We start from the raw sequence: 288,358 nt of genomic DNA on the forward strand, positions 1-288,358 counted from the left end.
TATTGAGAAGTGAAAATGGTAAAGAATACCTGGATGGTCAATTCCAACACTACCATGCTGCTCCATCAAACCAGTTGTGTCGATACCCCAGCTCAAAATGGAGTGGCTAAAAGGAAAAATCGCCACCTCCTTGAGGTGACTCAGGCTATTATGTTGCCCATTCTGTCCCTTCCCAATATTGGGGAGATACTGTCCTAACTGCCGCCTATCTCATCAATAGGCTCCCTACCCGAGTCCTTGACTCTGACACTCCTGCTTCTTTACTGTTGGGTTCTTCCTCCTTTGTCGTCCCACCAAAGGTTTTTGGTTGTGTCTGTTATGTTCGGGATACCCGCTCCCCTGGCAAGCTCGAACCCCGTGGGGCCTGTTGTATTTTCTTGGAATATTCTCCATCCCAAAAGGGATATAGGTGTTACCATCCTCCTACACGTCGTACCTTCACCAGTATGGATGTTGTCTTTCATGAAACTGTCTCCTATTATCAATCCACACCTCTTCAGGGGGAGACTTTCAATGAAGATGTGATGGTTGACCTTCCAGTACAGACCCAGACTCGGGTCCAACCACCTGTTTCTCCCACCCCTCAACCGGCTGTTGTTTCCTCCGCTCTTCCCTCAGATGGTTCCCCACCGGATTTTCCCCGGGAGGAGAACTGAGAAAATGCTGAAAATCCTATGGTAACAATTCCCTTCAGGAGGAGTCGGGGAGATGACTCCAGTCCAACAAACCATTAGGGAATTTCAGAAGAAAATTAACGACTCTAATCTCAAAACCTATCACAGGGGACATTCCAAATACAAGCAGCTTCCATCCACTGTAGCACCAGCACCACCACAGTTGTCGGCTCTGGAACCAGATCAATCTCCAAGTAACATATCTTCTCCTTCATCTCCTGATTTACCTATTGCTCATCGTAAAGGTATTCGGGCTTGTACCTAGCACCCCATTTCGCATGTAGTCTCTTATGACTCCCTTTCTCCATCATTTCGTACATTTTTTTCCTCTCTTTCTTCTGTTCGTATTCCCTAAAACTGGCAGGAAGCTTTTACAGATGGAAAGTGGAAAGCAGCAATGATGGAAGAAATGCAAGCCTTAAAAAAGAATGATACATGGTGATGCAGATTCATCACCAAAGAGAAAATAAGGGTTGGGTTACATACATGTTGGGCCTTTGATCCTATGGGTTTCTAATGTAATAGGCCACTTTTATGGGCCTAAACTATGGGTATATAGGTTGCATACGGGATTAGCCATTATTTAGTTTATTTTATGTTTTTTAATTGAACCGGTTCAAATTGGTTGCATCCAATTGGTTCAATTTAAGTGATCATGTGACTTAGTTAAGTGGTCATGTGACAACTTAAGTGGTCATGTGATGTAAGTTGGGCTGGATTAGGACTCTACAAGTCCAACCATGTTTTGAGTCTATTTCCTTTAGTATTCTAGTTTCCTAGTCAGTTTAAGTTACCTAATAGGTTAGGGATAAGGTTAGGTCATTCCTTTTTAGTGTCTAAATCTATTTTTGAGTCTTCTATATAAGGTTGTAAGGGGGCCAAGTATTGAATACGAATTTTGATTAATAAAAACTCAGCTTTATGCTTGCTGCCTTTGCTCGATCGTGAGTGTGCCTTGTGAGTAATATCAAGGTTGCCTTGTGAGTAATATCAAGGTGAAGGGATTGGTGGATCTCCAATCGACTCCTTGCATCGTGAAGATCGGGAGGGCTGCTACTTATCTCCTTGCATCTTGTAGATCGGGAGACCCCATTGTTCATCTTCAAAGTTGCTGCCATTGAAGATCTCTTCAAATCCAGTAAACCTTCTTCTACCCAGCCATTATCCTTCATCGTCTAACCTAATCCACACCCCCCTCCATCCATCAACCCTAATTCTCCATTAAACCTGCATTCCTACCTCAACTAGGACTCCCCCATAACTCCAGTTTTAGCCATCACTTTCGAACCCTACTTCCAGCCTACATCCCCCACATCACTCCCCACACTCGACCTTAACCCTAGCCCTTAGTCTCCACTATAACCCCTCCATTCCCCCACTCCGTTAAACCTAAAAAACCTGCAACTCGATTCTGCCCAACTGCAGAATTTTAGAACCCTTCCAAACCCTAATATTCTTATGCCATTAAAGCCTCCTAGACCTGCATATTAATACCCTATAAACCCCTTTCCCAATATCCAACCCAAACCCTAGGAATTCACCTAAATCCTAGTGCTGTCCATTCGAACCAGCAACCCCTTTTGTTATTTGATCCTGTTGTTTGGCTCCTAGTAGGTCTCCTACCTATCTAGGACTACATTAATTGGTATCAAAGCCATGGACGAACATGGCCAGCCCATTACCTCTGTCTCCATCGACTCTTTGAACAAAATTTTGGAGATGCTTCAACAGTTTCAAGCTGGTCAAAGGGCTATAAGTGAAACGTTGCAGCGAATTGAGCAACACCAAATTACTCCAGTAAGGAACATCAACATTCCCCTAGAAAAGGACAGATATAAAGTCAATTCGGTAGTACAAAGAGTCCCAAGGAGAGATCAATACAGAGAAGACAGAAAAGGATATAAAGACTACAGAAGACGCCATAGACCTCCAGAGGCGTATGAGTTGAGGGACTTTGATGGCAGACCAGATCCACAAGTATTTTGTGATTGGTTAGCTGCTTTAGATGATTATTTTAATTGGTATGATTTGCCTGAGCATAGGAAAATAAGACTAGCACATACCAAGCTAGTGGGACCAGCCCATAATTGGTGGAGAACCCAGATGGATTATCCTGACTACCGTGGTAGAGAACCTAATACATGGGCAGAGATGAAAGAAGATCTGAGTAAGAAATATTTCCCACGAACGTTCAGAGCTCTACAACAAGGTAACTTCAATTCCCATCGACAACATCACCACCAAAAGACCTTCAAATCTGAAGACAACTTGAAGCCTCCATCAATGAGATTCCGTTTGCAAGTTGAAGAGTATGGGAAATCTAACTTCACCAGTATTAAAATAGCGGCTGAATACAAATTTCCATTACCAAAGGAAGTTAAGAGAGCACAAGTTGAAGATAAAGCTGAAGTGGCAGTGAATTGTGATGAAAAGAAAGAGACAGCCCCTATAGCTTCAAAGATGGAAAGTCGACATGTAGAAGACCCTACTGAAGTGGTCAATGTCAAAAAAATCAAAGTAGAAAAAGATGAAACAGCAGAAGATGAAGAGGTGGTTGAGAGCACTCCACAAGGGCATTCAAGATGCTGTTTTTGAAGAGGTGGAGCTTGTGTCTCAAGTATTAGAGGTGAAGGTTGCTAACACTGAAGACTCTATGGGCAAGACATTCGCAGTTGCTGCTGATTCAGAAAACGAACATATAGAGTTTGTTATGCCACCATGGTTCTTCGAAGAGAAAGCTCCACGCCTTGGAGATTTTATCCCTAATGTTCCTGCTTCACCGGAATTCTGTTTGAGGATGGTCAAAGCTGTTGATCACATGTTGATTCCCCCTCACCATTACAAAATTCGAGGTCGAATTTTTTCAAGTTGGGGAGAGTTGATGCAGATTCATCACCAAATAGGACTTATTTCTTTAGAAATAAGTCTAGGGTTGGGTTACATACATGTTGGGCCTTTGATCCCATGGGTTTCTAATGTAATAGGCCACTTTTATGGGCCTAAAATATGGGTATATAGGTTGCATACGGGATTAGCCATTACTTAGTTTATTTTTATGTTTTTTAATTGAACCGGTTCAAATTGGTTGCATCCAATTGGTTCAATTTAAGTGATCATGTGACTTAGTTAAGTGGTCATGTGATGTAAGTTGGACTGGATTAGGACTCTATAAGTCCAACCATATTTTGAGTCTATTTCCTTTAGTATTCTAGTTTCCTAGTCAGTTTAAGTCTTCTATATAAGGTTGTAAGGGGGCCAAGTATTGAATACGAATTTTGATTAATAAAAACTCAGCTTTATGCTTGCTGCCTTTGCTCGATCGTGAGTGTGCCTTGTGAGTAACATCAAAGTTGCCTTATGAGTAATATCAAGGTGAAGGGATTGATGATCTCCAATCGACTCCTTGCATCGTGAAGATTGGGAGGGCTACTACTTATCTCCTTGCATCTTGTAGATCGGGAGACCCCATTGTTCATCTTCAAAGCTGCTGCCATTGAAGATCTCTTCAAATCCAGTAAGTTTGAATCTGAACTTTGTTTTAAAACCTTCTTCTACCCAGCCATTATCCTTCATCCTCTAACCTAATCCACACCCCCCTCCATCCATCAACCTTAATTCTCCATTAAACCTGCATTCCTACCTCAACTAGGACTCCCCCATAACTCCAGTTTTAGCCATCACTTTCGAACCCTACTTCCAGCCTACATCCCCCACATCACTCCCCACACTCGACCTTAACCCTAGCCCTTAGTCTCCACTATAACCCCTCCATCCCCCCACTCCGTTAATGAGGCAATACTAGAGAGGGCTGGTGCAGAGGTCCGTGGCGGAGATGATACTGACATTGGGCCTCTACCTGGTGAGTTTCAATCAAAGGCTGAATGGAGAATTTACCAGCAGACTTTGGCTGAGAGTAGACAAAGTTCTCATTCTGATAATATAAGAGCATATGAGCAAGCAAGAGGAGCTGGTGGATCTGGCTCAGCTGCACCAGTGCAAGAAGATGAGAGGAGGAGAAGCACTGGGACAAGAAATATACCACGACCCCAAACCCGACCACGAGTACAAGGTCCAGAACCCATTTTTTAGCAGGATCCCACCACTTTTAGGCAACAAGATGCCTACCAGCCAACCATCCCACAAGTATTTGGTGGTAAACAAGAGAAAGCACGAAAAGCCTTCAGCAAGTTCATGCTTTACCATGGCATTCCAGCCAATGTAGCACAAGGAACATACTATAATGCATTCCTTGATGCTGCAGGGAGGGCTGGTGCAGGATGGAAGGGACCTTCACCATTTAAATTATACAATGTATATTTGCCTCAGGAGGTAGAGGAGCTAAAAGAATACATTGATGGTTTAAAGCCAATGTGGGAGACATATGGGGTTACTCTTATGGCTGATGGTTGGACTGGACCTACTAGGCTGTCCATCATAAATTTCATGGTGAGTTGCAATGGAAAGACTATATTCGTGAAGTCTATCGATGCATCAAAACATATAAAGGATGCATCATACTTGTATAAGGAGTTGAAGCAAGTGGTGGAGGAGGTAGGACCAAGGAACGTTATCCAAATTGTGACGGATAACGGTTCCAACTATAAAAAGGCTGGAGAGAAGTTGATGAATAAGAAGAGTAAGAGGATCCGGCTCTTTTGGACCCCATGTGCAGCCCATTCTATTGATTTAATGCTGAAGGACATGGGGAAAAAGACTTTGGTGGCGGGTGTGGTAAATAGGGCAAGACAAGTGACAACTTTTGTGTACAACCATTCTTATGCTTTAGCCTTGATGAGGGAGAAATGCAATGGAGATTTAGTGAGGCCTGGTGTCACTCGATTTGCCACCAATTACATTGCATTGAAGAGCTTTCAGAGTAAGGCGATAGGTCTAAGGTGTATGTTTGCAAGTCATGAATGGTTTGGTTGGCAAGGTTCTAAGTCAGAAGAAGCAAAGGTAGCACAACAGACCATTGCAAATGATGGATTTTGGAAGGACTTGGGGAAAGTGGTTGGCATATTAGAGCCAGTGGTGGCAGTACTGAGGATGGTTGATACAGAGAAGAAGCCTACTTTGGGCCACATTTATGCTGCCATCCAAAAAATGAAGGAAATGGTTAGAGCTGCTATACCTCGAAGTGCAAAGTCCTACACTAACATCATTGATGAGCGGTGGGAGAAGCACTTGAGTCATCCATTGCATAAGGCTGGTGAGTTCAACATACTTTATACTTTAAATGTTATAACTTTTTTACATTTACATATTCAAAACCCTAAAGGCATTAAAGCGATTAAGTCACTAACAAATCATATTTGTGGTGTTTACTTTACCACATACTATTTGAATCCAAAGTATCACTACTCCCATGATCTTGGGCTAGACATAGAATTGTGGAGGCGGTTCAAGTCATTACTCGAAGTTGGAGCCCCATCCAAAGACACAAGCTGCTTGAATGATGAGGTGAGAGTATGGGACTTTGGCACTTTGGTAGTTAGTCTATGAATGTAATTACTAAATAGGAAATACTAATGCCTCAAATTGAAAATAGATCAAATACTTTGAGAGGCCTCAAGCAAGTTTTGGTCGACTAGTCTGCGGTGGAGGGTAGACAAAAGTCGACCCTGGTAGGTGGCATGATATTACATTTATGAATTATAATTTTATCTCTTTAGAATGTACATATTCTTACTATTTTATATTTGTAATGCAGCCGACTGGTGGGTGCTTTATGGTACAAGTTCACCCAACCTGAGGAAGGTAGCAGTGAGAGTGCTCTCACAAACTTGTTCATCCTCCGGATGTGAGCGCAATTGGAGTACATTCTCATTGATACATTCAAAGAGGCGGAATAGGTTGGGTAGCGAACGACTGGAGCAGCTTGTGTATGTGCACTACAATATGAGATTAAGGACGAGGCACATACGTGAAGGAATTGAGGCCAATGATAAAGAACCCATTGAACGTCAACATTTTTCAAGAGGACTCGATGACGATGAGGATCCCCTATTCCGGTGGGTGAGGGATCGTGGTACACCTAATATGGATCAATCGGGGTAGGCCCGACCCCACCATTGCGTCTAATCGGCAGCGATGTTGATGAATATATGTCGGCAAGAGGGGCGCGTGCACATGCGAGTCACCGAAACCTTTTGAGCTCTTGTAGGAAGTCCTACGATGATGATGATGGTGGTGGTGATGACACTGGTGATGCTAGTGATGGTGATGGTAATGGTGATGGTGATGGTGATGGTGATGGTGATGCTGGTGGTGGTGGTGGTGAAGCTGCTGCTGCTTGTGGCATGCGGAGTAGCGGTTATTATGATGATCGTGCATGAGGGGATGCGCGAAGCAAGACGAAAGCAAGAAGTCGAACGCCAGGAGGACCCCGTGTGCGTTTCACCGCGTGAGTCTCAGTTACGCATGCCACTCAAGATCAAGACCATGGTGGCCACCCTAAAACATACAACGAAAGAAGGGTCGCAAACACTCACATCGGCCATATGCTCAGGAGGAGGACAACAAAGAAGATTAACACCATGCTTACAAGTTTCGAAGCATGAGTATAGATACTACTAAGTGAGCATCAGCATGGCAATCATCTCAAAGATCATCATGGCTATGACTATGCCCAGCAGAGCACCGGTTCGATTATAGTGCCTATGATCGATAAGGGCCAAGAAACTGAGTATGACATCAAAGCTCGGGTCGTGTGTTGGGTATACATTCCTAGTCCCAAACCAGTCATACATGCCTCAAACTCAATACGACAAGAGCAGTGGATCTTACACCTCATACCAACAAACCTCCCATGTACCCTAAGATAGGGAGATTGGTATATGTTGATCGAAGACTTATATGGAAGCGTGTCACACTATCGCAAAAGTATAGCAATTCCATGACATGGGAATTCATGTGGATCGATATAGGGATGAATTTCTTGTTCAATCTCATTTTATGTAACAAATTAAGTGAACATTGATGTAATGTACATTTTATTTGAATGTTTTGATTGATGTGTGCTATTTAGAATGTTTTGATTGCTAATTTGTTATGTTTTACTAAATTATATATAGATTATGTTGTTTTAGTACGACTCGTCGCCTACCAACCTATGGTCCAAAGTAAAACTCATATTTGGACTTGTTTTTTGGCAAATCTAGGCATGCCATTGTGTTTAAATGGCCTGAAATAGGCTGGATACCAAGTTTCAGACCCAAAATGTGTACAACCCACCGAGTTGGGGGTCCGAGTCCAAAAAAAAAAAAATGCAGCAACTCGGCGAGATCTCAGCTCGACTCAGTTTCTGGCCTGGCCGAGATGCCACCGAGTTCTCGAACCTTGCCCATAACTTCATTGTATGACAAATTATTTTTATGCCTCTATAGTTATTGCAATTCTGAATATCCCCTTTATTTTTGTAAATCGGGACCAAAATGTTTATCCTCTATTGACCTAGCATTCATAGTGTCCATAATCTTGTTAAACAGTTGGATTAGCCATGATAAACCACAGATTCCTAAGCTCTTCCACACTTCTATTGGGACTCCATTTGGGCATGTAGTCTTGCCTACTTTCATCTTTCTTAAAGCTTCTCTTAATTCAAACAACCTAATTTTGCATACATATTTACGACACATGTTGTCTAAATGAGTAATGCAGCCTTTTGGTGCACTATCACTTGAACGGTCTTCATTTAGTAATCGGTTGAAGTACTCTTTCCCATAGTTATCAAGGCGTCGCCTAGGCGACCAGGCGGAAATAAGGGAGCATGGCGGTGGGGCACCTTATGGTATGTAAGAAAGGCGACCGCCTTGGTCACAAAGGCGACCGCCTTGGTCACCAAGGCGTCTCCTACGCGACAAGGTTCGAAAACTCGGGTCTTGGTGCCAACTCGGACCCTTGAAAATCCAAGTTTAGTGGAGATCTTGCCAAGTTGGTGCACTTTTTTTTTCTCGACTCGAAGCCTCATCTCGGTGGATTTTAGACCTAGTTTGGGTCTGAACCTTGGTAGTCAACCTATTTTAGGCCATTTAGCACTATCAGATTTTGCAAAAACAAAGTCCAAATAGGAGTTTCAGTTAGTGGGAAAGCAGGACAAACAAAGGACAAACACATTTATTTATGCCAAATATCATTTAAGTAAATGATTAAGATATTATTCATAAATAAGCAAATATCCCCCTATTTGAATCCAATAAAAATAGTTAAAAAATCAAATTCCAAAAGGAAAAAAAGTCAACCCCCAAGTTCAAAAACAAAAACTGGATTTTCGGCGGTAGGTGCAATTTTAACCTTTCTAATTCTGGGGTTTTTCTCAAATCAAAAAATTCCATAAATCTTAATATGGTAAAACATTGCTAAAAATCAAAAGTGGGGTAAAATATTCATTTGTTCTGATGTCCAAAAATATATTTTCATGCAGAGCGCTTTTGACAGCATTCGCGCACACCGAATTAAGTTTGACCAGTACATAACTCCCTCAATATAAATCAGAATTAAGCAATCTTGGACTTCTTGGAAAGCTTTCAAAACAAAGCTTTTCAACAAGTCCAAGCTATCAAAACAAAGCTTTCCAACAAGTCCAAGATTGCTAAAATCTGATTTATATTGAAAGAGTTATGTACCGGTCAAACTTAATTCAATGTGCGCGAATGCTGTCAAAATCGCTCTGAATGAAAATAGTTTTTTGGACATCAAAACAAATGAATATTTTACCGCACTTTTGGTTTTTGGCAATGTTTTACCATAACAAGATTTATGGAATTTTTAGATTTGAGAAAACCACAAAGATTGAAAGTTGAAAATTGCACCTACCGCAAAATCCAGCTTTTTTTTTGAATGGGGTCAGTTTTTTTCCTTTTGCAATTTGATTTTTAACTATTTTTATTGGATTCAAATAGGGGGTTATTTGCTTATTTATGAATAATATCTTAAGTAGATGTTTTTGTAAACATTTACTTAAATGATATTAGGCATAAATAAGTATCTGGCTTGGTTCCTAGCATAGATAGGTGTCTGTATACCAAGAATTTCCAGCAAGATCCCGAGATCTGGCACTCATATAAAGGACCTAAATGGGCATTTTACTATGTCAAACCGAGATCTCGACCAAGATCCGAGATCTCTCCGGGATCTCGGCGAGATATTGTACTTTTATGACTCGAACCCCATCTTGACTCGGATTTTCGAAATACCGAGAAACTCGGCGAGATCTCACGAGTTCTCGAACTATGCCAAGGAGACGCCTTGTGACCAAGGCGGTCGCTTTTTGTTGTTAAATTTATTTTATGTATTTACTTTTTTATTCTATTTCGTAACTTATTATTGGAAAGTGTATATGGAGTATCTACATTGAGATACATTGGATCAATACTATAAAAATCCCATTTATTTATTTTTATTGTTTTATTCTATTTACTAACTTTTCATTGGCTGGTGTATGTATTATCTACACTGAGATACATGTTATCAAGGATATAAAAGACTTTTTCTTCTTCTTTTTCAACTAAAGTCAAAAATTGAAAACCCTGGACTTTTCATCTTCGTTATTTGGGTTTGGGAGAAAAAACCTGCGATGAAGGAACAACTCCAAGTCTCTAAGAATCCAAGTCCCCATCGATTCCGGCATTGGTTTTCTCTTGCCGGCCGGCATTGATTCCGACGAAGCATCCTCTAGCTACCACGTCTCCCGCAAGGTAAGTAACCTTTTACTCTTCTTCTTCTCTTCTATTTTTCTTATTCTGCTACAACGCCTCCATGTCCCATTGTCCCCACGATTTTTCAATTTTTTTCTTTTCGTATGCTGCTGCTGCTCCTCCAGCCTCCACCCCCACCGGCGACATCTCCAGTCTCCACCCTCACCGGCGATTCCTACCTTATGGCCTACTGATAATCGATTTTTTTTCTCTTCTTCTCAACCTCCTCCTCCTTTACAATTTTTTTCTTCCTTCTTCCCCGTGACGCACTATGTTCTTTTCTTTCTTTTCTTTTTTATTTTTCCGCCTTGTTTCTTTTGTCTATAATAAGTTGAATGATATATCCTCATCCTGAAACAATGTGGACCTGTGAATACATATCATAGACATCATTTTGTTATTTAGTCGCCTTGCCCTCAAAAGTCGTGGTCGCCTTGCCGCCTTGATAACTATGTTCTTTCCATGTCTTGTTAATGACCTCATCCCTTATTAATACTCCATCATCTTCACTTTTAATACACATCAAATACGGTTGAAATCTCAACTCTTCCTTTCTCTTAAATTAGCTATCTTACAAATAGCTTTTTCTCCTCCTTTTGGGTTTAGGTTGTTATAAAGAACATCATATATCGTCACCCTTGCTTTCCCCATTGTCTTCTTAGCTTTGTTTTTGTCAAATTTATATCTTTCTAGGTCGTCCACCTCTTTAGTCCTTGAGGCATGACGTATACCTTTTGTTTACCCTAGGACATCTTTAGAAACCTTCTTCATACAGGCCGTCATCTCGTCCCACATCGTATTAGTGTCTCCCTCTTAGTCCCACTTTCCTTGTTTGACCAATTTATCAGTAAATGAATTCAAGGCTCTCCTTTTAATCTCCACCACCTTATCTTAGGGTAGTTAGGCTCTCCTATCTTACGTTCCTGTGAAATGACGCACATGTGCAAGACCACCTTTCTATGTTGAGTGGTTAGGCTTTCCCTAGGTATAACCTTATAGTCCTAACAAAACAATTTGTCAGACCTTTCAAAATAATCCAAATACCAACTAGAGACAAAGAGCCAAAGTTGCTTTCCTCTCATCCTAGAGGGCACCAATAGCCAAATTCCCACATTTCACCACAACGAATCCTACAATACCCCATATTCTTCAATTGATCCCATACTCATACAGACACGGCACAAAAGCGTAAAACGCGTTGCAGACATATCAGAAACTCAAACTCCACTAGTTATTTTTCAACACAATGACGTTATCTTCGCTAAATTACAATGCTTTCAAAGAACCACCCAATAGTTCAAATTTGGCAACTACAGAACGTAGTACAGGAAATCATAATCATATAAAAACTTATTTTCGCATAACACTGAACAACTTTACTGTTTAATCTCATGAACTGTAGATTTTATTTTTTTTGGATGATTAAAAAATTCATTAACTGTATTCTTTCCTTAGTGATTCCTCTTGTTGGAAAGACCTTTCACATACACTGATCTTGGTCTTCTTCTGAGAGGTGAAGCCATTGCCAGGAAGAAAAGGAAAAAAAATCCTCAGAGCAGAAAGGGAGTAACCTGTATGGAGTTGGAGCACATTCTGGAGGGTGATGGTGATCTGTCCTGTGAACTAAAAGAGGTGGAGGGGTCTGATGGTGAGACAAGGGTAGAACCCATGTCTGCTGGAATGCTTCATGATAATGCTAATTTCCCTCCTCTAGCAGAAAATAGACTCTCTGTAGGTTGTGACCAGTAGGCTAATCTCCATCCTCTCTCTCCTGTATCAAAGGATACTTTAGACGCTCAAGTGCAAGATTCAAACGACTACAATACCTGCCCTCCTAAGAGGGTAGTGACTGCTGCAAATGTAATCTCAGACTCTTCACGTTACCCACAGGCTGGAGCAGTGACGGTATTCTACTACATTTTATCCCTCCAGCATGCTCAGCTGAAGTAAAGATTGCTAGAATTCATACAGAAGAGGTAGAAGATGAGATCTTCAAGTGGATAAAAACCCTTACTGGGCATTTTATAGAGAAAAGGGCAAAAGGCCCCCTTTCCTTCTTGTTAGAGAGGTGCTTCTAAGGTTATGGAACCCAATCGCTTCTGTGGATTGCTTTGTCCTCGAAAATGAGATGTTTGTGTTTAAGTTCTCAGAAGAAGTTGATAAGCTCAAGGCTTTGGAGGAGGGACCTTGGATGGTTGCTCGTAAACCATTCATCCTAAGGCAATGGGAAAGAAATATGCAGCTTCAAAAGATCAACCTAGCTTCTCTACCAATTTGGATAAATCTCCCAGGCTTACCTTTCCATCTTTGGGGAGAATAGGGTCTTAGCGCTATTGGGTCAGTGATTGGTGTTCCCCTCTACTCGGATAGAAGAACTAAGTCCCAAGATAGACTAGCCTTCGCGAAAATTTGTGTCGAAGTTTCAGCAGGTTAGAGCTTCCAGCTTCTATTAAAGTAGAAGATGATATGGGTTTCTCTTTCCATCAGCCTGTTAGATATGAATGGAAGCCTCCATCCTGTAGCAGTTGTCACTGTTTTGGTCATACAATTGGTGCGTGTAAAGATGGTCATATCCATGAACATGTTCAGCATAGTTTTCAGAAACGCTGGAAATTGAAGAATGGAGAAAGAGGAGGAAGAGCTGTTGGAGAAACTACGACCCACTACCCTTCCTCCCATGTAGCTTCAAACCTAAAGAAAGAACCATTGCAAGCCCGGCAGATCAGCAAATTTTCTTCCTTGCAAGGAGAGCCTAGGACTTTTACCCCATGTGCTTCTCTGGAGATAGAGAAGATGAATGCTCCAGAGACCTCGATCCTCCCAACCTGCAGGAGGTTTGCTTACAGCCTATGGACTGTGATAGGGGACAACCCAAGAATTTCTTTTTGGTGAAAGTTCAAGTAGGAGTGGGTGTGAACCTCATAGTCAAAACCATTTGTCCTCTAATAGCTTTGCTATTTTGGAGCATATGGAGGGAGAGAGACAAACTGACCCTGCTATCACAGAGTCTACTTCACGGTTCCAACTTATGAAGTCTTCTCCTACCCACCACCAGACTTCTATCCAATCAGATTTGAGAGAGAGCTGCAAAAGAAGACAAAGTGAGACAACGACTACTCACTATGGAGATATTGAAGGCAATATTCAAATTTTTTTGGAGGTAGAGCCGTTGGATGCCAAGGTGGAAGGTTAAGGTAAAGTTGAACTTGAAGACATGGAGGTTTACAACCTAGAAGCCGGCATGGAGGCATCCCCACCAGATTTCCCAATATTCAATGATACCTCTGATCCAAAAACTGAGGACCATATCTTTAAGTTGATTGTTTCCAATCAGTTGGTGCCACATCCAATGCAAGTTAATGATGAGAATGGAATTACCTTGTTTAATAGAGGAGTTGCTAGGAGTTCTAGTGGAGGTCTTGTTGGGAGGTCCAAAAATTATGAATTGGTTGTGGAGAGGAATGATGGCCAGCACCAGCTTGCTTTAGATAGTTCAGTGGAGATTCCCCAAGAGCCAAGGAGTTATCAACATGTGTACAAGGGTCCAATGGATGGAGGGGCCTATGAAAGAAATGGAGAAAATCAATCCAGAAGCTGGGTGATTCCTCCCACTCCCTATAATCCTAATGGGAACAAGGTCAACTTTATATATAGGTGATTGGTTGATTGGGACTGCTTGCCCTTTGTTCCTCTTTGTGTGGTCTCCCTTCAGCTTGATTAGGTTGTAGGATAAGTCCGTTGGTTTGTTGTGGAGCTTTCTCCTTGTTTCTTCCTTGTTCTTTCCCTTCTATTTTTTGAAGGGGAAAGATTCTCTTTGCTTCGTTAATATATTTTCATTCATCCCAAAAAAAAATTCATTAACCTAAGGAAAGAAAAAGGGGGGGGTGGGGAGGGGGGAGGGAAATACAAGCACGAGCCAAAGCCAAAGCCTTGCCTAATCAAGACAAGGACAAACAAAAAAAGGGGAAGATCCCAAAAAAAAAAAAAAAAAAGGCACTAAAGAAAGGGGAGAGACACCAAAACAAAAGCAACCAAAGCCAACCAAAGCGAAGAACTATCCAGAATCCATTGGCTCACAACAAAGAGCATGACCACTAATAACCGAGCTTAGATGCGTAATCCTCTCCGGGCAGGCTAAGGAATGGGCAATGTAGGGTCGATTCTTAGGAAAAGGAGGGGAGCTAGGGTTACGACGGAGAAAAACTCGAAGGGATGGGGGGGGGGGAAATAGACTAGGGCACAGAGTGGGGGGACCCAATGTTTAAGATTAGGCCCAAATGTGGGTGAGTCGGGACAGAAGGTTTAGAGCAATGGGTCGAATTGCTAGAAGGAGTTGGCCCATTAAAACCAGCAGGATCAACCAAAAAGAAGTGGGTGATGGGATGGGCCTGAGAAGGAATGGCCAAAGAAGGAGTAGGGACCACAGGGGATCGTGGGACTAAAAAGGGTTTGAAAATCTTTTGAGGAAGGGGGTAACCCCCAGGCTCAAAGGGTCAGGCCTGGGGGAAAACGACGAAGGATGGCAACTGGGGATAGAGACATCAAGGAGAGGGAGAAGGTCCCCAAACTGCAGAAATGTTACAGGCTTTTGGGGCAGAGGAATATCAATCGCCAGAGAAGGAGATCCTGACGCAGAGGTCTCCTTTTCAAGATCGACAGCAGGGCTCTCCCCCAGATCGCAACTGGACAAGGCACTTCGATCAGAAGGAGAAATGAGAGAAGCGGAGGGTTCAACATCACCGTCAGAGCTTGAGGCTAAAGCTGCCAAACTGTTTCGACCAAGGGGCAAAGCTGAGTTTGGCTTTTGCCCAGCGGACAAACCGATAGGAGAAGTAGAAGTCGGAGATTCTCTCGGACGATAGTGATTCCGCTGGGGTCTGGTTCTGGTTCTTCCACGGCAGGGCTATCTATGCACCGAAATGGTGCTTTGGTCTTTGGCAGTGGCTGGATGGGTGGACAAATCACCGCCAGAAACAGGGATGATATTATTGGCAGTGGTCTCTTCAGGGATCATAAGGGAGTGAGTTCACCCACTGGAAAGCAGCAGATTCTAAGCAAGAGAGACTTCCGATACAGAGGTACCTTCAATGGTGGCTTCATCCCCAACAGCAAAGGCCTTTGGTTGGCAGAGAGAGGAGGCATGGCCGAAAGGTTTGTAGATCAGACAGTGGGGCGGAGACCAATCATAGGCAACATTTTTGCACAAAAGAGTGACCATCTTCTTCAACAACGGTGATGGTTGAAGGGAGAGCTTCATCCGCAGAAACTTCAACGCAAATACAGGTGAAAGCGAGCCTATCCTTCCTGCTGGTTCTGGCATCTGAATGCAGGGGGGTACCAAGGACAAAAACCGACCAAACTTAGGCTTTTGGAGCACCAATAATGGAAAGGTAGCCCAGGGAAGGAGATCCAGAGTGGGATAGAAGAGAGGTAAACAAGCTGGAGCTGGATATGGCAAGTCCATTGGCGCAAAAAAATTGGTTTTCGACACACCAGCCAAGGCCCTCCTTCCAAGACACGATTCTTATCCATGGAGTCAGAGAGCTTGAATATGAACAAACCATTCCCCAACAGGAAAGTCTCAAAAGACCCAAGAGGTCTCCATTGTTTGGAAAGAGAGAGCTTTACAATGTGGAATGGTGGGCGGTTATCAATGAAGTGACCAACGAGAGCATTTTCCAACAAGGAGGCTTCGCCATCAAGGAGACCTGAAGCGTAGAGAACAATCTTAGAGCCATCGGCAAAGGAAGGGGAGACAAAGTGCAGAGGGAGACCGTCTGAAGAAGAAGAGGGAGCTGGACCAAAGAGGGACTCCAAGCTGGGTGAAGAGGGGAGGTAGAAGGGGCATGGGATGGCTGCGGAGGGTGGGAAGGGGAGGGAGGAGGAAAGGAGGACAAAGATACCTGGCCAGAGGGGCCGGTGATGGAGGCCGGAGAAAGCGGGGGTCACATGACGGAAGGAGAGAGAACTCGATCAGAAGCAGCAGCTAAGTCGTTAGATAATCTCCACAAATTCAGCTGAACTGTAGAATGTTGATTTATGACATAATATACCACTAAATTAGCTATTACTGTTTAACCTAACCTCACTGTAGAATGTCATTTATGATATAACTTACAATCAGAGTTCACCAATGCCTTCTTAGTCAATATAGACAAACTCATTCAGATTTCAGAAAAAGCATACCAGGCGATTATATGCAAATTCCAAAAATGATGGAACATCAGGGTATTGTCCAAAATTGTCAAGAGGAGACTTCTGAAAACAAATAATGTCCCCATCTTCAATCTGTAGACAAGGAAACATATTATATCAATCAGTACAGAAAAAGCAAGCAACAAGAAAACAATACAATTACCCTAAATAATAAATAGATACCTGGCTAGATCGAAAAGTGCATTCCTTGTCAATGTGTGTAACAATGTGCTTTTTCTGGTCAGCACAAAAGCAAGGGCATGAAACTTGTATAAATAACAAATTCTTGATGTAAGGGGTATAACAAAGTGGAGTTCACAAAAAATTAAAAAAAAACGGCCACAATTCCGCAGCAGATATTAAATGGAATTATTTTCCCACTTGGGGGGACACGGAAGAAAGAAAATTGCAATAAAGGACAAGAGATGAACCTGATAAATTTCAATTTTTTCATCCTGTTGAAAGCCAGCCATTTTCTTTAGTTCTGTTAGGATATCCACAGGCTTACCAATACCCTTAACAAAAAGCCTTCCAACATACCTTACAAAATTAAAATCAATCCCGATATTTGATTTACCCCCAAAAAAAAAATTCCTGAGAAGAAACAATAGGAGGGCAAGGAACACTAAGCACCGGAACTCTTTTTTCTCTAGGTCATATAGCTTGAAGAAAAGCAGAATATCATCTTTTGTCTTGGCTGGTGGAGGAATATGATCAAAATCCTGTATGGCATTAAAGAAAAGCATTGAGACTGCAAAAATACACGATTCAAGCAAACTTGATAATGTATTAAATTAAATTGGAAAAAAAAAGAATAAGAACCGTTGCTGGCCCAAGCTTCACTTCCAAGAATAATTTAAGTTCTGCACTATGCCCTTTATTTGAAACCTCCCTCAACTGACCAACCTACAAGGAAGGTTGCAAAAATTAATAATTGTGTCTTCCATCTACTAGGCAGCAATAACATTAGAGAAACAACCACCTTGTTGATATAAATGCCTAAGCCAGAACCAGGAGTTTAAATCATAAAGAAAACAAATGGGGTTACAAAAATACTTTTGGCAGGGAAATTGGGGTTCTGACAATAATTTCATCCCTTCAATAAAGTTTATTTATCATAACTACTGGCTGAGCCTAAGCAAACAGTTTGATTTCAAACTTAAAAATTTAATTCAACGTCCAATATCTAGCACCCTTAAGTTCCACTACAGCTGGATTGAATTCCCAAGAGACAAGTCTGCTTTGACATACCTTCCTCCAGTTTGAATACCCGAATACCCTGGCATTAACCACCACGTATCAGACGATTTTATGCTGGGTAATGTTTCGCAGGGATCAAGGAAACAGCCACTTCGTAATGTGGGGGAAAGGCTGCGTACATCTGCCCCTCCCCAAACCACGCAGTAGTGGGAGCCTCCTGCACTGGGTACCCCCTTTAATATTTTGCAGGGACATCACTGATCCCTTTTTGGATAAATTACAGATGACCCCCTGGTTATTGAAAAAACTCAAATCACCCCCTGGTTTGACCCCAAAATGCCAAATTAGTCCCTGACGTAAGTTTTATGCTGTTAAGTGATGACGTCACCTAGTTAAATAAATTTCAATCCCTAAACTACCCTTGAACAGTGTTGATTTACGATTTTGCCCTTGTAACTAAAAACCCTAAAATTGATCCTCTTCCTCATATGACCTGCAACTACGTGTAGAGGAGCTCACGGAGGAGGTCATTAATGAAGGGGTCACGGTGAGGAGGTAGAGGGACGTGTGGAGGAGGTCACAGCAGAGGTCATTAATGGAGGGGTCACGGTGATCGAGCATCCTAGATGTCAACCCTTCTGTAGTGACTTGAACTACCCTGATTCAAATCCCACATCTGCAACTCATGTTCCAAACAGTGCCTGAGTTCAAGACCTTCACTCCGAACAAGAATATCTCCATGAAAATTCCACCCCAACTGGTTCAATCAAACTAAACCCAGTTCTAACTGAACCGATGTGAATCCCTCAAACTAAACCCATCTGCATTTCACTCATCCCCATTTCATTTCGAACGAAAAGCCCTAAAACTCTGAGTTGCAGAACCTCTCCATTGCTCGTTGGAGGTTCCGTTGCTGGTTCTCTGCTCGCTGCCGACACTCTTTGTATCGATCTTTAATTTTACTTTGTTAGCTTTTGAATTCAGAATTCGTTCCCTGTAATCAAGATCTATTTATTTTTTAGCTTAATCTCTGTCATTGTAGTTTGTAGATTTTGGAGAGAGGAGAAAACTAGTGTAGCTCAAGTATGTTTCTGGAAAGAAAGAGAAAGTGGGCTCTAGTTTTTTTTTTTTTTTTTTTTTGAATTTCATGAATTACTATTAAGAAATGAAATGCTATACATTTCTCTATCTGGGTTTGGAATTTTGAATTTGGAGTTTGGACTACTGGGGTGAGATAATGGGGTTTATTTCTTCATTAGCTTATTCTTCTGCAAGTTTAAAGGGACCAGAACTGTTGCAAGGCTGCAGGAGCCCTGCACCGGCTTAGTAATCACTTCTGCTCTTTGGATAAAAGCAATCCAGGTTCTCGCGGATGTGGAGCGATGGAGAGGTTCTGCAACTCAGAGTTTTAGGTGATGGCGGTGGTTGTGGTGGGGTTGATGGTGCTGGTGGTAGTGGCGGTGGCGCGAACTTCAGGGTAGCGGAGGGATGGGTGGAAGAAAAAGATGGAAGAAAAAAGAAAGGGTTGAACATGAAGGAAGGGTAGTATTGTAAATTAATTCTAATGTTTTAGTACAAGGGTAAAATAGTCCTTTCACACCAATGACTAACAGCAGACTAACACCGTTACTGTAGAGGGGGTAATTTGAGTTTTTTCAAAAAACCAAGGGGTGATCTGTAATTTACCCTTCTTTTTTTTTAATTCTTTTTGTTTTGGTTTTTGTGTGTGTGTGAGGGGAGGGGAAGGGCAAGAAAGATATATTATATTTAACACCCTCCTTATCCCCACCCACCCAACCCACCAAAAAAAAGGATAAAGGTGGGGCCTCACTGATTCTTGCTCATGTATTTAATTATCAAGTCCCCCATGAGGCAATGCCAGGGAATAAAATACCCTGTTGGGTTCACTATGGGCCCACCATTTACCCAAGTTATAAGGAAACAATGGCAAACCTGTACTTTATCACTAGTTCTCGAAGGGGAGTGGCAAACTTGTAAAAAAACTAGAATCAAAATGCTATTGGGCGATATAAGGGGATAAGAAACAGTGTGCGGGAAAATGAAGGAATAAAATAAAGAAAGAAAAGGAATCGTGGGGGAAAGGGTTGTCTTCAACCTCATAATTTGTTAGTCATATACAAAACCAACGGTAAAAGGGGTCTTTGAATCATATGTTAGAACTCTTCGAAGGGATCTCCAATCGAACCAGGATTTGGGGGAGAATCTGCCTCTTAACCCTACTGAATCCAAGTAATATTCAGTCCATAGTTGTCACGTCGTGACGGCGATCCAAGTCGGTGGAGGGGTGTCATGTCGATATATCGACATGTCGCCCGCCATGGCGATCATATCGCCTATGTTTTATTTTTTATTTTCTCTATTTTTAATGTCATTTAGTATGCTATAATATATACCCTATAACATCAAAAATTAACATGGAAGTGTACTACTAACCTACTATGGTTTAATTCATGAAAGTGTAATATCCGTTAGTGTATATGAAATCATGGATTATCAAATAATTGGTAGCAATAGTCTTGCTGATAATAAAGTTGACAAATCATGAGAGTTGAGATTCATATGAAAGTGATTACAAAAGTAACAAAACAAAAAAACCAATTACAAGAACGTAATTTATATTGAGTGAATAAAGCTAATAAACAACCCATCTAAATTAAAAAAAAATTGCTGATGTGAATATGTGATTGTGTATTAGTCAATACTGTATTAGTGTTTTTCTATTTGATTTTTTTTAATTTTTTTTATGTTAAGGAAAAAGCATTAAAATAAAAAATGGTTAAAAAAATTATTGTTAAAAAGTTAAGTTTTATAATTCGAAACAATCATGTCGCCCAATATGGCCATATGTCGTGGTATGGCGTCCATGGCGGCGCCATGACGATGACATGGAGGCCATATCGGTCGATATTCTTACATCATCCATATCGGTGGTCGATATTCTTACATCATCCATATCGGTGGTCGATATGCCCACTTCTCCAGCGATATGACGCCATGGCATCGATATGGCAACGCCATGACAACTATGATTCAGTCCAATCAGTAACCTAAGGGCAAGGGAGAGAGAGAGAGAGAGAACATGATGACCAGCAGGCTATGCCACACCACAGCATTTCAAAACTAATTCCTTCTAAATTGGGTTGGGGGGGGGGGTTTGGATGTCCAAGGTTTAGGTTTCCCAACGAACAAAATCCTTTGCCCAAAATCCACTTCAACCAGTAATGCAAACAACAGGGGAAATAGAATAGCAGAAATAAAGAATAGAGGAAAAAGAAAGAGAAAGGAGCTCACATGTGGATGGGAGAGAAAGAAAAAGAGATGTGAGAGAGAGAGAGACCATGATGGCCAGCAAGCCACGCCACACCATAACAAATCAAAACCAATTCATTCTAAATCAACTGTCAATTATGCTCCATCGCATTACGTATATATATAAAAAAGACTCCTAAAAATTAGAAACTCTTGACTAGGAAACTAAGAACAACTCAAACTGGGAAACCAAATATTCTACGTAGAAAAGCTTCCAAAACTAAGAAGATTACATATCATCCTAATAAAGAAAATAGATATCTAATCCTAGTAGACCCAAATCCAAATTCGGGTCTGGTTCTCGGCCAGGGCTCTCAAACAGGTTTGGAACGGTACAAGGAAGTGCTCCTACATCATCCCAATATTGAGAGAGGAAAAACATCCAAGAAAGCTTTGTATTTTAACAATGCGTTCCAAAATAGAAGTGCAGCAACAAGATATGGTTCCAAAAACAACAATCAAGTGACTTTCTCCTTAATGACATCACAAAGGGCATATTGGTTGTGGATTTTCATATTGCAAATTTCATAAGGGGAAACATTTTGACAAAGTAAAGAATAGTCCGCTGAAGGGAACGGCACCCTTAACCAAACGAAACAAGGGATCAGAATAATAACAAGCCAAGTTCAAAAGTTGGAGTGGAATAAGTGAAGAAAAACAACAGCTTTCATATCAATGCTTTATAATCTTCTTCTAGAATTTGCATTCTCCTCATCTAGTGAAGAAGCACTAACCAGAGCAACGACTAACTCATTCAGTACTTACAGAATGCATATCCCAAGCAATGAACACACACACACACACCAAAGGGCCCCATCAACAAAAATCAGGATGACAATTACTGTGTAATGCCACTTTGAAAGTAAAATGAAGGAGTAGGCCACCCCCACCTTGTTTTCTTTAACAGAGAGCACCAAGAAGTATAGCAAAGCATCTATCTACATGATAACTTATGATATAGGTGACTGGATAAATAGATTTTATTTTAGGAGGCGAAAACAGAAAAAAAATAATAATAATAAAGCAATACATGTAGTGCTCGATTTATGATAACTTCTGAATATAGGTGCTAGAAACTAATAAAACAAATAAGATATGACAACATTACTTACAGATTGCTGCTCTTCCTGAATAGTCAATGGCCTGCTTGGACGATAAGTATTGTTTTGATCCTTCGCACACAGCCAAAAGCGCTGGTATTCCGTTAGAATTTTAAACTTTTTATAAACCTCTTCCTGTAACCCACTTCAGTAGTTAGATAAACAGAACCACAAGGAAAATAAGAATTTAATTATTGCAGGTTCTCTGCACGTATGATAATGAAAATAATGATAATGCTAATGATGATAATATTAAAGATGATGGTGATGGTGATGATGATGATGATGATGATACTGACAAAATGGTCTGCTACATGGATCCTTCCAAAACAAAGTAGAGGAAAAAAAAAAAAATGGAATAAGAAAAGTGAGTAATGGAAAATGAAAAATGAAAGTAAGAGGAAAGAGGATAGCCCAGAAAATCAGGAAAGTCTCAGCTACGTATCAATAACATGGATTCTTGCTCCAGGCTCTATCTGTGGTCATACTTGGCACAAGACCCAGACTATGCATGTCAATCTTCCCAACCTCAGCTATTGTGATTTTAAGCCTGCCCCTAGCTCTTTTAGCTCCTACCATCGGCATCAGATCACTCCTCCTTACTGGGGGCGTCCCCAGGTTTCCATTGCACATGACCCAACCACTAGGTTCCCCCCCTCACAGCAGGTTCTTATTTTCATAGCCAGGACCAATTTGGCTCCTTCTAAAGCACACAGCACTTAGCCTCCTCTGATGTCTGCAGTATTAGCTCATTCTCTGTACACTGGTCAGCCTATTTGTCTACCGCATGTGGTCATCCAGCACATGGCTCAAGCAGTAATGAATTCTGCCCGCAACAACTTGCCATATGGTAGACTGCTTACCCGTATCTTTCTGTACTTTGGGGTAGACTTAGACCGTGAGCCCAAGGAAACAAGCATTGAGGGACCCATAGGATTCAATGCCTTGCAGAAGATGGGGCTATACTATGATTATGACAGTAAGGGGGAGCAGGTCAAGTAGGGGGACAGTAAAGAGCCCAAGGATGACGACAACAGTGATGATGACATCGAGTTCATGGGTTCCGAGCCATTTGCTACAGGCTCTTCTGGTGCACCTGGGGTTGGTAATGATATTCTCTTAGCTATCAGGCGACTGAACCTGAGGATGTTGGAGGGCTTTGATGATGTTAAGAAGCAATTCTCCAACCAGACTCGGCAGCTCGAGGGCATAAAGAGAGGGGTGGACGACATCAACACCTTCCTTGGTCACGGTGGTGGCGATGGTGCAGATGACTAGCCCAGTTCTTTCCAGCAAATTTGAAATTGTTTTTGAACAGTTCTTCCTTTGGTTCTCAAGTCTTAAGATGGATATTTGTGGAACTCTTTTATTTTGCTTTTCTTTAGTTTTCTTGCTTTACTCCTTTTCTTCCCCTTTTGATTAGATAATTTGAAAACTTTTAGAGTATGGTGGATGAATGTACCCTTGGTTTGGGTGGAACAAATCAGGTATTTTGAGTTGGAATAGGTTGGGATCTTATGTTTTAATTGGAAAGGGCACAGTTATGCCCAAGCAAGAATTGGATCAATCATGGTAGTTGGATGTAATTTGTTTCGGGATGGATGAGATCAAGGATTTTGAGTTGAGAAGGATACAATAGCCTTCAAGGAAGATTTGGAACAATTGGAATTTGCAATTAATTTTACATATATATACTTATATTTACTTGTTTCCTCTTGTTTGGATTATTGTTGGTAATTTGTGGGTAGATTTTGTTTAATTCATTGCTTATTATGAATTATCACATATATATATGTCCATCTATCACCTATTCAGACCCAACAACCAATTACATAATTGTAACTTAAGAGCCTATGTTTCAAGTACTACTTTCCATGTTGCCTATTATTATCTAGGTTCTTGTTTTCACTCCAATCAGTCTTCTCCTATGTGTGCACACACTCATTTATGTTTTTGAGATTTTTACTTTAGAACCTAATTGTGAAGAGTAAATCAAGAGATTACACCAGATTGTGGTCGGTGCAGAGCATCATTGCTCTGATACCACTCCGGCACGCCCCCATCCCGATGTAAGATATTTTGCCAAAATAGGGGGCAACAGGGACAACACGCGTCATCCCAATACCTACCAGGATCACAGATACAGTGTCCCGAGCCACAGTCCACCCTGTCGTCTCATTATGATAACAGAGAGGAACGTACCAAAGTGAAATAAAACGTTCCAACTACAGAGATAGCAAAAGCGAAATTAAATTAAATCATGTGAAATTATAGAGCATCGGTTCTCTAATGATAACACATAGTACAATTTCAATGTTCGTAACCATTCATTCTCTCCTTATAAATAAACATACAGTTTATACATGATTGTGGAATGTATACAGAAATTTAAATGATAAATAATTGCCATAAGGGCACCATCCTTGGGTGTACATCTACATCCAAGTCACAGCCATCGGCTCCACTTTATTCGCATCCAACGGTGCTCATCAAGAGTAATACCTCCTGCATAACAACTAAAAAGGGTTGCGCAACGGGGTTAGCTACACTAGCTAGTGAGAGAGCAAAGGGGAATGCACAAGCATACACACAATCAATATCAAGCAGAATGATGCATGCTAATGTTAGATTCATTTTTCACCTAACACACAATTCTACAAGTCAAGTGTATGCTACTGTGATAACGCGGGAGACACTGAGAGTCACTTGACTTATCGTCCCAGTGAAACCTATTTTATCACATAGGAAACTATGCCGGTAGAAACCATCCGATCACCCAGTGGCAAACTCCAATAGCCATCACTACCTCTATCCATGCCTCACCCACCTCCACAGACCACAGGTGCTCAGACTATCCAATACATAAACCCCTGTTGGCAAGGGTCGTAGCATAAGGGAACAAGCATCCTAGCCACAATTACACTATATACAAGTCCTATCGTCCCGAGAGGTATTCCGGGTGCGTCAACGTCCCATTCCATCTAGTACCCAAGTACCAACACGGCACGGCACATACAGATCAGGATGGAACATATCAGTTTTTCATAATGAAATAAATTGGGGCTCCGGTACCGGCACACCCAGCACCGCCACCCAATACAATGGTGAGAATAATATCACATTCATAACAGTCACATTTGAGAAAAATAATGCATTGCGCACAATGTTTATATTGATATAATAGCACGTTTAAGATTGCATATTATATATGTTCAAACCCAACAAAGTCACCCAGAACCCACTCACCTGACACAGGTGTCACCCGACATGGTTGACATGAATCTCACCGGTGCACAAGCTATCCGTCGAGTTGGGTAGCCTAAGAATACAAAAGCAATCATTAATTCACGCATAGACGAGCCCCATGCTAGGCCCCCAAGGTTAAAATCAAGTTCCAACCAAAACAGCCCGAGCGGACTCACGGGCGGAGGAAAACAAGGTGAATCTGCCCCCGACTCCGTTCAGGCCAAAAGGTGAAAACATAGGGAGTGGATCTACGGTACTTTCTAACATCTTTTTCTTAGTTTTCTCGTCACGCTTTTTTTTCCATCGCGATTTCCTGGATTGTTGGGCTAAGTCAAAAAGATTCCCTTCTCTGCAAGCGACTCTCTCGAGGCGATACGTTGAGCGATGACCCCTACTATGACAGCAAAAGCCACTGTTTTGTTGTCCGTCCAACCACCGAGCAGCGGGGATTCCATTTTAGTAGAAGGCAAGCCATATCCCCTATTCGGTAAAGACAAATTAGTTGCCCTACCTTGATGAGGAAAGGGATTCTTCCTACTTCACAATCCAATGTCCACCCGCTGAACAAGGAATTCGGTAATATGTATGTAAGAAGAAATGTAATCCTGCCGCCTTTCTCACGTTTTATGGCAAGACGGCCGAGTGGTCAAGTACCAAAGTGAGACATTCAATACAGCCGTCTTAAACTATCCCACGTACGAGAACGTTTCGTAAGTAACTTAATGCGCTCCCTTTAATTGGAAATGAAAGAAAAAAGAATTCATGAACACCTTGGCATATGTAAACCCGTCCATGCTGTCGATTAATTGACGTCATCTAAGGTGGTTTCCAGTCCGGGAATGCGGTCATGCTTGATCCGGACATGAAGGAGATCACACATTCTTCTATCTACGCAACTTGATGAATCAAGAAAAACGTGCTTGCCTAAAGCGTCTTGCTTGGATCCGGTCGTGCATCCGTTCGGGTCCTGAGACACCTCCGAGAGGGAGCGGATGTGCTACCTTAGTCCGCCCCTGCATCCAGTCGATCCCTGAGACACACCCGAGAGCGAACTGACCCACGAGCGGATGTAACAAAGTGAATCCGTTCCTTCATCCGTCCAGGCCAATTCACAGGGATTACACTGGGAAGACTGACGAACGGTACCACGATTGGTGGATCCGGTCGTGCGTTCGCCGCTAACCTTTTTCCTAGATTTCAAAGGGCTTCCTCTCCAGCTTGAAGCTTGGAGCACCCTAGCACTTAAAGGTCATGGAGGGGGGTGTCTAAGCCTTCCTAGGGTAACTAGGACCTAGGCTCTCCTTATGGATCCACGGTCACACAAGGGTTTGGTCTCAAATTGGTCCAAGGGTGGGATTTCAAGGTTCAAAACAGGGATTCAACAGCCATGGCTACAAGTGCAGATCATATAAGTCTAGGTCAACACCATTAGAGCTCCCTACTAGGGCCGAGCTTCACCTTGAGTGCCAAATGGAACCCTAGGTTAGCCCTAGCATAAGGAATCTACCAAAAATGGAAATGGATATGGAAGAATCTACCACACCTCCAGGACTTCGAGGGAATAATTTTAGTAATATTTTAAGTTCAAGGTCATCAGTGTTGACCATGGCCATATGGCATTACCACTTTGACAAGGTCTAATTTGCCCTGAGGTATTAGGGTATGTTTGGGGTGCGGGTGTAACAAAACCAGTCCAAAGCTGGTTTGAACCAGTGGCTCAATTTAAGTGTTCTTCTTAATTTTTCTTTTAGTTGTTTAATTGGGCTAGATTAGGATTCTATTTTGAGTCTATTTCAGTTTCATAGTCGGTATAAGTTAGCAAATAGGTTAAGGATTGGGTTAGGCCTTTCCTTTTTAGTGTCTAAGTCTATTTTTGAGTCTTCTATATAAGTTTGTATGGGAGACCAGCATTGAACACGAATTTGATTAATGAAAAAGCTTTTGTTTGCTGCCATAGCTGTGCTCCTTTGCTCCATGTGACTATGCATCCTTGTTGTTCTATCAAGGTGGAAAGGGATTGATGGAATCCGATCGACTCCTTACACCGTGATGGCTGGGAGGACCCTCTACAATTGGAAGGTGGTTCTATCCTTCTATCACAGAGCTGCAGCCTCCATTGAAGACCTGCAACAAGTAAGAAATTCTGCAACTATTCTTCTTCCTTCTAGAAGGTTAAATACAAGGTGATTTTTTAGATCTACCAAACCAGCCATCCGATTGAACTCAGATTTTCACCATACCTCCATTAACCCTAATTTGGGAAGTGATTCATTTGAATTCATGTGACCTGATTTGAATACCTTCTCATATTTCCCATTCTGCCCCTACCTCCATCAAAGCACAGTATCAGACCTTCAACCATAATCGATTCTGATTTCATGCTCAGAATAAGTAGTTGATTTCATGGCATATTAATTCTAAAATTAGTAACCTAATCATATCTCTTAACCCTAGTTCTAGTACCCTATTTAACTTAATACCCTCACTCCTACCCTAACGAGGATTCCTCCATAACTTCAAATCTGTCCATCAGTTTCAAACCAAACTTTCAGCATACATCCCTTACATCATTATTGACAGTCAATCCAAGTTTCATCAGACCCCAACCATCCTAAACCCTAGAATCCCCTTCTCCTACCTCCATTAGGAATTGTCTCGAATAACCTTATCTTGCTGTCCAACTCATCTAACCTACTTCCATTCACTCAAACATCATAAAACCTATACCATTAGACTTCCCTACACCTGCCTATCAGTACCATATAAAACAACCCTAACCTAAACCTAACTATAACCCTAATTTTGACCTAAAACTCAAGTTTGACCCAGTCAGATGACCTGTTCAGATCAGAACCTGGTTGAACTGGCTCCTAGTAGGTCTCCTACCTATCTAGGACAACATTGCTGGGAGATTTTTCCGGTTGTTGACAGCAGGAATAACAAACCGTCTACCAGTAGATGCCAACAATTGTTCTGCCCAAAGAGCCTTCTCAAAACAATCCCCAACACTGGCCACATTAGCAACACCAATAGCTTTGTTAATATCACTCCTCAATCCCAATCGAAATCGAAATAACACCTGAATTTCATTCTCTCTAATACAAGTACGAGAAGAGAGTGAATCGAACTACCGCACATATTCAGCCACAGACAAATTCCCTTGGCAAAGGGTGTTTAACTTGTCCTGTAACTTTGCCCAGAAGTGTCGTGGTAGATATTTCTTATTCAGGTCATCCTTCATCTACACCCAACTAATAGGTGCAGTGCCTTCATATTCCAAAACCCTTTCAATAGTTCTCCACCATTCACGGGCGGAACCCACTAGCTTGGCACGTGCAAGTTTCATCTTTCTAGCCTCAGACAAATCATACCAATCAAAATAATCATCTAAAGCAAATAACCAATCATAAAATACTTGTAGATTGTGTCTGCCATCGTATTCCTTTAGATCGAGCTTGATCTTTTGTGTATCATTAAAGCATCGATAAGGAATACTAGTATCAGCATTAAAGTAAGATCTCAATGGTCTTCAAAGCTAATTCGAGCCTCTGGAGTTCTCTGATGTACCCTGTCTTCTCTGTACCTTCTGTTAGGGCAACGAACTTTGGATTGTACTTCATATTTATCTTCTTCAAGTGGTAGATTGTTGTTCCTTACTGGAATAACTTGACGTTAATCAATTGGCTGCAGCCTATCACTCAAAGCTTCATGGTCAGCTTGTATCTGTTGAAGCATCCTGATAACCTTCGCCATAGGATCTGGTGTTGCTAGTAGCACTGGTTGACCATGTTCATCCATGCTTTGTTACCACTTAATGTAGTCCTAGATTTGATTTGTCAAACTAGGAACCAAAAACCAGGATCTAATTCTAAAGGTGGATCGGCTAGGGTTAAAATAATGGGAAAAGGTTACGTTTAGGGTCAGAGTTTAGTGGATGTTAGGGTTTGATGGTAGGGTCAACGTTAGATGATGTATGGAAGTCTACCAGTGAAGGTTACGTTTAAAAACTCAAACTAGGGGTGTAATACATTCGGCAGCAAGAAAATGGAAGTTAGGGTTAGGGTTAGAGAGAAGAGAGAGGAAAGGAGATACAAGGGTTTGGATAGGCAGAATTGATCTAAACTTGGATCAAGTTTCCCAATGGGTGAGAGGGAGACTCGGCCAAAAAATGGGGCTGTTTCTATGGTTCGTTAGGTATGGACTGTATATGGTTTGTGGGGAAATTCAAAAGATGCAAGGGGGAATCTAGGGTTTGGGTGTTTAGAGGATTAGAAGAAGAAAGGCTAGGGTTTGGGATGATCCAAACTTACTAATTGTTGTAGCAGTACTTGGACAGCAGCTTGTTTGAATGATGATCCTTGAAAAACCAGAACTTGAACTAGACCTTGAATGTAGCAACAATGGAGAACAAAGAGAGCTTGAACGAACCACCCGGCCTTCACACCACAAGGTGTTGATTGGATCAAACACCAATCCCACCAGCCTTGATCAAACACAAGACCCAATTCTTCAGCAAAGAAGAGAAAGTTGCAGAGCAGCAGCTTTGGAGTGTTATTTTTCAAATTGTGAGGTGAGAAAATCCCCCCCCCAAAACGATTCATCTTATTTATAAAGGCCAAAAGGCCATGTCCAAATCAGTCTAGGAGAAGGAAAGATTGTCCTAGCCGACTTAATTACGAAGCACACCCTCTTTAAAAATCGTGGAGAGGGGTGGGGTCCAAAATACAACTTAAAATAAATCCTAGACAAATAACAAAAGAACATTCCAACTTCACTTAAATTGAATCACTGGTTCAAAACAATTTGGACCGGTTCAATTTAAAACACAAAATAAAAACTAGTATGGAGATCTAATAAACATAGAAATCCACTACACTACTTGGACACCTGGACTACTTCTTCTTCTTCTTCTTCTTGCGGATGAAGGTCTTCGTGTCTGCATCAGTGCACCTATCCAAAGTAAGTAGACAAGCCCAAACCTTGATTTAGAATGTTTTACCAAAAGGCCATAAAAATAATCACCATTGACCAAGTGGGGAGATGACAACAGAAAGAATCATTCGAGGAGAGAGGGAGAGAGATGTGACCGCTAATGAAAGTGAGGGACAGATGGTAAAAGAGATGACTTGTAAGAGGTTAAAAAAGGAGACTTTAAACAGATTTTTTTTAAGGGGGGGGGGGGAAGAAGACGGCATGATGTAGATAAGTCACTTAGAGGGCTTATTTTAGTAGACATAAGCCTTAGGTTGGGTTATATATGGTTTGGGCTTTTGAACCCATGGGTTTACTTTGAAATGGGCCAATTTTATGGGCCTAAAATATAGGTAGAAAGTAGGAAAACGAGATTTACTTCATTAGTTTAGTTAAGAGTCCTATTTTAAGTCTGCTTCTTTATTATTTCACTTTCTTAGTCAATTTAGGATACCTTATTAGTTAAGTATTGGGTTAGGCCTTTACTTTTTAGTGTCGAAGTCTATTTTTGAGTCTTCTATATAAGCTTGTAAGGGAGGCCAGCATTGCACACGAATTTAATTAATGAAATATTGGCTTGAGCCTTAGTGAAAATGCTGAGATAGCCAACCCCACCTTTCCCCATTCCATTCCACCATCCCCTTCCATCGGTTCTTGAATCCAAACCCTAATTTTGTTCAAATCGATCTCAAGAGTGCTACAAGCTGCTGGGATTTCTTTCAACTGATTGTCATATCGATTTCTTGAAAATTGCCACATCAAGACCATTGTTGCTTCAACAGGTTAGATATTTGTGGGTTTTTGTTTGGTACTTTAACCATGGAAATTGTTCCCTCATTTGAGATTTCCATTGTTCTCTTGGATTTCCCTCATATGATTTCTTGTTCTTTGGAGATTTTATGTTTGATCCTACCTGGGATTAGACCTATTCTGGGTCTAGTCTTGCATTAGGGCAACAATACAGAAGTCGTCTCATTAACTACTCGAGTTGTCTTCTAGTTATTAGGCGTTCTCCCTCTACATATTTTTGTCCCTACACTACAAATGCCTAGGGTAATTCAGAGATCTTGAAAAAAAAAAAAAAGGATCAGCTTCACCCTTAAACAGAAACATGGGACCACTTTTAGTATAGGTTCTAGCAGTAAGCAAAGAAAATTTTTAGAAAAAAAAAACAAGAGTTCTTGGGGAACGAGGAGGAGGATGTTTGAGAGTGCGTTAGATACTTGACCGATACGCTAAAAGCTCCAAAGCTGATGGAAACCGTTAAACCAAGCCCTTTAACCTATCTCATACTAGGCTGATCCAATCTAACACCCATACACTAGAGTGGGCCCCATTAGGCACATAACAGACCACCACGCTTCCGCAGCCGTCGTCCTCGGTGGCCCTCACTCTGGCGGTGGGTAGCCCGTTCCAAGCAGCTCTACTATGCTCTAGGGTTTTTGCCTGGCGGTAGGTAGCCCTTTACTGACGACTTTCACTCTACTCCAGGTAGCCATCTCCTAGGTAGCTCTTTCTGTGACTCGAACCCGTGACGTGGTGTTTGGCTCTGATACTAAATGTTAGGTACTTGACCGATACGCCCAAAGCTCCAGAGCTGATGGAAAGCATTAAATCAAGCCCTTTAACCTATCCCATACTAGGCTGGCACAATCTAGCGCCCATACACTAGAGTGGGCCCCATTAGGCAGATAATGGTGTGACACTTATTCAAGCATAAATACATGTATAAGTGATTAAATGTTTTTAAAAAAAAATCCAAAGTGGTAGTTTGGTTTCATGCCCTACTTTATCAAAGTAAGCATCAAAATACTTCTCCAATCTAGTAAATAAAATTTGAACCAAGATGATAAGTTTTAGGGACTTGCCGCTTTCTTGAACTTGAGAAAATGTTCGTAATCCAATATCGGAATAAGTTGTTCATAATTTCATTTGGAAGAAAAAAAAGTTGACAACAGATAACCCAGAAATAAAAGCACATTTTGATGCAGAATAATCACCAAATATGGCTTATTTCTTTAGAAATAGGCCTAGGTTTTGGTTATATACATGTAGGGCCTTTGTTCCCAAGGGTTTTTTATGTATTAGGCCACTTAAATGAGCCTAAACTAGGGATATATAGGTTGCATACGGGATTAGCCCAATACTTAGTTTATTTTCCTATTTTTAGATTGAACCGGTTTAGAATTGGTTGCATCCAATTGGTTCAATTGGTCTAATTTAAGTTGTGTTCCTATTGGTCAATAGGTCCTTATATCCTATTGGCTAACATGGAATCTTCTTTAAATTAGTTGTTTTAAGTAGATTCTTTTATTTTAAATTAGTAATTTTATTTCAATTAGGACCCTTCCACGATTTTAAGTGAGGAGGTAGTTAGATTGTATTAGGACTTGGCCTTTAGCCTTTATTTATAAAAGGAGAAATCGTGGGAGGCTCCCCCACAGAATTTTGAATTTAAAAAACAGATTTCGTGGCTGCTTGCTGCTGTTCCTTGCTCCCTTGCGAGTATATACATCCTTGTGGATTTCAAGGTGGAAGGGTGGGTGGATTCCTGCGACTCTTTACGCTGTGACAGCTGGGAGGATCTCTCTTCGAAGGTGGTTTCATCCTTCAAACATTCAAGCTACTGCCGGTAGATTCCAGTGTGAGTTTGAATTTTAATTTCTGTGTTTTTTTCATTCCTTCTCCTTCCCCAATCGATCCCATAACCCTAATTCTGCAGGAATTTTAAAACTGATCCAAATCCCAGTATTTGTATATCAAATTAACCCCCTAGACCTGTTGATCATTACCATATATTGTACTCACCCCTAACCCTAACCTAAACCCTAGATTTGACCTAAACAGCCCCAAATCTGACCCAAACAGCAGGCTTAGCCAGAACCTGATTCTACTTGGCTCCTAGTAGGAATATTTCCTATTCTAGGACTACATTACATTTAGGTTAAAGCTCATCTCCTAGAGTATGTAATTACTGTCATATTTTAGCCTACAATGCTTCAACCTGCATATTCGCATTTGAATGAAAGTATATATTTTGAATCTGATAGTGATACAGATATAAATATATGGGATCAAACCTTCTCCCCACACTGAGCCTGCGATGCTGATCCCTTAGGATGGAGGGTCATAGAGATGTAGTAGGACGCCGGGTAGGGGGTACAAAATTACAAAAAGGACGAGAGAGCTAGGCTGTCGTTTCATCTTATCAAATCCCAACATTGTCTTTCCCTCTCCCTTCTTTTTTCCTTTTGAACCCTCAAATATTTTTTGGGGCTTGACCAATCAAACACCGGGAAACAAACACAAACCCAACACTACAAACCAAACCACTCATCATTGGCATAAAATCATAAAATCTAATAACAAATACGTTATATGGCTTAAGCAAGCATGAAGGAAAGGATTTCTAAAACATAGTTATCAAGGCGACGTCTAGGAATCCAGACACCCTTTCCTCTGAGGGTGCCATGGTCGCCTAGGCGATGCTTGGTCGCCTTGATGGTGTCACCATGATTTTTCCCCTCCTCCAACGCCTAAGATCGCCTAGACACCATGACAACTGTATTATAAAAAGAACAAATTCCCCACCATAGCAAATTCCAACATAAGCCACAATTTCTGAATATACCGACACTACTAGCGCACTAAGATTAGAATAGCCACCAAAAATGTCAAAACCATAGTTGTCACGGTCTAGGCGAACCAAGGCGTTGGAGAGAGTCCAAAATCACGGCGACACCAACAAGGCGTCCAAGGCGCCCGCCAAGGCAATATAAAGAAAATAATCTATTTTTAATGCATATAATATTGCATTTTACAATGTAACATATTAGTTCATCTACATCCCCCTTCCTCCTGAGGAAAGAAAAGCTACTGAAAATACATTGGCACTTTGTCTTTCTTTCCATCAACTCTCTCAAATAATATGCTGACTGAGCATGTCATGAATCACTCTATGTGGCAATTAAAAAAATACGACCCAAAAATTATTACAGCAAGAACAAGTATATCAACTCAACTCAACAAAGCATTGTCCCTAGAGGCTAAACTTCCGGAGATGCAATGCAAACACTTACTGTATACCTTGAAAGTGATAAAAGGAATTTGGTTTGCAATACGGAAGCTCCAGACTTGATTATGATCCACAAGATCAAAACCAAAATCCTTCCTAATATGCTCACTGAGATCCTTATCTCGTATAACCTAATGGTATGAAACAACTACTTTAGTAAGAAAAGCAAACAGTTCACCAATTCTAACTCCAGGTAGAAAATCATTGATTCAAAAAGCCATGCTGCATAGATTTACCTTTATGATTGACGAAAGGTGACCGTCTGCCTTTTCCTTTTTCTTCTGCTTCTTTTCTTCATCTTCTTTTTCAAACCTTTTCTGAAATACAAGGTTAGATGTGCTCGGACAAATTCCCACTGTCAACCCCACCCCCCAGAAAAAGGGAAAAAAAAAAGCAGTCAAAGTGAAGAATTCAAATCTATTATTCAAATAAGTAGCTTACTCTAATGTGCTTAGCTACGTTTGTCTCATCCATGTTACAAAATATTTTCTCCTTGTCACTTTCATGTATATAGACAAGCATGTAGGGGTTGGAGTAGTTCGTCAATTTAAACAGAGTGTTGTTGAAGCCAGAATTTGTCTACAGCAATTGTTTGGAGAAAAGGTGAAAAGAATGAACACAACGTGAAATAACAGCAGAAGGATCCTTGGAGAAAATGCACTAATAAGAATAAAGGTTGCAAGAATATCACCTTTTCCTCACCACCATACTGCTCTTCCAAGTCGCAATTCATCTCTTCTTTTGTTACCTGTTCGTCATGAAACTTGAACCTGAATACAACTTAAATGTTACTATTAAGAATTAATGATTGATATACTCACAACACTGTTGGACCATACAAAAACAGCTTGACAGAAATCTTGAACAGTTTTGTATTTCCTAAACTATAAAGCAGAATCATGAGACAGTCGGGCATTAACGAGTGTCCCACTGCACGAGGCTCCCGCTACTGCAGGGTCTGGGAGGGGCAATCTACACAGCCCCCTGCTTCGTAGGAGAGACTCTTTCCAAGTTTTGAACCCACAACCAACAGGATGCAATAGAGAAACTTAACCGTTGCGCCAAGGCTCGCCCACTGAACAGTCGAGCATTAAGATGTCACAATAACATGAATCAGACTGCACAAGCCAACGCTTCAACCCACACAGAAACCCCATCTGAGCAGTCCAAAGGTGAAAAGCCAATGACAAGAAAAACTACCAATAAGACAATGTAACCAATATAAAGTTCAAGAACTAGTGAACCAGCTTATGAGTTTACAAGAGCTGAATGAGTGATGAAAAGCTTTTCACAACTTCTACACAATATATATCATAGCCATGGTTTTGACGTTCATTATTGTCTTGTCCAGCCTGAACCGGTATATGGCCAGACTGATCCAGTATATTTTAAACCATGGATCACCTAAACCACAGTGTATACCAGACCTTTGCCCCTCGGACTAGTTGATACTTTTGATTAGATTGATCCAAACCGATCTGGATCAATACCAACCATGACAATATCGTTTTTTCAAAAAAGTACCCTAAACTTGGAAGAATACAGATAGGTTCAGTACCACCTACAATCAAGCACAATTCTTTCATAGAAATTCCCTAATCTAAGTAAAACACTTACAAATTAACAGACAACAGTAAATTATGAAAGCCTCCATTCAAGTCCCAACAATACTCCTAAAAATTCAAAACAGTTCAATGCTTACAAACACCACCATTTCAAGGTTATTATTATACACACCATTGATCAGACTTCAGAGAGGGTTGGCCTGATAAAAGCATAATAAGGACCACAATGCACCCCATCACTGTAAACCAAAACACTGCAAACAAAAATGGATGAGTAAGGGGAAGGATGAAGGGAAAAAATAATGGAATTCATTAAAAGTAAACACACATAACTTTTGTTGATAAAATCCAAGTATAAGAACTAAATCCAACCTTTGAATATAATACAGAAAGAAAAAGACATTATAGTTAGACTGAGTAAATCCAAAACGAATCACCAAACAACAATCAAGCAAGAAATTTGTTCACTGAGGAATTTCAACAACCCAATAACATCACTCAAACGATGTCCAATATTTTAATGTTCGAATCCAGACTGAGTAAATCCTGATATAACCGATACCTGTAAAGTGTATAAACGTTGCGAACTCCAATATCTGCTTCACGAGACAAATATTTTCTATTACCCAGATCAAGGTCCAATCCAGAGGACACTTATAACGATCATTTATCTACAACAATGAAAGCCAATAAATTAAACCATTTTCAGAGGAGAAGATCAAATCAGCATTGGGGGGTGAAATTATTCTTCCACCTAAAGAAATTCAGTTACTATTATGATCGGGAAAAAAAAAAGAAATTTAGTTCATAGCGCCAAAATAGCAAAATAATATAATGGTTCAACCAAACAAATGACCAAAAGAAGCAACCCATTAGCGTACTAAATATACAGTGTTTAAAAAGGCCCACTAACCAGTATATAAAACAACAATCTGAAGTTTGACTTGAATCATAGTTTTTTCAGATAATACTAATAGGCAAGGATTTAAGTCTCGGTATCGGGTATCATATCGGTCAGGCGATTTTAAGAGACGTATCGTATCGTATCGAAAATACGTATCGATCGGTGCAGAAACACATGAAAATGATCAAAATACATATGAAAATACACTTTTGGACACAAAAAACAATATAAACAAGCAATTTGTGTCATATATCATGCATATATACTAAGAATTGTGAATAATCAATAACCAGACAAGTGCAGCACTTTGAAATTGTTATAAAAGATTAAAAGATGAAATTCCTTACATGTAGAGTCACTCTATTGCCATGAAGAATGTCGGGGTGGATCAAAGTCATGTCTGTAAGGGTCTTTAACAATAGGAGCTACTAGGATGATGTTGTGTACTGTCCAAACATAAGCACAATACTGAGCCCAGTCAAAATACTGATGGTAGTGACTCTCCCACTCATAGTAGAATCGTGTATCTTGCTCTGGAGTGGCTAATGTCACGACAGACTAGGTTGTGCTTGTGCTTGATTCTCTCCGTATCCATAACTTCCATACCCACAGAAGCCCCATGTCCATAGCCTGAAGAAGAACCTGATGCATAATGCCCATGGCATGATGAAGCACCAGCATAATCAGAACTAATGCTAAGTGACTCCATGCCACTCATAAGCACATCACTATCATATGGATTGTGGGAGCGCTTGGCAGACTTGCCCTTATGCGGCTTCCGCGAGTAAGTCTTATGGCCAGCAGGCTCAGGACCATGATCCATATCTTGGGTAGTATGTGTGTATCCTGCCTCACATGTGAACTGAACCCCAGCACGATGTTGTGAAGCCTCATGGCCACCACCACTACCTCCAGCACCATGGCCACCACCACCACCACTACCATCATCATCATCGTCATCATCATCATCATCATCAGCAGCAGCAGCAGCAGCAACAGAACCACCACCACCATCACCATCACCATCACCATCGTCGTCTTCATCCTCATCATCAACATGTTGTTGAGTTCCTCCATACGGATGACCTGACCTCGTCCTCCTGACTAAACCTTCTTTAGAGCTACTTTCATTTTCTTCAACATTAGGACAAGGATCTTGTGATGGTGGCTGTGTTGCATCCTCATCCATCTGTTGAATGATGCTCTCTATCACTGGATCAGGTTTGGTTGTCTGGCGATCCTCACTTAATTGATCCATCACCAATACCTTATCGGTATCTTCTATCCATGCTCTAACTGGATCTTCATCGTCAAGTAGGTGGTTGATGTCGATTGGGTTGACATCTACATCATCTCCTTCTCCTTTCAGCTCTAAATATTTAAGCTTGACTTCATGTTGTAATGGACATACACTAGCTTCTCCAACTTTGAATAAGCGAGACGATTCGGGTTTGGTGTGTATCAACCGAATGTACTCGATTACGTTCGCAGCCACTAGAGGATGCCGTCGGGATAATACTCGAATTGCAATTCGGGTTAAGTGTGCGAGCACTAGTACCCCATAATTGAGCCACCAATCATTGCATAATAATAAATGAAATATTAAAAGACAAAACCTTAAAACAAATTTTAAATGATATAATAAATTAGGTAAACCTAACTTACAGGCGTTGTATGCTCCTAGCATGGATAGCCATTCTATCAAAAACCACGAGTGGCCTCCGAAAATACTTAGCCAGAGAGGTATTAAAAAATATATATATTAGTTCCACTTCCACCAATCACTCTATTCTTGGTTTCAATCATTTATACAACTAATTTAGTTCTAACCTCATCCATGCAAGTGTGGCCTTCGCTACATCGGCTCCATTCATACAACATTCCTTAGGGCACGCAATAGATCCGGTCTACACCCTATATCATTGGAGTATTGGATATCCGGATTCAAATAATATCTTGCATGGTTTGTAATGGATGGTTAGAAACCTAGAAATTCTAATAATAAATAAATAAATAGTAACTTACTAACTACTAAGTGTTTAAAATGAAACCAAAGTCATATACTTATAAGATTACCCTTGAATGAACATCTTGAACCAACATATTTTCCCATCGATCGAATATAATCTTCAAATACTTCTTGTTTGATGTTGGGTTATTCTCATGTATTTTTCTCTTCACACATCCCATGGCCTCTACCATCTTACCCTGGTCTGCTCTTTATCCCCATCAACCTCTCGAAGCAGACAAAAGAGTGGCATCATAACATTATAAAGTCGGCCCATTGCAGCCCAAAACTTTGAGGAGGTGACAAGATCTTGAACAAATCTCCCAATTTCAGACCTTGCATAATTGCTAGTCAACCACTCAGTAGAGGTGAACATCTGTAGCGGCCCATGCTTTCGGGAAATGAGGCTATCAATTGCAATGTAATTTGTTGCAAATCTTGTTGTTGCAGGCCTCACTAAATCCCCTTGTGTATAACTCCTCATCAATGCCAAAACCCAACTATGGTTGTAAATAAAGTTGGTGATTTTCCTTGCATTACCAACCAACTTTTGGACCTTGGGCAATTCTCCTATGTCCTTAAACATCAAATCTATGCAATGAGCTGCACATGGTGTCCAAAATAAATGTTGCCTCTTTAACATAAGCAACTGACCAGCTTTCTTGAAATTTGTTGCATTGTCAGTTACTACTTGGACAACATTTTCTTCTCCTATGTCCTCCACAACTTCATCCATTAACTTGTACAAGTAGTTGGCATCTTTGATTTCACTAGATGCATTGACCGACTTGTGGAAGATCGTCCTTCCATCACAGTAGATAAGAAAATTGATGATGGATAATCTTGTTGGTCCACTCCATCCATCACACATGATGGTCACTCCATATAATGGCCACTTCTCCTTGAACCTCTCTACATACTCATATACCTCTTGGACAATATCATCCAAGTAAGGCCCAGCAATCTCATGAGGTGTGGGTGGCTTAACATTTTTCCCACACCGCCGAATCTCCTTTACCATGGCCTTGAAGTGGGGATCTTTGGCCTTATGTGGTGGAATCATAGAAGCGTGGAACCATCCGGAGATTGCTCGCCTATCCTTTTACTACGTGTTTTGGGTTGAAAGCTTTCTTGATCCTCTGTTGGCTAGCATCCTTGCTCTATAGACATTAGGATCCATGTCTCGATATCTGGGCTCTTCTTTCTCTTACCCTTACCACTCTTTGTAAACCGGTCAAACATCCCCTTCACACTGGTTGCTCTACTAAGGCCAACAGGCTGCTTACCCTTACTTAGAGATGGACGACAAGAGGAGCCAACACCAATATCTACAGGGCCCTTGGTCGAGTGATTGACCTCTAATCAATTGCTCCTCTCCATTGTTGCTCTTTTGCTTCATGTCTTGATTGTTTCATCGCCAATGCCAACTCGGGTCCTCCTCTGCTTCCATATCCGATCCTTCATAATCTTCAAAATCTTCCATCAAATTTTTCACCAATGCATCAACATCATCATGTGCTTGCTTGGATTTTTTTTTTGGAATCTCTAAGGTGTTTTTGCATTGCCCTGCTTAACTCTACAGGGCACTGTGTACACTTGGAAACATTTCCATATCCTCCTGCCATGTGCTCTTTTTGCCGAGTTACCCCACCTCCAAGATGTTGGGTGTCACAGAAGTTTGCTGTGTATGCAATCTATTATTGTTTATTTTGGTACAATAAGACCACCCAATGTCTTGTTGTCGCGGCATCGTCCTAAATACCAAACAAAAGTAGATAACTATATAAGATATATATTAAACAATATTCAAATCCACACATCAATAATTTATTATTTATACAAGTATAGACACACATTATGATGCATGTCATGCATTGCATCATCTTCTTTTATTTACTACCTAGCAAAGTTGCCCTAAACAATATTTAAACATTTTTATATTTTCTACAACTAGTTACACATTATTTAATTTTTTAAATAATTAAAAAAAAGGACATAATGTACTACATATATGAATCTAAGTCTTTGATTCTATTTCAGCCAATTATACATTTTATCAAACTATAATGAAAGAGTATAGATGGAAAAATCAAATTTTTTACGTTTTTTTAAGTATTTTATAAATTCAGAAAATACCCAAAAAAAAAAAAAAATACAGATTTTAGGGTAAATGTATAATCTTCTTGGGATGTCATACATCTATACATAATGTACTCCATATCTTATAAACATTACCATTTGTTTTAAAGTTAAGAAGAAAAAAAAAAAAAAAATTCATTTTAAAGAAGGAATTTTCGGTTTTGGGTAAAAATGGTCAAAGAAACATGGATTTGAAACCAAATCTTTGTCAATGCATACAACGAATGCAATTTCTATGTTTGTTTAACATATTCTCTTTGATTCATACCAAAAAACATACCAATAATCAAAGATTAAAGCAAAAGATTCAAGTTTTTTTCAAAAAACTTACCTAACCCTTCAAGAACAGCTTTTGAATTCGAATGTAGGCTGTTAGATCCACCAAATGATGTGATTTCAGCTCCTCTAAGTTCGTTTTTGGCAAAGAATTGAAAGCCCTCAAGAAATCTTACCCAAAAAGCAAGTTTAAATGTGTTTTTGGAAGGGTTTCTCAAAGCTGGGAAGACCTTTTTTCCGCCAGGACTGCTAGAAATCGAGTTTTAGGTGGAAACAATGAAATGGCCATGTGTTTTTTAAGTTAACGATACGTCTCGATATGTATCGGTATGTATCGGTCGATACATATCGATACATATCGAGACGACTATATACGTCTCGATACATATCGTTTTTTAAATATAATAAAATAATCTTTTTTAAAAACTCTCGACTGTATCGATACGTATCGTATCGTATCGTATCGATACGTCTTGATACAGTCGAGACATTTACATTTTTTAAAAAAAAGATACGTCTCGGCCTGTATCGTATCGACCACGACCGATACCGGGACGTATCGGCCGAAACGATACGATACGGACCGAGACTTAAATCCTTGCTAATAGGGCTCCACAAAAAAGACACTTAAAGTTGCCAAGCGAGGAGGTTGAACAAGGAGGAGGCAGTGGCAGTGCCATGATAGGATCTGTGCCAACCATAACCAGGAATCAACATCCTCCTAAACCACCCCTCTCCCGGTGCCCAAAAAAAACACTCAAGTACAAAGCCTCTACCAAAAGACAGTAGCCCCAGCACTACTATACACGGCAGTGACTAACAGTGGACATTGGCAAAGGTTGTCACTGTAGTTACAAGGTTCAATGCAGTATTTTGAGACATTATATGACATTATAGATTTCGATTAAAAACTTGGCAGGAAAAATCAGGAGATCAAATGAATAATGCAGTTCCACATTTTGCAACACACTCAGAGATTTTCATAGGATTAAAATAATTCATTTTACATTAAATTTGTATCTAAAAATACAGTGTTTAAAAAGGCCCACTAACCAGTATATAAAACAACAATCTGAAGTTTGACTTCAATCATAGTTTTTTCAGTTAACACTAATAGGACTCCACAAAAAAGACACTTAAAGTTGCCAAGCAAGGAGGAAGAACAAGGAGGAGACAGTGGCAGTCCCATGATAGGATCTGTGCCAGCCATAACCAGGAAGCGACATCCTCCTAAACCACCCCACTCCCGGTGCCAAAAAGAAAACTCAAGTACAAAGCTTCTACCAAAAGACAGTAGCCCCAACACTACTACACACAGCAGTGACTAACAGTGGACATTGGCAAAGGTTGTCACTGTAGTTACAAGGTTCGATGCAGTATTAAAAAGAGACTTTATATGATATTATAGATTTCGATTAAAAACTTGGCGGGGAAAATCGGGAGATCAAATGAATAGTGCAGTTCCACATTTTGAAACACACTCAGAGATTTTCATAGGATTAAAATAATTCATTTTACATTAAATTTGTACCTCCAAATTCTAATTAGCAACCTAGGGGTTCAATACAAGTCATTCATATTGCATTATGTAGGATAAGAGGTAGCATACTTCTAACCTTCACCGTACGGCTCCCCCAATCATTGTACTCAAACCCTTCTAGCTGAAGCTGAAGGACAGGAGGGAAGTCAATGAACCGGACACCTTTCCTAGCATCCTGGAATCAAATTAACAAGTCCTCTAAGAATCATCTTCAAGCAAGTCATCAGACATATGATCATGTTTACATCATCATGTCATGCAATTAAATATAAAACAAATTGCTGACTAAATCCAAAGAAAGTTAAAGAAGAGCCCAATAATGAACAGGAAGACATTAGAAATGACAAAACTTCAAAAAAGTCTCTTCTACTCGTCATTAGTGTCAGCAACTTTTGAAGGCCACAACAGATGAGTTCAACAAACCTAAGGAGAAAGGGACTAATTTAAACGAAGTCATTTATAACTTTCAAAACCAATCTAGAGCTTGATTTCTTACCCAAAATGGCTCATAATATATGCCTTACACACATCATACAGAGTGATGCAGAACAGCCATGGAAGCCTCTGTAACCTGTGAATTTGAAACCTGAGATGCTCCCACATTACTACACTGCTCACCATTAACCATGAACAGATAACATCTTACCTGTCGTCCACATTGTGCAGCAGAATCCTTTGACATCAAGCCGAAGACCTGTTGCACAAATATATAGAGTTGACTAACATGTAAGGATATTGATTAAGACCATACAGTTCTAACATGGACAACTCAATACTGAAACTAAAATACATACCGAAAAATGATTCATTAATTGCAGACCTGTCGTCCAATTTCGTATAGCGCCCTTCAAACAACTCTCGTATTCTACTCTCAACAACAGTTCCCTGAGCCAGTAGATAAAATTCTAAGTTCAGATTGCCTCCATAAATCTTATAAAATTTGGGGGAAGAAAAAGCAACAACCACCTTCATTTTATCTTCCAGCTCTTCACAAAGAACCCTATTAAATTCCAGTACATCATGTTGCATGAGCACAAAAGAATTTATCAGATATTTCATTGCAACACTGCTGCGACCATGCTGAACCTTATAGAATAAGCTCTGAAGAGCCAGGGGGACACTCCTCGATAGCGTACCAATCTCGGTTCCTGGAATATTGTACACGACCTGAAATACAGAATATAAAATACAGTAATTTGTTATTAGAAAAAAAAATTACAGGGAGGGGGAAGCAGCAAAGGAAGATATTAGCTTCTAGATAGCACGAAAAACAATTCAAGTCTTGACCTTTCTAAAGTAGGGGATATGGTACAAAGTCTGGAAGAGAGAATTCATGTAACGGGTTACTCTCATCTCCTTAAGTCCAACATAACCTGTTTCCTTTTTCGAGTCATACACAGCCTCGACAGCAACTTCAGCTTCAACTATCACTGTGTCATTCACAATATATCCTTTACCAGGTTCCTGTAGTTTACAGAGGGCCATGAAGAACTGAAAACCCCGGTGACACGCTCGAGCATTAAATTTGTGATGTGTCTCTGACAAAGTAAAATACTGGATTTATCACCAAATTTACAGGTGAAGCCAATATCTCTTTTTCGAACAAGAAACACAAATACCAAACACACGCTGGAAGAATATTGTTGCAACCTATATGCAATTATTAAATTTGACATCTGTGAACAAATCATACTGAACAGACCAGATTTCCAGTAAAATGATGAACGCAAATTAACCCCATGTAGTGGAATGCATCTGGTATAAAACGGGAAATAGACTTTGTTATTTCTCCTATAAAACTCAACAACACCTACAATCCAAGCCCATAACGTAAAGGCCAAAATAACTCTTTTGGCCCAAGTGAGGCAATAAGGAGTCAAATCGCTCGTATTCAAAAAGGTGATAAAATTAATACGTCTAGTCCGGACCAAAAGTCCAGGGAAACTTTCAGCAAAGTTCTGGTCATTGAGGGAATAGGATAGAATATGGAAGAACAGTGAGAATGATATAAGAGAAAAACTCACAAGACAAAGTTAAGGCTTGTTTCACAATTATTCAATAATATCTGAAACACAAATTTGGTCCAGAACAGCATCTTAAAAAAAAAAATTAAGCCAAAAGATGCAGGATTTTTACAAGGAAAATTATCCAACCAGATAAAAGACAGAGAAGATGATGAACAATGATACCATGTCTAACTGTGTAGTTTCTATTGATTTGATTAATCACAGCCAAGCTGAATTGAGAGCAAATACTCCAACCGTAAGGCAAATTCGCCGAATCCGCAACTTTTAGATACATGGACAAATGGCCCACGCTGTTTAAAGAAATGAGCACCTGCCTGCCAAAGCAATGCAAGGGGTCGGAGATTGATCGGAAGAAACTATCCATCAATTTGCAGAAGAAATCAAACAAACGAATAGATATCCCTCTACCTTCAATTATTACACTCCCTTCCCTACCATGCATAATCTATTACAATTAGACCTAGCCCGTTAAGGGTCCATTTTAAGTCATGACATGGCCAAGGAAAAAAAAAATGTAACGCCCTGAGGCTATCATTTTTCTTTTTGATTTTTGCCTATTTAACATAAATCAATAACAAAAATCATTTTTAATCAAAACATAAAAATGGTTTTTTTGAATAAATGGGTTTGGTATCCCTATGTGCAAAATGGTTTTTTGAAAAAATGGGTTAAGAGATGTTCTCTTCACTCACCTTCCTTATAACTCAATAGTTTTCCGTTTCTTTCAAGTCTTGCTGTGCAGCCATGGAAGTGGGTAGAATTGCATTTACAAAGTATCCAGGAAAGGAAAAGAAAAATAAATATGGAAATCCCAATTCAAATTCAATTGCAAGAATCGCTGAAGAATGATTCAATAACGCGTGGAACTAGGATCATAGGAAAGATTTCAGTCGGTGGTACTCGGTCTTGCACGAAGGGAGATAAAAATCAAAAAGAGAAATGGGTTTTGTGTAACAGATGGGTTTGATTTTGGGAAGTAAGTGGGAATTAAAGAGAGTATACGGTTAGTTTATTAGAAAGATGAAAATCAAAAAAGGAAATGGAGATGATAGATTGCGGCTACTAGGTTTGGAGTATTAAAAGAAACGGAGAAGATGTGAGGGTTTGGTCAGTGGCTTTTGGAAAGTGGAAAGGTCAAAGTGCTGATGAAATTTTTAGTCAATGGAGATGGAGATAGGAAGAAGAAATAGAGAGGAAGAGCAACGGAATCTAAGCGATGGAGATTAGAAATGAGGGAAATAAGTTTTGGTCGGATTGCAGATGGGGATGACGGTTTCCATCAGTGAAACAGAGAGATTAGGGGAAATTTGAGGGCATACATTTGTAGAAGAAGAAGTGCGTGTGGGGTTGCATGAAGAAGAAGATGAGGGGGCGGGTGGAGTGCAGGAAAAATAAGATGATTGGAAGTGGCGAATGGTGTTGCAATAGGAGGAAGAAGAAGAAAAAAAAAAAAAAAGGGTCGATCTTCTAATTAAACGAGAAATGACATTCCTACCCTTTCATTTTTAGACTTATGAACACGTGCTCTTTAAAGTCCTCGCAAAAGTGATTTTTGGCCAAAACACAAAAATGGGTCTGGACCTATTTTTTGTGTTTGGTTTTTTTCAATCTTTTTTAAATAGAAATAGGCTTCATAAACGATGCCAAACGCAACAAAAAACGTTTTTTAAGGCAAAAATCAAAAATAAAAACTATACCAAAGATGGCCTAAATAACCCTAGAACAAAAAACGTTTTTTAAGGCAAAAATCAAAAATAAAAACTATACCAAAGATGGCCTAAATAACCCTAGGTGCATGTGACATGACCTTTTTACCCTAGGGATATAGAACGATGAAAAGGCATCAGTGTCCCCTTCTTCAGCTAAACTTCAGCACTGTTTGATAACATTACTCGTGTTTCTGTTCTGTTTCTCACCAAAAATGTATTTTGGAGTTTTTGTTTGCAGAATAATGTTTCTGGGTTGCAAAATGGTGTTTGATAAACTTGTTACAGGAATGTATCCATAACACTTTTAGTACTGTATAGGTGTTTGATAAAACCTGTTTCTACAACAGTTTTGTATGTTTATTATAAATTATAGAATTGCCATTAATACTATAATCCATATAACGTCAATGATTTTTGGACATTAAAAATTATTAAAGAATACACCATAGGAAATATCTCATTCATTTTTGCATCTTCAAAACCAGAGAAACAACAAAATTCATTCAAACTATCAATAAAAAAAAAAACACAGAGAAGCAGACATTGTATGATGCTCATGATTGTCTTCTATGAATAGTTGAATAAAAGGGATCTTGGTGGATTCGAACCATGGTACAAAATTTCACGATATATCGGCGATATATCGTGATATTTCGATAATTTCAGTATAGCCGAGACGAAATGCAAAGGCGAAACCAAAAAAGTCCATATTTCGGTCGATATTTCGACCATTTCGAGACATTTCGGCCAAATACCGATATATCGGCGAAATGACACAAACCAAGGCACGTGACTCATTAAAACATGGGTATAAAACCCATATTTCGCCAACTAAAGGTCAATATATCCACCAAGAGCTGGGCAGAAGTGATTTTGGGGCTTTTTTCCTGGTTTTCTACTCTTCCAACCTGGATTCTACGAATCTTCCTACTTGTTCTTCATTTGCTTCGAAGATCATCGTAAAAAACACATCGAAAACACCTCCTAGCAAGATTGTGAAGCATTTGGCACTATTTAAGGTAATTCTTGTTTCTCTAAAACTAATTTTTTTGTAAATAGTATGTTCAATACATGTTGTATGGTGATGATATTAATATATGTAGACACCGAAGGCCGATCTACAACCTCACGGTGTCAAAAAAATTTTTCCATATGTATATTTTTTTTTATTTTCTAGTTTTAAAAATTAATTTTCCTACAACTAAAATAGGAAAAAATTAAGGGTAATATAACTTAGATGGGGATGAATTAAATACATGTTAGACACCAATGGCCAATCTATAGCTTCACGGTGCCGAACTTATTTTTCTGCCTATAAATAATTATTTTAATTTTTGAAAATTAAGAAAAATATTGAAAAAAAAAAAAAATAGACAAGGAAAAATATGAGTTTTAGGTTTGATAAAAAAAGAAAATATATGAAAGTAATTTCTACATGTTTTGAAATGTGTAGACACCGATTTTTGTCACCACCCTTGGCGAGGATGACAACGGGACACGGACATTGGGCTACGCATTTTTCCCTTTCCTAAGCCTTAAAACACCAAGCCCATGGGCCTAGACACACCCTGAGTACTAAACAAAGCCCATTTTAACCCAAAAAATGAAAAAAGAAGGGATCACACTGACCACGGCACCGTGGAGGCCTCCCACTGCAACAAGGTACAAAACCACGCCGCCGGGACCACTTTCGACGTCAATTTGATGACATCGTCCACGGCGCCATGGAGAAGTCCTCCACAGCGCCGTGGACATCTCCACGGTGCCGTGGCGTGGTCCCTGGCCCAGGCTGGGGAGCCCCCCCTATAAATAGGAGGGTCCCCTTCCCCTCAAAACCGAGTTTTCGAGCAGGGAGACCCTCTGGGTGTGGATTTCGCCCACATTTCCCCTCTTTCCCCTGATTTTCTCTCCTAGAAATGCTCGAGTAGGTGAGGCCTTCGAATGCGGATAGATCCTTCGATTGTCCGTTCGATAATAGAGTGATCCCAGTTCTTAGAGTTTGCTATCTTGTTAGTGTACGGATAGCAAACGAACCCCCCCCCCCAATTACAAGCATTATACTATCCGTTTTCTTACTACTAAGCTACTTTAAAGAGCCATTATTCCAAAAGAAATTGGCGCCTGTCCATTCGTTTGTCTCCCCTACGCCAAGGGAATTCCCCCATACAGGTATAATTTCTACATTTCATATTAATCCAGTGTAGTCATTAGTATTTTATCGTTTTAGTGTACGTATTGTAGCATATATAATGTGACCCCGTCGCAATAAAAGGGGAGAGAATATTCGTCATTTGGTAGCATCTATAACAGAGAGACCGGTCTCGGTCAGGCGAGGTGGGTGCCTAACACCTTCCCACACTCGTAACATGATCCCTTACCCAAAACCTTTGATCAGACCATATGGAGTCACGTAGCTCGACTTTGTTCGCAAACGGATAGGGCTACACTCAATGGGCCCTAGGTGTTACACCCCGAAACCACCCCCTGAGAGGATTTGACGGCTGACCAGAATACCCGACGTATTCGGACACCTCCAGGATCCAAATGCAGTAAATACACGTCACAAGCACCACACAATATCGAGAGAACAAGTGTTATATTGATCAGAGTGTAGGAAAAGTAAATATTTACAAGTCCTATATATATAATTTACATTAAAGTTTCAATAGCTCGATATTCCCAATATCACGACCATCGAGCCAACACATAACTATTCTAAAATATAAACAGTGAAAATTCTTCCACAAAAATGATAGTACTAAACAAAAGAAAATAAAAATAAAAATAAAAAGTAACTCCACGTCATCAGTTTCTGTTCTCCAAATAATCATTTCCGCCATAAACGCATTCACCTGCAGGATCATCTAAAAAGAGAAAATTCCACAGGGGTGAGCTCTACTGAGCCCAACAAGTAAAGGATAGACCACACACACAAGCATGCGTCTTAAATGTATGGGTTCAATTTTAATATTAAATCCACCTAACACACAAATGCCTAAGTCGGGTCTGTGCAACGACAATAACTCGGGAGACGTTCTCAGTTCCTTCCTAACCGCCCCGAGTCGTAACCTCAACCGTTGTAGGGAGCCCACAGTGGTCGTTGGTATTATATACCTTCCCATAGGTAGACCCCGATAATCATAGCCAGAACCCCATCCCGGCGTCCTTCACACTCCTCAGTGACAGGGAGCTATGATCACCCAACACCTAAACCCCTACTGGTAAGGGTTGTAGCACCAAGGAATGACATTCCTAGCCATATGCAATCTAAATGGCATAGTACGAGGTGTACAATGCTCCCGCATCCCATACTACGGCACACCATACCACTTGTTTCCAAGCCGACTACGACATCTATTCTAACACAAAGATTCATATTGCATATCATTCCACATTACATCGTTCACGTCTATGAGTCATAAGTAATGAAACCAATAAGTATCATAAGCAAAACATGAATTTAAATATGCATATGATTCATTAACAAATAGTACTAAGAATGAATTAAACACTCCCAAAAGAAATCAAAGCCTACCCCCACTTACATTGTTATGCTTGTGTTTGCGAGATTGAAATAGTCCTTGAGATGGTTGTCGATAGCTTTCGATGACCAAATGATTATTCCCTATAATTATTAAGTCATACACAAGTATTAGGATATGCTTGAATGTTGGTGGGATCCTAGGGTAGCCTTAGGATTAAGTTAGATTAGGTTTAGAATCACCTTTTGGCTTAACGGTAGTTTAAAGGAAAAATGGAAAATTTTGTATGTAAATTTTAGATCACACAGGAGTTATACCATTTTACTAAACAGGAATCAATCTCCCAGAATAGAAGACAGAACATGTTACCTAACTCGAAGTGATATTTTAGCCCATTTATGTGGAGACACAGTGCTTGGGTCCAACCGGGGTTAAATGCCCAAAAACCTGACTGGACTCTTGGGTGGATTCTGGTCTGGGTCCACCTGAAAACAGCACTAGTGTGGACTCTTGTTATGGATTCTGGCCTGAGTCCATCTCTGGGTCCACCTGAAAACAGCATAGGTGTGGACTCTTGTTATGGATTCTGGCCTGAGTCCACTTCTGAGTCCACCTGGAAACAAAATAGGTGCGAGCTCTTATTATGGATTCTGGTCTGAGCCCACCTCTGAGTCCACCTGGAAACAGAATAGGTGCGAGCTCTTATTATGGATTCTGGTTTGAGTCCACCTCCGAGTCCACCTGTGAGTCCACCTCTGCTGAATCCGAATTTCTAAGATTTGAGCCTCCCAACTTGATTTCACTTGGGTTTTAAGTCATACAGGCTTGGGGAAAAAGGTCACTAAGCCATCTAGGGTCATAATATCCTACTCTTACCAAAAGATTTGTTGGATTCAATGAATAAATCATTCAAAAATATTCAAATATAGGGGTTGCCATTAAAACTCATAGATTTAAGTGAGAGGTTAAATGGAAGGTCAAGAGTTGTCTTAGAGATAAGCATCAAGCTCCCCATAAAGTGATTTAGCTCAATTTCCATAGATTCCTAAATGAACTATCAATTATTAATATTGGATAATAGAATAGGTTAAACAAATCAACCATAGACTTTAAAGAAAAATGGAAGAGAGAGTGGAGTCCCTACCTTTAAATCAAAGATGGGGTCTCAAGTTCTCCTCCACTTCATCTTCTTCTTCTTCTTCTTCTTCTTCTTTTTCTTCTTCTTTTTTTTCCTTTCAATTTTTTCAAAATTGTTTCATTCGTTGGGTCTCTAGATTAATTAGGAAAGAAATACTAAGTCTCTAGATTAATTAGTATAATAATGCTAAGTCCCATTAAGTGACACCTCCCCTTGCATGTGCTAGGTGGCTTGCTAAGCCTCACTATATGACACCTCCACCTCATGCTTCCTTAATCCACCTCCTACTTCACTATTTGTCCAACAAGCCACCTCATGCTTCATCAATTATTTAAGTAATACTATATTACCCAAGTGCTACATGAATAAATAAATCATATATTTATATAGATATAATTATAAACACCATATTATTATATTGTATATAACCTATATTAAATTAATATGATAATACTTCTTAGCTTATAGTAATATTATTATAATATAATCCATTTAAATTCATATAATAATGTATTACACTAAATTCTTAAAATTTCGTATCCAACCCGCATCATACATAAGGCCAGATCCAAGCCTGGATGTGAATCCGTGCGTGAATCTGATGTACCCTGTTGTTCAGCCCATACTGGACTCAAGATTGGACCCAAGACTCTGCTTGCATCCATTCTTGCCTCCGATGCCTTATTTATGGCTTTTTGCTTTTGAAATCCTAGGGTTCTTCTTTGGGGATCTTCCCAACTTTCTCTAACACATTCTCGCCAAAAATATTTAAGTTTTAAAATATCAAACACGGCTTATGATTGTCAGTTAGTGGAACCTACCACAATTCGTACATCTGTCGATAGGTCTTGCAACTACACAGGGGAGGTATCCGTCATTTTACTGGTTTGTGACGTATTACCGAAAAAGGTTCTTTCTTCATTATCTACCCATTTGAATGTCTAACCAAAATTCCATAACGTACTCGATGCCAGGACTTCGGGTTCCGGATCTATAATCAGATTCGAGTTAGGGTTCGGGTAAAAAATATGTCAAGCCGTAACACTAGACCCTAACCCTAGGTGTTGACTTCACACTATTTTAATATATTTTAATATATGACCCCAACCCCCCTGATGTCATTCTCATACATTGACAATATTATCCATACTAATCACTTGTCGCCAAAGAGGCTGCGGAAACCTCGTCACGGCGAGGACCACGGTACTTACAGTGGCGACTCTGCTGGGGACTATGGATTAACTTCCACTTGAGGTCAAGCTTTCTAAGTAGATGCTACCAATAAATGCAAAATATTCTCTCCGAATTTTGTATATAAATAAAACAAAAAATGTGTGAGTAGCTAACCCTTGTGTGTCATCATGCATAGTGCTCGAAGTGAAATCAAACGGCGAGGGTACTCGCTGTCATGCCTTTACCCCCCGGAAGGTGAGGCACGTCATACTGTCACGCCCCCATCCCGACAAGGGATATAATATCATATAAAGGGTGACTAGGACGACGCGTGTCATCCTACTAAACCGCCCGGATCACTGACACAGTGTCCCAACGCACAGTCATATCCAATATTAACACAATATAATATTAGAATGCAGAAAAGAGGAATATTACATTCCAATGATCAGTAGTATTGCGGAAGCGTATAAATCGAATAGTTACAAGATGTTCAAAGCTAGATGATAAATACAGTAATTAGTTACATTTCCAATGATCATCTAATAACTATCAAAAATGGTATTACAGTAAGTATTTCACCATAGGCCTTAGCCTCAAAAGTAATCAAAAGGGGATCGAGTCCCGAATATCCTCACGGCCCGTAGGCACAATCATCGCAAGGACACCGTCGCCATGTTCCTCAAACACGGCCTCCGGTTCCTCCTCACCGATCTCATCGTATCCGAGGGCTGAACTCCAAGTCCCGCGAGATATCCGTCACCCGCACCATAATCAAAAAAATGTGCGCACGAGGGGTTAGCTCCACCGAGCCGGTGAGGGGATGGGAATGCACAAACACGCAATTCACATAGTCCAATGATGCATGCACATGTTAAGTCCATTTTTCCACCTAACAAACAACTAAGTCAATGGCATATGCATCGTGACAACTCGGGAGACAACGTGGGTCACTTAACTTATCGCCACAATGAAACCTCAATTGTCACGTGGGACCTCGCCCGATCGAAGCCTCCAAGACCACTCGGTGGCGGACCCCGATAACCAATACTACCATGACGGCCTCTCCCACCTCCACGAATCCGGTGTGCGATTACCCAACACCGAACCCCTGTTGGTAAGGGTCGTAGCATAAGGGTGTGAAATCCTAGCCACAATATACTACATGCAAGTCCTATCGTCCCGAGAGGTAATCCGGGCGCATCAACTTTTCATCCGGTTTAGTGCCCGGTTACACGGACGCACAGACCGCATACGATTCAACATGACATTCAACAAAATTTCTTCATAAATGTATATAGTGTTCGGGTTCAGACTGCAGTACTCCACCGCACCGAGACCCATCAAGGTACAACATTACCAATCAACATTATAACAAAGCAGATATAAAATTATGCAATATGCGCAAACATGCTTATTAATTATAATGATTACATAATATATAATGCAATAATAATAACAAGCCCAAACAACCAACCCACTCACAACGTATACGCCAAGCACCCAGTTTATCGTTGTCGCCTCGATCAAGCAATAAGCCACAAAAGTGAATATTTTAACCTATACAAAGAGTGGAATAAGGTTAAACGAGCGAAAGGAACGGATCCCCAAAAGATCTCCCATAAACACTTAAGTATAAGGTTTCGAGACGAAGTGGTTGCGGGAGTGGTTTCATGCCCAATTCGCAACCACATGTAAATCCTAGGAAATCGGGACAGTTTTAGTCAAGGTCGGATGCGGATGTGGTTTCGGAAAAACTGAATCCAAGTGTAAATCCGAGCTTCACGGGGCTCAGGACAATTTTTATCAAGGTCGGATGCGGATGTGGTTTGAAAAACTGAATCCGAGTGTAAATCCGACCTTCACGAATCCATCTCGGAAGGTAATTTCGGGTGGTTTCTTGCAGTCGAACCCACATGTAAACCCTCACACCTTCAGGTCCAAAATCCGAAGGATTCCCCTCCAAGGACCCCATTTCAAGTGGTTTTAAAGCACAAGGACTTCTAGAAAACTCTATCCTAAGCTCCTTAGGGTCCAACCTTAAATCTCCCAAATGGCAATGAGAACCCTCACATTAGAGCTCATAATGGAGTGAACTAACTCCACCATAGCTTGGCTTTAAAGCTCCATCTACTCCCTAGGTTCCAAGAGAGATCTAGGTCAATCTCTCCCATTACCCAACCCCTTTTGAAATCCAAAATAGAAGAAGGAAGAAGCTTACCTACCCCAAGATGAGAGCTCCACGATTTACGCCCAAGAGATGGGGTCTCCACCTTCCTCCAAGCCTCTCTCTCCTTCCTCTTTCTCTTTCTCTCCTCTTTCTCTCCTCTTTCTCTCCTCCACGATTTAGGGTAGAAGAGGATGTTGAAGAAGAAGTAATGTTCTCTCCCCCTCCTCCTCTCTTTTATAATAAATGGGTATTTGGGGTACCTCAAGTCAAATGGGTCATGAGGCCTAATGGGTCAACCCATTAGTCCTATGTGGGTAAGTGGATGGAATAACCCACCATTGGGCCAATAGGTTAAGTGGGCCTGCCCACAACCTTAATTAGGGAAAAGCCCATTCTTAGATGGGCTCATATGAGATGGGTATAAGTCCCCAATGTTCTTCCTAAAGGTACGCGGGACCCGAACTTAAATTATTCCCTTCTCTCATGAAATAGCTCGAGCGGTTCAAGCCCGGACCCGCGCCGAGGTTACCAAGGGAAGAATAATTAATAAGACTTGAGGCTAGAACTTACTTTTCCCCCTGTCATGGTTTATTACCCATGACCCGAGCAACTTCGCCACGGCAACGCTAAGCTCATCACCGAACGAAATATCCGTGAGGTGACGGTCCAGGATGCTCTCTCCCGAACTCCTCGCTTCCGGCTGGTACTTGGAGGGTAGTCGACAAGTCGCCGTCCACGAACTTTCCCCGGCGGTTGAGGAATCTTTCCTCCACAGGCAAACCCGTCTTGTGGTCAACGATTTTGTAGCTAGGTTTGACCATCATGGAGAACAGTCACAGATACATGGCGGTATCTACACGTCACGAGAAGAAATGATATTTAATTATATCCCGGACGGGTATAACACATACTAAGTACTCTAAGATCGAATGATAGCCGCTTCCTGTACCACTTTCTCGCACACACACACTGCATGGGAACCCCTTTTACCGCCGTAGTTAGTCGTTGGACCCGATGAGTAGTCATGGGTAATTCGCGGCGAAGCTACAACCCTTGATATTTACTGTACAAGTTTAGAATCACCAGCAAGGGTATTCACAAGGGTGCTATGGAGTGCTTTAGCGACTCAAAAAAGGCACGAGCCTGGTTACTCTGAGACTGTGTGACCTACTCTCAAGGTATATCAAAAGAACCACGTACCTGCAATTCGCAACCACGAGCGATAGGTATATCAGTTCTGTCAAGGGTGACATGTTTCTGTCCTGCTAGCCCACCCATTACATGCATCATGTATGAAAATAGACCGTATATGATTAGTGTACGACACAAACTAACCCTTGTTAGCTGTAAGAAAGACAGAGTTTATGGTCGCTTGATGATTAATCTGGCTTCAATATGAGACACCACCCAAAGTAAGGAATTCCATAGTCCCGCGATGGTCCCTCGAAGAAAAATGGAAGCCCGCTTCCATATGATGGAACCTTACGCGTCCCTCGAAATAAGGGCATCTCGTATTGACTCAAGACATAATCATCAGGAACCCGATAACTAGGTTCTTTTCTTTGTTTGTTTCTTTTTGTTTCTAAAAAATGCTTAGGCGATGACAGCATTTGAAGTAAGGTCTGAAAGAATTTCTACAACACTGTAAACTCTGAAGACAACTTCGACTACTTGAGCCAAACAAGTAAAAAAGGTAATAATAAAATAAATGTGATGACATAAACAAAATAAAATACAAAAAAAGAAATATATTAATGAAAGAAAAAAAAAACAAAAATAATAATGAAATACAAACAAAGAAAAAAATTGGTAAAAACAAAAAAAAAAAAAAAGATTAGAAGTTCTTTTTTCTTAGTGTCTAAACTAGGATTCCTCTTTCTCTTTCTCGTAGAAGCACAATTCCAACCTTGCTCGTCTGGACCCCACACGATGGAAGGCTGATCTGGGCCGGTCCATCATTCTTCTCAAGATCCCCATCCTCTTCCTACTCCTCCGTTTCATCAGCTGAGGTATCATTTGTGGACAGCATGGATCCGACAGATGACCATTTATCTGAAAGTCACGTCGAGCACCGGGTGGATAGGTTGCAAACAGACATGGCCGAAATGTGACAACTTATGGCACAATTGGTGCAGTCGGTCAATGAAATCTCTAAGGGCGGATCTACATCCGGGCCAGCTGACCAGGAAGCCAGAAGAACCATCCCTGTAATACCCAAGACTTCGATCACCATACTCGTGGAAGAAGGGGATGACAGTCGACCTTCAGATCCTCCTGAAACTGAAAGGGAAAAGAAGATGAGAGAAAAAGTGGCTGAACTAGAGGTGGCCGTTAAAGGCAAGGTTAAGGAGAAGGACGAAGAAGATTTAGTATTCTTCCCTGAAGAGAGAATTCCTAAAAACTTCAAGTGGAAGTTGGACAAGTTTGACGGGTCAAGCGACCCCAAGGCTCACCTTAAGATTTTTGCCACCATCGCTAGGTCATGGGGACTCTCTGAGAATCAAATGGGGCAGGCGTTCTTGTATTCCTTGGCCAAATCTGCATTAAGATGGTTGACCCAGCTCTATCACACTCAAACCTAGTCATGGGCTTCCATAGTCAAGGTGTTTGGTATAATTTGTATTTGTATTTCTATGACGAATTTCTATTTTTTCAGGTGTTTGGTATAATTTATAATGCTTATTTCTATTTATAAGAAATTAGAAAAAATAACAAATAACAAATAGCTCTTGACCTGTTTGTGATTTGTGGCCACAAATCATTTATTCTGATTTATACATTTATCGGGAATTTCAAACTCTCAAACGTGTGTCTCTCTCTCGCATTCTCGGCATTTGACACACCTTATTCAGTGAGATTGCGCTGCCAACGAGATATGTGAAGGATCCTCCATAGCCAAGATTCACCCATGCCCACCACTTTCTCTTGCAACACTTTACAAAATTCATATACCTAGGTGAACGTTAATATTTTATTTAATAAAAAGCCCAAGCCCAAGCCCAATCCCATTTATATAGTTTTTGTATTTTATTTTTTTTTTCAATTTATTTTGAACACTTTGTTGACTATAAAATTAGAATTGGGTGATACAGTGAAAATGAAATAAAACTATGTTTTATGGGAATTGCTTTCTTTCTTTCTTGTCCTTTCTCCAAAAGGATCTGGACAGCAAGGATATTAGGGTTAAGGACTGAGTAACTCTCTACTTCTTCTTGGATGATTTATTTTTGAAAATCAGGGAGTCAGTAAGCAATAATCGAAATTTCTCTTTGTTCCTTTATATTTTTGGTATTACCTGTTATTTCTTGTGGCAAGCAAGAGTACTGGTGTCAAATCTAATTGTCCTCCAAATCCTTTCAGTATCACGAGTAACATTTGAATAGGTATTTGAGTTAGGGTTTGGAATCTCTCCACAGTTTAGGACAGATCCACATGGTTAATGGAACAGCAAGAAGCTTGAAACCTCCTTTGTTGTTCTTTAAGATTGATAAACAAGGATCCCAATGCTCAAAAAACAAGCTAGAAGCTCAGAAAGGAGTAGGTTTGGGTTGATACCATGGATGGTTGGCTGTGAAGAGTTGAGGGTGCTGACCCGGGCACAGCCTGCAAGTGGGTTAGGAATGCCACTTCCCCAATAGCCAACATAGATGGTCAAGACTCACGAGAGAATATATGCGGACCAAATGGTTTTGGAAGCTCATGTAAAAAGAAACTGAGAAATTGTACCATCCCTGCATCAAAGGATGATCTTTTTTTTTTGGTAAAACAAAGGATGATCAGCCGATCGCAATGTCGTATCTCCTTCCCAGAGAGAGAGAGAGAGAAAAGGAAGAATCTCCTACCTCCCATGCATAAAAGGAGACAGTTTCCCACCAATAACCCTTCTCCCCTTCTCTGATGTGTATGATGCCTATATACACGGCTGCGTGCCCATCCCATCTTTATTGTACAAAATCTGATACTTCGTAGTCTGGAATTCTGGATGCAGGCTAAAGACCCAATTGTGGCAATCTCATGAAACCAGAAAAGAATAGAAAAGGCTTGCACATCTACAAACAATATATATCACAATTGGCAAATCCCCTCAAGAAATTCATAAAAAAGCAGGCAATAATGCCCAATTTTCCAAGATTTATTCTCCTTAACAACACACATATGCACTGTGACGCTCCATTCGAGCATGTCGATGATTCAAATATAAGTAGACACTGTTTAAACAACAACCATGGATAACTGAAACAGATCCTCAGTAATTACCAAAATTAAATATCACACTGGTTCCTTGATGAATTCTGTGTCTGAACACTCTTCAATAATATCATCAAGTATGATCAGTATTCCTTATTTCCAAAATTCTTGCACCAGAGCTGTGAAGGAATTGGGCGAACAGGAGGATGAGGCCGTTGCTGCAAGAAAACATGGTCTCATTAGCTCTCAACCTAAATATTTTGGTAAAAGTAACAAATGAACAGAGACACAGATTTAATATTTTGGCAGAGCTTGTTTAACTAATTCATGGGAGCCTACTTCTAACTATGGTACCAGCACAAATCTGTCTGCTCGGAGAACTAAATGATAAATAGCATAGTTCCTATTAATGGTTCCTCACAGACACTTTGGGTGATAAACTAGCATAATTTCTAAATTGCCTTTCATGCTTACTGCCGCTCTAACTGAGAAACCTTAAGTGAATCAGCATTTGGTACTACAATGTCAGATTATTCTGTGTCAGAAAACTTGTCCCAAATTGCTTTTCATGCTGACTGCTACGTATAACAACTCAAACTTTAATTAATCATCATTTGGTAATATAACGTGAGATTAATCTGAGTAAACTCGTCCCCAAATTCAAAATTTATGGAGGGCTTTATACTCGTCAGGATACCTCATGTAGGGGCTAGTACCTCAAATGTGATGGCTCTCCTGGCTTGGTTAGTTAGAGACTAGACTTAGAGCAGCCCACTATTCTTTGATGTTCCAACAATGAAGACAGACCAACTAATCAGCAGGCCCACAACCATGTATGCCACTTTGACTCGTTGGCATTGGCTTCCTAAGTGGACCATAGTGATCAACCAAGAGACTGCTGTTGCATCATGAGACCAGCTCTTGTACAACCACACAGAATGGGATCCTGGGGAGAAGTTCACTATATCCATAACTCCAAAATGTAAATTCATGTTCCATAAGCTAAGAAACAAACTAACACAGTGTTCTGAAATGAGTTCTCAGTATTAAAAAAATAAATAAAATAAAATAAAAACCCCTCCACTGATGAACTTTCTAGGCTGTTACTCCCATTCCTACTATGTTGATATTCTCATTGGGTCCAACTGTATAAGACCAACCTTGGTGGTGGCATGGCATGTTCAACATAGGCCTTTGGATGCTCTAGTACAGAGGAGTGATTGATTCAGATTGAAGGAAATAAAAGAGCCAGGGGCAGACCTAAAATGACATTAGGAGAAGTGGTGAGGAAAGACACGCATAGCTTAGGCCTTGTATCAAGCATAGTATTAAATCTCGTTTCAGAAGGCCATTTCGGCTAGACCGAAATTTCCAAGATACCAAAATTTCGCCAAATATTGTATTTTTTCTATGAGTTTTGCTTGACCATTTCTGGGTGTAAAATGCCGAAATAACCAAAATTTCAACGAAACGGAGTATTTTTTAGACCGAAATTTCGGTACAAAATATTGCATTTTTTCATTTCAACATAGCATCTCGTCTCGGCCTGGCCGAAATATCCAAAATTTTGACGAGATTTCGGTGAGATTTTGAACTATGGTATCAAGTATGATGTGGAATAGAGCTGATTGGAGGGGCAAGGATCCATGTAGCCGACCCCATTTAGTTGGCATAAGGCTGAGTTGTTGTGGTTGTTGTATTAAGATGGGTTTGAGCTCTATATCATTCAATACCCATCTCATGATGTTGGGTAAGAATGATATGATGTGGTGGCATTTTCTTATTTGGTTACTTTCATAGGATTGCAATGCCTTTAGGATAACGAACACTAGATTAATTATATACAAAAGAACATTACACAGTTCACAGGGTCCTATACCAAGATTGCTTGTACGTTTGTTTGAACAATCATTGGCTCTTATGTCCCAGAACTGTTTGGTCATCACCATAAATGTGAGCAATGATATTGTCTGATTGTAAAACATCCATAAAAAATTGGAGCCTAGGTTACAAGCTTCCTAGGACCACCGAGATTATTTGCACCAATGCACTGGCAGATGTCTATTACAATAGGGAAAATCTTGTTGAAACCAAGTTGGTCAAAAAGAAATTCTAACCTTTTTTATTGTACTAAAAAAAAGTGCAAGACAATGACATCAAATCACTTTCAAAATATTTTGAAAACACTTTTTTACCCCTGCCTTAAAGAACTTTTGGGAATAAGACAATGGGCAATCAAAAGAAGGTTACAACTTCTCAGTTCTCCACTTTGATTACAACAAGATGCACCCTATTAATTAAAATATGGGAGAAAGTTCTCTGTCCGGGAGTGTGGCCTATGCCAGCACTCCCATGAGTCTACATCTCTCCTCCCCATATGAAAAAAACCCTCTGCCCCCTTGTTTTGAGGAGGAGGGAGATAGACACATGGGAGTGCTGGCATAGGCCATACTCCCGGACAGAAAACTACTTCCCTTAAAATATATAAAGGTTTATACAATAACATGTTCAGTTGTTCATATCATAACATGCATTGAGGTTTAGTTTATATGAACCAATTTATATGCCTATAAATGTTTACTTGTGGGAGGCTGTCATACCCCTTCCCCCCCCCCCCTCAATATATATATATATATATATTAAATTCTCCTAAGCTTCCTTTTTTTCTTTCTGTTGTTGCTTTGATTTGTGAACATAGGCCTGCAACCTTTGTCTGGGACAAATCTTAGTTAACACAACTAGAAAGGAGCAAACCTGGATATGCCGGTGATAAAGACTATGGTATAAATACGCATATATCCAATCATATAGATTCTAAATATAAATAATACTGTATGCGAAGTTTCTCGAACAATGACACCTTAGGTGCCAAAAGAATAACTGCAATATGATAATAGTGTCAAACACCAGGATGTCGTTAGGCGTACGAATAATTAGAGATATTTCTGTAATTTTTTTATTTATCTTTATCTTGTTAGATTCGTTAATAGCAAGTAGGAGATAGAGTTTTAGTTGCATTCAAATTTGTTTTCAGTTTTAGAATCGAGTTAGGACACTTTATTTTCTTTATAAACTGGCATGTAACTTACCACTGAGAATTGGAGATTGAATGAATGTGTTACCATGTTGCTGCCAAAAGCTGTGTGCGCAGATCTATCCCCTCTCCTCTCTTCAGGTGTGATCTTCCATACCCCTTTCTACCTTATTCTTCTTCTTTCCAATACCCTGTTCAGGCATTACTGCTGGATCAACAAGAGAGCTTGATCTCTCTCTCTCTCCCTGTTTTTTACTTTTAGCCTCAAACTCAAGGGTTTGAATCAACACTTGGGGGGACCAAAACCCTAGAACCTTGGCCCAAATACTTTCCCCACTGTGAGAATCGAAACCATAATCAGATCTGGTTTCTGAACCACCACTCAGATCTGTTTCAGCCATTTATGGGGTGTTTCTAAGAGCCCTAGGTGTTGCAAATTAGTGCCTGAAATTTCAGGTTGAACAAAGTTAAGTTGAGTGAGCTCTCTCACTCGAAACCAGCATAGGTCTCCGCTGGTTCATTGCTCTACTGTAGGCTGAAGAAGGTATTTTCTTTAAAATTACAAGGAAGGGCAGATTCTTTGGTATTTGTTAAAAGTCTTTTGTTATCACAAGTCAATTCTGTTTTTTCCTTATATTTGTTTAAATTTCCAGAACAGCCCACCTCTTCAAAATTAATTTCCCATTAGGTCCAGGCCCATACTTCCATTTATTTACAGTTTTGCCACTAAAATTTTGAATTATCTATCATTCTTGTGGGCCCATAGTGAACCCGGGATTGCATCAATTGGTACCAGAGCCGAATTTCTGGCAGTTTCTAACCATGACAGGTCCCTCTCATGTCACCAACCCTAACCTCTACAAGCTGTATAAGGAGTTGCATGAAAATCAACAGAGAAGTGAAGCAAAATATGACAAGTTAATGGAAGAAACTCAGAGCACTCTAGCTGAGATTCTTGCTTTTATGAAGACAAACCAAAAGCAAGTTGAAGCTGGACCATCTACACCAGCTCCTCAGTTTCATACATTAAGGATCAAAGATACACCTCAAAGTTAGCAACCTGATCCAACTATACCCCAAGATGTTACACGAAAATTTTCCGACAGGGACTATGACATCAAACTTGAGGTTTTAGAATCCAGTGGTGAAAATGGACCAGAGGATTTCCTTGATTGGTTTACTACAGTTGAAAGGATTTTCACTAATAAAACATTTCTGGACAAGAAAACGTGAGCTCATTCTCACCAAGTTTATTGGGTATGCATGTTCATGGTGGGATGACGTACTACATTCGAGGCTTATCAGACGACTTGGACCCGCCAATACTAATTGGGAGGCCATGAAAAAGATTCTAAATGAGAAGTTCGTCCCTCCTAATTATGAAAAAGCAGTATTTCACAAACTGATTAATTTTCAACAAAGAAACAAGAATGTGGATTCCTACACAGTAGAATTCTACAAATTGTCTTTGAGGTGCCGACTTCAGGAGACCAACCAGGCAATAGGTTCTGAGATATATCAGTGGGTTAAATATCGATATTCAACTAAAGTTGGCCAACAGTGATTTCAAGTCCGTTGATCTAGCAGCTGGTTATGCTAGGACAACTGAAGAGAAGTACAGATGTTTGAAGAACATGTTCAAAACCTCTTCAGCTAACAGACCTCGACCCCAGAATCCCGGATCGAAGTCAAGAAGCCCAAGTCCTGCAGAATGGAAGAAATGAAGCCGGAAGATATCAGAAGCAATGATTGGTTGAAGAGCATCGTGTACCGTAATTGTGGCGAGAAGGGTCACTTCGGCAACCAATGACCCAATAAATCTCGTCCCATGAATGTAATAGAGACGCAATTGGTAGAGAAGGATGACGTTAATGATGTAAATAATTTATATGGTTATCCTTTAGAGGAAAATGATCCTAATGATGACAAAGTGGAAGCTTACTCTACTAGTCTTGCATCATTCTCAGATATGCTAGTTGAGAAAGTTACCCTATTGAAACAAAAGGACATTCTTCTACATGGTGATGGTTCTACAGATGCTCATACAATCGTTAATACTGCAGCAGAAGCAAATTTTATCTTTGTTGAATTTTTATCGAGCCCTCAACCTTCCCTCGAAACAGCTCTTTAAGAAGATTCGTGTACAAGGTTTTATACCTACAGCTCGAGAAGAGGCCAGTGCAATAGCTCAAGTACATATGCAGGCCATTACAATACCATGTGCCTTATTTAGTCACCCCTTTGGCACACAGTGACATTCTTTTAGGACGATCTTAGCAACGACATGGTAGTATTTTCCACGATGGTGCACGGAATACTATCAAAGTTAAGCAAGGAGGCCAGGCGTATTTGATGTCATCATACGCATTGTAGGACATGGCGTGCTGGCAGCTGTTTCCTCCTCCATTTATGGATCACTCTCTCCTCCCCACTCATGGAGTTGCAGTTCGACAGTCTTCCCCAAAATATTGCCACTCCAACGTCGAGATAATTACAAGGGCATCTTGGGTTCACGACCTAATTCGAAGGAGTCAAGTTTTTTTAAGAACAAAAGAGTGGATGCAGTTAGGCATAGGGATAATTAGAGATATTTATGTAATTCATTTTTTTATTTGTCTTTATCTTGGTGATTTGTTACAATCTATGATATATCTTGGCTAACCAAGCTATTTAACAAGATTATGAGCACAAGAAAAGTGCTAGATGAATGAAGGAGAAGCATCATGGTTCCAATTTACAAAAATAAAGGTGATATTCAGAGCTGCAATAATTATAGAGGCATAAGACTAATAAGTCATACTATTGAATTATGGGAGAGGGTTATTGAAACCCACCTAAGACAATAAACTACTATTACGGAGAACCAATTTGGTTTTATGCCACGAAGATCCACGACAAAGCAATTTACTTACTTAGGAGACTCATGGAAAGATTTAGAGATTGCAAGAAGGATCTCCATATGGTCTTTATTGACCTAGAAAAAGCTTATGAGAGAGTCCCTAGAAAGTTAAGTTGGCAAGTACTAGAGAAGAGAAGTGTTTCAATTAACTCGTGTTTGAACCAATTCCAGAACACACACACTCCCCCCCCCCCCGGTTGTTTCAACAATTAAGTCTGTACCCATTAAGGCTGACGGTGTTAGTGAAGTGTTAGTTTTTGAAATGTAAAAGACATTCTTACCCTTTTATATTTTGAATTAAAATGATAAAATAAAAATACCATTTTTACCCTTTTTACATCCTCAAACCTGAAATCCCCAGATCATCTTCTTCTTCCTCCTCCTGGAACCCCACCCGCCCCCTTCTTCCCTGACTATCTAACCTTGTCCTCCACCGCCATCCATGGTTGTTCGTTTCATGCTCGAACATGTTGTGCCTGTCGTCATTTTTATTCCCAACATGTACTAATAGAGAAGCTTCCAATCCATGTTTAGGAGTTAGCTTGAAGTTTGATTTCTGCCTTAATTGTGAGGGTGAGAGAACATTTGGATCAGGCAATTAATCAAACAGCTTTGGGGCTATGGCTTTGTTTCCACGGCATTTGTTAATTTCCATATGTATAGATGATTAGATGGGTGAAGAAGAAACTAGGTCTTTGTTTTGATTAGTAGTAAGTATAGAAGAAGTTGCTTACTTTTGTAATTTTGTTTCCCTCTTTTTCTGTTGGGTTGGAATTTGGAAATTTGGAATTGCAGGTGGTGTAGATCGTGGGAAAATAAATAACTTCTTGGGTAGAGAGTGTGTGGTCACGGCTGTTAGCGTGATCGGTGGTTCAATGTGAGCCGTGAGCTTGAGTTGTCGATAATTGTGAATGCCATTTTGACTCAATATGTGTTCTATCATTCTTCTCTCATCTTTCGCTATCTCTGCTGCAAGCCTACAACTCGTAAAAAGCTTTGTGATTTGACTCTTAATAATGGTTGATCATCTAGTAGCTGAGAGGATGGCGGCGGAGGACAAGGTGAGAAGAAGGTGCATCATGGATGGCGGTGGAGGACAAAGAGAGATAGTTAGGGAAGAAGGGGATGGATGGGGTTGCAGGAGGAGGAGGAAGAAGAAGATGATTTGGGGATTTTAGGTTTGAGGACTTAAAAAGGGTAAATGGTATTTCCATTTTATAATTTTAGTTCAAGATATAATAAGGGTAAAAATGTCTTTTACATTTCAAAAACTAACACTTCACTAACACCGTCAGCCTTAATGGATACGGACGTAATTGTTGAAATGGGGGGTGTTCTGTAATTGGTTCAAACACGAAGTGGGTGCATGTAATTTGCTCTTAAAGATATGTATGATGGTGCAGTGACAAGTGTAAGAACTAAGAACTGAAGGGGGAAAAGTAGTGAATTCCCAATTACAATTAGGTTACATCAAGGATCAGTTTTAAGCCCTAATTTGTTTGCACTTATCATGGATAATTTAACCAGAGACATTCAAGATGAGGTTCCTTGGTGTATGCCTTTTGTTGATGATATTGTTTTGGTGGATGAGACAAAAAGCAGGGATTAACGCCAAATTAGAGTTATGGATATCAACCTTAGAATCAAAAGGTTTTAAGATCAGTAGAAAGAAGACAGAGTAATATGGTGTGTAACTTTGGTTACACTATGACGGATAATGAGGTGGTGAAAATTGACGAGATGGAGATTCTGCAAAGTGATTATTTTAGGTATCTTGGCTCAATCATAAATAAAGAAGGTGATATAGAGGATGATGTTTCACAAAGAATTAAAATAGGAATGATGAAGTAGAAGGGTGCGTCCGCAGTGTTGTGTGATCGGAGTATTCCTTTAAAACTTGAAGAAAATTTTTATAGGACAGTTATACGATAGGCTTGATGTATGTTGCAGAATGTTGGGCAGTCGAGAAGCATCTATAGATAAACTTAATGTAGCAGAGATGAGGATGTTGAGATGGATGAGTAGCAAGACTATGAAGGATGAAGTAAGGAATGATCATATTAAAGCTAATTTGGGAGTAGCTCTGATAGATGATAAGCTATGAGAAAGTTGTTTGAGGTGGCATGGCCATGTTCGACGAAGGCCTTTGGATGCCCCAGTACAGAGGAGTGACTTGATTCAGATTGAAGGAACTAAAAGAGCCAGGGGCAGACCTAAAATGACCTTGGGAGAAGTGGTGAGGGAAGACATGCATAGCTTACGCCTTGTATCAAGTATGACCTCGAATAGAGCTGATTGGAGGGTAAGAATCCATTCAGACAACCCCATTTAGCTGGGATAAGGCTGAGTAGTTGTTATAACTTGGTGATTTGTTAATAGCAAGTACGAGATAGAGATAAGAGTTTTGGTTGCATTCAAACTTCTTTTCAGTTTTAGACTTCAGTTAGGACAATTTATTTTTATCCCCTATCCTCTCTTCAGGTGTGATCTTCCATACCCCTTTCTTCTTCTTCTTTCCAATACCCTGTTCAAGCGTTACTGCTGGTTCAATAAGAGAGCTCGATCTTTCTCTGGTATTTACTTATAGCCTAAAACTCAAGGGTTAGAATCAACACTCAGGAGGGGGGGGGGCCAAAACCCTAGAAGCTTGGCCCCAAATGCTTCCCTCACTGTGAGAATCAAAACCATAATCAGATCTGGTTTCTGAACCACTGCTCAGGTCCATTTCAGCCATTTACTATCAAACTACTTGACTCTTGGGTCTGCTATGGGGTGTTTCAAAGAGCCCTAGGTGTTACGAATTAGTGCCTGAAATTTCAGGTTGAAAAAAGTTAAGTTGAGTGAGCTCTCTCACTTGAAACAAGCATAGGTCTCCACTGGTTCATTGCTCTACCATGGGTTGAAGAAGAAGGTGTATTCCTTAAAATTACAAGGAAGGCCAGATTCTTTGATATTTATTAGAAGTCCTTTGCTTTCATAAGTCAATTTTATTTTTTCCAATTCTTGTTTAAATTTTCAGAATTGCCCTCTTCTTCAAATATTTATTTCCCAATAGGTCCAGATTCTGTTTTCTTAATATTAAAGTCCCATAATTCCATGTATTTACAGTTTTGCCACCAAACTGTAAATACCAGTATTGTGGATGATACCACTAGGACTATACTCTAATCTTCCTCCAATTTTGTAACAGTGGCTGAGCATTGGGATTATAAAATAGAACATCTCTTCAATTTTGGCAGGTTATGCATGTTTTAATTTTTATTTCTCTCTACAAGTGCACATTGTGGGGGGGGGGGTAATTAATTTATATAGCAATTTCTTCTTGGAACTCTTATAACCTTATTGTTATTGTTTGGATGTTAAGTGCTTCTCTAAGAGCTTCCCTTCAGCTCGACTATTAACTGAAGAGAGTTCCCTAGATCCAAGCAAAACCTCTAAAAACCAACTGATAAGTGATAAATCACTGTCTCGCTACCATTTAAATAGTTGTTGGCACCAACAAACTTATCAGCACTTTCCATGGGTATAGATAAAAGCGGTAGGGAAGGCTCTAAAAGGATGACGAATAAGGTAAATAATTTTGGGTATGGATTCCAGATTAAAAGTGGCCAAATTTCCTACACAAGGATTTAGGTTCCACAAAGATTGTTAATAAATTAGAAGAACTTGAAGAAAGTCAATGCTCTCCATAAAACAGGGACTTAACCTATCTAAAAATAATAACAATGAGATAAAAAGAAATTATGCACATTAAGCTATAAGAGGTTATGCACACCTAGGCTCTGTTACCCAGACAATTCATGTACACCCAGAGTTCCCGAAGAAGAAGAAGAAGAAGATTAACCCATTCTTTTTGACAGATTAACACCCAATTTTTGACATATTAACCCCTCCCTTTTTTGGCACATTGCCTCAACCCCACAGATTCATATTTATGGAAAATGAGCTAAGAAAATGGATACCACGTTGTCAGCATTTAATTGGCAGTACATCATTAATAATTGATCTCAGACATCTATAATTCACTTCCCAACCAGATAAAACATTTCAGATCTACAAGATTCCTTTGCAAAAATTGCAGCAAGTCCAAGAGATAAAAATTAAAAACCTAATAAGAGATGACTAACAATCCCACCTTAACCATGATTTCTGGATTATCACTTATGGAGTTAAATCCCTTTTAGGTTTAGGTCCTTGCCAAACTAACAACCTAATTCCCACCCACTACCCTGTCAGCTTTCTATCAACTTCGGAATACCTCCATTGGACATCCAATTGCTAGCAAAACACTTTACCCCAATACAATTTGACCAACACCTGATTCAACTTGACAGGGTGTGAAGGGTGAAACATCGTCAACCAACCATCACTCTCTTTCATGTGCAGTTCTCTGAAATGTTCATTTTTCTAAGGAAAAAAGATTCACCAGTGTCAAGGCATACTCCTTCTCCACCAGTAAGCACAAAAAACCCCCAAACACCGCTCAAAAGGAAATGACCAAATCATTCACTTTTCCTAAAATGAGAGAAAGCTTCCCAAAAACGCCCAGGTAGATGTCAACGAATGCGATTTATGAAGAACTGGTAACCACTACATTATACCTATATAACACTAACCCCAATTTGCAATCAGACCTTAGATTATATAATTCCATTCAACAACAAAACTCACAGAAGCAATAAAACCAAATCTTTCACCAAAGAACAATCTATTAGCAATCACAGACAACAGAATCCATAATGTAACGAGAAAGATAAATCGAAACCTCGAGTTCTGCGGATTTCATGGCGATGGGAATGCAAATAAGAAAGATCCCTGCCATGGCGATAGCCGTGTTTCGCTTCCAGTGCTGAGGCCTGCAATTTGGGCCACCAGTCATAGTCCAAACCTTGGTTCTGAAGTCTCCATGGGTTCCCTCTCCGTGACCGTGTTCTCCACCCGCCATGAATGCTCTACTCCTTCAATTTCTTCGACTGTAGTGCAAATATTTAAAAATAAATAAAAAATCTATCACATAAATCTAACAAAACCCTAATTTTCGTTCACTGAAAAGAGAATCGACAAAGGAGGGAGTGGGTGATTTTACCTTCTTTTGCCAATTAGAGATGCAGACTCAGGGTGAGGAGAGTGATCGTTCACTTTCAACAGTAATGGGAGATCTGGTTCTTTACATGTGGTTCGTACGTGTAATCCCTCGTGTGGATCGCAATTATTATTGGACTAGCAAGTCGGACATTGGGTTTGAATGTTTGATGTCAACTATGATCAAACCGTGATAATGGAATCCAATTGACCTTTCAGATGACGGTAAAAAGCATCTTGAGATGTATCGAGGGAGGTGATAGAAAAACGTTCACCTGCTATCCATGGGATCTGACCCTTTGATTGAATTCATAATAAGTATCGGATGGACCAGGATCATCTTCATCTTGCATCGGACGGCTGGGCACTGGCCTTGGGCTGCGTACAGTCTGCCAGCCACCTGATCTGCACTGGACAGGATTTTCATTCATATCGGGATTTTAGCTAGTAGATGAGATTTTTTTTTTCCCACAAAACAACTTGCAGATGAGATGAGAGTATGAGACTCACACTAAAAAGCTCAATCATAACGTCAAATCACTTGGACAAAGAGATTCTCTCGTCGCTTAAAAAGTTGGAATCACAACTCGAGCAAGATCGGCCTATCCCAATTTTGATCAATTTGGCTCTATCGAGCTTTGTACAAAACTAAGATTAGGGCAGTTTTATTATAATCTCGACCAACTCTACACTAATTCTGTTCGAATTTGTTACGAAATACCGATTTGTTCCAAATCAAAATTATTGGAACCAATCTAATAACTAATTCAATCTTTAAAACCGTGTTCTATTTTTCCCCTAGACGGACAATTTTCGCCATAAAAAAAATTTAGAAAGAGTTGATCATTTATAATTAATTGGATTGAGTTTTCCTTTAGTTATGGTGAATGAAGAGAATCTCTTATCCATGACTATCAGTACTGCCAAATGACCAAAGGAAATAATATTTTTTTAATTCATCAATAGAAAGTGGTAATTTATTGATAGGAAAAAATCTCATCCATGTTGATGGACTTACGCGCCCTCTCATTGGCCCTCATGTTGGTGTAAGGGTCATACGATCAAGCAGCAATCTCTTGCCTTTAGCAAATAAAAATTGAAAATTGGGTAAATTATAGATCACCCCCTGATTTTTGAAAAAACTCAAATCAACCTCTGGTTTAGACCTCAAAATGCCAAATTAGTCCCTGATGTTAGTTTTATGCTAAGTGATGATGTCGTCTAGTTAAATAAATTTAAATTTCTAAACTACCCTTGATCAGTATTGATTTACGATTTTACCCTTTAACTAAAAACCCCAGATTCTATCTTCTTCCTCACACCTGCAACTCAATCTCAAAGAGTTCACCGGAAGAAAAAATTAAAAAAAAAAGAGAAGAGCTTTAACTTTTGAGATCCAGATGAGGTTCTTGGGGAGGGATGAGGTCCATACCACAATGTTCTTTCTGATTCAGATCCTTCGATGCTCTCGTGATTTCAACCAATCCCTTGGATCTAAAGCAAAACGCATCGGATTCCAATGAAGCTTTGATCGTGAGTTGGCTTTTCAAACGGAGAAAGTGAGTCACCGTTTTCTTGTCCTTGGCTACGATGCAACATCTCCAAACTTGCAGTCGGCACCGATAGTGAAGAGCCAATGATTGAATGCAACCTTCGCTTCTCCAAAGGAACCACCAAAATAGGTGGTGAAAATGATATCTTCTTGTTCTGTTTCAGCCGGTTGAAACCTCCTAATGAAGCAGGAACGAAAGATGATCTCTCTCCACCAAAGAAGAGCTGAAGAATTCTTTGGTCACCGCCATGAATCTTAAATTAGCCAGCAGGAGAGTTTCTAGCTATTCCCTATTTAAGTTTTAATATCCCCTTGAAAATCTGAGGAAAAATACAGCGGAGAGACGAACAAATTCTAGTAGAGAGCCACTTATGAGTTATGACCCAGATGAAGATTCACGAAGCAGCAACTTTACAAGATTAAATAACGGAAATTTTTTGTCACTCTTCCTATTGTACCATTTTTTCCCTTCTCCCTCCTTATCCTGTCTTTCTTCTCCCTTTCCTCACTCCTATTTTTTTTCTCCCCTGCTCCCATGGATTTTGTGACCCGGCTGCTTTTCCTCTCTCGTTCCTTCACTCTTCCAGCTCGTTGAGCTCTGCTTGTCTGTATTTCTTTCTCTTCCTCTATTGTTGTTCTTCTTTATTTGCTAATAAGCGTTTCTGATAACCTCGTTAATTACCAAAGTTTCTCTCTAGATCTTACTTTTAAACTGAGTCCAGCTTTTAATTCTTAAGCATTCCAAACATAATCCACTTCCTTTCCTGTGAAGAAAAGTAATCCCAACATATCGTTAATTATTTCTTTGAAATTGCTCTCTGAAGCCCAAACCCCATTGATTCTCCATGGCTAGAAGATATCAGAAATGATGGACCAGTTCGAGAAACAATCTGTGAACATAAAGGTTCAGGCAGAGAGGAAGAAGACAACGAAGAGAGATCTAGAGAGCATGGGCGTGGCGGAGTTGGCGGTGCTAGGGCAAAGCAGAGGCGGCGGTGGCGGAGTTGCAAGGAAAGGGGTGGGGTATTTTAGGTTGAAGATGAAGGAAGGGTAGTATTGTAAATTTAATTATAATATTTTAGAGGGTAAAATAGTATTTTCACATCAATAACTAACGGCAGACTAACACCGTTACTGTAGAGGGGGTAATTTGAGTTTTTTCAAAAATCAGGGGGTGATCTGAGTTTCGATTGAAAACCAGGGGATGATCTGTAATTTACCCTTGAAAATTTGATGTTGGCCCTAACACCAAGCCAAGGATGACACACTTGGTTGCGTTAGAGAATATAGCATACGATTTTCAAGAGGTTTTGCATAATCTACACCTCGATAAAAAGACGAATTGAGCCCACTGCATTCGACACCTGCATAGTATTTTCCTTTAAAGGGAGCGAGTTTTCTCGTTAACCCAAGTAGGAAGGAATCTCTGGTTGGTAAAAATTTGCATACTCGATGGCAAGCCTTATGGGGCTGAAATTTGGGGATTTGGATCCTTTGTGGCCCGGGGTTGAGTGGCCATCATGCTGCACTCAACTCTCAGGCTGCCACGTGGATTTCATACTGATCCAATGTAAGGTAGATAAGCTCCATTAAAAAATTATTGTTCAAAATTAAAAAATGTCAAGCCATCGAGGAGCTCGTCTACTAACACCATCGAATCGACATGAAATCCATGTGGTAGCCTGAGAGTTGAGCGCACCATGATGGCCGCTCAACCGCAAGCCACAAAGGATTCAAATTTGGGGGACAAGTAGAATCCTGGTCTTGCTAACATGTCAAGTTTCTATTATTAAGGAAGTTTGACACATTACCAATTAAACCATTTTCAAAATATCTAATTGTAAGATGCCGTATCATCTTTTCATATGGCAAAAATATAGTCACATTGACCAAGAATCTTTTTACATTTAAGAAACATGAATCATTTTGTTACCAAAAAAAATAAGAATCATTTGTAATACGTCCCAATTATATCTTAGCGCACACATTTTATACATAGAATTATTAATTACTGAATTCCCATTTGAATACATTTTATACCTTTAGTAGCAGAGGATTTCTTTTTCCTCTATAGAAGAATGTGTCCAACTGTTAGGGTCCCGTATCTCTTTTCAGTCTATTATTATCCAAAAAGTTCATAGGGATATATGTACGATAAGTATCAATTTTTCTTCAATTTGTGATCTATTTGTGAAGCGCCTCTCGCTTCTTGTTGCTTTTATAGAATTTTCTTCTCGTATGATCAAATTGTCACCCATTAATATAAAACCAACATTATTTAATTATAAATTTAGAGCAATACAATTGTATACTCTTGAAATTCTACTAATTCACCTGTCATTACTTCATCAAAACCATGAATATGAGGAATGTCATCGTCTACTTGAAGTACGGTACCGGTGTTCACAATCTTTATTTCTCTATTATATTGCTCAATACAGATAATATTATTAATTTCGTGGACTCGAATGATTACCATGAGTCTTTCTTAATTCTTTTTCGAAAGTTAAAAAAAATAAAAAATGCTTACAGTAGAAGGGGCTGAAGGGCTAATCATTCGGCCAGCTCACGTTCTAGCCAATAGAGCTCATACATCTAAATGTGTAAATACGGTAGTGGGTAAAACCATAGAGCTCTGCCTTTTTTAATTTTGGGCTGATGTTTTCTGTGCCACAACCCAGTTTGCGCTCAGACACATGGGCATACCATTAAGGGGCTAGGGTGATCATTTTGCCCACCCCTATGAGTCTGGGCGCAGCTTGCACCCTGGCACAGAAAACATTTGGTTTATTTTTATGATAGAAAACGCCACCAAGTAGAGATTTTTTCTCTATTTTTATACGTATTTTTTTTATTATTTAAAAAGAAAAAACCTATTGGTGCCTATTTTTATTTTCTCTGACACTCGCTGACTTGCATGGTCTTTATCCAACTTCGGGTTACAATTGGATTATAACTTCGTGTAACAAACACTAATTGACTAATATACCCTAATTTTTGACTAATTGGGTGTGGGTTATACTAATGGAGGCCCATCATTATATGAAGCCCACAAAAATGTAATGTATCTCTTAATTTTGTTGTTAAATATATCTTTTCAATATATATGAAACACAAGCCTTTGAATGCTTAAAAACGATGGGGTGTTTGGATTCTGATTGAAAAAGTTAAAGAATTAGAGGTAAACCTAAAATGACTCTGGAAAAGTGATGAGGAAAGACTTGTATAATTTAGGATTAGTAACAAGTCCGATTGAATAGAATTGATTAAAGAAAAAAAAGATACAAAAAGATACATATAGCCGATTCCATTTAGTTAGGGTAAGGTTGAGTGGATTTGAGTTGAGTTAAATATATGTGCTTTCATGATCATGAATTAGGTATCGGTATCGTTATCGTATCGTTCGTACCTATTGATACATGCAAGTATTGCTAGTACCCAAACTGATACAAATTGAGAGTATCAGCCAAAAAATTATTTATTTTTTAATTTGAGCCTGGCAAGCTGATATTGACCCATTGACCCAATACGAGCTGATCTGTATCAGTAACATATTGGTATAGGCGATAACTGATACATGCACCGATGCTAGCTGATTTATATAAGTACCATATCGATATAGGCGGTGACCGATACATGCACCAATACCGAAACCTATCATTATTGATGCTTTTTATGAAAATAGTGGAAATCATGAGCATACACGAATTGAAATTTAGACCATAGTTACAATATATAAAAAGAGTAAGGGATGAAAAAATGTGGGATATTCAAAATAAGGATGTAAATGGGATATTTAAAAATCTGAATTCGATTGATATCTATATTTGTTTAGGGTATCCAGATTTGAATTCAAATAATCTAAACAAAGATTTATCCGACCTGCATAGATATCCAACTAATAATAAAAATTTAAGTAGTTAATGATCTTGAGAGTTTTTGAAGATTCAACAAGTTCTAAAAAATAAGGAAATGAGAATCACGAGACTAAGAAAATCGAGAGTGAATCGTATCCACTAGGGGAGGAAGGTCCAGGTTATATAAATCATGGATTTAAAGTTTTAAACAAACAGTCAAAAATTCAAATTTGATTCACATCCGTATCTATTTAGGGATATCTGTGTCTAGGCGAATATTCAACTCTAATCAAGACAAAGCAGACATGTTAGGCTGGGATTTATGATGGTTGAGAAATGCCCAATTGTTCTTGTTATGGGCTGTGGGCCTTCATAAACCAATGGGCTTGCATTAAGGCCGACAAGTGCGCGAAAGTGCAGGGGTTTTCTCCTCCATCCGCATTAGTCCGTTACAAGTGGAGTTTTCCGTAATTTCAAGTGGTGGAATTCTTTAGATTTTAGATTTCAGGACAGGGAAAGAAAGAAAGAACGTCAGAGAGGAGAAGATGGGTTGAAACCTCTGAAGGTAGCAGGTAAGTTCTTCGAAATGATCATAAAAAATCTATATTATTACCTGCCTCAAATTTCACCTTTTTTTTAAAAGTAATTTGAATATATTTCCTCGCGTATCCTAAATAAGCGATTTCTGGTAGGTGAAGTTGCCGATTTCTTCTAGAATTGTAGTTAGAGTATTTGTCTCCAACCAAGCACAGTTACCAGTCAGACTGAAGAAGGTACACGAAAGGCTGAAAGACACTATTTTTATCATTTTGTTTCAATTCATTTATTAGAATCATTTTGATTGAACTTTTCTTTGAATCCTCCAATTTTGTTTTTCAAAAGATCCAAGTTTGGAAAAGATTTAGATCGGAATGATTTTCATAGGTAGTATCAGAAGTTGCCACTAGTAATGGTTGGGAAGATCTATTAATCATAAAAATGAAAGCTTTGTAAAAGATTGGATATCTCTTTGGTTGTGGATTTTACATCTCTTGTTCTTTTGCGGGAATAGAAATCATAGATCGTTGTCGTCACCATGAAAATGCGGAAATTTAAAATGGTTCATTATAATGGGTTCGAAATTTAACTTTTCCTTTTAGGATCTCGACCTAAATGCTTAGATTTTGACATGAAATCGATTACACAGATGCTTAGAGAGAGAGCATAGCTTTGTATGCAACGAGCAAAGGTGGACTTGTATTGTTTTGGGAATTTGTTAGGACTTTGCTAATTTGGAGTTGCATGTTAAAACATAGATAATTTTCTTTTTCGTCCAGAATATATTAGAGGATTTGCAGGTTACAGTAAAGCTAAATCCATGTCTTTTGCAATTTGCTGGACTTAACCAGAATTACTTGTACTAATGAGTTCAGACTGTTGACCTTCAAGAGGTCCTATGTTATACCACTTCATGTGTTAAAGTTTTAAATTCTACGTTGAGGATGGTAGATTCTATTCCAAATATTTTCTATTAATGCGTATTTGCTGTGATGGGGATTCCTTACTAGGGGAGTGTTAATATAAGAATACAATGAACACATTGTATAAAATGTGCTTTGCACCCTGATTAGATGTATGAAGTAAGGTCTGATCGATTTTGTGTCTTACTATCCTTTCAATCGCCTGGAAAGTTCAATGGTTTTCTCAATTTGAGTTTCTGTTGAATTTGACTGCAGAGATTTACAAGAAAACGTTTGATACATCTAATCAGGGTGGAAAGTACATTTTATAAAATGTGCTTTGCACCCTGATTAGATGTATGAAGTAAGGTCTGGTCGATTTTGTGTCTTACTATCCTTTCAATCGCCTGGAAAGTTCAATGGTTTTCTCAATTTGAGTTTCTGTTGAATTTGATTGCAGAGATTTACAAGAAAACGTTTGATACTTTAGACATACAAGTAGCTCAGGGAATGATCTTAAACAATCTCCTGGGATTCAGCAGTAAGTGGGACCTTACCAATGCAGGGTCCCACTTATGGCTGGTATCCTTGCTCTCACAATACATTGTGCATGCTGTATTAGTCCTTGCTATTATAGATTTTGGGTATTTCTTCACTCTCCCTAGTTTCAGGTGACATAATGTCCTTAAAAACCACAAATGCTGCATATTAGTTCATAGTTTTGAGCATAGTTGTCAAGGCATCGCCTAGGCATCCAAGCGCCTTGGTCACCTAGGCACCTTGTTGGTGTCGCCTCGCGTCCTAGCCCCCTCTAACACCGTGGTTTGCCTAGACTCCATGACAACTATGGTTTTGAGAGTTTCTATACCTTGGGTTTCATATCATCGGGGGTCTTTCAGTGCTAGGCCTAGATATTACACCTTTTGGCCTGCTCATCAACTTCTCCTATCAATGCAAGGCTTGTCTTTTCCCTCTCCCGCTCCCCTTTCTTTTACTGATTTGGCATGATTTCTATTTCAATTTCGGATTGATTTCATGAAATAGTCAACAAATAGATTTTTTGTCAAAAAATTGAAATTGTTTTGGTTGTATCAATATGAAATATTTCAAGAATAACAAAATCCATTTGATAGTTCAATTTTTGAGAATAGATTCTCTATATTTCTTTGGGAAGGGTGGCGGTGAGACCATTAGGAGAAGGGTGGTTTTTCATTTTTAACTTGAAATTACTACTTTGCCCATCAAATTAACAATGTGTTCATTAAAGAGCAAGAGTGAAATCAAATGAAATAGAAATTCTGAAACAGCTCCTTAGTTATTTCATGATTTCTATTCCACTTGATTTCTATTTCACTGAAATAAGGTGCAAAAATCAAACCAAACAATTTCCGAAATAGAAATCACCCCCTAAAATTGAAATAGAAATCATACCAAATCAGGCCTTAGTCTCTCCATAAGATCAAGCTAGAGCTGACCTGGTTTGTATATCTTGATGTTATCTTCATCAAGTGGATGTTTCATTTACTGGTCTGAACCTTTTGCCTTTGTGTTTTGATGTTTTGCACATGTCTTATTGTCCAAGTTATGATTTAATTTTTTTAATTGCTTCCAATATGGGATATTAAAAAACAGTTCTGCCTTTCCTAGGAGGACGATCTAAATTATCTTAGTGTAGTAATTCTCTCCTGTGTAACTGTTGGACATGGCATCGATTTGATTTTCTGAGGCCTGCACTTGCTTCTCTATGGCATTTGCTAGGGGTGTCCTAGTCTGCAGAACATTGTCTATTATTACTGCTAACTACTTGTATTTGTCAAACCATGATTTCTTTCAGGGATTGTCTGGAAAGATCAACAGAACGAAGTTTTCTGGAGAAACCTCAGGTTAGCTACACTAATCCTTCAACTCTGCTTTATTTAGGGCTGCATATTTGAATTCATCTGACATGTCTGTGTAAACAATTTTGTTATGATTCAATGGATGTTTCCTGCTGGAAGTAGGCTTTTCTTTATAGGGATGATTTAGGCATAGGACCATACCTGAAACCAATAAATGTGTGAATATACGTGAAAGTTCTTTTTCTTATGAGGATTAGTGGAAGCTAAATTTTATGCTTTAGGTGAAGGATGATAAACAAGCAGAAAAGGAAATTAGAAGAATAAAGACAAGTAACAAAGTGAGTCTCACTGTTTTAACCTTTCAAAACAGGAAGAGTCTCATCAATTTAAAAGGATTTAATAGGCAGAGTATCATCAGCTCACCTCGTTGGTGAGCAGCCATACCTGAAACAAGCATCAATCTTGGTAACCACGAGAACTTATATTCAAATTCAAGTGGAAATTGAATCAGGGCTTTGTTTCGGTGTGGAAGTGTATATCATAGGTGAGCGGATATAAGTTCTTTCCTCTTAATATTTGAATTTGAAGTTGGAAGCTCTTGAATCCTAACCAGGTTCCGAGTTTATTTGGAACTAAATAAGGATTCAAGTGGAATACAGTTTTGGAAACTAAATAAGTCAAAATACAGATGGTTGCTGATGAGGTGAAAAAATATTTATGGACTGAGAAAAATCCAGATTGGGAGTGGGTACAATTGGCTGAAGATGCAGTTCTGCAATCTAGACCCCTCTTGAGGCTGCTGGTCCTGGCCATGGGTTTGAACTGATTAAGGTTGAGTGTCTTCAGGTAGTCCAAAACAAACCCTTGATTCGAAGAAAGAAAGAAGATTTGGAAGTTGATGTAACTTTTATTAACAAAAGTGCAAACCCATTTGTAAATACTGGAGCAGTAACTTAAGGTTGGAAGACAACAATCTCTGCTCCATATATGGTATGTGCCTATTGTAGCTCAAAAGCAGGTTTAGTCTCTTGATTTGAAGAAAAAAAGTAATCTTGATAAGTTGTGTAAGATTTATTGTCTATTGTGCAAGCCCTATAGTATCTTTTGTAAATACTGGAGCAGTAACTTAGGTTTGGAAGGCAACAATCTTTTCTGTGGGTATGGTGTACACCTATATGAAGGACTATAATCTTACATGAGGATTTCTTTAGATCCATACATAATACTGGGGGAGGGGGTAAGCTTCTGGAACAATGCTTGTTGCAGACCTACTTCTTTCACTAGCTCGTTGATCATCAGAACTAGTGAATCAAAGATGTGAAAGATTTATAGGTCCTGCCATTTGGAATCAATGTTCTTGAGAAACCTGAATAACTGGGAAAAGGATTTCTCTTCTGAACTACCTGATTTGGAAAGGCTTTTCTACCAAAAGAATGATATAGTAAATGTGTTTCGGGGGCAGAAAAGGAACTATCTCAAACTAATCATCTCTCATGGATTCTGAGTTCTGACCTTCCATGCTAGCTTGGGACTCCTCTGGAGCCATCTTTTTCTAGATTCACATGCGGAAATTATAAGAGTGAATATCTAACCTCTTGGTTATATAATCCAAGTGTTTTTTTAGGGGGGGGGGGGAGTGTGGGAGAGGAAGTCCGTGTTAGTCTATTGAACCATTAGAAAAGAGTGGGGCAAGAATGTTTTTGAAATGTTGCACTAATGGTGGTTATTTGATTTTAGCCTGCACTGCTGCTGATTTATGGGTATAATTTGCACAAATCTTGTCAACAATTCATTTGCTTATTAGAGGGATTTTGCTTTTCATAGCAGTGATTGATACGTAGACTGGACTTGATCAGACCTAAAGTTCAAACCATTTCAGACTGGACTTGATCAGACTTAAAGTTCAAACCATTGACAGCTAGCCATCTGTTTGGTCAGCTCCCTTTTGACTTGAATGGTTTATTCAGTCAGCTGTCATTAGGGACAGCTGTTAGGCCCTTCACTAGGTTGTCAAAATGAGGAGTAGAGATGATCTAGCAATAAGATTGACTTGGATCTCCTCAGATTGTTGTGCTATCTGGCAAGAAATTACTCCATTATAAGTGCAGCTGGGTTCTGTTAACGAGTGGGTTATATCTTATCTCTCTCTCTTGGGGTGAATCAGTAAGAGTAATCCTTTGGTTTGTTTGTTAGACCCTGTTCATTCATGTCAGTGATCTATTCTTGGCTTTTGAAAATAGTGTCTTGAGGATGCCTTTGTGGAGGGCATTTATGGATCCACTGACTGGGTCCTGTTATTGGTGATTTAGCACATATTCAATTTAAAGATATGAAAGATTATGTCAAACGTGTTCTTTTAACCTGAACAAAAAGTTTCCTCACCTCTCCCCCTTGAATCATACAAGTAGGTTACAGCCTCCTTACCATGGGCATGCTAATATCTTCTTGAATCAACAACCCTGAGTTAGAGGCTCCTCGAATCCATTAATAAACTACCAACCACGTTGCTCTCTGATTTTTCATCCCACCGCACATGAAATACAGGGTATAGAAGGAACTGGCATTTGGGTGTACACCAATGTACATTTGTCAATTGTGCAGGTGTATTATATGTCAAAAATTTGGGCTGAGAATCATTATTTTGCTCAAGCTTACCCCCATTCATATCAATGATGCAACATCTTAGGTGTATTTAAAAAAACTAAAATTGGAGCTCATTTTACTGATGCCTGGTAAGTAGTGCAAGGGACTGCCTTAGTTCCATTTACTGTAGTGCCTAAAAATCAACTTAGCTCCATTTTCTGTAGATCCTAAAAATTTTGATCTTCTTTCTACCAAAAAAAAAAAAAATTTTTTTTTTTGATCTTCGAGTTTTATTATATAGGTTCTTGCAATAATGAAGTCTTGTCATTCTTAATGACTTGAATGATGTCCTTGGTAGTGCAGGTGACCACATTGCAATTATCTATGTTGTGGACAAATATGACTGTTCTTGTTTTTTGCTTATGTATCTTTTGCATGATATATTTATTTACTTTTTTTTCTGGGAGAAGACAAGAGTTATTAACCATTCAACCAGCATATTTGAATTTTTCTTTTCCCGCATGGACTTCATAAACAATTGTACCAATTGCCTTCTGTTTTTACATATTTTTCCTTTTTCCATTCATTTATGACCTAGTTAAATAACTAACTTTTAAGGTCTTTTTCTTTTCTTTTATTTTAATATATGTCCTTAAACTTTATAAAGAACTGTAATTCCTATCAGATCTTTGAGTAGTGTTAAAGATGATAGAGGACGACTCATCAGAGAGGAGATGGGAGGAAATGGAAATTGATATCCTGGTGAGGATATTCAAGACATTTAACATCATTGAACTGACTTCAGGCATTTCCAGAGTTTGTAGTACATGGCGCTTGGCTTGTTCTGATCCAATGCTTTGGAAGACTCTTGATTTGGGGTTATTGAGGTCTAATTACATTAAAATCCCTGCAGCACCATTTGTTTGGGTGTCTGATAGCTCTGATAAGAGATTGATGCGGTTGTTGAAGGTTGCACTTGGTCTCAGCCGTGGATCCCTTACTTGTTTGATTTTCCATTTTCATCTGTATCTGAAAGACGAGCACTTGATCTATACAGCTGAAAGGTATTAGGCATCCACTTTGAAACAAATTCTATCAAATTGTTAATGTTCCAGAGTTTTGATTGTGTTTATGGGAGATGGAAAATTAACAGGCTCCATATTGCAGGTGCCCACGGCTCAAACGGCTGGTTCTCCCAGCTTGGAATCGAATTACAAAGGGTGGAATCTGTAAGGCTGTCCGCATATGGGAAGATCTTGAATCACTGACAATGCCCAGCATTGCCTATCCCCCTTACATCATGGAGGAAATTGGTAAGAGCTGCAAGAATTTCACTGAGCTCAAGCTGATGGGCTCTTGTGACGTCCTATTTGCATCAACCTTAGCCACTTGGCTTCCCAAGCTGAAAGTGTTGAGCTTGCGGTGCTCTATGTTGACCATGGAAGCTTTGATCTTGATCTTAGACTCCTTGATGGATTTGGAGGTGCTCAATATCTCTCACTGCTTGTTGCTAGAAGTCCCTGAGCCCCCAGCACCCAAAAGAGTTCTTAGAGAGCTTGATGAGACAGTCATTGAGAAGGCATCCCGGTTACGAGAATTCTACACTTGCCAAGAAGATTCGTGCCTCATGTGTCAACGTATGAAAGATGATGAAGGTATCATTAGATGGTACAAGTACGAGGAGTGGTCGTGGCGCATGGACGAAGTCAGCTGCCTTTCACTTGCAATGGAGCAGCATGTTGAGGTTGGTGGTGGTAGTATTGTACTAAGCTAATGAGGGATCTGAAGTAACATCTAATATGGTCTATGTATAATTTACATACTTGTTTACGAAAATAAATGCTCAAGCCAGTTTTCCTTCATGGCCCATGTACAACAAAGGGAAATAATGTCTTCTTATGCTCTTTCTTTGTACCACAGATATCTTTCAGCTGCTACTTCCAATCATGTTAACAGTGATATGAGACATCGATCAGCTTTAATTAGGCTGCATAGACTCGCACTTTTATTTTGATGAATTCGGATCATATCCCCGTACGTGGAGAGTAATGACTCTTCATGTTCCTTTTTTGTGATAGCATGTGTCTTTTTTGGAAAATACTCAAATCCCTCCTTGTATTAGACCCCAATATGACAAATTAGTCCCTACCGCTAGTTTTATGTTGTTAAGTGATGATATCAGCCAGTTAAATAAATTTAAATCCCTAAATTACCTTTGATATGCAAACATAGATTTTGAAAAGTAGTGTTATAAATTTAATTCTAATGTTTTAGTACAAGGGTAAAATAGTCCTTTCACACCAATAACTAAAAGCAGACTAACATCGTTACTGTAGAGGGTGGACGGATGAGTATTTTCAAAAATCAAGGGGTGATTTAAGTTTCATTTGAAAATCAAGGGGTGACGTATAATTTATCCTTAAAAAGATAATCAAACTGTTAACTTTAGAGGTAGCGTTGAAGCTCATCAGAGAAGTTATCCAATCTTGAATGGAGGTAGAAGTATAGACGAAACTGTAAGTCTAGCTACTAACCAAAGACCTCGTAATAGTGGGCAGTGAAGGGATAAGTGATCTAAGTGATAGATGCTAAGTGACAACATAATGGACAAGAAGATTTGAGATTAAATCCTAGTCTTGTAGAAGACCAAATTAATGGAATTGATAAAATAGCATTAGCTATGTTGGACGACCACCATAAAAAAGAGAGTTATAATTGCTTTTCAAAATTGACCTCTTGAATCAATCAGATTTGCTATTGTAATAGGAGTAAAAGAAAGAATAGGGAAAGAAGCTGGAGAAGGGGGAGGAAATCCTAGAATCCAAGGATTCTGTCTAAAGATTAATACTCCTATTATATCTGACTCTGATGATTAAGTCTTTAAGGAGCGCATTTCGAGATCTAAAAATAGATTTCCAATCCTATTGAGACTTTTAAGTGACGTTCACTCTTTAAGTCATTAGTATATGAATTGAGTTTGAGATGGAAATCATGAACTCTTAAAGCTGTCTTCTTATTTATATATATATCAATATCTTTATTTTGGGCTCAACAATACTATATTATGTATGATGAAGCTCTCATTTTCTTAGAGAAATTCTCATTGTCTTTGTTAAAGTACATTTGGAATGATCCTACGGATATTTCAAATGTTGTTTAATAAGGGAAGAGGAGTTTAATAACTGGAAAAAAATCTTTTCATCACAATTTAAAAAAAAAATAAGAAAATAATTTTCTATCCAGGAGTGTGGTCTATGCTAGTACTTTAACGTGTCTATCTCTCTCATCTTCAAAACAAAAGGCATAAATGTCTTTTGATATGAGGAAAAGATGGGGACTCATGAGAATACTGGCACAAGCCACACTAAAACCTTCTCTTGTCTTTGACAAGATTCTCTTCATCCGCTACTACAAAACAAAAACCTTCCCCCACTGTTAGAAAAACTTAGTTTCTCACAAACTTTGTAGTCAACACAAGCTTTATTCAATAATCACTCATCAGGCCCACACTTAAAAAACCCCCACGTCGCCATATTCCCTCTGCCATATTTTATTATGGTAATAAAAGGGGTCAACCTCATCTCAGCCATAATTAGAATAACTAGCCGTTCGATATACCAACGACAGATGAGTTGGCAGCCATTGACTCCTATATGATAATAGATCTGAATCTAATGGCTGATATCTAAGCCACAGATGTCGAGCTCTGTAGTTATATACAGGCTTAGACATCCTCCTCCGAACTCGAAACTCAGAACCTGGAACCCAGAACCCGGAAGACATCATGACCTCCGACATTATTGGTTAAGACTCGTAGGGATGTAAACGTATCGGATTCGGCTCGAATAGTTTTATATCCGCATCTATATTTGATTAAGTTTCGGACGGATTCGGATAGTGCTAAACCGATACGAACACGGATACAGATCGAATATTTTATCTATTTATATGTAAATATAACTTTTTGGATGGCTATTGCCTATTTATATCTGTATCCGTTTAGCTTTCGAACAGATTCAGATAATACTAAACAGATCCAACCATAGATACGGAAACAGATTTCAGCTATTCATTTACGTTCTTAGTTAAAAGTTGACATCAGTGTTTCCTTGAGTCATTGTCAGAGATCCTCAAGGGTAAGATAGTAAAAATACACATGCACATTTTTATATAACATGAAAACCTCTCTCTACCAACAGGTGACACACAGTACGAAAGCATCTAAGCATCTAACTTCACAGCAGCTTACAGTACCATCGGTCTGACGGACTGTTCTCTACTCTATCGACTTGTCTCGACGCCTGTGAAACTTCTCAGTCGGACCCCAAAAAGAGAGGAAGAGGGGATGGAAGGGGTTGGAGAAATTGAGAATTCGGAGGAGTGAAAATTATTCTGGCGATCTGACAAGTTTCGAGTTTCCCCAATGGCAGCGCAGATTTTTGGTAAACTTGTTTCCAGTGGTCCTTTGTCCGATTCATGGACAGCTTATATGTAAGGATTCTACTTCCCTTGCGGAGAGAGCGTGAGCGAGATTGGAAGCGATTGAGGGAGCTCACTGAGTGAGGGAGGAAGGGAGAGAGAGAGAAAGAGAGACAGAGGAGTTTTGCAGTGTGTCGATCATCGGAGGAAGGCGTCAATTTTTTGTTGTGTTTGTAGCCGGATAACTTCACATAGCAGCTGAATGGCTATTGAGAAGTCGCCGGATTCCCTACCGGCTGGTTGGATTCGGGAGTCTAAGGAGCGACCGAACGGTAGAACGGATTGGGTAAGCTAACTTTTTTTCTACTCGTTTATCTTGCATTTCTATTTTGTTTCATCATTCTTAGGGTTTTAGGTTAGGAAGTGTACGAAATTTTGGTATTTTGCTTTGGTATGTTTCTTTTACCAGTTCTTGTTTAACAAATCGGTATTGGAACTGGAATGAAATGAGTTGTTACATATCGAACATGATTTTTATTTTTCCAGCTAGATTAATTTTCCTGTTTGATTGGATCGTAGTCTATACTCGCTATATGGCGTAGGAGATGTTTTTACTAGCACTTTTAGCACATGTGAACTTACCATGTCTGGATTGATTGAAAAAAAATGATCTGCATGCGAATGAGGTTTGCATGTGAACTAATGTGGTATTATAAGAAACCAAAGCAAGTCTGGTTTCATACCATGTTGTTCTTCATTTGCGTAGACCACTGAATGCATGGACCTCCTGTCATTGAAGGTATTATCAGAGAGAGAGAGAGAGAGTTGTCTAGTGATTTGACCAGAATGCCCTTGTAAACAATGATAGTCTCCTTGATTCATTGTGCGATTATCATGGGAAAAAAGGAATTTGATCAATTATCAAAAAACTTACTGTTATCTGCCGAGAGCCAATCTGTTTGTATCACATACATATATTAATGCCTAAAATATTTAAGAGAGATTAGTGAATGTTGTCTCTGAACATGGTAAAACTATGCTGCATTGGTTCAAAAGTTACTTGGATGCACAGCCTTTTGATGAAATTTGCATGTGAATTTTTCTTGCTTGATTTGGTAGGAAAGAGTTGATATTGCATTTGTCCAGCTTGCGTCATCTCTGTATCTTGCTTGTAGTTACTTCTTTTAGACATTGTTATTAACTCTCAGGACTTCTTTGCTATCATTTAGGGAGATTAGTTAATGTTGGCGGATGTCATTGCAGTGATATGGTATAATAAGGTCAGGGATATTTATTTGGATGCATTCAGGCTTTGTTATTATCGTTGGTTGTACAGACGGTTGATTATGGATGTGCAATTTTTTCACTTGATTTTGCAAGGGTTGTTATTTGTGTCTTGTGACTTTTGTCAAGCATCATTTCTTCCTCCACCCCCTCCCTCTAGTTAGATTGTGAATTCAGCATTTTGTCACGGCCCTTGGCAAATTGTATGTGGCATTGTGGCTGTTGCTAATGAATCTAAACCTACTGCTATTATGTAACACCAGGCATCCTCACTCCCTCTCCCTGCCCCCCAACACACACACACATGGAAAAAAAAAAAAGAAGGGAAAACGGAAAATGAAGTAGACTAGACTGCCTGCTAGTGAATTATGTGCTATACAAGGCTTACATGGATAAGGGGGGCTGGTGTCACTAGCCAATGGTGACACAAGGTGTTGAATTGGGCAAATGGCAAAAAATGGATTTGGGACTCAGGAGGGTGCATGTAGCATTTCTTTCAATTTTTTTAACGGTGTTATAAAAAAACAAAAAGATCAAACTAATTTTATGTAAATTACATGTACTATTTCTGTGTGTAATGTTTGTGTTGGTAATTAATTGTTATGATTGGTCGGACTGCTTCTGATTAAATTTTCAAAGCAGTTTCCAGGGATGTTTTAACTTGATAAGAAAGGGTAGCTTGAATATCAACTAAGCACTTTTTGAATGCTCTCCTCCTCCCCTCCCCTTCCTGTCCCTCTTAAACTTTTCCCTATATACAATTTTCTGTCCATATGGACACGTGTCTGACATTAAGGTCTCTTTTGATATTGCTGGAAACTACTTTTACTAATTTCTCTAGAGAGAGAGAGGGAGTTTGTGTTGGCACGAAAAGAGATTAAAATATTGGATAGTTGCAAGATGATTGCCCACAGAGAAAAAGGAAGAAATTGTGAGGCAGATCATAGACAGAAAGAGGAGGCAAGGGTCTGGTTCATCATTGAACCAGTTTTTTACCCAAACCACGCCATGCGATTGGGGTTATTTTGTAATTTTCAATTATGCTTTTATATGGGAGTTCTAGATTGGAGCAGTAATGTAGGTGATTGGTTTCTTTGCTCTAGTGTCTGTTTCCTAGTTGAGTTTTATGTTTTTAGAAAGTAGTTAGGAATTTTAAATTATTTATATGCATGTAATCCTACCAATTGAGTGGAATGAAATTTGGAATTAGTTTGAGTTGGGTTGTTGAGCTGTGCAGTCGTGTCTTCTCCTACCTCCTATCCCCTCTCTTTCTTCCAGCAAGTTTGAGATTCTTCTCTTCGGTGAAATCTCTTCCTTCCCTTCTTCAGGTCTTCATCTTCTTCGTCTTCCTTCTCCTATTCTTCCTCTAGGTTTCATTCGATCTTGGGTACATCCCATCCCTGTTTCTCTCTTTTATTTTCTTCTTTCTGTATATTAAACTCCAGTTTTCTTCTTTCTATTCTTCTCTTGAACCCTTTAACACCATACGTATAACTCCCTGTTTCAGCGATACTAACACTCCGCACATTTTGGGATCGATCTCCTCCATCTTCCTTCCTTTCTCCCTCACACTAGGCGTGAGTCCCTCTATCCTAGGCGACTCATAGATTTTGATTCACTGGAATCAACTCTGTTGGTAGAACCTCTACTGAAATCTAACCGAGGCTCTTTGCTACCGCCAGATTGGGTTCAGCCAGCTCCTTTGATCTTCAACTTGTTAACCACTTTGATTGCTAGTTGTGGTTAATAGGGTTGGGGATCAGCAGCCTACTCCTGCAATCCCATCCCGCATTTTTATTCTGCAGATTTTTCTACTGTATTTTGTGTTCCACCTATGTATAGGGGTGTAAATGAATAGCCGATATCCATTTCCGTATCCGTGTCCGTATCCATCCGAAAGCTGAACGGATGCAGATACGGATAGGCTATATCTATCCGAAAAGCTATATTTACATGAAAATGGATAAAATATCCGATCCGTATGTGTGTCCGTATCCGTTTAGCACTATCCGAATCCGTCCGATAGCTAATCGGATGCGGATGCGGATATAGCACTATCCGAGCCGAATCCGATCCGTTTACAGCCCTACCTATGTATACAGAATATGGTAAACTGATTTATACTGTTAGCCTTTGGGGGAAGGAACAAGTACAATACGGTCCTCTCCTTTCAACCTAATATAATATGTTATGATTCTAAACTCTTAATTCTGTAATTAGGTTTATCAATAAAATGAAGAAAAGGGTAAATTATATGACACCCCCTGAAAATCGAACGATACTCAATTCACCCCCTTTTTTTTAAAAATACTCAACTGTCCCCCTATATTAGAGCCCTACATTACGACTTAGTCCCTACCGTTAGTTTTATGCGTTTAACTTATGAAGTCACCAAGTTAAATATATTTAAATCCCTAAACTACCCTTGACCAGTGTAGAGTTACTATTTTACCCTTGAATCTAAAACCCCAAAATCGATCCTCTTTCTCATACCATTCTCTTCCTCCCATGACCTGCAACTCAATCTCAAGCGATGAAGAAGGAGCCAAGTTGGTGAGTGAGAGAGATGAGCTGAGTCAGCGAGTGAAGTAGGGAAACTTCCTTTGCTGAGATCACGAGAAAGATCTTTAATCTATTTTCTGACCGAACACTGCGGTCCTCAGCAGTAGGCCTAGAAAGAATTCCTCTTTCATTTTACTGTTCCACTTCCTCTTTCTCCTTCTCTCATTCTATTGATCTTTTCCCAAAATATGATGAGGGAGAAGCCGAGGATTTCCCTGCAAACCCATCTGAGTTATCGAGTTTTTAGGTGTTTTGAGTTTGCTTGTTCAGGTGCCCGTTAGCTGTGTTGCAGCCTAAAAACGTTCAGTTCTGTTCATTAAGTTTCTCTCTCAAATAGAGATTATTTATACAAGAGTTGGGAACCCCTTTGGGAGCCCTAGGTGACTATAGTCGGCAGCATTAGATGATAAGTACATAAGTTAGAGATAGAGTTTGAGAGAGAATAGGATTCCAGAAGAGATTGAGATTGAGAGTGAGTGGAGTGCATGTGATATGGATAGAGTTTGAGAGATACAAGAAGTCTATTGAGTCTCAAGATACAATACACGGCTGATACAGCCTTACAGGTCTTTTTCTTTTGAGTCTTTCTCTCTGTGTCGTGCTGGTGGGTACTACATGTAACCCCCCTTCTACGGAGAGAGACCCATCAAAGATCAGCCTTTCCATTTGCCTTTCTTAGAGAGGGAGAGAGATATGGGTTGAGGAGATAAACTTGAATAGATAGGTAGAGAAAAGAAACGAGAGAGGAAGAGCACCACCTCGCACCCAATCACATTTCTTTCCTCCATCGCCAACATCGCTGTACACTTCTCGGCAGACTTCATAGCCAAGCTGAAGGTGAAGGTCAATGAGGGAGGAAAACATCGGTACAGCATGTTCGAGTGGCTTCTGTCGCACATGTGGAAGAAGGTGAAAATGGCTCGTGGGCTGGAAGCAGAGGAGTGAACCAAGTGAGGGTGGTGGTTGTGGCTGCGGCAATGGTGGTGGAGTGGAGAAGTTTCGTTTGTGAGCAGGGGAACCTGTTAGCTTCTGAACTATGTCTCTGAAATCGTTCTTTCTGAAATTTCCGAAGATAATGGAAAGAGTGATTGGTGAGAGTTTCAGCAGCGAGGGAGAGAGAGAGAGAGGGGGGGAGAGGGGATAGTGGTGGTGGCTGCGGCAATGGTGGTTGTAGCGGTGGTGGTGATTTGGGGTATAATTGGAATTATAAAAATTGGTATCCTAAATATAATTTACAAATTTTGGGTATCTAAAGTGAATTTTCTACAAACATTGGGTACCTCAATTGTCATTGTTTATCTTAATTTGGTTGAGGTTAAAATTGTCTTTTCACTTTTTGGTTTCATTTAAGTTAACACCGTTATTGTAGAGGGGGCCAGTTGAGTATTTTCAAAAAAGAGGGGGTGAGTTGAGTATCGTTCGATTTTCAGGGGGTGTCATGTAATTTACCCCAAAAAAATAGTATTTGAAGGGAATGGATAAGCGTATCTCTGGACATGAAAGTTGTCAAAGTCAGTTAACTTCAAAGATCTAGTTGATGCATGGAAATACAAAAACAATTTGTAAACCTTGTGAAAATAAAAAAATGTAGGTGGTGTCTTGCCCATTTAAGCAATATGGAAGATTAAAAAACCTCTTGGTCGCCTTGACCAATCACAGATCAGCCCAACTAACAGTCGCTTTGATCTATTATAGATCAGCTCAAAAGTATCCTTTCATTATGATAGGGGCAGATGGTAAGGCTAGAACATGCATAATCGCTTGAACGGCTAGAAGTGGGCTGAATATTGTTTATATTTTTAAAAAGTTTTTTTTTATTTGTTAGGATTTAGGTGGTGGATTGGTTGAAATAAGGATCAGGCTATTTGGGATCAGCTAGAAATACAGAAATGTGGTTATGCCTAAGAGTGACTCCCAGAAACCACGCATTAAAACATACATGTATAATGTAAAACAGTAAAAGGTCCTTTACGAAAAGACCGAGACTTTCAACATCGTCTGTGAATCAAGTCTCTTACATGTCAAAAGTAACTACTGTGTTGCACTAATCCCAGAAAGGAAAGAAAATGTATTTACTATGTACCCCTCACTTTTGTCTGGACATATAAAAAGGGAGACATGTAGCCATGTCCAAAAATGATCTTAAACCTGGCCATGAGAGAGACTAATATAAGTAATGGGTATTAAAGGATCCTAAAACATGCTTAAACAATTAAGTACTAGCAACTTAGCTGTCGTAATAATTTACAAACATCTCCTAAACCTAATCCGTAAAATGAGTCATTGCAGATAACTTAAACACTAAATACATATTTTATATCAATCATTCTATTTTGGGTTCATTGTCAACACATTGTGTCCATTTAACAACTCCTAAACCTAATCCGTAAAGTGAGTCATTGCAGATAACTTAGTTAAACACTAAATATATTTTTTATATCAATCCTTTTATTTTGGGTTCATTGAATCTAACACATTGTGTCCATTTCAGATTTTGATGCCTGCACATTTGTCCATGTGAAAAAAAAAAAGGTTCCTAGTTGGATTGCTTGCTTATGTTAAGGAAATACTTGATGTATCAGTCGACATGGTTTAAATCAATGAATGCTACCATCCTTTCATGGGTGCAAGTTTCAGGATGAGGTGGTTTTCTCCAAAAGGCCATTGATAGAAGCAGCATAGAAGATAGTGGTTATATTAAATGTAGATAAGCCATATTATATGTGTTGGATGCCCATCTCTTATATGGACGTTTTAGAATTGCTTCTTTATTCTGGTAACGATTATCTAGTTTCATTTATTGGACTAATCATAAACAATTCTAGTTATCACAGTTCTTCTATAAGCAATTTGGCTGTGCTTGTCAAGCAAGTTCCAGTATTTTGTGCAAGGAAAACCCATATACTTTTAGTTTGCTGGTTGACATCTTCCATCTCGGAAATCTTGACATTTGGCGTTATTGTTCTCTTGAACTTTTTTATCGTGGAAAAGTGAACAAAATGAGAGCCTTTGGATGTATCTGAAATGAGAACTCAGATAATTCATTGCTATATAACATGAGAGCCTTTGGATGTACCTTATCTTAAAAAAAAAAAAATAATTTTCCATTTTATGAGTATAGTTGTTTGTCAAAGAGCTTCTCTTTATAGCTATAGAGATAGATGATTTATGAATTCTATTTTTGAAAATATATCTCCCAAATAATGAGTATTCTTCCTGCACAAAGTACCTTTTGGAAGTCTTTGTGAAGACGTGAATTGTTCCATATGAGATTGAAAAAGAAACTAAATCAGTATGTGGTAGGTGAAAGAAAAAATAAGCGACCATTGATATGGAGAAAGACTATCAAATTTGGCATCCTATGAAAGTTTTGAGATTTTTCATTGTGTTCTATGGAAAAGTTTGTAGGTTAATCTTATACATTTCTGGTTTTTGTAGCTCTATATAAATTTGAAAACTGGAGAAAAGTGTCGTTCCAAGATTGAAGTTTCTCGCCATACTAAATCTGGAAATCTCTGCAGTGACATGCCTCGACCAAATAGAAGATTCTCAAGAGATAATAAGAAGCAAGTGAGTCAGAGAGTTTCTTTTTGGTTTTTTCTGCAATACTTTTTTGTTGTGCTCTATATTCGATCCATCCTAATTGTTCAATTAATCAACAGCTTGTGGTGCAAATGGAGGATTTGCCAGAGTGGTTGCCCACTGGCTGGAGTATGGAGACCAAAACCAGAGGGAGTGGTACGACTGCTGGAAAAACATACAAGGTAGCCACTTTTCATGCACACTATCATTATTTTTACATTTTCTTTTGTCCCATTTCTACTCAATGGGAGGTCATTTTGTTTTGGGACCACACATTTACTGAATTACTAAGCATGAATGCATGATCTAGCCACAGATTTGAAAGGATCAATATTGCTTTTGTTATATGCTTCTATTTTATTGGTCCTTTTGGGGCAATCAGAAGTGATTACCTGAAAGATGTACTCATGCAGCAGTTGCACACATTCATTATGCCATCTGCATGCTGGGACATGTATGCGGGAATTTGTAATTTGCACTTCCACATCGACTTTAATGTCAAATTCTTTTTTTTTAACCATTAGAAAATATTTTGTTGTGCAAACTCTGTGGAGTCCAAGTTGTCATTATTGTAATTAAATGTTTCTTCATTATTGATGATCAAAATGTTGCCGATTTATCTTCTGAAAGCTGTTATTGTAGGTTTCTTTGTAACCTTATTTTGTCAATTTATTTCATATATAAATCCCATAGTTGCCAAGGCGTCCTAGCGCTTTTGTTGCCTTGTTGGTGTCGCATTGCGTTCAGGCCCCCTCCAACGCCTTGGGTCGCCTAGACGCCATGATAATTATGATAAGTCCCACAGTAGTATTCATTAATTGGAGCCGAAGTGTTGTTCTTGCGGGCCCATCTCTAAGACTTGCTCATAAAAATAAATAAGCCTTTTAAAAAGGGGAGGAGGCGTCCCCTAAACGATCCGTAACTAATTGATTGGAAGCTGTTGGTAATGACTTTGTCGTAGTGATGGTGCAGCTTTCACCCCTGCGAAGATGTAAACTGATGTAGATCGAAATATGAAGAAAAAGAGGCCAAAACATTGTTCACGTTACTGTTCACGTGAACAGTGTCACAGCCCCTTATTTTGCCTTGGTGTGAATGCTACTAGAAGATCTTGTGGGGCCTATGACCAGATCATGTGAAGACTTATTAGAAGACTCAATTCTGTCTATGGTGGGGGAATTAGGAGTTTAGTTTAGTTTCTATTTTTAAATTATTCTCTTAGATATTTTGTGGTTCTATTAATCAATCTTAGTTCTTTAGTTTCTAATTCCAGATTTAGAAAGTAGGCTTGGCTTTTATTTAGAAGTTTCTATTTTGTTTTGTTTCTTTTTCTTGCAAGTTTCTAATTTGCTCTTACTTGTAAGGCAAGCATAGCTGCCCATAAATATGTAATGCCTTTAGAGGCCTCCCACCAACGATTTAGTGGATGTTTGAGTATTGCTTTGAGCAAGTTTCTTATCCCATTGTGAGGATGAAGAGCAGGGAGCCTGGTTAGTGAGAGCCGAAACCCATGAAGGGCTGAGAGAGCCTGGCTGGTGAGATCCAAATCTCCTTATCCCATTTTCTTTTCTTCTCCTTTCTTCTCTTCTTATCCCTATCGATTCCCAGCTGTGTTGTTGTGCATGCGATTGTTTCCAACTGTTGGAGATCCTCTTGAATACTTGATTCAATCCATGTAATGAGTTAAAGTTCTGCTGTATTGTTTCAACACAAGGAAGGCTAGAGACTCTCCTGCGATTCCAATTCTGCCCAGAATTTCCAGCAAACTTCAAGTGCTAATATCTTTACAACTGAGACTCATATTCACAGAGGTTTGGAGAACAGAATCACACAATCAAGGGCTACACTCGAACCCAGTTTGGTGTTCCAAATTCCACTGGTTTGGGAGATCGGCCCTAACCTTCTATTTTGGGATCTTGTTCATATCTCACAAGTTAGCCATTGGAATTGGCAGAAATTTTCAGCAAAGATTCTCCTCATTGCTTACTCCACTCGATCAGCCTTAGAGCCCATTCTCATACTGGTTTGCTTTGTATTTGCTACCTTCAATTTTTGGTGTTATCTTTCTAAATTCTGATTTTCTTCTATTATTGATGATCTGCTACAACTATTAACAATCCTACTGTAGAGTGGTTCTTAGCTGAACCCCTTCTACATTATAAACAGTAGGGCCGGGGAGTGAGACGGAGCGGAAAGCCTCCCTTGTTCTTGGTGGTTTCTATAGCGAAGAACACCTGACCGAATGAGGGCCGGCTCTTGGTTCTTAAGCAAGCTCGGTCTTAGACCAGCAGCAAGAAAAGGCGCCCTAAGAGAATAAGGCGTGCTAATGCACAATGGCGGTCTACGATCAGCTAGCGCTCAATCTGTTGCTTGTTGCATGGGTTACTTCTCCAACTTCATTTCCTTCCCCCTCCCTAAACAAATGTATCCATCCGATCTTCTAGACAAAGCGAGATAGCCCAATCTAGTCTCTATGGAAGGTATCTCCTATCAAGGTTGCGCCCGTATGGAGCGAAGAAAGCCGATATCGCTTTCGGCCTACTATCCGCATGCAAGCAAGAATAGCAATTGTTGACTCCAATCACTCCATTACCTTGCTTTCAAATTGGGGAACTTTGCAGTCTGCCACTTCCAATGTTTTGCTCTTTCTTCTTTCAACCTGTTAAGAGGGAACTTGTAATTACTTGTGCTGCATAGGCTATCAATTCTGTATCTATAATGTTGAATTTCCTTGAGGAATGACTTCTGTGATTTCTGCATTTGCTGACAGAGATTAGTTGAAAACATCCATTGCTTGGTTCTCAGTTTTTCTTTTTGAACCTGGGAGAAGTTTAGGCTGGTAGCCTGGTATAAAGTCTCTAGGAAGTTCTCTTGGATGTGTGAATGGATGTAGATATTTAAGGATAGACACTATGAAGCTATGTTTGGATGTCAAAAAGAAAATAAAAAATATAATGAGACAAAAATCACAATGATTGATTTATGTGTCTATCTCTCTTTCAAATTTATTTGAATTTCTCTTTTCTTGGCTTGCAAACATAGTGATGTACATTGAAGCACGAAGAAGAAAATTCAAAAAAGAAATTCAGAAGGTACTGTTCACGTGAACAGTAACACGTGTTACTGTTCACGTGATGCTGTTCAGTTGAACAGTACTGTGGCAGTGTGGCCCACCTTGACAACTGGCTTAGAGTAGGATTTCTGAGATTCTTTTCAGTCTTCTAATTTGAATAGTTTTAATTTCACAATTAGAAGGTAGGCTTAAGTTTCTATTTTATGGGTTTTATGAATTAGTAGTTTCCTTTTCTAGATTTATTTAGTTTCTTAATTAGATTGGGATTGGGTTGCTTTGTAATTGGGTTATAATAAATAAGAGTATGAGGCTGAGCAGAGGACAGATATTGAAGAGAAAAGAGTTATGGTTGAAGCTGTGAGGCACTGCAACGGTGAGAGACCGTGGGTGAGAGGATGATGGGCTGAGAGAGCTGATCCTATCCCCCCTTCTATATCTCCTTTTTATCCTTTTATGTTTCTTCTTTCATATGTAAACAGAAAAAAAGCAATAAAGTTTCAGTTATACTCAATTTGTTCTTCTTTATTGTGTTGAGCCTGGCTGCAATCGATCTCCTGCGGGTTTCCCCGGTTCGAGGTCAACTTTTGCATTACATAGCCTGAAAAAGAAGGAGAGTGAAATGGAAAATGAAATTAGAGCCACTCTCTATCAAAACCCCTTTTTTGGTTTGGTGGGGGGTGGGTGTGGGAGGGTGTTGTTTCATCAGTAACTGAAAGAGGGTTTTGCTTTTCTCATTCATTGTTTTTGTAAACTTGACTAGTTGGAATGAGTGAGATCTTCCTTTCATTATGGTGAGCGGTAGGTATTAAGTACTAACACTTGAACAAATGTCAAATGGAAAGAACAACCCAACAAGTGGAACTTTAGAATTTTTTTCAGCAACTGTTAAGAGTATGTCCCATTTGCTTCTTCTGTTTAGATGAGAATTCAACTGTGAAGGGTGTTAGACAATACAAAGGTTTCCAAGTAGAAATAGACAAGGACTGCTTTTCTCTTTTTCCTTATTTCTGTTGGGTCAGGGGGATTAGGGTGGGGTTGGTTGGGCATTGGGTTCTATTTCAAGAGTTAAAGAAGGGTTTTGAACCTAGGTCAGTCAATTGAAGCCAAAAAGGGGGGGGGGTTCAATGTGCTAAGGATCTGTAGTGCCTTCTAACATCCCCATAGCCCAACCTTTCCTTGCACAGTATTCAATGGATCGGGCTGACCATATGAAACGAGAAAATCAACATAGTGGTGATAATGATTGGCTGGCTTTGAGTCCTATCTTACTTTTCATAATACTAGCGAATTATGGTACAGTATGGTGTGAGAGACATGCATACTAGAACTTTTGATAGGGTGGTGCAGCACCCTCTTTTCCTGCAAAATTTGTTTGTCACTCTTCCATGCTAGAAAATTAAGTTTTTTTCTTTGAACAGTGTTGGATAGATCCTTACTGTGTGTGTTCATATGGTTATGGTGATGCAGAACATGTGTTTCTTGTGCAAAGAGGATGAGAGCTCATTAATAATCTTCTTATGCATTACTAGCCCTTGAGGTGGTCTGGTCTCACTTTGTTTTGTCTGGGGATCTTGGATCCTCTTGGGGAAGCTTATCAACTTGATGCAAGGGTGGCATGTTAATTCTATCAGAAAATGATATTACCATGGAGAATGCTACAGTTCACACTTCACGGTCGCATTAATATAATGCATGCATAGATTTGGCGGAGAAACACAAGGATCTCCTAGAATGAGTTTGCTTCTATCAGCAAACTAGAGTCCTTAAATTTTATTTACAGATCTATCTTACATATGTTCAAGGGGTTTTCGTTAGAAGTTTTGTATTGGTGTGTAATACTTGGGCTGATCATTGGTTTTATTTGTACATTGTTGCTGCCCACCATTGGCATAAAATTGCCACAGATATTGATGCAGTTGCATTAGACATCACTCCCATATGGAGGCCTAGACGTTATTCCGGAGAGCCGACATGGGGCAGTGGCAGTCCAATGGGTGCTTTGGGTAGTTACGTTATAGGTTGGCTGTTTATTTTCTTGGGTTTCATTGTAACAGGTCTAATTTATAGGCCAATAAAGTGGGGGTGAAGTTACACAAGGTTAGTTGTTAAGTGTTTGAGTTGGATTAGGATACTTAGTAGCTCTTAAGAGTTCTATTATGAGTGTATTAAGTCAAATCAGTATAAGAGAGTGATTGGGAGTTCTTCTATGCATTAGTTTATGAATTTCAATAGGTCTTTATTTTTGTAATACATCCTCCATTATTAATCATGATTGAATAATGGAATTAAAGCTTTTTCAAGAGTTTTTGAGTTGTTGAGCTCTGCAAACATATGTGAAGTCTCGTTTTCTGGCCTACAAAACAACGACGACAATTCTCATCCTTATCCCAAATAAATGGGGTCGGCTGCATGGATCCCAGAAGAAACATAATATTAATAATATAGAAGTAAAGAGAAGGAGCACACAACAATGACACAAACTCTAGGGCATCGACCCAACTTAGCTATGAACCGCATCTTAATTGGACAACTATGAGCCCCAAACCTCGAGAAAGGAGTGTATTGCAACAATGTCACAACAATCAAAGCCCAACTAAATGGGGTGGACCACATGAACCTTTGCTCTCTAATCAGCTCTATTTGAAGTCATACAAGGAGTAAGACCTAAGCTAAGCATGTCTTTCTTCACCACTTCTCCTATGATTATCTTAAGCCTGCCTCTAGCTCTTTTGGTTCCTTCAATCTGAATCAGGTCGCTCCTTCGAATTGGGGCATCCGAAGGCCTCCGTTGAACAGATGTCAAGGCGTCGCCTAGGCGTCCAGGCACCTTGGTCGACTTGGGCGCCTTGGACGCCTTGTTCGCCTGGTTGGTGTCGCTTTGAATTTTTGACCCTCTCCAATGCCTTTGGTTGCCTAACCGTCGTGACAACTATGGGCCATGCCACCTCAAACGACTCTCTCTAAGTTTATCATGATTCAAAGCTATTCCCAGCCCAGCTCTAATATTGTCATTCCTTACTTTAACCTTCCTAGTTTTCTCGCACATCCATCTCAACATCCTCATCTCTGCTATGCCAAGTTTATTTATATGACACTTCTTCACAACCCAGCATTCCGCACCATACATCATAGTTGGTCTAATGATACAAACAACAACAAACATAACCTTATCCCAACTAAATGGGGTCGGCTACATGGATCCGAAGAGGTCATGACAGTAATAGAAATAAGAGAAGTAGAAGGGAGTAAAAAGATAAAATAAAAATTACCAAAGTAAAAAAAAAAGAGTAAAAGGAAGTAAAAGAGATAAAATAAAATAAAATTACTAAAGGAAAAGGTCTAAGCTGTAGTCAAAGCAGCATCCCAGGAACATCTCCCTACCAAGGTCGGCTACAAAGGTCTTTGTCCTCCAAACAACTCTATCCGTAGTCATACTAGGATTGAGCCCTACCACATGCATATCCTTTCTTACCACTTCTCCAATAGTCATTTTAGGCCTACCCCTACCTCTTTTAGCTCTTTAAAACTGAAATTGGTCACTCTTCCTTACTGGTGCATCCATGGGTCTTCGTTGGACATGACCATACCACCTCAAGCGGCTCTCACAGAGCTTGTCCTGGATTGGTGCAATTCCCAATTTGGTTATAATACAATAATTTCTTACTCTATCTAATTTGGTTAAATTTTTTTTTAAGGTTTAAAGGGATACACCGATCACACAATACCCCGGACACACTTCTCCACTTCATCCACCCTATTTTAATCCTCTAGGCAACATTGTGTTCTATGTCACCCTCTTTATTTACGATTGATCTCAGATATCTAAAGTAATCACTTTGAGAGGCCCTCTCACCAATAATCACCGCCTCATTGTCCATCGCAGAGTTGCTAAAGTTACACACCATATATTTGGTCTTAGTTTTACTTATCTTCAGACCTTTTGATTCCAAGGTTGATCTCCATAGTTCCACTTTGGTGTTAACCCTGCTTGTGTCTCATCCACCAAAACAATATCACCTGCAAAGATCATACACCAAGGGACCTCATCTTGTATGCTTTTGGTTAAGCCGTCCATGATAAGCGCAAACAAATAAGGGCTTAAGGCTGATCCTTGGTGTAACCCAATTGAGATTGGGAATTCTCTACCTTGTCCCACCGCCGTTCTAACGCTAGTTACCACATTAGCATACATATCTTTAAGGGCTGATGTTCTCTGTGCCGCAGCGCAGCCTGCACCTAGACAGATGGGCCTGCCATTGAGGGGGCAGGATGGTCATGTCGCCCACCCCCATGTGTCTGGGCGCAGCCTGCACCCCCGGCACAGGGAACATTTGGCCTATCTTTAATTATGTCAACGTATTTACATGACATCCTTCTCTTCTCTAGGATCTTCTAGATCAACTCTCTAGGGATTCTTTTGTAGGCTTTTTCTAGATCTATGAAAACCATATGGAGATCCTTTATGCCTTCGCTATATCTTTCTATGAGTCTCCTGAGTAAGAAAATTGCCTCCATCGAGGATCTTCTGGGCATAAACCAAATTGGTTTTCTGAAATAGTAGTCTCCTTCCTTAGGTGAATTTCAATAACCCTCTCCCATAACTTCATTGTATGATTCATCAACTTTATGCCTTTATTACAACTCTAGATATCTCCTTTGTTCTTATAAATTGGGACCACAATGCTTCTCCTTCATCTGGCATTTTCCTAGTGGTCATAGTCTTGTTAAACAGCTTGGTTAGCTAGGATAGACCACAAAATCCTACATTCTTCCACACCTCAATCGAGATCTTGTCTGGGCCAAACAAAAATTCCATTGTACAGGGGAAGCAACAATGGAAGTAGCAAAGGCAGCTGTAAAAGAAGCATCATGAAGATCGTAGAGCACATCCTTCTCAAGCCTTCCACCAATCGCCTTCCTTGTATTGAGATTCTAAAAGATAAATTGGGAACGATAAAATGTAACAGAATAATTTAGTGTTTTGGTAAGTTTACGAACTGAAAGAAGATTTAACGGTAACCTTGACACACGAAGTTCAGAAGTTAAAGATAAGGAGGAAGGTGTAGAAAACCTAGGACCTGTAACCAGTAACTTTAGAGAGGAGAAAAGAGAGAAGAGAAGATGAAAGAAGACTGTGCGATAGATGTAATACTTGAGTGATCTTATTGATCAGACAAGCCCTCTATTTATAATATCTGAGAAAGATAAAATAGGACAGAATGGCCCCTAATCTAGTCTAGCCGACTCTATTAGAAGAGTAGGCAGTACATAATGAAATTATAAGTAAACAACCTAAAAGGACCAGAATACCCTGGGGGTATTCTGGTGTACATTATTCAATAGAAGGAAATGACAACACTATGATCAGAAACTTGAGTCGCAGTACCATTAGCAAGAATAACACAAGATGGATGACAAGTGTTTTGGTAGGAAGAAAATATATTGGACTTACCATTCATTTGAAATGGAATCAATAACCCAAGTGATAGGAAAGGAGGATGCAAGAAGTGCGGCAATACCTGAATGGGCTAATGTAGCTGTATATGAGGAAGTGGATGACTCAAAGCTGTTGAACATAAGTCAGCAATTGGTTGGCCAAATCATCGCGAAGTAAAGTAGCTGATTCGTTACCTCCATACGAAAAAGCAAGATTAGTATTGTTGGATGAAACCACTGCAGAATTCCTTTCAGTAGTGTTGGCAAATTGTTGTTACTGAGATTTATCATGCTTAACTCAGCATTTTTCAACAATATGATTGACCCCCCCACCGTGGGAACACTGATTTAAGGCTTGGTCAGTTTGCTGTCCACAACCTCCTACCATGTCCTTGACCTCCCCCTGAACCACAACCTCGCCCGGGAACAGTAGAGCCATGGCAACGACCACCATTGGCAGCAGTAAAGGCAGAACTTTCCTCAGAAGAGGAGGAGAGTGATTTAGTGAGGGAGGGAGACACAATACACTGAATACAACAAAAGGCTTCATTCATGGAAGGTACTCTATTGCCAGTAAGAAGGCTTTTGACAGGTTGCTCGTTGGAATTCAAACTACATAGAAACTTTGCCACTTGAAAATTCTGCATGCTAAGGCTTCAACAATTTTAAATCATTGGTGGAGTGGTTGGTAGACATTAAGTTCCTCCCATGGGAGCATTATAGTACTCATCAGCAAATTTATCACCTTATTTAAAGGAGATCCTTTCCCATAAAGATCATATACATGTGACTGATTTGTATCTTGAGAAAAGCTTTCTTTGAGGTCATCCCAAACACCATTAGTTGTAGTGTGATACATAACAGTCGTAGCAATAGACGGGTCCGTAATATTCCACAACTAGACAAACAATGCATCATTCTCATGCATTCATTCCTCATAATCTTTAGAGTCTGCAATTGGAGGTGTGGAATTTAGATACTTTAATTTCCTTTTTGCATATATATATATATATATCTCACAGCTTGTGCCGACAGAAGATAATTGGATGCACCATTGAACTTAATTGAGGACACTGACCGAGTCCGCAGAGGGTTATGAATCCTCCATTACAGCAAAGTAGCTAAGGATGCAGATTCATACTAAAGATCGCAAGTTAGATCTGTAGAAATAGAAGAAGATAAGACCAGCAGTGGCACATCAGATCTCATAATAGCAATCAAGTAACAGAAAACACCATACCAGAAAATTGCAGAGCAACAAGGAGGCAGAATATGAGAAAAATATTTAAACAAAATCAGAAGATCTGATGGGGGTGAAATTCTTGTCGTGTCTCCCTCTTAGACAGTAGAATACTAGAATAGATGCCTAGTTGATGAAGATCTAATGGTTGGATATGACTATATAGAATCTATTTCAGAAATAGAAACTAGAGTCCCTAAAATATAGGAATTCCAAGAACTAGCAGTCAGGGGTTCTGATCAGACCAAATTACAGTCGAAGTACCCCCTTAATATAGATTATAAGTCCCCAAAATTTGAGCCAAATCTGATGGCCAGATGATGCTGCGCATAGAAGTCCCTAACAGGGAAGGAAATCACATGAAAAGGAACAGCAGGTGGATCTCAGGCAGGATATGCTTGCAGAAAACTTGAATGAAAGTCAAAGCTGTGATACCCCAATGATCGCAAGAAGGAACTCTTATCAGGCCATGAAAGAACATGTGATCTTCATAATATCAAACCATATTGAGATAAGGACATGCAGATCAGCAAGGAGGCTTCTTGTGCCGGGAGAAGACAACAACCGCAAGATATAAAGCAGCAACTGCAGGGTGCAGGGCAGTGGAGATAAATGAGCATATCAATATAAGAAACCATAATTTTCCATTTTCAATCAATTGGGGTTTTACAGAGACAAAACAGCATAGGTGGCTGAACACCACAATGGAGAAACCCTAATGGGACTCTCAAAACATGGAAGAGAATAACAGATACTGTTTATTTAATGCTTTGATACCATGTTGCAATATTAAGAGCAAGGGAACCTATACGGCTGTACCTGCAAGAGTATAGAAGAAGAAGAAGAAAAGAAAAGGGTGGACTGGGAGAGAAACAAGCTCACAGTTGTCTTTACTATTTAATCGTAAGCCCCTGATTGGGGGGGGGGGGATTAGGTAAGAAGAACTCTAAACCCTCCTGGATAGGATCCCAGGTCAAAACCCTACTCAGATAGAAACCCAAAAATTGACTGAAAACGTAAACCTCTCAGAATCACACCGAACTCTAGGAAACAATAGTTAATAGGAAGGATAAGAACTTGTCAACAGATGAGAATGATCCGATGAGTGGTTTGGGAGTAATTTAGGAAACAGTGATCTCACGGGCGGAGATATCAGAAACAGTAAAAACTGAAATTAAATTCAATCCAATCAACAGAATTGAATGGAACTTGGGTTGATTTTCTATTTCAGCAATCTAATCCAAACCCCCAAGGTGATGTTGGGATCAAAACTAATTTGAAAAATTCAGGTCTGGAATAGAACATAGGGCAGAAATCAGGAGCATTTAAATTAAATCAGACCAGCAACTAACCTAGGTCAAAGGACTGTCATAGGGAGGCCTTGAATGCCCTAAAAAATGAAGGGAATCTGATGGACAGATTCCTCACTACAGGGAATCTCGTTTTCTGCAGAAGAGGCTAAAAAACAGGGTATCTGCAGGTTTATTTGAGAGGGTTCTTGCTGTGATTTAAACCCCAGTGTAAATAGCATATAAACAGTTTTCAAAGAGATGAAAATCCCTCACAATCTCAGGTTAAATTGAATTCTAGCAAGCGCACAAAGAATGGTAACAGAACTTACTTGAGAAGGAGAAAACAGAGTAAGAGAATGATAACTAAGGCTTCCCACCAACAAGGTAAAGAATCTCAATGCCCTCCAGGATATCTCACCCCTACTGAATCGCACAGCATTCCATTGAAAAACCTTCAAACTTTATTCACCATAAATCGTCCATGAGCCTTGGCTCTTACAAGCTATATATAGAAAATGAAATAAGAATCCTAATCTGATTAGGAAAATCAAATCCTATTCCTAATTAAAATTTACAAAACATAGTTGAAAAGGAATCAAAATATTAATAGGAAAACTTAAACATCTAACTAACTAACTAAGCCTAATCCCGTGTGCCTACCTTCTACCCATATTTTAGGCCCATTAAAGTGGACCATTACAAAGAAAACACATGGAATCAAAGGGCCAATACATATATAACCCATCCCAAGGCTTATTTCCAATAAAATAAGCCCTTTAGGTTACTCATTTGCATCAGCCCCATTCCCTACTTATATTAAATCAAATAATAATAATTACAGAGTTAAAGTCATGGACTTATGTGTATTTGCATATAAACCCCTAATAAGTAAAGAACATTATATAAACTCCCCTACAATAGACCATAACTTTAACACTAAACATGATTCCTCTTGGTTTTGTGAGAGAGAGAGAGAATTTAAAGAGGTTGAAGAAACTCTTTATAATCACTGATATTGTTTGCATTGCATGCCAACTTGCTAAAACTCGAATCTTCATAGGACTTGAGTAGAGAGAGACTCTTTGTAATCACTGATATCGTTTGCATTGCATGCCAACTTGCCAAAACTCAAATCCTCATAGGACTTGAGTAGATTTAAATCTCATGTTATACATCTTACAATTTACATAAGTAGGCAATGGCTTATTCTTTCGCATTTTATATTGAAAATGAGCTTTTATTTTATGTTCATGTGCAGCTGAAAATAATCTTGCTATGTAGTCATCTGCTGACTTCTTAGAATAGATATTATGAATTCTATTTCATTCTGTATCCCCCCCCCCCCTGGAGATCAATTGGAGAATGGAAGAATGCAAAATAAACATAGCCGTAAAAAAATAAAGATCTTGAAATGTTTCATAAAATTTGAAGATATTCTCTTTCTTTGCCCAGTAGTAAATGGAATCATTGTCTGTGTTGTAGTGTTACATCTCATCGACTGGAAGCAAATTTTATTCGAAGGGAGAGGTCTTCCGCTATCTCGAGAATGGGAAGATACGCGGTCACACGTCTGAACCGAACAAAAGAGATGCTGCAATACATTGTCACTTATCTGAACTGAAAAAAATAGACACTGCAACACATTGTCACTCATCTAAACCGAACAAAAGAGATCCTGCAATGCATTGTCTCACATCTGAGCAGAAGAAAAGAGATGCTGCAATGCATTGTCCCACATCTGAACCGAACAAAAGTGGCGTTGCAATGCATTCTACCAAATCTGCAAGCAAAGTATGTTTCACATAATATAGTAGATCTGTTGTTTATGTGGATATTTAAATTTTGCAGTGTTTAGATTGACCTTTAGAGAGATGAAATCTGATTATCAATTAATCTCTAGGTTGTAGTGGAGAAGCATACAGAAGAGGGGTTGCCTCCAGGATGGATTAAGGAAGTCAAGGTTACTAAAGTGGCAGGTCGAACCAGAAAAGACCCGGTATTGCCTCTATTTTCAGTTCCTGTTCTGATGTAGCACATTTACATTTTATAAATGTTCATATGAAAATTGTTTGAGGTCCTGAGATATTAGATCTCTGTTATTTGTTCTGTTAAATCGTAAATATTTATGCTCTTGCTTGGCTGCAACAACTACTTTTTCTCATTTTTTATCGAAACATTTACTTTGCATCTGTGATAATATCAACACATTGCCATTTCTCACGTATCAAATGTTGGCTAATTGCTACAGTATTACATTGATCCTGTAACTGGATATGAATTCCGCTCCAAAAAGGATGTCTTTCGCTATCTCGAATCTGGTGATCTTGGGAAGTGTGCAATTAGACCAAAGAAAAGACAGATCAGTGACATGGAGTCTATAGATGGAGAGGTCTCTGTAAGTGTGCCTTGGATACATTTATTGGTCTTCCCAATTTCTATGTTTTTTCCACACTTGGACTACTCTCTCCATAATTTATGCGGTATCTTTAATGCTAAAAGTACAAAAGGCAGTAGAAGAAAAAAAAAAAACTGAGAAACACCCTAGATTTTGAGTTTGTTATTGCTTGCCTTCTTTTGACTGCAAAAATTGTAGAACATTTATAAGGTTTAATACTTGACCATGCCTTTAATAGATTGATACCTTTTTCCAGTTGCAGTAAGGCATAGGTTTCTGCGACCTGTTTTTTCAATATATATTATTGAGATTTTGTAATCTGTAGTCCATCAGACGGATAACTGATAATGTAGACATTGCTTGAAGCCTCTACAAGGAACATCACCTATACATAATATGCAAAGGATAAATATAAAAGAACAAGTGAGAATACACATTTGAAGCAAGAGGAAAATGTAGGAAAAGAGCCCCATTCCTTTGCCACTCTGTGATGAGTGGTGGACATGCAGAGCCCTTTTGTAATTCCACCTGAGCTGCCTCACATAAGATTCCCCACGCATGGCTGGACTTGTTCTCTATTAATAGTAATTGTTGATTTTATTTGTTACATTCTATTTTTCATATCTAAAACTGCCAACAAAAGTATGGGTTATTTTGTCATATTGTAGTGGCAATTCGGATGGATTTGACAAATAAAAAGTTGATGATGATGCGTGTGCAGAGCAATTTTCGGATTGCCATCTTGCTCTGTCACTTGTGAACATTTGACTTTGATAGGGAGAGAAAGTCTTGAGATTGTGGTGCACCCAAAGTAATTAAGGGAAATATTAAGTAGATAATATTAGAACTAAAGAATTTTTAGAATTTCACTAAAATCAGACATTGGAAAGGCTATGATCCAAGAGAAGTCCTCTCTCTCTCTCTCTCAAAATATTCTTAGAAAATACCATTCACATTAGGCGTAAAAGGTGAAGATAAAAAAGAAATCACAGTAGCATTTATCTATGAACTACTGACTTTATAGCAACTATCTCATACAGGGATGCTTGATGCATGGAAATTCAATATCTAGAGGAAAACTGAACAACAGAGAATTTGGTTAAAATGTAGAACTAACGAAGTACTAATCTTTATATTATCTTATTGAGTATTATTACTGAAATCACACTAGAACAACAGAGAATTCTAAAGCCTATAGCTTGTCAATAGGTTGGCAATTTCAAACTAATCCTGAAAGGCTAATTTAAAGAGTGTGGTAGAAAGCTGTGGAATGCTCAAGAGCTAAGGTTGACAATGAATATTAGACAACCAAAGCTTAGAGGAGTATCCCTCCCCCAAGAAAGGGGGAAGAAAAAGATAAGCTTATTGAATGATAGATATCCTTGTACAGAACTGTTGTGTTTATACTTGCATTCGTCTTTAACCAAAACAACCAGATTATATTTATTATTTTTCATTTATTGCATCAAACAGCCATGAAATGCAATGTAACCTGAACAATCTGCTTTGTTTCATTTCTACTACTGGGCATTCCAACTTGTCAATCCATAAACTGGAAAAAATAAACCTAGGAGCTAGTTTAAAAACATCTAGCAGCAGGGCTGTGGTGGGTTGAGTCGCAAATTTGAAAACCCTAACTTGACTGGATTCAAATTGTGTTCGGTGTAGTTGACCTGCGATCAAAGTTGGGAGGGTTGGTATGCTGGATCAAGAATTGCTGCTTCTAGTTATTATGCACTTCTAACAACTGGTCTCCTTTCTTGTAGGCACCTACTGCAGCAAAAACGCATAAAATAGCAGGCAATGCAACAAGGAGATGCCTCTTCACAGGCCAGAGCTCAATATCGAGTAAAGTTGTAGATGACGAACTGGTCCTGGAATCCTCCTCTGTGGTGGAAAAATGCTTATCATTGCCCTTTTGTTCTTTAGGTCAGTGTAAATTTCCATGTCTACTCTGTTCTTTTTCTCTTTTTGTCATCTTGGAAATTTTTGATTAGGAAAAAATAGAGACACCCTCCCTTGTCTGTGATTGAATTCATCAATATGAGAAGACTCTATGAGATACACAGAAGTACCCAAGATGTCATGACTTCAAAAACCCAGACACTGCTTTACAAGTGCCTGATGTTCAACCTTGACAAGGCTACGCCTCCTCAACAGGATGAGAGGTCAAAAACCCTTTTCAATGTTGACTTGTCTATGGAACACTTGATCAATTGGAAGAAATCTCACTGATGCTCTTTGCTGGGATTTTATCAACTTAGGCAAAGTGACTGGCTACGTGATTGTAACCAAAAGTAGAAAAAGTTGAATTAAGTGCACATTAAAAATTTGTAATGCAAACTTTTGTGGGGATTCTTCATACTTTCTTTTCTAGGTAACATTTTACATAGAATGACTAATTTCCCAATTTCTGCAGAAATACAGCTGAAATTGTTTTCAAGTTCTATTTTCTCTATGTTGATATCTGAGAAAATAGAAATTCCTTGCTTCTGAGTTCTGATATTACTTTGCTTTACTATTTAGATGGGGAAACTTCTCAAATGATTAGTGATCACCAAGAATTTGAAGGCATAAATAATGTGGAAGGGAAGATGGCCCTTGCTGAAGCCGGGTTCATTTCAGCTCCTGCGGCTGAGGTCTTTCAAGACAGGCAGCCCTTAGAAAAACTCCGTTCTGCAGAGGGGGAAAACTCGAAACTGACTAGTGCAGCCCAAGAAGCTGGAGGTTTAGAGAATACAGTAGATAAGATTGTCTGTGGTAAAAAAGGTATTGTTTCATCTCCTGAAGAGAGGCATTCTTCAGAGAAACCACGTGATGCAGATGGAGAAAGCGCTGAACTGATCGGTGAAGCTCTAGAATATGGAGGCTTAGAGAATATGGAAGAGAAGATGCTCTGTGCTGAAAAAATTCCTATTTCAGCTCCTGCAGAAGCGGTCTCTCCAGAGAAGCACCCTTCAAAGAAACTGCATTCTGCAGATGGGAATAGCTCTGAACCAGTTAGCATAGCCCAACATGAATCTGAAGGCTTAGAGAACATGGAACACGAGATAGTCCGTGCTGAAAATGGGCTTATTTCAGCTCCTTCAGCCGAGGTCTCTCCAGAGAAGCAGCCCTCAGGGAAAAGTCTTGGAAAGCGTAAAAGCACGGCCCAGCTTCGCACAATTAGTACCCAAGATGGAAAAAAAACCCTGTTGCCTCGTAGGGCTTCAAAACGGCTTGCTGGTCTCGAAGCTGAGTTGGCACCAGATCTAGATATGTCGGAACGGGCCCTTCGAATGGTGGGTAGACAGTCTGTTAATGTTGAAGAAAATCCAGCTTCGGTTGTGAATCCAAGTAGTCACAATCATCAGGCATCTAAAGAGGTGGACCCACCACTTGAGGCTGCTGCTGAAGTAGTAACCACACCTCTTACTTCCAGAGGTTCGGTAGTGCTGTTAGATGAAAATGCATCCAAGGAAGGTGAAAAGCCTACCCATGACAAAGTTGCTCCAGAGGAACCCAATAGAAAGTTTGACAGTGAGAAACAGTCCACAGAGATTCCAGGGGAACCAAATAGAAATGAAAGTGAGAAAAAGTCCACAGAGAATACAAATGGGAGTGAGAAACAGTCCACAGAGAAGCCAGTGGATTCATCTATCGTCTTGCCTTTTGGAGACTCGTGGCCAGATCCATGCCTTGAATTTGCATTCAAGACGCTCACAGGTGCAATTCCGGTGGATGATAATCTAGTGATTGGTGATTATGTGCAAGAGAATCTCAGCATGGGTCAGGACCCGAGCTTCACATTGCCAGATCTTGGCTTAGATGGCTTTTATCAAACTGATATTCTGTTCCAGTTTGGTGCAACAGAGAAATCGGCAGCCAAACAGCAGTCTCCAGGAAAGTCTACATGTACATCTCTAGGGAATTGTGGTATGGCGGCTTCTGTAGATAGTGCCTTTCAGCAGCAACATAATGGGGAAGGGGGCAAAGAATGTTGAAGGAGAAAAGGTAAGACGATTAATAATAGACAGTAAATCATTGAAAAAAGGACTCTGTAAGATAGCTCAAGCACTGTTTTGAGTATTATTTGGCCATCGTTTGTTATTTTTTTTGTTTTTTTTGTTGTGAACTAAAAGTGTAATAGACGAAAATCATTGGAAACTGCACTCTGTAAGATAGGCTCAAGCAGCATTGTTTTGAGTATAATTTCGTCGTCGTTTTCTTTTCATCGACGGAACTGTAATCTTACAAACACCCTCACGGTGGTTGTTTGACCCATGGGTTTGGGTACATTGACATTGTTGATAGTGTTGTAGCAACAGACGTTTTGATCGTATTATTGTGAGGAATTGTTATACTTTGTTCCCTACCAGTGACCTAATGGAAACAATACTACTGTAAGCTTTGTTTTTTGTGACAGGTCTAATTATAATTATTAATATTATTATTTTTTTTGGAATTATGATCAATGGAAAAGTGAAACATTGGAACCAGCTTAAACTCAACTATACATGAATTATTATTATTACAAACTAGTTGAATCCAAAGAAAATGCATCATTTAACATTAGTTTTGATTCATTGCTGCAGTACAATATAATAGTTTATAATGGAAACGGCCCGTGAAAACCAAAATTCACAGGACTTTTTTCTAGTAAGAAGATGCATTCCATCCACCATAGCTTTCCTCCTGTTGGGTAGAACTCTGGTCGCGGATATCCTGCAATGATTAAAAAGTCGATTTACATCACAATTACTATTCTAAGAACATACTGAATATTCTTAAGGCTATGTTTGGTAGCAAGGGGAATTAAAGATAAGAGAAGGGAAATGGGAAAAAAAATTAAATTAACTTGAAAAGACAATTTTTCTAAACTTTACTTAATATGAATAGATAAATTATTTAAGGGAAAAGGAATGCAAACCGATGCTGTGCCTCGTCTTGTAGCTGCGCCCAAACATAGCCGTGCACGAAATGACTAGCACACCGATGGTCCTTTCTGCCTTTCCAAGTGGGTGCGTCGGTCATTTCAGGCGCGGCTATACCTGGGTGCATGTACACGCTGAGGCACAACACCGGTTAGCGTTCTTTCTTCAATTATTTAATTTTTCAGCAATGAAACTTGTTAGATGTAAAACTGGTCGTGTAGCCCCTATACCAATGTGGTAGCCAGTGAAAGAGCACACAAAGGCATTGGTTTCAATATGATTTTTTATTTCACTGGGGGCTGAACAGTCTTTTATCTATTTTTATTTTACTTTTCATACCCAAGGCCGAAGGCTCCATTTGGTTGCAAGAGAAATTAAACGGAAGAGAAGGAAAGTGAAGTTTTCAAATTAAAAAAAAGAACATTTTTGTAATCATTTTCCAATGTGACTATATCACCAAGTGCAAATCATTCCATATTTGGTTGTTAAATTTTTCTTTACTTCGCAACTAAATTCTTTGGGTTGGAAAAGTAAAATACAAATTACTTCTAAAATGTATCATTATTAAATATAAATAATGTAGCTAGTTCTATGTGGGGGAGAACAATGCCACACGTGCACATCAACCAATGAGAGTGCACGCTTTGGCATCTCATGGGACCGCATTTCCACCTTTAATGGGGGTGGAGCAGTCATTTTAGCCTCCACTGTGTTTGGTCGTGGCCACTGTGACCCCCATAGAGAACTTTTCTGCATAAATTATTTATGGGAAACTATTCTCTAAATGGGAGCGCAAAGGAGATGGGTGCACGACAACCAATGAGAGCTCACGCTAGCACATTGGGGGGCAGGAATTCTACCATTCAGGGGGCGGGGTGGGCTTTCAAACCCCAATGTGTTTGGGCGTTGCCCCTGCTTCCCATGTAGGAATCTTTTTTCCATAATTTATATAATCAATGCGATAACGATTACAAAATTTATTTTACTTTTCTCCATAATTTATACAACCAATGGGATAATGATTACAAAATTTATATTTTTAGGTTGAAAATGTTCAATTCCTTTCCCTTCAATTTCACTTGCAACCACCCGTAGGCCGCCCAGGGGATTTGAAAGCAAAGTACAATGAAATTTAATAATTAAATATAGAATGATATTAGAGTTAGTGAATTATGCAGGATAATAATTACAAAAGTTTATTTCTTCTTGCTTGAAAATTTCACTTTCTTCCCTTCAATATCTATATAATCATGTGCGTTAATAATTACAAAAGTTTATTTTTACGTTAGAAATCCCCCCCTAGAAAGTTCTTGGAAGCCAAGGAAAGAAAAAAAAAAAACATAATAAGATATCACAATGAATGATTTATGTGTTTACACTCTAATTCAATATTTTTTGATTTTTTTTTCTTCTTTTCTTGGCTTTCAAACATAAATTTCAGTGCAACCAAATGGAGCCCAAGGTTTCAGATGCTAGATAAATCATGCTATGTTTCTGACGTAATCTAAACCTCTTCTTGTGGAAAGATTTGCATTTCTTGTAAAATATATTTCACTTCCCAAGGTCATAAGACTCATAACTGCATTTTTCTTGCAACCAAACACTAAAAATAAATTTTCTTGTGATATAGAAAAGGCTGGGTATGCTAGAGGTATATCGTACGCTATACCCTCTAGCACCCATGTGTCTTATCTCGCTCTCTCTTTCTCCCATTGAGACATAAGAGAGTAATTTCAAAGGGGGTAAAAGAGAGACAGACAGATAGGGTGATTGTTTATTGTATACCAGTAGCATACCCATCCCTCTCCCATATTTTATTTTTTGAAAAGTATTGCATCTTCCTTGCAACCCAACTCTTGGTATCCATCTAAAGACTTGAGGTACTTTCCTATAAAATCAGAAAGCAAGTATCTGCTTCCACCATTGCGTAGCACGCCAAAAGGGCTTGGATAGAAGTGTCAGCTTTTCTTTTTCTAAGGGTACCCATCGCTGCCCGTGGATGGGTGGGGAATCTCCCACGCCATAACACTGGCAATGCGAAACAAGGAATAAGAAAAGGAAATAATAAAAAAAGGAAAGAGTTTTATGTCTGTGAGTATGGTTCGTGGTCAATGAGAGTGCATGCCAAAGAATCAATAGGGGTGGAATTTCCAGCTTTCATGGGGGCAAAGTGATCATTTCACCCATCTTGTGTCTAGGCATAGGAACTATATATATTACTTATCATTTTATTATGGGCAAGATATCGTTGCCTGGAAGTATGACATGTGCGCCAGCGTGAGTACCAAAGAGAGCACGTTGCGCATTAATAAAAATGGGATTTTTTCTATTTCTTAGGAGGTGGGAGGTAATTTGGGTGCTCGTCTTTGGCACATGAGGAACACGACCACGACCATGGCAGTTCTTTTTCCCTGTTATTATAAGAGCAAGAAATCATTGCTTGGCCGTGTAGCCCATGAAGCAGGGCGCGGGGGGGGGTGGGAAAGATGAGAGAGCATGTAGGGTAATCAATATGGATGAGATTTTTTATTTCAAAAGGGACTGGGAGTAATTTCATATGTTCCAATGTCTGGGTGCAAAGGCACGAGACCAAACCAAGTTCTTTTTTCTTATGATTTATAGGGAAAAAGAACCCCTTGAAAGGGAACTTGTCCGTTGTGCCCAAACACAGAAAGGTGCAAAATGACCATCCTGTCCCTTATGAAAAACGAAAATCTCACCCTATTGATGCTTCCATGCATGTCCCCATTGACCTTGCACTAACACAGGGACCACACTACCTTTCAGGAACCCTCTCCCTTATTAATATTATTAAAATAGTAATACCTCTGGAGTGAATGTTAGACCAATCCTTATCTCTCCACGGTATTCCTGGTCCTTGACCACATTGTATGGTGTTGGCGGGAGGCTTCCTTCCATGAACACTGGCTCCAAAGGAATACTGCGAAACAGAAGAATAAAACCAAAATTTGAGTGAACTCTCTCAAGGCAGATTCAATCAACAAAATATAGAACTTTCGTTTTACTCGTTAAATTATTAGTGTCTAGTCTAAAGTTTGCTCTTTCTTTTCCCTGACCCAAATCGATTAGTTTTAGTCATCCAAGGCACGGGAAAGCATTACATGCGTCATTTCCGATCCTACATATGAACGATTTCCTCTACTTATATCAACCTGACGCCTCTCATGGACATACACTACATTTTGAGTATTTAAAATCATGGTGTATTCACAAAATCTTATATCATAATATGGGTAATGAAACCTTAGTGCAACGGTTAGATTGTTCCATTATGACTAAGTGGTCACGGGTTCGAGTCTCTGAAAACAGTCTCTCTACAAAAGCAGGGGTAAGGCCTCGGCACATTACCTACAACCTTTGAGCAAGGAATTGGGGAAATTATGAACACAGGAGAGTATTTAATGATAGGGTGATATTGTTAGAAATAATGTAGAAAATATAAATGGCATGTATTTAATTAACATTTTTTAAACATGCAGGCTGTTACTCACGTTGCTTCTCCTACGAAATCATCCTCAGTACCACAATCACTGTCCATTATTTTAAGGTTCAGTTCTGAAACACCATCAGATACGGTAAACACAAAGCTCTCGTTCCAATCAGGTTCAGTTCCTTGACCTGCATCAACCATGCTTCACTGTCAGTAGTCAATACAGGGACGAAATTTTACTGCCACACTTGTAGCAGAAATGTTCCTGCTACAAGTGTAGCAGCAAAATTTTTTCCTCAATACAGAACCGAAGCTATTTGATTCGTTGAAGTTATCGACATAGTTGGACAGAACCGAAGCTGGAGGTGTATCATACCAGCTATCAGGCATACGCAGTTCATATACACACAGTAGAATGAAAAGTAGCTAGAAATTCACCTGATGCGACACTGCTCTTCTGCTCCTGAGTACGGCAAATGAGGACTACATAGGGGTCCATTTTAGCTGCTCGAAAACATTCAAAGCTCGTCAAACACGAATACACGATGTAGACGAGTACGAAATTTTGGGGGAGGGGGGGAAATACATTGTTCAAGGTTCTAAAGAAGATATAGCTTCACAAAAAAATGGCAACAGATCGAGTTCGATGCAGATAACGTTACTTAAAGCCAAAAAATGAAAGATTCAAAATTCCATAGATCGTACTGGTTTGTTAGTTAACAATGAATAGATCAGAAGCGAGACATCAAATGATATGCCGGCAAACGCATTCGATAAACTACATCATTTCCTTGGAAACTCGAATCGGCTGCAAGAGTTAACAAGAAACTAAAGAGAATGTTGGATTCAAAATCAATTACGAAAAACGCAAATCCAGTAAGAAGAGTCAGTCAATGAGGATAATCATCGCCACTACCATGACCTGTAGAGTTGAAAACATGAGATCATCTTGAAACAGAGAATTCAACTACTGCATGAAACAGAGTCTACATTTGACGAAAATTGAGATGACACAGGTGAAGATTCGACGAAATTGAGATTAAACAGGTGAAGATTTGACGAAATTAAGATGAAAGATGTGATAGTAAGATTTTACTGCATACTTTCTGCATGAAATTTTTTAACAGAAGGACAAGGAGAAGGAGCACAGATCTAAGTGAATCTTCCGAGAAGGAGAAGGAGCACAGATCTAAGAGAATCCGGAAGAGAAAACAAATATGAGAAAGAGCTTCAGAGATTCGATGACATACCTAGAAACTCAGTGTTCTCGAGGCCTTTCGCTCCGACGAGAAGAACTTCAAGCTTTCCCTGAGGCATCTCTATAGGCAGCGTTGGAACTTGAAAACACAGGAGAGGGAGAAAAGAGAGGGGAAAGGGATCGATTCGAGAGAGAAATTCCAATCGACACTTTCCGCTTCTCTCTACGATGGATCTCTTTCTTGCAATTGGAAAATAGTGAAATGCTGGCTAATATAGACCACTAGGGAGGTCCAAAATCTGAACAGCCGAACATGTTTCCTGCTACACTCGGAACGGCCTCGGCTTTCCATTTTTGTCCAAGTCAATTATTCCACTAGTAAGGTCAACCTAATGGGCTAGCTAAGGTGTAGTTTAGGATTCAGATCTTCTACGGCCTGGGCTATAGCAGCCATCTTTCGGTCCTGTAACATGAGTGTGACACCTGTAAAGTGTGAGATCCAACGGTCTAGCTTTAAAACTTCTAAAAACTTTGAGTTAACGGTTTAAGTATATAGCAAACCAAGATAGACCGGTCTGAGTTTACCAAGTCGGACCGGTCTACAACTAAAACAAAAGAAACGACTTTCTCTGCTTCCTCCCATCGTCCCATTTTCAGATCTCAAAATCCTACATTGCATTTTCCTGAGCTTTCTCTTCTCCTCGTTCGAACCCACCCCCATCGTCTTCCTCCTCTGGTTCCTTTGTGACGAAATCTGCCACTCTTCCTCCATGATTCCTCTTCTTCTTTCTCAAACCCACGACCGCTCTTTTCCCCTTCTTCCCAGCGAACCCAAACCGAGGAGCTCTTCTTCCTCCTCTGAAACCAGATCATCTTCCTAGGAAGTAGCTCTTATTACTCCTCTGAAAAATCTTGAGGTCGAAATCTGCCTCTCTTCCTCCACTAGAAATAGCCTGCATTCTCTTTGTTATCTCTCTCTCTCACAAACCTCTGAATCCTTTCAAACCCACCCCGATCATCTTCCTCCTCTTACCTCCTCTGGTTTGGCGAACCTCGAAGGTGGGAACAGAGATACAGATCTGGATCTGGAAAGATTTGGAAGCTCCAAACTGTGAGAAGAATTGTCCAATAACAAGAACCCAATCAATGTAAGTCTCTCTCTCTCTCTCACACACACACACACACACAAACTCGACCTGGGTTTATCGCCCATCACATGAACTCTTAAATCAATTGCTGTGGGATCTGAATCTCTGTTATCTCTCTCGCTCTCTCTGTTTGTGTGTGTGTAGATGCAAGGGTTTTGCCACATATTTCGGTTCTCTCTCTCTCTGTGTTTGTGTGTGTGTTTTTTTTTTTTTTTGGGTGCATATTCTGGTTATCTCTCTCTGTGTTAAGAATAGTTTCTTGTTGACAACTTGTGAGGTATTCCCAATTTGAAATTTAAGTTCTATCAAACCCTACAATTGATTTTTTATTGTGATAAGTGAACCAACAGAGGCATTGCAAATTCGTAGCTTCCCCTCCCTCCCCAACCCCCTTTCTTCTTTGAAATCCTATGAACATATTTATTACTCTTCTTAAACGTTGTAATGTCCATTATATTTTAAAGAATGATGTAGGTAGCTCATATTTTATCTCTGGATCCTTGAAACACTTGCTATGTGTATATGTAGGTTTGTAGCTCATAGTTTTCTATTCTCGAAATAATGCTGGTACATTGGGATTGGCTTAGTTGATATCTCTCTCTCTCTCTCTCTCTCTCTCTCTCTCTCTCTAAATATGGAGTAGTTCTATTTGACTGTGAATCTAAACCTATCAATGTTGGCAACGCATTGGTGTTCTAGTTTATTTCTGAATTTTGTTATCTAGTCCACCATACTCTGTTCTATTCCAGTTTCTATATTCTGGATATGTTTACCTTGACTTCAAATGTTTTTATGAGTCTTATTTATCTGTACCCCTCCTTATGTTGAATATTTTCAAATGCCATCAAATCTAGAATCCTTAACTACTGTGATTTCTTGAAAACTTCAGTTTGGTCTCTGATTTCAAGTGTTAATTTCATATTGTTATTCCCCTACTACTGCTGAATTTTTCTTACTGTTTTATCCTTCATTAGTTTTTGTTTCATATTACTTAACCCTATCAACTAATTCTGCAACATTGTATTTTAGAACAAGATTCCTAGTTTCAACTGAATTCTGTCATATTACAGAATCTACCCATCTAATAGTTTGCTTTAGTCATACATATTTGAGCTTAAAACCAATATTGGTCAAACAATGATGCTTCTTTTGTTCTCCATCCCTTATTCTCAGCTCAATAAAGCTTAAAATCCATGTTTACGTAAATAGATGAGTCTTTAGCTCAAACAGAAGAGCACCTGGGTTTGTTCCTAGGCGATGATGGTTCGAGTCCATCAAGATTCATACAAACATTTTTCCTCTCTACCTTCTTATCTAGACTTTGTTATTAACAAAACACTTTTATATATGCTTGAAATTTCTGGTTTAGATAACTGAAGAGTTGCAGTGAGCAAAATTAAATGAAGCTAGATTATCCTATTAATGATCTTAATTGGTAACAAGAGAAGCCTAGGATTTCGCTGGCTGCTGAGAAATTGATTGAGAAGTCATGTTGTAGAGATGTTTCTTGGACTATGGCACTGTTCCCCTTCTTCCTAGCGAACCCAAACTGAGGAACATTCTTATTTCAATCCTGTTCATGAGGTACACACTAAATAGAACACAACCTTATTACCCCAAATGCAAAAAAAATAAATATAGAGCCTCACAAAGAATGAAAGGATGCCCTTACAGTTAAAACTTTGAAACACAAGTGTGGATGGTATTATTGAGGGAAGAATGATTCAAATTGACCTAGTGGGTTCTGTTGAAGTTCCAAATAAAAACAGTAGTTAACTATGAGGGGCTGGTGTTCTAATGAGGTGAGTGAGATGATTTGCCGGCCCAACCAATCAAGTTTTAAGGTAGTGAGGTGAGAGATGATTTACCAGGAAAACGAAGCTCATGAGGGGCTGCTATCCTAATTTCTTTGGCACCACTCTTACAGCTACATGCAATATCCTTGGCCCTTTTTTAAAAAATATTTTTCTTAATAGGTTTCTATGGCGAGAGAGTTGATAGTATCTTGAATGCCCCCTTTCATTATTTAAAGTGTTTTAAGTTATATTAAACATTATTTAACATTGTAAGCTCCATTATAGGGCAAGATTAAAGAATTCTATGACTACATATTGATTTAGGTTTGGAGCTTTTGTTAAATGATGTGTGTGGGAGTTTGAAGATTATCTTCTCCCCCTCTTTTTGGTCTTTTTAAATAAACCAAAAAGGATTTTTTGTTTTTTCTAGTTTTATGTTCATAGTTTGACTATGATCTTTTGCCAACCAATTGCACCAGCATATTGTAAAAGCCTTCCCACCAGTCTCAGAGCACCATAGCACCATCTATATTCTCATCTTCTCATTCTTGAAGAACCCAGATCATATACAAGGGAACAGTTCATCACCAGTCGCCACTCAAAACACACCAAGCGATTCCTCCAAATACCAGCAGTAAACTTGCATCGGGCAAGGTTTCTACTGATTCCTCGGTCTCCTCACATATCATACAAACACTTGAAGATTCCAACACCTACATACTAAGTGATCAATTGTCAAAATTTTGTCAATAGCTGCTACAAACCCCTGCCCCACCCCACCTTGCAAGGGCGGAAAAGCAAAAAAGACATAGGACAGAGATTACCATCCATAGTTCAAATGGGTTTCACCAAGAGGCCTCACATCTCCAGGCCATTAGCCAATTCCAGCAAATGACACTGTTATCATCATCTCATGCTATAAAAACTATGTAGCTCGTACAACCTAAAAGTAATTTTTATTTACTGGTTTCATTGTTCCAGAATTCTACTGGTTTATACTCCCAACCATACGCACAATTGAAAATGATAAGCTGTTTAGTCCAAGACTCCTTAACACCATATTCCATCATCTCCAACCATACACATAAATAGTACTTCCTAGTTCATGCTCAAAGAACGAAGGACAGAAAGAAAACATCAAACTCGACTCACACCAAAAACCAATCTAAAAGATGCACTGTTATTTCCAGTGGAGGAAGAGGGACAGATTTCGACCTCAAGATTTTTCAGATGAAGAAGAAGAGCTACTTCCTAGGAAGATGATCTGGTTTCAGAGGAGGAAGAAGGGCTCCTCGGTTTGGGTTCGCTTGGAGGAAGGGGAAAAAAGCAGTCGTGCATTTGACAAAGAAGAAGAGGAATCGTGGAGGAAGAGAAGCAGGTTTCGTCACAAAAGAGCTAGAGGAGGAAGACGACAGAGGTGGGTTTGAACGAGGAGGAAGAAGAGAAAGCTTAGGAAAAAGCAATCTAGGATTTTGAGACCTGAAAATGGGATGATGGGAGGAAGAAGAGAAAGTCGTTTCTTTTGTTTTAGTTGTAGACCGGTCCAGCTTGGTAAACCCAGACCGGTCTATCTTGGTTTGCCATATACTTAGACCGTTAACTCAAAGTTTTTAGAAACTTTAAAACTAGACCGTTGGATCTCACACTTTACAGGTGTCACACTCATGTTACAGGGCCGGAAGATGGCTGCTACAGCCCAGGCCGTAGAAGATCTAAATCTGTCAGTCAGTTTAAGATCAAAATGGAACCCATATACATGTCGGTTTTGGGATGGCTCTCCCAATAATTCATATTAGGAAAACCAGTTTGGAACGTATCCAGATCGTCTACGGCCTGCCTGCCCGTAGCGGCTAGAGCGGCCAGAGCGGCGCACTGATGAGGTGCGGTGTAATGACCGCCTTATCCCTGCCCGAGTGCCTTGTTCGAGCGGGGGTAAGGCGGTCATTACACCTCGTCTCATTAGTGCGCTGCTATGACCGCTACGGGCAGTAGGCCGTAGACGATCACGATCCATTTGGAACTGGTTGGAACCAGAACCATTAGGAGCCGTTTAAATTTGTATATGACCATATATACGGTATTAATATAAATTGAGTTATGATCTGAGATGAAATGGTGTTAGTGATTTAGATTTTGAAGATTTGAATTTATTTATATGCTTAGCATTGAAGATTTCTTTTTATGTACTTCGGTTCATATTTTATTTGTATGTTTATGGATGGCTTTTTTTTTTTTTTCCAGTGAATTATGGATATTTAATTGTTGGGAGAAAGAATGCTACCTGATCGTGTGTAGTGTATGGTCCCTGTGCCCAGACACAGGGCCATGTGAGTACGTGACTGAGAAAGGTGGAAAACCCTAAGGGAATGACGATCATTTCAAGCGGCCCTAAGTCTGGGCATAGAGGCCGCATGCTACACACGACCAAGTAGCATTCTCTTTCCCTTACTTGTTTATGTATAGAGTAATTGTATCTGAAATCAATTAGACACTGGAACCATTTTACCCATTAATAAATGGTTACAGATCTCTGGTTTGAAACCGATTAGATAAGGGACCGGTTCTAATCCTGACCCCTTAAACCAAAACCCATTAGGAACCGGAAAAATTTACACTCTTTCCTTATGACTCATTGCACCATGCAAATTTCTGCATGTGCTCCATTATTAGGGGTAGTGTAGCATTGTGGACGTGTTGCCAACTTAACATCTGTCAACTTTTATAAAAACATCTAACTAATATCCGAATTCGATCCGCACCCGAATCCATTTAGAGGTATACATTTGTATTTGGCTAGGGAATATCCGGCTCCGATCACATCCGATCCATTTACATCCCTACCCACAAGTAGATCCCATCATTTCTTATCAACATATAAATTTTAAACTCAATCAAAGTTTTGTAAGAAAAAAAAATATTTAATTAAAAAGTAAAAAATAAGAACCAAATTTATGGATTATTCAAAATTCACAGGAAAAAATGAATATAGGTTGCACATATGATTGAGTTCTTGCACCTAATTTGACAAACAATTAATCCATGAGGTAGCTTACATGTCTGTATAGTTAGATTTTGCCACACCAACCATGTGAGTGAAACAATTGAGACGTGCTTTGAAGCATGAAACCAGTGGGTGAGTTAGCTAACTTACTCAATGAGGGCAAAGGAAAGGCATCTCATGGAAGATACTTAGTCTTATCGTAAAAAATTGGATTTATCTTGAGTGACACAGCGCTTGCCTGCGAAGATAATACATGAGACACAAGAGACTAAAGAGAGGATCGCAGGTGACTCGGGGTGGGGGGGGGACTCTCCTATACCTAAGTCAGTTTCGTCAGCAACAATGATACCAACGGGTAAAGTAAGTGTAGAGAACTAGCCAATAGTAAATTCGATCATACTGGTGTGATTTGCCACATATTTATAACTTGAGAATGACGATCATAAGAGTTCAATTTAGGTAGGTGTTCTCAAAAGGAATTTGAATCTTGTGGGAAAATGGAAAGTGAATCTCTAGGGAGAGTTTCCTTACTCTGTTTGGCTACAAAATTGGTCTCCTAATTGGAAAGTGTTCCGAAAATGAAACTGTTACGGATAGAAAGTTCCCAATATGGAGAGTCCGGATTTGATATGTATCCTTTTTTGAGTCTTTTTGGCTATGGATGCTAAGTTAAATGGACTGAGAAAATAGAACCACAGTAAATCTGTAATGTACCATTACCAAACAAAAGAGACATTAAGGTCTAAGCTCTCAAAAAGGTGAGCTTATAGTTTTATCAAAAAAATAAATAAAAGATGTTAAATGAGACATTAATTAATGGAAACAAAAGAACATGTGTCATCACGAAACTAATTTCAACTTACCATTAAAGATGCAACACGACGGCTCAGTATCAACCGTAACCAAACCGTAGAAGGTGAACAGAACTGACCTGACCAAACCCTTTGGTCAATTCAATCCAAGCCACACTTGAAACCTAATCCGTGTATCTTGAAATTTATGGTAAAATTAATTGAAATTTTTATGAAAATACACATCATGTATAAATAAAGAAGAAACGTTCTTTAGTGTTATTTTCTAGTTTTTTTAATTAAATTGTTGGGTCATATTGACCAACATGCTCCTTCTCTTTCTCTATTGTCGTATTTTCCTTTAATTAGAGAGAGAGAGATTACATTTTTGGTATAAGTCAAATGAGAACCTAAAACGATGTAGAAAATAATGGAAATGGCAGACTACTGTGTTTTTTGGTCATGGTACAACAAAATGTGGTAGAAAAAACGAGACCTTGAAATGATTTAGAAATAATGGAAAAGACATACAAACAATCACACAATGTATATACGAAGATTTATGTGGTTCGGCAAGATTATCTACATATGATGAGATGAGATTTGCTTCACTAGCATAGGTGAATAAGTTACAACCGCTCTTCCTTACAGTTTTCTTGGATTGATTACAAAGAAATAACCATCATTACAAATTTATAGTTAAACCCTATACAGGTAATTTACCAAAATACCCATCGGACCCTACAACCTTTTGAAATCAACTTACTAATGCAAGCACCGAAATACAAGACATTTACCCCAACAAATGTATGGGCTTAATCATGTGTTTCTTGCACAACGAAATACAAGACAAGTCGGTTCAAGGCTTCAAGCTAGCCTGTGCTTAGTTACTTACATTGTACCCCCCCCCCCCCCCCCCCAAAAAAAAAAATATCTTGAATCACTGCAATCCTACAAAGTAAATGAAAAACTCTAGCAGCTTAATTACAGTATTATTGTGTGCATAAAAAGTAGTTTTTATTTAATAGGTATGTCCTAAGGAGAGTTGAATTTTTTTTGTTTTTCGGTAAATGAGGAGAGTTGAATTCATGATCTCTTACTTGTGAAGTGTGGCCATTGCTTAAATGGTTGGGGGTGTAAAAAATGTGAAAAAACTTGTGAAGGTGAACTGGACCGAATCAACCCATACTAGCCCAAATCGAATCGAGTCTTGTTGGATTTGCTTCGGATGGAGGTATATTGTGAAATCGGTTGAAAATCGGATCGCACTGAAATCAATCAAAACTGAACTCAAACTATTATAAAACTGATAAGAAACCGATAGCCACCCAATTTTTATTATTATTTCCTTTTAAAGTGGACTTATCTCCCCATTGACGCAATGGAGGGTGGAGAAATTGAGGAGGCTCTTTGATTTGATTAATCTGCTTACAGATTGGGTTCATCTTTGGTTCCCCCCCCCCCGCCCCGCCCCCCAGTCAAACATAGTTAAGAGAATCTCTTGCTCCCCCCATAATCCAATCTTTTTTATGGAAAGCTTGCTTAAATGCATTGGGAGTTTTGGTGAACCTCAAGAGAAGAATTATTGTAGCTTCTAAGATGTGTTTGGAGTGTGGGAATGAGGTTGAAACGGTGGCACATGCTTTTATTGAATGCCCTTTGGCATAACAAGCCTGGTTTGCTTCTTGTGTGAATATGAGATTTGCTTTTGATCCCCTAGTGCCTTTCTTTGAATCCAGCCAAAGTTCTTGGCTTGTCAAAGAAGGATCAACAAAGTTTCTTCACTTCCCATGCATTTGTTGTTTGGGAGATTTGGAAGACGAAGAACTCTAGATGCTTTAGATATCCATTCCTCCCTTCAGATCTTGGATTTCCATGGCTAATAGAAATGTGGAGGATGCCTTCTCTTTGATTCACGGTCCTACCCAGGCTCACTGCACTGGTGTGGCTCTCCCTGTCCCCTTGGACGACCCAATTGAGATAGTCTTGATGTTTTTTGATGCTGCAGTCTCAAAGAGGCCAAAAGCTTTGGGTTTGAGATGCTTTATTTTGTTTGGAAATCAGGAGTTATGTTTGATTGCTTCTGACCATGTTGCCTCCTCTTCAACATTGGTGGGTGAGGCCATGACCCTGAGATTGGCAATGGACACAACCCTCCAAGTTGTTTTCCTCCATGTTGCTTTTTATTCGAATTGCATGTCTCTGATTCGATGCCTTCAACCGATGTCTCCCCTACCCCCTATTGAGATCTCCTTTGTTGTTGAGGATATTAAGCTCTTTCAATCGAGATTTGTTTTATGTAGCTTCCGCCATATTTATACGACGGAAAATGTATTGGCTCATTCTATTGTTAAATGGGCGGTTGGTTACTCTGTTAAGAGTTCTTGGGTGTTCTCGCTTCCTGAGGAGTTGCTATGTATTGTAAAGTGGGTTCTCCTGGGGGTTTAATTTATTTGGGCTCCCTTTGAAGGGCCTTTACACACAAAAAAAGAACTTGAGATCTTCTTGTAATTGTCTCTTATTTTATTCCAAAAAACATTTAATATAGTTATTTAATGAGAGTAAATTTCATTTCACATAAAAATTATAGAAACAAAGAATGCCACCCAATTGTGCAGCGTACATCGACGCTGCGTCTTGAGTTCCTAACATAGGGGCGTAAGAAATGACCACCACAATCCATGGAGCCCCAAAAATGACTAGACGTCATTTCATGCTCCCATGTGTTAGGGCACAGGGATGACGTGTCTAGCATGACCAATATTGATAATAATGACCCATATCGGATGATTTTACTTTCAAAGATATCGATACCAACATTATTTTGATCATTTTACCCTTTGACTGTGCTAACACCATTGATCCATATCCGATACCGATATGGATCGAGCGTATACTGTTTCCTAAAACCACGATTGAGCCTATAAACTAATATAAGTGACAGCAAATACAGCGCATTGCCAAAACGGGGTTGAATCCTGGCGGGCCAGAGATCAGAGTCCAGGTTGGCCAGTAAATACTCAATAGTTACCCCCTTTTTTTTCTGTTTGGTAAAACTCAATAGTTACCCTCACCGGCTCACGTAGTGTTCAGGATTCGAGTTGAGTTTGGAATCGAGATTGAAATCGTCAATTCTGATCCGATTTCATTCCTGGAATCGGGAGTCAAGGGTTTCAGGGCTCAGGGGAATAATTCGTGTTGCGATTGCCCACTTTCCTCATCGCATCTACGGGACAACCAATGAAGGGTATTGTAGGTATTTGATATCCGACAAGTGATGTGGCGGGAAAAGCTTCAATTATCCCGCGCTTTCTCTTTCGCTCTGTTAACCCGCTCCCTCTCTATTTATCCCTAATCTCGCGTCAGATTATCCGATAAATCTTTCTCTGCAGAGGAAAGAAGAGAAATGCAGATTCAAGTGAAGTGCAGCTGCGGCGAAGGGAATTGCCCAGAGTGGGCAATAGTCGAACTGCAAGGTGTAATCGAAGCCCAACCCTTTGTTCAAGATCGTCTCCAGAACCTGGAAATCGGATGCCTTTGCCATACTTCCGCTGAGGTAGATTTGTTTCTTCCCCAGAATAATCACTGTCTTTCAGAGCGAGAAAGAGGTTTTTTTCTGCCGCTGCTCTCCAATTTACCCCTCTGCAATCCCTTCTTCCCGCTTTTGATGCTTTGTTAGCAAGTTTATCTTTTTTACTTGTTCTTCAGATCTCTGGTTTGGGCTTCAACCGCTTTTGTGTTGTTCTTTGCGCACGAGGCGGAGTATTTCGTAAGTTATAAACTGTATGCTAAATATTGTCTGTAACTAACAACATAGGCTGTGTCAATCTTACAGATAGTCCATAGTGGTAGTCTTTTCTTTTTTCATTTTAATAGTTAGGCCGCAAGGAGAATTGAACTCATAATCCGTCAATTCACAAAGGTTGTCTTATTTTTCTTTTTCCTTTCCTCCACCCCCTTTTGGAGGGTGGGGTGGGTGGGTGTTGTTTTGGGTACTGTGCACCGATCTCATACAAAACTCAGTTCCCTTTCAATGTTGAACTAGTTCATACTTTTGGTGTAGGTTCCTAATTGGGTTTTTGCTTAGTTTACCAGCATCAACTTTTGGTTTGAGGAAGGAATTAAATATTCAAAGAGAGTGGACCCATCCAGTGATTTTTTTTTTTACCAATTAGTTTCCATATTATGGAGAATTTCAAATAATCAGATAACATTAGCTGATTCATGGAAGTTGGTGTCCACTATTACCAATGATCAGGAGTCTATGATGGTTTGGTGAGTTTGATATGTGCTTTTTAGTGTCGTTCATGCCAATTGATTTTCCTATTGTATAATCCTGCGTGTTGGGGCATCAATATGTTCTTCACTTGACCTATCTTGGGCTTTTACTTGTTTCATAGATAGATAGAGACCTTGGGAGAAGGTCCCAATGTTGAGAGTTACATGCAAGTATTTAAAGGAAAAAAGTAATAAGATTCCTAGTTAGACTATGACACTGAAATAGCTAGCAATTCAAACCCAAACTCTATTTAACTCCTACCTATGTAACTCAAAACAAATAAAGGCCTGAAGTGAACTCCTAAATAAATAAACTAATTTCAACCTTGTTGGACCAAAAACCATTGGATTGGTTCTGTCTGGTTTGGAAACCACAACTAAAAGACTGAAGTAAGTGAACTAAATAAATAAAATAATTTCAACCCTTGTTGGACTAAAAACCATTGGATTGGTTTTGTCTGGGTCTAGGTTTCCAAAGCCTATCATGCTGGTCCAACCAGTTAAGAGATACTACATCATTGAGGTTAGAAGATATTGGAAATGTAGGAATTTTGGAGTTCCAATTGAGGTTTCATAGAGGACCGTTGATATTCTGTTGTGATATTTTGGGATGTTTGACGCGAATTATTCAGTTTTTTGTTTAATAGGGTTGTGTGTGTGATTTTTGAGAAGGGTCTTTCTCTATGGTGAAAGAAAGCACTTACAAGCAAAGGTTGAGATTTAAGCAGATCACTTTAAGTTTATTTCTTATTTTAAATAAGTTACTGCTAGCACTTGTTGTATTAAGTTGTCATCAATATTTGGGTTGATGATTTTGTCTTAATCAGTTTAGGTTAAATCTTTGGTTCGATCTTCATACAATAGAGGGTATTTTAGATAATCGAGATTTTAGATTTGTATTAGTATCATTATAATATATATTTTTTTTCTATGTCATGAATGCGGTAATGCTTCTTGAAATAGAAAACAACAAAATATCATTTTGACGTGAATTTGAAATCTCGATTACCCAAAATACCCTCTATTGTACGAAGGTCAAATTGAAAGTTTCATGTAAAGGGCAAAGCCATGATTTCGATTAAGATAAAATCGTTGGCCTGATTATTTGGTGACGGCTTAATATAATGAACCCTTTAAAATATTATTTAAAATAAATTAGAAATACTCGTAAAGCAAAGATATGTAACCTTGGGTATTTCATCTTTATGTAGGTTCCAACTTTTCAAAATAATGAAATATAATGGATTATTTTGTTTGGAGTCTTTTTTGTTGAGTTTTTCAGTCATTTCTCAAATGATTGATAAATTTCTTCATTTTATCAAAAAATGACTCTTAGTGGAATTCTCTGTTATCAAATATTCTTCTTAAAATGTGGGACTTATATGAGAATAAATGTCCAATTCATTGTCAACAACATACATATGCTTGCTTTTCAATTTTTTTTAGTTTATTTAATTACATTTAAATGTAAAATATAGTGTAACCAATGTGGTTACAACTCATGGCTTGATTCTATCACATGAAAGGATGATGTGGCAAATTTGACTATTGGATAATTTCAGCTTCCAATTTAATCATTTACTTTTCTATAAATTGCCATACACCCTCCCGAGTGTTTCCATTCCTGTTGTCTTGAATTCTGTTTTGTCACACTTCAAATTCTGATTGGATTGAAATTTGACATGAAAAGAAGACCTTGGGATCTATATGTTCTCAAATTTTTAGATCCATTTAAGCTGCCACGTAGCAGAATCATGGCCTTGGCTATGGTCTAACTTGTATCCAATATGGTTACAACTAGGAGTTTCCATATTTAAAACATCATGGAGATACATATAACTACCAAAAGCGATTGCCTTAAGCACTTCAATTTATTGATTGAAAGCGATTGCCTTAAACACTTCAGACTTTGAGATAATGAGGTACTCTTTCTTGGGTTTCTATTCTTCAGGGTAAGTACACATTCACCGTTGGGTATCATGAGTTGACAGGATCAAAAGTACCCTTGAAGAAGCCATTCTTAGTTCTAAAGAAAAAGAAAGTGGTGGACATCGAGCCAGAGAAGAATGGTTCTTCAGCTTCATCAAAGATCGAACTGGAAGTTGTTGGCATTATTCGTCAACGCATTTTGTTCAAAACCAGACCAAAGGCCCTGATATCAAGTATGTTCTTTCTGATTCACACTATAAACACTTATAAAGGCATGATCCTTGATACACAACTATTAGAACACTACTGGTTTTCCTATTGCATAGATAGCCATGATTTGTCCAGGAGATGGAACTATTTAATGCTGATTATCAATGAAAACAAGATGAATGAATCTGTAGGCCATATAATTCTTCATTCTGTTGGGATTTAGATTAGTTCATTCTCACTATCTCTATGGAACTTTTTGTTTTTGCTCTTTGTGGAGGTCTTTCTGAGTTATATACATGATAGGCCTAGTGGAAAATGAACTAAAAGGTTCTTTCTACATTTTTTTTTTCTTCTCAGAACCAAAGTCGTCAGTGAAGGAAAAGATGAGCAGGCCATGTCCCATTGTTAATTGAATCAGCACGGAAAATGAGACACCTTCCTATTTGAAGGTGATTGAAGCAAGATTGCTTGAGGCTTAAGCGTATATTAATGTCGTATCCTGAAGAACTATAGGTGATGATTCCTCAAAATTGGCATCAAAGGCAGTGGATGGGAAATTGATATGTTCATAAGGCTACTTCAATCCAACTATTCAGGGTCTGCTGTATGATTCTCCTGAAGGTTTAGCTTGTAAGCAAGGTTGGAATTGTATCAAAATGCAGGTGACTAAACTCATATCTTTTTCCTTTCTTCTTTGAAATATTCCTATGGCAGAGAAAACTTGTGTTACAGTACAGGTTAATGTAGGGGTAGAGATAGTACTTGCACAGATCAAATAGAGACTTTATAATGGTTACTGAATCAGGTTGTGTAATCAACCTTAAACTAGTATCTTATGTGGTAATTATATGTTTTGGATATAAATCTGTTTTTATTTCAAATTAAATTCTTGACAATCAAATTTGAAATGTTTTGGAGTTGGTGATTACAAAAAAATTTACTTTCAGTAAGGATTTGATTTCAATTCCCTTTCCTTTTCCCCTCCGCGTCCAAACATAGCCTTGATGAAACAGCAGGCAAGGGAATTTATGGTATGCACGCATGAAAGGATGATATAGCAGTTTTAACGGTGGGATATCTACAAAATATTCTATATTGGTCATGTTTCAAATTTCAAACTCAACTTCAAATACCTTCTATTTATGAAGCAATTTGGTTTTTCCTTGCAACCCCTCTACAATGTTGAAACTTTTCAATGGTTTGTTTTGCCCTTAGGCCAATTTTATTTTTGGTGAAGATAAGTGAGTGACTTTGGGTCTATCTATTCACAAATTTTCAGCCTCATTTAACCTTTCGTGTAATAGATACATTTTTTTTTTCTACCAAAAAAAATATATATATTAGATACATGTTTTTTTTGGTAAGGATGTAATAGTTATATTTAACATTAGCCATATATGTAGAAAACAAATTTAATGTATATTAACCACCTTATTTGAGCTCAATATAATGGTACTACCCTCGCACAAAAACAATGATAGAGATAGGTGGGGGGACAACTTTTTAGAATTGATCCAAATATCGAATAAGACCCAAATATTGTGGATAGGTAGATCTTAATGTTTCTATTGTAAAAAAATTGGTGGTATTGACTAAAGAGAAGTAGAACTTAAATATTATGTTCAAATTATTTCTCCGATTGTTTGTAGAGAAAACGATTTGGTAATATTGCAATTTTTGCTTTGTCAATAATAGATGTGGATTGATGATTGAGTCATCATTTAATATTGTCCTAAAAATTATAGATGTCCCTGATGGTGCAATTGAGAGAGATGTGAATTGGTCACCAAGATAAAATGGTCATTGGGCTTCACAAGTAGGAGTGCACTCTCTTACCCATTTTTTTTTTTTTTTTGGGTGAATATGAATTTTATTGCAAAGTAAGGCAAGTGGAGCTTAAAACATCTTGATTACATAATTCAAGAAGCCAAGAGTCAGCAAGTGGCCACACAATCCCACTTATCGAGGAAAGGGCCTTCCTTGCTAGGGAATGGGTTACAAAGTTTGCCTCCCTAGGAATATAGCAAAAGTTGGTAGTTGAGTTCAAAATGTCAAAGATAAAACTCTCAATTGACGATGGGGGTGTCGAAGTCCAAGGCTGATTAATAAATTTAAATAGAGAGGCATGGACTCGACCTGAAGATGAGTGACTTCTGCTTCTAGAGCCTGGGTAAGCCCAAGTCGCTTCACCAATAATAGCCTCAGAGAAGGACCTTAGATCGGATACAACTCGAACAGGGAGTCCATTTGTGATCCCTTATAATGATCCCAAGGCCTCACTCCAATTCATCAAGAGGAAGCACTGCGTCGTAGTTGAGTTTAAAGAAATCTCTAGAATGAGGAGTTCACCCACTTTGATGAGGTTGAGAAGGTGTTACTGCCTGGAAAAAAATTGATTCGAACCCAAACCCAAATCCGAATGTAGGTCCGGAACCCGAGGTCATAGCACCGTATACGTTATGGAGTATTGATTTGATGATTGAACGGGTAGAAGATAAAGAAGGAATCCTGGTGGTAATCCGCCATTCGTCGATAAAATGACAGATACCTCCTCCGTGCGCTTGTGAGATCTACACACAGATGTACAACTCGTGGTAAGGGATCTAAATTCCATATTGGGTATTTTTTAGTATTTAAACTATGTCTGTGTGAGTCCGCCTACGGAACGCTTTGACTTTTGGATGTTTCGATACGAAGAAAACGAAGACAGAATTCTCAGGTTGATGTACTAATCGATTGTTGCATCAACTAAAAAATATACCATCGTGGATTTTGCTCCTACAGGTGCGAGACCCAGTGTTTTGGGTCGGGGATCTTACCGCCGCATCCCGAATATTGGTTTGGAATGTTTTCCCCGCATTTTTTGGACCCATAGAGCCCACTAGATTGGCTAATAATGATTAGGTGTCGATTTATTATATAAATAAAACAAAACTTAACACTAAAAGACAAACAAATAAATGTTAAGTCGGTTAGATGAGATATATGCATTTAGTTAGTAAAACAATCAAAACTCAAGTGACACATGTATCTTAATTCAACACTAAATCATATGTCTCAACCTAAAACTAACATATGTTAGAGTTTATTAAAAAACTTAAAATATATCTTCAATCTAATCCCTTTTAATTTAACCGACTCTTATTAGGATTTGAATAATCAAACCTTATCAAACCTTAGGTAAATTGTTCTTCTAATTTAACCAACTCTTTTAGATGATCCTGCAGGTGAATGCTTTTGTAGCAGAAAGGATTACTTGGAGAACAAGAACTGATGATGTGGCGTTACCTTTTTATTTTCTTTTGTTTAATTCTATCCTTTTTGGTGGATGAATTTCCACTGTGGCTCGATGGTCGTGAACTTGGGAATATCGAGCTGTTGGAACTTTCAATGTAAATAATATGTATAAAACTTATAGCACCTTACTTTCCTTGCACTCTGATCAATGTAACACGTGTTATCTTGAGATTGTGTTGTACTTGTGACATGTACTTACTGCATCTGGATTCTGGTGGTCTCCGAATACGTCGGTCAGGTATTTGGGTCAGCCGTCGACTCTTCCCAGGGAGTGGTTTCGGGGTGTGACAAAAGGTCTATCACAGGGGGAAGACGAGGAAGAGGAGACCTGGGTGCAATTCCAGGAATTTGAATGGGGTCGTTCTACCGCCTTAAAAACCTCCACCGGAGACCAAACCTTGCGTTTAAATACACGGTCAAAGATACCAACATACAAATGTGAAAAGACTTAGAAGTCAGAACCTCTTGCGCAACTCTCTTACCCATTCGAGTCCTACAAGGTTGTGCTTAGACTCAAAACACTATAAATTATGATATAAGTGCCATGGATGTCTTTTATATATAGAAGAAAAGTGCCCCTTGGGATTACCTATCCAAAGGGGCCCAAAAGAGGTGTCTCACACAAAGAGAGAAGACATACTCCTTGAAAACATTGGTTCGGGTAGCAAAAAATTTGTTGTAACTTGTCGAAATGGGAAGGGGAAAAATAGTTTTTAACTCACGGTGAAAGATTCACTTACGAATGACAAATCTAATATATCTATGTTGAGGTTCCAAAATGCCTTTTACTGCTCTCAACACCCGTTCAAGTACAATAGGATCTGGATTCTCTCCAATGAGTGCCCAATGAGTGTCCAATGAGGCATCCAACGGCTGGACTGGTTGGCACACATCTAGGTGCATGCCCAGCCAACCCAGCCGTTGGATGCTCATTGGGCACTGCTCGGACGAGGTGTTCACTGGAGAGGATTCCATTTCAGTACAATAATAGCCACTAGTGAAGGAATTCATGCCTTAAGCAACTCTCATGATCACAAGTAAGCTTATGTGTTGAGTTTAAGTTTTTATTTTTATTTTTTTGGGTGCGAGATCCACAATGGGGCCAGACAAGGACCCACAAAGGGGCAGGAGGGGGGCCAACAACCCATTGGTGAAATATGGAAAATTATCCTCTCCAATTTCCTATAGCTCGGCAATGCAGCAGTGCTAGTGTGGATGTCCGACACGTGGTAGCTCGAACATCCGACGATTCGAGCTCATTGACTATATTGAGCTCAGACCGTTGGATGTCCAAACCACCATGTGTCAAACATCCACACTAGCATTGCTGAACTACCGAGTTATATGGAATTGGAGAGGATAATAATCCGGTGAAATAGAACTCTACTTATGTTCACTACTAGTGGAATTTCAAATTCATCAAGATAATTTCATTACCGAGGGCAATTTCAACTTCATCAAGATAACCCAAGAATCCAATCATATGGTATCCCTACTTAGTGAGGAAGATTTCTTTGCTGCAAGGGTGAAGAAAAACTTAATCCATGTCTCTTACCTATATTAAGCAATGTTATAAAACATGGTATCGGTTATTGCGATAACCGATATGTGTACCCATTGAATCGGTATGACTCGATTCCCTAAAAGATCATTTTTGGTTAAAAAGGATTTTTTTTTATCGTATTGACCAATCTCTATTGATACCGTAACAATATCGGACTACAGTGATACTGATACGTATCAGTTGACGATACCAATACTTAGAAGTTAGAACACGGTTACTAAAGTCAGATTGTTTGAACCTATAAAGAGTTGGGTATGAATGGAAACCAAACAAAATTCGAAGGGTATCATTGGAAACTGGGTATTAAATTTCTGAATGTGACGTTGGTTTAAATGGGGGACAACAAACGTCGTTAGTAATTCGTCGTTACTCGTTAGCACTGGGCACTGGCCCTTCACTCCCGTTACCTTCTAAGTTCTAACGCAAGCGTTTGGAGGAGTCTAAGAAGGGCGGAAACCGTTTGGACTCTCTTCGGGGATTTAATGCATCTCAGTTTCCCGCGACTTCGTGTCTGATCATAACCTCCTCGTTTTGAAGCTCTCTAAAACTAATCCATGGCGTTTCAAAACCCTCCTTATTCATTGTAGTTGATGACTCGATGTTAGTTTTCCTCGAAAAGTTGAAGCTTTTTATCTTCTGTATTTTTCTCTGTTCTTAGCTTCCTGTTTAGCGGTTACAGAACTTCGATATTCATGGTGAGATAGAAGAATGGTAACCCTAGAATCTCTGTGGAGTTTGTAAGTTCTTTTGCATTGCTCTGGGTTTCTGTTGATTTGCTATTGATCTTGACATTAACGTGTTTTCTATTGGGGACTTGGACCTGGCAGTTCAGAGATCTAAAAGACCGAGTTCTTTATTTAACTTAAGAAGATATCCATACTCGTTGGCCGATTGGGTTTGTTTCCTACTCTTACATTCTTGTTGAGGATTGAATCAGGTTAAAGATTCTGTGTTGGTTTTTCGCCCATTTGTCTGAACTTTTTGAAGAGGTAGAGCATGGAAGAAATCAGGAAAGAAGATGCTAATGTGGACACGATAAAGGAAGTTTCAGTCGTATCGAGCTCTTCAGTTTCCGAAAGCAGTGGCGACACCACTCGTCCCAAGCTAGGTTCTGTCCGGGGGTATGCTTTCCCACTCCACTACTCTCTCTCTCTCTCTCTACGTGGCTTCATTTTACTCAGTATGGGAGGCGTCTGCTTTAGTATGATCCTGTCGAAGAGCATACATTATTACATGGAATTTATCCTTCATGGCATATTATAAGCTCTGAGTTGAACGTGAAATAGCTTTCAATATATCTGAATTGGCATATCCAGATTTTCACCCATCCTCTCTAAAGCTTTTATTGCTGTATTGGGATGATTTTTCGGTTTTAAATTATTTATTATGCTAATACGTTGTTCATGATGTCATCTTCTACTTATATTTAGGAGGACAACTGGTCCTACTAGACGTTCAACAAAGGAAGGCTGGACAGAGGAGGAGGTGAGCAGTTGAAATTCTTTTCAAGTTTATGGATTAGTCCCATCTAGAAGCTTATTGATGTTGTTCGGAGATTTGAGATGGAATTAAATCAGTTTGTTGACTGAATTGTGTATTATACTACTTTGAAAAGATGACATCATACAAATGCCTACTTTATTTATATAGACTAATCTAGCTGTTAGTGACATGATACATGGTTAGTTGTTTATGCATTATGTATGCATGCTAGTTAAAAGATTGAACTTTTCTGTTCTTGACTGTCATAAGGACTGAATTACTTCCTTCTCCTCTCTCTATCATTGAGTTTGTGTGTGTATGGATGGGGGGAGGTTAGAAGGGGTGAGTTTGCTAAAGAATTCTAATTGTTGTAGGCAACCATGACTTTATTTTCTTGTTCTTTTCTGTGTGTGTGTGGATGGGGGGGGGTTAGAAGGGGTGAGTTTGCTAAAGAATTCTAATTTTTGTAGGCAACCATGACTTTATTTTCTTGTTCTTTTCTGTTAATCTGAAACAGGATGAAACTTTAACCAAGGCAGTCAATTATTTCAATGGGAAAAACTGGAAGAAAATAGGTGCGCATTCTGTTATATCCTATGTAGTTTGATATTAATTTCCTCCTGCTTTTCCTCACCTTTTGCCTTCTGCTCATAGGATGTCCAGAATCATTTGTTCTCAATTTTTACAAATTGCTTTCCATTATTCAAAATTGATTTCAATATGGATCTTTAATAGTTTACAACATAATAATTATCTAACTATAAGATTGGACACATCAGTTGGTATATGTGAGAGTATTTCTCACTTTTTCTTTATTCGGGTGTAATCCTTACTTTGTACTATTAGCCTTCCTCCATTGTGAGATTGGAAGCTGTTGGAAGGAATTGCATTTTCTCTTTCTTTCTAATGATTTCCCATGATAACTTATGCATCCATTAGAGTGTTATTTGATTTTTTTTTTTAATAATTGTATAATGTAATATACAATCAATGTCAATGTTTTAGCAATGGCATTTTTATCATGCTTCTCATTTTGGTTGAAAAAAATCAGGATATCATTATTCTTGAACTTCCATTTTGTGTGTGCATATTGTCCATTTTGCTTGTATTGATTGGGGGTTCAATAACATGTTTGTACTCTATTTGGAGATTAATGTGAGAATCTAGGTGCAGATGTAAGACATATCATAGTTGTTTTGAGTACAAGAGTATTCCATTTGAATTATATCTTTGACATTGCAAGCTGTTCCTTTGATTGTCATTTCTAAAACCGAAAAACTGCTGGTCAATTAATGCCTGCAGCCCTCACTTCCCGCATACTTACTTTTGGTGTACATGATCTTAATAGCTGCTGTTGTGGAAAAGTTACTCCTGTCTCACTTCAAAGTTCTAACTGTTGATTGTATGGACTTTCTGAATCCTTGCAGCTGAATTTTTTCCGGGTCGGACAGATCTTCAATGCCTCCATCGCTGGCAGAAGGTTCTTAATCCAGAACTCGTTAAAGGAGCTTGGACCAAGGAGGTTTGAATGTTCTTCAAAAAAAAAGAAAGATTTGCTTCTTCTTCATATATATAATGTTTGATTATGATTTCTCTTTTCCGTTTTGGTAGGAAGATGACTGTATCTTTGAGTTAGTTGAAAGATATGGCTGTAAGAAGTGGTCTGTTATTGCAAAGTCCTTACCAGGCCGCATAGGGAAGCAATGCCGAGAAAGGTAGGTGGCTTAAATTTCTGTAATAAATCCCTTGCATGTAATGCTTATTTAATCCCTAGATACTTTGGCAGTGTCTTGGGGTTTGAGACCTTGGAGCCTCTAGAGTTTTCTGGCCTCCCCAACGATTCAGCATGTGTCACATTTTTCGTTGGAGGGTGAACTACGACAGAATGGCTTCCATGTCAATAGATTACTACATTGAAGTGTGAAAGTATTAATCCTTTGGACATGAGAATTTAAGAGGACCCACACTGTTCTACACATCTACTAGTCCAGCAGGGTTGGACCCAATATGTAATCTAATTTTATTCTTAACAGTACTTCGGTTTGGGTAAGAGCACTCTTATGATTCACCACAACTTTTGTTTCCCAAATTCTAGGACATGAATGTAAATCTGATATGGGCAAGGCCGACGGGATAAAAAAAACACCTTAGAAATCTCCAATCTGGAACTCCCTTTTGAGTTTCTCTAGCATTTTCTTGAAGAAAAAGCTAATATGCCATAATAAAATAGGAAAGGTTCTGTTGGCCTGTTAGAAATACGCTAACAAAGGATAAAAACATCCAGATCAAGGGGCAAAAGATAACCTAGAATTCAATCCTATGATTATCATATAATGCTGATTGTAATGTCCTTAGTTTGCTCATTTTAATTCATGTTAAATTGTACTCCTCAACTTCAGGTTGGCTCTGCCTCTGTCAGATATAGTTAAAATATAGGACTTGGGCCTAGATCCTAGATGTAATCTACTTATCTGCCAGAGATTTTATGGGCTTTGTCCTTGTCTGGATCCTCTCTTAACTGATTTGAAAGGATTTGCCTTTTATGGCAGTTGAATTGGCCCCTTAAAAGTATCAGGAATGTTTGAGATGTGATTTTGATTGAAATCTTATGGCTGTTATGTATGATTGTATCATAGTTCTTGTCAGTTACGATCAAGGTTCTAAATCTCGATTTCAACTCTGGCAGAAACCGAGATTTCACAGGTTTTAACTGAAACCTGGTATGTTTTTGGGCCAAACTCAAAACCTTGATTTTGAAGCCCTTAAAGTGTTTTTTTGACCTGTTTTTTTTTTTGTGCTACCTATTTTTAACATTTACACCTATTTCATGAAATATTTTCACAAAAAACTACCCAACATGGTACTTGTGTTTTCGATCCAAGTTTGCTAGGTTATGTTGAATGTAGTTGTACAGTAGCCTTATTATGAGCATTGAGTCTACATATAATTTAGCTACTGGAAAAGTAAATAAGCTATTAAAACAATTAAAACATACATTTGAACGGAAAAACAAGCATACAACATTCACCACTCAATTCCACGTTAAGTTTCTTGACGGGTCCATTATATGAGTCGTGTATGATTGATTGAATAAATAGTAACCCGGTCCTCAGAATGCACCGCATATATATCCCATGACATGGTTTGGGCCCAATTGTACTAATAGTCCATGACTGCTCACCCGTAAGCCCCATCATGAACATATCAGAGGTATCCCAACCTAGGGAATTAATGACTCACTAAGACTGAAACTGGGTAGAGCCACCACAAATTGTTGGCCCGGATACAAGAAGATGTTGTTGACGAAAATGACCCACCCACATACTCAATGTTGTGAAATAACTAGAAGATCAACCATAACCACCACCATAGCCACCATGCCCTCCAAATACCGAACTGGTGCTCTCGACTATGGTCCACCACCATATCCACCATACCTACCACCTGACCCACCCCCATCTAATTCTTTCAAAAATTAGATTTGGGGAAAAATGGTTATCTTCAAGCTCCAATGACGCAAATACATGCTATGAAAGTGTTGATTGCGTATGAAAATGCAAAAAACTGGTGATAAATGAAGTGATTCTGGCAAAAAATCGAAATTCTTGGCAAAATCTTCACTCTAGGAGTCAAAACATTCGAAACCAGTAGCTCTCAGTTGAAACGTGTCAAAATAAGACAGGTAGGTTTCAATGGAGATAGGGGATTTTAAGTGGCTGGTTTAACCAGAAACTGGTCGAAACCTGGTACAATCCAATAATGACCTTAGGTTTCATCTCTGTACCTGTCTGTTTTGACCGAGATTTAGTTCCATGGTTGCGATGCTCCTATAAATTGTCTCCTTGTTGTAGTCCATGTATTTACATCGATCAGCATTAGGTCTGTTATTGGAGAGAGATTTCAAGTTTTCTGGCATATACATCAAGCAGTTATGTTCTGTGGAAGATATTGAAACCAGCAGCACATCATCATAATCACTGATTTCAATCAGGTACCTTGCTTTAATGGATTTCTAATGAAAAATTGATCTTGAACTAGGGAAAGAACCAGTGGGAGATCAATTGTAACAGGATTAGTGATATTTGGACGAATAAAATCAATAACAGATTTTGTTTTTCAATATATGAAAGAAAAAATTAAAGGGGTATGACTTTCTCTGTTTCTTTTTTTACATATGAAAGCAAAAATAAAAAGGATATGGCTTGGGCATCCCACATAACTCTTAATCAGCTTCGCATCGACCATGCAACGCCTCTCTCTTTGCAACTGCACCTCACAAGGAAAAACAGCATAAAGCCATCATCTTTTTCTAATGTAGCCTAGGTAGGACAAAGCCCACTAGGAACCAGGGGAACAAGGTTATGTAGTAGGGCTGGCCGAATGGACAGTTTTAGGTAATTAGGTCACAAACTAGGGTAAGGGTTAGGGTTTCGAACTAGGGTTTATTTGGTATTGAAGTGCAGGTTTTTATGAGTCTAATGGTATAGGTTGGATCGAATTTGGTTGAGGTTGGAAATCTAGGGTTTCGGGTAGGATGCCTTATGAAAATGGACTGTTTGTGAGATCTAGGGTTTAGGGGCAGATTTTAGGAAAGGGGCTTATAGGATTTTAATATGCAGGTTTAAGGGATCCTAATGATGTAAAGAAGTTAGGGTTTGTATAGGCTTTCAAATTCTGCTGTAGGGGGCAGAATTAAGTTGCGGGCTTAACGGAGGTCGAATGTGATGGGAGAAGGGAAATAGATCAGGTTTGTATAAAGGAAAACAAAGGGCAGCAAGGTCACTTACTGTAATGCAGAAATAAGGCAGCAGCTTGAAGATTGATAGAGCCTCCTGACCTTCATGGTGCAAGGAGTCGCAGGAGTCCACCCACCCTTCACCACCTTGAGTCCACAAGGATGCAACCTCGCAGAGGAGCAGAGGCAGCAGCATGCAGGCATCAGTTTCAGATTGAAACAAGAGTTTTTTTTATGCAAAAATTAGTGGGGGAGCCTGCCCACGATCCATCTATTTATAATAAAAAGAGGGCCAAAGGCCTTACACAAATAACCAGATTTGAACTAGGAATCCTAGTTCCAAATCCTAAATCCAATCCTAGTCAGATTAGGACTAATGGTTCCTAACCTGAATCCTAATAACAAAACATAAAAAAACATAGCAGACTTATACTCTAAATAGGAGTAAAGTTTAAACAAATAAAACACTCATCCCTCTAAAATCGTGGAGGGGAATAACTAAGAAAATAAAAGTAAAAAGACTGTTTTAACCTTACTAATTAAAACTCTAAAAACTAAAGGCTCCAACCAAATCAGCCTAGTCAAGGCTCTTCTTCTTTCGCATGCTTGGACCTGCATCATTTTCTTTTGTCTAAAATCGTTGGCTAGAGTACAACCTTTCTCTTTTTGTTTATAATCTCAATGGAAAACAAAATAGGAAACCTCTATTATGGTAAGAAGGTCCCTTACAATAATAATAATTCTCCATAGCTAAGGAAGAGTCATCAAAATAGAAATAACTAATGACTGTAAAAATAGTGACTAAAGTACTTAATTACTAAGAAACCTAGTAGCTTGGATTTATAATAAAGAAACTACTAAATAAGAGCCCATGGTTGTCAAAAAAGCAGCTGGAATATCCAACGAAATATTCTCCACACACTCTTCTTGTAATCTTCTAGTAGATTTTCATGCAATCTTCTTGTAATCTTCTTGATGATCTTCATTTCAAATCTTCTAGGAGATCTTATGACCATATCTGCAGGTTTGTTCCTGAATCACAAACTTTCTTTCTCATCACAATGATTTGCATCAATTTCCTCTCTACATTTTATTTCTTTGCGTGTAGTCATTACAATTATTTTCTACCAAAATTTAGCCATATGAGAATGGTACCTGCTAGCTTAACTTTTTACCATATTAAAGTGGGCATTCTTGGAGGCTTGATACTAATCTTTGGTTTCTCAGATGGCACAATCATTTGAACCCAGCTATAAAGAAAGATGCATGGACCAAGGAGGAGGATTTGGCTCTTATACGTGCCCACCAAATATATGGAAACAAATGGGCAGAAATAGCGAGGCTTCTTCCTGGAAGGTATCAATGGTTTACTGTTATGTAAAATGTAGACACCAGAAGATGCATTATAATAACAGTCATACCACACTTTTCTATGTACAAGAAAATAAATAACTAATACCGAAGGTCAAACAAAGAAATCAGTTTGTAAATTTTTTTGAATATTCCAGTCTGATGCATATTTGGCAAAATACATGGGATTTTATGTCCCATGCGGATCTTCCTGTCAGGCAAGTGAATTCGGATGTGCATTGTGTTAAAATGCCTTGATTAATTGCTACATGAATTGTTTTTTTGTTGAAATCAGCATATTAACTACATTGGGCTGATTTTCTAGTATTTCAAATTGCATATATCTAAAGAATTGCAGGGAGCTTCTCTGTCAAGTTAATGATGAACTTCTTCTTGTTATAAATTCTTTCAATTTTATCTTTTTTTTTAATATATAATATTTACTTTTTAAAATTTTTGCCTATCATAGGGCGGACAACTCAATAAAGAATCACTGGAACTGTAACATTAAGAAGAAGCTGGATTCATATTTAGCTTCTGGGTCCAAAGGGGATCCACGTCTAATCACTTCTCCAGATTTTGACATTCATGAAACTAGAGCAGGATGTTTAAGGGATGAAACAGTGCGACCAAGCCCTGGCATATTAGTGTCTCTTGACCAGAAAATGGATTTGGAGGGTGGTGTTGGGACCTATTTTCAGGGCACAGTTCTTGGAAATGTGAAAGGAGCTCAGAGACAACTACAACTACAGCCTGTTGAGAATGCTCCAGTAGAAACTTGTAGATCTCCAAAAGAAGGATTACATGGCCCGAGGAAACCAGCATCTGTATTCAGATATGATGACAAGGATACCACTGCAAATGCCCCAACCAGTGGACTGTGTGGAGGCATTGCTGACATGCTAGATGTTTCACATTGTAAGAGTTCTATTCAACCTGAACTGTCATGTAGCACCTTGTCAGGTTTTTCTGAGAAGATGTATTCAAAGAGTTTTGCATCTCCTTATCATCTGGGACATGCTACTTTTTCAGTTTCTTATTCGAATGTTAAATTTGGTGTTACTGGAGGTACTGGAAGAATGGAATCTCCTAAACAGCCACGATGCTTTGGAGTTCCCTTGAATGGATTGGTTTCATCAGATTCTAGGTTCATTGGTGAAGCTAACAATAAGTTCTCAAGTTTGCCCACTTGTGAATTTGGTGGCTACAATTATAATGAAGTTGTTAAACAAAACAAAGTCCCAGGCATAACTCTAAATCTTGAGGATGTAAATTTTGATCGCTTGTATTATGAGCCTCCCCGGCCGAGGGATTTGACTATGGCCTTGGCAAATGGTAGAGTTGCTGGTATAAACAACTTTATCGAAATGACAAACAGTCCAGTTTGTTGTTCTACTCCGCTTAGTCATGTGCAAGGTAACTCTGTGATTTGTGGCAGTCCAGAGTCTATGTTGAGGAATGCTGCGAAGAATTTTTGGAGTACCCCATCTATTATTAGAAAGCGAGGGCGTGAGACTTACAGACAAGAAGGCAATGCAAATTATTCCAATGGCATATGTTCACCAGAAGCAAGGACCGACAGTTCCAATGGCACACTGGGGTCCAAGCAATCACATTCGTGTGAACATGATGGCCTAGACAGTCTCAACAGCACAGATGTACAGAACGTAACACAGCTTTTCCTTTCCCCTCCAAATTCTCTAAAGTCCAACCTATCTGTTTCTCTAAAATCTGTTAAACGCCTGGAAGATGCATTTGATATGGAATGGGATCATGCCGAAACCACATGCAGCAACCCAGCTTCTGCGAGTGATCCTTGTGATGCCAATCACAGTACAGAGGCAATGTTGACATCTTCAGACAACTTACTGGAACGTAGGCAAGTGGCATCAGAAGGTCTTTCATGAAAGCTCATGCATCTTGATCCTGGAGAGTGTTAAGTTTGGTTAGTAATTTTCTAATTCATTTTGATTTTGATGCAAGTTCAACTGAGAAGTCACTAATGCAAATCATTCTAAAGGTTTTTGTCTCTGGAGTTCTGGATGTAGTCTTGTTTGCTTGAAAACCTTTGAGCAATAACACATTAATTGTCCAAATAAAATCTATTAATGCCAGTAACTTCTGTGATGATGACCTTTATCTTTTGTTCTATCCACTATTTAGTATCTAGATTAAACCAATTTTTTGTCATACACCAATAGTTCATTCTTCCCTGCAGTTTACTTCAAATATTTGGCCATTGCAGGATGTTGTATTTTGTGTTGCCCAAGTGCCAGAGATTCATTCTTTCCTGCATCTTACTTCAATATTTGGCCATTGCAGGATGTTTTATTTTGTGTTGCCTAAATGCCGGAGAACCCAGTTCACATTCATCTGATGGCAGGGTGTTGTTTTGGCATTTGAAAACAATAGAGTTAGATTTAGTTCTTCCTCATATTCATATATTGATTTATTTTCAAACTATGATATATTAACTCAAGTACCTACTACAGATGGCTTTAAGCAACATTGTCAGCCATTATGTTACATGTTTGTAATGGATGTACTGCTTTTACTTGAGACCTTTATATTGGAGAATTTCTTTTTGCAATGTTTGATTTCTATTGTGAGGTTAAATACATATTATGTGAAATAATAAGGGGAATAAAGAAGAAAAAAAATGGATGCTATTATAAGATGTTATGACTTGTAACCATAATGAGGGCTAATTTCTCTTGAAAATGCTGCAGTTTTGGCCTTGCTGTGTTTTTCTTTTAAAACATTGTTACCTTGTTAGCTGCATGTTCCGAAGTCCAGTTCCATTATAACAGGCTGGGGCTGTGGGAACCTTCCAACTGTAGGTCCAGATCCACGATACTCACTTTTATTATATTCTAAACTTATCATTGCTGAAGAATTGAGCTTGGGACATGTACTGTTGCAGTCCTTCAAATATCTATGCTGTGATCTAGACATCATCCATGGGCAGTGGTGTCTGATGTGGTCAATTTTGATTGAAGAAAGTGACTTTGTTACAGAGATAAGCAAGTGGTTGCTTTCCACTACATGTACACTCTTCAGAGTCCTAACCATATGGGCAATCTGTGTAGATTTTTCTTTTTTTTTTGGTAAATGGAATCTGTGTGGATTTATAATCACATATTACATATCTACACTAAAACACAATTACATATCTTCGATTACGTGTCCTTCTGTTTCTGTAAGGCTATTTTCTTCTACGTATTGATTAGCCCTCTGAAAGTAGGGACCATAAGTATCTCATGCCAATGGTCCTGGCATGTGCTATTTTACATATTGCCTTGGCAGATTGTTCTATAAAGGGATGAGTATTGCATGTCTGTGTTTGTCCATACCTCCTGACCTGAGCTTGATTTTTAATTAGCTTCTTTGTCATCTTTTGAGCAGTCACTTCACCTTACTTTTTACATGTATTTGTGTCACCGAATCTCTGTTGACACTTGGGATAATATTGCCTCAACCTTTATTTCTCTTGAGACCATAACGTTGAATTATTTACTGGCCACGCTCCAGCTAAGTTGCACGTCTTTCAATGTTATCTGAACCTTTGTTTGATCATGGTGCTCTGCATGTATTTTATAGTGAGTTTTCAAATTTGGGATATTTTTTTTAGACTTATTGAATTATTGCAAGACGAGTTCAAACAATTTTATCCATCATTTGTGCCCGTTAGTGGCAAATAATTGTCCATGAGGATAGGAATATTGAAATAGAAAAATGGGAAAAGGTTGGGTATGTTAACGGTATACCGTAAGCTAGCACCCTATGTGTCTTTCTCTCTCTTCCTCCCTTGGAGGGGTAAGGGAGTCATTTCAAAGGGGGAAGAGAGAGATAGACACATATGGTGCTAGCTTACGGTATACTGCTAGCATACCCATCCCTCTCTCTAGAAAAATACTTGTACTCTTTGAGTTTACAAAGAATTGACTATTTATGTATATGTGAACCGGAATTTGTATTTTCCAAGCTTTCTGCTCTTGTATTAGTTCATCTTGCAACTGCATGTATCAGCTTTTGTTTTATCTCTTTTTGCAGATCTTTATCATAGAGGAATTGCTCTACAATTGAAAATAATCAATCTCAAGATGTAATGACGCAAAAGAAGTCTGCCCAAAGATTGATTCCTAACGCATGTTGGTAGAATTACATTGTACTCCCTCGCACTCATTATGTTGCTGCTGAAATCTGATCGCCGCGTAAGTGGGGACACCTGCACACCACAAGCTTAGAATAGAATAAGAGAGATAAAGAGAGAGACGGAGTGGGACTCCGTCGAAGACTCTCCGATGCTCAAGTCAGAATCCAAGCAACAGTATAAAAGTCGGAATGTCGAGAGAGCAGTTATGAAATTGTCTGGAGATTGTCCAGCCGAGCTTTGAATCCTTTGACGGTTGAGAGTTTGAGTAGTCTTCTGCCATGTGTCGATTGCCTACTGGAGAGGTGTTTTTATGTACAACACATTGTAAGGGAATGATGAAAAGATTCCCATTCTTCACCGATGATATTTCAGGGGTTCTTTTTGAAATGTTCTTGGTGATTTTTAGTTGCTTTTGTTAATCTCTCAATTCTTTTTTGTGCCATAAATTTAGTGTTGTAAATAGAGGAAAATATCAAGGAAATGTAAATCAATCTTTACTGGGGTTTCACTATATGGAGAACAATAAGGGCCAAAGATTTGTTGCTAGTTGAAAGAAAAACAATGGTTTATTATTTCCCTAATTTGTTATTTCAATGAAAAGATCATTTTTGTTCAAACTTTGAAATATTTCCCTAATTTGCTATTTGGGTTTACACACTTGAGCTATCTGGCTGTTCAAGCTTTACCATTTGGGAACTTATTCTTCTCTGCTTTGACCTGCCAACTGAAAGATGGTTTGTTCTGATAACTTGGATTGTTTCAATGAGTTCGAATAGATGATGAAGTCATTGTTTTCGTCATAAAAATAATGGGTAAAGGAACCACCTCGGGAGGAAATCATGGTTCAACTATCCGACTTGAAATATCTTGGGTTCCTCTTCCTAATTAAGGCTGTGTTCATTTGCCTAGACTGTAATGGAGAAATGATAACAAGGGATTTCATGTGTTCATTCAGCTAGAAAATTTTCTTTTGGCACAATCTCACTTTTTTGCTTCTTTTGTCTTGTCTTCCATTTGACCAAATACCTCTAGTAAAGCAATTAAAAAGGAGATCTTACAATGACATCACATAATTGCTTAGCCTTATAGTATTTAATAATTTCTCATTCCTTAAGTGTTTTCATAATTTTTTTATGGGAGAAAGAATGCTACCTGTCATAGGTGCACAAAATCTTGGGGGATGCAGCGGTCATTTCACGTGCCCCTGTGTTTGGGCACAGGAACAGTGCATTGCACACGCCCAGGTAGCGTTCTCTTTTTATTTTTATTTTGTTTTACTCTTCTAGTACTCTCTAGAAAAATTAATAGGTTTTAGAAAATGGGTTATCTAAATGACATCTCCATAGGTGTTTTTAGAACTTAGACACCTTTTAATTGTCCCTTATCTTAGTCCTAAAGTTCTTTACGTCATGAGTGAAATATGGTTTTAAAAAAAAATTTGCAAGTGATTTATCATGATATCATTATCAAAAGTTGCATTGTCTTGCATATTTTTCAAGTACACATGTGAAATGACAAGATTTACCATCATAAATAAAAGTGTGTTATTTAACACCTCCTATGGTGTCAATCATAGTTGCAAAACCAAGTTTGGACTTGGGCGAGTCACTTGAGTCGAGTTTAAAAAAAAAACATGAAACCTGTTCAGGAGTTATGAAGAATCGCCCATGTTTAAAAAAATGACTAGACTAGGTCTGAGTTAGTCCGAGTTTTCATTGACTCAGTGTTTTGGCCCGAGTCATGTGAGTTTTATTTTTTTTAATGGGTTATATACTATTCACAAACCATAAATTCGGTCTACAACTAAATAAAACCCTAGAATTTCTGGTCGTTGTCCTTAATATTAACCCCTTTTTTCTTCTCAGCTCTGAAGCAACCATAGCTTCAGTCCCTCCTCACTTAGTGAAGGAAAAGAAAAAAGATATTAAAAACAAAAAAGACTCGCAGCACTTGCCTGATTAGTTTCGACTCGTCTGATTAACCAAGTTTTAAAAAGGGCGAGTAGAGTTAAAAAACAAAAATTTCTAATTATGGTGTCAATAAGAAAATCCCTTTAAAAAACATCATATCATACAAAAACTGAACATAGTTCGCGGATATCTTTGGAGCAGCCTTGTGCCAAGGGTATAGGATCAAGTAGGGTCAAGGAGGAAGAAGAACACTCAATCACAAGGTTAGAACTCGCAAGCTCCTTTGAAACGCTCCAATGGAGGTCAAAATTCAGTATTATTCAAAATCTGCCTTACCACTATTACAATAGGTCCTTTTATAGGATTCCCAAAGCCCAATCTCAATCCCTAAGTCTAAGATTGAGTTTTACTAAAATAAGAACATTCTAAATAAAAACATAGCATATTAGGTAAAAACTAATTAAGGATAGGATTAGAAGGCAATCAACTGTAAATCAGCCAACCAATCCTTAATTGCAATCAACACCAAATCGATTAGAAGGCAATCAACTGTAAATCAGCCAACCAATCCTTAATTGCAATCAACACCAAATTAACCAATCAAGCCTTGATTGCAATCAACACCAAATCAGCCAATCAATCCTTGATTGCAATCAATACCAAATCAGCCAATCAAGGATCCTTGATTGCAGTCAGAATCCAATTAGCCATGTTGTCATGTTGGGCTCTTATTCTCTTAGATCTTTTAAGGATCTTTGGGTGGTTGAGCTGGACTACCACGTCCTCCACTGTTGTCTCTATGCCTGCATCATTCCCTCCTAGTTTAGAATAATTCGACCTCGAATTTAAGTCACCATCTTCAGATGTTCGCCTTCTACCAGGATCAAATGGAAACCAGACAAAGTCATTGGTGATAGGGATATCTCCAATTGAATATAATAGAATTTGTAACTCAACTTCAGATTTGATGGCGATAGCAATTGAGATGTTCACGGCTTGAAGAGATGAGGCAGTAAAATATGGCTTGTTGATGATGTGTATACTTTGAACAAATTGAAGTACATACGGGAAAGAAATAATGGCCAAATACAGATCATCATACATATTGATAATGTCGATCCATTGGAACATGTCTCCATTCGTCTTCTCCACTACATTGTCAACCAATAAGTAAAGAAAGTTGCACAGTTGCAACGGCTCCAAATATTGATCTTGATACGGTGCAGTGTTCATTATTTCCTTCACGAAAAAATCTCCAAAAACAGAAACTGATATGCATGATGGAACCAAATCAAAGACTTGAGAGGTGATCTCCTTGATGGGAAGATCAATGGTTGTTTGGACTGCTTCTTTGCAAGAAAAACAATCACTTACATTTAATGATGCTGACTCACCATGTTGTGCTTCTAAAATAGAATCAGGTTCAAGGCTTTCAAAACTACCATGTTCGTCGACGTACTCATCAAACTTAGGAGGTTCTTTCCAATCAACCTGGGTGACGAATCGATCGTCGGTAGCTTGTTTGCAAAGTTGTCGATTCTCCACTCCGAGGTTAATATTTTCAGATGTAGTTATGTGGTCGCCTTTCAACTTTCGAAACCATTTGACCTCTCGCTCCTCCTGAGCATGTCGTCGTAGTGGTCTCATAGCAAAAGCACGCCTTTCACCTTCCGATGAGGGTGACTGACTGCCTGTGGTGTTATCCAATCTACTGGAGTGACGAGATGAGGTTCGCAAACGTTCCATCTCAAGATTCATTGCAACAATCTGTTGACATAGTTGAGCATTCTCGTCTCTCAACATAACGTCCTCTATGTGACTAGTGTGACCTCCCCTACGCTCGGGAGCCATACTCGTTGCACCCTGCTTTGGCTCTGATACCAGAATGGAGCAGCCTTGTGCTAAAGGTATAGGATCGAGCAGGGTCAAGGAGGAAGAAGAACACTCAATCACAAGGTTGGAACTCGCAAGCTCCTTTGAAACGCTCCAATGGAGGTCAAAATTCCATATTATTCAAATTCTGCCTTACCACTATTACAATAGGTCCTTTTATAGGATTCCCAAAGCCCAATCTCAATCCTTAAGTCTAAGATTGAGTTTTACTAAAATAAGAACATTCTAAATAAAAACATAGCATATTAGGTAAAAACTAATTGAGGATAGGATTAGAAGGCAATCAACAGTAAATCAGCCAACCAATCCTTGATTGCAATCAATACCAAATCAGCCAATCAAAGATCCTTGATTGCAGTCAGAATCCAATTAGCCATGTTGCCATATTGGGCTCTTATTCTCTCAGATCTTTTAAGGATCTTTAGATGTTTGAGCTGGACTTCCACGTCCTCCACTGCTGCCTCTATGCCTACATCAATCTTCAATCACAACTACAACATCAAGAGGTGGAACACGGTCTGGATCATCAATAAATCCTTATTGTTTGTTTCAACAATGAGAATTGTGATTCTTAAATCACGAGCTTGCATAAGTGCTTCTCTAATGGCTATAGCTTCTCCTTGGATTGCAGAGGATAACACCTGAGAAATAGACAGTGCCTTTATGGGGCGGCCATTGTGATCCCTAAAAATAATGTCCAGTCCGCCAACACCATCTCCTTGAGGATTTGCAACATTTCAATTCACCTTTGTCGAACCTCGAGGAGGGGCATTCCACCAATAATTACACTGACTTGAGTTGGCACCTGAATTGGATTGTGATTGGTTTGGAGAGGTAATAACTGACTGGTTCAAGGAATAGTTGGCGGAATGGCTGAATAGTTGGGATCCTCTGATTCGACAAGACAAGAAGGTTGTCTGAGAATCTCTCTCTTGTGCTTCTTTTATATGATATTATTTGTGGTATGCTAAACATGATGGAGTATTCAAAAGGGAAATTGCCCAGATCTACTAGCTAAGCAAATTAATAACAAGTTTAGTTGGTTTCAAATTTGTTTTACATTTACAAATTTCATATTTGAAAAGATTTACTTAATCCCCCAAAGATAGTTATTGCTTATGAACCCCAAGAAAGAATTTATCTTTAGGAGAAAGTTGTGCAGAGACTTCTTAGGCTTGTATAGTGCAAACCAGCTTTACTCGCTCTATGGGAAATGGGAGGTTGGTGAATCCAACCTCTCTCTCTTTCTCTCTTTCTCTCTTTCTAGCTGTTCTCTACTCTGATTTTTCTGTACAGAACTTATACCTAGGTTACTTCATCTTTGGTTAATGGAGCTGATGTTGTTGGTTTTTTTTCTAACCATGAAGATGTTGTTGTTGTGTACATACATGTGCGGAGTAGCACCTTAAGACTTCATCTCACAATATTAAAGAAAAAAAAAAAACTTCATCTCACAATACCTGCTGGAGACTTCATTCTCGAATCCCTTCACAATATCTGCTGTAGACTTCATGCTCAGATCCCCCATGCCATCATAACAGTACAAAACAAAACAAAACAACAGAACCAATTTTGTCTACAGTGCCTTAAATCAAATCTCTTTCCAGGTCATGAGGACAATACATCTGTAACCAACACCAACCATCATGATAATGATGATGATGATGATGATCATCATCATGATCTTAGATGAATGGATGAATTTGCTATTTGCAACTTGTATGGCACATGTTCTTCCACCTCATATGAAAAGATGGTTCTTTATAATGGGAGCAGTTTTTATGGATGGGTTGATCTATGAGAATCACTACGATGTGAGTGCTGCTCCTGCGCCTAGACACATGGTCACATGAAATGAACATCGTGCTCCTATAAAAAGGTGAAATCCTTGTAGGTGCGCGATCATTTTGCACGGCCCTGTGCCACACGCAATCAAGCAGCCTTCTCTTTCTCTTAATTTTAAGACTAATAAAATTAAAGGAAAAAGATTATTACATTGCCATTGTACAAATTTCCTAATACTCTCTTCACATGATAAAAAATAGACATTTCTCTCTCATTTTCTTATCATGTGAGTTCCATGTAGGCCCATATTGATGCTTCTGGGCCCTAGTGAGCCTCAGGCGGATGGCCCTAAGAAATTATACAGCGGCGAAGGTTTGATCACGAGATCTGGCTTCCTAAGCCGGAGTCTCATGTCCCTTCCAAGCAATGTTCAAAATCCAGGTATCAGACTCGGGATCAGTCATGGCTGAAACCTTTTCGGATCGGGATCGGATCAGTCCAAATCGATCAAAAAACCCCCCAAAATCGTTTTTTTATGGATTGGATCATGTATCGGCCAGAGTTGGTGGGTGTTGTGATCTCGGTATCGGATCAGCCAATATTATCTGGATTGGATTGGTCAAAATCGGTTAGTATCGGTCAATATCGGTCGGTATCGATCAAGATAATATAAAAAACTTTTAAAAACTTAAAAAATTTGAAAAAATAAAAAAAATATTTAGTTTGATTGGTCAAGGATCGGATCAGCCGATCCAACTGAGTTGGGGGATCCAATCAAACCTTGTTGTATCGATCAAATCTCGAGATTGGCCTCGACCGATCCGATCTGATACCTCAAACCATGCCTCCAAACCAAGTGCGCTAACCCCTTGAGGTTATATTGGACTAAAAAATTGCACATATGAGTAGATGAAATGAATACTTATTCTGAGATTTTTGCTTCCCCACATAGCGGATATTCGATCCATATTGAGGAAGTTTGGGCACATGGATTTAGTGCTTGATATCGGATCGTATCAGTCATCCCCAAACTGATAAGATATTGATATGGATCAGCACGGATCAGTCCGTATCGAACAGTTTTGTTCATTATTTTTTTAAAAACATCATGTTTTCTTTAACAGTTATAGTGTTATACTTCTAATCTAAACCGTTCCACCCGATACGGGATCGATGGTTAGCAATATAGATATCCGACACCAATACCGATACCTAAAACCGTATACGGTTCACTAAATCGGATATATTCTGTTTACATTAAATCGCGATCATCTTTTCCTTTTCTTCATCCTCCAAAGGGCGGATTTGGCGCCAAGAGGATCTAATCGTACATTTTCTGTACCTTATTTGGAACGGGTATAACGACGAACTTTTTTGAAAACCTTGCAATCAGAATCGGAATCAAATTCAGTTCTTCTTTTATCTTCTTTTATCTTTTCGTTCTCATTGATTTGCTGGCGCTGACGGAAGGGTCTCCATTCCCATCAAAACTGAACCAGCGCATAATCAGGTCGTGTTTATCCATTAAAACACTTCCTTAGTTTGTTCAAACTCTAACTCACTCTTTCATTACACCGCAAATTTTCTGTTCAAAGTCGTTTTTATCCATTAAAACACTTAACTTGGTATATTCAAACTCTAACTCTCTCTATTTTCTTACCCTATAAAATAAATACTTCTCTTTCCTTTTAATCATTATTTTCAACTCTCTCTGTTTCTCGCGAGTTAGCTTCTTTAGTTTCCCTCCCTAATGGCTTCCATCGTCGATCAGACCATACTCGTCACTGGCGGTGCCGGTTTCATAGGCACTCACACTGTTGTTCAACTCCTTAACCTAGGATTCAATGTCTCGATCATCGATAACCTCGATAATTCGGTGGAAGAAGCCGTCAACAGGGTTAGGAATTTAGTGGGTCCTGATTTGTCCAAGAAACTTGAATTCCATCTGGTAATATTTTTCTTTTTGGGTTTATAAATCTCTCAATCAGTCGATCAATTATGTTGGGTTTCTTTTTCTTTTTTTTAGTTTGATTAAGGTTTTCTTTCGGCGTGGTTGCAGGGTGACCTTAGGAATAAAGGGGATTTAGAGAAGCTTTTCTCTCAAACTAAGTAAGTCAGTTTTATTTCAAGTCTCAGAATGTATTCTAGTTTTAACATTGTGATGCTTTTGAGAAGTTAACATATCGGATTTGTTTTTGATAAATTTTACAGATTTGATGCTGTGATACATTTTGCTGGGTTGAAGGCCGTTGGGGAGAGTGTCGCTCATCCTTTTCGTTACTTTGATAACAACTTGATTGGCACAATTAATCTGTATGTTATCATGGCTAAATATGGCTGTAAACAGGTGCATTTCTTTCAAACGATCACATAATTTATCTAAATAATTGATTATATAGAAACAGTAAAGCATGCACAAATCTTATAACAATATGTTTTCTCTTCAAAATTTCCCTTTCCTCCTTTCTGTTCTCCTACAGAAAGAATCCTTTAACTAGAAAGGGGGTTGGATGGGAGTGGGAAGAAGCAAATAGAAGTCTTCTTAAAGAATAAAAGAAAGATAATGTTTCTTCTCTCTGTGTCCCATGGGTTTTTTTTTTGGGAGGGGGGGGGGGGGGATTGTTTGATTGCTGTGGACAAGGTTGTTTCTTATATATGTCTCTTCCCTGTTTTTTGATGTCTGAGTCAACTGTCAATTACTGTCTTCTCTTCTCTTCCTTGACTATTCATTGCTATTTTTTTTTCTTATAAATGTCTTCTCATAAAGACAAAAACTCTGTAGAAGATTTTAATTTCTTCATATATGGTAGATACCTTAATTTTCATTTTTCTCATCTTTGGCTTCAAGTTGAGATATGCCAGCATCTTACATAACTAGTTGTCCCATTTGTTTGAAAAAAAAGCAAACTAGGTTTCCCACCCCCACCCCCCACCTCCCACCTAGAAAAGAAGTCAAAAGGAGTTTGTTTCAATCGTTCCTCTGTAAACCTACATTACTTAGAAGGAATAATTGCTGAATTTAACTCATATATTCTAAATGAGAATTTTTTTTTTTTTGTCTTGTATATCCTTTTCTTGGCTAATAACTTAAGCTTTATGGTTTTGTATCAAGTAGATGGTATTCTCATCATCTGCAACTGTTTATGGCCAACCTGAAAAGATTCCATGTGTTGAGGACTTCAATCTAGTGGCTATGAGTCCATATGGCCGAACTAAGGTATGCTATAATCATCATTTATATGATAATCATAGGAGTGAATTTCAGGTCGTCTTTTGCCATTTGCTTTGGCAATCTTTGGCTTATTTTCGTATATTTTCTAATCCTGTCTTTCCCCCATTTTTTACAATGGCACATTAGCTGTTTCTTGAAGAAATTGCAAGAGATATTCAGAAAGCAGATCCAGAGTGGAAGATTATATTACTAAGGTACTTCAATCCTGTTGGAGCTCATGAGAGTGGTCAACTTGGTGAAGATCCGAAGGGCATCCCAAATAATCTCATGCCTTACATCCAACAAGTAGCCGTCGGCAGGCTGCCTGAGCTGAATGTATATGGTCATGACTATCCCACTAAGGATGGTAGTGCGGTATGTAAAGCTTGGCCCTAGCTTTCCTTATTCTTTTTTCGTTTCTTTTGCATTTTTTATTTTTGGGGGAGAGGTGGTGTAAGAGAGATCTCATCTTCCAAAACCTCTTAATTCCAAGATGGAGACTAAACTTATTTTACCTCTAAATATTAGGTTATAGCATTGTTTTCATTTTGTGTTTCAATGGATTTTGAGTATCATAGTGCTAGAACTTAATTGAGGTTGTTTATTCTAAACAAATATGGGACTATCTATTAGTTATCCTTCTTGTGTTAGCAGTTGGAGTTTATATATCATAAGGAAACGTCAGCAAAAGGAAAAAGGATGATTATTTTCTTACTTTGCATTCATATCATGATTAACAGGTTAGGGATTACATCCATGTCATGGACTTAGCTGATGGTCACATAGCTGCCCTGCGGAAGCTTTTTACAACAGACAAAATAGGTAGGTAATTTCTCTATTCTGAGTATTTAACACATATTTCTCACAATAGAAATAGTAATGGCATGTATGTCAATGTTCCAAATTAAGTTCACTCTTTTGTATTTCTTTTTTAATTTCCATCTATTTTCTGGGTTTATTGATAAGTTACACAGATGCAAAAAATGCCATATATTTAGATTTTAATGAGCATTTTTTCCCCCAGGTTGTGTTGCTTACAACTTGGGAACTGGGCATGGCACTTCTGTGCTTGAAATGGTAACTGCATTTGAGAAGGCATTTGGCAAGGTGAGTGTTCCCTTGATGTTTTGAGTTTAGCTTATGCTTTTTCTCATACTCTAAAGAGAATTCTTCTTTCTTAATATCTTTTATCAGAAAATCCCCATCAAATTATGCCCAAGAAGGCCAGGAGATGCCACGGAGGTTTATGCCTCTACTGAAAAAGCTGAAAGGGAACTTGGCTGGAAGTAAGTACATATTTCACAAGATCTTGATTTCCATTACCTTTATAAGTTGATATTCTCAAAAGGGTTCCAGTTTACTTTTGATGATGTAAGTTTAAAAAGGCAACATTTTGGCAATACAAATTTAGGTTCTACACTTCAACCTTTAGTTTAAATCTTAGGGATGACAAACATATTATAGACATCTCCAAAAGTATGGTTCACATGCAAGTGTTGCTTTCCCACCTGTAGAACCTTGTGGATGATACTTTGTTTTTAGTGAATGATTTAAACTATCCAATAAGAAGCCAAAATAATAACTAGGTGATTATTTTCACCTTACTAGGTTGATATGCACATGAAGGATCATCTAGGTGGAACCTGTCAGACTTTTGCGCCAAATTGCCAATCCATCGATATTTGCATCTTAGTTAACATTTCCTGATGCGTCTATCAATTATTTTGTGTCTGATTCTAGCGTTCTACCGACAGCTAATCTTCTGCAATATTTTACAGGGCGAAATATGGTGTAGAGGAGATGTGCAGAGATCAATGGAACTGGGCAAGAAATAATCCGTGGGGTTATCAGTCCAAGCCTTGAGGAGTATACATACATAATGCTTGTAGTCTTACCTGCTTGGAGACCCAAAGATCAAAAAGTTCTGATGAGATTGCATACTCTTTTGATAAACCTCGGAGGTTTCCATTGAAAAAATAAGATACTTAAATTTATCTTTAAAGGAAAAAAAGAAAACAGTGACCTTAGGTATTAGATTTGAAATTGTTTCTTTAAATGTTGAGTGTCTCTAGTTAAAAATGTAGTAGAATCATATTTAAGGGTGTTATTATTTAAATAACAAATATATATATTGAAATTGTTTCAATAGTTGTTGGTTGACAGTTTTTTTTATTATTGATAAATGTATGGATGAAGTCTCTAGTACTTTTGAAACACTTCGAATTATGTAGGGACAGTGTGGTTCATCTAAAATATTTAGGTAATAAAATGGCTAGGCAATTCATCTTCATCTCTTGGAAATCAACTGGATAGTTAAACTTACCCTGGTTCACATTCCTTTGGAGACAGGAGGATTAAAGGGAAAGAGATGCAGACCTATAATGCTTCTATCATATCCCTCAACCAACCCAAAAAAAGAAAAGCTGAAGGGATCAATGAGTCCAAGGAGCTGTTTATCCAGATTGTTGGCCTGATTTATGTTTTAATCTGGTTTTTGTGCTTCATTTGTACTGGGGCTGCACACTGGATTAGGAAGAATGGCTGGAGTTGTCTCATCAAATCTATTCTCCGGTGGCGCAACCACAGTTCCCAGAACCAACGTTGCTAAAAATATTTCAAATTTTCTGTTTTTGAATCTGAGGACCAATTTCCTGCAGATTCCGATCCTGATCTGATCGAAATCAGCACTGACCGATTCCGTTCGCTGTATCCTCTCTAAACTAGAAGAGAGGTCAGCAATTGATCACTAGAGAGTTTTAGAACAGGGGAAGCTTTGTGGAAGCAGGGATATGAGTTAGAACTTATTAAAGGACTGTTTGAGACACCCTTGGCACAACTCCCAACTTCCATCTAACCACTAGAACTGGTGGATAAAGAGATTCTCTCTCTTCACCATGGGTGAAGAAAAACTGCATCTTCATTCCGAACAACTTCAAAATAACAAACTTCCTTGAGTATCCTTCTTGATGTAAACCATCAAGAAATGTCAAGTGGCTCAATTCATTCAATTTATTTTTGTTAGAAAAACAACACCCAAAATGGCTTCACCCCCAAGAAGGAAGGCTATGTTCACGGCCGAGTGATACTATGAATCCACTAATTGGTGAAGCGAAATACAAAATATTCTCACACATCTCTCAAAGAGGTAACAACATTATATAAGAAAACCCTAACCCCAGAAAGTACAAAATTGCTCCTCCCTATGAAATCCACCTAATTCGGACCTAAATTGAAATAGGTTGAAATACATATTAAATCGAAGCTTTCGACGAGCACTAAAGGGGACTATGGCGCTGATGTATGCACTTTTTGGCCATTCTAGCACTTTTCGAAAGTGAAACGGCCAGCCGAAGAAGCACCACAGTACTTTCTGGACTGAGATCAAGCTTCACCAATAACAATTTTGACTTCCTTTCCAAGTTGTAAAAATGTAACCAAATTATCATGTAGAAAACTAAGACTTTTACAAAGATTACAGTTTTACTCACATACAGGAAGTAATCCCAAAATTATATGCGTCATTTTTCATGAGATTTTTTTAACTGGAAAAAAAAAAACTAATTCCTAAGATTTTTTCGCAGCAGTTAGAGCTTTTCCTTGGTGGATTGCAGCCGCAAGTTTTACATCTTTCATGCTTATAGTTTTAGACTGTGTTTGGTATGTATTTTTCAGAATAGATTTCCACTAGGCTCTTGATATACTCACCATATGTTGAACCAAGTTTCAACATGTACAGTAATTCATCCAATACTGAGATCCAATGACCTTGTTAGTTGTTACTTGTTACAATAATTAATGTTTATTTCATTTCACTAATTCGAAATCAGGTAAAAAAAATATGGACTATGGGAAAATTTTGGATTTAGATTAATTTAAAAATTAATCGTAAATTAGGAACAACTTTTTTTTCTTTTTGAAATTTTAGGTAAATTTCTAAATTTTTATCAACTTTTTATTTTATTTTTATTGAACATTTATAAAGATTCCAAAATTTTCAATTCGGATTATTTTCAGTTCCCAAATTATTATTGGCGAACTATTTGCATTTGCAAAGATAAAAAATTTTGTGCCCACAATATTTGCTTCCCGAACTATTCACGAATTCTAAAAAAATAAAATAAAAATCAAACTAAGTCGAATTCTATTCAAATATTTTTGTTAAATTGCATTTTTGTCGAATTATTCACGAATTTATTAACTATATTAGGCATGCAAAGTATAACAAGAAAAAGGGATACTTGCAATACATGTGCGTTTGCTAGTATCAAAAGAGAGAGAGAGAGAGAGAGAGAGAGAGAGAATAAAGTAAATTTGAATCACACAAAACAGCTTAAATCATTTTTTAGTGCTAGTCGCAGTGTTGTCATTGTTGACAACAAGGTTTGGTAGTGGTGGTCATCATCATATGGTTGTGGGTACAATATTCTGTTGGTCAGCAGAGTGTATCTCCACCGTAGGTGCAGGGGTTCAGGAGCAACGCCCCCGATGGTCTTGCAGGGGTTTGGGGGCGGCAGGCCCCGAGGCGAATTTTTGGGCTTGCGTTTTCTTACTTTCGGTCCAAAGGGCATTTATTGGAAAGTATATATATTCACTAAGAATGATAAAAAACGCACTTTTGGAGCCCTAGAGAAGAAGGAAATTGAGGAGTGGTCGTATTCCATCATTCTGGCGTGGTTCGAGAGCAGAGGCGTGAAGGAGATCGTCTAAAAACCTCGATTTGGTGTTGGCAATGGATTTGAATGCTTGATTTGCTCTATTGAAGATCTCACAACATTCATTTGGAGTTGGAGGTTTGCCTTTGAGGAGGTAAACGTGATCACAACCCATTACTTCTCTGTTCTAGGTTTAGTTCTTGTTTTTGAATGTATTGGGTAGAACCCAAAGTGTAATCTGTTGTGAGTGGGGGTTGTGATTGAATTTGTTTATTTGGGTTGATTGATTGTAAGGCTGAGGCCATTATTGCATTGGGATTGAGGTCCTTGCCCTCACTGAGGTGAGAGGTTGAAGTAGGATAAGGGGTATCCTGGCCGTAGGGGCGGCTTATTGTATTTGAGTTGAGTATTAGGCATATAAGAAACCCAGAGGGGTATTGCTCCGTGGACGTAGCCTTCACATACTGTGAGGTGAACCACGTATATCTTGTCTCATTGCCTGCTGTTTTTGTTGGAGACTAATCCCTGTTTTGCAGAGTGGGTTTATAGTCTTGGTAGACCTGGCCACATTCTGGTGGTGCAAGGTGGGACTGTAAGCGACCGTGTTGTTTACAGAAAACGTCAAAAAAAAAAAAGGGAAGCTGATTCACCCCCCTCTCAATTTGATTTGGTGTTTACATCACTAATTAAAGATTAGACCACAGATTTGAATCCTCAAAACGTGAAGGGCAAGTAGGTTGGGTAACTTATAGTTATTCAGTTAAGGAGAAGAGTTTTCTATCCGGGAGCGCACCCTTGTGCCAACGCGAGGGTCAATGGGAGTATACATTGAAGCATCAACGAGGGCGGGATTTTTGTATTTCATAGGGGTACGACGACCTGCATAATTTTTATTTGACGGTATGGTGAACGAAGCATCTTAAGCCCAAATACCAAATAGCTTGGGCCACGGATTAAAACCCATAATCAGGATTCGAATATGTCCTGACCAATCTATCTAGGTCGACGAATAATCTATTTTAACTAGTGTTAACCCTAGTTTCCATATAGAGGCAAGCTAGTCTAGTTCTTTCAGAATCAAAGTTGACCTTTATCGATTTCGATCCCAATTACCCGAGATGACCGATCCAGTCTGATCCAGATTTTTCAAACACTGGCCAAGGCAGTGCCAACCTTGCGTTTCAACCTATAGAGCATAAGAATTCTTATTTGATCTTCGCTGGTAGCCAAACGAGGCCTTAGTGGGAGAGAGTTTCCTACAAGAACAAAAGGAATATGAATCATTGTCCCCTCCAATTTGTTGCCCCCCTTCCAATTCCTCTAATTGGAGGTGCCCGCGAATTGGAGGTGATAACTATTCAAAGGAATATGCAGTGAAACCAATGAGGGGCTGAAAATGGTATCATCCATATGAGGCCCACATGAGACCATATGGTTAGAATAAGAAATGGATTCTATTGTTTATTATGTGAGGAGGTTATAAAGAACCTGTGAGTGTAGCAGTCTTTTCTCTTATTTTATTAGGAAAAAAGAACTTGGCCTTCATGGCTGCACCAAATTTATCAATCGCATGTTGCGTACTTGTGCAACAGTAAGGTTACTCCATTGTGATCAAGTGATCACCGGTTTGAGTCTGGAAACAGCCCATTTGTGAAAGCAAAGGTAAAACTATGTATATTATGAATTTATAACCTCCCCAGACCCCGCAATGGCGGGAGTCTCGTGCAATGGGTACACCCTTTTTATGTTGCGCCCTTGTGGTAGAGAGTTGAAGATAAGCGCTTGCCGCTCGCACCACCCATGCGGGCGACGGGCCTGCACGGCTGCACCCTATTTGCGAGTCAGTGTCATTTTTGTAGTTTCTTCAACAAACGGGGGGTTTTTTCTATGACACGCTTCTCCTTGTGAGGAGGATGAGATACGGCAGATTCCCAAAAGAACATTTCAAAATCCTTGTGTTCCTCAGTCCTCCGTCCAACACATAAAGCAGAAACTGAGAGAGGAAGGAGGATATGGCTTCTCATTCTCCTCCTTACATGTCCTCTCTGTTAGCTCCTTCACCCAAACTTCCAACGACCTTATCTACCCTTTTAAACCTCCCGCCAAGCCGGTTCCCGCGGGCTGGTAACACAATTTCCAGCAGAGGCAAGTTCAAATGCTCGGCTGGCCAGACCGGATTTTTTACGAGGCTAGGCCGTCTGATCAAGGAGAAAGCGAAGAAAGATGTCGAGAAGATCTTCTCTGGTTTCTCCAAAACGAGAGACAACCTCGCCGTCATCGACGAGCTCCTCCTCTACTGGAATCTTGCCGATACTGATCGAATTTTAGACGAACTCGAAGAGGTCAGTTCACTCACTCACTCCATGTTCACTTCGAATTGAGTGTCTCTGTAGTTGGTTTGTTTCTTTGCTTTCCTATTTACAGCGAATTTGATGAAGATATATACTCATGTAGGCTCTGCTGGTATCTGATTTTGGTCCGAAGATCACGATTAAGATTGTGGAAAGCTTGAGGGAGGACATTTATGCCGGGAAGCTTAAATCTGGAACTCAAATTAAGGTACTGGGAATCGGGGAGAGAATGCTGGGCCAGGCGCCATCTACTTATTAAGGATGTATTTTGTAATTTGTATTTTAAAAGCACTCTGTTAATGTGGCGTGAACCTTTATTTGGCTGTTGTTATTGGTAGGATGCTTTGAAGAAAAGTGTACTTGATTTGCTAACTAGCAAGGCAAATAAGACTGAACTTCAATTGGGATTCAGGTTACCTGGGGTTTCCGGCTGTTCTTCTGATATTAAATAATGGATTGCTTTGAACTTCTTGTGTAATTCTTGTCTGTTCCTTTTGTCATTCTTGCAGGAAACCGGCTGTAATCATGGTTGTTGGTGTCAATGGAGGCGGGAAGACGACATCTCTTGGTAGTTTATTAGATTGAATATAATTTATGGATTCTCCTCGATCTTTGATTTCAATATACGAGCTGTATTTTCTTCTATTAGACTATTAAGAATTGTTCATTTTAATAATTTCAGGGAAGCTTGCTCACAGGTTAAAGAAAGAAGGGGTTAAGGTGAGATGCTCCACTGGACTCTTAAGCCATATTTTGTCTTTATGAATTGTATTATGCTTAAATGGAGCACCTCTGAAGTATCTGGGGAAAAGAAGTCTCTTGTTTCTAACAATTGGTGACCATCCAACAGATCACTAGTTTTACTTCTCCAGTTTTGTGGAGGTTATTCTTTGTGGTTTTCATCATGGAATTTTGGAGGTCATTTGAGGTGGTTCAAATATTTGCAATGAAGATCATCAATTGCAAAGTAAGGAGTTACCTGGTCCAAATTAGAGGTAGTAAAAGGACAAAGGTGGGGAGGGGGCTAAAGGAACTGCGTCGAAGTGTTGAGCAAAGACATGACTATTTCTAACCTTAAATAGACTGGATGGTAAAATGGAGTAGTGTATTCAACTTGAAATAGTTGGGAGTCTGAGTGAACTCACTTGGTTTTTCTGTTTTTATGTGGCTCAATGTTACATCGAATCAGGTATGGTCTTGTTGGGTATAGGTATGTGGCTAGGAGTACAATCCATATGAACCCTCCGGGCTCTGAGGAAACTGTAGAGCATAGATAGTTGACTATATTGGGTTTGGGATAATTTGGGAGGGATTACCAGACCAACGCAAGGGGCCAACTGTATTTAAGTTATAACTCTTAAATAGGCTTTGTCCGAGTCTATATATATTTGAAGGATCAACAAATAGTAAGAAAACAATGTACGTGCTCATGATTTGAATAGAAGATATGGTCCTAGATTAACGTAGTCATAGACTCCAGTGCCAAAAAGAGCAAGGTTATGGCCAGCTGCTATGGCACCTAGTCAACACCTAGACGGGGGCCAACTGGCCAAGGCACCAAGGCCGGCGCCATATATACTTTCCACACCATATTTTATAGTTACTTCATTCCATTTATTATAGATCTTTATATTTTATATCTTCTGTATTAATTTAGTTAAATATTGTATAACTCTTATTTTCCTGGATCTAGGCATGCTGATACTCAGTCTGACTAGATGCACTGAGCATCAAGGAGTCCCTTGTTGCACAAGGAGGCAGCACCTAGGCATCGCCTTGACAACTTTGCCCTAGATAGTGTCAGATGGTGAAGGATCCATGAAAATGGTAGCATAGTGACCCCTGCTTGTGTTCATGTGTGTTTGTCTGCGTGTGTTTTCTTGGGGGGGGGGGGGATAAAAAAATTTATAGTTAGTGTACCACCAGATGTAGCCAAAGGTACCCATCCACTCTTACTAGCTTGCCATTGGCTTGCTGATAGGGTCTGAATCATTACAATGCCCAATATTTGTTCCATACATGAAATACAACTTCAATTTATTTTCAGCAGATTTGAACATGATAGTTGGTGTTATGATCTGACCCTGCAGCCTTCTACCTGTTGTAGGCCATAGCTTTCTTATTAATTCTGATGGTGGTGAACAGAAGCATGTCAATATACTATATTTCTTGCTCCTTGCTTAACCTATGGTCTTATATGCTCCAGATACTCATGGCAGCTGGTGACACATTCAGAGCAGCTGCTAGTGATCAGCTAGAAGTTTGGGCTGAAAGAACTGGATCTGAGATAGTTGTGGGTGAAGGCGAGAAGGTCAAAGCATCATCAGGTACACAGGAAGATGAAGAGTATGACAGTTCTGATAGAATAAATTCTGCAAAGCTGGGTAGTCTGTAGATTAAATAGCATGGTAATAATGAACCATCTAAAATTGGTCTCTGGATAGTTCTTTCTCAGGCTGTAAAAAGAGGAAAACAAGAAGGTTTTGACGTTGTTTTATGTGACACATCTGGACGTACGTATGCACTTCGATTCTGTTTTTATATTCTTATTTTGTTCCATAGTTGACATGATTTTAGCTGATTGGTAATTTATGTTTCTTTAGGTCTACACACAAACTACAGCTTAATGGAAGAATTGATTACATGCAAGAAGGCTGTTGGTAAAGTCATTCCTGGTGCACCAAATGTAAGCTGAACATTAACAAATCCTTTAGAGTTTACATTTTATCTGGACCTGGTAATTGCTGCAGCTTACCTGCCCTGCAAATAGATTATCCAATCATGGGCTCATGGCACCATTAATTGGGTAAGTCTCAACTAAATATGCCAAGGTTTCTTCGGATTTTAATCCTCTCCAATTCCTAAAGCCGTGCAGTGCGTCAGTGCTAGGTGGAGATGTCGACACCTGGCAGCTCAGACATCCAACGGTCCGAGCTCAACGTAAGTCAATGAGCTCGGACCGTTGGATGTCCGATCTGCCACGTGTTGACATCTCCACCGAGCACACCGCACTACACGACTTTAGGGAATTGGAGAGGATTATTTTCCAGGTTTTTTCTTATATTTCACTTTTTGCTTATAGTCTCTATAAGGAATGCTAGCCTAGAACAGGTAGGGTTATGAACTCTACAAAGTCTCTAGTTGTCAAGGCTTAGACGATACTGCATAGTTGTCATGGCATCTAGGTGAACCAAGGCGTTGGAGGGGGCCTGGACGCAAGGCAACACCAACAAGGCGACCAAAACACCCACGTAGGTGACCAAGGCGGTCACCTAGGTGATGTCTTGACAAAGGTGCCCAAGGATGCCCTAGGTGACAGGTTGTTTTATGTGTCAAGGCACTCAGACTAGATCTAGTCAGGGAAGGTAGAAAAAAAGGAGGAAAAAGGGAAACAAAAGGGGATGAAGAAGAAGAGTACCTGGAATTGGCATATTGTGTCCAAATGTGGTGCATTCGGCATCATCTCCACATCAAGGTGCCTGGTCACTCTTGTGGCTTGTGTTGGCACCATAAAAACTAAGTTCGCACTTTTTATATCAGACAAGCAGCAGTGAGGTTGAGTTATACAGTCAGCTAGCATTTCTCTTGTTCTTATTTCTGAGAGAACTTTAATGGAATATGGTTTTTGTAGAACCAGATAATTTTGAGTTTCTTACCATCAACTTTAATAGATTGTGATTTGTGTAGAACCAGAGAATTTTGAGTTTCTTACCGTCAACTTTAATAGATTGTGATTTCTGTAGAACCAGATAAGGTTTTAGAACTCGGTTTCGCCCCTGGTTTTGCCAGGCCACAAAACCGAGTTCTGCTGAGATCTCAGTGAGATGAAGTACTTTTGGCTGTCTCAACTCGGTGGTGGGTTTCGGTGGCCATATAGAGGTAGGTCATGGAACTTGACATCCACTCTATTTTAGGCCTTCTAAACGCAATGGAAACATTAGTTTTTACAAATTCAAACCCAAAATGGTACTTTGCCTTCAGACCCTAGGTTGGCAATCTACGGCGTACGTGAGGTCTACCTTAGGCTATTCCACACAATATTTAGAATGCATATTAATGTTGAGGTGTAATTGTGTAAAACAACTTAAATAAGCATTAGAAATAAAAAAAATAAAAAAAAAATAAAACCATAAACCATTTAAGCATTAGGCATTATATTCATAATTGTTAGAAACTTGGAATATTTAGAATGCATATAATTAAAGTTGAGGTGTAATTGTGTAAAACAACTTAAATAACCATTAGAAATTTAAAAAAATCAAACCATAAACCATTTAAGCATTAGGCATCATATTCATAATTGTTAGAAACTTGGAAAAAGACATAGATTAAACAAATACAAGTGTAAGTGTGTAACATGTCCTACCATTTGAGAGCATGGTACTAAATCTCGTTTCGTTTCGGTGTTTCGGTCTGACCGAAATTTCCGAGATACCGAAATTTCGTCGAAATATGGTATTTTTCTGTGGGTGTAAAATGCCAAAAATTTCCGAGATTTCCAAAATTTTCAAAACGAGATGACCGAAATTACCGAGATTTTCGAAATTTCCGAAACGAGATGACCGAAATTTCCGATCGTCGAAATTTCATCGAAATATTGCATTTTTTCATTTCGGATTTGCATTTCGTTTCGGACAGGTCGAGATACTCGAAATATTCGATATCTCGACCGAAATTTCGCGAGTTTTAGTACTATGTTTGAGAGTAGCCTAGTATTGAAACAAGTATTGATCATGTTTCTATGAAAAAACAGTTTTTGAGAATAATTTTTACTTAAATATGTTCTTGAGATGCAATGCAATGCTCTTGATGTTGAAGCTTCAATGTTGAATCTACAAGCTTTAATCCCAACTTGGAATTAGATTTTCCAAAAAAGTAAACCGAATATGTGTTTTCCCTTCACAGTAGACTGAGAGAAGTGAGACAGAACGAGATTTCGAGTTTGGGGTCGAAATCTCGCCGAGAGGATGTATTTATGTCACTTAAAGTTGGTCTACCAAGGCCGAGATAACTCACGAGATCTCAGCAAGATACCGAGATCTCGACCGAGATATTGTAGTTTTCCTGTATTGCCTTTGGTCTCATCTCGATACTTGGCAAAACCGAGATCTTGCCGAGATTTTGTACGATGGAACCAGATAATTTTGTGTCTTACCATCAGGAGTAAGAGAGATTGAAAATAATTATTAGTTTAACTGCTCTTCCAGCTGTAAATCATAATAGTATGGATGAATTCCTCTCCTTTCCTCATCCCGTAAATCCCAAATTATTGTTTGGGCAATGTTTAATGTATCTATACATATTCTACAACGCATATCAACATGTATGCAATTTTTGGCCTACCAATATGATACTAACTTGAAAAGAAAAAATTCAGTAACTAACAATAATAGAAGTATCAGCCATATTGGTATTGTTATGATAAATAGATGGTACTTTGTGATACATATGGATAGTACGAGATAGAGAAGGCTTGATGTTTCCTTCATGTTCCCCTTTTCTTTCAACTCTATTTCTTTCTTATTGTGTTCTTTGATATTAAAATGAAAACCCTTGCAGGTTCTAAAATCTTCTTTTCTTCATTGGTCTTGTCTTTTGCCTGTTTCTGTTAAGGAAAAGAGTGTGGGTTAATATACTCATAAATTTAATCATTTATGCCAAATTCATTGAGTGTTAATTTCTATTTGAAATATATGCAATTGCTCGGTATTTCCATTATGCATGTGGCTCAAGTATAACTCACATTATATCTTTTCTTTTAAAGTATGCTTTAAAATAGTGTTTTGTAGCTTTAATGCATTTCTTATATCCATGCCTATCCACAATATACCTCTTAAAGTTGATCTGCTTATACTTTGTGATACTTGCAACTTAAACCTTACGCTTGGGATGTTATAATAATTCTGGTGTTCACTATTTTGCAGGAGATCCTTCTAGTTCTCGATGGTACAACTGGTTTGAATATGCTGCCACAGGCCAGAGAATTCAATGATGTAACATTCCTTATCTGAAATAGTATTAATGCTCATTATTCCTTTGACATTATGATATTTGGCAACTTGTTCCTATTACAAGCCTTTTTTTGCCCTTTTTGCCAGAAAAGAGAATTCCTGTTATAAGTTTGTACTACTCAAATTAATAATTTGCTCTGTTTGCTTTTTTCCATTGCTTTGGATCTTCATGGTCTCGCTAAAACCGGGAAGTGGAAGTGTGCCATAATGTAATTTATATGGCTGCATCAACAAACTGTGGTCAGGATTAGCTCGACCACTGTCATCCTGTTTTACTACTGCTGTAAAAAGCTCATTGGCAGACTTAAATTGCTTTGTGTTTGCTTTAGGGCTGTTGTTAAGTCCTGCAGCTGACTTGTACCAGGTAGGTAGTGACCTGATCTTGTCACAAATTCATAATATTTGTGTGCTACTAGTTTAGGGAGTTGTCAGGTTCTGCTGCTAAAACTTTTACAAGGCCTAGTGACCTTGGGTCATAAAACTTAAAAGAAAAGTGCATGCCATGAATAACAGGACTGAGTTGCTTTTCAATTTAGATGTTATTAATTCCTCCCTCCCCACTCTCTCTCTCTATGGGTGAAAGGTAGATTGGTAAATCATTTTCACAAGAATCCCTAATTTTTTATTCATGAAATCAGACTACTACAATGGAGACAACAGTTGTGTATGCAATTTCTGTTTTGTCAGATATTTAATTCAGTAATATTATAGTTCTTCTTTCAAGTTCAAAGAAAAATTAGTTATTCATTCTTCTTTGCATGGCTTTGGCTCCTAGTTAATTCCTGGCAAAAGATTAGAAGCAAGAAGCATGGGAAGTCCATGCAATATATCTTTAATTAAGACAAACTTGCGCCCTTCAAGATTATTGTTTCTGATAAATTGATGGTTGCAATATAAACTAAATGATCCATTTATTCCATGACAGGTTGTTGGAATCACAGGTTTAATCTTGACCAAACTAGATGGTTCTGCTCGAGGTGGCTGTGTGGTATGCTTGAACTCTTATTGAGTATTTTCTTTCAGCTCAAATTTAGGCTAGAAGTACTATTGGATTTTTTGAAGATTTGCTATTGCACCTGTACGGCACATTGTACCGAAAGAAGATTGTGGTTTCAATTTTTCAGGTCAGTGTGGTTGATGAACTTGGTATCCCCATAAAGTTTGTGGGAGTCGGCGAAGGTTTGGAAGACCTCCAACCATTTGATGCAGAGGCCTTTGTCAGTGCAATTTTCTCTTGAGGTCTAAAAGCGGTAAGTTTTGTTAACATCAGCTAGATTGGATACCTCTGGCTCCCAAATTAACTTGATCCTTGTATGGTGGTTACTTGGGGATATGCTAGTGAGAGCACATCATCCCTTGACCACCTGCTGATCTGCCTGTGTGGAACTGGTGCAGTCCTGAGGTAACAATAGGGCTTTAAAATGTTTTCCCAGTTTCTTAACTAAGGGTGGTCACAGACAGCCCAGGAATGGAGGGCAGTGGTAAATTTCTAATGACATCCGATCTTTGGGTTTCAGATTGCGATGTGGTCTGTTAAATTAATTGGCAAAATCTGACATTAAAACATGCGATAAATACAGTTTTTAAGAGATGTTAATGCTAATAATAATAATGAGAACATTCTAAGTCCTGTGTTTGTAATGCATTCTCGCAATAGATTCTGGGTCTAGAAAACATCCTAAAGCAATAAAATAGAGAAAAATCGAGTTTCAGAAGGCATTCTAGATCCATAATTTATTCTGTGAACACATACTAAACAAAGCCTTAGTCACTTTCGTATTTTGTAACTATCGTCTCTCTTTCTTCCCCCTCCCCCTCTTCCTTCGTTTTCCACAATTTCACATGTGCTGGAGTGACTTGAAGTGTGGATGCTGGTGGAACTCCGAGCATTTCACGAACATGCTCCATCCATTTCTTCTCTTTCTCTAGTAATATCTTCAGTCTTGTGGGCTAATGGATTCTTCATATTGTAGGTTAGAGAGTATTTGTTTTAGAAACAGCACTCAAGGTGCCTCTTCTTTAGAGTCCAAGTTGCTGAGCAGGAGAAAAATGTGAGAAGAAACCATTCAGAATTGAGGAACCAGAAGCGCATCTTGTACCTGGGAAGTGAAAGCATTGACCACAATTATCAAGGCAGGAGCGAATAGTGGCTTCCCGCCTCTACATGATCTTAACTGGTATTGGACAGAGTCTTATTAGAGATTTCAGAAACTGTATGATATAACATCACAGGAACACGTTGCAGCAGATGGCGTGGATCATGAAGAACCTCTAACAGTATTCGATGAAAACAGAAACTACGACTAGCTACTTCAAAACAGAAAATTACAAATATGTTGAAAGAGTTGGAGCTGGACCCGTTTCTTCTACCAATCGTTGGAGCTGGACACGTTCTTCTTCAATCCGTTGGAGTTAGGACTTGTTCTTTTAGCCGTTGGAGCTGGACTGCTGTAGCATTTCCCTCCCACTTAAATTACATCCTTCAGGAAACTGCTTTTTCATGGATTCCATTGGTTTCCTTGTGGAATCTGATGGAGATAAACCTTGCCATAAGATCAGCACCTCATCTATATTTTTTCTTACAAGACGACCTAGAATTGCTTGTGGCTTTGGACTCATGTTTCCATCTTCTGTCATAATTGGAAGCTGAGTTTGCACCCCATCATTGGCCCCCAGTTTCGGCTTGTGAAGAGAGACATGAAAAACAGGGTGGACACAGGAAGCTTTTTTAGGGTAATCACACAAATCACATGTTGATCTCAAAAGGTTAACCAACTTTTAGGACCGCAGAATGACGACACGGGAATCTTTTGGTAGTCCAATTCGTAGGCCATTGCACCAATTCATTTTATGACTTGGAAAGGGCCAAAAAAATTTGGTGAAAGCTTCAAGTTCCCTCGTGAGGATACCGATAATAGTCTATATGGTTGGACCCTTGAGTAGTAGACCCAGTCGCCCACCGAAAATTCTCGCTCCTTGTGCTTGGAATCGTAAACACACTTCGTGGACTTATCTCTGTTAATTAGCTACTGCTCAACTGCAGCCCCCCTTGCTGTACCTTCAACATAATTTAAGAGATTAGAAGGGGCCCTTACATATACTGCCTCAAATGGTGTCCTTTTGATGGTGGTGTGCCAACTTGTATTGTAGCAGTATTCTGGCCATGAAAGTCATTTGAACTACTCTTTTGGTTGAGAGCTAGAAAAACCACGGAGGTACATTTCAAGTGTACGATTCATCACTTTAGCTATCGGTTTGTGGGTGATGCCGAACTGAAATTGAATTTGGTTCCATTTAAACTAAACAATTTTTGCTAGAAAATACTAGTGAAGGCTGGGTCACAATCACATACTATGGGATCTTGGCATTCCATGTAGACGAAAAATCTGGTCAAAGAAAGCTTCGGCCACTATTACAGTAGTGTAAGGATGTGTAAGGGCAGTACTGAAATGTGCATTTTTGGGTAGCTTATCGACTAACCGGATTTTAGGTATTAACAAATCTTGGAGATTAGTTCCCTTTTTCCCCTTATTTGAAAACTCATTAGTAGTTTTGAAAAATCTCAGGTAATGGGTCCTTGTGTTTTTAACCCCTGTGCTCCCAAAGCTATATCATAACCTTCAAAATGGAAGTAAAAAGAAATCACCATAGAGATGTGGGCTCTCCAAACCAAAAGAATCAAAGAATTGATTTGGAACGTAGCGGGAGTGCAACCCTTCTTTAAATTCATCCCAAGAAATGGAAGCCTTTTTCTTGTTTCAGTAGCTGAAACCTCAATTAATTGGGCTTCCCCTTCAAGATGGAAAGATGTTAGTGACACTCTCTCATCGTCCGCCATTGCATTCAACTGAAAAAATTGTTCGGCCTTGCGAGTCCAGTTTGTTGGGTCTTCGTCGCAGTTAAAACAAGGGAAGTACAGCTTCACCATTATAGTGGTGTAAGAACTAGTTGAGCAACCATGTGGAGAATGGCTTCCATACAACCTTTGCTGATTGGTGAGAAATCTCTCCAAATTCTCTTGTTGTGCGGTGGCAAATGACTGCCTTGCTGTGTCTTGACAGTAGGGTCTTGTCGGACAACTCAACTCGACAGTAGAAGATCCAAATTACCATTTTGGTGCAGCTAGATTTTTTTTTGCTTTGACCAATCGTTCAAGAGAGAAAATTCAACCTGATAGGTGAGAAAAGATAGGAGAAGTGAGATAGACGACTCTTCCTCGTAGATAAAATCCAACTTGATTACACCTTCGCTACCTCTTCTTTAAATTAAGATAAGAACAAATAATAGATAACTAACTTTAATGGAAAGATTCTAGGCTAATAACAGTAATGAATAAAAGCAGAAAATACGACCAGGTACTTCAAAACAGAAAATTACAAATTCGTTAAAGAGCTTGAGCTGGACATATTCTTCTTCAATCCGTTGGAATTGGACTAATTTTTCTAATCTTTGGATCTGGACGGCTGAGTAGTTTGAAAGAGTCTCAACTCACGTGGATTCAGCTCCTCGGGCTGCACTGCATATATTCTGATGACTCATCACACATCAAGATGTGTGCGACATAATCCAACCATTGAATACCTCATTGGGCATTCATTGGGAAATGCCCTCTAAAAAGAAAAACCCAATCCACCGGCTGTGCCATAGCCCGTACATCAAGTGTGCGGCACATCCCAGCCAGCCGTTGAATGCCCCTTGGGGCTCCATGCTGTATGCACTAACTATGTCAGAAAATGATTTATTATTCACCCTAAAAAAAAAAAATTAGAAAAAGAAATAAGAAGGGTACATCGTAGGATGATTTATTCGCGCCAGAAAAAAAGGAAGAAAAAACAAACGATGATTTAGTAGTGCGCTTTCTATTCGAGATTGGTGTGACGGGCTCGGATGGCCTCGGGAGTCTGACCAAGAACCTCGGCCAATCTAAACACCACCATCTCGAACAACACAAACATCACTCCTTCGAATAAGCTTCCCATCGGAAGCAGCTGCCGAGTACTGCTTTGTTGCTGAGGCTGATGATCGTCAGCCATGGTCTGCGCCGGAATGAAACCAATCACGGTGGCGTATTTGGTGGCTGACTCTGATTTAGGCTGAGCTGTGAGGAACAACACCCGAGCACCGTTGGAACGAGCCACACCACAGATAGCATCCACAGTCGAAATCCCACCAGGACCAGCAGAAGCAACGAGAAGATCATTGGATGAGATGGGAGGCGTAGTCATGTCGGCAACAACATGGACGGAAAGGCCAAGGTGAGCGAGACGCATGCAAAGGGCTTTGAGCATCAGACCCTCGCGACCACAAGCGTAAAAGAAGATGCGTCCATTTCTGCCGGCTGCTGATGCGATTTCTTCCACCAGTATCTCCAGCACCGTCCGCTCCTCAGTTTCCCCCTGCGTGAACACGGATTGTATCTGATTGCATATCTCCGATGCCATGCTTGACATTGAATTGTTCTGCTCTGCCATTTTTGGCTTGTTGGGGGTATCGACCACTCTCCCACTCCCTTCTAGTCAGCCACTCAACCTTCCTGCAAGCCTCCAATCCTCTCTTTGTCCTTTCCCTGATCTTCCTCCTATATATATATGAATTTTTCTCCACTCATTTCACGTTCCCTTATCTTTTTTTAGAATTTTGCTTTACACCTAGATTATGAGCTGGCGATATACGAGTTGTCTATCCTGTTTAGTTACGGATCCGACTCCTCTACTTCCGCTTGCCTGATTCTGCAGTGCGATCCCACACACAAGCGTGGTAAAAAATACCACCTTACCCCTGCTTGGGCAAGGTGCTCGACAGGGGTAAAACAGTACATTTCACCTTGCATATGTGTGGGGTGCACATGGCAGTAGGGGCAGGTGGAAGTAGAAGAATCAAATTGGTTAAGTTACATACACATGAGAAAAGGAAATTAACCGATTAAAATCCTTTACAATGCAGGCATCTTACAGTGCACTGTAGTGCAGGCCTGAGAGCTCGACACGTGGAAGAAGCTTCATTTAACGGTTTGAGCTCGATGCAATGCAGTTTTTTTTTTGGGTAAATTTCACAGACACCCTCTGTAGGTATGCAATATGTCACGGACATCCCATACTTGGTCAAAATGTCAACCTTCCCCCCCCCCCCCCTTGATGTTAAGCCCAGTTAACACCCAAAGTTGAAATGTCAATTTTAACCTCTTTCCACGTCAACCACCACCACAACCTCCTCCTCCCTCAGAGCGATGGAATTGTCTAATCAGAAAAATCCACTGGAATTGCAGCACACGGCAGGATGAACCAGGATAGCTGTGAGTATTCTAAACACCGTATGCTTCTTCTAACCTATTCTCCTTCATTTTTTCTTTTATTTCCTAAACAGAAAACTCATCGTATGCTTCTTCTTCTTCTAACCCATTTTTCCCATATGATTTCTAGGCTCTAACCTAGAACCGATACCACCATTTTCCCAGTTTCTCTTCCATCTACTCCATTCGACACTATATCACTTTCTCTTTCATTTTCTGAAACCACAAAACGAAACCCATCTTCATTTCACTTTCTTTCCCAACATCCTAGCCATGGCCGCCATCCCCTTTCTTCTCCGATTTGAATTTATTGGGTCAATTGAGCTACTGTTCTTGATAGTTTTTTTATGCCTTTGCTGATAATTCAAAAATCTTTCCCAACATCCTTTTGACCCAGATCTTGAGATTCCAGGTTTTGCAGGTTTCAATATGGATGAATGCAATCAAAAGTGCATGTATGATGGGTACCAATTTTCAAATATTTGATTTGTCTTTTTGGGATGGATTCTTTGGATTTGAGTGGCGAGCGGAGTGATTGTTTATTGGGTTTGGAGTTTTATTCTCTATTATATTGATCAAGAAAATGGAATGCATTTTAATAGGGTAATGGTAACATCTGGGTTTATCTGCTATTCATTAAAAACTGGATTTCCTCTCTTTATTTTCCTTTTTTTTTTCTTTTAAAACTCCAACCACAACCGTCTTCTTCCACCTTTCTTTCTCCTTCCCATCTCCTAATCCCAAATCCTAACTTCATTTTTATCTCAAACCGTCGACCTCCACCGAAACCTAAACCCATTTCTTCACTTTCCATTTTTCACCCAACCGAGAACACCATCACCGGTGTTGGTATTCTTCCTCCTTCCGCCTTCAGAGGATGTAAATGGGTCAAAAAAATGACGTCGATTGCAGAAGTCCCCTTCCAGTTCTTGCTTCTTCCGCCTTTCGGCCAACGAAGACAATGAAAGATAGAATGGTTTTGTATTTGGGTTTTTACCTTTAAGGGTATTATGGATAGTTCACATTATTGTAAGGGTACGTCATTTAAAAAGAATTAACAACCACTTCATTGCAGAGACCTAACGGAGTGGACTAAATTGAAATAAAGTCATAAAATAGGGGGTGTCTGTGGCATTTTGACCAAGTATAGGATGTCCGTGATATATTGCATACTTGTAGGGGGTGTTCATGAAATTTGCCCTTTTTTTTTTTTTAACTTAACACCGTTGGATGTTGCATTTTTCACATGTTGAGTTCTCAGGCTTGCATTGCAGTGTACCGCAAGATTAGGGTTTTTATCCTTTCAAATGCGATACACTACCTAGTGCACCTCACCTGAGAATCCAACTGTACACCCAAGACTTAAGAAGATAAAAAGACACCATTGCCCATGTTTTAACGAAATCCACAAGATTAGGACAGTGTAGAGGATTTTTTTCCCAAGTTAACATAGCTTTCCAACAAAAAAAAGGAAGTAGTTCCCTTATCTTTTCTTTTTTATTTTTATTTTTTGGTAACACATTATCTTTTCTTTTTCAAGTATAGAAAAGGAAGTTAACTTTTAATGTCCAATAAAAGGAATTAGTTCCTTATCTTTTCTTTTCAAGTATAGAATAAGCCATTCTTTTAGTCCATGCCAAACGTGGCCGGGCCCACCCTTCATGTAGACCAGGTAAAGGGTTCATGTAACGCTGAAACTAGGGGTGTCAATAAAGCCCGGCTGGCCCGAACCCGCCCGAACCCGCCCTGAGCCCGGCCCGGGCCCGACCCTGATTTTTTGACCCTGAGGGCGGGTTTGGGTTTAGTTATAGTCTGACCCTGGCAGGGTCGGGTCGGGTCAGGGTTTAGATCCTAGGCCTAGCCCGGCCCGGCCCGGCCCGACCCGACCCTGTATTAATTATAGGTATATAATATTACATATATATATATATATATATATTATATACTTAATATAAGTATTTTCTTGACCAAAAAAAAAAAAACAGAAGAGAATTGTACATAGATAACTACTAGCTTTGTCATCATCATGAAGTGGGAACCCATAAAAAGAGTAGATCATCTACTATTTTGATCAGGACCATAAAAAGAGTCACTGACATGATTGTTATTTAGTTGTAGCCCCTATAAGCTTCCAGGCCTATTAAGGGGACATCGTTACAATTGTAGAGAGAGAGTTTATACACACGCCATTTTTTTCAACATATTTATTAGCTGTCCCATAGGTTGAGATCCTATGTTACAAAAACATGTTCTAATGAGACACGTGGACGGTGCCATAAATCAGGACCAACCCGACCCGGCCCGACCCGACCCTGGCAGGGTCGGGTCAGGGTTGAGAGTTTCTTGACCCTGACAGGGTCGGGTCAGGGTTTAGGCAGGCCCGGCCCAACCCGACCCATTGACACCCCTAGCTGAAACAGCCCATATGGACCAAGGAAAATTGGATTGTTGTATGATATATAGTATTAGGGACCATAGCTAAAGGTTATAAACCCCTTGGAGAAACCATTATTGGAATATATAGGGATTTCTTACCTATCCAATATTCTTGTGACCAAATTGCCATCACTAGACATGGTGGTGTAGCAACAGTTTCTTCCAATAGTATTTTGCAATGATGGCCTGGGTTCCACTTTTCATTACAATTGTAACACAGACCTTTACTCCTCCTTTCTTGGAGTTCTGAGGATGACATCTTCCTCACTGGTAAGGTCGCTGCAGTGATAGTGGTAGAGGAGGAAGTGGATCGTGGGATAGGTGGAGTTATCTTTTTTGGAGATTGGATTCTAGCATCGAAGAGGCGAGCGATGCTAATCGCCCCAGATAGAGATGTGGGCCGATTTGCTTGCACATCCGTTCTCACGTTCTCATGCAATCAACTCACGAAGCAACTAACTTGACGGGCTTGAGATAGGTGCCCTACCTTGGACAACAACTTTTCAAATTGAGTTTGGTAATTGCATACTGATCCCATTTGTTGCAATTTGACAAGCTCCGAACCAAAATAATCAAAGAATTGATTTGGACAAGAGATGGAAGTCTTTTCTTGTTTCAGTAGCTGAAACCACAATGAATGGGGTTCTCCTTCAAGATGGAGAGATGCTAGTGACACTCTCTCGTCGTCGGTCATTGCATTCAACTAAAAAAATTAGCTTGTTGGGTCTTCGTTGTCATTAAAACTAAGGGTGTCAATGGGTCGGGCTGGGCCCAGCTTGGCCTTAAACCTAACCCAACCCTGACAGCCTTAACCTAAACCCAAGTCCAATCCGACCCTGCCAGGGTCAAGCATACCCTGAACCCAGCCTGGTCTTGATTGGCCCTGAATAGTGAACAACCCAGTAAACCCACTTAACAAATAACAAAGCCCCAACCCACTTAATATATATATACTAGTAAATGGGGACCTTTGTTACATTGCACAAAGAGAGAGAGAGAGAGAATTAAATTACTCTTAACCAACATGTGCCAAAACTATTGTCTTAGACTCTCAGGTTCAAGTAAAGAAGATATTAATTAGAGAATTCTACCACGTATTCAATTTTAACAGGAAAGGGAGATTGTTAAGCATAAGCAATTTTGAATGAGTATTTGCATGATATCCAATTGCTGATGCAGTTAAGTAATTATTGTACACCATTGGGTTATCAATATAAAAATTTTAACTACACAATTTGACAAAGAAGATGTAGAATTAATAACAATCACAATTCTTGCGGCGAGGTGATGATTCAATATTTACAGAATGTAAACAATCTCACCCTATAAAATCCAATAAACTTCCCAATAACATTCAGATACCACAAGATTTATGGGGTCAAATATGACAATAACATACCACAGATTGCTGTTCAGGATTAAAACCACGAAATCCGCTTTCTATATCTGCTCAAGTTCCTCTGAAACCTCCCTAGGTAAGATTATCAGATACTCTAGGTATAGGTACAAATAGTAAGAGTCCCCATTAAATCCTCCAAACCGGCAATAACCTGCAAAAGTTAGAAAGCGTAAATAAACAGGCACCACCTAAATCTTAGAAGATAGAGTTCACAAATAAATGCCTACTATCAAACATCAAGCGCAAAGATCGTGATTCTATAGACTTGAGATAGATGTAAAAACAGAATAGCTTGAAAAGACTAAGTTTAAAAGCTCACAATATCAAATTTTAAAAGGTTAAAATTTGGCCAACTTATAATATTTTTGCATCAAGGAAGACCATGTGAATGGGTGAATTGTTGGTATAGAAACCATCTCAGGTCAATTATAGCAGCCTTCCCTTGGGGTTTTTCCTCCCCAATTGAGGCTCTACCCCAAGGTTCACTCTATTGCTGTGTTCTGTAATTTAACCTTTCTTATACTTATTTGAGATTCCTGAATTGGTGATCCCTCTCAGGACTATCATAAAGTGAGAAAGATGAGCAATTTAGGTTGTTTTTAAATTACCATAAAAGTATCCAGTTCGAGAAAACAAAAACCGCCACAGTATGCTCACCCCCCCCCCCCCCCCAAAAAAAAAATAACACAAAAAAACATAGAAGTCATTTACAACTTCAACTTAAATGAATTAAATTTGCATTTTGAAATAGAGAACAAATCCTATACAAAGAGTACCATATTTCTGAAATAGGAAATTAAGGGGGAGAGAGAGAGGCTGATAGAAAGGAAAGGTTAAGGGGGGAGAGAGAGAGAGAGAGAGAGAGATACGAGAGATGAGAGAAATACCCGCATATACTCCGGCTTATCATAAAAAGTGGCTATTGCAGGTGGATGAGATAGGGTTTAGGAAGATGATAGGGATCAAAGAGATTAATGAGAGAGACTAATGGGTGAAGTTCATACCAGTTCTGAAGGCACTCTTGTTTCTACTTGCAGGGAATATGACCGTGGACGACATTGAATATGGAGAAGACCCTGGACGGACAGAGAATAGAAACTCTTCACCAAGAGGGTCTAGGGTAGAAAGTAGAGTGTCTGAGAAGGCACGAGTAAATTATTTGAGTACAAAAATAAATAAATAATAACCGTACCAGTTCTGCTTGTGAAACCCTCTGCCCTTTAGCCTGCAAAACTCCAAAATCATGCCCCTAAGGACTAGCTCCCTTATAACTGTGTAGGTACAGTGAATGAAAAAGAACATTTTAGTTACAATATCTAAAAAATTGACTACCTGTTGAAACCCTCAATAATCACGATTCTTCATCAATTCAAAGAAAGAGAAAGATAACAAAAGCATCATTAGGTTTTTATTTTATTTAAAGTAACAGAAGGTATAGAGAGACGATAGCTACATTTTATATGTAGACAAATGAATGAATGTACTGTACCTCTTCTTCTCAAAATCCTACGAAAAATGGCATTGAGGTTTTCAATCATAGTATTTTGTCGGGTTCTTATGGAAAGAAACCTTTCTAATGGCGAAAAGAGAGTGAGAAATGCAAGGAAACCGCTGTGCAGCAAGGAAAAGAACTACAAAAGAAGACCAGCTTAACCAATGGGTTAAGATGAAATAAAAGGAAAGAGTTGTAATACCAATTTAATTATCTTTTCAAACAAAGTGCCAAACAGTCATTTTTATTATCTTTTTGGTGGGTCTTTTTTTAATTTATTTATTATTATTATTTTTTTTTTGGGGGGGGGGGGCGGTTGGGGAAGGAAATGGAGCAATTTCAGACAATGTTGCAGCAATGCAATTTCAGAAAGGCTCCCTCTGATTGCAAGGGAAATAAAGGGAAGGGAAGAGAAGTGAAATTAAATTAAAACTAAAATGAAAACTTTCGTAATCATTACTTGACATGACTGTAACTAACTCCAAAACATTCTAAATCTGGTTATTAAATGTTACTATTGCAATCAAATACATTACATTTAAGAAGGAAAACAAAGATTCTGTTCAATAAATTTGTACTATATTTAGTCAGAGTTTAAGGTAATTACATAATAGAAGAATAGGTAACTATATTAGTATATTTTCAGATCAGCAAACTTGATTCTTTGCTTCTTATCCTTCTCAACAGCCTCTCTGCAAATTCTCATAGAAAAAAAAGGGGGAAAAAAAAAAATAAAAGCCTCTTTGCAGATAGATGTCTTTGTATACTTATACAACTTCTCTATAGATAAATGGAACACAAGTTCCTCCTGCTGATTTTGATTCCTATGGATTTGGATGGTTCAATAATGGGAACCCACCACCTGAAGATGAATTTTCCAAAGCTTTTAAGTCAGCTGCATAGCTGAATAAATGGATCGTTGTAGCCGGAGTAGGTAAGCTATCTGATCAAGTAAGCTTATAATTTCCAATTTTGATGTTTACAGATCTTCATAATCTAATTCTCCGAGAAAAAAAATTGTAGCTTCTGCAGTTGTGAGTGTACTTTAGCAATTGTTGCGATAGTATATGCCATCATCAATTGCTTGAATAGGGCAGGTAATTATGGAGGACCAGCATACGCTCGCCTTGAAATGGGTCACAGAGACCCAATTCCTTCACCATCCACCTCCAAATTAGTCACAAAGGTAACCACCACCAATGAAGCTTTCAATGTAAATCTGAATTCACAAGTAGAAGCAGCCACCGTGGAGAGGTTTCTAAATGATATGGCAAAGGAAAAACCCATCAGATTTTCACCCTCACAGTTGGCTGATTATACTAAAGATTACTCCACAATATTGGGTTCGGGTGGATTCAATGTAGTCTACAGAGGAGAACTCCCAAATGGAGTTCCACTGGCCATTAAACTTCTCACAGGGAATTTAAGCAAGCTAATTGAAGAACAGTTCATGGCAGAAATAAGCACAATTGGAAGAACATACCATGTGAATTTGGTCAGACTCTATGGATTTTGCTTTGATCTGACGATGCAAGCACTTGTGTATGAGTACATGGAGAATGGTTCCCTTGACAGTTTCTTGTTTGGGGAGAACAGGGGGACAATGAAGTGGGAGAAGCTACAAGAGATTGCAATTGGGACAGCAAAAGGGATTGCCTATTTGCATAAGGAATGTCAACAGAGAATCATTCACTATGCCCTAAAGTTGCAGATTTTGGATTGGCTAAGCTTTGTAATAGGGATAGTAGTCATAGTACTCATGTAACCATAGCAGGTTTTAGAGGGACACCAGGGTATGCTGCACCTGAGGTGTGGAGGTCAGTCGCAGTGACCCATAAATGTCATTTATATAGCTTTGGTATGCTTTTATTTGAGATTGTGGGCAGGAGAAGAAACCTCAACCCTAATGTAAGTGAGTCTGAGGAATGGCTCCCAAGATGGACTTGGGAAAAGTATGAGGAAGGGGAGCTAATGGAACTAATGGAACTTTTGGGGATTGAAGAAGAAGAAGATAAAGGAAAAGCAGAGAGATTTTTTTTGGTAGCCTTGTGGTGTGTTCAACACTCCCCTGAGGCAAGACCTCTTATGAGCACTGTGGTAAAGATGTTAGAGGGAGGGGTTGAAATTGTTCCCCTCCAAACCCATTTAAGTATCTGGTTTCTGTTCGTGTGGATCCAGCCATTCCATCAACTGGAAGCAATGGAGACTCGAATTCTCCATCATCAAGTGAGCCAAAAGATATCTCATCAACTGAAAGCAATGGAGACTTGAATTCTCCACCATCAAGTGAACCAATAGAGAAATCCTCTATTACATTCCATCATACCCCAATTAAGAGGACGATGGAGATAGAGCTGGCTAAGTAGTCCAATAGGAAAATTGAACTGTTGCAATTTTGCATTGAAAAAGAGTTTACTTCTCTGTTTAGGAGTTTTCTCTCTCTCTCTCTTTATAGTTTTCTTATTCTTTTATGTATGTGGTATATCAAGTGGTTTAGCAAATCATCCATTTCTGAAACTGAAGATATCAATCGATAAATTATAAGTGTCAAAAGTGTGTGTGCGTGTGTGTGTGTGAGAGAGAGAGATAGAGAGAGAAGAATACAATTTCGCTGTCGAATAACCCAAGATATATATATACCTGCAAGCAAGCATCGTTTCTCATTGATGAAAACAGGGTTTACAAGGCTCCTTTTGTCCCACTTTTTTTTTGGTTGAAAGTAGGTATCTCAGACAATAGAAATGTTTTACAGCATGAGATATCCTTAAAAACTGGTTTTCGAGATCATGTGATCAGGTATTTTATCTTTAAATAGAAACAGATGATAGATAAAGCAATAGAAAAAAAAAATTCAGTTTCAAGTCAAGGGATTCTCACTTCTTGCCTAAGAACTGCCCCATTTGAGCTTCCCATCGACCGCATTTATGTAGTGTCACGCCTCTGTATTTTGAGCTCCCCTAGAGAATCCGGTGCTCTGGCGGCAAAGTATGTGCACAAATTCTTCCTTGGTCAGGTTCCTCATCTGAAAAGCAAGCAATAGAACAAACGAATATAAGTTCACAATGACAATTTGTATCTGCACAGCACTATCTAAGCAATTGTCTACCCCAATTCCCCACTCCACTTGTTTCAGATCTTCATCATAATCACTGAGATTAAAATTGATGTCTGCATCAACACCCCGGAACTTAATAGCAGCTCGATCATATGCCCTGGAAACAGAAAACACAGATTTATATCAACCAGAAAAAGAACAAAACATTAAGGTATATCAATCTCAAAGAACAATCCAATCAGTAGAAACCCATAACTTACTGAAACTGCATAACTCGGTTTTGTAAGAGTTAGAAGCTACAATTACCTAGCAGCAGCGTTTAGCCCCAAAGATTGGAGAATTGGCTTGTTGAATTCATCAGATGCATGTAAAGGCTGAAAAGCATATCAAGATCTTACCAATTTCTTCTCATCAATACCAGCTCCTTCCAATTTTTGCTATGCTAATATTAGTTTTACTTCCTTCGCCCTCTGGCAAAAGACTCAAAGACATTGTATTTTCTCCATGCTGTTAACAACTCTCAGAGCCTTAAGTCATCCATCCTTTCAAAGGAAACATCACTTTTCGTGTAGCTGAAGAATAGATAAATACGTGGATGGCTGAGGTCTTTCTCTTCTCATCAAGAAGAGAAGACTGAAGCGTGATTCGAAGTGCTGCACACCTTCAGCAATGGGCGAAGCCTACCGTAATAAAAGGGAACTAATTTGAACAGTTTTCAGATCAAGATAACAGCTCAAGCAACAAAGAACACTACCAAGATGAGAAACCATTAATATGTCAGCTGCTTGACAGAATTATAACTAATTAACTATAAATAAATCAATAAATTCAGATATCAGACCATCAGCACATCACAACATGTACTAACAGAGAAGCATGAGTTTAATACTTGAATCAAAGAATAAAAAAAGAAAGGGAGGAAGAAGAAGTGTTACAGGGGAAGAAAATAAAATAAAACTTCCATTAGTCCATTACCGTGAGGAGGAGCAACAGGAGAGGGGAAAAAAAAAAAAAAAAAAGAAGAAAGAAACTATTAGTTCTTTACCATGAGTAGCAGAGGAGCAACAGAGAAAATAAAAGAAAAATGGCATAGTCTATTACCGTGAGGAGCAGAGGAGCAACGGACCCAAAAAAAAAAAAAAAACAAAAAGAATCGAACAAGAAAAACAGACAGGAGAGTCATGAGACTGTGAGAGAAGAACAATTGGAGGAAAGATGAGGACAGAGGAGTTGCAGGTATCCATTACCGTGAGAAGCAGACAGGAAAAAAAAAGAAAAACAAGTGAGAGTCGTGACTCGTGAGACTGAGAGAAGAAGAATAAGAATAAAAAAAAAAAGAAGAGTCGAGAGTCTCGAGACGTCTGAAACTCTGAAACTATGAACTGTGAAGTGATTCTCAGATGAGAGAAGAAGAAGAATAAATAAAAAAAAACAGATTACCGTAGAAGAAGAAGAAGAAGAAAAATAAATAAACTATACACATACATACCGTGAAAGAGCCGAAGAGTTTGCAGCCTTGAAGCCTTGAATGAGTCCTTGGTTGTGGACCTGGGGTTCTCGACTTCTAGTGGATCCGTGGAAGAGCCGAAGAGTCAAGGGAGGAAGAGGAAGAGATAGAGAACAGAAGGATATATTGAATAGAGGGAGGGAGAGGAAGCGATATTGAACGAAAGGGTATATTGAAGAGAAAGACAAGGTCCTACCAAAAAAACAAAAAAACAAAAAAAGAAAAAGACAAGGTTATGAGAGAGAATTGGTTTTCTCTCCCTCCGTAATTGTTAATCGATATATTTTTGGGAAATCTAGTTCTGTGAAGAGATTTGTTTTAAATAATAATGAATATTATTAATATTAATATTAATTAATTTTAAGGATACCTAAGATTATAAAATTATAAGAAAAAATAACATAAAGATTAAGAATTAAATAATAAAATTTTAAATAAGAATGAAGGATAGAATAGATAACTGAAAGATTTGTCACAACATGTTTTTATATAATAGTATGACATATATATATAACAAATTGAATTTTGTCTTATAGTTGTCAAGGCATTGCTTAGGTGCCACTTTGACGGCTGTCTCTTTCTTGGGTGCAAGGCATCATGCCTTATTGACACTTCATGAGTTCACATTGATGTATGTTTATTTTTTTTAGACTCTTTCTTATATTTGCAAAATTAAATTTGATCGGTTTTTCACATCGTTTTCTGTTTGGTTCTAGATATCTCTTATGTATTTACATATGGTTACACGTGTATATTTACACGTATATATATATATATATATATATATATTATGTGTACACATAGCCCCAACCCACTTAACAAAGCCCATTGTACATATAATATATATGAATACATAGCTCCAACCCATTTAACAAAGCCCATTATACAGAAAATATATTGTGTATAGAGGGTCGGATTGACCCTGCCAGAGCCAAGGCCTCACCCTAGACCCGGCCCGACCCTGCCAAAGCCAGCAAAATACTAAACCCAACCAGACTCTGCCTAGAACACAGGCCTGGCCCAGCCCTGTCCTGACTCAACACGGGTTACGGCCGGATCAGGATGGCCGGGTTTTTTTGGACACCCCTAGTTAAAACAAAGGAAGTCCAGTTTCACCATTATAGGGGTGTAAGAACTAATAGAGCCACTTTGTGGAGGATGGCTTCCATACGATCTTGTTGATCGGTGAAAATTTTCTCCAATTTCGCTTGTGAAGTGAGCCGCCATTTGGTCTATCCGAGCATTGAGTTGTTTGAAAAGCTCATTCATTTTTCGAATGACGTCTTGCCGACCACTTTGGTGCAGCCAAGTTCTTCTTGCTTTGACCAATCTTTCAAGAAATAAAATTCAACTTGCTAGGTGAGAAAAGATAGGAGAAGTGAGACAGTCGACTCTTCCTTGTACATAAAAATTCAACTGGATTACACCTTGGCTGCCTCTTCTTTATATTAAGAAAAGAAACAAACAATTGAGAAATAACTTTAACGGAGAGATTGAAAACACGACCAGATGAAAATTACAAATAACGTTAGAGTTTGAGCTGGACACATTCTTCTTCAATCCATTGGAGTTGGACTTTGTTTTTCTAATCATTGGATCTGGACAGCTGAGTAGTTCGAAAGAGGCTCAATGGAGGGCATCCAATGAGTGCCTAATGAAGCATTCAACGGTTGGATTGCGTTGTATTTATCCCAATGACTGAATATACATCGGGATGTGTGCAGCATAGCCCAGCCATTGGATGGCTCATTAGACACATCGTCCTCAAAAGGGATGAAATTTTACTGCTACACTAGTAATAGGAATGTTCTTGTTACAAGGCCGGCAGTCAAGGACATGGGATCTTAAAGGGTACTTTAGAAAATGCTAAAACCTAAGAGGGTATTTATGAACCCAAAGGGGAAGTGAATTATTCCATTTCCTTGGCTGCTAGCCTTGTAGCAGGAACAAAATAGAGGAGCCCAATCCACTGGGTTGTGCCATAGCCCATAAGACATCAGATGTACGACACAGCCGTAAAAAATTTTGCTGCTACACTTGTAGTAGGATAACAGCCAAGGAAATGGAATAATTCACTTCCCCTTTGGGTTCATAAATACCCTCATAGGTTTTAGTATTTTTTAAAATACCCTTTAAGATCAGATCCCATTTCCTTGACTACCAACCTTGTAGCAAAATTCCTGCTATTGGTAAGCAGCAAAATTTCGTTCGGCACAGCCCAGCCAGCCATTACAGGAATGTTCCTGTTACAAGGTTGGCAGCCAAAGAAATGGGATCTTAAAGGATAGTTTAGAAAATGCTAAAACCTAAGAGGGTATTTATAAACCCAAAGGGGAAGTGAATTATTCAATTTCCTTGGCTGCTAGCCTTATAGCAGGAACAAAATAGAGGAGCCCAATCCACTGGGTTGTGCCATAGCCCATAAGACATCAGATGTACGGCACAACCGCAAAAAATTTTACTGCTACACTTGTAGCAGGAACAAAGTTAGGAGCCAAGGACATGGAATAATTCACTTCCCCTTTGGGTTCATAAATACCCTCATAGGTTTTAGTATTTTCTAAAATACCCTTTAAGATAAGCTCCCATTTCCTTGACTACCAACCTTGTAGCAGGAAAATACTAAGTAAGCAGCAAAATTTCTTCCGGCACAGCCCAGCCAGCCGTTGGATGCCCCTTGGGGTTCCCTGGAGAGGAGCTCGTCTCTGGACTTATAATTTGTTGATGCTGTATGCACTAAATATGTTAAATATGTCAGAAAAGGATTTATTATTCACCCAAAAAATTAAAAACAGAAAAGGAAATAAGAAGAGTACATCAAGGATGATTTATTCTTGCCAGAAAAAAAGGAAGAAAAAAAACGATGATTTAGAAGTACGCTTTCTATTCGAGATTGGTGTGACGGGCTCGGATGGCCTCGGGGGTTTGACCAAGAACCTCGGCCAATCTAAACACCACCATCTCGAACAACACAAACATCACTCCTTCGAATAAGCTCCCCATCGGAAGCAGCTGCCGAGTACTGCTTTGTTGCTGAGGCTGATGATCGTCAGCCATGGTCTGCGCCGGAATGAAACCAATCACGGTGGCGTATTTGGTGACTGACTCTGATTTAGGCTGAGCTGTGAGGAACAACACCCGAGCACCATTGGAACGAGCCACACCACAGATGGCATCCACAGTCGAAATCCCACCAGGACCGGCAGAAGCAACGAGAAGATCATTAGATGAGATGGGAGGCGTAGTCATGTCGGCAACAACATGGACGGAAAGGCCAAGGTGAGCGAGACGCATGCAAAGGGCTTTGAGCATCAGACCCTCACGACCACAAGCGTAAAAGAAGATGCGTCCATTTCGGCCGGCGACTGATGCGATTTCTTCCACCAGTATCTCCAGCACCGTTCGTTCCTCAGTTTCCCCCTGTGTGAACACGGATTGTATCTGATTGCATATCTGCGATGCCATGCTTGACATTGAATCGTTCTGCTCTGCCATGTTTTTTGCTTATCGGGAGTATCGACCACTCTCTCACTCACTTCTCGTTAGCCACTCAACCTTCCAGCAAGCCTCCAATCCTCTCTTTGTCCTTTCCCTGAGCTTCCCCCTATTTATATCCTCTCATTTCACAGTCCAGATCCTCATTTCACGTTCCCTTATCTTTTCTTTCTTTTTTTTAATGCAGAAAGATTCATATAATTAATTAAAAAAAAAAAAAAATTTTACAAAAAGCTTTACAACTTATGAGCTGGCGATATACGAGTTGTCAGAAAAAATATGTTTTGTTACACTTGTAACAGGAGCACGCAGCCAAGGAAATGGAATAATTCACTTCCTCTTTAGTTTCATAAATACCTTCGTAAGTTTTGGTATTGTCTAAAATATCCTTTAAGATCTCATTTCTGGCCTGTCAGCCTTGTAGTAGAAACATTGCAAAATTTAGTCCTGAATTGTCTATCTTGTTTAGTTATAGACACATAATTATAGGAAATTAACAGATTAAAATCCTCTAGTATTGGCATTTGATTAAAATCCTCTACAAGGGGTATCTTATAGTGCATTGTAGTGCAGGCCTGAGAGCTCAACCCCTGGAAGAAGTTTCATCTAACAGTTCGAGCTCGATGCAAGAATTTTTATTTTTTTGGAGAGGTTGACACGGTTCTTTATCGCCCCCAATACTAGGGGCGGTCAAGTACCCCACCGTGCACACATGGCGGTGCCCCAGTCGCATGATGCGCACTTGACTGTCCCCAGTATTGAGGACTATAATTTTTGGGTTGACACCGTTGGATGTCGCATCTTCCACGTGTCGAGCTCTTAAGCCTGCATTGCATTGCACCACAAGATTAGAATTTTTATCCTCTCAAATGTGGTGCAATACCCAGTGCGTCTCACCTGAGAATCTAATCATACACCCAACACTTGAGAAGATAAAAAGACACCATTGAGAATTTTTTTTCCTAACTTAACATAGCTTTAACGTACCAAAAAAAAAAATTTGGAATTTGTTCCATCATCTTTTCTTTCCAAGTATACAAAAGGAAGTTAACATAGCTTTTAATGTCCCAACAAAAGGAATTGGTTCCTTGTTTATTTTTTGGTAAAAGGAATTAGTTCCTTTTATCTTTTCTTTTCAAGTATAGAACAAACCATTTTTTTCCTCTCTGCCAAACGTGGCCCGGCCCATCCTTCATGTAGACCAGGTAAGGGTTCATGTAACGCTGAAACAGCCCACATGGACCAAGGAAAATTGGATTCTTGTATGATATATAGTATTAAGGACCATAGGGAAAGGTTATAAACCCCTTGGAGAAACCACTATTTTGGAATATCTTGGGATTTCTTACCCATCCAATATTCTTGTGACCAAATTGCCATCATTAGATAGAATTTTTATCACCTATGGTTCCTTTGTCCGGTATGGTTCCCTAGTGCCTCTAATAAAAGAGGATGGATCCCACCTGGGCAGTGTGTTCAGTCAGGGGGTGAAATGGTCATTTCAGCCTCCTCTATGAGAGAAATCGCACAACCACACCAGTCAACGAACCTCAAGGGATAAAGGTCCTCACTAGACATGGGGTAGGAACAGTTTCTCCCAATAGGTTGTTTTTCCTATTGGGACGGCACTTACTGTGGGGAATCTTCACAGTATAGTTGGACTGAGCAAGCACTGTAAACTTATTCGCATCCAACGGTACAAGACGTATTGTGGAGAAATAGACGGATTTGATTTATATGTGCACGTCACAATGTTGTATATGGGGCCCAAACTTGTGGGATATGTCCGTTTAATAAATCAATCATAGGTTCTGTCTATTAGAAGAGAAGGATCTATTGAGAAAAAGAAAGGCAAACAAGGCTTCACCTAAAAAAAGAATGGCAAATAAGGGAATATGGGAATATTCCAACAAATGGCAGTGTATGATTAAGTTTGAGTTGCAAATTTGGTACTGAATACTAGCAGCCGCAGACTCCCTTATCAGCATCTTTTCTTTTTGATAGAAAAAAGCAAATACAACATTAAAGCAAGGATAATATATTGTTTGCAGAACCACTACCAAAGATGTCATTATCAACATTTTTTTTATTCAAAATAAAAAGAAAAAAATAAGTATTAAAGCAAAGATAATATATATATTGTTTACCGGTCCGGTTCCTCTACTTTTGAGTTTCCCCTACTTCTGAGCGCTCTACACACAAGAAGGCGGTAAAGACTATCCTCGCTCAGGCAAGGCGCTCTGATAGGGGTAGGGTGGTCTTTTTGCCACCTTGATCTGTCTGAGGCGCACATGGCAATTAGGGTAGCTCACTAGCTCTACAGTAGAGGGCCTTGATCCTTATAAAATCACTACCCAAGATACCCTTATCAATATTTTTTCGTTTTGATGAAAAACAAAAAAAAAAAAAAAAAGAAGATAAGCAATAAAGCAAAGATAATATATTTTGTTGGGGAAAGTTTTCATACATGGTCGTGTAAACTGTGTATGTGAGAGGGTGAGAATTTCAAGGCATTAATTAATGGGTGGGGATTTATGATTTTTCCAATTTTTTGTGAGAGACCCTTTCACATACACGGTTTACACAACTGTATATGAAAACTTTTCCCTATTTTATTTATAGAATCTTTTTCATTTTATTTTTTGGGCCAACGACCAAACGAAAAGGCTCTTGTCCTGCAGTGGCGGGAGCTGGAGCGTCCAGCCCAGCAAAACCACAGCAAAAATAGGGATGGGGTGGTCATTTCATAGGTGGGATCCACCTGTGAAATGACCACCCCACCCCCTATTTTCAGGTGATTTTGCTAGACTGGACGCTCCAGCTCCCGTCACTGCAGGATAGGAGCCAAATACACGAACAAACTGATTTTATTGAAATAAAGAGAAGTATGACGGGTTTACAATAAAAGCAGGGCCTGACCCCACCAAACCTTAGACATACGATGCAAAGATGCTCCAGTAGCTAGTATCTGAGCCTCCTCATCAAGACTCCTAAAAATGTGAAGAAAACCTATACTAGAAAATGAGCAACAAAGTTGGAACAAATCCAGTACAAGAAGATCAGTAGCCCAATCCGAAGAAGAAGGGGATTGATTCAAATTAGGTACCAGATTGCTAGAATCAGAAAACATCCGAAGAAGAAGAGGATTGATTCAAACTAGCTACCAAATTCCTAGAATCAAAAAACACTACTGTATCCCTCAATCCAAGACTCCTCGCTAAAAGAATCCCGACCTGCACAGCCAGTAGAATGCCAACCAGCTTTTCATTTAGTTGCCACTGGCCGAGATGCCCTTACCAACATTTTTCTTTTTGATAGAAAAGAGAAGATAATTATTAAAGCAAAGATACTATATTGTTTACAGAACTACTGTAGATGATGCCTTTATCAACATCTTTTTTTTTTTATAGAAAAAAAAAATACTAAAACTCGTTTGTTTGGCAGAAAAAAATAAATTATGTTTATCTGATTGTTTAGAGTAGAAAAGGTGAGGAGACAACTTTTCATAATTTAAGGAGTTTGTGGTCCTGGACTCTTGGTACGTACTTGGGTTGATTATGCTTCAGCTCCCCTCTTTTGGTGGATAGAAAAATTAGAGGAGAGAGATATTATAGGATTGTTATTGCGTCAAGTATTTGACGCGGTCAAGTGTGCATCGTGCGGTTGGACACCATCCATGTGTGTACGATAAGGTCCACTGTGCGCACATGGGTGGTGCCCAATCACACGATGCGCACTTGACCACGTCAAGTACTTGACGTGATAATTTTTCGATATTGTAGAGGTTTGGCTTAATAAAGGAAGTCTGCCTGGACTCAAATTAAAGATATTTTAAAAATAATTCATAAAAAATAAAAAATAAAAAAGAAGTTGACACCCTCTTCATCTCTTTTTAGGATTAAAAGACTCTTCAAAGGTGCTCCTCCACTACGAATCCAGATCAGCTATCCACGTAACACCATTATTCACCTTCTAACATCCCACTACGTGATAACTACTAACCCACCAATGGATAATAACTACAAATATAATAACTAATTCATATTAATTCAACCACGTCATATCATATCTAATCTGCCACATCACGTGAAGAGCATGGCTCTTGAGCACGTAATAGGTTCACATGCTAATTAAGTGTTTCTTTCCCACCTGGAGAACCATCACCTTTACTAGGTTGATTTCCACATGAAGGATCATTTAGATGGAACCTATCAAATATTTGTGTCAAACTTTGTTTTTAGTGAATGATTTACTTCTAGGGAATCCAATTCCATTGTTGATTTCTTAGTCAGGAAGGTCCTATCTCTACCGTGTAAGATAATTTGGGTTCTTTCTAGTCTTTGGTTGATAAATCTTTATAAATCAACCAGGTGCTCCTCCACTGCGAATCCAGATCAGCTATCCACATGGAGATGGGTGGGGATAGATCTGACCTCTCCATGGGGCATGGGTCCCACACTCTAGAGGTGGATCTCACATCCCCATGGTGGATTTAGATCTGTCCCCATCCATCCCCATGTGTTGAGCCGATCTGAACTTACTAAGAAAACAAATTTTTTTATGATTATTGATAAATATATTAGATAAGGTTTAATTGTTGTTGTTGTTGTTGTTGTTGATAAATGTATAAGATAAGGCTGAGTTGTTGCTGAGTCGTAGTTGTTGATGATAAATATATTAGATGAAGCCTCTTGGACTTTTGAAACACTTTTGGAATTATTTAGGGACGGTGTGGCTCATCCAAAAAAATGGTAGTAATCTCGCATTCCCAAAGAGTGGATAACAGTATTAAGTTATAACAATCAGATAACTATAAGTTGTGGTTTTTAGAAAACAGTTCCAATGGATGAGCATTGAACGGGTCAAGCTTAAGTTCAAAATTTGAAATTGAAAGACCGTACCTTCACAAATCCTACCCTTTTTTTTTGGAGACATGAGGATTAAAGGGAAAGAGATGGAGACCTATGATGATTCTATCATATCCCTCAACCAACCTAAAAATAAAAAAATAAAATAAAAGGGATCAATGAGTCCAAGGAGCTGTTTATCCAGATTGTTGGCTTGATCTGTGTTTTAATTTGAGGGTGGGTCTTGGTGGAGCGGTAAAAATTGCTTCATTGTGATCAAGTGGTCACGGGTTCGAGTCTCTAGAAACAGCTTCTCTACGAAAGCCAGGGTAAGTTACGCTGTGTATATTATGACCCTCCCTGCTAGACCCTGTAGTGGTGGGTACTCTTTTTATCTATGTTTTAATCTGATTTATGTGCTTCATTTGTACTGGGGCTGCATACTAGATTGGACTACGAGTCCATACCCTTGCTTTGCAAAGAGGCTGTTTCCAGTAGTCCCAAGTCCCAACTCTCATCCAACCACTAGAATCGATTGATACAAAGTTTCTCTCTTCACCAGACCACTTGATTAGTCTAGTAAACTTATTCATACAGAACTTTTTTTTTTTTTTTTTTACATTGAGAATTAATTTTCCATGCGTTTAGATGTGGTCCAAATTTTTTATTTTATGCTTCTTCTTCCCTAACAACTTGAGAACTAACCTCCTTGAGGTCTTGAGGGTTCCTTGTTGATGTAAATCATCAAAAATGGCAAGTGGCTCAATTCATTCAATTTATTTTACTTCCTTTCCAGGCTGTAAAAATTTAACCAAATTATGATGTAAAAAATCAACTCTTACAAAATTATAGTTTTACTTTAACAAGTTTTAACTAGGAATGGCCACTCCTCCCAATTCAGGGGGTGTCAATGGGCCGGGCTTGTCCTAAACCCTAGCCCAATCCTAAGAGACTTAACCTAAATCCAAGCCTAGCCCGACCCTGCCGGGGCCAAGCATACCTTCAACCCAGCCCCACCCTACTAGGGTTTTCTCAAGCCCGAGCGCGGCCCTGATTGACCCTGAATATGACCCATTGAGTTGTGGTACTAACAAAGCCCAATCACAACCCAAGCTATAAAAAAGTTGAGTTCTTCTTTTTGCAAAGAAGCAGTTTCAACGCTTGAATATGTGACCAATTGTTTACAATATATCAACCTTGACCATTGCACCAACACATCTTTTAGTTCTTATATTAATATATATTATATAATACAGGGTCGAGGCCTCAACCCAAGCCCGGCCCAGCTCTACCAAGGCCATGCAAATGTCAAACTCAACCCAACCCTTGCTTTTATATCTCCAAGCCCAACCCAGCGCTGTCCGGGCTCAGGGCAGGTTTGGACGGGCTCGGGCTGACCGGGTTTTTTTTTACACCCCTACCTCCCATGCTCGTAGTTTTAGATTGTGTTTGGTATGCATTTTGCGGAATAAATTTGATTAGATTCTAGGTCTAGACAGTGATCTGAAACTCAATTGTTCTCTATTTTTTCTAGAATTCCAAAAATGCATACAAAACATATATATCCTTAGTGATCCGATTGGTCTCACTTGATTACTTGCTTCAATTATGTGTACGAGTCTATTGAGTCTAGATGAGTCAACCAAGTCAAGCTAATTCGATTTGGAATCGATTGATGCGATTCTTCGTGGAATGCGCTGTTTCCATCATCATGTGGCTGGTTAATGATTTCCTTAAGCTCTAGTTGCTCCAAGGCAAAACTGACTTTCTGTAAGTTCTTACTCATCACAGCAAAATACAGTAAGTAATTGTTTTGCTGCTCATGAAGAGATGCAAGAAGAAGAGAAAGAGGAGTAGTGGAGATCAGCTCCTTTTTTTCTTACATTTTCATGGGGTGTGAGTCCCTATCAACGGGTGGTTATACCATTTTCTAGGTAACAATCTTATTTCCTGGTTCTCAAGAAAGCACAAAATGGTTGCGTGTTCTTCTACAGAGTTAGAATACAAGACTTTACCTAACCAATCGATTGAGATTACTTGGCTACAATCCCTATTACATGAACTCTGGTGTCAACAATCTGTGTATTCTATTCTTTGGTGTGACAATATTGGGGTAACCTATCTTTCTGCCAATCTAATTTTCCATGATCGAACAAAAAACATTGAAATTGATTTTCATTTTGTTTGTGATAAGGTTGCGAAAAAGGAGCTGCAGGTACAATTCATCTCTATCAAAGATCAAATTGCTAATATTATAACCAAAGGCCTTGCCACTGCAAGATTTTAATTTCTTTGTGACAAGCTACGCATTCCAAGCATCGATTCTCCATCTTGACGGGGCATATCAGAATTCTATAGTTGGCTCAAATACCTACTCATATAAAACCTCTTCAATCATATTGAATCAATATAAAGTAAGTAATTGTTTTGCTGCTTTTGAAGAGATGCTAGAAGACCAGAAAGAGGCGTCGCGATCAGCTCCCCATGTGGGAATGATCCCCTGGTCCCCACATGGGGATCTACTTTACTTAGGGTGAGTCCCACATGTCAAAATTGGGGACCCAGAGGTCTTGGAAGGTGTATCTTCATCGCAATTCAGATCTTCTATGGCACGCTACCCGTAGTGGTCTGAGTGGCGCACAAATAGAGCAGGGCACAATGACCGCTTTACCCTTGCCTGAACGCCTTGCCCAAGCAAGGGTAAGGCGGTCATTGCATTGTGTCTTGTTTGTGCACCGCTCAGGCCGCTGCGGACAGCGCGCAGTAGAAGATCACGATCCATCTCCGTCGGTGGTGGAACGGGCCTCGAGAAAAAGGACGTAGGAGGAAGAGTAAGAGTAGCATTGCAAAAATACCTAGATGGCCCTCAACAACGGCCACATGTATTGAGGGCCACATGTAAAGCAGTCCGGCCATGTGGTTCACTGTGAGCTGCAGATGGACAAATGAGAAAGATTATGAAGGAATCGAGGAGTCCTCAAGGCTTTAAGGTGGGAGTGAAGTAGAAAGAGACCACGGGGAGATGAGGAGAAAACCAGTTCAGAAAATTGGAGACTGCACCATGTTGGTGAAGCTACCATTCCCCTCCTAAGTCACCTCTACCGCAGAAAATTAAAATTCCTCTTTACTGGCCCATAGACCGTGTGGAAAAACTAATACCAACAAATAAGGAAAAAACAATAGAGAGAAATAGCATACCTTATCCGTGATTATTGAGGATGGATATTTATCCCCTTATCCGTGATTAGTGAGGACGGATATTTATCCTCTCAAGTGTGGTGCTGCATGGCTTGGGCTTGAGAATCCAACCGAAAAAACATGCCAGTGGCGTCTTTTTATCTTCTCAAGTGGTCGATGCATGGTTGGATTCTCAAGTGTAGTGCACTGCACTTGAGAGGATAAAAATCCCAGAAGGGAGGGCTACTATCCTCCAAGAGGTCCTACCTTGGCCCTCCAGGGTCATTCATATGGAATCCACTCCTCTTGTGGGTCCTACAGTAGATTTCATGTGATTAGCCTTGAAGGGTCTTAGACAGTACTTGTACAAAGACATGATCCACGTTTCTACTCTTTGTCTCACAAATACATTCCTATCCCTAGATCATGGTTCGTAATCTCAGGGTAAATTTCTGAGTGATCAATCTTGGAATTGCCCAGAATCAAATTGGATTGGATGGATTTACCTCTGTTTTTTAATTTTTTTAAAAAAAATGTATTATCTTTTTATCTACGGATCGCACCAGTGGTATTGATATCTTTATCAAATCAGAATCAGTCTTAACAGATACCAATTTAGGCAAATCCATCGATCCGAGACCAATATTACGAACCCTGCCATAGATACAACCGAAGTCAAATTTCGGTGTAATATTTGAAGGAAACAGATCCTCTATGGCGTGCTGCCCCGTCCTGCCTATGCTACGTAGACACAGGGCAGTGTGCAATGACCGCCTTACCCCTACCCAACTGAGCGAGGGTAAGGCAATCATTGCATGCAGCCCCGTGTCTGCGCAACACAGGCCAGACGGACAGCTGCACCGTAGAAGATCTGAATCCATATTTGAACGAAATGTAGTTTCCTGCAATGATCTTTTATTAAAAAAAAAAATTTGTATATGATCCACCTTCCATCATGAGATGGTGAAGTCTCTCATTAACAAATTTTCAAATTAAGATTTGTGCCCTAAGTTTCAAAAAATAAAGTCAAGGATTGTACTAATCAGTCAAAAATGGAGCAGAATCGAGAGGAATCAGCTGGGTTAATCATGGCCAAAGCCAATATCAAGATTCTGATCTTACGACTGTATTCATCTGTCGGGTTGGAATCACATTTACACCTACATCAGTCCCGCACCGAAAAAAACACCAACCGTAGTCAACGGTCAACCCATAATCCATAGGCCATACACCGTCCTTTACTACCAGTTTGTGGGCCCATCAAATTACACCTTTTCCTTCTTCAGTTTTCCCTTCAAAGACGGTTTGGTAATGTGCCCATGCCTATTAGAGTAGAGTAGTAGACCCACCAGGCCGTAAGCAATACGGCAATAGTCACCACGATCGTCAATACTTTTTCTAATTCAAATCGTCTACGGGGCAGCTGCCCGTAGCGATTTGTGCGGTGCAGACTGGGCTGTGTACGTAATGATCGTCTTACCCTTGCTCAGGCAAAACATTTGGGCAGGGGTAAGGCAACCTTTGCGCACGTAACTCAATTTGCGTTGCTCAGATCACTATGAACAGTGCATCGTAGAGGATCTAGATCCTACTTCTCCCCTATAACCGGTGGGTTTCCACCACCTTTTTCACCCACATCCCTATCTTTCAGTTCAGGTGGAGAAAAAGTAAAAAAGCAAAGCCCACTTAACCTCTTTTTTCAAGCTTCCACAAAATCTTGGAATCTGAGTAATTTTAGCTTGTAGAATCAAGTTCTTTGACATGTTTCCAAATTATGATTTGTGTGCAAACCCAAGCTGTGTTGATGTACAGCGTGCCTAATGGGACTTGATCTAGTGTATGAGTGTTAGATTGAATCAATCTAGTATGAAATAAGTTAAATGGCTTTATTTCACACATTTTACTCTTTGGTAGAGGATCCGACTCTTCTACTTCCGCCTGTCCAGTACTGTTGTGCGCCCTCACACACAAGCACAACGAAAAGTACTGCCTTATTGTAACATGGGAAAACCTAAGATTACCCAAAACATATATATAAATTAAGAAGCATGGTAGGCTGGTAGCAGTACATTAATATACCTAACAAGACTAATAAAAGGTTTCCAAGTTTCCTTGAATAACTATTTTTTTCGTTTTACAATGGAGAAATAATGGTTCCTTAACTTATTAAACGCACGATTAAGAACAAAAAGGAAAAGTACCACCAAGAACAGGATACAACTCCTACAAGGGAGAATATATAGATTGAATGATAAGATTGCGGCTGAAGCCTTAGAGAAAGAGTTAGGAGGTAATATTGCAGTGAAGCCCTCCCGGAATGCTTCTGAAACCTCATTCAGCGCTTGGTATATAAGAAGCGAAGCCAATATGAATGAGAAAGAATAAAAATTGTTGCCAATAGCTGGTGCTCCTAACATGAGGATCAAAGCGAAAATCGATAGTCTCATGGCTTGAGCATCGTGGACTATAAAGTTTTGGAAGTTTGGATTGTCCCAAAGTATAGGCCTTCCATTACTGCTATTGTATCCACCGGGAACTTGTAAAACTGCAGCAAAGGTGACTGTGGCAATAACAGAGGCTACTATTTGGAGGGTTTGCCCCAAAGCCTTTCCTGTTCGCCGTATAGTTTCTAATTTTGCTGGTGCTGCTGCTGCTGCTACTAGTGGTACTTCCCCTTGGTTATTCGGGTCGGTGTGTATTTGCTCCTCATTCACTCCTTCTATTATCCATTTTTCTTCTCCTCTTATGGCAAAGCGATACCGCAAATTAAAAGTCATAAAACGATACAAGCCACCCTGCAAGAAGAATGTGAAATTTCATTAGGGACTTCTACAAATAAAAAATAAAAAAAACTTCTTGTCATGAGGTAGAGGTGTCAAAACCGAGCGGAATGAATCGATCGAAATCAAACCGAAATTGATATGAGTTTATTGGATCATGTTTCGGGCTTGGGTCTTGTGACATCGAAACCAAACTAAACCGCACCGAAAACTGATAAGACACTGAATTGAACTAAAAAAACTGGACCAAAACCGAAACAACTCGATAATAAATGGATAGCAGCCCAAAATTCAAATAAAAACACTTTTTTTTTTCCCATATACTTATTACTATATTTACATGGTAAACCTAAACCAAACCGATAGTAAATCGTTAAGAGAAACCGATAAGAAAGCGAAACCAAATTAAAATAGGAACACCCTTATTAGATCATGTTTCAAATTCACTCATTTTCACATTGAAACCGGTGAAACAGAACAGAAACTGGTCCAAATCGACCGATTGACACCCCTATCATGAGGCATGAGAAATTTGATTTATAAGTAGTGAAATTATCAGATCTAACGCAACCCATATCTGCCAGGTGACGCTTTTTTAATTTAAGATACCATTTATCTTTTCTATGAAAAATTAATTTAATTCAAAGTAGACGAAAAGGGGAATAAATAAGAAGAAAACCATTCCACCAAAAAAAATAAAGAGCTTAACTAAGCCCACAATATATGGTATCAATTATTGGCTTGTGAGGGATAATAGTGTCATTTCATATGCAGCACAATGCACAGTGATATCTTTTGATAATGATATAATGACATGTCACTTACCAATTATTTTTGAAAATCCTTTTATACCCCTATCTTAATAAAAAAGTATGAGAATAAGATAAAGAGTAATTAAAGGATGATGTCAAGTTCTAAATACACCTATAGCTAGAGCCAGAGAGGTGTCATTGAGACAGATTAAAATCCTCTGCAATTCCTTCATCTTGCGGTGCCTAACACTTTGGGCCTGAGAGCTCAACACGTGAAAGATGCTTCATCCAATGGTGTGAGCTTGATTGACCCATTTTTTTTCTTTCTTCATGAACTCTGCACCATCGGATGTTGTATCTTCCACATGTCAAGCTTTCAGGTCTGAACTGCAAGGCATCGCAAGATTTAGACACTGTAGAGGAGTTTTTTTGTTCCCCCATTGAGTCACTCCCTATTTTACAAGAAAAAATGATCGACAATAAAGAAATTAAGGCTCACCGTTATTTTGGCTTGGCAAGCGATCAAGGCAAAAATATCAGTAGCTGTCTGGCCCTTGTTGTTAGTAGCCCGTACGTCTATTCTTCTATTTGAAATAAAAAGTTGCATAAGATCGAGAGAGCTTTGTGTTGCCGCGAGATGGAATGGGGTGTTTCCCTCATCATCTGGCTGGTTTACGTAATCCTCAAGCTCTACTTGTTGTATGGCAAACCTGATTTTCTTGAAATCCTTACTCATCACAGCAAAATGAAGAACATTACGAAGCTTTTTGTCTAACAACTCCCCTGAATCTGGGCACCATTGGATGAGCTCTTGAAATACACTAATCCTTGATTTAAGAGCAGCGATGTGAAGGGGTGAGACACCATCTTTATCCAATTGATACGCACTGGAAGTATCATGTGGCCTTAGCAACTGCTGTACTATCTTGTGGCCCCATGTTTTGGATGCCGCATAGTGGAGAGCGGTTCTTCCATTTTCATCTACTTTATTCACAACTTCTCCTTTCTTCTTTATCAGTGATCTCACCACATCTGGTATTTTCTCCAAAAAAAAAACAAAAAAAAACAGATAATTGTTTTGATGCTTGTGAATTAACAAGGATGACTCCACTGGACGAAACTGTGCTGCTACCCGGTTCACAGCCAAAGAATTGGAATAAAAAAGGGTATTTAAAAAAATAGTATAATCTAGGAGGGTATTTGTGAACCCTAGGGAGAAGTGAATTATTCCATTTCTTTGACTGTGAACCTAAATAGATAGCAGGGGACGAAACTTTGCTGTTGGCAGCCAAGGAAATGGGAGCTAGAGACCAGCTGTTTTGAGAGGCAGCAAATGAGAAAGATATATTTAACCAAAAATTAAAAAAATGAGAAAGACATTTTTATTTATTTGATTCGAAAAACAAGAAATATCTAAGTAACTATATAAAATTTCTAAATAGAAACTATTTATGAGATCATTCCACACTCTTTAGACAACGGATTTCTTCGACATGTGTATCCTATTCTCCAAACGAAAACAAGAGATATCCCTGAACTTACCCCAGGCTTACTTCCCTAGGTAGGAAAGGTAGTTCATATTCCATTATAGTCCTCTCTTTAAATCCTTAGCTCAATAAATAGTTTTCTCCCCATGTAAGGACTAATTCTTTTTCAACAAATCCATTATGGTTTGAGTCATCTCCTTTTGATTACGTGGGTCGACTCCTCCAATTGGGTTTGGTGTAGCACCTCCCATCTCTCAAAAGGATAGAATTGAATAGAAGACTCAATCATGTGCCCTTCCTCCAAAACAATAGATATTCCGATTTCATAAATACCCTCCTAGGGTTTAGTATTTTCTAAAATACTCTTTTAAGGTCCCATTTCCTTAGCTGCCAGCAGAGTAGCTGGAACATTCCTGTTATAAGTGTAGCAGCCAAATATTTTCCAGACTCTACTACTAAGAAATAAGAATCAGCAAAATCGGCAGAGTTGCTAAAAAAAGGGGAGGGGGAAATAACGAAGGCAGGGAGAGCAAGAGGAATACGTATGTTCCCGTCAACCACGGCTACATGTAAAGCTGTCCGACCATATGGTCCACCATGAGCTGCAGATGGGCAAATGTGAAGGATTTGGTTGATGATATACAAGCGTCCATCTCTAGCAGCCAGGTAGAGTGGAGACTCACCACCTTCAGCATCAGCATCATAGTTGGGATGCCCTAATTCAGGGTCTGCCCTAATCAACAACTTCACCATCACAAGGTCATTTCTTCGAACAGCTTCATGCAGGGCCGTGTTCTTCCTCTTATTTCTCATCCTTATTTTCTCACGAGCGACTTCTCTTGTTCTGTTTCTGGGATCTGATGAACTATTTCCATTTTCGACTTCATGGTCTTGAGCAGGCCAAGGAAGAATCTTTTCAATGAGAAATTCAGCTATGGAAGCGTAGCCTGCTCTGGCAGCTACATGAAGGACAGTATCACCTACTGAGTTCACCATTGTGAGAAGCGATAGGCTTCTGCTGTAATCGGTGCTGCCTTCTAAACTTGGATTACTAAGGAGAAGCGCAGCGTACACTTCTTTCACAAAGTTTGTGTGACCAAACCTCACAGAAACGTGAAGAGCTGTGTTCTCTTGTGGAGTTACTCTCATCACCAATCGATTGGAATCTTCATTCACTACTTGTCTGAGAAATGTAATGTCACCAAATTTTGCAGCCCTGTAGAGTTTAGGATCCATGATCTGATAGCCCACAGGGAGCAGCAGGCAAAGAACCAATTGGGAAGGGAAAAGTGGAGACTGAATCGTGGGTGATGGTTTCATTCATTTCTCTCTTTATATCGGACTCTCCCCTTAAAATCATCTCCCTCTCGCTGAGAAAATTTGCACTTCCTCTTTCCTGGAACCCAGACTGAAAAAATGGAAACCAACAGGAAGGAGGGAGAGAAAAAAAACAAAAAAAACAATAGAGAGAGATACACACCTTATCCATGACTGGTGGGACACAGGTTAGAGGCTACAATCCTCCAACCTGTCCTACTCATGGTTTTAGTGTACGATATCGGATTGAGAATCGATCATCTTTAAAATCGATATGATTTTGATATAGACATGGTTTTAGTGCACAGTATATCGCAATAGGTATCGGCAACCTGTAAAATCGATATGATACCGATACAATATCGGCCTGGATCGACTGTATCGAACAAAATTACCCCTAAGTTTTCTTTAAAAAAATAAGTTTTTTGACCATTTTACCTCTTGTCTGTATCATGCTACCGATATGGTATTGGCACGGATATCGGTGAATATCAAAATTAGTACGTATCGGGTGATACGATACCGATACTTAGAACCATGGATATATATCAGCACGGATTCACCAATTTGAGGCAAGTTTGACCCTAGTTTTCTTAAAAAATTTGGATTTTTTTTTTTTACTGCTTTACCCATATATGGTCCATACAGTATCGATACAGTATGGATATCAATGACTAGTGATACCAATACGGATCTCCCGATACAGATAATCCAATGCCGATACCTCAAACCAACTCCTACGTCTCACAAGATACGCCCCATACCCTTCCTCTCACCAACATTAGTCCATGGCTAGAGTTTCTCTTCTCCTTGATGCCGATTGATGTCACTGAGGCTTCGGGTCATGTTCCGAAGTCTTACATGGTGGCCTAAGTTTGTATCTAGTTTTTCTTCTTTTTACAACAAATTGACTTATCTATCAAAAGAAGAAGAAAAAAAAGGTCCAAAAGCAAAGACTCTTATGCTTGATTATTTCTTTGGCAGGTCAGTTAGCAGGAAGTTCTTGCAAATTTACTAGTTCACTAAACTAGACTTCTGGGCACTTACAGCAGTTCACATTCAATAAAACCTAACAAATCTTCATTAATTAATATAAACTGATCAAATGCTTAATTACTACATTAACTTAATAGACCATGGTACCCAGTACCCACACAATCTTAACCATGTAAATTAATCTCTTGTACAAGATTAAGACCCCAAATATGGGTTTACAGAAGTGGCCCATTAAAATCCCAAGACCCCATAGAACCTAACAATGGGTCAAGGTAGAGTCTTTCGATGTTCCATTGGATTGATTGGACACTCTTAGCTGCAAAAAATTATTTAGGAGAAATCGTTCACGAATGTGGAAGGAGATAAAGAGATTCAGGTTTTGATAGATTAAGGGAATAAGCAAAGTAGAAAAGGGAACTAGAAATTAACCAAGGATCATAGAGAAGATTTAGGAATGGTTTATGATAAATATGAAAGAGAAACTGGATGTTGTTGTAAAACTGTGAGAAGAGGACCCTTGCTTATCCCCAAGCCCAACCCAGCCCTGTCCAGGCTCAGGGGGGGATTGGACGGGCTTGGGCTGACCGGGTTTTTTTTGACATCCATACCTCCCATGCTCATAGTTTTAGATTGTGTTTGATATGCATTTTTCGGAATAAATCTAATTAGATTCTAGGTCTAGACAGTGATCTGAAACTCAATTCTTCTCTATTTTTTCTAGAATTCCGAAAATGCACACAAAACATATCCTTAGTGATCCGATTGGTCTCACTTGATTACCTGCTTGAATTATATCTTCGAGTCTATTGGGTCTAAATGAGTCATCCAAGTTATACTAATTTGATTTGGAATCGAGTGATGCCGATTCTTCGTATATTGGGTCTAATTGTTAGACCGAGTACTTTCGATTTTAACAGGCTTATAGTCAATTCGAGATCGGGATGAATTAGAATCTATAGAGACCGATCTTGTACTCGATTTTGAATTTTAAAACTTTTTTTTAGTTATTTTAGTTTTCAAATCTTTTTTAAGCACTAAATTTTGTATTAAACTTCATTTAAGAAAGAAAAAAAAATAGCCTTAATATTGTTACTACTTCCATTCTCTTTTGTCCACATAACCTTCTCTAGTTAACCTATGTCATCTTTGATCCCTGTCTTACAATTGGAATTCTAAAATCTTTTATTTACAACCATTCCTCTAAAACCTCTGAGAATAACCTTTTAAGGAACTGAGTAACAAAGCAATTTAATTTCATCTTGACTCTTGACATATATTCATATGTTGATCCAATGACCTTGTTAATGTGTGAATCCTCAAAACTTGAAGAACAAGTAGTTTGAGTAACTTTAGTTATTCAGTTAAACCAATGATTCATTATTGGAACTGATAGTAACGATCATTTCATCAGATATGCTCATTTTTTATTTTTCGGTGTGGAGAAGCATGCATATTAAGCCCAAATGCCCAACAACCTAACCCTAGGATTAAAAAAAATCTGTAATCTAGATCTAAATTGGTCTTGGGATCTGGATCCTCTACTTCCGAGCTGCTCCTACTTCTGTGCGCCTCTCACACAGCAAGGTGAAAAAGATGACCTTAACCCTACTCGGGCAAGGTGCTCAGGTATGGGTAAGGCTGTCTTTTCATCGTCTTGCTATGTCTGGGGAGCACACGACAATATGGACAGCTCGGCAGTAGAGGAGCCTGACGCATTGGTGTTGACCAATTGATCTGGATATGTGAAGAATCGATCTCAATAAATCTTAACCCTAGTTTCCATATAGAGAAATCAGCCAATCCAAATCTACCAGAATAGAAATTGACCTTGATCAATTCCGATCCAAATTGATCGAGACGATTGATTCAATCCAGAGTCTTGCATTTCAGCCTAAAGAGCATGACGATGTTTATTTGAGCTCCACTGACAGCCAAACAAGTCCTAATCAATTTATGTGAAAAAGAACGTTGTTTAGTCCCAGACACAAGAGCATACGAAATTACCACCTTGACCTGCAAAATAAAAGATCTCATCCACGTTGAAACCTTACTCCGACTGGTACAGGGGCTACGCAACCAAACAGCGCGCTATTGTTACACACTTGCACTGAAGAGTTGAGGTTTAAGTGTGTAACCCTCTCTTTGTGTTCGTCGGTCCTGCGCATAGTTTTTTTTTTTTTTTTGATGAAATAACAACAAAGTGAAGTGTAATCACACAAACCACCCACCAATGTCTTGCGCATAGTTAGTAAGTTCGGGAACGACATTAATGCTGGAACGGATGCGTACGACAGTCAAACGGATTATACGGCAATAATAGTTTTCAAAAAATCCGACGCAATAATACGTTATGGCAATAATACGCTATGTGTTTAATACTTGTATAATTTGGCTGTTCTGTGAAAATTCGGGACCAAAAATACGAGCATGTATTCACTATGCAACAAACACGTACACCTAATAAACACAATAATAGCATTTACTGATGTGCCTAAATATATCGTTTGATTGGTTAATAAGCCTAAATTCATTACATTCTTTATTGTAGGGCTTAGAATAACCAATCAAAAGGGATGATTAAAATGAATATTACTTATATCCCTGTTAAAGCAATAGAGATTAGAGAGGGAGAGAGAGCTGTTGGTTGGCAACCGATGACAAATGGAAGGAGAGCTAAGGAGAGGTCCCGTGTGAAAGGAAGGAAGAAATGGCTAAATGGGTATGAGGTAAAGGGAGATAGACGGTTATTAACATATCACCCAAAACCTAATAAAATTTGCTATTTACAATTAAGAACAACTTTTATAAAAATGAAGAGGAAAAAGAAAGAGGATGAGGTGGGCAAACAACCCCCAAGTACGGAAAAGTGATGGTTGTCTGAAGAAACAATAGGTCATGAACCACCGTTACCATTGCTATAGAGACACCACCACCACCTACCACCAGCACTCTCACCATCTTATTACTTTCATGTTATAAGCACAGAAACACAGACATGAAACAGTTACTTCTTTTTTTTCCATTTCTTAATTTACACTTTTAGATTTGGAAATTTGAAAAGGGTTGTGGTGTGAATCACACCGTGTGATCATGGAGTGTAGAAAATATTGTTTACAACAAATAAAAATAAATGAAAAAATTAGTCAAGAAAAAAATTTTCCTCCATCTATCAGACTACAACAGTTTTTGACCAAGTTAGAAAACCAAAAAAGTTTAAAAATAAAACTAAACAAAACAAATAGTCCTTTTCTTCTTCTAAGGCTTAGAGAATAAAAGAGAAGAGAAGAGCATAAATTAAATCTTAAAAAACTAAATCAAAAGACAAAAGTTCTACAACACTACAAACTAATCATGAAAATACCTTAAGAAATGGCCGTTGCAATCGCTGACTTGACGAACGCAAGAAGCACTGTTGCAATCACCGGTATAACGCAAGAAGAAGAAGAAGAGACAGAGAGGAATGGAGAAGGGGAACCAGCCGCAGGAGGTTCGTAGATTTTCCACAGGAGAAGAGACAAGGGTTTGGTACGTGGTAGATTTTAGGCTTTTTTTTTAATCTGACGGTTATTATTAGAATTGGTTTAATAGTTAAGATAGTTTTTAGTTTTTTTTAATATATATATGTAAACGTATTACACGTGTATTATACACGTTTCATTTGAGTATCATACATCGACACTTAAAATGCACGTATTTTACCAACTCTAAAGTATTATATGCAATACGGAATTTTTTTCATTCTCTCTTTCTGTAGCCATTAACAGCTTCAAGAACCACTCGAAACTAAAGAATTCAAATCACTAACCCATGAGGGTAAATTCCGTGTGGGAAAGGAACCCAAAATTGGCTCCAATAAGCCAATAAGGAAACAAGAGATCTCCAAGATTCCCACCAAAGGCTCAGTAAGTTTGGCTCCAATCAAAGCCCTAGTAGAGAGATGCATCAAATCAGGATTTCATTCAACGTTATCCCCTGGCTGGGCATAGTTGGACATCAAACTTGAAGCCAAACAGAGAAGAGCTCTTCCAACGACCTGACGATGATGAACTGTTAGACCTGTCACAAAAAAGCTCTCATTCCATTAAAAGGTTGACGATGATGCTCAATGGTTTTTCCCTGGGAGGAAGAGGAAGAGGAAGAGGGTGTTTTACCACTAAGAGATAAAATCAAAACTAAAAAAGATTGAATTCGCCAACCTTTCATTCCAATCTCTACTGTTTCTAATGTATGTTTAACACTAGACATCAAAATGATTAAATTGTTATGCAATAGAAATGGACATCTAATAATCCAAAATACAAAAACCTTGATTGAACAGTTTAATGGAACCCTAGGTCAATAGGTCACTGACAAGTAATGGTCGCTGAAGAAGAAATTGCCGCACTTGATTGTTGCCAAAAGCTGGTATGGAGCATGTGATGATCGCCCACGGTGGTTGAGTTCTCCTATGGTAAGAAGATGCCCCATCGTCCTCCAACGGTAAGAATAGGGAAGACAATGGAATAACAGTTTTTTATTCAAATTATTAAGAGGGTAAAATTGACATTTTAACTTTGGATGCATACCCTGCTTAACATCGGGGGGGGAGGTTGATATTTTTTCAAGTTTGGGGTGTCCGTGATATATTGTATACTTACAGGGGGTGTCCGTGAAATTTTCCCCAATAAAAAACAAACGAAATGATTTAACAAATCATAACACCCATTACTTTCAGCCCTCCTCATTAACCTTCTACCAGTTCATTAGACTGTAATTATCAGAAAGTTACATGAACATTCACGTATAATTAGATGCAAAATAAGATTTTTTTTTTAACCCAGAAAGAATTGAATGAAATTGGTATTCCAACGCAATCTAGAAACAATGAAAGATACCAAAAAAGAAAAATTATTACTCTGTTCGGAAAGCATGAGTTAGAGCAAGTATTGCAACTTCACTTTGAATCAGAAAGAAAAAACTCCCATAAAGCAATAAGAAGAAGAAGACATTCTGAACTAAAATACTAGGCCCTTCAACACACTTTTCTCACCCACCCACCAAATAGTGCACCACAGGTCTGTCTTCACTTCTAACTGTGTTCGAAGCATCAAGCTCCATGAATACCAACAGGACTAGAGGGAGATAAAGTGAAGTTGCACCATTTGTGAGTGCATAGGTTGCGGAAAACTCGAATTAATTCGGTTACCTGTGTGTGCAGTTTCCCTTGTTTATCTGTGATTAAAAAAAAAACACTCAATTAAATCAAAAAGAAGAAAGAGAAAGAGAGAGACAGAGACAGAGAAAGACAGAGTACAAAACAAATTTTTTTTTGCATTTTTAAAAGGTTGATCTTCTGGTACGAAACTAGACCATGTACCTTGCATATTCCTTCCCCAATCCATAAGTTCTAAGTTGTCTAGGATACCATCACGAATTTTCTACACATATTCAGGGTTATAGATATTCTCGTCAAGAATCATCCAATAATTAATTTGGTTGATTGGTGAACAAAGAAATGGGTGATGTTCGAAGTCTTCTAATGATGGATGTCTACAAAACAAGAAATTAAAAAAAAAAAAACATTATTTATATAAAATATAAACCAAAACACTAATTTATTAGAAGATCACTTACAATTGCAATTCCATGCGAAAATCTTGGAATAAGGACAGATCACTCAATGCTGGGCATATCCTTTCCAACTCATCAAAAAATCCAATTATATATTTCATCCTCAATTTTTCTGCAGCTAAAATAAACCAAAACAAAAAAAATTTATTATAACATATAATCAGAAATTTTAATATTAATAAACTAGAATGTCTTGCTAAACTTACCCTTAGATACGAGAGATACAGAGATAGAGAAAAGCACTCAATTAAATAAAAAAGAATAAAGAAAAAGAGACAGAGAAAGACAAAGTACAAAACAGACCTTTTTTTGCATTTTTAAACGGTTGATCCTCTAGTACGAAACCAAACCATGTACCTTGCATATTCCTTCCCCAATCCATAAGTTCAAAAGTGTCTAGGGATACCATCATGAATTTTCTGCACATATTCAGGGCTATAAATATTCTCCTCTAGAATCATCCAATAATCAATTCGATTGATTGGTGACCAAAAAAATGGGTGATGTTCGAAGTCTTCTAATGATGGATGTCTGTAAAACAAGAAATAATAAAACAACATAATATTTATATAAAATATAAACCGAAACAATAATTTATTAGAAGATCACTTACAATTGCAATTCCATACGAAAATCTTGGAACAAAGACAGATCACTCAATGCTGGTATATCCTTTCCAACTCATCAAAAAACCCAATTATATATTTCATCCTCAATTTTTCTGAAGCTAAAATAAACCAAAACAAAAAAAAATTATTATAACATATAATCAAAAATTTTAATATTAATAAACTAGAATGTCTTGCTAAACTTACCCTTAGATGTGAGAGAGAGAGAGAGAGAAAAGCACTCAATTAAACCAAAACGAAGAAAGAGAAAGAGAGAGAGAAACAGAGAAGGCTAAGGTACAAAACAAACCTTTTTTTCCATTTTTAAACGGTTGATCCTCTGGTACGAAACCAGACCATGTACCTTGCATATTCCTTCCCCAATCCATAAGTTCTAAAGTGTTTAGGATCACGAATTTTCTGCACATATTCAGGGTTATAAATATTCTCTTCTAGAATCATCCAATAATCAATTCGGTTGACTGCTGACCAAAAAAATGGGTGATGTTTGAAGTCTTCTAATGATGGATGTCTGCAAAACAAGAAATTAAAAAAATATATATATTATTTACATAAAATATAAACCAAAACACTAATTTATTAGAAGATCACTTACAATTGCAATTCCATGCGAAAATCTTGGAATAAGGACAGATCACACAATGCTGGGCATATCCTTTCCAACTCATCAAAAAACCCAATTATATATTTCATCTTCAACTTTTCTGAAGCTAAAATAAATCAAAACAAAAAAAATTTATTATAACATATAATCAGAAATTTTAATATCAATAAACTAGAATGTCTTGCTAAACTTACCCTTAGATACAAGAGAGAGAGAGACAGAGAAAAGCACTTAATTAAATCAAAAAGAAGAAAAAGAAAGAGAGAGAGAGAGAGACAGAGAGACAGAGAAAGATAGATTACAAAACATACATTTTTTGGCATTTTTAAACGGTTGATCCTCTGGTACGAAACCAGACCATGTACCTTGCATATTCCTTCCCCAATCCATAAGTTATAAAGTGTCTAGGATACCATCACGAATTTTCTGCACATATTCAGGGTTATAAATATTCTCCTCTAGAATCATCCAATAATCAATTCGATTGACTGGTGACCAAAAAAATGGGTGATGTTCAAAGCCTTCTAATGATGGATGTTTGCAAAACAAGAACTTAAAATATATATATATTATTTATATAAAATATAAGCCAAATCACTAATTTATTAGAAGATCACTTACAATTGAAATTCTATGCGAAAATCTTAGAACAAGGACAGATCACTCAATGCTGGACATATCCTTTCTAACTCATCAAAAAACTCAATTATATATTTCATCCTCAATTTTTCTGAAGCTAAAATAAACCAAAACAAAAAAAAAATTATTATAACATATAATCAGAAATTTTAATATTAATAAACTAGAATATCTTGCTAAACTTACCCTTAGATATGAGCCGGACAAGCTCGAACCTGCCCTTATCCACCTCCGAGCACTTACCCTTTTACACAACAGGCTTGTTACTCTTGTTCACTTCCACTTCCGGCTCCTTATCCTTACGCTCCCCCTGACCCTTACACCTCTCCTGACCCTTACGCTCCCACTATCCAAGTCAAGTCCCTTACCTTTGCCCCATCCTCATCCTGCTATTTATGTAAAACCGGTCCAGTATACACTACTGAATGCATTATATCCTTGACCAAACAACGTGCTCTAATTTTCTTTATAACCTCTAATATTTCCTTGATCATCTTTTGTAGCAGATGATCAAGAAAACTAGAATTACTCACAAATGACTCTTTATGTTGGATTACATATTCTTCTAAGTTCATTGTGTTTGTGAAGACAATGGCTTGAACTCCTTAACCTTACACCTCCCCTGACCCTTACGCCCCCACTTAACCTTACAACCCCTTACCCTTACCACTATCCAAATCAAGTCCCTTACCTTTACCCCCATTTACATCCTGCTCTTTATGTAAAATCGGTACAGTATACACTACTGAATGCATTATATCCTTGACCAAACAACGTGCTCCAATTTTCCTTATAGCCTCTAATATTTCATTGATCATCTTTTCTAGCAGATGATCAAGAAAACTAGAATTACTCACAAATGATTTTTTATGTTGGATTACATATTCTTCTAAGTCCATTGTCTTTGTGAAGACAATGACTTGAATTTCTGTTGAAGTACTTGCAAACCCATAAGGTTGCAAAATATATTCGAGAGAATAGTTACGTAAAGTATTGTAATATTCAAGACAATTTCGCCAACCTCTAGAATAATTTTTTTTCTCATTTGGAAGAAATTTATCAAAACTATATTGTCTATAATTTAATTCATACTCAATTTGTCCTTGAGCACAAAGAGTAAAAGTACATCTTTCTACCGTGAAAGAAAAAATAAAGCTAAAAACCTGATTTAATGGCAAAAATAAACAAACTTTTTAATTAATATCAATAAAAATAAATAATAATTAAAATACAATAGGTATTTTAATTATTTTTTGTTCTTAGATTTTGGTTTGCTTAAATGAATCTTGTTCTTCCACTGTATTTGGGCCATATCTTTTATTAACTCATAACACTCGTTCATTTTATCACTACTTCGACTAAAGTCTTTTTGGTCCAATCTTGTCTTTTTAGAACCATAACCTGCTCCGTACCACTCTTAATCAGTGCATTAGGTCTTTGATGACATGGCTGAACCATCTTGGTTGATTTCCCATCATTTTGTCGCCCAATGACACTAATTGGTAGTTTTCTCAAAAGCATTGATTTTTTAATCCATGTTTCGTAGTCTTGAAATGTAAACTATAATAATGCCAATGGGTTCTGAAGCTACAGTTTTTATTCCCAGCACTATAACCATAGTAGCTAATGAATAATGCACTAGAGACTCTCTGAATACAAATTTCATGTGGTTCTAAGGCGTGTGTTTTGCATGTATAATTGTTTCTATGGATGCTTGTGTATGTTAAATGCATTGATTTCAGTTAATTTAACCTCATGCGAAATTTAAAACCATGTAATCCTTTTCAACTATCCTCTTGCTTATTACTTTAATTAAAAATATTTTGCTATTATTGTGACAATATTTCAACACAGCATATTCTGTTATTTTCTTTGCTCTTATAATTACCTTTTTTTTTTAACAGAGTACTTCTTTCTCCATGGACGATGTGGTATAGTTTTGTCATATCTTGTATTTAATTATTATTTATATTTATGGATATTAATTAAAAATTTTGTTTATTTTGTGTTTAAATCAAATTTTTAGCTTTATTTCTATTTTCACAGTAGAAAGAAGAGTTTTTTACTCCTTGTCCTCAAGGACAAATCGAGCATACACTGGTCTATAAACAATGTAGTTTTGATAAATTTCTTCCAGATGAAGAAGAAAATTATTTTAGAGGTTGACGAAATTGTCATGAATATTACCATACCTTACGTAACTATTCTTCCAAATATATTCTGCAACCTTATGAGTTTACAAGTACACCAAAAGGAGTTCAAATCATTGCCTTCACAAAGGCAATGAACTTAGAAGAATATATAATCCAACATAAAGAATCATTTGTTAGAAATTCTAGTTTTCCTGATCATCTACTACAAAAAATATCAAGGAAATATTAGAGGCTATAAGAAAAATTGGAGCACGTTGTTTGTTAAAGGATATAATGCATTTAGTAGTGTATACTAGATCGGTTTTACATAAAGAGCAGGATGTGGATGGGGGTAAAGGTAGTAATCGGGTGGTCCCGGTGTGGGGTCCTAGCCCGTCGCATGCCCGATCGAACTGACCGATTCTAGGCCCGACCTACACCACCATGTTACAAACCGACCCTTTAACTTATAAACTTCCCCTCCCCTTCCATCTAAATTTCCTTTTTTTGTTTGTTTCTTTATTGGTCTTTGATATTAGTTAGATACACTTAACGTAGGTGAGATGAGGCTTAGTTTTAGTTTATAGATCAAATTTTGTTAAATGTGCTTCTATTCGGTGTTGTGCTGCTATTTTTTTATTCCCCTCTACTTACTTTGTTAGACGTGTTTCTATTTGGTGTTGTGCTGCTATTATTTTTCCCTCTACTTACTTTGTTAGATGTTCTTCTATTCGGTGTTGTGCTGCTCTTTTAGTTGGGATAAGCTTTATTTGACTTTGAGTTTAAGTGTACAGTGTCTGCCCAACGTTGTGATGGTTTGAACTTAAAATTCTAGTTACATGTTAATTAGTAAACCCATACCATTAAACTCAACGGCCCATTAGACCGTTTTAAACCCGATATAGTTCCGTTTAGCCCGAATAAGGCTGCCCTAATTAAAAACTGAACACCGACCGATCGAAATGAAACCGTACCATGCCCACCCAAGGCAAGCCCGAATGCCTAAACGGTCGAACACGTTGCAACCTGTAAAATTGGTGAGGCCCGATCGAGACCGACCTAGCCCGACCGGTTGATTCCCCTAGTTTCATCTCTCTCACCTCATATGCTAATGTTCAATTATTTCTAGCGTGAGAAAGATTTTTAATTTCTAAACTCTGGAATATCCCTAAGTAATTTGATTTAGATTTAATAAATTAAAAGAGCCAGAGGCAATCCTAAAATGACCTTAACGAAAGTTTAATCCGTAATCAAATATGACCTCGAATAGAGCTGATTGGAAGGCAATGATTCATTTAGTAACAAGCCACAGGTGATTCCCACTGTAATATCATATTGTGCCAAGTATATTCAAGCCTTTTAGATAAGGAACTTCTCTTGGTTCATATTCACAATCAGTATCACAGTAGCTACAAAAAGTTCTGCTCACATTAAATCTTTTTATATTTTCTACTCCAGTGTACAGGAAGTTGCTTAAGAGGTAAAGAGCTAGATACAGCATAGGAGCCAAGCAGTATCCATGTACTGGAAATATGGAACTAAGGGTTTCCTTGGAAGAATTTCCAATTTTAACTTTTGAGGTAATGAGATTGTTGTTGATATTCAACTTTAGACAAACCCATCTTATTCCTCGTATCAGCATATGTCCATATTAAAGCTTCATAGAGGAGGAAATTTTTTGAAATGTGGCATTGAAGATGGGAAGGGAACCTTCAGTATCACAATATATGAACTTATTTCTACAGTTTTGCAATAAATAGGACTTTTACAAACCAAATGGTTGGGGTTACTGGCTGATTGATTGGACTGTAATATACTCAAGGGTCAAAAGTAAAACTTCTAACAAATTCTTTCATTCATTTGCAGTTTGAAAACCATAGAAAAATATTTTAATCCAAGCAAATATTTACAAGAATACATACATACATTACATCAATTTTGATAGCATTATGGTGTTAAAGTTGGGCAGATTTAACAAGAATACATAAATAATATCAATTTTGCAGCTAAGATCTTTCAATACTAAATTCCAATAACTCCATTTGCAACAAGATAACTCAAAAGTGATGATGAATTATAGAGTACACATTGACAGAGAAACAAGACTTGTTATTCACCGGAAAGTTGTAAGGAATTAAAGTCATAAGAAACGGCCATTGTCCAATAAATAGTACCACTGAGTCATAAGAAGATAAGTAAGCACACAGAAACTAGACTACTCATGAAACTACAGAATAAAACAGTAAAAGCAGCCAACAAAATGACCAAAGTTTTATTAGGATGTATACAAACTTTATAATTGTCGCATACCTGACTTAACCCCTTCTATCTAGCATGATTTCAGAAGATAAAAACCCAAACATATAAGCCCCATAAAACCCCTCAACAATTTCTGCATGTCTACAAAATCTAGGGCTTGGAGTGATTAATAGGAATAGCAGAAAAATGAAAGATGTCGAGAGATCAGGAGGGAGGAATAGAGGATGCTACGGGTACATACCTTAATCGAAGTTGTCGGATTCTTGCGTGAGGGAGGAGGAGATGCAGTTGGCAAGCTATGTAAAGGTGAGCAGGTCGACTTCGCGAGGGACGACAAGCTGCAGATGGCGAGTTATGTCAAGGTGAGCAGGTCGACATGGAGGAGGCTCAAGTGCGGCTGCTGGTGTTGAGCAATGGTATAACGATGAGGATATCGGAAGAATGGGGACCAGTTAGGTCCGATTTGGTTGAAGGATTCTAAGGAGTTGGATTCTTAAGAATCTGGATTCTGTAATTTTTCGCGTGTTTGGTTTCTCGGAACACGGTTCCATGTTGGATTCTAACTGGTCCCCATTCTTCGATTGAACAAGAATCCAACTTTATGTGTAATTTTTAGAATCCACAAGAATCTAAATTCCAAAACGAGTCCAGATTTCTGGGCCCTCATATATATAAGATGGTTTCTAGTGGACTCCAAAAATCGGGATTGAACTTCAGCTCGATTGCTAGGGTTTCTCTCGTCTTCAACCATCTCGTTTTCTTCTCCAGCCTGGTTGCAACTCAAAGCCCAGGCAAATCGACTCCATTGCAAGGCACGAAAACCTTCTGCAACTCTCTACTACTCAAGAATACACACGCAAAGCTGAATCTCTCTCTCTCTCTGCAACTCAATCAACCTACTCAACTAGGCGTCCGAGTATCCAGGTATAGCTTTGAAACCGTTGCTCCTCACTCTATCTTCACCCCTCTTCTCACTCTGTCACTCTGGCTCTCCCTCTCTTTCTCTCTCTTTCTTGCTTTCTCCCTATAGCCTAGGTTACCATTCACTGAAGGTTCAAGTGAATGGCCAAACAGGGGAACCGTACTTCTCCCCATCCCTGTTCCACATACCAAAGTTTTCTCATTTCCCATCGTTTTCAACCCCAAACCCTTAAGTCCCCAAAATGTATGTCAAAGCAAGTTTTATTCATCCTCATATACATATTGTTAGTTTGCAACTTAGGCATTCCATTCCTTTAAGGATCAAACTTACAAATCTGTTGAAGGGTTTTTTCTTTTTCAATGAAAAACTGTTATGCACTCAGAGACGAAGATGGAATAAGCAACTATTTAATTTCACTTTTGCAGGGACAATAGAAGAGAAAGTTGGATCAGTGGTGAACAAATCTATAGTTCATACCCTACAATTCTAGGTGAGTCTTATGAATGAAATGCTTTCATTCTTTCAAACATATTTGTGTAGCACTAGGACTTTATCAAAGATTTTAAGAATTAAGATTAAAGAAAGGGTTGATTTGCTGGTGATGTTTTTTCATTTTATACAAGTCCACAGGATGTCAAGAACTTTGCTAAATTTATTTGAATATATGGGTTGGGATAGTAGATGATGGATTGGACTTTAGGAGGGATGAATTCAAATATTTTATTTGAAGACTAGTAGGTTTGTAAGTAGAAGAGAGGAAAATTAAAAGTGTCTTTATTGCTGTCTTTAGCAGAAAGTTTCAACTCAACTACCATGCGCTATACTATTCTTTTAGTTTTCAAGAGTGTTTAGCTTGTCTGTTGTTGTTATGGATTCGAATATTTTATTTGAAGGCTAGTAGATGATGGATTGGCATAGATAAAAAAGATGCAATGAAAGCCATTGAAGCTGATTTTGACATGGGTTTTCTGATGGAAAATTGTTCCATATGGTTATATCTCTTTGTTGTTTTTGGTGTGTTTTTTTTTTTTTCCAGTTGTTTCTTGGTTACAGATCAATACACCTTAAAGGCACTGTGAAGACAAGGGTCGCCTTCTGATTGTTTTCAATGTTTACAACTTTTATAGGTCAAGAGAGAGGTATAGTTATGTCTTGAGGTGTTCTTATGGTGATAAAGATGAAGATTGGATTTAAGAAAAGAATTTCAAACGTGAACAGATCAGGAAGTTGGACTGGTCTGGTTTTGTGAAATTTGGAACAAATAGACCTTCTAGGGGATATAATCTGTTAAGCTTCTCCTCGTGGCAAAGATCCTTGCCATTTATTATGAGCCCTATAATGCTCACACTAATTAGTAAACTGATTAATTTGTGGTTTATGCTGTTTTGCTTATTTTTTTTCAGTAATTTCTTTCCTAAATGTTTTCCTAATTTTTGAAGTGAGGTATATCCCTGCCTGACATCTAGTGTAGATTGCAATCATGTGATGGAGGGGGATGAATTACATTGGTTCTGTTCTTATTTGTTTGGGAATACTAATCAAATTATCCGATCATTAGTGAAATACAAAGATTCTGGCATTGGAAAGTTTGGTAAGAGGCCTTTGAGGTTACAACCAGCAAGGTGCACATTTGTGAGGGGCTTATTTCTAATCCAGTCAGGAACATTTGCTAAATGGAGTTTGTTGTAGGATAAGTCTATTGGCAGTAGAGATGGGATGCCATTTGGAAGGATTCTTGGTGAGGGATCTGAAAACCCATTTCTGTAAGAACCATGGGTTCCAAAGAATCCATGTCCCCCGACAAGGGCATTTCTACGTACAAACCGGATCTCGCCGGTGAACCCTAAAGCAAGGACCTTGACCCCTTAAGAGGATAAACGGGCAAATAGGAGCCGCCACTTAGAAAGGGTCTAGGACCCATAAATATTCCCATTAGGGTGAAGACTAGTGACTCAATGGATAAAGGCTGAGGCCCACCAAGATCATTGGGTAAGTGTCAAGTTACGGATTGTGAAGGTGTTAGGCACCCAGTCAGCCCGGTCGCAACCGGTCATCCTTTTTTTGACCATTTGCTTGCATGAGTCTTGCTTACAACCCTAAAATTAATTATTCTAGATCTAAGTCATCCTAAAACTGGACACCTAGGACTAGGCATCTATGTACAAACTGGGCAACCCTACACCAAGTTCCTATATTATTCTACCCTAGGGTATTTAAAGTAATCAAATTGACATAACAAACAATGAAGCAACTTTAAAAAAAAAAGATGGATATATATACAATCTAATCACAACATATGGTTACATTATTCTGACTTGACTAGACATAGCATGCATGGGGTTCACATAATGAAAGCAAATCTATTTATTCTAATCATGTCAAGTAAGCAAAAAGAATTTTTAAACAACTATGGGCTAGATTACGGGCTAGCCCAAATCCCATTCTACGCGCCCACCTCCCATGGGATCCCAACATGCAACGTGTTTCAACTCGGGCCGCTAGATGGGCATTTTCACTCCTTCTCACACGCTCTAGGTCCAGGATTGGTCATTGGGCCAGTGCTTGGACGCCCACGACCCAAACAATTCCTAAACAGGGTCTCAAGTGATCTGAATTGGGGTGGAGGACCAACATGAGAACTATGCCAAAAGATCAGAATTTGAAATCCCGATACAAGTCATAGCCTCATTGGTTTTATAGGCATGATGTCGAGACCACGGGAAAACCCTTTATTCTACCCAAAATGGTTTTTGAAAATCATTTGGAACCCCGCAGCCTTGATTTGAAATTGAATGAATTGGGGGAGTATATTTTTTTAATCCTAAATTGTAAACTAAATGCGCTCATAGGCCCAAGACAAAGGGCCCAAACTCTCCACTCAATCCAATCTTGGTTGATGGGCAATGCCCAATCCGAAACAAAAATCAAGTGGGCCCAAATCCATATGGGTCAAACACCAAATAAAATCCGTATCAACTGAACAATACACAAATAAAACCAAATGAGCAAGGGAGCTCAAACCCCTCCCACGGCCCAAATACCTAAAGAGACGAAACTCATCTAAAAAACATTTCTCCAATCCGCAGACCCGGGTGTTGCAATGACCCAAACTCAGCTCAAAAGAAATCCAAACGAACATTGGATGGGCAAAGGTTTGAGCCATTGCAACCCCTGAACCCATACCTTAAAATGGACCAAGTCCAAATTCTATACCCTCAGATTTAATCCCATTTTTAATTAAGTGATTTAGCAATCATTGAAAGCCCAACCCGTACCCGGGCCCAACATTTGATCATACTCGGAATCTCCTACTTGGAAAACCATGGGCCCGGACACAAATTGACTCAAACACGGAGTCTAGACAACCGGTCTGACTTTAAAATGCCTTTATATTAGAACACAAAAGTGAAAACAAATGGACCGATTCCATCCTACATCATTATAGCCCCAAATCAAACATGGTGGATCAAAACTTTCTTGCTACAGCCCATCACCTAACCAGATTCGAACTTATCCATTTCAAGAAAAAATCAAACCCATATTTGAAATCCCATCAAACACATGAATACTGATAAACAAAACAGAACAAACACATCAGCCTAGGCCCAAAAACCAAGACAGGCCCAGAATCAGATCCAAATTGATCCAACCATATCAATCTCAATAAAACCCGAAATTAAACCACAAGATCATATTACTAGGGATTAGATAAGAAGAAACGGCACAGATTCCCCACACGGCCACACATCGGCCTAGACAATGAACTACACCTACGCACAAGAGAAATAATTGACAAACACAAGCAAAATAAATAGATGCAAGAGTTGCTGGAAATGCAGATAACAAAAGGGGATTGAGGTCATGTGAGCAAGACACAAAAAAAAAAAACAATCTAATGGGATTAAGATCATGATTTCATTTACCTAAATGCATTTAAAATAGGTGAACAGAAAGGGTAAAAATCAGGGGGATTGGGGCATGGTAATTCACAACAAATAGCAATGTTTCAGAGATTCAAGAATGAACAACAAAAAAATGAAGGAAATGAAACAATGAAATGGGGACAAATTGGTCATGGGAATCAGAAAAAATAAGGTAAATAAAATGAGAATGAAAGATATACCTGAGGGTCTTCGTGTAGCTCCACGATGCAAACGATCAGAGAACTTTAGAAGTCGGGGGTGGGGACTTATTACAAGTCAGGGAATCAAAATGGGGAACGGATTATTACAAATGGATTTGAACAAATAAAAACCAAACAAACATGGAAACTGAGACTTCAAGCGATGCTAGCAGAACCGCTTAAACAACAGCAAACTTCACGAACTGCTCCATTGCCTTCTTCACAAATGTTGCAGATACCTCCCAAATGGAATGACAAGAACCGGAAATGGAAGTGGAGAAGTGGGTTTGGTGGAGACTAGAAGTGGGAGATTGGAGAAGATGGGAACGGTGAAGGTTTCCTTGGATGGAGAAGAAGGGTTTGATGAGGAGTTGGTACGGCTGATCAAAGGCTGCAACTCAAGAACCACCGTCGCCGCTGCGGCATTGTCTTCCCCGGCTCAGAGAGCTCCGACGAGTAGTCTCACACAGCTTCTTTTTAGATCCCTCTCTTTTCTCTCCACTGTTCCTCTTTGTTTCTCTCTCTGCTCTCTTTTTTTTCCCTCTCTCTCTTTCTCCAGTTTTTTCTCTTTTTTCCTCTCTGTTTTCCTTTTGATCATCTCTCCCTGCTCTTTTTAGAATGACAGCCAACCTCTACTCTTTAAGGGTGCGTTTGGTTGCGTAAATCTTTTGGATCTGGTCTGATTGTGGATGGTCATCCACTTGAGTTACCATCTGTTTAATCGTAATTCTAAAAAATAAACTGTTTGGTTGTCATGATTCTGTGACGTGATTCTTCCTGAAAAACTGTTTGGTTACCCTGAGTCTGTCAGTTGGATTCACCCTGAATCTATTTGAAAAACTGTTTGGTTACCTTGAGTCTGTTAGTTGGATTTACCCTGAATATACCTGAATAACTGTTTGGTTACCCTAAGTCTGTCAGTTACTAAACCTTACATTTAAAAGTATAAGACACATTAACCAAAAATAAATACAATTACCATATTAATGTTCTCAAATAATTAATTAAATCCAATTACCACCCAACCTTATATAACCTAAAATTGTTAATATGTCATTGCTATGTGTGAGTGTGAGCTTAGGTGTAGGGGCAGCAAGGGGTGGGGGTGACTGTGTCAGTGTTGTGTTCAGGTGTATGGGTAGCAAGGGGTGGGGGTGACTGTGTGCTTAGGTATGACAGCGTAGAGGGTATAACTCAGTATGACTCAATAGCTTTCATTTCAGTAAAACAAAAGTTCAGATTCCCCCAGGCCTCACTCTATTCTGATGGGTAAATCAGTTCACTTCAAGATAAGAAATTAAATAAGAAACTACTGCTACATGAGAGTCGTGATGGAGTCGAACCATCATCTCCTGGGAACAAACCCAGGTGCTCTTCCTTTTGAGCTAAAGATTCACCTACCTACATAAACCATGTCAAAAAAACATATAGCAACTGAACAAAAGCAAAAAAAAAAAACATTTGAAGCCAACCCACAGATCCAACATCATTTATTTTCTGCTGTTCTTCCTTATTATCTAAATGCCCAGCAAGAATTGGTTGTAAATCAACAGGACCTGACAACAACTGGCATAATGTTGAGTGGATCAAATCAAAAAAATAAAAATAATAATAACAAGAATGACAACAAAGACAACAGTAGCCACACAGTTAAATCAACTTCAACTTCAAGCTAATTAAGAAGAGTTGCACCAATACAGCAGTTGTGGTAAACTATAAAAGAAAACAATGGGGGAGAAATATGTGAAAGAAGTAGCAACACTTAACTAATTGATCTGAATATCTTGGAGACAGAGAGGGTCATTCCGTGTTCATGTCTCAGACTATCAATTTATAAATATAAATGAAGAAGAAAATTAAATCTAATGCAAACAATATGATTGCAAAATGTTGGTAACCAATTAATCACGCACCAAATGAAAACTTTTTGCAAATTTTTGGGAGGTGTTGGGTAGGCAGGATGTTTTATTGGACATAAGAGGATATGGTTTGGTGTTTGTGTGATATTTTTTGCAAACAAAGAAACAGAGCAGTTATAGAATGGATTCCTAACTACACATCAATAGTAGACGAATTCCAATTTCTATGATTAAACATCTTCAGTAGTTGTAGCCAAATTAAATGTATTATTGGAATGGTTGCAGCACTCAGATGAGAAATAAGAATTTACCTATTCGTTTCTTTGTTGAAATAATCTTACTAGATAGACAAAAAATCCTGCATGTAATGGAAATGTTTGAAACAAAGACACCTGTTAGGGGTAGGTAGAGCTATAGAACAAATCTTTGCCAATTTTTATGCCGCACCAGTACTTCAATTAATCTATATTATCCCCACAGTCCATGCAATCCCCAAAATTTCACAAAAACAGGTTTCTAGGCTTACAAACTGACTTGTTTCCAAGTCCTGCATTCAACTTTTCATTCTCCAACTGGTTTGAACTTCTAAACTTCTTCATTTCTCTTCAATACCCATTAGATATTGCTAAATTTCAATAAAAAAGCATAACTAATTTAATACTAAGTCCATCAAGCTATTGCGGAGGAAAAACAAAATGAAAAATGTAGAGCACTAGTCACTCATATGCGAAGAAAAAAGTGAAGAATTCGAGCAAACATGAAACAGACTCAAACTAGATGTATTGATTCTCCTAGAAAATTAAAACAAAAAAATAAAAAAAATAAACTGCTGTTCAATCCAATTTTTGAATTTCCATATAACCAATCTCATAAATAAAATAAAATGAGTTTCAACCCCTTATAGTATAGAAACGACTAACATAAAAATCAGGTATCCAATGAATAAATTAGGCCTACTTCCTTAGCTTGAGCCCACAACATCTTATCCTAATTAAACTTTAAAAAAGCTCCGGTATCATGCCAAAGTAACCCCAAAGAAGAGACACAGAAACAACACATGTTATAACCGGAAACCAAAAAAGAACTCTTAATGAGGCCTAATGTGTACAAGACCAAGTGCAGAGGTCGATTACTTGATTTATTGGGGGGAGGGGTAAAAATTATCACTTGGGGCTGGAGATGCACAACAAATAAAAGAAAATGGGACAGTGACAATTGGTTAAATCATAAACTAAGAGAAAACTCTAAGCACAGCAATGGAAATGCTTATGTGAGCATTTTAGCAGCATTAAGCCATTGACATCTGGTTCTCAGTCAAAAACTGTAGGTAGGCATCTGGTTCTCAGTCTCTTGATTGCTACATGGAGTGTGCACCACAATAGGCAGTAAAGTATGGGCAAAAGAGTAACAAAGATGAAGGTTAAAGCAGGGACTTGGTAAGCCTGGTACGATTCAGTGCCGAAGCTATCCTCTGAGTCAAGAAGACATACCTCCTCGGACGTCTAATCCTAACATTCAACTGCATTTGGTGTTTGGATTACTGTTCAAGTTCTGATGGAAGCATTTTGTCTTTGAAATAAAGGGATTGTGATTTGGTTCAGGGTACTTTTTAGTTTCATTATGATCGTAGCTCTAACCTTCGTTCACCTACCTTACCCAAATCAATTACCTCTATCGGAATCCCAATTATGAAATGGTTTTCGTTCAAATCATAGCCTGTTGATCTCTTTACTGTCGAATATTATGAGAGGCTGAGAGCCGAGTGGAGTTCTCCAAAGTTGTGGATAAGGACACGCCACACACACGGACACGCTCCCTCTCGGCCTCTACCACAACCCATCTCCCCAAAATTCTCTTTTAATATTTTCGATTATATGTTTCAAAATCAAATTTATCTTTTCTTTTCGCAGCAGCGCAATTCTCCTGAACTCTCTCAAATCTTAACCTTCAACCGTTATTCCTAAACATATCTGAAAATCCTCCATTAACAATGGTTTTAGATAGAATTTAGGGTTTCATCTTATTCAAGTAGAACAAGTGCGTGTGTAATCAATTGAGACAGGGAAAGAACATAAATAGAACTTCACCTGAACAGGAACCCTAGCAGGCCTTTTTTCAGCAGCTCTTCTCAGCAGGAGTCGTTCAAGCTTCCTTAGTTTGCAAGTTCTCAAAGCTTTTCATTTTCATTTGAGTTTGTGAAAGAGAGCAAAGAGGAAGCGAGAGAGTCCGAGAGAGAGAGAACGCAGGTTCAAGCCATGGATGAACAACCATTATTTCCCTAGGTCGCGAGAGAGTCAAGAGAGTCGAGAGAGAGAGAACACAGGTCGCGATTTACGATTTGTTTTTTGATTCAAGGCAAGAAGCTATCATTCACTTTTGGATGATGGTATTTATACTAACCCTAGAATTTATAATTCATATCTGAGTTCACCTAAAGAGGTAAACTCATATATGGATCATATTTAGTGTAAAAATCAGAATCATGCAAATCTTGTAATCCATTGAAATTAAGCAACCAAACGGTTTTATTAATTTAGAATTATGATCCGACAGAACACCATTCTGTTGATTTACGCAACCAAACGCACCCTTAAGAAATCTCTTCTCTTTTTAAATCCCCCCATCCACTTTAGGGTTTGTAGGTATTTTACCCTTTTGCCCCCACCTTTTAGGTTTTAGATAGACAGAGAACTACTTCCCATCTTTTAAATAGTTTTCCTATTTTATCCCCCTCTTTTAGATATTTTTTAAATAGTTTTCCTATTTTACACCCCCCTTCTTAGGTTTTAGATATCTTTCTTTTTTCCTTTTTTACCCTCCCCCTTTTATAGGTTAGGGTTTTCTTTCTTCTTTTTATTTTCCTTTTTACCCTTCTCTTCTTTTTTCCCTTTTTGATGCCATGTGGCATTCCTTTATGGACTTGGCACCAATGGGCTTTTCCATGGGCCAAGTCCACACATTCTCTCTTTTTATTTTTGATGTGTCTGAGATGAAAGTCGCCGGTCCACCACATGTCGTCATCGCCAGGGGACAAAAATTAGGTGTCTACAATTTCTTGACAGGTTGCCAAAGTTTCTGTAGCCTTGAAACTGAAACTGGGATTTGACCTGTGAGCTGATTATCACTAAGAGAAAGGGTGGTAAGAGATTTATGTTCCCAATCTGATCTGGGATTCTACCTGTGAGCTGGTTATGGCTCAGAGAAAGGTCCAACCTACTTTGACCAATCCATTCTACCAAGTGTCTTTTTCAAACACTAAAATGTGGTCTAGAGTCCATCTGCAGCTGTTGCCAACGAAGATCATTGAAACTCCAGACTTTGAACCATTTGCCAAAACCCTTTGCTTCACACTCTTAAACCTCCCATTAGTCATAACCTGCAAGATCAAAAAAAAAAAAAGAGAGGGGGAGAAGGTGACAGTTTCAGTTCATGTTGAAAAGTGTGTAGAAAATCTACTAAAGTAGGGAAAAGGGTCCCATTAAATAAATTTCAAAAATCATTGCAAAACAGCCCATTAAAGATGTTCTAAATACCATTAAAGAAGACCTATTAAAGACCAACAACTGCTTAGCTCAGTTGGTGAGCCGTGGTGCGCTTCATGCCCATGCTCACCAAGAGGTCTCGAGTTCGAGTCTCTTGGCTGGTATCTTATCCCCTCCCCGGTTCGATCTCCCCCCCCCCCCCCCCCTTTCTATCAAAATTACATGTAAAGCTCCCCATTACCCAAAAAAAAAAAGACCCATTAAAGAAATTCAAAAACAAAACATTGATGGCCACCCATCAATAAAGCTTGCTTAGTTGAATTAATGAAGCTAGTGGGGGGGTGGACCTGGTGGTGGTTGTATTGGATGTTTGGAAGAGTTACTCCAAACATCTACTCTGTTCCCTTTAAACCCACCCCCTCTTTCCAAAGAACGGAAAAAAAGTTTGAATTCACCAAGTTTATGGACTAAATCAGTTATTGAAATTGGAAAAAGAGATGATGGAGAAAGCAACTACACACTTAGAATTAGAGTCTCAATACCTGCAGGGAATCACCAACATTGATGAAGGAGGAGTTCTGGTCAAGTGGAACAAAGACCCAAGACCCAACATTTATATCAACTTGTCTGTATTTTGTTTTAAGTTTTGAAGTTATAGTCAAAGTAGGAGTGGGAACTAGAAACTATGATGGACATGTGGTTAATTGGAACAGCAGGGAAGGGTCAAACAAGTACCACACCCAAATACCAAAGAGAAGAAAATAGAGAGAGAGAGAGAGAGAGAATAGGAAGAAGAAGATCAAAGAGTTTAATGCAATCTACAACTAGCATTAGAAATTAAGGCTCCAATACAAGAGCCACGAAGGGCAACAACTCAACTTTTTTTTTTGGATGAATAAAAATATATTACGAAGAAAAAAGAAGGAATATACAAGTCCAAGGGCAAAAGAGCCGAAACTAGGGACTAGTTAGGGCGCAAAATGGAAGAAGGGAGACCCCAGGAGACAACAATGAGCCCGTTCCTTGGGGAATCCTTAACATCCTTGAGGGGGAGGGATCTAACTTTAGATGAAACATAAAAAAAGATGGCCTTCCAAATCATGTCTAAGGAGCGGGAGTTGGATGTCCATCTTCTGAGGTTTCGTTCCAGCCAAATGTGGGAGATAGTGGCACAGAAGGCGATCTTGCCAGCCGAGTCACAAATTGACTTCCCTCCGTATGTCATGTCGATCCAAATCCATTCCCTACTGAGAGGAAGAGGAGTGCGCCGACCAGGCCAGCAATGGCGAAGAACTCGGGTCCATATGGAGGAGGCAAAAGGGCAAGTGAAAAATAGGTGATCAACGTCTTCAGTCCCGTTCCAACAGAGACAGCAGCTGGAGGGGACTTGAATATGCCGATGAAGAAGAAAGGCTTGGGTAGGAAGATAGCTTGCCAGGGGGCGCCAAGCAGTAAGGCTATGCCGAGGAATGTGGCCACGAAACCAAACAACTCTATACCAAGGACAAGGGGTCCCTCTATGTCTAACCAAATCCCAAGCGGAGTGAGAGATGAATCTGCCCAAAGGGGAAGGAAGCCATAAGATGGTGTCGCCTCTGCCTCTATGCCCAGGGGGGATGGGGGGAAGGGAGCTCCAGAGGTCGGCAAGGGGGGGAGGGGAGGGGGGAGGGGACCACGAGCCACTGGAGATGATAGCGGCAACAGAGGCAAATCTGTCCAATCCGGAGGAGTAAATATCTCTAGGGCTGACAATGGAAGAGAGAACACCAGAAGGGTGCCACTTGTCAAGCCAAAGCAAGGTAGTTGAACCATCATCAATCCTGCTCGAAATGGCATCTCTGGCTAGCTGCCTCACCTGAAGAATTCTGCGCCAAACCCAAGAAGAATCAGCCCGAGGGCTAACGGACCAAATAGAGTCACTGCGCAGGGGTCCAGTATACACCCAAGAAGTCCAAATGGAGGATTTGTTGGTGAGGATCTTCCATATGAGCTTGATGGAACCAGCAATGTTGACATCTTTTATCCTCCTGAGCCCGAGGCCTCCTTCAGATTTGGGGACACAAAGGGAAGCCCAGCTCATAGGGTGGAGGAACCTGGCAGAGTCAACACCTTTCCAAAGGAAGGCACACATAATAGATTCCGCTGCCTTGATGGTAGCCTTTGGAAGACCAAAAATACCGCTCTAATAAATATAGCAAGACTGGAGCATCGATCCGATCAGCTCGAGACGATCAGTGTAGGATAAGAGTTTGGCTTTCCAAAGCTGCAACCTCTTGCGAAGAAGGTCTAAGATGGGGGAGCAGTGGTGGGCAGACAGTCTGGCAAGGATAAGGGGAAGGCCAAGGTAGCGGACTGGGAGGGTGCCGATGGTAAAATCTGTGAGGGAGGAAAGGGCAGCTTTGGTGGTGTCAAGAACTTCGGCAAGGAAGATTTTGGACTTAGCCAGGTTGATGCGAAGCCCTGAAAGGCCTTGGAAAAGGTGGAGGGAAGACATGATGGACTCAATGGAGAGAGGGTCGGCCTTGGAGAAGATCATAAGATCATTAGCAAAGGCAAGGTGAGTCAGGTTTGTGGGCTTACATTTAGGGATGGGGGAGATGAGGTGGAGATCAGTTTTGGATTGGATACTGCGGGAGAGAACCTCGAGGGACAGGCAAAAGAGAAAGGGGGAGAGGGGGCAACCCTGCCGGATACCAACAGAGGAGGGGAAGAACCCAGCAGGACTGCCATTTAAGAGGACCGAGAAACGGGGGGAGGAGATGCAAGAGTGGATCCAGTTGACAAAAATGGGGGGGAAGGACATTTTGAGGAGGACTTGGGAGATGAAGTTCCAATGGATGGAGTCAAAAGCCTTATGAATGTCGATTTTCAAAAGGGCAGTCGGAGAGTGGGACTTGCGGTCGAAGCAGCGGACAATTTCCTGGCAAAGGATGATATTATCCGAGATGCTTCTCCCAACAATGAAGGCAGACTGGTTGGGGCTGACAAGGGAGTCGATGACAAGGCTGAGCCTGTTGGCAAGGATTTTAGCGATGAATTTGTAGAGAAGGTTACAAAGGGAGATGGGTCTGAAGTCAGAAATGGACGAAGCTCCAGGGAATTTGGGGATGAGATAGAGGAAGGTGTGGTTGATGTAATGAATCTGGTGAGGGTTGAAGAAGAAGCTCTTAATGGCACTGATAAGCTCAACACCAATGATGTCCCAGCAAGTGGAAAAGAATCCCATGCTGAACCCATCAAGGCCTGGAGCTTTGTTAGCCTTGTGAGAGCGAACAGCGGAGGAGATTTCGGAGTCAGAGGGGATGGAGCTAAGGGAGTTGAGTAGATGGAGGGGGGTGAGGAATTTGTTGATAAGATCATCGGGGAGGGGGGAGTGGGTGTGGGAGGGAGGGCAAAAGATATCGGTGAAATGGTTCACGGCCTCAACTTTGATGGCATCAACAGAGGAGAGGAGAGATCCATCAGAGGAGGTAAGAGAGAGGATGGAGTTGGAGTTGGAGTGGGCTTTGAGGGAGCGGTGGAAGAAGGCGGTGTTTGAGTCGCCGAGCTCAAGCCATTTGATCCTAGATTTCTGCTTAAGGAAGCTTTCTTCTTGGGAGAGAGAGGAGGCAACCTCGGAAGCAGCAATGGTTTCTTCTTCAGTAAGGGAGGGGTTGAGGGGGTCAGACTGGAGGCGAAGTTGGATGGCGGAGAGGTTGTCTCGACAAGAGGAAACACGAGAAGAAATAATGCCGAAGTTGGTGGAATTCCAGGCTTTGAAATATATAGTTTGTCCCACATCCTAAATGCTTTGAAATATCGAACTCCTCTGATTTTATAACACCCAAAAGTTGATTTCCTTTTTGAGCAAAACAGCAACCTTATAAACCTTAGATTTTCTAAATTACTAAGCACCAAAAGTTCTATGAAGTTTTCTAATTTTCAAACCTAAGACTAGAACTTACTGCTTTTACTTAAATTTATCAATTTTGCAACACCTGTGTGATGTAGATCAATGGTTGTTGAAAGAAGAGCACAGCAACCTGTCCAGGTTCATCCCCCCATCAACCCAGCTTATTTAGGGAAGATATTATCTATTGACCAGCAGTTAAAGGGTATTAATTTCCAGAATATTGAAGTGGGCCTATGGCCAATACATGGAGAAGAATATAGAAGATTTGACAGCTTGTATTAGTGCTATATTTTAGGGAAGTTTTGTTCCTTTCGTGAGGGATTTTATTAGCTAAAGATTAATTCCTATTTATTAGGTTGTTTTATGTAATTGGTAGTTTTCTTTTCTAGGACTCTTAGTTTGTTAATTAGATTGGGATTTTGTGAGGGATTCCTTTCCACGCAAGGACGGTACATTTTATGTAATCGATCTGAAGCTTATAAATAAAGAAGTTAGGGCTGAAATAGTCAAGTCAAGTTTAAGAAAGGGAAAAAAAAGAAAGAGAAATCTTATTGTGGTTTTGCTGTGAGATGCGGTGACTGTGAGAGACAGTTGCTCGGAGCCTCGGAGAGAGAGCTACAGTGAGAGGCCATGGGTGAGAGACCCGGGATAGAGTGGGATCCAATCCTATCCTTCATCTCTATTTTCTTCTTTATTTCTTTTCCGGTTTTTATTTCCCTGCAAATCTAAGATCAACTGAGGTTTCAAACTACTGCTGGGATTCATTCATTCAATAGAAGATTTCATGCTACCATAGTTGCTGATTGAAGAAAGAATCAAAATGCCCTGTGGATGCTCTTCTTCATTGAAGAGTTTATGATCCTCCTGTAGAATTGGTTGTAGCCCGGCTATTCTACATTACTATGAGTCCTTTCAGCCTAGCTATGTTTTTCCTTTTCAATACTCAAATAGATCCATGGTTTATTCTTGGTACCTAATAATAGCAGTTTTCTCCCCCTTTTTTTTTTTGTTGGAAAATTTACACATACCACCTTTGAGGTTTGACGAAAGGATATTTTCACCCCCTAGTTTTGAAAAATTCTACGTACCCCCCTGAGGTTTGCAAACGGTAACAAATAAGCCCATTCCGTCAGTTCATGACTAACACTGTTAAAAATTAGACTTGAATTGATGGAATTGCACTTCTAAGAAAAACCCACAAAAAAAAAAAAAAAACCTGCAACTCATCTTCCCCAAATTCGATTGGGAAAGATGAGTTGCAACCATCCCAGTGCCCCCATTGATTCGTTAAAACGTTTGCCACTCAATTACTCCTCTTCAACCTCTTTGCCTGAACCAAATCATCACCATCTTCACCATCACTCTCTACTCCACCCTCAAACCCTAACCCTAAACTCTAATTTGTTCACCAACACTCCCTGTCTTTCCTTTGATGCCCGTACAAAGCAATGGTGTCCGAAGGGGACAGCAGCGGTACCAGTGGTGGTAGCCGTAGAAGGAGAAGAGAACCCACCGGAGGGGACAGCAAACTCGGAGAGAATCAATTTACCAAAAAAAAAAAAAAACAAAGAACCACACTCTGCAACCCAAAACCCATCTCCTTGAAGCACTCCACTGTAAATCTCTCTCTTCCCCTGTAAATCTATTCTCTGCAAACCCAGAGAGAATCAATTTACAAAAAAATAATAATAAGGAACACCAAACCCAAATTCACGAGTAATGACCACCATCGCTACAAGCTTAACCCCTAAAATCTAAGAACATCTAACCGAGAAGACGTAGATCCAATCGATACTAGGGATATTTCAAGTCCCAAATATCCTTTTGTCTTCTAATGTAAGTTCCCTTCACGAGGTGTTGACAGCCGACAGTTTCCCATATTTTTCTTTTTTCTCCCATTTACAATCCTAATCTTTATATTTTAAGCTTTTACTGCATCAGTTCGATCCCTTATACCCTATTGCAAATTTGCAACATGGAGGAAAGCTCCTAATAAGAACTCGATTTGGGTTTCCCCTTCTCATTTTCTCTCCTCATCGAGTTATCATCTTTTCGCTCTGTAGGAAAATGAGAAGAGCGACGAGATGGTTCAAAAAAGAAAGAGAAGGAACAGAGGGAGACCTCTAACAACGGTGACCACAGAGGATTGGATCTTAGCTCTGCAACCCCTTTCCCGGAGAAGACGCCTCAGAAAGAGGAAATCGAATGAAGACCAGAAAAAGCCCCAATCATAAGCTTTTTGGATATTGAAACAAAAAGCTGAGATTTTGCTCTGACACCTGAAAATCATCACATTGAAGTGAGATAGTTACTACAAACACCAACTGCAATGAGAAATTCCACTGGAGGAAATTCCAGATACAAAAAAAATTCAAAAAGCTTTGAGCCAAAGTTTTAAACACTCAGTACACTCTAAACAGACATAAACCCCAGTCTGTGAAAAACTATGCTTCACCAGCCTAACATTCGAGCACAACCAAGAACTCAACAGCAGAAATCCGAACAAAGTTGCTTACAGAAAACAAGAACGTTAACCTAGGTGAAGTAAAACTCGAAGAAGACTGACTAAGTTTAGAGGTGAAAAACCTAATTTAGCAGGGGAAAAAAAAAGGATTTTTCCAAATAGATTCACCAACAAAAATCGATTGGGGAAGATGAGTTGCATGTGTTTTTTTTTTATGTGTTTTTTCTTGTAAGGGCAATTCCGTTAGTTCAAATTTAATTTTTAACAGTGTTAGTCATGAATTAACGGAATGAACTTATTTATTACCGTTTGCAAACCTCAAGGGGGTACGCAGAATTTTCCAAAACTGGGGAGTGAAAATATCCTTTCGTCAAACTTCAAGGGTAGTATGTGTAAATTTCCCTTTTCTCTTTTAATGTAATTCTAAAGGGGTGATATTCTTTTTAATGTGTAATATGGCATTTCATTGGTAACTATAAACATTTAATCTTATTCTCCTAGTAGCTACTTAACTAAGAACCCAAAATTCGATAAAAGCAATAAAAAAGTGCAATGCAAGTGGCTGCTCTCTCTTCATTTCTGGACTTACTGGACCAATGGTTCTTGTGATCTGTGGGCTTCAATTCAGAATTGGAGAATTTACTTGGAAAGGCTTTGAATGAGTATCGTGGAAGCATAGGATTTGTTTTCTGTTAGTCTTTTCTTTTATTTTAGTTATTTGTAAATTCCAAGCTCCACTTGATGGGTCTCTAGCTCAAATTGGTAGAGCACTTGGAACATGAGCATGTTCCAGAGATGGTGATTCGAATCCACCAAAGTCCTTTTTATTCAACTGTTCATAGCATAGTCAGTTATGACACTAATCCACACAAAAACCCAAATTTAATGATATTTTTGAAATTTGATAAAAAATTTATATGTATGTACTTAAATTAAATGGATATGGATTTTTTTACCACATGTAGAGATCTCTGTTGTTTGAAAATGCCCGTACTATGAGTTTTGCTTTGTTTAAGTAACATAACACCAATTAGTGCTAATTTTGTAATTTTTATGGACATATGAAAAATTGGGAAAGACTTTCTTTTGAGAATTTTAATCCAAATTTTCTATTATCTTATTTTTTATAAAGTCATATTAAATGTATGCATATGTTGTATAACAAAGCAAGGTTAAAATATTTTTCCAGACAAAATGCAAGTAAAATCCAACTGAAAGACTCAGGGTAACCAAACAGTCTTACATATAGATTCAGAAGGATTCCACTTGACAGACCCAGGGCAACCAAACAGTTTCTCGATTGGATTCCACTTGACAGACCCAGGGTAACCAAACAGGTTTTTTATCCGAATCCAAATCCACATGAACCAGATTCTTAAGAAGCTAATCCAATTTAAGAATCCGACTCATTTGACACCTTCAACCAAACACAATCTGGGTTTCAAAGATACGGTTTCTAAAAATAACTAGGGTTTTCTCGTCTTCAGATCTTTTGCGGCCTTGAGAGTAGCAGCCATCATCCTACCCTGGCTTCTGGTCTCGACACGTGTCCTTATGAAAATCGAATGGTCAGTTTTAAAATTTTCAAATATTGTTTGTGAAATTCGGTTGATCCCAGCAAACCAGCCGGACCGGCCAGTCAAATCGAAACCACCCAACCTCGAGGACTTCGTCGATTGATACGTGGGTATGGAAGCTCGTCTTCTTCCTCTCACGCTTCTGAATCCAAAGAAACCACCCAGCCTCGTAGACTCTCTTTCCACGAACCCCTTTCGTTTTCTCCATTATTTAGCTCTCTTTCCTCCTCTTACTTCTCCTCATTCCTAATTCAGTTTGAATTCTCTCGTCTTCTCTTCCTCGATTTCATTCAAGAACTTGAAGATTCAGGAATGGCAGGACGAAAGGCAGTTGATTTTGAAGATTTCTTGCCGACTATGGCTGAGAAATTGGATGGGGAAGGATTGATTGGAGAGCTTTGTAATGGGTTTCATTTATTGATGGGCCCTAACAAGGAAGTCTATCACGTTTGAAAGCTTGAAGAGGAACGCTGATTTACTAGGGTTGCAGGGTTTGAAAGATGATGAATTATTGTCTATGTTGAGAGAAGGTGATTTGGATGTTGATGGTGCTCTTAATCAGATGGAATTTTGTATTTTGATGTTTAGATTGAGCCATGAATTGATGGAGGAGTCAGAGAGTTTGTTGGAAGAAGCTCGAATTGAGAAATCTGTAATTGGGTTCTTCTTTTTCCCCTTTGTTCTTTTTGTTTGTAATTTTTTTTTTCTCTCAATACTTCTTTCCCATTTGTTTTTTACTTTTTAGTGGCGATGAAAATCATGGAATCAAGCTTTGAAAATAGTGTTTCTTGAATTAGAGAAGTTGATAAATGTTCTTGAACAATTACGATTTGTAGACAACGGCCGTTGGAGAGGAAGGCTTCAAAATCCCCTTTTTTCTGCTACTCAAATGGAACCAGATGCGTGAGAGGAATAAAACTTTCAATTTTTGCTACTCAAATCAGAACCAGATGCGTGAGAGGAAGAAGAGAGGTTTCCATGAGCGTGAGAGGAAGAAGACGAGCTGGTTTCTCGAACGATTTTCCCTTCTCTTCAAAACAAAACCCTAGTGGGTTTGATCGGTTTTAGTTTGCAACCGGTCCGGCTTGGTTTGTTGGGATCAACCAAATTTCACAAACAACATTTGAAATTTTAAAATTGACCGTTTGATTTTCATAAGTACATGTGTCGAGCCCAGGGCAGGACGATGGCTGCCACTCTCAAGACCGTAGAAGATCTGAATCCCCCTTGTATAGCAATTTTTGGGTATACTTTTCAGACCGTACGATCTAACACATGAATCTGACGTGCTGAATTTTTCCCATATTGTTTTGTATTTTTATGATTTTTTATTAATTTATACATATTTATTGCATTATACAATAAAAAGCATGACTCGTCTTGACGAGGTTTGACAAGGCCGAGTCACCAGGTTTTTCTAGAAGACGAGTCGAGTCAGAAAACATGGTTTTCCAACTATGGCTAGTATAAGAATCATGCCTATTACCAAAAAAAAAAAATCATGCAGATACGTGCTGACATGGTATCGCTTTTAAAGATGACCGATATCCGAACACTAAAACCGTGGCGATACGTATTTTATTATAAAGGGTAAATTACACATCATCCCTTGGTTTTCAAACGAAACTCAGATCACCCCCTTGTTTTTGAAAAAAACTCAAATCACCCCCTCTACAGTAACGGTGTTAGCCTGCTGTTAGTTATTGGTGTGAAATGATTATTTTACCCTTGTACTAGAACATTAGAATTAAATTTATACTACTACCCTTCAAAATCTATGTTTGGATGTCAAAGGTAGTTTAGGGATTTAAATTTATTTAACTGGCTGACATCATCACTTAAAGCATAAAACTAACGGTAGGGACTAATTTGTCATATTGGGGTCTAAATCAGGGGCTGATTTGAGTTTTTTCAAAACCAAGGGGTGATCTGAGTTTCGTTTGAAAACCAGGGGGTGACGTGTAATTTACCCTTTATTTTTTTTAACTAACCTTGGTCCTTGTGAGATGACCCATTTACCCTCCTTCTTCTTCCTCCTCCTCCTGCAACTCCGCCCCCACCCTCCTCCTATCCTTCATGCTAAAACCTTCTTGGTGAACAGCAACAGGGTATATGCCTCGATCAACACTCGTCCCTTCCCTTCAGTCTGAAATCTTCAGACGAAACCAATAAACAGAAATTGGGTTTCAGTTATGGGTAATGGGGACTGAGATTCTGGACCTAAACTTAATCCCACCACAAATTAATACTCAGTTGATTGATCATCACACATGCACGCAAAATGATTTTCAATCTAATTCTCAAACTAACCTTGAAGTGAAATTACCTGTCTTATGTTGCGCAAGTCTTTCTGAACCTTCCATAGGACTAATAGGATGGGCTATTGCTTTTTGCTTGATGGCCAGAGTGTTTTAACATCTGCAGGATTTTCTTGTTCGACCGACGAAATGAAGGCTGAGCTACTTAGAATCTTGCAGGGATGGAAAACATGCTGTGACAGATAAAATCCATCTCAAAGAAATATGGATCAATAACCGTGTTCTACACGGCTTTTTGAGCCCCCAACAGGACAAGAGTATCCCTTGGAATCTTCTCCCCTCCTATCTAGAACTGGCTGAACTAACCTCCAACTTCTCAAGTGTAAATATTAAGCACAAAAACCATATATGGTGTCGCACTCTATGCTCTTTAGCCCTTTTCTCTATCACTAATAGAACCACTATGCCCCCCTTCCTATATGATGTACAGACCTTTTGCTTTCTTTGATTAATAAAAACATTTTTTTCACCCAAAAAAAAAAAAAAAAATGGGGACTGAGATTTAGGCGATGGTGGTGACACTTTGAAAAAGAAAATAGGAAGGGAAAATAGGTTCGGCCATGGTATGATGGGTAATGGAGGCTGAGCTAAGTTCTCGGTTATGGTGAAAATGGATTTTGGAATGGTGGAAATGGAAAGGGAGAACGGAGAGAAGAAGGAGTGGAGAGGGTTTGATGAACTCCAATGGTGAGACTCCACTACACATTGCAGCAAAGGAACGTCTCCTAGTAATGCTTTACTTTCTGGTTCAATGCTTTGTACAATGTCAATCTCAATGTCAGTGCGAAAGTTACTGAGGAGCTGTCGAAGATGAAGTTGTTGCTCGATGACATGGATTGGCATGGTTTAAGCTCGTTTCGATTCAATTCAAACCGACAATCTGAAATCGAACTTGACTGAAATCTAATTTTCTAAAAAATTTAATCGTTTTTTTTTTTTTCTGGGTTCTTTTCAGTTTGGGGATTCTTGAAAACGATTTTGATTCTAATTCTAAATTGATACGATGACCGACATTTCTGATTCGGGGATTCTTGAAGAAATTCTTTGTGGACCTCTTTCAGTGGAAAAGATCCTGAGAAATTCTGACCTTGAAGATACCATCAAAATCTTCCATAATGATTTGATTCATTCCACTCACTTAACAAAACTCAACATAGTGCCTGTTAGTTTCACCTTGAGACCGCTCTCCTGATGGGTCTGGGTTAGCAAGCTTAAGCACCGAACTTGAGTAACTGAATCAATGCCACCGCCACCACTGGGAGTGCTTTCTTCCCCAACGCTGCCATGCTATTGTCTTTTCCTCATTTTGGGTGGCGGTGGATGGTGATGGTGGTGTAGAAGAAGAAGAAGAAGAAGAAGAAAAAGAAGAACAGGGTATTAGTGTCATTTTACCTTTTCAATGGGTTATAGGCCTTTAAATTAAAATTGGGCACTGATATCATCACTTAACTGTTCTAATCTACCGATAAGGATACGGTTGTAAGATTTTTTCAAAATATAGGTGTGGTTTTTGAAATAGATGAATTTATAGGGATGATAGTTGTTATAGATTCAAACTACAGGGGTGGAAAACGTAATTTTTCCTTTTATTTAAACTAAGTCTCTTGATTGTAATGGGCTGAATATGTTGAATGAATTGAACGTTGGTTTTCCTCCAACTTTTGCAATCTTGAAGAATTGCATCCTTTTGCTTGAGTTTTCTTGATATTGTTCATTTGAATTAAGGTGCCTAGAAGAGTCTCTTCAATCCAATAACTTCAGAGCATCCCCCTGCATTAGGAACCCTATTCAGTTCATTGGTACGTTAGAAGAAGAGAAGAAGAAGACATTGGATGTGAGGGATGAGTGTTTAGAAACCCCATTGAGTATCCTCTTTGAAACAAGGTTTGTGTCAATGTTTCAAGGTTTGTTGTAAGTTCCAAACTCTACTTGATGGGTCTTTAGCTCAAGTTGGTAGAGCACTTGGAACATAAGCATGTTCCAAGGGATAGTGGTTCAAACCCACTAAGACCCTTTTTATTCAACTATTTAAAGCAAGGTCAGTTAAGGTAATTTTAGAATGACAACTCTCAGCCTTTTGTTCGAGGTCTTATAGTCATTTTGTGCATCTCTGTCTCTTTTATTTTAATATACACTTTATATGGATTTGCAATAACTTTTAATATCCTAACATCATTGACTTTATATGGATTGTAGTATTAATGTCATTTCTGTAATTTATAGTAACCTATTAGTGCATCTCTGTCTCTATTTTTTAATAAACACTTTATTTGGATTTTTAATAACTTTTTATGTCCTAACATCATGATTTTATATGGATTATAGTATTAATGACATTTCTGTAATTTATAGTAAACATTACAAAACTGTTGCAGAAACAGGTTTTATCAAACACCTTTACATTACAAAAGTATTGTGGATACGTTCCTGTAATAGGTTTATCAAACACCATTTTGCAATCCAGAAACGTTATTTTACGAATAAAAACACCCAAATATGTTTTTAGTGGGAAACAAACTAGAAACACGCGTAACGTTCTCAAACGGTGCCTTAGTGTCCACAGTGAATGGTCATAAACCCCTTATTTTGGAATATCGAGGGATTTCTTACCTATCCAATGTTATGACCAAATTGCCAATCCAGGTTAGTTGTTGACATCACTGGACATGGTGTAGGAACGGTTTCTCCCAATAGCCACTAGTAACTTAGTAAGGGTGTCAATCGGTACGATATCCAATATTTGGTACGGTACCGGTTTGATACACTTTATATTTACCTCATACCTGTATTGAATACCAAATTACCAATCAGTACAGGTATTTTATACTAATATCATATCATATCTATTCAGTACGTTATCGATAGTGTAGTTCACTTTTTACCGTTGTGTCCATATCGATACCATATTGAATACTGACTTGATGTAAGTATCTCATATCAATATTATGCCGAATTTATTTGATATAGTATAACCGATACGGTGTCAGTATAGAGTATGGGGTATGAGTTGACACCCTTAAATAATAGGTTGTTTTCCTATTGGGATGCTCCTACTGTGGGGAACCTTAAGGCTACGTTTGGTAAATGTCTAAACAAATAACACCCATTCTTGATTAGAAACGTTCTTTGGTGTTCTTTGTTTAGAACGGCATTTTGAGACTAAAAATGACTGTTTGCTAACGGTCTCAAGAACGCCGTTCAGAACGAAAATGGTATTTGGTAAAACCTGTTCTTCCCTATTTGATATTAATTATAATAATGCCATTTCCTTCTAAATTATACCAAAAAATATTTGTAAAATCATTTTCTCTCTTACCATCCTAGCATAAAATTAAAAGATCTCATTAACATAACCAAAGTAATTATATAAATATATCAAATTTCAAAGATGCCGTTAAAAATTAGGTTCGTGTGGATTAGTGCCATAACTGACTATGCTATAAACATTTTAATAAAAAGGGCCTTGGTGGATTCAAACCACCATCCCCTTGGAACATGCTCATGTGAGCATGTTCCAAGAGCTCTACCAATTTGAGCTAAAGACCCATCAAGTAGTATTCAATCAGTGGAGACAAAAGGGTATTTCAGTAGCTAAGATGAACCAGGGAAACAAGCACTCATCAGATGAATGTCCCTTTGTTACTAAACCATTCATTTAAGTGGCCTGGATATATAGATAATTAATGAGTAGAAATATCCCTTTGTTAAGTAAAAAATATAACAAAGAAGTCCATAGTTATGCATGTCACTCTCCAAAAAATGCTCTCCAACTTAAAAATTTGTTACTTCAGAAAAGGAAAATCAATCCCAGCAAAGTTGGATAATGCTTTTCAAAGCCACCCAGAGGCTGCAGTACAACCATCTGCTCTTCAATTAATATTATATTTTCCATAAATATGGTGTTCAATGGCCACATGGATGCATATGAGAATGTACTGAAACTTTCGGTACTAGCTGAAGAAAATCAAAATGATTCCAAATGATGGTACTAAACCAGTTCCTGTGGCTCAAATTTATCTATCCGCATTGATGCACAACTGACTGAGGTTTAGACAGTTTTAGTCATGTGCTGTGTTTCAGATTTTAGGATGGAATCTAGAATCACAATGAAGTTCTGAAACCACAGTAGTAACCTGGATCAATTGGGGTAATGTTCTATTCGTCTTCTTTTCAACAAGGATGAGACTGTATCAAATATGATGCGAGTTCATACAAATTAGAGATGGCTGTTAGAGCCTTGGGCCCTACTCTTCAAAACCCAAAACTCACCTTGAAACATCTTCGGTAATTAAGCATTTCATTGGTATGGAAGAAGTCTTCATAAAAGTAAAAGATTGGAACTTATGAGAAAAGGATTTTAGATGGAAAAACTTGAAATTAGTTTCAAGAAAAGAAACCCTATCTTGACTGGATCAATTGCACCAAGAATGGATGTTCTTAAATTTGAGAAAATGACTCTTGATAGGAGATGGGTTTTCCAGAGATGAATCAGTAGGTGAAAGATTTTGTCTTCAATCATTATCTAATTGATAACAAGAATAACATAAACACAATATACAGGAAGAGACGAAGGAAAAAAAATTTAACACAATAGACACAGAAGCAAGGACAGGAATAGAAAATAGTTCTTACATAGATTCTTTTAAGTTTTCTCACACAATGTTAGCCCATTCAAAGAAAGTAAAAGCAATCCAACTTCATTAACCATGGGGAAGAAAGGCATATTGCAATCTTAAAAGATAAGTCTCTCTAAATTATAATCCTAACTTGACCTGAACTACTCATAAAAACAAACAGAACACAGAAAGAAATGGATTTGGGTCTTTAGGGTTCTACCTTCCGTCACCAACACAGAGAGCTGGTTGAAGTAGGATACATCCTCTCCCTTATTCTATTTTTTTCCGTCAGATTTTTTTTAATCCCTTACATGCAAATCAGCCCTAATCGACGATTTCGTATGCAAAGAGACGATGAAAAGAACCTGCAATCAAACAAAATGTTAGAAAAGGGGATTAATAATTCTAGGGCTTCAATAGATTCTTTAACGAAAAATAATTGTGGATGGCTGACGATATCAAGAGAGAAGACAGAAGATGAAGAAGGTAGTCAAAAGAAGACAGAAGACGATAACGATAACCCTTTTTTTTTTTCTTTACCGCAATAATAATCTGTTTCTATTGTAGATAACCAAAATTAGAAGAAAAAATTCCAAAATTTTATAGAACCTAATCAATAACAAGCAGAAGAATTAAACCTCCTAAGCAGTAAGAACGACGGCTCCTCCGGATTCCTTGATCTTCTTCTCTGCAATCTTGGACACAATCTTCGCCTTAACGACGATGGGCTGTGACGGAGGCAATACCCCCAATAGCCTCTTTTGCAGTATCACCGTCTCTTCCCTCACTTGCCTTCTCACTGAAATTGCAGAGTCGAGATTCAAGATCGCGAACGAAGGGAGCAACCCAGGGATCCTTGGAGTTCAGCACCATAACCTCAGAAGCAGTGATGATCGCCTTGATATGCTCCAAATTAACAACAATCGCCCTCTCTCTCCCAAGAATCGTCGATGGATACGATAGCCCAGGATAAAGAATCCTCATATCACGAGCTGGAAGCCGAAGAGGAAGAGGAAGACGAACCAGACCGAAGAGAGAGATAGAAAGCGAGACAGAGAAAGCGAGACAGAGAGAGTGAGGGAGAGAGTGAGACAGAGCGAGACAGAGAGAGGTAGCGAGAGAGAGAGGGATTACCTTCTTCGCCTGCTACTTCTCTTCCCCATATCACAAGCTTGAGTTCCTTCTAACCCAAAATCACGGGTTTTGACGATTGATCGCGATAACTTTCGTTCTTTGTTCTTAGCAGACCGTCTTGGAGATGGTACCAAGACGGTCTGTAAAGAACGTTCTTTTGACAAAAAAAATCCACCGATTCGTTCTACAAAGATCAAAAAAACGACTCGGTAAGGGCGCGTTTGGTAACAATCTCGGGAATTGTTTTTCAAGCCCGGGAGTGTCTTGGGACCAGAAAAATGGAATCTAATGTTTGGCAAAATTGATTCTGATTTTCACTCCCAAGAACGAACCGGGTACCAAAGCTGGTCTGGAGATTGGTTTGGAGAAACATGGGTAACCATGTTTCTCAATCCCAAGATCAATTTTAGGGCAACCTGGTCCGTGAAATCCCGATAAAATATTTAGGCTTCACTAGGGAAAAAAATAGTTCAGCCGCAAGGAGGAAGGCCGCTGCACTAGGGAAAAATACAGTTCAATAGCAAGGAGGAAGAGCATCTCCAGTTCAGCCGCTAGGAGGAAGGCCACTGCACTAGGGAAAAATACAGTACAACTTCAAGGAAGAAGAGCATCTTAGGTATTCTTCTTCTTCTTCTTCTTCGTTCTTCTTTGTTCTTCTTCTGCTTCTACTTCTTCGTTCTTCTTCGTTCTTCTTCTGCTTCTACTTCTTCTTTTATAAATTCGTTTCTGCCCTTCATTATTATTTTTAGATTTGTATTTTCCCTTTTTTTAGTAGCCCTGCGTTTCAACTCCCCTGGCAGGTAGCCCTTGTTTTCCCACGATTTTCTGTAGCTCTGTATCAATGGATCTTTGTGTGTGTATGAGTTTTGTTTGTTTAGCCCTTGATTTACATTTTTTTGTTGTGAAATTTTGGAGCTGTAAACTATAAAATAGTTCTTTGAAGTCTCAAACCGAACCATCACACCCATTATTTAACGGCTTTAGATCTCAAGTTTGGGTTTCAGAACAATTTTATAATGCTATTACCTCTGTTTGTTGTGAAATCACTTTTCTTTTTGGTAAAGGGGATTGTGAAATCACTTTTCAGAACCTATTATCTTTGTTAGGATTACCCTACTTCTGTATTGCAATTTTGGTTTATAAAAATAGAAAATATTAGCCTGTACAGAGATATATTTATCTTAGAAAAAAGATGGACCCCATTAATTTAAGGTTCAGGTTTATCTTGGCCCTTGATGGCCCTGGTAGTCAAAATGGAAACCCACCTCATAGCTGTAACTTGTGAGAAGATATAAAAATTCTGCTTTTGATTAACTTAAAAATAATTGAAATAATCTTCTGGAAGATTCAGCATTTATCATTTATGTCACGTGAAAGCAGAGAAAAAGCAAGGAAGGGAAGGGGGGGGAGGGAGGGGAAGGAAAGAAGGGGACAATAATTCAATATTCAATTTGATAATTTCAAATTCCGTACACTTCCATTAAAAAAAAAAAAAGGGGCAGAAATATACAATATGAGAAAGTATTGATAATAATGAAACATGGAAGTCAAGTTTTGTGCACCTGAATGTCTTGTATTGCACAGTATGGTCTGTAATTTCACAAGTTTTGTGCACATGAATGTCTTGTATTGCACAGTATGCTCTATAATTTCACACTTTTCAAGTTTGAATAAACTCTGTTTCTTCCTCCATGGCATTAGATTATTATCTCAGCCAATAAAAGCCACCTGTCAAAACCAAAAAAGAAGTTATATGCATTCCTGAATTGCATTATCAAGCAGCATAATATATTCCTCAATTCTTCGCTAGTTCTGTTACAATGTTTTGTATCCCAAGTTTTCAGCCAGGGGACCAACTTATATTCAGTAAGGGCAATGGCTATACCTCCCAAGTGCATTGTTGGTTTTCTTTCAAACTATACTACTTGATTCTTCTAAGTGAACTGATCCAAATAAAATGCTGAGTATTGGAAAGAAGGAGGGGGAGTTTGTAAGGCAAGTGATGTTTATGGGTTTGGAGTAGTTTTATTGGAGCTTTTGAGTGGAAGGAGATGTGAAGAAGTGTTAGTTGTTGAGTGAGCATTGTCCTTGATTAGGGCTATAAGACTTGTTGAGGTTTTTGAACAACTATAGCCTTAAACTCATGATATCCTATTGTTTTTATAATTTCTATATTTTCTTAACATTGTCAGGTCAGAGATGGCTAATAACTCAGTCACTGCAAATTGGACCACAATGGAGGTCAATGAATTTGTGAACCTCATGGTTGACAATGTTAAAAAGGGAAACAAGACCAATTCTACTTTTAACAAGTCTGGTTGGAATGATATCAAAGTCCGTCTAGAGGCTACCGTAGGTCGTCCATTCACCAGGGAGCAATTACGCAATAAGATGTGTAAGATGCGTACAGACTACAGCAATTTCAAGAAATTACTAGACACTACGGGTTTTGGGTGGAATCCAATCACCAAAACGGCCACAGCTGACAACGAAACCGTATGGGCAATGGCTATACAGGTAAACAACAACATTAATATGTGATCATTTCTATATTTATAACTGATGAGTCTAATGTGTTATCATAAACTATTCAGGCAAACCCAAAGTGGGCCAAATTCAAGAAGAATGGATTACCACACTGGCCTGAGTTGCAGGTGATCTTTGGGGATTCATATGCACGTGGGGATGGTAGCGACTGCAACACTAATGATATTATCGATATGACTCTGACCGAAGATCCTGCAAATGATGGTCAACAGACACCTGATCCTTTAACACCTGTGGGCCTAGGTTTTGATGATATAGATGAGACAGAGGATTATCGTCCTGCCAAACACAAGCTTGATAAGACACCCACTGGCCGTAGGAAGAGGAGTTTAACTGCAGATATGTCCAACTCATTCAGGACTTTGGACAAGTTTTGTGCTTGGAGGATGGGGCAGGGTTTAAATGCTGAAGTTACATCTCCACCACGATCCAACCAACCTACTGGAAGTGCCCACAGTGGAGTTGATAGTCAACCAACTGTTGTTGACCATAGTGTAGTTGGTTGTCAAGCTTTGCTGGATTCAATGCCAGACTTGTCAAGGGAATTGTACTTCAAGGCTATCCATCGTATGTGGGACGACCCAAACTGGAGGATGTCATTCTGTGCAACGCTTCCTGAGAGAAGGCAGTGGTTTCTTGAAATGTTAGATGATTGATCTTCAGTCCAAAAAACTTGTTGCTGTTTTGATGTGTTTGTTTTGTTTTTTGTTTTTGTTTTTGTGTTTGTTAGGAAAAACAATCTTGTGTTTTTATGTGTTGGTGAATGGTTATGTTAAACCATTTCTATATTTTAAGTTTTGAAGGATGAAGTTTTGTTTGTTTTGATCAACAATTTAGGATGGATTTCCATTCTATATGTTTATTTTCTATTGTTTTTCCATGTTGATGATGTAGTCCTATAATTGATTGTTTTACTTATGTAATTGGCTGAAAAATAGTTGATTGTTTCATACATTTTGATTGTTGTCATACATTTTGCAGTTATGGCATCCAATGATGATGATGATGATATGATCATCACTATGTATGTGACATTATTGGCCGCAGCGTCACTCAATACTAGAGAACCATGTAGGGATAGTATCTTTCGGGGGTCAATGATGGTAAATGAGATATTGAATGGCCATTCTGATAGATGTTACCAAGAATATCAGATGGAACGACATGTATTCGTTAACCTATGTAGTTTAATGGTTAATAGGGGTTGGTTGAATGATACTCGGTATATTAGGGTAGATGAACAGATAGCAATGTTTTTGTTCACAGTAGGAAAGGGAGCAAGTAATAGAGATGTGCAAGAGAGATTTCAGCATTCTGGCGAAACAATTAGCCGAATTTTCAACATGGTATTGCTAGCTATGCGTAAATTAGCTAAGGAAAGAATCAGGCCACCAAGATTCAATCGAATCCCTATTGAGATTGAAGCAAACCCAAAATACTATCCGTATTTCAAGGTAATCAAAATTGAATGTTTCAATTACATATTCAACTATGTATATTTGCTTACTTAGCTAAATTAATAATGATTTATGTCTATAGGATTGCATTGGTGCCATCGATGGCACTCATATCCATGCTATTGTACCGATGGAAGATCAAACACGATATCGAAATCGGAAAGGAATTACAACACAAAATGTCATGTGTGCTTGTTCTTTTGACATGCGCTTCACATTTGTGAATGTTGGCTGGGAAGGTAGTGCCAATGATTGTCGGGTCTTTGAATCAGCAAGAAGTAATCCAAGTTTAACTTCCCTCATCCACCTCCAGGTGACTATTTATACAGTTAAAGGGTAAATAGAATATTTTGATGCATATTATATATCACTTTAATTGTAATTTTGTTTGGTAGGCAAATATTACGTTGTAGACTCTGGTTATGCGAATCAAACAGGATATTTGACACCGTTCAGAGGTGAGAGATATCATCTTCCAGATTATAGAGGTGCGGGAAGAACTCCAAGAACAGCTAGAGAATTGTTCAACTACAGGCATTCCTCTTTGAGGAATGTCATTGAACGTACATTTGGAGTTCTCAAAAACAAATTCTTGCTTTTAAGACAGATGCATCATTTTTTTGTGAAGACCCAAGGAAACATTGTCATTGCATGTTGTGGTTTGCATAACTACATTAGAGATGAACAAAAATTAGATAAAGATTTTTCCAAACTTGGTGGAGATGAAGTTGAACCAGATCCTGATGAGTTAAACCCACCTCCTGAAGAGTATAATGGACCCTCATCATTGAGTCAAAGGGAACAAGCCAGACAGATGAACGATATTAGGAACCGACTTACAAACGTGTTGGCTAGAAAACACCGGCTTGCTCCAATTTAAGTGGTTGTTATTTAATTACTATCATTAATGGACACAGTCTGTAATATTTGAAATTCAGTTGACTTTGATTTCTAATCTTTATGATGTAATATTTTAATTATTAGGAGACTAGTGATATAAAACTTTAAATTTTTGTTACTGTTTATTAAGGAGTCAAATGGATATTGATGAAATTGGTGATGTAAAATATATTGACATTTATATAAATATGGGCAATAGTATTAAATTAGGAGACTGACTGGTGAGGAAAAACATAGTGGCATTTATGTAAATAATGAAAATAGTTTTAAATTTCTGTCCCAGACCATGTTTTACCAAACACCATTTGGTTTAGGAATGATCCCGAGAACAGTTTAAGAACAGGTTTACCAAACGCCCAACAGTAGGACAAAAATGATCTTTCAAAGAAGAAACAGAAAAAGATCATTTTATCGAAGAAAGCCGTTCTCAGAACGGAATCGTTACCAAACGCGCACTAAGCCAAACATAATTTGACGTTTTTTTGTTCTTAAAGAAAGGAAAAACAGTTCAAAACGATGTTCAGACGTTTACAAACGTAGCCTAAGAGTATAGTTCGACTGTTGAACTGAGTAAGCATTGTAAATTTATTCGCATCTAACAGTACAAAACAAGTTCTAAAAAAAATAGACGGATTTATGTGTACGTGGCAATGTATATTGGGCCCAAACTTGTAGGATATGACCATGTTATCAATCAATTATAGGATCTTTATTTGAAGAGAAGGATTAATTGAAAAAAGAAACGCAAGTAAGGGATCCTCGTTTCTCTTCATACCTGGTTAGCCTCGCCAATGGAGATTCTTGCAGAAAGGGGGAAGATGAAGAGAAACGAGGGTTTTGAGGAGAGGAGGATGGAATATGGGAGAATTCGGGATGGGTTTTGTCAAAGGAGAAGGTGAGAGAGGAAGATAGGTGAATATGGGTTAAAACCCTCATTTCAAATGTATGACCGTTGGATGTAAACCTCCCCAGGTGGAAGGATCTTAGGGGGGTGCTACACGGTTCAGCTCCCACCACGGCTAGACAGGAGTCAGATCCATCTCTCATGCAGTTCTTGAGATAGCGTGTGCACTTTGTCCTAAAAAAGTAAATGGGAGAACAAAAATAATTTTTAGAGATCATTTTTTGAAAAAAAAGAAGTTTGCCACATTGCTTACGGATCTTTATCTCCTCTAGCTAGGGCTATAAACGGATCGGGTTCGGCTCGGATAGTGCTATATCTGTATTCGCATCCGATTAGCTATTTGACGAATTCGGATAGTGCTAAACGGATACGGATCGGATATTTTATCCGTTTACATGTAAATATAGTTTTTCAGATAGCTATAGCCTATCCGTATCCGCATCCATTTAGCTTTCGGACAGATTCGAATAATACCAAATGGATACGGACATGGATACGAAAATGAATTTCAGCTATTCATTTACACCCCTACCTCCAGCTCCCTATCCAACCCAATTCCTCAGTTCCTCTAAAAGGGGGCCTGAAATGACGACCCTACCCCTGTCCAAGCACTCTGCCCAGGTGGGGTTCACCACCCCCTATTAGAGGAACTGGGAACTGGGATAGGCAAGGAACTGGAGGAAATAATTTTCATAGTGGCCTATGTGAGAAAGAATCTCACGCGAGTTGATGTACAAAAAAATGGTATCATTTATACGGAATTTGCATTTTCAAAATAATTGAAGGGAAAAGAACATTAACCGGTGGTGTGTGGGCGTGTACTTGCGTCTAGACATAGCCTGGCGCAAAAAGACCACCGCACCCCTTTGGAAAGGCATCAAAAGAAAATATAGTAAAGGTGCGACAGTCTTTTCACACCAAACTGAGTCTGGACGCAGATACATGCCTAATCACACACCCCCACTGGGCATCAGTTAACATTCAAAATCCCATTATTGAAATAAAAAATTAAGGGGAAATTTCACAGACACCCCATAAAAGTATCCAGTATATCTGAAACTTACTATATTTGGTCAAAAAGGCATAGACTATCCTTATTTTATGAAGATATATGAACTTAGTCCACTCCGTTAGCCTTTTAGGGTTAAGTTGCCGTTAGTTTTATCATAATAATAAATTTACCCTTACCATAGGTGAATTTCCCATAATACCCTTAAGGGTAAAACCCCAAAGAACAACCATTCTCTTCATCGTCTTCCAAGGTCCGAAGGCGGAAGAAGCAAGAACAGGGAAGGGGCTTTGCAAGGCACCATTTGTGCTTTGATTTCGCGGAAGGATGTGTCTGAGAGAAGGAGACTCAGAGAGAAGAGATTTCATTTTTCAGAGCAATCGAAGCTCGGTTTCTAGGGTTCCGTTCATTTTCCAGCCACTTCGGATGGTTTTGATCTGATCGCAGTACTCTCTCTCAAGAAAGAAGTTCTTGCAAATACATCGTAAAAATTTGATTCGAAAGATACTAATCGATAAGGGGTTGCGCAAACCAAATCTGGAACTACTGCTGTCTTCTGTGTAACTGCCTGAGTCTTTTCAGAGATATAACTATCTTTCGGTTGTTGATGTTTAGTGTTATTAGAGTTTGTAATCAGTGGAGAACCGAGTCAGTTTCCTCCACCTGAAATTTCAGCCTCATCCGTTGTCGTGGGAAGGAGTTCTCATCTTCGAACTCCATCTGTTCTACTGCCCCTGTTTTGAACTTTTGATCGAAGGTTGAAGACAACCTTATTCAGGTTTATGTTAAAAGAGGATTTATCTTTTTTTATTTTTTTTCCCTTACCAATAGACTACTTTCTCCTTCTCCTTCTTCAAGGGTAAAAAACCAACAATGTTAAGTTTAATTCTGCAAGGCTTACACTACTTCATCTTCCATTTTGGGGGGGGGAAAATGCTTGAGGAACTCTAAATTGGGATCTCTCGACAATGTATTTTCTTTCTCAAATGATGATTTCCACCAAGGATCAGCTTAGTTTTTCAACCTCTTTACATGGACAACTCAGACAGAACAATAACAATCATAAGATGAAGATTGGACCCAAAAGAATGGGGGCAATTCGGGCTCTGCCTTTGAGGTGATGAACAGATGGTTCACCTGAAACTCAAATCTCTTGCTACAAGAATGACTTTCTTTTATTCTTCAGGCCTTTTTGCTTGAGTGGGCTGCCTAAGAATTACCTCCTGATACCAACTGGTGTTGCCTCCACAGAGGCAGTTCTAGGAAACGTCGGAGAACAGAGCTTGAAGAAAGCTGTTCTTCACGCTCCAACGGGAAGAATATGGTATTTCCTAATAAATTTTAGGGTAAAGGACACGTATCCCCTAGAATGCACCTAATATTTCTCATACACCCCTAAGTGGCTCAATATTCCACATACCACTCCTGCTTTACATCCCAAATGCCATTTAAGTCCACACCAGGTATTAAATGCAATAAAATGACCAAATTACCCTTTCTTCTATTTTTTATAAAATTTGAAAAGATCTAATTGCCTTGACCTATTTGCTAAAATTTGAAAATATCAAAATGCCCTTATCTTCCCCAAATCATTATCTTCTTTACCTACCCAATACCACCACCATCACCACCACCACCACCACCACCACCCACCACCCACCACCCACCATTAACACCATCACCACCGTGAAGCCCCACTTTCACGCCTCCCGTCTCCACGCCTGTCTTGATGTTCCAATCACTGCAATTTCTTTTCAGATTGCACGCAACGCTCTATGGCCCAAGTCTTGGGGCCCACGGCCATCTGACCCTGAGAAGGCTCTGCGCGAAGCTCGAAATGCACTGAAGAAGGCACCCATCTTGATCCCTCTCTTCTACATCCCTTGCAACCCCTCTTTGGCTGGAAACCCTATCTTCTCCATCGACGAGAATCGAATATTCTGTTGCTGATCGGATTTATCTGATTTCTTCGAGCTGGAGTCTCTGCTCCGATGGGACAACGATCCCTGCGTCCTCAAAAAGCGGCGCTCGGTCAGTGAGAAGACAACAGTTTCGTTATCATTTTCATCTAATTACTCCCGCAGAAGCTTAGATTCCGGGGGCGCCGCTGGGAGCAGAACACCCAAATGGGTTGAGTTCTGGAGTGATGCAACCATCGATAGAAGGCGGAGGAATTCGTCATCTCTATCGTCTTCTCTATCTTCCGATCAATACTATGAGATTCCTCGGCCAACATTTCGGGGAAAATTGTCGAAATGGGTTGAAGTGTATTTAGAGCGGATCGGAACAATCTTGAGGGAAGGTGGTTGGAATGAAATAGATGTAGTGGAAATCGTACAGGTATCAGCATCTAGTTTTTTCGAAAGGGACGTGATTTTGTTAGATAATCAAGCAGTCTTGGATGCTCTGCTACTCAAGGTAGAGCGATTCTCCGACTCTTTGAGAAAAGCAGGGTGGAGCTCTGAAGACATCACTGATGCTCTGCGTTTTGATTTTCGATCGGAAAAAGAACTACCCCACATATCAAAACCCCTCGTGTATTCGTGTTTGATTTGCTCTTTCTGGGTAAAAATGAGGAAAATCGGGAAACGCATTGTAAAGAATCTTGATTAAGGAAACACAGATTACCATTTCAAAAATTTAAATATAAAACTCAGTTTGTTTCAGGTAGGCTTCCTCGATATCCCCATGAGACGTGTCACGTGAGTTGATCTACTCATCCACCACTGCAATTGCAACTCGCAAACCAATTTGAATCGAAATCTCTGCTTTTTAGAGAAGACCCCACCACCTTCAGAAAATTTCAAATAGAGAAAGGAGTTGGACAGAGATGCTGCAACTTGGAGTGATGAGTAGCTGCGAGAGGTGGAGGAAGTAGAGGAGGGGAGGAGAGATGGTGAGGTGGGGCTTCACGGTGGGATGGTGATGGTGTTAATGGTTGGTGGTGGTAGGTATGTAAAAGAAGATGATTTGGGGAAGATGAGGGTATTTTGGTCTTTTTAAATTTTAACAAATGTGTTAGGACAATTAGGTCTTTTCAAAGATTAGAAAAGATAGAAGAAATGGTAGTTTGATTATGTTATAGCATTTAATACCTAATGTGGACTTAAATGGCATTTGGAGTGTAGAGCAAGGGTGATACGTGGAATATTGAGGGATGGTACGTGAAATATTGAGCTGCTTAGGGGGGTACGAAGAATATTGGGTGCATTCTAGGGGGTACGTGTATTTTACCCTAAATTTTACCTAAAAATTACTACAGGATAAAATAATCATTTTAAACTTTAGATGATACTAGGAGGGTAAAATCGATATTTCATCTTGGAGGTCACTTTGCTTAACGTTAAGGGAAAGTTTGATATTTTGACCAAATATGGTAAGTTTCAGATATATTGGATACTTTTAGGGGTGTTCGTGAAATTTTCCCAAAAATTAAAAAACATGCGTGAGATCCTCACTTTTTTGTGAGGGGGCAAAAGAATTCATTCATACACTATCTCTACCAGCGAATTTTTTGCACATTATTTATTTACTTATAATAAAGGAAAAAGAATTCTGTTGATGAGCTGCCTATAGATATGGAAGCAAAAATAACCACCTTGCCCCCAATGAAATTTGAAAATACTGTCCCATGATTCTTCCACTCGTACTCCCCCAATATGCGCAGGGGCAACGCTCCCCATAGGAAACACTTTCCCTTACAATAAATATCTAATCGAAGGGTGGGAGCAAAAAAATCTAAAAAGCTAACAAAATCTCCAAGCTATGGAGAAAAATCTAAAGATAATGTTCTAAGTAGAATTCTTAATAGAATTTATTTGTAACTTTTCTTTCGGTGATGAGTTGGATGACTGTGAAATTATAACAGAGCTTTCTTCCTTTGTAGGCGCCACGGTGACTACCACATCGCTAATCTCAATCTTATCACCTTTCATGTTTCCAAGCTGCGGGACCACCTGCGCTGTCAAATGGAATTATGGAAGGAATGGAAACAATCCAATCATCACAGAGATATATAGTATTCAAAGGAAGACCAATCGGTGTTGCAGAACCTCACTGCCGTCCGATTTGGATCTGCCGGCGATTTTTGGTGACCGGAGTTCAGACATTCATGCATTGTGAGTTTAATCATTAACGAAAATATCTTATTTGGAATAGTTTTTACGATCGACCGGCGAAAATGTCGCTTACCTGATCTTCCGATTCATCGCACGGCTGCCGTGACCGTCTTTTGTTACATTCCTTCGTTCCAGCGTCATAGGTCACATTTGGATGCAAAACAGAACCTTGATCTGCGCCTACATGAATGAAATCGTTTCGTTACAAATGGCAATCTGAATTGAAGGTATCGAAGAAAAGTAAATCGAGATGGGATTTTTTTTTTTTTCCCTGGAAAATGAACGAAGAGAAAATGAATGAGATGTCTACCTGGGAAATACACTCGTTTTCTTTTGCTATTTTTATGGATTTGCAGATCGCGTGTTGAGTCAGATCTGTCGGGAAGATAACGGTCGAGGGGAAGATGAAGAGAAGAGGTATACGTTAGGCCGCCATTCTCCAACACTGTATGAACAAACATGGCTTCTATGGAGTTTAGGAAGTTAAAGTGCTTCTCGTTCGTCCATAAACCTTCAAGATCGCACGCCTCCTTCCTCTCCATGAACACCGGAAAACCACTTTTGAAGATATTGAGGCGGAAGAAAACCACTTAAGGGATTCTTGGAGAATGGAGAAGTTAATGTTTTTCAGGTTTCGAAGCGGTTTTGTTTTGAGCTTTTCCGGTTTATAAAAAGGCTGTCTACGGTGGTTTTCTTTAGTCCCCCGCTGGACCTTTTAGTTGAGTCATGGAGGAAATATCTTCGAGGGTTGAGAACTTATGATTATATATGTCAGCTGTCTACTGCGATTTCTGAAGATTCCGTGCGAGAGACGTTGGATTGGAATCGTATTTCTGCTCATCTAAGTAAAAGAAGGGATACCTGGAATCTTCCGCTGTACCTAATTGGTCCATTGTTCCAGGATTTTGAGAGATATTTTGGACTGAAGATCGGCAAAGAGAGAATCAGTCAAACGAAGATTCCAAATTCTAGCGATGTAGTGGGTTCCAACGTAGGGCCCACGAGTGTGAACTATCCAACTGTATACACGACGAATTTGATATAGTGCGTCTAGGAATCAAATGTAATGGTGGTAGGTGGGCCATTGTGGGACCCACCAATTAGCCAGCCCCAGTGGTTAACATGGGCCCAGCATTGACAGCTGGACACTAATGGTTTTGAAAGAAGATATTTTATGGCAAAACCAACTCATCCAAGTCGGATTTTTCTTTAGAGCTTTGATGGGGCGAATCAGTAAATGACTTTTTTTTTTCTCTAAATTTACGACGGTGAGAACAACTTTGCCTAGCGCAGTTGGTGGAAGCGAGGAACGTAACAGCCCTCTCTATCGCGAGGTCTTGGGTTCAACCCTCCTAATTCTCATGTCCCCTCCCTATCTTCTTTTTTTTTTCCAAAAAAAAGGAGCTTATATTATAACTTAACAGTAGGGTAAGAGTCAATACAAATGGAAATCTCCATAGGAAAAGCAACCATAGATGCCAAGAAGTCAGCACATTCGTTCACCTCTCGAACCTGATGCGAAAAAGAACAGCTAGTGAAAGAATCCCGAAGCCTCCAAATATCCTCAATCAGCCATCTAACCTCCCACGAAATATGGTAGGTACCCACAATCATCTGAATGGGCAGTAAAGAATCAGATTGAACCTGAACACGCGTCAGGTTGAGGGCAAAAGCCTTCAAGAGAGCGGCTTTGATGGCCTGTAACTCCATGTGAATAATGCTAACATCACGTGCACCACCAGCCACAGCAAGCAAAGGACGACCCCAGTGATCACGTCCAATCACACCATAGCCACCCCGTTCACCTTTAACTAACCCATCACAATTAAGGGCAGCCCAACCCAGTGGAGGGGGAGACCAAACATGAAAGCTAGCTTTAGGGTGCACAAAGGACATGTCAATGCCCCACTCACGAAAGAACAGCCGGCTCCACATGGTGTCAGGGCACTGCTTGCCAAAGTTCATGAAGGCGCCTCGAGTGTCTGAAATGATACACCAAAGAACAAAGAGTGCTGGATTGCAGCGGTTCAAAAAAACCCTTGCATTCCTCTCTTGCCACAGTCGATAAACTGTAGCCGTGAAGCTGAACCTTCAGACCCTGCTTGCAACCGAAGAACCAATAAAATGGGAACCCAACCATTGAAGTTCCTCATTCCAGGATCCCAAAGGACACCTACTAAAGCCATTCATGCGAAGGACCTCCCTCCAAACACCGGCCGAGAAAGAACACTGAAAAAGGAGATGGTCCAAACAATCCACACCGTCTTGACAAAGCACACATGAAGTGTCAACCAACATACCCCACTGAGTGAGCAAACATCGGGTTGTCAACCTCCCCAAGCACGCCAACCATGCAATAAAGGAGAAACGTGGCTGAGAGGAAGGAAACCAAACCAAATCACACCAATCCATTCTATCACCACGGCTACGAATAGCGTCCCAGGCCGAACGAAGAGAGAACAACCCATTAGCCGTTGGGGTCCAAACCATCGAATCCTCTTGAAGCTTAGAATGCACCTTGGTACCTATCACCTCTTCCCATCGATCAGCAATCACAGGATCAACATTAGGGTTCACCCAAGTGTGCCCATCAAGCAACAACCTATCAACACGGTCAAACATGTCACGACCAAGTGCCTTAGCCAATAGGATACCCCGACCACCAAGCGTGCCTGCCGGAAGCCATAGATCAGTCCAAAGAAGGGTCCCACCACCATCCTTAATCAAATACCGAACACAGCCAACTGCAGCCTCACGAGTGTGGAGGATCTCACGAAAAGAGGAAGAGCACATGGAAGGGTTAGAAGTGACCAAATGGAATGGCGTCTTAACCACCTGTGCCGCACAAAAATACCCCAACAAGACTCCCTTCTGGATGCCACACTCCAGACATGCCGCATCAGGGCAGCAGTATTCAAATCACGCAGCCGACGTAACCCCAAACCACCCTCCTCCTTTGGACGGCATACTAGCTTTTTGTTTTTTTGGCAAAAAATTGGTCAATGAGACTGCACACAGGGGCATCAACATAGATGTAATTTTTGTTTAAGAGAGCAGGACACTAGACACTACGTCTAGACATAGAAGCCACATGCTCGGATAGCATTCTTTTTCCTTTTTCTTTGAAGGGATATTGTTTATTAAAACACCTTGAGGTGTCAAATAAATTATAAATTTACTTTCTTTGTCCATTTAGTATATACATAATTTTTTTCTAATGAGGATAATAGTGTCATTTCACACGTATATTCAAAAAAATGTTTATGACAATAACACATTTTGATAATGGCATAATGAGCCTCACCTTCAAATTATATTTGAAAACCTTTTTATTCCCCTATCTTGAAAAACTTTTGAGAATAAGACAAGGGGCAATTAAAAACAGGTGTCAAGTTATAAATACGCTTATGCACTCCTTTTTTGTAATATATAAATGAACATGAAGGTACTAAGTTGGTAAAGAGTATACCATGTGATAACCTGTATTGAACGTGTACCACATTTTAAGTAGGTTGCATATATTGGACATAAACCATTAAGCTGGGAAAAGAGCATAATCTTCATTTTCCTTGATTTATTTGAATCCAATTTTCAGTTTTTGTTGAAGCCTGTATTTTTTTTTTTTTGTGAAAAGAGACTTTATTGATGAGTGAGGCACAAGGCTTCATTTTCACAAAATTGATGAAGCCAAGGAGTGGAATTTGGCCATTATGTCACAACACTCAACGACAGGGCCTCCGTAGCCAAGGTGTGAACTATATGGTTAGCTTCCCTTGGAACATAGTGGAAATCACAGCACAAAAACTTGGTAGCAAGGAACTGAATACCCTGGATGATGGAGATGACTTGAAAAGAAGCATTCCCCCAATTATTCTTGAGGCAATGAATGATTTCACTCAAATCAGATTCAACTTCGATCCTTGGGATGTTCTTCTCCAGGGCTTAAATCAAACCAAATCTAACTGCAAGGGCCTCTCCCATGCTGACTTATGTGAAGGAAACTAGAGCTGAGAAAGCGAAATCTGAGCACTTTCGCTAGATTTGGCAATAACTCCAAGGCCTCCTCTCCCTGAGTCTGCATCGAAAGTTGCGTCACAGTTAATTTTGCAATAGTTTGCCTCTAGGGTGATCCAGTGATGAGGTTCAGCTTGATGCGAGCTTCCTTGGTGGTCCACATGGTTTGTCGTTTGATTTGCCTTCTGAAATTCTTCGAAAGCATGTTGAGTCGCTTGAAAGACTTCTACTGGTGTCCAATTTCGCTTTTCGAAAAATGAGATCATTCTTGGCAGTCCATAAAAATCGCTAAATTTAGAAGCATAAGCTCAACGTTTCCCTCAACCTCCTTTTATTTGGGAAAGGAATGCGATCCCATGCTTTAAGCCATTAGTGGATTTTTGGACTTTTTTGATTTGGCACAATGAAGGATAAGGGGCTTCCAAACCAGGTAGCATTTACGAACGGCATTCGAGGAAAATATGATCACTGGTTTCCATAGGCCATCCACACTTGGCACAAGCTGGATCAAACGAAATTTGGCGGGTAGCAAGACCTTGGCCTGATGGGAGGCCCTACGCGCAAGGAGACCGGATCATGTCCTTGTACATGTACCGTCCAATGCTCTCCAGGTCCAGTCACATGGAATCCCCTATGGGCCCCATAGGCGGAGTGGAATCTATGTGACTGGCTCTGAAGAGTATTGGATGGTACTTGTACAGGGACATGATCCACGCTCTGAGTGTCCGACTAATTCTAATAGGTTAAAGAATTGGCCATAATCAAATGAAATCTACCCTAACACTAGAGTTTGGAAGGGGGGATCGATTGAGTCGGACCAACCTTGACCAATTCTAACCCAAATCGATCGATTCAATTCCAATTTTTCGAATCCATGATCCCAAACCTAGGTCATGATGCCCACACAAATTTACTACTGTCCTACCATTTGAGGGTTTAGCTAAACATTTCCATCATTGGATGAATTAGGTGTCTTGGTTGCATGTTAATTTTAGCGACTCATGTCAACTATATGTGTCACTGTATATGTCACTACTTGTATCTTTTATGTTGAATTAAAAAAAAAAATAAAATGGGAGAGTGTTCTCTGCGTTGGACGTAGGGGCAACGCAATGTGTGACAGTCAATGAGAGCTCGTGCGCTGGCACATAAGGGGGCGGAATTTCCATCATTCATGGGGGCACGTCGATCATTTCCATCGCCATGTGTCTAGGCGTGGCCCTACGTCCCACACAGAGAACATTTCTCCTAAAAAAATTATCTTATATGATTCAAATGTTCTCAATGGGGAAACAAAATTAATTATTAGAATACTTCCTACAATTTTATTTTATCACATGCCAAAGTACAATTGGGTTGAACCTTGATACACAAATAAAGATTATTGTGAATGACACATGCCGCATAAAGTAATAGGATCCACTCTACCAAAAAAAAAAAAAATTGGATCCACCAAGTCATCACATGGTAGATATATTGCTCTATTCCTTCACAAGTTGTAAAGGAATAATGTTTCCTATTGTTGCCAACTATTTATGGAATTCTTACAAAAAAAAAAAAAAAAAACTATTTATGGAATTATGAATTTGCTAAAGAGAATACCTATAATTTGAAGGAGAGAGAGAGAAACATGTTCTTGCTTAATATAGGGAAAATATAATAACTGTAATTAACTATTTTACGAAGCTCTAATAGTTATAATAATTATCTTATGATGTTGTAATCTAATATTAGTTAGTGATGTGTCATAAAATCCCCCAACCAACCAAAAGCTACCACGTAAACGTACTGGGACTGAATCCGAAGCTGAGGCCGAGACCGAGCACTAAAGCCGAGGCCGAGCACTGAAGCCGAGGCCGAGGCCGAGAACTAAAGCCGAGGCCGAGCACTGAAGCCGAGGCCGAGGCCGAGAACTGAAGCCGAGGCCGAGCACTGAAGCCGAAGCCGAAGCCGAGGCCGAGGCCGAGCTCGCACAAGTCAGCCAGGGCCGAGGCCGAGAACTGAAGCCGAGGCCGAGGCCGAGCACTGAAGCCGAGGCCGAGGCCGAGCATTGAAGCTGAGGCCGAGACCGAGCACTAAAGCCGAGACCGAGCACTGAAGCCGAAGCCGAGGCCGAGCTCACACAAGTCAACCGGGGCTGAGGCCGAGCTCACACAAGTCAGCCATAAACTCCTGACCGAGCATACACAGGACATCCTAGGCCGAGCTGACTGCTGAGACCTACCTAACAGGCCGACCTCTCAGGCCGACCTCCCAGGCCGACCTCCTAGGCCGACCTCCGAGGCCGAGCCCTCCTCCATAGAGGCTACCATAGCGCCCCACCGGGGATCGCGGCCACACAAGCACATCCCGAGAATCACGGGATAAGGATCGAGCCACGATCCCAGCGTAATATGAAATCACAATTTACATGGACTCTTACCTTAATAAGAGTCCGACCCGAAAAATAGCTCTCCACTCCGCTCTACGCGAGAGAGCCTTCCAAAAGAAGGACTCCTACCATACTAGGACTCTCCCAACCGCCTCATCTCATCCTCACTCTATAAATACCCAGGTATGGAGCACCATTCATCATCTTGCTTTTGACTACACAGTTACGCTGTCGCGTTGAAGACCTGACTTGAGCATCGGAGAGTCCTAGGCCGGAGCCACACCGGCCCTCTTGCGCTCATTGCTTGGTTTTTGCAGGTTCATCCGCGGGCGAACCAAGTACCGGAGGTTTTCACACGCAACAGATTTGGCGCCGTCTGTGGGAACGACATCAACAAGCCTCGTCGTTTCTGCCCATTCCTAGAACAATAATAATGGTGCATACGAGGTCAGGGCAGCATGGCTCTACTTCCCGTACGGAGGAGCCGCAACCCGTTGTGCCGACGAGACGATCGCCGCCCCCCGAAGCCTCTCGGCAGGGGATAAACAGAAGACCCCCTAGGGCAGGTGGAGCGCAGCCCATCACGGGCACCATTCCACCTCCAGAGAGCGGGAATGGGGGAGGTGCACTAACCACGGCCGCGGCTAGCCGGGTACAGGCCGAGCCAAGTTTGGACGGGAATGTCCTACCTGCACCGCCACCCTTGCCGGAGAATTTGGACCCAGAAGCCCCGGCAAATAATCGGCAGGTTATGGATTTGCAGCTGCAGATGCTCCACACCAACGAGATGCTGCGCACCTTCATGAACCAGATGGCCCGAGGAGGGCTGATGGGCCAGCCGCTAGCCACGCCCCCTCCAGCTCCGGTGCGCGCTGAAAGAAACATGCAGCAAAATGGTGGCCGACGTAGGGCCGAGCCGAGTCGGGCTGCGTCCTCGCATCCGTCTCGTCAGAAGACTCCACCTCCGCGCCCCAGTAGAGGCGCTCGACGGGGTGAACAAGAACATCGCCAAAGCCCGCGAACAGGGCATGAAATCGAACCAGCCGGCTCTGTAGCAAGGAGGTCGGTATTTTCTGGACGGATCGGAGAGGACGAACCGCCAAGGATATTCCGAGAACAAAGGAAAGACCCGGTTGAAAGGCGCGCACCAAGGCATGGAGAGGGATCGCGTCATACTCCCCGGCGTCCGAGCTCACCTCCCCGAGAAGAACAACAGGGGAGTCCCCGAGGGTCCAACTTCCAAGAAGAAAGAAGAACAAGGAAAGATGGTGAGGACCGAGCTGACCAGAATGGCCGACCACAACGGGATGACCGACCCTATCTTCCACGGGCCGAGGAGCTGGTTGGCCGAGCACCTGAAACCGAGCTGGAGAAACGGCTACGAGACTTGGCCGAGCAGGTGGAGGGATTGAAGAAACAAGCGACCCCGGATGCCTACTCTTTGGTTGGGCGTCACCCTTATCCTCCCGAGATCATGACCGCGCCGCTACCACACGGTTTCAAACCTCCCCCGTTTGACAGGTATGACGGGACGACCGACCCGACAGATCACATCAACTACTTTAATGCGATGATGACCATGTACGGAGGAACCGAGATCGTTTCTTGCCGAGCCTTCCCTGCATCCCTCAAGGGCGCGGCGACCTCATGGTTTTCCTGGTTGCCGCCGAATTCCATAAAAAGCTTCGCTCAACTCTGTCGAGCCTTTGTCACGCGCTTCCAGAGTAGCATGAAACATAAGAAGACCACGGTCAACCTCCTTAGCGTGAAGCAAAGGCCCGACGAGTCGATCCGAGCATTCGTCTCCCGCTTCAACAAGGAATCCTTAGATATCAAGGATTTGGATGAGGCCACGGCCCATACGGCTATGAGCAACGGATTGGCCGACATGGACCTTATCAAGGACTTGGCCCGTAAGCCGACAAGAAACCTGGCCGAGCTCTTGGAGAGGTGCAACGAGTTCGCGAATATGGCTGAGGTCCTCCAAGCCCGGAAGGGCAACGAAGGTCGTACCGACGAGAAAAGGCCGACAACAGACGACCAAAGAGAAGACAAAAGGCCAAGGACGGATCGCCGAGCTGACAGGTCGGATCGAGCTCGGAGCCCCGACTACACGCCATTGAATGCATCTCGCAAGGAGATCCTGATGCAAATACAAGATGGGGGGTACATCCGTCGACCCCGACCGATGCAAGCGGGGTCATCTCGGAATCCCAACAAATATTGCCAATTCCACAAGGACATCGGTCACGACACCGAAGATTGTTATCAGCTGAAAAGAGAAATCGAAGAGCTGATAAAAGCGGGCCACTTGAAGCGATATGTCAAAGGAGGCCGAGAAGATCGTGGAGGTCGGCGGCCTGATGACCGAGATCAAAGAAGAGCCGAGCCTAGGGCCGAAAACAGGCGAGTTGAAAGAGATGATGACAAGGTCCGAGCCGAGAATAAGGAGGACGGATCCGGGCCGAGCAATGACAAGGGAGCCCCCATATACACTATCCTCGGAGGGCCCGGGCAAGAAAGTACTCGAAAGGCTAAGGCAAACGCTCGCTTCGTCGGAGTAGCCGAGATGCCCGCCAAGAAACTCAAGCCGGCGGTGACGATCTCCTTCACAGCCGACCTCGAAGGTATAAGTTTACCTCATGACGATGCTTTAGTGGTGCGGTAGAAATTGCGAATGCAGACCGTACACCGTGTATTGGTCGATACCGGCGCATCCGTGGACCTTATGTCACCGGAAGCGCTCGACAATTTGGCTTCGGCGACGAGGCGCTCAAGCCCGAAGGCACCTCGCTTCACGGTTTCTCGGGAGCGGCCGCGACCATCAAGGGCTCGATCGATCTACTAGTCACAATTGGGCAAGCTCCATGCCAGGCAACGATCCAAGTCAAATTCATGGTGGTACGGTTGGTAGTGGCTTTCAACGCCATACTCGGCCGTCCTTCATTGACCGTCCTCCAAGCCATCATCTCCCCGACTCACTTGAAGATGAAGTTCCCCACCGAGAACGGTGTCGGCGAGGTCCGAGGCGACCAAAAGAAGGCACGAGAGTGCTACGCTACTTTCGTCAAGCAAAACAAGGGAAATGTTCGAGGAATGGCCATGTGCGTCGAGCATCTCCCAGAAGATCAGCGGGATGAGCTTATCGAGAGAAGAGGACGACCCGTGGAAGACCCGACCCCACTTCATCTCAAGCGCATCCCACAAGCAACAAGGAAAATTAGCACCAAATTGGGAAGGCCCGTACATAGTCTCCAAGCAAATTCGCCCTGGAACGTATCGCTTGCAGACTCCGGGGGGCAAGAAGGTGCCGAGACCGTGGAACTCGGAAAATTTGAAGAAGTTTTTTCAATAATTGAGCACGCGTGTATTCGGCTTCAGTTCCGACATTTGATTCAATAAAGTCTTTCTCCACCACTTAACGTATTTGCAAGCTCCCAAGTTAAAGTCGTAAGACCGGTCCTCATAGACCTGGCCGACCTCAAAGACCGACCCTCATATGTCGGTAGCCAAGTTGTAAGACCGGTCCTCATAGACCTGGCCGACCTCAAAGGCCGACCCTCATAGGTCGACAGCAAAGTCGTAAGACCGGTCCTCATAGACCAGGCCGACCTCAAAGACCGACACTCAAAGGATGGACGACAACCAAGTCATCGACAACCAAGTCGTAAGACCGGTCCTCATAGACCTGGCCGACCTCAAAGATTGACCCTCATAGGCCGGCAACCAAGTCGTAAGACCGGTCCTCATAGACCTGGCCGACCTCAAAGACCGACCCTCATAGGTCGGCAACCAAGTCGTAAGACCGGTCCTCATAGACCTGGCCGACCTCAAAGACCGACCCTCATAGGTCGGCAACCAAGTCGTAAGACCGGTCCTCATAGACCTGGCCGACCTCAAAGACCGACCCTCATAGGTCGGCAACCAAGTCATAAGACCAGCCCATAAAGACTGGCCGACGTCTGAACCAACAAGAGCAAACTCTCCCCATGGCCGAGCTGAACAACGTCTAAAACTAAACTAAGGCATTACGCTCAGCTATGGAGGAAGCTCGGCCACAACATCAAATGAAACAACATACACAAGGAAAATAAGGCTAAAATTGCCGAGCTAAAACAGTTGGACAAATTTTGAGAAATGAAATTTTCATTGATTAAAGAGCCGATCATCGCTGCACAATACATGAAGAGGCGCTCGGCCCTATACATACCAAAAAAAAAAAAAAAAAAAGAGAGAAGAAGAGGAAGAGTTCAGTGTGATTCAACGATCCAAATCAAAAGACGGTTCAAAATCCCGAGCATCATCATTACGCCGAGCATCGTGGCACGTAACACCCCAATCGATAGAACGATAACGTCAAATCGCCAAAGGAAAGCGCTCGGACTTAGCCTGCAAGTAACCATTAAGCGGACCGAAAGATGACACTCATCAAGGACGAGCCGAGCCTTGATGAGTGGGGGCCTGTGATGTGTCATAAAATCCCCAACCAACCAAAAGCTACCACGTAAACGCATGGGACTGAATCCGGCCGAGGCCGAGACCGAGCACTAAAGCCGAGGCCGAGCATCAAGCCGAGGCCGAGGCCGAGAACTAAAGCCGAGGCCGAGCATCAAGCCGAGGCCGAGGCCGAGAACAAGCCGAGGCCGAGCACAAGCCGGCCGGCCGAGGCCGAGGCCGAGCTCGCACAAGTCGCCCAGGCCGAGGCCGAGAATCAAGCCGAGGCCGAGGCCGAGCATCAAGCCGAGGCCGAGGCCGAGCATTGAAGCCGAGGCCGAGACCGAGCACTAAAGCCGAGACCGAGCACTGAAGCCGAAGCCGAGGCCGAGCTCACACAAGTCAACCGGGGCTGAGGCCGAGCTCACACAAGTCAGCCATAAACTCCTGACCGAGCATACACAGGACATCCTAGGCCGAGCTGACTGCTGAGACCTACCTAACAGGCCGACCTCTCAGGCCGACCTCCCAGGCCGACCTCCTAGGCCGACCTCCGAGGCCGAGCCCTCCTCCACAGAGGCTACCATAGCGCCCCACCGGGGATCGCGGGGCCACGTCAGCACATCCCGAGAATCACGGGATAAGGATCGAGCCACGATCCCAGCGTAATATGAAATCACAATTTACATGGACTCTTACCTTAATAAGAGTCCGACCCCGAAAATAGCTCTCCACTCCGCTCTACGCGAGAGAGCCTTCCAAAAGAAGGACTCCTACCATACTAGGACTCTCCCAACCGCCTCATCTCATCCTCACTCTATAAATACCCAGGTATGGAGCACCATTCATCATCTTGCTTTTGACTACACAGTTACGCTGTCGCGTTGAAGACCTGACTTGAGCATCGGAGAGTCCTAGGCCGGAGCCACACCGGCCCTCTTGCGCTCATTGCTTGGTTTTTGCAGGTTCATCCGCGGGCGAACCAAGTACCGGAGGTTTTCACACGCAACAGTTAGAATGCAATCCCTATCTGGAAAAGTAATCTTATTCTGACACCTTCATAAAAGAAAAAGAAAAAAAACCTCTGAGAAAAATAGAAGAAAGTCATCCAATTATTTATCTAGATTGGTGAAATAACAATTGTGGCCAACATTTAAGAAAAGCATGTACACAAGCTCCATTAAAAAAATTGAAAATGCCATCCTTCCCCGGGTCATATATTCACCAACCATTGCCTCCCATGAATCATACTTTGAAGTGGTCATACAAAAGAAAAAGAAAGAAAATTAGGGTAGAAACTAGGTTTACCAAATTTTGATTAAAAAAAAAAAGGTTTACCAATTAAAAGATTAAGAAAGAGGATGAGCTATCCCCAAAATTTTCCACACTTTTTTTTTTCCTAACCCTATTTTTGTCCAATTTTTGTTTTCATTTCGTTATCTAACATTTCACCTTTTTTATTTTATTTAATGCAAGAGTTGGTGACAAGAGTTTCTTTTTTTGGTAGAAAATAATAAATACATTCTTTAATCGTCCCCCATCCCTCTGAAAATTTTATATTGATAAAGAGTATTATATATGAAATTTCTAAAAAAATGTTTTTTTCTTGAGAAGAAAATTATCAAAGCCTTAAGAATTTTTTATTAGACTATCTCTTACAACTTCTATAACTAATAAATTTTGTCTCCCATAGTTTTTAGTTTTGCCTTTTCAGAGGAACAATTATGTTTTACTAGGAAAATTTTTCTTGGTAAATTTTACTTCATAAATGTAAATGTTAACTTTTTTTTCAATGCTTTTTCCCACAAAAAAATAAACATTGGAACACTTTTCAACATGTAAAATTTTACATGTCAATTTTTTTGAAGTGAAAATTTTACTTTTCAGGTAAAATTTTACACCGAAATAAATAGAGCCTTAGGAAAAAAGAATATTGCTTAGTCGTGTGGCTCCTACGTCCAAAAGCAGGAGTACGTGAAATTACCACCGAACCCCTCTTGAAAAAAAAAAAATTTCATCCATATTGATAACCCTATGCGCTCTCTAGTGCGACGGTTACACGGCCAAGCAACGATCTCTTGCCCATAAGTTTATTAAATGACCACAAATATTAAATTCTTCTCCTAACCGGCAACTTAATGCTTCTCATAGTTATTGAAAGTTAAAATAAATAATGTAGTAAAACAAATATAAAGTGCACTATCACACTAAAATTATGGGAAAAAGTAGGCTGCTAGGCTGTGTGGTGCCTACGGTAATCACAAGAATGGCAAAATGACTGGCCTACCTCCTATGAAATGAAATGTCCCATTCTTGTTGGATGCGTCCATGTGCGCTCTCATTGGCCGCGCTGGTGCAAGGATCATGCAGCTTGGCAAAGAAACTTTTTGTAAAATTATTTATTAATAAAGCTCATTAATTTACCCATCTATGTCCTCATGTAAACTTAATTGGCAATCCATAGCCACTGGGTTTCACACGATCCTTAGTTGCACCACTATCTATTCTAGTGGTAAATTTCAAATCAAAAGCATTGGGCTAAATAACATAGTTTATGTGTGATTTGGGAATAAGAATGAGCTCCTTCAATAAATGTCCATTTTGAAATGGTAGCAATATTGGGTAGACCCTCCTAATTGAGTAGATTTGACTAGGATCAGGATTGTCTCCAGGGAGGCGTGCGCCCAGGGTGCTGCTAGGGGGCATTTGGCGACTGAGTTGTGCCGCACACATCTCAGTGCACGCCTAGGGATGTATGTGGCACAGCTCAACGGCTGGCAGCACCCTGGGCATGCTGGGCTCCCTGGAGACGAGCTAAATTCATTTGATCATAAAAGACTCAAGTCTCTTTTTCTTTTACACTTTTTAGTTTTTTTCATTTGGAGTATAGAATTATCGTTTTACTCAATGGCCGTGAATCCAATCTTAAAGAATAATTGCTGGGGATTTATCTATGGTTTCATTGTTTGAATTTGATAAGGAAACATCTTTTCTGATTACCCTACCTAGACTGGAGGATCTTTATCGCCTATGATTCCCTGCCCGGTACGGTTCCTACTATTCCCTAACAAGGGGGGAGAAATGACCATTCCCCCTATCCGAACATAGGTGATAATTTTCCTAGACTGGAATGCTTCTAGTACCACACTCCTCATTTTCATTAGCCCCATTTGGTTGGAAGTGAATAAAAATGAATTGAAAAGGAATTATATAAGAAACTTTCAATAGGGTATTCGATTCAAAATAGAGTTTTTTTTTTTTTTAATTTATTGATATGTTGAATTGGGGTGTTCGGTTGAAAATAGAGTTTTTTCATTGATATGTTAAATTGGAAAGAAATTATATTTCCCTCTCACATAGGATTTTTTATTATTTTCTCTCTCATACTCTTATCATGTGGATCCCATGTGGATGATTCTGTTATCCGCACCTCTATTGGTGTGGTGTGCAAATGTTTTCTTCCTTTACATTGACGTTGTGGGGAGTCCTCTTCAAAAAATTTCATTAATATTTGAAAAAATTTCACGAACACCCCCTATAAGTATATCAAATATCACGGACACCCCAAACATTGTCAAAATATCAATCTTCCCCTGTTGTTAAGCACAGCTAGCACCCAAAGTTGAAATGTCTATTTTACCCACTTAGTTATTTAAATAAGGGTAAATGACATTTGAGGTACCTATTGTTTGAATAAAATACCCTTAAAGTACCCAACGTTTGTGAAATTATCTCTGAGATACCTATTTTAATATTTTCAATTATATCCTTAACCATTATTTTACACCACCATCACTAATGAGGCCGCAGCCACCACCACCGCCACCTACACCTGCTCTCACTCTCCCCTCCCCCACCCCCCACTATGCTCCCGTGTCTCACCATGCAGAAAGCCCCCAATTCCTTCTCCTATAATGCTCCAATAGTGGCTTTACAGGTTTTCAGGCTACAAACTACTCTTCGCAAAGAAAACAAGTTGTCAAACGGGGTTGGTTGCAAAGGGGGTGGCTGTGGGGATGGTCGCGCGAGAAGAGGAGACGGTGGAGTCGGGGGTTGCAGGCTTGCAGCAGGAGTGGTCAAACGAGGAAGAGGTTGGTGTGAGGTGGGGATTTGCAAACAGAGCACAGTGAGCTGGGCAAGGGTGGGGTTGCAGGGAGGGAGAAGGGAATGGGTAGGGAAGGGTTAAATTATGGAAATTCACACTGTGGTAAGGGTAATTTTGTCATTATAAAAGAACTAACAATGACTTAACTGCACAGACCTATTGGAGTGGACTAAGTTGAAATAAAATCATAAAGTAGGGGATGTCTATGATATTTTGATAACTTTTGGGGTGTCCGTGATATTTGATATACTTATAGGGGGTGTTTGTAAAAATTTCCTTAATATTTTGGTTAAAAGGAGAGTAAAATTTAAGAAAAAAAACCCTGAAAGATAGCATGGCCTTTGTGCCTAGACACTGAGGGGCATGAAATGAGCACCCCACCCCCATGGAAGGTGAAAATCCCATCCCTATTGAAGCTTTTGCACATGCTTCCATTGGTCCCCATGCTGGTGTGGGGGCCATGTTCAAGGAACCCTCTCCAAAATTTAAGGGAAAAAGATGCCCATACTGATAGTATGGGGATGCTTTCTCACTTCCTATCACATCCTTACCATTCGAGTCTTGCTTGACATACTCTCTCGTCCTTGACTATGTGAACTCCTTCATGGATTAAACTGTTTCCCATGTTGTGATTGGTGTGGCATGAGAAATTCCCCCTCCCCCCCCCCCCCCCACCACATATTCTGCTTTTAGAAACTCTTTTCCAAAATTTAATTACCCTATCATATATGTTTATGAATTAGTTACACAATTGATCATTTTAAAAAATTCTCTTTTTATTTAGTTTTATTGAGTGTACCGCCTATGGCTAAACACATGGGGCAAAAATGACTGTCCTGCCCCCTCCCACATGAAAGGCGGTACTGACCGTCTTATTGATGCCGCAACGCACTCTTCCATTGGCCCCACACACGCAGGGGCCACTCTCCCCCACAGAGAACTCTTGCCCTAAAAAATGTAATAAATAGTAGACTTTTCCTCATTCCTAAAGGATGGTTGACCACATAACTAAAATGGACATTTTGATGGAGCTCTCTTATCTGAGGGAGGATTAACCCTAATTTTTTTTAAAAAAAAATCTAAACATTCTCTAAACAATAGCTGAAATAGGACAGCCCCCCACCCTTGCTCTTAGCGATCTGTTTTTTGGTTTGGTGAATGCTCTTAACAATCTTACCAAAAAAATAGAATGCTCTTAGCAATCGTATATCGTATAAGCACCACCATCATATTCCATCATGCTTCATGGACCTCATATGGGCCAAAACCATGCATCGATTGGCATGGACCGGGCTCCTACAGAACAGAGAAACTAATCCTAGACCTGGGGTCCATGATGTAACTGGGCTAAATGGGCCCAACAGTTCATACCAGTCAGTGGTTTCCAGGTCTTTTTCGTCATTTAAAACAACATTTCCCAGTTCCCGGCTTCCAAGTTCCAAAGGCGTTCCTCAGAACGCCAAACCTAGTCGAGTACTTGAGCTCTTCTCAGATTGAGCTTTATTTGGTCAACCAACTGAAGAAGAACAAAGCTCAGTCTGAGATCTGTCTCCATGTAATTGTTCCTGGTTTGTACGATTGTTTGTGCCTTTCGAGGTTGAAGACAAAGAATCATGATACCTATCTTAGTTGATTACAAAAATCTGATTCTCCAAGCGGCGCTGTGTCTCACGGTTACATTCTTCCTCACCATACTTAGGATCCCAACCAGATTTCTCGAGGGTCTTTACACTTACATCCACCCAGAAAACCTCGGCAACGACCAGAATCAATCGAGTGTCAGAGCGGCAATTAGGAGGCCTCAGAGCACCGATTCATCATCTGGGTCTGGTCTTGAGGGTTACAAGAATCTCTCCTCCAGAGAACACTCAGAGCCCAAGAAGAGGAATCGTTCCAAAGACAAATTCGAATTTGACGAAAGCAATGCGCAGATCTTCAGATTACGTCTCGTCGATAGCCATCTCGAATCGCGGCTTTATTTTGCGGGGTATCGAGATACTTTCGTTTACTCGATAGTTGCTCTCTCAAGTATTCTGCTTCACCGTTTCTTGCCAGTCTCGGAGGGCTCCGGAACTCTCGTTAATGGAGCTCTAGTTCCTGTTCTTTTGGGCCTCGTTGCTGTTTGCAAGATATTCGTGTTGCTTGGCAAGGTATCGTTTGAGAGATCTGCGTCGAAAAGGTCGGAGAAGCAGATAAGCATCCTTCTGGGCTTTTTGGGGTTTCTCTCAGTGCTTTCGATTGTTTTTGGGGTTGCTCCTTCGGTGTTCGATTTTGAACTTGATTCAGTTGATGGCTTAGGGAAGTTCTCGATCGCTGTTTTTGTTGGATGTCTTACGGGGTTTTTGTTCATGCCAGCGACAAAGAGTGCGAGGTCATTTTGGCTTGGAACTGATCAGCTTCGTTGGAATTTGTCCATAATTTCTTGCGGTTGGATTGCTCGGATGCTTCTTTATATCAATTTATTGGTGATTATATTCGCATCATTGCTTTGGATTAATCCATTTGCAGAAATGCTTGTTAACAAGAACAGTTCTGATATCAATGGAAGGCATTCGAGTATGAGGACTAGAGATTCTGATAAGTTGGCTGGGAATATAGGGATGGCACAATCCGATTTTACAAAGTTGAGGCTTTGGTGTTTGTTGGTTTCAGGTTTGTCACAGATTGTGGCGCTGCGCCCGAACTTGCAAATGTATTTAAACGAGGCAGTGTTATCTTGGTATCAGAGATTGCATGCTAGTAAGGTTCCAGACTTGGACTTCAGTAGGGCAAAGATCTTCTTGCATAATTATTACCTCTGTTTAGTAGTTTTGCAGTTTTTTGCACCATCAATGCTGGTACTCCTTTTTCTTGGTTTGTCTCAATTTGAGGGTGATTTATTTACGAAGGTCCCATTTGTATGCGGCTTTTTCCCTTGTTCTGTGTTTGTAAAAGAAGTAGCTTTATTTATGGCTTGGTGGGTTGTCTTTGTTTGGACCCTTTTTACTTCGGCAAGCCTTGTTCTGTATCGTCGTGGTTTTTTATACGTTTCTTGACAGTTTTGCTTATGCATTTTGGCCCTTAATATTGGGCCATTGAGTTGTATTTTTTCTTAATTTCAAATGAAGAGTGATCTGCTTGTAGCACTACTTTTTCTGTGTCCAACTAATACTTTCATTTTGTTGAGTAAGAGGATTTTTGTAATGACACATTATCTTAATCTTATCAGCCTTAATTATTAGCATTATGAATTTTCATGCGCTACCAATGCAGATAGTTTACTATGATACTGCAAATTCTGAATTCATTGTGCTATCCACTCAAATCTGATCAATGGTAGCTTTCTTCTTTCAGTGTTCAAGGCTGGCATATAACAGCTAGTAAAATTTTATTGGAGCAGTACAAAAATTTTATTGCTCCCATTAATCTTTAGCTGCACAATTATTTACTTATCTTGACACTTATACTATATATATTGGTATCAGTTAACAAACTCATCCTCCTCACTCTTTCATTAGAATATTATCCATCCCAACAAGCTAAGTAAACTAGTAAGAGTTGTCATCCAGAACTCCTTCCATTAGTTAAGGAAAAAGAGAAACATCATTTCTTTCTGCCATCATACCCTAGTGAATTTAATGTATTGAAGCATAAACTGCACGATTGAATTTTGTTTTCTTAGATGTTCTCCTAAAAGAAAATTAAGGAATGAATCTGAAACTTTGAAACAGGTAATATAGAATTATATAGGCAAAACTAGCAAAGTTAAAGAACAAGGCCTGTAAACAATAAACATGTATATAAAGTGCTTATTGTACTTTTTTCTCCTTAGCTTCCCATAGGTGTAACTCACATATCTCGCTCATCACTGTGTTCTTTCTCTCAAAATACCTACTTAGTCACTGCATTCAGAGTATTTTAAGCCAAAAAATGTGGGACAGATGATTTAATCTTGGGTTTATGATTTGGAAACGGATACCAGCTTGAAATTCTTTGTTTTAGTTGGATTTCCGCTGAACTTGAAACCTCATCACTATAGTTAAATCTCTCCTCCTCCAACTGAAAAGGTATTATCGGATCTGATGCAGTTATGCACATGGTTGCTTAGGGCTATTGATGTAGATCGATGGGAGAATACTGTCCAAGATTTTGTCTCATCGAGCTAGTACTTGTGGGCCCATATGTTGATTTATTTGGGCCGTGTATCAAACCCATATTCCAGCCAGATTTTTCCCTTTGGTAGCAATCGAAAAGCTAGATTTAAGGAGGAAATATTCCTCAGATTTAGTGGGCCCCATTAGCTACTTGCGTGGAAAAGAATTCCAAAAGATTAGGAAAATATTATGTGGGATCCATTCTTGATTGCGTGGAGATATTTTCTGGAGATGTTAGTCTTTGTGGGGAGGGGGACTTTAATAGCTTTTAGTTAGGTTCTATTTTTGATAAAGATTCCCATGTAATTGTAGTTGTTATTTTAGTTATTACTAGGTATTAAGTAGCTTTCACTTACTAATTAGATTTCAGTTATTAGTTTCCTTTTCTTGTCATAACTTATTGTACAAGATATCCCCCATACCGTGCGTGGGATTCTTTTCTCAGCTCTCTTTCTATTTTCTGTTATTGTTGATAAGATCTATATATTTGTAAGAGCCTTACTGCTCAAGAATGATTTTAGACGACTGAAAAAAAGCTTTGGTTGTTTAGCCATGGTTGCTGTTAGTGTCTGTGATATGATATATCCTTCTTCTTTTATTTCATGCCCTCTGTCCAGTGATACATCCAGGCCATGTTCTTCATTGTCGTAGTTCAAATCTTGGGTAACATCAATACTGTTTTAATTTTCAGTAATCAGCCCGTTATTGCCTTTAATCTCTAATCAGTTCTGATGTTTTTTCCACAGTACTGTTACTGTCTGTGATATGGTAGGTGAGATACCGACATATCCTTCTACTTTAATTTCATTCTCTCTGTCCACTGACACATCCAATCCCTGATCTTCATTGTTGTAGTTCAAATCTGTGTAACATCAATACTGTTTTGATGATCATTTAGTCAACTGTTACTGCCTTTAATCTCTAATCAAGTCTAATGTTTTTTTCCTAGTACTGTTAATGTCTGTGATGGGTTTGATTTTGACAGCAGCATCTACTAATTTCAGTCTTTAATGTCAGAAGGTCCAACCATCAGATTGTTTTCAGATTTTAATTTGCTGTTCATGTCATTATCTGCCCCCTTCGATCCTAGTTTGGGATCCATCAGACCCCTGGATTGCTAGATACAGCAAGTTTGCCTAGTTATTGTTTTCTGTTCTTCATCACCTTCTATTTACTGAATCTGTTGTTTTCTCCCAATCCCTCCAGTAGATGATTCTGATGTTTTAGGTACTTGATCAACCCATAAAGACCTCCCTTCGACTATATTACCAGCCCCATTTTCGGTCAGATTAGGAGTTTATGGTTCATCTATATTCTGTCTGCAGATTCTGTGTGATAGTTCACTGTGATTCCGACCTGTGTGGTTTGTAGCCAAGTAATCTGTCCTACTGGTTATTGTTCTACATTAGCTGTTTTTTGTAATTTTCTGATTTATTATTTTAATACTGTTGATGGAGTCGTAGGAAAGATGTGGAGTCTGATTCAAACTCTACTTCAGTGTTAGAGTTGAAGTTCGAGTAAATATTATTTTCAGATTTAGTTTTTTATTAGGAGTCTTTTTTTCCCTCTTCAATCTTCATACACACATGTAACCAACGTTTAGAAAGATGAGAATAGGTCTAGAGAAATTATTTGAGTACCTTGTGCTGTGTTGAGGCTACGTGACTGGACTTCGTTCTTCTTCCTATCTGTTCAAACCCGAACTGACTATCTTCTTTCTCAGGTCAGAATTTTCTCTTCTCAGACTATTGTTCTTCCTCTTTTTGTTTCTGTTCCCTATCGTGTTCTTTGTTCCTACTGTTTGGAATTAATCGTTATACTGAAGGTTTCTTTCGGGCGACTGCTAGACTGGAAAAAAAAGTTCTTCGATTCCTTCATTCCTGATCTGTAAGGTTTGATATTTTGGGCATAAGCTTCCCATCTATAAGCAATTCTACTCTTAGGGTTTTGTTTTTGAAGACCACTCCTACCGTGAGAAACACAACCTGCAACTATATATTTCTAGTTGATTACTTGGTCTGATTTTGGATACATGCAAGAGGATTGGTTGTTGAGATTTTAACCTCAAATCCTTTATCGAGTTGAAGCCTTGGGTGAGGGATAGTCGAACTTGCAAACTGGTTCCCTCTTCTGCCAAAGTGAGGGAAAGGAAGAGTAGAAATCTCAATCATGTTAGGTGTATTAAAAGTGAAGACAGTAAAGTACTAAAAGGGATGAGGACATTAAGAAAAGATAGGAAGGTATTTCTGCAGCCTACTAAATGAAGACACTTGAGAGTAATAGTGTTCTGGAAGACTAGATTACCCATCAAGACACCACATGTCGTAGATATATTCGAAAAAGTAGGGTGTCTGAAGTAACTAAGCTTTAAGGAGGATGAAAGTAGGCAAAACACAAGGCCTTAATGCGGTCCCAATAGAAGTGTGGAAGAACTTCGAAATCTGTGGTTTATCTTGGCTAACTAAGTTATTTAATAAGATTGAGCACAAGGAAAAGACCAGATGATTGGAGAAGCATCGGGGTTCCAATTTAAAAAAATAAAGGCGATATCCAAAGTTGCAACAGATATAGAGGCATAAAACTAATAAGTCATACTAAGAAATTATGGGAGAGGGTTATTGAAACCCACCTGAGACAAGAAACTACTATTATGGAGAACCAATTTGGTTTTAGGCCAGGAAGATCCACGACAGAAGCTATTTACTTACTTAGGAGATTCATGGAAAGGTTTAGAGATTGCAAGAAGGATCTTCATATGGTCTTTATTGACTTAGAAAAAGTTTATGACTAAGTCCGCAGAGAGTTAATCTGGCAAGTACTAGAGAAGAGAAGTGTTTCAAGTAAATATGTAGACATAATTAAAGATATGTATGATGGTGCGGTGACAAGTGTAAGAACTGTGGGGTACACAAGTTAGTGAATTCCCAATTACAATTGGGTTACATCTAGGATCAGCTTTAAGCCCTTATTTGTTTGGGCTTATCATGGATGATTTAACCAGGCACATTTAAGATGAGGTTCCTTGGTGTATGTTTTTTGCTAATGATATTGTTTTAGTAGATGAGACAAAAGCAGGGATTAACGCTAGATTGGAGTTATGGAGATCCAACTTGGAATCAAGAGGTTTAAGATAAGTAGAATGAAGACAACGCATATGGTGTGTAACTTTGGTTACACTAAGACGGATAATGAGGTGGTGAAAATTGATGAGAAGGAGATTCCGCAAAGTGATTATGTTAGGTATCTAGGCTTAATCATAAATAGAAAATTTGATATGGAGGATGATGTTTCACAGAGAATTAAAATAGGATAGATCAAGTGGAGAGGTGCGTCTAGAGTGTTGTGTGATCGACGCATGCCTTTAGAACTTAAAGGAAAATTTTATAGGACAATCATATGCACGGGTATGATGTATGGTGTGGAATGTTGGGCAGTTAAGAAACATCATATAGATAAACTCAGTGTAGCGGAGATGAGGATCTTGAGATGGATGAGTGGCAAAACTAGGAAGGATAAAATAAGGAATGATCAGAATAAAGCTGATTTGAGAGTAGCTCTGATACATGATAAGATATGAGAAAATCGTTTGAGTTGGCATGGCCATGTTCAACGGAGGCTTTTGGATGCTCCAGTACAGGGGAGTGATTTGATTCAGATTGAAGGAATGAAAAGAGCTAGGGGCAGACCTAAAATGACCTTAGGAGAAGTGGCGAGGAAAGACATGCATAGCTTAGGGTTGGTTTGGTATGATTTCTATTTCGATTTCATGGGGCTATAAATTGAAATTTTGGTATTTGGAATGATTTTTTAACCTTATTTATGAGAAATTGAAATCAAGTTAATGTGAAATTGTGAAATAGGTGAAGAGCTGTTTCAATTTTGAAATTGCAATTGCCTTCATTCTATTTCGCGCGAGACTTTAAAGAGCATGTGTTTTACAACAGGTCCAAACATGGGTACCCATGTAATTTCACTTTAAAACACTCCTAACATGTTAAAAGACCTAGAGCGCGATATTGCAACGGAAGATGACACAGAAGGGGGATTCAGGAAGGTGAGTTGCAAGCGGACAGAGGGTAATGTAGAAGGGATTCAACTAAGAACCACTCTACAGTAGGATCAATGATAGGTTGCAGCAGAACATCAAAATAGCAACAAAATCAGAATGAGTAACTTAGAGAAATAAAACCAAATCAGCCAGCAGAACTTCACCAGATTGGGATCGAGTGAAGGAGGAGTTGTGGAGGATCTGTGCTTCAAATCTTAGCCTATTCTAAGGGCTAACAACTGAGATATGAAATGGAGTCAAGATTAGAAGGTTGCAGCAGATCTTGCAAACCAGTGGAAAATGGGTCTTCAAACAATGGATCGAGTGGAGCTCCTGGTTGTGTGATTCAACCCTCCAAACCTCTGCTGAAACTGAGTTCAGGTTGCAGCAGTCCTTGAGGTGATTGGAGATTGATTCAGGCCTTCAAGGAGTCTTCGCAGCAATTGTATTAAGCAGCAGAGAACAGCAGCAGCACAAGGATCGATTGTAAGGGTAGAGAAAATAGAGAAGATAAGAAAATAGATGGTAGGGGGATAATGGGATTAGGCTCTTTCAGCCAGGCTCCTAATGGCCCTTCATGTCACTCATAAGGGACAAAAGTCTTTGCATTCAAAGCAAACTTTTCGTTCAACTCATAAAATCGTCCTGAGGCTTCTAAAAGCCTTTACAATAAATAGAGGGTTTATACTTGCTCCTCAAGAAACTAAATACCCGCTTGATAACCTTACTGCTGTTTCTGTGTTGGAACTGTGTTGAGAAACAACAGAACAGTTTTTTCCATTTTCTGTGCTGAGAAACCGTTTTTGACCTGCTTGGTAAACTTGTTCTGGAAAACGTTTCGAGAAGACACCTAAATAGGTTAGAGATCAATGGCCCCAGAATTTGCAGGTGGGATTTCTAGGTCTTCAAGGACTGAAACCTGTGAAATGAAATTGGACCCAATGAGCCAGCAACCAACAGGCTCTGGCACACACCATTATGGAACAGAAAGAAATTGACAAAAAAAAGAAAACTCATACACAAGATCCATTGATAAGTTATAGATGCTCTAGCACCGGCATTGTTTGATGAAGAAATATGAATAAACATCAGAATCTCAGATACATAAAAATCAAAAATCAATTCGAGTTTCAGCTTCAATGAATAACCAAGGGCTAAACAAACAAAACTCATACACAAGATCCATTGATACATAGGTACAAAGACATGGATTAAATAAATTTAAAGAAGAAAAAAACAAAGCATACCTGCCAGGAGAGTTAAACCACTGGGCTACTGAAAATCGTGGGAAACCAAAGGGCTACTGAGATGCTCTCCCTCCTTGCGGTGGAGATGTTGTATCCCCAATGCAGCGGCCTTCAGAGCTCGTGAACAGGGTATGTTCAAGCTTAAAAAAAAACCCAGTTCCAATCAGACACAAAGCCAGAGAGAGCGAGAGAGCGAGAGAGAAAGACAGAGACATCGAGAGAGCAAGAGAGCGAGAGAGTGAGAGAGAAAGACAGAGACAGCGAGAGAGCGAGAAAGTCAGGAGAGATCGACATTAGAGGGTACCTGAGGTCGTCGATGGATCTAGCACGATGCCGTCGTTAGGGTTTTCTTCTCAGACCCTGTGAAGAGGACGAAGCTTGTGAGAGCTGGGTAAGTTGGAAGAGTGGTTAGGTATGGATTTTTGAGACTTTTTATCGGGAACAAGTTTTCAATTTTGTGTTGAGAAACGACAGAACATGTCCAACATGGTAACATGTTCTGTCAAACGTCTTCCAGGGAGCATAAATATTGATTTATGTTTCCAAAAACAGTCACAAAAAACACTTTGTTATCAAGCGGGTTTTTGGGTGTTTTCCCGTTTCTTGGAACGGAAAAACACCAAAAACTATTTCTCGTAAGGTTATCAAGCGGGCCCTAACTTGACTGGATAATAGAAACTAAATCTTGCAACATAAAAATAGAAACTAATTGAAAATAGCAACTACTAAGGCTTTATAGAATCAAACTTCTAAACAAAGCAAGGAAGCAAAAATAGAAACAAACTGACATTAGAAACTACCTAATATACTTTCTAAAACTGAAAATAGAACCTATCCTATGGCAGCATTAGGATAGAATCTTTCTCCATTTGATGGACCCACAAAAGCTTCTAAAAAATATCTCCACACAAGGAAAATATGGGCTGTGACACTGTTCACGTGAACAGTGTTTTGGACTCTTCTTCTTCATGTGTTGTCCTACATCAGAGGGGGTTTCAGGCAGGGGGGTTGCTAGCGGGGCGATGGAGCACAAGGTCAGGGAAAAGTGAGTTTCAGTGGGTGTTGCACATGGGCAGCAGGTCCAAGGAAGGGGTTCCAGGATGGGTTTCAAGGATTATTGCAGCTTTCAATCCCAATCTGAAGACGAGTTGATAAGTAAACGTTTTCATATATTTTCTTGGTTGAAATTTCACAAATTTGGTTGAAAGCAGGAAGTGGGAGCTGATGGTAGTGCACCAACAACGTCCCAAGCAAGAAAGACTGGTCTAAAATATCCTTTAGAGAAAGCTAAGTCAATGCAACAGATATCATCTAAGCATTTGAATTCTTTATCTAAAGAAAGATTCTGGGAAGTGAGGCAACAAATTCCAAATTTGGAATCGGCAGGACAGATATCGACAATCCAAAATTTGCGATTTGGTAAAACCTAAAAGCCCAAATCATACGACAAAACATGGGGAGCAAATTGGATGGATGCACAGACTGCACGTGGACCATCTGTGAAGCTCTTACCACAGAGCCCTGGGCAGTTGGTGGTGCTGAGTTCAAATAACACCCCAACCGACCAAACAAACTCCAGTGAAATAACTAAGTTCATAGGAGTGGAAAAATTAGAATATAGACATAAAGAGAGCGAGTCTCTAGAAGACTTCATTGGACCATTTATAATAGAAATTGCTACAGATTCAGGAAGGACGCTTGATGGGCCTTTGGCTACACATGAACCCTGTGATGCAGGGGTGTTTACAGATAGGGTACAACAATGGCAACGACAACGGTAGGTGTGATGGTGTAAGGTGATTCAAGGGTTCGTGCAAGGTGATCGGAGATGCAGATTCAGGGTTGCAGTGGGTGGCTGGTTCAAATGTTGACTGGTCACGGCAGAATACGATTTTGTTCCATGGTTGTTTTGGAGAGGAAGGAGATGGGTAAAGGGTGTATCTCTTCACCCACCTCATTGTATCTATTCTCATAAATTGAATTACCAAATGGATTTCTTATTCTTGAAATATTTCAGATTGAACCAACCAAAACAATTTCAATTTCTTGACCAAAAATCTAATTGTTGACCATTTTATGAAATCAATCTAAAATTGAAATCGAAATTATACCAAATCAAGGCTTAGGCCTTGTATGAAGTATGACCTCAAATAGAGTTGATTGGAGGGCTAGGATCCATGTAGCCGACCCCATTTAGTTGGGATAAGGCTGAGGAGTTGTTGTTTTATTTTTGAACTAAAACAATTATTAAAGAACTGGTGAGAATGATTGCCTTACATGTTATCAAAAAAGTTTTGGGACCACCTGAAGAGTTTTTATACAATGGAAGGAATTTTCTTATTGGCTACCTACTTTTTCTTTGCTGATGCTTTTAAGTTACACAAATGGTTGGATAGTTCATTGCTCAGGCTTCAGGGGCAGGCAGAGAACTTTCATAAATTTAAGATTCTCAGATGCCTTATTGGATTTGTCAAACCTTTCTAAGCATAAGTATTGTTCTTATTGTTTCCCTTCCTCTCCCATCTTTTTAGTGCTATTGATCTATTTCTCTTGAGCTGGCTAGTTGGCTCTGTTCAGTCTTCATACATGATCCTCACAAAGAACGGAGCGACAGCGAGGGCTAGCTTCAACTTTTTTCAATCGATGGAAGTGAACTTACAGGTACAAAGATTTCTCTGCACCACTTATAAGTAAATGCCCTTTTATCGCCATTTCCTGATGGATTGGGGTTTTCCAATTAGTATCCTCTGAATTAAATTTGTCTTCACCCATTAAACAGGGAGTGTAAACCATAATTATAGGCCAGGGTGAGGGAGGTACCTGCCACTGAGTTCCATGCTTTATGATATTTGCCCAACCGCGTTTCCTTTTGAGTTCTTTAGATAATAATGCCTGAAAATGGGTCATCCTGATATTCTTTTCAATGATACCTTATGTATCAAGAAACTGATCTTTTTCAGTTCTGGTTCTCCTATCAAACTTCTCACAGAATTGCCAAAGCACTCCTAGGCATTTCCAGTAACTCTTGCCACTATGAGGACAATGACTTGTTGAAGACGAGACGCCAAAAACAGCTTCTCTGGTATCATTGGTGAGAACTCTTGGTTCTTCTCTAATATTTAAAATTTTTGGATGATGATACTATTACATCTAATGGTTCCTTGAAATAAACTGGCGTTGGCTTTACTGATTTGGAGGTTCTTGTTGGGGAACTATCCTGGATTGTTGACATGGTCCATCTCTTGCTAATTAGTATGTTGAGAGAGAAAGATAACCCTAGGTCGGGCTGAGATATCTATTTTTTTGTAAACCAATAGATAATTAGATACTAAACAAAATTTGTAAAATGTAATCAATAAATTGTAAAGCATAAAATAATTAGATATTAAACAAAAATTGCTACATATGTAATTAATAAAGTGTACAGCATAACCTAACACAGGGCCGGGCTGGGCTTAGCCCGATGCCTCCCACCCTGACCCTGACCCCAGGCCTGAAAATTTCAACCCTAACCTGCCCTCAGGGTTGAAAAATCCAGCCTAGGCCCTATCTGGACACAGAGCAGGCTCGGGCTGACAGGGCCAAACTTACACCCTTAGAGGGAACGTAGGAGGGTGGCGGTATACACCAAACTTTACAAGTATTTAGTTTGGATGTCCCAGGCTGAGCTTCAGAGTTGCCTATCATCTCAGGCCCAAGAGAAGAGGAAGGGTTGGGGGGCGGGGGGAGAGGAGGAATTGAAGCGTCTTCAAATATGGTTGGAGCATTATCTGAATGACTATTGGGTGGATTAAAGCCATGTGCTACTACTACTTTCTACCCTACGTTAGCCCCCCGGCCCACCCCTCCCCCACGGGTCTGGAAGAGCGGGGGCAGCTGTGGCCTGTCCACGTAGTCCCTTTGGCCATGGTGCCCAGGGCTCGTGCTTCACAAATCCAAATTTTGCGCCATAGAGCGCGAACCAACATCCGTGATACGAAAACCAAAATCACAATGGATCCACATCGATACAAATCCCAAACTCCTTGTCCCGGAGAATAAGAGGTGGAAAAGTATCTAATCCGAATAGTAAGGATTTCTTTCCTTAGGCAACTAGCCTTATCTTCAAAAGAAGCAGGATCTCTGGGCGCAAAAAATTCAAAATTTCAATTTTCTTTCGGAAAATATAATCCAAGAATGTTATTAAGACTTAAGGGAGAAAAAAAGAAAAAAAAAACATATTCAATGCCTTAGTACTCATGGTTTGAGGAAGCAGGTCGGGAATCGTTGGAATTGGTCTGTCCCGATTTCGATCCCAATTGATTCGAGCTGTAAATTTGTATTGGATTTTTAGGGTGGTTTCGATTGAATCATACCGAATTAGAATTTGATGAAGGATAATCCTGTTGCCGATTCCGTTCCCTTGAACTATGTACCATCCAGATTTTATTTAAAATTTTTTAAATTGATTTAAATAATTTTATGTTTTATGTTTTTTCTTTATTGGTGGCCTTTGAGTTTTGACTAGAGTGTGTCCTAGCTATAGAAAAAGTTTCTATTGGTAATAAGAAACTTGGTACTAGTTTTTATAGAATCCGGATCAGCTATCCATATGGGGACGAGTGGGGATAGATCTGATCCCTTATTGGGGCATGGGTCCCACACCCCCATGGAGGGTCCAGATCTGTACCCACCCATCCCCATGTGGGTAGCAGTTGGACAAAAATAGAAAAGATTGACAACTTTAGAGGTTGTCAATACTCTCAATTTAACTCACTACCCAAGTACATTTTCATGGTGAAAACCCAAAAAATAGAAGAAAAAAATAGTAATTTTCATCCATAGTTTTTAGGATTAAGTTTCCCTCCACTCATAGAGGATGGTTCACCCACCATCCTAGGATTCACAAATTCCTCCTTGGGTTTTCATATGTTCCAAAATACCCTCTCAATCCCCTCTTCGGCCCTCTCCCATTCCGCGGTGAATGGGATCCCATTCACCATGGGTGGAGGCCGGAGGGAAACTTGGTCCTAGTTTTTATATTGGACTAGTGTTGATACAAAATAAAGGACAAAGTTCCTTTTTTATTCCAGGAACTCAGGAGCACGATTCTAAGTATGAGTGTCAAAACCTAGCCCGAACTGGTAGACCAACCGAAACCGACTGAAAAAACCTGGATCAAATCGAATCGATCCTTATTGGACTATTTTTAGACTAGGGTATGGCGAGACCTAGGGGTGTCAAACGGTCGGTTCGATCCGGTTTCGGGATGGGATGAGTCGGTTTAATCTTGGAAAGAGAGATCAAAACCAAACCGTTAAGAAACTTCGGTTTTTTATTGGTTTCAATTTTGGTCTAGTTCGGTTTCAGTTTATTTCTAATTATTTTTTCAATAACAGGTTAATATCGGTTTAGATTGGTTTGTTTTCGAGTTTGAACCATAATGGAATCTTACACTCTTAATTTATAGTGAGGAAAGAATCGTTAAAAAACCCTTTAATTCACCTTCTTCAAATTAAACAAGTAAGCAACCATGAATGGGAAAATTGATTTTATGCATTAATATTGTAATCTGAACAAAGAGGAATAATTTGTAAGGGAAAGATAACTAATATTGAAATCAATGGATAAATAAAGTTTGTAGCAAAATCATTGTTATAAAACATATAATTAGTTATCATTAATTGTAAGGGGAAGATAACTAATATTGAAATCACAAAATAGAAACATTGTTATAAATCAATTTCCAATTCATAACCTCATTCTCATTGATTTGTAACAATTCCCCTTACAACCAAAATTTTCTCACTAATATTGAAATCATCGGATAATCAATTCACATATTCTTTACCAAATAAAAAAAAAAAAAACCTATTCATAATTTCACTCAATGATTTTTTTATTGGTTTCATTCGGTTCGGCGTGGTTCGATTTTCAACCGGTCTCATCGTACCCAATCCAAAACAATCCGATAAGGATTGGTTCGGTCTGGGTTTTTCAATCGGTCTTAATGGTTCGGGCTAGGTTTAGACACCCTTAGTTCTAAGTATTGGTTGCAGATTAGGTGTATGAGCTGATCCATATATGTATCGGCCATTCCTGATACCAATACTTGTCCCATTCGGTATCAGTGGAATGTTTATTGGAAGTAGAACTGTATACAAAATAAACTGTTATCAAAATTCAGGGTAAAACTATCTGATTCAACTTGATACAGTCAATTCATATCGATATGCTGATAGCTTGATTTAAAACAGTCCTCAAGAGAAGATTAGCCCAGATTGAATATACCATGAACCTAAAATTTGGGTCATTCCACTTCTTTCTCGTTCATTTTTTTTTTTTTGGTCTCATTAATGGTTCGGTTCAAATAAAAAACATACTATACTCATCATATCACATAATGGAAGATAGAGAATTCATCTTCCGTGGGTTGTAAAATTAATAAAACTAGTTTGAGATCAACAAGCAATCACAAGCAAGAACACCAATATAGACCAAAAACTGGCTCAAACTAGAACATATTCAACTCAACTAGGCAATATATCTTGATTACATGAGTTATAACTTCAGCAACTCCCGATATTCTAAGGGGAATGATTTCTACAAGGGCAGTGTAAGAAGGAATTTGAATGTTACATATGGGGTCCATATGGGGACCTACAAAGTTAGAATAGAAAAGAGAGTGTCAATATGACCCCAATGGTAATTATGTGAGAACGGTATATTAGAGTCTCCACAAGGGCAACACATGCTTCCTTTTCCAAATAATATTTTGATATTTAAAGGATTGAGTTTTCCTTAAGCCATAGTGAACGAGGAATTCTTTCACTAATGGCCAATCATTGTGTTTGGATGGGTATCAAAGAATAGTGAAAGACATTTCAGTCTACATATAGGGGAGAGTAATGATGACATTAGATTTGTAGGTGAACCCTTTATTGTAGGTGAAAGAAAAATTTATCACTATTTAAAATTGGAGGTATTTTTGCTTGTCCAATGATCAATGTGAACGAGGGGTTCAGATGATATGCTGAGGATATTGAGGAACAATTGAAGGTATTATTGAGTTTGTATTATATGTTGGGGGGGGGGGGGGGAGGTGCCCTACATAAGTGTACTTTTCCTTCACCATGATATAAGAAAATTTTCTCTTTCAAAATTTTAGACATGGGGTTTGGTTTATTCCTTGGCTCAAATAAGAAGGGCTTTTTTTTTTATTTTTTTTTGATGTAACATTTGTATAACAAAATGTAACATTTGTACAGTAGTCCATGCAGTATGCAGTAAGGGGTGAGGGGGGCAGTTGCGATAAAACACTTAAACCAATTAATAAGAGAAGGATGGAGTTAGAAGAAGCTAGGACTTCAAAGGGCCAAGGAGAAAGAGATGGAGTTGGAAGAAGTCACTAGCCCCTCATTAGAGCACCAAACTTCTTTCAGTTTCAAACCTCTCAAGGCTGCAAAATCTATTCCGTTGAGGATTCCAGTCAACTCTCATTCCAAAAAATGGCTGTTTTTATTTCGTCTGGCTGTCAGAAAAAGAAGTTTCCCATCTATCAAAAAACCAAAGACTTATCTAGGTTTACCTATATCTTTGCAATCAAATCCTGCGCATAACAAAACAGGAAAATCTAATATAGGTAAATCAAACCTAAGGATAGATGCAAAGTTAGTATTAGCCGACTGAGGAGTTGACAAAACATCCAATTTATAAGGAGGGGTGAGAAAATATTCATGTCCAATAACCACTAGCTTACTCTTCGTAGAATTTGGCCAGGGTTAGGAATCACAGAATTAAACACATAATTGTTTTTAACCTGCCAAATAAAATAGCAAATAATAATAAAAATAGAAAAAAACCACATCAGAGAAGGGCTTCTTGTATGCCATTAGCATAGAAATGGAATTTATCATGTGACATAATATAGCTTTTATAATTCATAATCATAACAAAAAAAAAAAAATTATAATTCACAATAAGATGGAAAATTAACCAAGAAAAAGTTTAACAAAAGAAGTGTTTTTGAAACAAATGAACTGAAAAGTAAAAATACAAGTATCTAATTATATTTAAAAAAAAAAAAAAGATGGTAAACGAGGATCCTCAAAGATGTTTAATCAAATTATTTAATCAAAAAGTCAAAATAATGAAAAAAAAATATGGAAGGTGCTCTTCAAATTTAATAATGCTCATTAGTTAATTAAAATTTTTTTTTACAGGTGTGTCTGGTTTTAATTTATTCTCTGGACCAGGATTCTTTGCAGTATTAGAAGAGAAATGGAGCACATCCAACGACACAACAGAGATCAAATGGCACACATGACACACATGGCTTCTACTGTGCGATCTGCTAGAAGATTTAATTCCTCTCTCTCTCTCTCTCACAGTCTCTCTCCCTTAGACGGTTCGAGAGTTAATTTCCAGTAACCTTATCTCGAATCCTCGACCGGGTTTCACAAGCGTGATCTCCGTCGACCTTTTTCCTTTTTACCGACACGTGGACAAAGTACATTTTAAACCCCACAGAAGCACCTAGGACTCTAGGAGGGAAGCTTCTGGAAAAAGACATTGCGAGAAGAGGAGGGAAGAGGAGCTTCTCGTTCTTTCTCTCTCTCTCCTTGTCTGGTGCTGTGGTGGTGGGGGGTAATCCTTTTTCCCGTTTTCCTTCTCGTAATTAATCCACTGCGAACCTTCTAGAAACAACAAAACCACACCCCTTCCCAGTCTCACCCTCTGTCTCTCTGTCTGCTTCGTTTGATCGTTCTGTGGTTGAAGATCCGGCGTTACGAAGTTCTATTACTCGATTATTCTCCTTATGTTGGATGAATCTCTTTCCCCTGTTCGATTTCAACTAATTTTTTGTGGTAATCCATGAACTTTTACATAAAATTTTCATTAGTTTGTCTATTATCTCTGTGTTTACAGTTTTTTCTTATCTGATTTTTTCTTTTTCTGATCTGAAAATACTCAAGTCTGTGAGTTTGGTGGATTGGGATTCTAGGGAAGGAAGTGAATCAAAATCTTCTTTTCTCTGTCTTAATGTTTGAAACCTGTTCTATAGGTTAGCGTGAAATTTGATTAAAAACAATGGCTCTACCGCCGGTTGAACAGATCGGCAAACAAACAACCACTGGTGACACCAACAGATCTCTACCAACACCTTTCCTCACAAAAACCTATCAGCTTGTTGATGATCCTTCCATGGACGATGTAATTTCCTGGAACGAAGATGGTTCTACTTTCATTGTCTGGAGACCTGCCGAGTTCGCAAGAGATCTGCTTCCAAAATACTTCAAACACAATAACTTCTCAAGTTTTGTTAGACAACTCAATACCTACGTGAGTATATCTCTATCCGTGATCCTTCCATTTTAACACTTAAAAAGTGTCTTCATTTTATCTTCTTTTTTAAGGATTATTTTAATACTATTCGCTTTTTATCGAATTGTACAGGGATTCAGAAAAATAGTCCCTGATCGTTGGGAATTCGCAAACGATTACTTCCGAAAAGGGCAGAAAAAGCTTCTGTGCGACATACACCGGCGGAAGATGTCGTCGGCGGCAACCGCAGCAGCAGCAGCAGCAACAGTAGGAACAACGGTTTTGCCGGCGTCTCCGACAACTTCTGGCGAAGAACAAGTCCTCTCCTCGAACTCAACACCAGTCACGGTTACTGCTGTTTGTCGTGTTACGAGCTGTAACACCACCGCCGAGCTTCTGGACGAGAACGAGCGGTTGAGAAATGAAAATATGCAACTTACTTATGAACTCGCGCAGATTAAGAACCTCTGCAACAACATCTTTGTTTTAATGACCAAGTATGCAAGTTCACAGCAAGAGAATGGTGGTGGTTTCCTGACTGAGAAACTGCTTGATTTGTTGCCGGCGAAGAGGTTTTCAGAGGAATCTGATGCCACTGCCGGAGTGAGTCAGAGACGATTTAAGTCCGAGGACGAGATGAGTGCACGGTTGTTCGGTGTTCCCATCGGAGTGAAACGCGTGCGGGAGTGTGACGAGGTGCAGGATCAAGAAACACAACACCAGCAACTGGGATCCGAGGTGAAATCAGAACCGTTAGATCAGAACTCTGTACATCAAGAGCATCCATGGTCAAATTCGGTTGCCGACCTTACTACGGGGTTTGTAGTTGACGGTAGATGATCATGGTAGATAGAAAAGGAACGGGAGAGATTTTGTGGCCATTATGAGGAAGCACCTTTTTGCCTGTCGTCCTGGGTATATCAAGAAACTTCTCCTTGCTTGCTTTGTATTGTTTATATTCTGATTTTCCTTTTTTGTTTATTTATTTTTTTCAACTCTTTTAGTCTATTTTAGCCTCTCTTTTTTTTTTTTTGTGTTTTTGTTTGGGCCGTTGGGGGACTGGCCAGTAAAAGCTGTAGTTGTGACTTGTGAAGGCAAATTACCAGTTTTTCTCTACTTTTTCATCCATTGTAAACAAGATTTATTTTTTTCCTTTTTTTGGGTAAATCATTGTAAATAAGTTAAGGGAAAAAGTTCTTAGTCCGGGAGTGTGGTCTACGCCAGCACTTCCATGAGTCTATCTTTCGCCTCTCCATGTGAAAAGACTCCTCTGTCCCCTTGTTTTAAGGAGGAGAGAGATAGACACATGGCACTGCTAGTGTAGACCACACTCTCGTACAGAGAACTGCTTCCCATAAGTTAATATCTGCTAGCATTGTATCGTAATCTAAAGACCGGTATCGGGATTGGTTATGGCTGATATCAATTCAAGTTGGCCTGAATCGAACGAATTACACCTGTTGTTTTTTTTAACAAAAATCAGTTTGAATCATCTGTCTACCTTTGGGTCATAACATTAAATCCGTATTGGATTGATTAAGATTTGGCCGATCTGATCCGATATCAACTGATCCATCCGAGTCAAGTATAGGAACTATGGTTGCTAGTAACGTGATACTAAAATTTCTCTTTGGATTCCTTTCCTGATGGAGGGATTTGTGCCGAGAGGACTTTGAAATTAATATTTTTGAGTAACAAATATTTTTATATTTATTTTTATACAACAAATGTTGTATGATAAAATTGAAAAGAAAGATACTTCTAAAGAATAGAAATATATATGAAATGTATAACATATGGGTAAAAGAGATGCTTGATCGCGCTCTCTCACCCAAGACAGTGTGTGTGAAATGACCACCTTGTTACCATGTTGGATGTTGGCGACGGGTGTAAGGACCACGCGACCAATAGCGTTCTTTCTATTTGGAGGTGGTGGTTATTGTGGCGGATGTGGAGAACTGGAGGGTCTTGGTAATTTTTTGTCTTTTGTTTTTCGAAAAACCACTTCTATGTGATTTTTAAAGGAATTTTTTTTTTATTTATTAAAAAAAAAAAATTTCCATATGTTTTTGTTCTTTATACCTTTTCCGTTTGCCCTTTTTAGCTTCTTTCTCTATTGCTATAAAGGAACATATTGAAAGAAATATAGAATACGACACCACGCATCTTCGAAAGTGTTCGAGAGAGTTCATTAGTAAAAGAAAAAGAGTGATCCAGAAAGTTTGCGACTGACAGCAACAATTAGGATAAGCGGATCCTAAACACTAAAAAGTGTTTTTCTGATTAATAAAAAATTGAGTAAAAAGGAACTTTGTATACTTTATAGGTGTTATAGGCTTATAGCCAGCCCCCAATGAATGATCCAACGAGGAATGAGATTTTACTTTCTTGGTTGGAGTTGGGTCCCGCTATAAGAGACGAATCCGCACTAATAGAATTCAGAACAGCTGTGAAGGAGGGAAGGTTTCAGAAGAACTAAAAGAGAGGGAGTGTAGTTAGGTTACCCCATCTTCAGATCCCCTCCCTTCCCAAGGGCAAAGTTTTGTCAATGTAAGGGTAGAAGCTGAGCTCTACCTTTAGGTCCCTCTCGACATCGCCTCCATCTATCTCCCCAAATCCATAGAGACTCAGAAAGGCCAGCTACCATGGAAGAAGCTCTTAGGCCACTCAATGGTCTCACTCACTTGTCGAACATCAGATCCAGAACACGTGCATGGAACTGTAGTAGAAGAAATGCAACAATGACCTATAACATAAGATGCATTACTGGTAGTGGTGAGATTGCAATGTCTCTAGAGAAGGAAGGGAGAAGTGGTGGTTATAGAGAACAGGGTGTTAGATTCTATATCTAGATTTGTAGGGGATGGAGATGTAGAATCATGAAAAATCTCACATCACTTGGGCGTGTGCCATGGAATGCACGTAAATGTTATGACATTTTTACTTGGTATGATACGTTTTAAAACCGTGAACCCACCTATCAAAATGGACAATA

General features: G+C 39.3%; 12 protein-coding genes, 4 long non-coding RNA genes and 4 pseudogenes across 20 annotated transcripts; 12 read left to right on the forward strand and 8 right to left on the reverse strand.

Annotated features, from left to right (window-relative positions):
- Positions 1-16,517: 16,517 nt before the first annotated feature.
- LOC122655057 lies at positions 16,518-45,387 on the reverse strand (annotated as a pseudogene).
- A 157-nt stretch (positions 45,388-45,544) lies between these two features.
- On the forward strand, positions 45,545-64,014 carry LOC122648832. The gene is made up of 3 exons (XR_006331135.1): positions 45,545-45,662; positions 50,733-50,743; positions 64,003-64,014. It is a non-coding gene; the product is annotated as an uncharacterized LOC122648832 (long non-coding RNA).
- On the reverse strand, positions 58,744-69,910 carry LOC122648831. The gene is made up of 3 exons (XR_006331134.1): positions 69,825-69,910; positions 69,504-69,711; positions 58,744-59,023 (listed from the first exon to the last, which is right to left on the reverse strand). It is a non-coding gene; the product is annotated as an uncharacterized LOC122648831 (long non-coding RNA).
- A 6,039-nt stretch (positions 69,911-75,949) lies between these two features.
- Positions 75,950-83,003, forward strand: LOC122648878 (F-box/LRR-repeat protein At3g48880-like). 2 transcript variants are annotated; one of them, XM_043842171.1, is made up of 3 exons: positions 75,950-76,002; positions 81,773-82,153; positions 82,257-83,003. In XM_043842171.1, the coding sequence occupies exons 2-3, from the start codon at positions 81,795-81,797 to the stop codon at positions 82,861-82,863; spliced, it is 966 nt and encodes a 321-aa protein (XP_043698106.1). In that variant the 5' UTR covers positions 75,950-76,002; positions 81,773-81,794; the 3' UTR covers positions 82,864-83,003. The 2 variants fall into 2 exon arrangements, with proteins under 2 accessions (XP_043698106.1, XP_043698105.1); XM_043842170.1 differs by lacking the exon at positions 75,950-76,002 and adding an exon at positions 79,452-79,810 and having other exon boundaries at positions 81,775-82,153.
- Positions 83,004-85,686: 2,683 nt separating this feature from the next.
- LOC122671763 lies at positions 85,687-110,448 on the forward strand. 2 transcript variants are annotated; one of them, XM_043869184.1, is made up of 10 exons: positions 85,687-85,854; positions 92,793-92,924; positions 93,017-93,118; positions 105,460-105,565; positions 105,608-105,768; positions 105,878-105,973; positions 106,226-106,372; positions 108,139-108,301; positions 108,899-109,912; positions 109,994-110,448. In XM_043869184.1, exons 1-10 carry the CDS (start codon positions 85,771-85,773, stop codon positions 110,353-110,355), a joined length of 2,367 nt encoding a protein of 788 aa, XP_043725119.1. In that variant the 5' UTR covers positions 85,687-85,770; the 3' UTR covers positions 110,356-110,448. The 2 variants fall into 2 exon arrangements, with proteins under 2 accessions (XP_043725119.1, XP_043725127.1); XM_043869192.1 differs by having other exon boundaries at positions 105,460-105,768; positions 108,899-109,892; positions 109,973-110,125.
- Positions 110,449-110,927: 479 nt separating this feature from the next.
- On the reverse strand, positions 110,928-116,188 carry LOC122640368 (elicitor-responsive protein 3-like). 2 transcript variants are annotated; one of them, XM_043833537.1, is made up of 5 exons: positions 115,987-116,188; positions 115,175-115,240; positions 114,798-114,924; positions 114,112-114,226; positions 110,928-111,076 (listed from the first exon to the last, which is right to left on the reverse strand). In XM_043833537.1, the coding sequence occupies exons 1-5, from the start codon at positions 116,051-116,053 to the stop codon at positions 111,008-111,010; spliced, it is 444 nt and encodes a 147-aa protein (XP_043689472.1). In that variant the 5' UTR covers positions 116,054-116,188; the 3' UTR covers positions 110,928-111,007. The 2 variants fall into 2 exon arrangements, with proteins under 2 accessions (XP_043689472.1, XP_043689479.1); XM_043833544.1 differs by having other exon boundaries at positions 110,928-111,069; positions 114,111-114,226; positions 115,987-116,187.
- Positions 116,189-123,002: 6,814 nt separating this feature from the next.
- LOC122650328 lies at positions 123,003-128,985 on the reverse strand. Its single transcript, XR_006331414.1, has 3 exons — positions 128,850-128,985; positions 124,492-124,497; positions 123,003-123,013 (listed from the first exon to the last, which is right to left on the reverse strand). It is a non-coding gene; the product is annotated as an uncharacterized LOC122650328 (long non-coding RNA).
- Positions 126,021-129,878, forward strand: LOC122650250 (chromosome transmission fidelity protein 8 homolog). The gene is made up of 3 exons (XM_043843645.1): positions 126,021-126,226; positions 128,900-129,110; positions 129,445-129,878. The coding sequence occupies exons 1-3, from the start codon at positions 126,077-126,079 to the stop codon at positions 129,498-129,500; spliced, it is 417 nt and encodes a 138-aa protein (XP_043699580.1). The 5' UTR covers positions 126,021-126,076; the 3' UTR covers positions 129,501-129,878.
- Positions 129,879-134,410: 4,532 nt separating this feature from the next.
- On the forward strand, positions 134,411-144,055 carry LOC122650175. Its single transcript, XM_043843536.1, has 8 exons — positions 134,411-135,069; positions 135,379-135,433; positions 135,948-136,005; positions 136,858-136,952; positions 137,042-137,145; positions 141,393-141,521; positions 141,985-143,460; positions 143,761-144,055. The coding sequence occupies exons 1-7, from the start codon at positions 134,945-134,947 to the stop codon at positions 143,420-143,422; spliced, it is 2,004 nt and encodes a 667-aa protein (XP_043699471.1). The 5' UTR covers positions 134,411-134,944; the 3' UTR covers positions 143,423-143,460; positions 143,761-144,055.
- An 8,915-nt stretch (positions 144,056-152,970) lies between these two features.
- On the forward strand, positions 152,971-156,345 carry LOC122667693 (bifunctional UDP-glucose 4-epimerase and UDP-xylose 4-epimerase 1). The gene is made up of 9 exons (XM_043864079.1): positions 152,971-153,207; positions 153,319-153,368; positions 153,471-153,606; positions 154,375-154,476; positions 154,618-154,845; positions 155,211-155,292; positions 155,495-155,577; positions 155,665-155,756; positions 156,249-156,345. The coding sequence occupies exons 1-9, from the start codon at positions 153,010-153,012 to the stop codon at positions 156,331-156,333; spliced, it is 1,056 nt and encodes a 351-aa protein (XP_043720014.1). The 5' UTR covers positions 152,971-153,009; the 3' UTR covers positions 156,334-156,345.
- Positions 155,885-173,023, reverse strand: LOC122667699 (3-hexulose-6-phosphate isomerase-like). Its single transcript, XM_043864093.1, has 2 exons — positions 172,323-173,023; positions 155,885-155,896 (listed from the first exon to the last, which is right to left on the reverse strand). Exon 1 carries the CDS (start codon positions 172,953-172,955, stop codon positions 172,344-172,346), a length of 612 nt encoding a protein of 203 aa, XP_043720028.1. The 5' UTR covers positions 172,956-173,023; the 3' UTR covers positions 155,885-155,896; positions 172,323-172,343.
- Positions 161,065-169,694, forward strand: LOC122667682 (cell division protein FtsY homolog, chloroplastic). Of its 2 annotated transcripts, none has more exons than XM_043864069.1 (12): positions 161,065-161,464; positions 161,577-161,681; positions 161,812-161,885; positions 161,983-162,041; positions 162,156-162,193; positions 163,680-163,800; positions 163,918-163,986; positions 164,077-164,159; positions 167,398-167,466; positions 168,410-168,472; positions 168,609-168,734; positions 169,465-169,694. In XM_043864069.1, the coding sequence occupies exons 1-11, from the start codon at positions 161,135-161,137 to the stop codon at positions 168,720-168,722; spliced, it is 1,125 nt and encodes a 374-aa protein (XP_043720004.1). In that variant the 5' UTR covers positions 161,065-161,134; the 3' UTR covers positions 168,723-168,734; positions 169,465-169,694. The 2 variants fall into 2 exon arrangements, with proteins under 2 accessions (XP_043720004.1, XP_043719995.1); XM_043864060.1 differs by having other exon boundaries at positions 161,066-161,464; positions 168,609-168,739.
- A 6,988-nt stretch (positions 173,024-180,011) lies between the features above and the next one.
- LOC122655066 lies at positions 180,012-181,371 on the forward strand (annotated as a pseudogene).
- A 658-nt stretch (positions 181,372-182,029) lies between these two features.
- Positions 182,030-182,475, reverse strand: LOC122660429. The gene is made up of 3 exons (XR_006332685.1): positions 182,462-182,475; positions 182,225-182,312; positions 182,030-182,122 (listed from the first exon to the last, which is right to left on the reverse strand). It is a non-coding gene; the product is annotated as an uncharacterized LOC122660429 (long non-coding RNA).
- A 4,037-nt stretch (positions 182,476-186,512) lies between these two features.
- LOC122660422 (3-hexulose-6-phosphate isomerase) lies at positions 186,513-187,249 on the reverse strand. Its single transcript, XM_043855729.1, has one exon. It carries the CDS (start codon positions 187,155-187,157, stop codon positions 186,546-186,548), a length of 612 nt encoding a protein of 203 aa, XP_043711664.1. The 5' UTR covers positions 187,158-187,249; the 3' UTR covers positions 186,513-186,545.
- A 10,052-nt stretch (positions 187,250-197,301) lies between these two features.
- Positions 197,302-201,439, reverse strand: LOC122655076 (serine/threonine-protein phosphatase 6 regulatory ankyrin repeat subunit B-like). Its single transcript, XM_043849320.1, has 3 exons — positions 200,743-201,439; positions 199,213-199,745; positions 197,302-197,976 (listed from the first exon to the last, which is right to left on the reverse strand). The coding sequence occupies exons 1-3, from the start codon at positions 201,434-201,436 to the stop codon at positions 197,302-197,304; spliced, it is 1,902 nt and encodes a 633-aa protein (XP_043705255.1). The 5' UTR covers positions 201,437-201,439.
- A 31,444-nt stretch (positions 201,440-232,883) lies between these two features.
- LOC122655084 lies at positions 232,884-235,923 on the forward strand (annotated as a pseudogene).
- A 10,545-nt stretch (positions 235,924-246,468) lies between these two features.
- On the forward strand, positions 246,469-250,203 carry LOC122655092 (annotated as a pseudogene).
- Positions 250,204-268,059: 17,856 nt separating this feature from the next.
- LOC122648949 (transmembrane protein 161B) lies at positions 268,060-269,862 on the forward strand. The gene has a single exon (XM_043842277.1). The coding sequence runs from the start codon at positions 268,246-268,248 to the stop codon at positions 269,665-269,667; it is 1,422 nt and encodes a 473-aa protein (XP_043698212.1). The 5' UTR covers positions 268,060-268,245; the 3' UTR covers positions 269,668-269,862.
- Positions 269,863-284,953: 15,091 nt separating this feature from the next.
- Positions 284,954-286,247, forward strand: LOC122657946 (heat stress transcription factor B-2b-like). Its single transcript, XM_043852753.1, has 2 exons — positions 284,954-285,381; positions 285,496-286,247. Exons 1-2 carry the CDS (start codon positions 285,130-285,132, stop codon positions 286,201-286,203), a joined length of 960 nt encoding a protein of 319 aa, XP_043708688.1. The 5' UTR covers positions 284,954-285,129; the 3' UTR covers positions 286,204-286,247.
- The last annotated feature ends 2,111 nt before the right edge of the window (positions 286,248-288,358 follow it).

Source organism: Telopea speciosissima, chromosome 1, assembly GCF_018873765.1.
Source record: "Telopea speciosissima isolate NSW1024214 ecotype Mountain lineage chromosome 1, Tspe_v1, whole genome shotgun sequence".
NCBI lineage: Eukaryota > Viridiplantae > Streptophyta > Magnoliopsida > Proteales > Proteaceae > Telopea > Telopea speciosissima.

What these genes read in the sequence shown, in the direction of transcription:
- LOC122648878 (XM_043842171.1), top strand. Translation starts at nt 81,795, where the DNA reads ATGATAGAGGACGACTCATCAGAGAGGAGATGGGAGGAAATGGAAATT. An exon ending in TTGATCTATACAGCTGAAAG is followed by an intron (nt 82,154 to 82,256) that starts GTATTAGGCATC and finishes TCCATATTGCAG; the next exon opens with GTGCCCACGGCTCAAACGGC.
- LOC122671763 (XM_043869184.1), top strand. Translation starts at nt 85,771, where the DNA reads ATGGCTATTGAGAAGTCGCCGGATTCCCTACCGGCTGGTTGGATTCGG. An exon ending in CTACCAAATCTGCAAGCAAA is followed by an intron (nt 105,769 to 105,877) that starts GTATGTTTCACA and finishes ATTAATCTCTAG; the next exon opens with GTTGTAGTGGAGAAGCATAC. An exon ending in GTCGAACCAGAAAAGACCCG is followed by an intron (nt 105,974 to 106,225) that starts GTATTGCCTCTA and finishes TAATTGCTACAG; the next exon opens with TATTACATTGATCCTGTAAC.
- LOC122640368 (XM_043833537.1), bottom strand. Translation starts at nt 116,053, where the DNA reads ATGCCTCAGGGAAAGCTTGAAGTTCTTCTCGTCGGAGCGAAAGGCCTC. An exon ending in GAAGAGCAGTGTCGCATCAG is followed by an intron (nt 114,925 to 115,174) that starts GTGAATTTCTAG and finishes TGGTTGATGCAG; the next exon opens with GTCAAGGAACTGAACCTGAT. An exon ending in GTCTAACATTCACTCCAGAG is followed by an intron (nt 111,077 to 114,111) that starts GTATTACTATTT and finishes TAATCATTGCAG; the next exon opens with GATATCCGCGACCAGAGTTC.
- LOC122650250 (XM_043843645.1), top strand. Translation starts at nt 126,077, where the DNA reads ATGCAGATTCAAGTGAAGTGCAGCTGCGGCGAAGGGAATTGCCCAGAG. An exon ending in TTTGCCATACTTCCGCTGAG is followed by an intron (nt 126,227 to 128,899) that starts GTAGATTTGTTT and finishes TCTATTCTTCAG; the next exon opens with GGTAAGTACACATTCACCGT. An exon ending in ACCAAAGGCCCTGATATCAA is followed by an intron (nt 129,111 to 129,444) that starts GTATGTTCTTTC and finishes TTTTCTTCTCAG; the next exon opens with AACCAAAGTCGTCAGTGAAG.
- LOC122650175 (XM_043843536.1), top strand. Translation starts at nt 134,945, where the DNA reads ATGGAAGAAATCAGGAAAGAAGATGCTAATGTGGACACGATAAAGGAA. An exon ending in AAGGAGCTTGGACCAAGGAG is followed by an intron (nt 136,953 to 137,041) that starts GTTTGAATGTTC and finishes CCGTTTTGGTAG; the next exon opens with GAAGATGACTGTATCTTTGA. An exon ending in GGGAAGCAATGCCGAGAAAG is followed by an intron (nt 137,146 to 141,392) that starts GTAGGTGGCTTA and finishes TTGGTTTCTCAG; the next exon opens with ATGGCACAATCATTTGAACC.
- LOC122667693 (XM_043864079.1), top strand. Translation starts at nt 153,010, where the DNA reads ATGGCTTCCATCGTCGATCAGACCATACTCGTCACTGGCGGTGCCGGT. An exon ending in AAGCTTTTCTCTCAAACTAA is followed by an intron (nt 153,369 to 153,470) that starts GTAAGTCAGTTT and finishes TAAATTTTACAG; the next exon opens with ATTTGATGCTGTGATACATT. An exon ending in CCACTAAGGATGGTAGTGCG is followed by an intron (nt 154,846 to 155,210) that starts GTATGTAAAGCT and finishes CATGATTAACAG; the next exon opens with GTTAGGGATTACATCCATGT.
- LOC122667682 (XM_043864069.1), top strand. Translation starts at nt 161,135, where the DNA reads ATGGCTTCTCATTCTCCTCCTTACATGTCCTCTCTGTTAGCTCCTTCA. An exon ending in CGGGAAGACGACATCTCTTG is followed by an intron (nt 162,042 to 162,155) that starts GTAGTTTATTAG and finishes TAATAATTTCAG; the next exon opens with GGAAGCTTGCTCACAGGTTA. An exon ending in TAAAGAAAGAAGGGGTTAAG is followed by an intron (nt 162,194 to 163,679) that starts GTGAGATGCTCC and finishes TATATGCTCCAG; the next exon opens with ATACTCATGGCAGCTGGTGA.
- LOC122667699 (XM_043864093.1), bottom strand. Translation starts at nt 172,955, where the DNA reads ATGGCAGAGCAGAACAATTCAATGTCAAGCATGGCATCGGAGATATGC.
- LOC122660422 (XM_043855729.1), bottom strand. Translation starts at nt 187,157, where the DNA reads ATGGCAGAGCAGAACGATTCAATGTCAAGCATGGCATCGCAGATATGC.
- LOC122655076 (XM_043849320.1), bottom strand. Translation starts at nt 201,436, where the DNA reads ATGGATCCTAAACTCTACAGGGCTGCAAAATTTGGTGACATTACATTT. An exon ending in CGTGGTTGACGGGAACATAC is followed by an intron (nt 199,746 to 200,742) that starts GTATTCCTCTTG and finishes AGAAAATACCAG; the next exon opens with ATGTGGTGAGATCACTGATA. An exon ending in CTTGCCAAGCCAAAATAACG is followed by an intron (nt 197,977 to 199,212) that starts GTGAGCCTTAAT and finishes TTCTTCTTGCAG; the next exon opens with GGTGGCTTGTATCGTTTTAT.
- LOC122648949 (XM_043842277.1), top strand. Translation starts at nt 268,246, where the DNA reads ATGATACCTATCTTAGTTGATTACAAAAATCTGATTCTCCAAGCGGCG.
- LOC122657946 (XM_043852753.1), top strand. Translation starts at nt 285,130, where the DNA reads ATGGCTCTACCGCCGGTTGAACAGATCGGCAAACAAACAACCACTGGT. An exon ending in TTAGACAACTCAATACCTAC is followed by an intron (nt 285,382 to 285,495) that starts GTGAGTATATCT and finishes CGAATTGTACAG; the next exon opens with GGATTCAGAAAAATAGTCCC.